Source organism: Camelus bactrianus, chromosome 11 (genome assembly GCF_048773025.1).
Source record: "Camelus bactrianus isolate YW-2024 breed Bactrian camel chromosome 11, ASM4877302v1, whole genome shotgun sequence".
NCBI lineage: Eukaryota > Metazoa > Chordata > Mammalia > Artiodactyla > Camelidae > Camelus > Camelus bactrianus.
Genome location: NC_133549.1, coordinates 83,038,633 through 83,272,434, shown reverse-complemented (window position 1 = coordinate 83,272,434; position 233,802 = coordinate 83,038,633). Strand labels below are relative to the sequence as shown.

At 46.2% G+C, this 233,802-nt stretch overlaps 2 protein-coding genes and 1 pseudogene across 9 annotated transcripts; 2 read left to right on the top strand and 1 right to left on the bottom strand.

The window, feature by feature from the left end:
* The first annotated feature begins 5,913 nt into the window (after positions 1 to 5,913).
* Positions 5,914 to 54,829, top strand: CSGALNACT2 (chondroitin sulfate N-acetylgalactosaminyltransferase 2). 4 transcript variants are annotated; one of them, XM_074374431.1, is made up of 8 exons: positions 5,914 to 6,069; positions 19,798 to 20,732; positions 23,115 to 23,331; positions 24,728 to 24,829; positions 28,103 to 28,281; positions 29,948 to 30,042; positions 40,508 to 40,589; positions 54,035 to 54,829. In XM_074374431.1, the coding sequence occupies exons 2-8, from the start codon at positions 20,072 to 20,074 to the stop codon at positions 54,112 to 54,114; spliced, it is 1,416 nt and encodes a 471-aa protein (XP_074230532.1). In that variant the 5' UTR covers positions 5,914 to 6,069; positions 19,798 to 20,071; the 3' UTR covers positions 54,115 to 54,829. The 4 variants fall into 4 exon arrangements, with proteins under 4 accessions (XP_074230532.1, XP_074230530.1, XP_074230533.1 ...); XM_074374429.1 differs by lacking the exon at positions 54,035 to 54,829 and adding an exon at positions 45,143 to 47,220; XM_074374430.1 differs by lacking the exon at positions 54,035 to 54,829 and adding an exon at positions 45,143 to 47,220 and having other exon boundaries at positions 5,935 to 6,090.
* A 5-nt stretch (positions 54,830 to 54,834) lies between these two features.
* Positions 54,835 to 141,312, bottom strand: RASGEF1A (RasGEF domain family member 1A). Of its 5 annotated transcripts, XM_074374434.1 has the most exons (15): positions 85,929 to 86,160; positions 85,199 to 85,819; positions 79,015 to 79,115; positions 65,810 to 66,010; positions 63,189 to 63,311; positions 61,161 to 61,298; positions 60,077 to 60,298; positions 59,407 to 59,481; positions 58,892 to 58,984; positions 58,369 to 58,471; positions 58,214 to 58,293; positions 57,321 to 57,512; positions 56,298 to 56,421; positions 55,748 to 55,820; positions 54,835 to 55,441 (listed from the first exon to the last, which is right to left on the bottom strand). In XM_074374434.1, the coding sequence occupies exons 4-15, from the start codon at positions 66,002 to 66,004 to the stop codon at positions 55,417 to 55,419; spliced, it is 1,443 nt and encodes a 480-aa protein (XP_074230535.1). In that variant the 5' UTR covers positions 66,005 to 66,010; positions 79,015 to 79,115; positions 85,199 to 85,819; positions 85,929 to 86,160; the 3' UTR covers positions 54,835 to 55,416. The 5 variants fall into 5 exon arrangements, with proteins under 5 accessions (XP_074230535.1, XP_010958038.2, XP_074230536.1 ...); XM_010959736.3 differs by lacking the exons at positions 85,199 to 85,819; positions 85,929 to 86,160 and adding an exon at positions 82,435 to 85,155; XM_074374433.1 differs by lacking the exon at positions 79,015 to 79,115 and having other exon boundaries at positions 54,836 to 55,441; positions 85,929 to 86,159.
* On the top strand, positions 141,267 to 167,048 carry LOC105072746 (serine/threonine/tyrosine-interacting protein-like; annotated as a pseudogene).
* Positions 167,049 to 233,802: the final 66,754 nt, after the last annotated feature.

The following is a 233,802-nucleotide window of genomic DNA, read 5'->3' as shown; positions in this document are numbered from 1 at the left end:
ACAAACGTATTTACCATGCAGACTATCAATTTTGTGAATAAAAATGCAAACACTTTTTGTGTCCGTGTTTTTATTTATCGATGTCAGCTTTATAAACAGTAGAGAGTTAACTGTATCCTTTTTGATGAGACGTGTTTCGTGTTTCTCATCTGCACTCCAGTCCTTTTCTGCACTTGTCATTTCCCTCATGGAGGGAGGTCATTCCTGTGGGTTGGGAAGGTTCTAGCCCAGGAGGAGGAAGAACATAAGGCTGCCTCTTGCTACCTGAGGCAAGGGACTTTGTCCGGGGGTCTCCAGGGAGTTCACATGTGCCTGTGTCTCAGCCTCTGTCCTTGGAGTCTCCTCTCAACAAGAGCATGTGACTTGCTCCATATTTTTTTACCTTTTATTCTGGGAGTTTTAAAGGGCTTGAATTTTTTCCTTGAGCCTCTGTGGCCATAGAGTTTGAGAGGCCAAAGCTCTGGGATTGCTCAGAACTCTGGGGTAAAGGGGTTGGGAGACCTCATGAATGTATAGGAAAGAAAGGTCAGATTACAGGAAGCAGTTTTCAAGGATAGGAATGACACAGAAGAGAGAAGGGTTCTGGTCTCTCACAAGATAGTCACTGAAAGAAGTTAAAAGAAGTTTTGTGGCAGAAAATTATATTTTTTAAGAGAGGTCAAATTACCTATCATCATTAGCTCTGTAGTGATAAATGAAGACCACCAAAATGAGAATGAGCAGGGGGTACCAGAAATTGACACAATGTAACACAATGTAAATGACACAATGTAAATAAATTTTAGAAAAAGAATGAGCAGGGATTATTTACTCTGAACTTGCTATAGCAAGAGAAGAGACTGCCATCACTTGCTTTTGGCAGAGACTCAAAGGCAGGCAGAGGAGTGGGAAAGCTTTACAGGGAAAAAAAAGTGGGGGAAGCTTCAGATATGCTGTGATTGGAAGTTGTTGGCATGGGGAAGCTGGAGGCAGGCTAACTAGAAGCTTCTTATGTGATTCACTTGGAGAATGTATTTGGCTTTTTCTAATTGGTTCCAAGTTGAAAACTGGGGCAAAAAAAATTGGGACTCTGACAGTCATTGATCAAATCCTGACCATTCTGGGCTGGTTACTGCAGAGGCTGTGGGTCAGAGTTCTTCAGTTATATGTGGTCTGGCCATTGTCTGTTTGCATATTCGGTCTCTCAGTCCCCTCTTTTGGTCATTTTCTTGCTTGAAGATTGATGAATTCAGGGAAGCTTGGAAATCCAGAGCTTCACTGCTTAGAGACTGATTGTTCAGTCATCTCCATTGTTAACTGTATTGTGAGGTATTCTTGGCCATTCTGTTGTTGCATCATCATGGTGGTCATCTGACAGGCAAGTGGCTACACAGAAGCATTTCAGACCCCAGGTAGAATGCAGTGGACCAGCATCGTGAGCACTGTGACAAACACAAGTACAGTTAATAATCCCTGTAAAATGCTTTGAACCAAGAACGCAACCCAAGTCAAGAACAAACCCCATATAGGCCACGAGGATCAAATTTAGAGAGCCAAGTAGCTTTGCCTTAAGGCATTGTATAGTCGGTCCCAGCTTCCCTGTTTCAGTGATCCAAGTATGGTATTAGGAGTGGCACCAATCATGACTAACAAGAAATCTAAAACGATGCAACAAGATGAGACTGATCTGTGTTCCATGTAGGGAAGAGGTGGTACTGCTAACGACTTCTGCCAGAGTTGGTGATAAGTTTCTCACTGTCCTTTATGTACGATCCCTACTGATGGGAACACTGCTCTAATTGTTCACATGAACAGTGAGTCAGTAATTCCCCCAGGTGCATTGCTGAATAATCAAGGGTGGCTTTGTTTTGGAGCTCGGAATTTTCATCTTTGGTAATTTATAGACTTAGGGTCTCTGTGTACAGACAAGTCTTGGAATATCATTCCTAACAGGCATGAGAAGTTAGTCTGAAGCAAACAGGACGAGGCATCCTGACTGCAAAAGGTGTAGTATCTAGTAGGGACACCTGGAGATCTAGGAAAGAAGTTGTTCATGACGGAAGGCTGGAACCAGGACTTACGTGAGCTGGGTTACAGATTTAGATCTCTGTTGGTCTCTTACACGTGGCAAATATTTGACTCATCACCCTGTGAAAGGGTTGTTGTTGAATTCAAACTTAGAATTACCTAAGATCTGGTCAATAGGTTGTAGTAACTGGTTCTTTTTCTGGGAAAGCAGGACACTAGGAAAAGTCACAGGTTAACTTGTTTAAGATCATTTCCACATTGCAAATGGAGCTGCCATCAGCTGTGATTCCCTATTGTCTCCTTTGATGAGACTAAAACTTCCTTGTGGTTTTCATCATGGGGGTCTGGGGATGGATGGTAGGTTCAGCAGCCAGTTTAAGATCTAGGGCAGTGGCTACTGTTTGGGATAATCTAACAATAGCATTAGAATTAGTATGTTCTGACCTAACCATTGTAATAAAGAGGACAGACAAGAGGAAAGGGGCCATTATTGGTGAATGACAACCAGGGATCTGCAGCAAATAAGAGTAAGCAAGCAAATTAAAAATATATATTAAAAAAGAATTAGGGTCTTGATCCAACCCTCTTCTTTTCTAAACCACCTCGCAAATAAACTTGTTCAGATTGAATGTTCCTTGGAGTGGCCACTGAAGGCCCAAAGTATCCTTGGTGATGTTACGCCCTTTAGAGAGATAGGTGCAAGATTTGGGATTGCAGATAGGGTACATATAAGAAGCAGGAGTTTTCCTGGAGGGGGAGAGGATTTAGACATAGGCAACACCACGAGAGTGGGAAGGAATGTAATGCTTGTGCACCTCATGTCTCTCCAGACACAAAATCGAGGTGGAAGAACCACAGCCAGTTTCCTTGGCAACTGCAATAAAATGTGTCCTAGTGGATGCCCGTCTGGTGAGAACCCCAGACTCACAGGTCAGTGAGGCTGTCTGCAGCAACAGGGTCCTAGGGCCTATGTTCTAGGCTTTGCTTCTCCTTCTTATGACAAACAACACTTTGTGTTATTTTGACTATGACTTGTGAAAAATTGTTTATTGAAGTACTGTTGATTTACAACGTTATATTAGTTTCAGGTGTATAACATAGTGAGTCAATATTTTCATTGACTGTACTCCATTTAAAGCTATTACAAAATAATGGCTATATTTCCCTGTGCTGTACAATATATCCTTGTTGCTTATTTATTTTATATGTAGTAGTTTGTATTTCTTAATCCCATACCCCTATCTTGCTGCTCCCCTCTTTCCTCTCCCCACAAGTAATCACTAGTTTATTCTCTGTAACTGTAAGTCTGTTTCTGTTGTGTTATATACATTCATTTGTTTTACTTTTTAGATTCCACATACAAGTGATAACATACAGTTCTACTCTTTGATCCTCCTTCTTATGCCAAGCATTACCTAACACAATACAGTAACACGGAAGACGGCAAAAAAGGATGCAAAAGAACGACCCAATTCTATCAAAGATGCCAAACAAATGGGAATCAACAACAAAACCTGAGTACCAAACTGCGAATAAATAGCCAGGGAACTCAACGCAAAGAGAGCAGAGGTAAGACCCAGTGCCTTGTGGACTGGATAAACCAAGAACCTCAAGGCACAAGGGGATCTCCGAGGGTCCTGCACCCGATTGAAGGCTGCAGTCTAAGGCAAAAAGCAGACTCTGGTGCAGCCATATCTTGGTGGGGCCACCAGGAAAAATGGAAACAAATGAAGACTACCCAAATGAAATAGGCAAAGGCTATTTATTCAAAGCTTGCAGTAACAAGGGAGTCAGACCCACTACTTTTGGCAGAGACTCAAAGACAGGCTGGAGGACGGGAAAGCTTTATAGTTTCAAAAAAAGCCTCAGATTAGAGATTGGTGGGAAATTTTAGTTTTTTTAAAAACTACATTCTTCTGATATTAATCATACCAAAACTGTACTTTAGTATTTTTCCCAAGGGAACTACTTATTTTATAAGCCCCAGTATATCACTCATTATCTGCTGTAAAATTTGAATTATGCATTATCTTCTCTCCAAATTCAAATTATATACATTTAGTATTTGATTTGGCAGTTAAAATAATAATAATAAGCTTACAATTTAAATCCATTGATGGCAGAACCGCAATTATTTTAAAAACAATTCTAATGGAGGATTCAAAGAACAGTTTTAAAGAAATGACACTAATCCTAACCCTATGCTATGATTTCATGCTAGGCCCGTCCTGGGAGAGCCTCTGCAGTTTCCTCTGAGTTTCCGTTTTCTCCATTGCAAACTGAGGACCATAACTTACTCCACAGGGATGTCAGGAGACTCACACTAGAGCATAACCAGCCAACCAGACCAAAAGCTTAATTATGACAGGCAGTACACACAGTCAGGCATGCTATCTCGAGGAGTTGGTCAAGTGGCCGAGATTCTGGACAAGGGAGGGACTGTTACATGTTCTTATTTTAATCAATTCAATTCATATTTATTGAACACTTACTATGTGCAAAGTGCTGGAAGATGAGAAAGACATGGTCCTTATTTTTGGGAGCTTATAGACCCATGGAATCTATGACTAGATGAATTTTTACTCTTGGGCCATGTTGGAGGAAAGTGGATGGTAGGACTATAAATGTTTTCATTTGCTCAGAAATGACATGAGAAAGGAGCAAGACCTTGAAGTTGGATAGAGACTGGACATTCAGAAAACCTGGCTTAGAAGTAGACTGTCCAGACTCTCCTATCCATGGGATCTCCCACAGGGCATTTCCAAGGAAAACATCTGGATGAAAGACATCCCAACAACCATCACCCAACAAAGACAGCTGTGATTAGGAACAAATCCCCCTGGAACACTGCCACTCCTACAGAATGCACCCCACAGTCACCCCAGACATCTGCTGTTAACTAAAGCACTTAATGATGACAATGAGTTCTGACTGCCTGCCTCCTGCCAGGCACAGTACCAAACACTTCAAATACAAAACTGTGTTTAATCTTCACAACAATCTTAAGAAGCATTTGCTATTATTATTGTCCCCATAACACAGCTCAGGAAACTGAGGCTTAGAGAGGCCACGCCCACATAACCTGCCAAGGTAACCCGCTAAGGAAAGCAGAGCCCAGATGGGAGGCAGAGCCCCTCTTAGCACCTCCGTGTCCTGCCCAGACACAAGCAGGGGCTGGTGCTGCCTGGTATCCCCTCAACCTGCTCAGCTCAGAGCTGGACAAAGTGCCTTGGGGATGAACCTGGAATAAGCAGCTGAGTGGAGGGGATGTCAGGGAGGGCTTTTCTTTTTTTTCCAGTTACTAAAGTTGTAAAATGTCAGCCCTCAAAGCCATTTTCCAGAAAATCTACCTCAAGCCCCTCCTTCCACATATAAGGAAATTCAGGTTCAAAGAAATGTGACTGGCAGGCAGTCCACGGCTTCCTTTGCTGGGGCCTCACGCGCAGCCCAGCACTCTTGAGGATGCTCTGACACCTCTGGCGGCCTGTCAGTTCTTAGCTCAGTGCCCACGCAGACACTCATCGCCCCCTCGAGCTCCCAGGACAGGGCTCCCGGGCAGGAAAGTCCAGCCATCCCCCGCGGAGTCCCTCCCTCCTGCAAAGCCAAACGTCCGGCGGGAGTTAGTACTCCCGTCCTTGCAAACGCTTGCTCCGGCAAGAGTGCTTTCCCGCTTCCAGCTCTCTCTTAGCCTCCACAAATGGTTTTTTGAGCTACACGCGCGCGCGCGCGCGCGCACACACACAGACATACTTGTTACAGATAATGGATTAATCAGTACTGGACGCCAATTATTGAGCTTCTATGCCAAACACCAGGCGTGGAAAGGGAGTGGGCGGGGCTGGGGGCGTGGGCGGGGCTGTCGAGGCCGGGGCGAGCGTGGGCGGGGCTTGGCGGGCGCGCGCCGTGAAGGCCGCCTCATTTCCTCACGCGCGCCGGAAGTGGAGGTTGTCGGCGCGGCGGCGCGCCCGGAGAGTGGGCGGTGAAGGGGTGGCGGCCCCAGTGTGCCGGGCGCCGCCCAGGTGTGCCCGCGGCTGGGGAGCTGGCGGCGGGGCGGCAGCCGCGGTGAGTGGACGGGTGAACGCTGTGAGTACTCGGCCCACTTGGCCTCGCCCTCCCGCGGCTCCCACGGCTTGGGCCCGGCCCGTGAGGGCGCTGGGACGCGGGCCCCGGACTATGGGTCCCTGTCCGGGTCGGGTCACCTCACGGACGGGCTCTCCGGGGGTCCTGTCCCTGTGGGGTCGCCTCACGGGCAAACCCTCCAGAGTCTGCTCGGGTGTCAGGAAAAGCCGTGGTTTTTCGGAGTGGTTTGAGTTAGTTGGCTTTTAAGAACAGTGCTGGCAGAAGCCGTTGGTTTGCTAGTGTTTTATTTTTAATCACTTTTTTTTTTTAACTAACTCAGCACCATCTATGCTCCGCTCAGTGGATAAACTTTGTAGTCAGCTGTTTCCTCTTTATTGCATTAAAATAGTCTCCGACGGCAGCCTCTCTATTTCTGCCAGACGCTAGGCGCCTTTAAAAGATGCACATTTGTGTAGGAATTAGTGGGGCCCGAAGAGACTACAGGACGGGAAATCTTTTGCATTTTCAGACTTCATCTTGAAAATTACGCTCTTTCTGAGCAACTTGCTGAGGCATAATAGTAAACGCAATGGTGAAGCTTTTATTTATGATGATGTTATTGGCAGAATGAAAATTTGATTATAAATCTTAAGCTTTTATCCTTCAGCCTACTCCTGAGATTTATATGCGATGTCTGGACATTTAACTGTCATTGGAGGTTCTCAGGAGCTGGGCCTTCATTTCTGGTGGAATTAATGTTGTATTAAAATAGTACTTTCGAACGTGGAAGTAGGAAGCTAAGTATTTTATGACTGAGAATGTTAACGTTCGTTTTGTATTGTTCTTCTGATACCGTATTTTAAAATTGTCATTATGACTTAAAGAATGTAAAAAGGATGTTGGATTTCCAATATTTATGGCTCAGGCAATTTTGACATACAGTTTTAGTTCCATCGGTCCGGAAATTATGGGGTTTTTTTCTTTAACTCTTTGATTGAGGTATAAAATATATATGAAGTCCTTAAGTGCGTCAATCTTAATTGTACAGCTCAGTGAATTTTTATGTTTATTAACTTGTGCATTGTGCTCACTTCGGCAGCACATATACTAAAACTTGTGCGTCCACCAGCTAGATCAAATTATACCTATACAACATTTCCACCAACCCAGGAGTTTCTGCCTGCCTCTTTCAAGTCAGTTGTATGCCTGCCCCCCCCCCGCCCTCCCCCCATCAGTATTCTGATTTCTGTCATCATCTGTTAGTTTTGTCAGTTTGGGGCTTGATCATACAATATATTCAGCATATTACTTATGGGATTCACCCATAATGTTTCATGTATTAGTAGTTCATTCTTTTTTATTGCTGGGTAGTAATCCATTGCATGATTATATGACTACTCTCCTGTTGGTGGGTATTTATGTTTTCAGTTTTATGTATTTTGAAGAATGCTGTGAACAGTCTTATAAATTTCTTGGTAAGCATCTGTGCATTTCTGTCAGCTGTGAAATGGCTAAATCATAAGGCAGGTGGAAAATTACGTTTTAACCAGCATGGAGTTTTTTTTTTTTTTTAATACAGTTTGTTATTTAAATTCTATAGTATTAAAGACTGGTAAAAAGCATAACTATTATGATTTCAAGATTTAAGTGATTCATTACCATATTATTATTTTTACACCTTGGATTGTGATCTGTGACAGTCTTCTACCAAACTGTCATTATTTGTTTAACTGTTAGACAAGTCTGTTAGATACAGCTGGTTGTATAACACTTTGGTAAGAACTGTGTTACTCAAGTTAGTGGTTGTTAGGGGAAATGAAACACTGGAAGGATGTGACTAAAAATGGATAGAAGAATCATGGGATTGCAAGTCAAAGAACTTAACATTGTTATTGTACTGCACAAGTCCTAGATATAAATGTAAAACTGAATTATAAAGTTAGTTATAAATGTAAATTTGCTAGAGGTGTGCAGTGATTTCCACCTGTGCTGAGATACTGATATGTTTGTAATGGGAACAGACAACAAAAGTCACTAAACATTTGTGTGAAATCAGTAGCATATAAGAGATGCCCTAGACTGAACAAATACAACGACTAGACCTGAAGAATGGAGTTCATGTAAGAGAAGAGAACTCTGAGGTAAATACTAGTATGCTCAGATTTGGGAGGTTATCATGCTTACTGAACATACACAGGCTGCTCTGCAAATAAGCTTCAATATTAAAATATAGAAAGAAGGACAGGATAGCTATGCCATGGAAAATAGATCCAGGGGAGCCAATGTACATCTAATAGGAGTTCCAGGAGGGAAGAGAAATTAGAAGAGGAGAAATAACCGCCGAGATAACAGATCGAGAGGATTGGAATATCCAGGCAGAGTCTTGGGCAGCCAGATTAGACTTCTCATCTGGGACATGGAATGTTAGATGACAGTGAAGCAGTGTTTTAAAAGTACTCATTGGACATACTTTGAACTCAGAATCTTATCCCTAAGCGAACTGTTATTCAAAGTGGGAGCAAAATAAAATCATTTTTACCCAGACTCACTCGGAATACCGCAGGATGTACTATATCAAATGAAAAATTAATCCAAGAAAATAGATGTGGAATTCAAGAAATAGTGATTTTAAAAAACAGTAAAACTTATTTCTTTACTTGCACATATAAGGCTTTTATGCTGAGATGTTTAATAGTGGCAATACATTTGGAAGGATACACAAAAACTGGAGAGGTGAACTGGGCCTCTGGGATAGAAGAAGGAGGTTTCACTGTATGCCCTTATAGCATGTTTAGCCTTTTGATCACATGTATTTATTTTGTGGAATTTTATAAATATAAAAAAATTTTAGGAGTGTAAAAACTGTAAGGGTTTAGAGCATGGGTTGCCAAGTCTGGCTGACCACATATTTTAGTATGATCTGTGACCTAAGAGTGGCTTTTATATTTTTAAGTGCTTGGGAAAAAAAACAAAAGAATAATTCTTTGTGACATGAAAATTATATGAAGTTCAAATTTCAGCATCCATTGGAACACATCTATGCCATTCATTTATGCATTTTCTAGGCTACTTTTTTGCTACAAGACAGAGTTGACTGGTTGTGATATTTATTATTTGACTCTTTACCAAAAATGTTTGCTAACCTCTGATTTAGAGGTCAGATATAGACTTCCATATATATAAGAATTTTGCTAATAATAAAGGTAGCATTTCAAATTAGTGACTGGCCCATGGATTGCTTAAAAAGTGGTAAGAATTGACTATCTATTTGAGAAGATAAATTTTATATTAGGATTTTTTCAGGTGGGGATACCAAAATCAAGATGTCATGCAGGAAAAGACTGATAGGTTTAACCAGTAACAACAACAATGAAACAAAACTTTGGATAATGGGGAATAATACCTAAAACTTATTGTACACTTAATGCTTGTCATGTTTTACTTGGTTAATTGTTACAATAACACTGCAAGGTAGGATCTGTAATTATCCCCACTTAACAGGTGAGAAAACTGAAGTTTATGGAGAGATTAAGAAACCTTGTCTGTATTGAGTTAAAAAGTAGTAGAGCAGATACATGAATTTAGGCCATCTGGCTCCCAAGCCTGTTGTACAGACGAAAACTGAGATATTTGTAATTTGTTAACATTGTATAGGCATTATCTCTGTCAGCACATCTAGATCTACCTCATTCCTTTTAGATATTTTGTTGCGTGAATGTTTGCAGTTTACTTAACCTTTCTCCTATTGATGGACTTTAAGTTGTTTTTATTTTTATTTTGCTGTTATATATAACACTAGTAAACATCTTATGCATGTGACTTTATAAACTAGTATGAATATTTCTGTAGTATAGAATCTTAAAAGTGGAATTGCAAATTGTTGGGTTAAACGGCATGTGCATTTAAATCAGTTTTATCCTCCAAAAAATAAGAATGTGTGTGTATGTATATGTGTATTTTTAGTTTGTCTTTAATCAAAGGTGTTGTAACATCTTGGAAAGAACCTTGGCCATCCAGACAAACTATGGATGAAGGCCAGAAAGGTTAAATATTATGCCCAAGATTACATAGCTTTTTATGGATGAAGGCCAGAAAGGTTAAATATTATGCCCAAGATTACATAGCTATCAAGTAGCTATTATACTTGACTCTTTGAATTATTTTCACTGTATGACTGGCTGCCTTTGGCACATTTTTCTGTTTTACCTATAATAATATGAGTATTAGTGCCATCTATCTGGCTGAAATCTGTAAGTTTAGTTTTCCCCAGAAACACTTGTCAGAATGATCCATCTGATGTTACTTGTCCTTGGCACCCAACACAGTGCCTATCTTAGTCAGTTTGGATAATTATAACAAAGTGCCATAGACTGAGTGGCTTACAGACAACAAATATATTTCTTAAGTCTGAGATCAGGGTGCCAGCATGCATGGTTGGGTTCTGTGAGGACCCTTTTCCGGCTTGTAGGCTGCCAACTTCTCATTATATCTTCACATGGCAGAAAGAGGGCTACTTAGTTCTCTGGGGTCTCTTTCATAAGGGCACTAATCCCATTCATGAGGGCTCCACACTTATGCACTGATTACCTTCCAAGGGCCCTATCTCTGTCATTTTGGGGGATAGAATTTCAGCATATGAATTTGGCAGGGGGAGGGGAGAAACATTCCATTCATTGCAATGACTGACACACAGTAGGTACTCAAATATTTGTTGAATCATGCTGCCTTTTGGTGATCAGTATTTCTGAATATTTACAAAGCATTTATTCAATGATGTGTTATGGAATACATATATCATTATAATACTCATTAATTGCTCAAGAAATAAAAAGTTTTAATTCCCTCCCTCACATATGTTTGTACTTCATAATGTTTTGATTTACTAGCAGAGCTTTTGTTTTCCAAATAATTTTTGTGACTTTGTTTTTGTTTAAAAAAAAGAATTCAAAATTATATGTTTAGTTTTTTAAAACTTTAATAAGAAATTATTCTGTACAGAAAATGTAGGAAGATTATACAGACTAGAACTTTGAAAATAAATAGATACAGATTCAAATGGATTGTTTGTATTTTGCAGGAAGCAGTAGGCTACTCTTATTGCAGAAGTTAGTTTGGTACACTGCAGGGTAAGCATCCTGGAAATGATGTATGAAATGTGTATTAGTTCCGTAAAATTATAGAATCAAAAGATTGAGTAGAAACTGCTTTAAGGTTGTATTATGTAGGAATCAGTGCTGTAGAATGAACTATGTTAACACTCTTTTGTTGTCTCAAAATCACAAGCCAAATAGAGAAGATGTAACAAGACCTTCAGAGTAATCTGTGTTCTACATTTTTGAGGGGTGGGGAGGGCAGGGGATGTGCTTAGTTTTTTAAATCCAAACTTGTAGTCAACAAATCTTCGTGCTTGTCTTAATGAACAAAATGGAGGTTACTTACAAATGCCTCTTTGGCACTACTACTAGAACTAAATCTGATTTGGTTTTGTTTTTTAAACAGCTTCATTGAGGTATAATTGACATGTAATAAACTACACATATTTAAAGTACACAATTTGATAATGTGAACATATGTATATACCTGAAATCATCACCACAATCAAAATGATGGACATATCCATCACTCCCAAAAGTTTCTTTGTGCCTTTTTATAATTCCTTCCTCGTACCACCTTCCCTACCCCCACCCCATCCCGAGCAACCACTCATTCCTCTGCTTTCTGTCACTACAAGTTACCTTACATTTTCTAGAATTTTATATAAATGGAATCATACTCTCATCGTAGTCTTTTGTTGGGCTTCTGTTATTGAGATTCAGCCACACTGAAGCATGTATCAGTGTATTCCTTTTTCTTGCTGAGCGGTGTTCCATTGTATGGCTGTAACAGTTTGTTTAACACATCCACTTGTTGATGGACATTTGAGTTGTTTCTAGTGGTGGGATGGTGCATATAAAGCTGCTATGTACATTTGTGTACAAGTCTTTGTGTGGGCATATGCTTTGATTTCTCTTGGTTAAATATCTAGTAATGGAATGGCTCAATCAGACAGGCTTATATTTAACTTGACTGTGAAACCATCTTACATTCCCTCCAGCAGTGTATTAAAGTTCTAGTTCCTCCACATTGTCACCAGCACATCAGTCTTTTTAATTTTAGCCTGTCTAATATTAGCCATTCTGTGGTATCTCATTGTGGTTTGAATTTGCATTTCCCTAATGGCTAACAATGTTGAGCATTTTTTTTCATGTGCTTATTTGAAGTGTTTCTTCATATCTTTTGCCAGTTTTTGATTGAGTTGTGTTTGTTTTGTTATTGCATTTTGATACTTTTAAAATATATTCTGAATACAAGTCCTTTATCATATATATGCTTTGCCCATATTTTCTCCTGGTCTGAGACTTGTTTTTCCATTCTCTTAATAGTGTGTTTCAAAAAGCACAAATTTTGATAAAGTCCCATTTATCAATTATGCTGTTAGTGTCCTATCAAAGAAATCCCTGCCTAACTCAAGGTCACAAAGATTTTCTCCTATGCTTTCTTCTAGTTTTATAGCTTTAGGTTTTTCATTTAGATCTGTGATTCATTTTGCGATTTTCTTTTAATTGAAATATAGTTGACTTACAATATTATATTAGTTTCAGGTGTACGATGTAGTGATTTATACCTAGAAGTTTGTACCTCGTAATCCCCTCCCCCCATCATGCCCCTCCCTCCGTGATTTATTTTTGAAGAATCTCCTAGTGCATATGAAGTGGTATCTCATTGTGGTTTTGATTTGCATTTCCCTGTTGGCTTATGATACTGAACATCTTTTCATGTATTTGTAGGCTTAATCTTTAGAGAAATGTCTATTCATATCTTTTGCTATTGGATTATTTATCTTTTTAATGTTGAATTGTAAGAGTTATTTATGCATTTTTGATGTAGACATCTAACAGATATATGATTTACAAGTATTTTTTTCCATCCTTTTCACTTCCTTGATATCCTTTATAGCACAAAAGTTTTTAATTTTTTTAAACTTTTTAATTTTAATGAAGTCCAGTTTATTTATTTGAAGATTATTTATTTATTTCAAGATTTACACTTATGTTTTGTTCTAAGAATTTTATAGTTTTAACTCTTACATTTAGATCTTTGACCCATTTTGAGTAAATTTTTGACTAGGTTGAGGTAAGGATTCAGTTTCATTCTTTTGCTTGTGAGTATCCAGGTGTCCTAGCACCATTTATTGAAAAGGCTGTTCTTTTCCCATTGATTTACCTTGCCACCAATGTTGAAAATCAGTTGACTTAATGTAAAGGCTTATTTCTGGACTCTAAATTCTATCCCATTAATCTGTATGTCTAGTCTTAATGCTAGTTCCATCGTGTCTTGATTACTGTAGCTTTGAAGTAAGTTTTGAAATGGGAAAGTTGAGTCCTCCAATTTTGCTCTTCTTTCTCAATACTGTTTTGGCTATTCTGGTTTCCTTGAATTTCTGTGTGAATTTTAGGATAAGCTTATTGATTTATATAAAGCTGGGAATCTGAAGAGGATTGTATTGAATCTGTAAATCAATTTGGAAAGTACTGCCATCTTAATAATATCAAGTCTTATAATCTGTGAACGTGGTATCTTTCTATTTATTCAAATCTTTAATTTCTTATAACAGTGTTTTGTAGTGTTCAGAGTACAAGTCTTGTACTTCTTTTGTTAAAATTATTCCTAAGCATTTAATTCTTTTTTGTATAAATCAAATTGTTTTCTTAATTTTATTTTCAGATTGTTCATTGCTGGTATATAGAAATGCAATTAATTTTTGTGTATTAATTTTATATCCTGCAACCTGACTGTGCTCATATATTACTTATAATAGATTTTTAGTGAATTCCTTGGTGTTTTCTGTATACAAGATCACATCATCTGCAAATAGTTTTACTTATTTTTTTTTAACTTGGAGGTCTTTTATTTTCTTACCTTGCCTAATTGCCCTAACTAGAGCATCCTCCAGTATAGTGTTTAATAGAAGTGATAAGAGCAGACATCCTTGTCTTATTCCTGGTCTTAGGGGGAGTACATGAAGTCTTTTACCATTAAATATGAAGTTAGTTACGGGTTTTTTGTATATGCCCTTTATCGGGTTGAGGAAGTTCCCTTCTACTAGTTTGTTGAGTGTTTTTTTCAGGAAGTGGTGCTGGATTTCATAAAATGCTTTTTCTGTGTCTATTGATACAGTCATATGGGTTTTGTCCTTTACTAATGTGGTGTATTGCATTGATTTTTGGATGGTAAATTCACCTTGCATTTTGGGGATAAATCTCACGAGTCATGGTGTTATGTGTTGATAGATTCAGTGTGCTAATATTTTGTTAAGGATTTTTCTGTCTGTATTCATAAAGAATATTGGTCTGAAGTTTTCTTTTGATACCTTTATCTGGTTTTAATATCAGAATAATACCAGCCTTATAGAATGAGTTGAGAAGTATTCTTTATGCTTTTTGGAGGAGTTTGTGAAAAATTGGTATTAATTCTTTTTTTTAATAAGCAACAAGAATTTATCACTATGTAACACGGGGAACTATGTTCAATATCCTGTATTAATCTATAATGGAAAGTAATCTATATATATATATATAAAACTGAATCACTTTGAATCACCTGAAACTAACACAATATTGTAAATCAACTGTACTTCAATTTAAAAAAAAAAGAATAAAAGATGGATATCCAGGCAAATACAGTAAACAATCAAATTAGGCTATGCATTCTTTAAAACCAAGTTTGGACTCTAAACATTTTAACTCTGGTGTCATGAAGCTCACTTGACAAAGCATGTCATTAAGGCGAAGGTAGGGGTCAGCTCAAGTCTAGAGAATTCCACCAAATCCTTCCTGTACCCAGAATCTAAGCCACGGGTCCAGGGAGACTGTCCACCTGTGAGGTTACTCCACATTTCATTATTGAAATCCTTTTATGGAATTCAGGGTAGGCATGTCAGGTATAAACTTTTTTTGCATGTGTGTAACAGGTAGCAGAATTTTTGTAACACATTGGCTGGGGCCCGGTGGTTCATGAACCACTGGAATCGATTCTGGAACCGCGTTGATCCTCAGTTCCTCCTTGGAGGTCGGAAGTTCCGTCTCGTCTGCGCTGGCGGCCAGGCACGCGTCCCTCTTGTGCTTGGGCTGCTCCCAAGGCGGCCGCGTGCGGGGCTGGGAGTGGGCCAGGCTGGGTTCGGGACAGGGTCGGAGCCAAACCGGTCTGTTATTAATTCTCGCTAACAGTTGGTTGAATTCACTAGTAAAACCATCTGGTTCTAGACTTTTCTTTGTGGGTAGTGTTTTGATAACTAATTCAGTCTCATTATAGATCTATTCATATTTACTATTTCTCCTTGAGTCAGTAGCAGTAGTTTGTGTCTTTATAGGGCCTAGTCCATTTACAGTTTAAAGCAATTTAAATAATAACAGAAATTTTGTAATTTTCCATGTAGTTAACGTTTCTGTTTTCTTCATTGCTTTGTGTAGTTCCATATTTCCATCTGGTATCATTTTCCTTCTGCCTAAAGAACTTGTAGTGCCAGGTCAGATGGTGATGAATTCTTCTGACTTTTTAATATCTAAAAAAAGTAATTGTTCTTGAAAGATACCTAGAATTTCTGAGTATAGAATTTTAGGTAGACGTATTTTTCCTTTCAGTCCTATAAAGCCATTGCTCCACTCTGTTTCTTGTGTGTGGTGGTTTTCCTTAAGCCACTGTTAAGATTTTCTAATTATCTTAAGATTTGAGCAATTTGATCATCATGAGCCTTGCTTTAGTTTGCTTTGTGGCTCTTGTGTTTCGTATTCGTTGAGCTTCTTGGATTGATATATTGGTAGTTTTCATCAAATTTGGAAAATTTTTAGCCTTATTTCTTTAAATATTTCCACCAGCCTCTTCCCTCCTTGGAGATTCTACTTACTATATATGTTAGGCAGCTTGAAGTTGTCATACAGTTTACCAGGTGCTCTATTTATGTGTTTCATTCTTTTTTGCTTCTATATTTTGAATAATTCTTTTGCTGTGTCTTCAATTTATGAATATTTTTTCTGAAATATCTAATCTGCTGTCAATCCCTTTCAGTATAGTTTTCATCTCAGACATTGAAGATTTCATCTCCTGTAGTTTAATTTGGAACTTTTTTTTATGTCAGCCATGTCTCTCCTTAGTTTTTTGAACATGAACATCTTTTTAAATACAGTTATAACTGTTTTAATGTCCTTTTCTGTGAACTTGAGCATCTGTATCATTTCTAGGTCAGTTTCAATCTTTGAGTTTTTTCATTATGGGCTGTATTTTTCTTTTTCTTTGTGTGCATGATTGTTTTTGTTTGGATGTCAGGCATTTTGAATTTTATTTTACTGGGTGCTGGATATTTTTATATTCCTATAAATATTTGTGAGGCTTGTTGTGCAGTTACATGGAAACAGTTTGATCCTTTCAGGTCTTGCTTTTAAGATTTGTTGGCAGGACCAGACCCATGTTTAGTCTAGAGCTAATTATTTCCCACTACTGAGGCAAGACCTTTTTGAGTACTTTACCCAATGCCCCATGAATTTTGAGGTTTTCCAGTCTGTCTGGTGGGAACATTCACTGTTCTTGGCTCTGTTTGAATGCTGGGTTCTGTGTCTTCTAATTTTTTGTGTGCTTCTTTCCTTAGCTTCAGTTAGTTTCTTCCTATACCTGCAGTGATCAGTGCCCTACTGCGCACCCAAAGGGTGTCATCTTCAGATCTCTGGAGTTCTCCCCTGCTGCAGCTCTCTCCTCAGGTACTATATCCTTTGAATCTAGCTGCCTTGGTCTCCTCAGACTGTCAGTTCCATCTTAGCAACTCAGGGTGCTGGCTGGGCTCTGCTTAGGAGTGGACTCCCTGTGCTGTGTCCTGGAAACTAAGGCAGTAAGCTTTGCAATCAGTTGTTTTCTTGTTTTGGGTCACTGTACGTTATTACCTAATGTTCAGTATCTTGAAAATCATTGCTTCATATATATTGGGGTTTTTTTTAATTAATTTTGTTTGTTTTTAGTTGTTTCAAGTGTCAGAGTAAATCTGGTCCATGTTATTCTATCTTGATTGTAAGAGGCTTTAGTCTGTTTTAAAGAGTAAGAATTGATGGCTCCTAAGGTTTATTTCAACTCTGAGATCTTTGATTTTGTTTTATATATCTTTGACAGCTCAATTTCCCATCTCGACAGTGTCCCATTCTCTCCTCAGAACACTTTACTGTCTGCTGTTGGTGCTTGAAAGGTTGCTTGGGATTAACTCTGGGTTATGAGTGAACCTTGTTTATCATACAGACACACTACAGAGAATGATGGCAATCAAGGTGTAACAGCAGAAAATGGGTGTTTTCTCTAATACTGTTCTTAGCATAATCAGAGCTGTCATAATCTAGTCTTCCAGGATGTGGCTAAAGAGTTCCCTTCAGGAACTAGGCAAATAAAACTTTAATTGGAATCGTATTTTTAACAACCAACCACAGAGCTGTGTTGGTAACATTTGTATTCTAAAGTAATTACAGCAACTTTTCTTTCAGTGGATAATATTCAACTGTAAGATAAGCATGTAAGATATCTGAAACCTATATTTTGCTTAAAGGAGGGAGAAAGAAACCTTGGCTTTAATGCTACCACTTAGTAGTTATGTAACGTAATTAACCTTACTTAAATCGTTTCATTTCTGAGCCTGTTTTTCCTATCCAGAATGAAGATAATAGCAACACTATTCTGAAAAGATGGCAAGGGAAATGTATAAAAATACTTCCTAAAGCAGTATCAAGATTTTTGTATCACAACCCACTTATAAATACACTTTATGTGGATATCTCATGCCTATGCATGTATGTATGTGTGTGTGTATATGTGTGTGTGCATGTGTGTGTGTGTATGTATATATGTATATATATATATATTTGCAACCAAAAACTACTATATGTGATATACACCAGTATTTCCTGTTCTAGTTCACTGAAAAATAAACCTTTGGTAGTGACCCATTAATGGGTGATTTCTCACAGTTTAAAATATATTATCTATATAAAGAAAGAGAAACTGTGAGGTATCATATTAATAAAAGGTTGAAATACTTAAATTATATACTGTTAGTTCTATTATTAAGTTTGAATATAGTATAGTTAAATATGTATAACTTTATTATCAACAATTATATAAGATTATATCTCCACATTTTTAGCTCTAGTCTTTTCCCTGATAAACAGGCTTAGTAGTAACTTATAAATAGTTAAAAGAGATACCTCTGAGTTTTAACTTTTAAACAATGAAATTTAAGTGGTTTCTTATGCTAAGAATTACAGTTTTGAGGCATGTTAAAGTCCTGGAACTAATACTAGCTTTACATCCTTGTTTTTTGCTTAGTTTTCTTAATACTGAGTTTTTTCCTTTTTTTCTGTGTCACTTAAATAACATTTACAATCAGTAAAACAGATGCCACCATAGTAAAACTTACTTGTGGTGAGTTAAATTTTTAAGAATACTTAGTTATCTTTTGGTTAACTAAAGAAATAAATGAAAAAGGGTAGTTAAGTCCATAGTTTGTGGCCCACTAGCCATAAGAAGTTTGAATCTGTCCTGCATTTTGCACAGATATGTGCCACAGAAAACACACATTGCAGCATTTTTCACAGAAGGCATCCAGGCTTTCCTAATGACCAAGAAGCTGGCTAGGACTGATGTTCCCACGTGACCTTCCTCCATAGGTTCTGCTGCACTGGTAGAAGCCAGCTCTGTTAAAAGCCTACTGTAATATCGCATATTCTTCTTGACAAACACTTCATTAGAACAGAAGTCCTCTCTGCAGGGGAGGCCTTCCCTGTGCCTGTCTTCTAGATCTAACTTTCTCTATTTCTAGAAGGGGATTTTTAGTTTAGAAAGAAACAAGGAAGACCTCACACAACTTGGTTGTGGTATGAAGGATAGCATCTAATTTTATAAATTTATAAACAGTTCTTAAATTTTTTCCCTGCAGATAAACATTTTCATGTTTTTTTTTCTTTATATAGACTCCAGACCTTTCCAGACTTATAGGAAATCTGTTGCTGTGCAATACGGTGGAAAGAATTATGTGATCTAATGCTCAAATAATCTACTGGAGGACTTTGGATATAAAAATGTTTCTTAATGTGTTTTCCAGATGTCTGTGACCTTTTGAAATTGCTTTTCCCCCCACTTAATTTTAGGGCTGTTAGAGTGACTGAGTTGAGCTATAGAAATTAATGAAGTAGAATGCTTGAATTGGATAAACTGGAAGACAGTATCTCTCTAGAAAGCCATTATGAATATAACAAAAACAGTTTATAGTTCTTCCCAAATGGTGATATGCTATAGATGGGAAATGGCAAGTTAATCAAAATATTTTGTTAATAAAGAGTTATATGTGATGTAATTTTCAAATAGTTAGAGACCAATAGAATCTACATAATACAAACTATGCTAAACATAATTTTAATGGTTCATTGATTCATTCAGGTTATGGATGTATAGACATTCTGGTTGAAAGTATTACGTGCGAAATTTTAGTGTTTTGTAAGGTATTTTTCTTAATACTTTCTCCCAGGTTTTATTGACTATTCTAAATTAGTGCCTCTCATGGTGCTCTACCTGCAGTAGTCATATAGCCAAGTTTATCGAAGCTATCAACAATTTGATATGCTTAAGGAAACAAAATTCTGATTGATTCTGATCTGTTTCTTTCAGAAAAATCACCACCCATGTAATGGAATTTTACCTGATGTGTAGGTCAGATTTCTTTATTCTGGATATCGTGCTAAAAGTACAGGAAAAATGCATTATTTCTCATTTCTGCAAGTAGTCTTCACTGCTGAAGGAAGAAATTTTTTAAGCTACAGCCGAATTCATTTTGGTACTTTTTATGGAAATCCTGATTTTGTTTTTACTTTTTTATAACCTTTTGCTAAAGGAATGAACAAGCAAAGAGCTTATCTCATTAGACAAGTCCATAATAATAAGAATGCCTAGAAGAGGATTGATTCTTCAGACCCGGACCCACTGGCTACTGTTTGGTCTTGCTTTACTCTGCAGTTTGGTGTTATTTTTATATCTTCTGGAATGTGCCCCCCAGACTGATGGAAATGCATCTCTTCCTGGTGTCATTGGGGAAAATTATGGTAAAGAATATTATCAAGCCCTCCTACAGGAACAAGAAGAACATTATCAAACCAGAGCAACCAGTCTGAAACGCCAAATTGCCCAATTAAAACAAGAATTACAAGAAATGAGCGAGAAGATGAGATCATTGCAGGAGAGAAGGAATGTAGGGGCTAATGGCATAGGCTATCAAGGAAACAAAGAGCAAGCACCTAGTGATCTTTTAGAGTTCCTTCATTCCCAAATTGACAAAGCAGAAGTCAGCATAGGAGCCAGACTACCTAGTGAGTATGGAGTCATTCCCTTTGAAAGTTTTACCTTAATGAAAGTATTCCAGTTGGAAATGGGTCTCACTCGCCATCCTGAGGAAAAGCCAGTTAGAAAAGATAAGCGAGATGAATTGGTAGAAGTTATTGAAGCCGGCTTGGAGGTCATTAATAATCCTGATGAAGATGATGAACAGGAAGATGAGGATGGTCCCCTTGGAGAGAAACTGATATTTAATGAAAATGACTTCATAGAAGGTAATGTGAAAAATATGTTGATCCATAGTTATGTTAGTATGATAGAATCCTATTATTGTATGCTGGCGATATGTCAGTCATTACCCACAGTATTAAAGCATTTAAATTTTTAACCACTAAATTCCAACAAGAATCTGAAGTGACTTTTTAGAAAAAATTATAATGTGACCGTAATAAAATAGAAAATAAGGAGCAGGGAAATAGAAAAAAATCTAAGCTCATGTAGCAAAATACCCCCCAAGCTGAAGGGCTCTTCAGGTTGTGTGTGTATTTGCATATATATGTATTTGCATTCATTTCTTAACTGGTCTTGATGTTCCTTTTTTATATATTTTTAAATATATGAACTGAGACTCAAGATTTGAAAACCATTTGCTGAAGGAAAGAAAAAATTCTAATTTAGCTGATTAGTGGTTATTCTATATTTTGGGGGGAGGAGAAACACATGTCAGAACATCAGGCATACATAGTTCTGAAAAGCATATTTGGCATTTGTAAAAGTAAAGAAATAAACCTGATTTTCTATTACAGACTGCAGAAAGGGCATGGATTTTTATATCAGTATGGGACATGACTCAAAAGTTGAGGAACACTTGTAATTTAAGATATTTGTTCATTGATATAAACAGGAATAATTATAGATCTCAACCCATCTCCCTCTTAATACTCCCTGCTAGATATTTAATTGCAGACTTAAAGCCATTTTGTATACAAATACTTCTTAAAAGTTGTCTTTGCTTCATTCTATAAACAGTATACCACATGTAGGCTTTTTTGATCCCAAATCATCATGGGTATCACTTGCTTGAGGCTTTTAGAGGCCATCAGGAGGACATTGAGCTTTTCTGTGGCATTTCAGCTATCTTCTGCCTATAGCCATCTCTTTCTGCTGCTGTCACTTCCTGCAATTTTTGATGGGTTGTTTCTTTCAGAACTCTTCTAATTTTTCTGCATGCTCAGCTTTTTGTCTTCTGACTCTGTATGTTTGTAACTTATGGCAGAATTGAAAGCTACAGAGGAAATAAGATAACTAACTAAGATGTATAAAATGTCTTCATGTCCGCCTAAAAAGAAAGGAACCTATGGCAGTTTTATTTCTACAGCTTCTGCTTTTCTTATAACTCTCCTTGGATTCTGTCACTTACAGGATTTTTCTCTGCATGAAACATATTTTGTCCCTCACTTTTTCTCCATTGTACCTCTTCCTTCACCAAAAAAAAAAATAATTACTGACAATGACTGAGTAACTCCTGTTCCTCTTCCAGACTTTAGCTTAGATGTCACTTCTTCTGGGAAGGCATCTCCAACCTGCAAGTCTAAGATAGCAGTGCCTCCTATGTGCTCTTGTGACCTCTACCCTGTGTCCTCTCTCAAAGCACTTTTGTGCTCTTGTGACCTCTACCCTGTGTCCTCTCTCAAAGCACTTTTGTGCTCTTGTGACCTCTACCCTGTATTCTCTCTCAAAGCACTTTTCATAGTATATGGCATTGCCCATCTCCTGTTAGACTGTCAGTCTCAGGAGGAGTGGGACTTGTTCACTGATTTATTCCCAGATGTTGACTGACTCACACTTCTGTAAGTCTAACCTCTCTCCTCAGTGTTGCCCAGGAGACTTCCATACTTTTTTCCTAAAGGCATCTCAAATCACCATGTTTAAATTTATGCTAACTTTTCGTCTGACTTTGCTCTGTTCAGAATGTGTATGTTTGCATGTGTATATCACTGTAATATTATTTCTTTATTTCTCTATCACCCTCACTCAGCTGACCCTTCCTCAGAACTGGGACATGTATCGCTCTTTATACCATCAGTGCCTGGCACAAATGCACTCAATTCGTTTTTGTTAAGCTGAACCGACTAATAGACATTGTGACTCTCAGGTCTAGAATTTAGTATTGCTATAAGTAATTTCTTTATTTTCGTCATTTGGTTTTGTATTGATAGGCTCTGCTATTTAAAAAGTCATATGTAAAAAGGAATCATTGTCATTTTTTTTTAATTGGGAGGAGAGGTAATTATGTTTACTTATTTATTTTATTTTTAGAGGAGGTACTGGGGATTGAACCCAGGACTTTGTGTATGCCAAGGTACATAGTGTGACTGCACTCTGCCACTTGAGCTATACCCTCCCCAAGGAATCACTGTCATTTGGAGCATATTTTATGGATTGAATACTCTAGCGGAGTGGTGAATGCTTTTTTAACCTCTCCTTTTAAAGAAATAGTTGTTACCGACTGTACAGTGGGGATAAATATTTTTACAAATAAATAAAACTCCTATAAGTTTGGTTTTGCATTCTTGATATTTGGGTGAAATCAGTAGCCACATTGAATTTGTAAACTTTGACATGGAGACATCTTTGTTCCTAACTCTTTCCTTTAGGTTATTATCGTACTGAGAGAGATAAGGGCACACAGTATGAGCTCTTTTTTAAGAAAGCAGACCTTATGGAATATAGACACGTGACCCTCTTCCGCCCTTTTGGACCTCTCATGAAAGTGAAAAGCGAGATGATTGACATTACTAGGTCAATTATTAATATCATCGTGCCACTTGCTGAAAGGACTGAAGCGTTCTCGCAGTTTATGCAGAACTTCAGGTAACTCTCAAGGCTTAGTGATTTGGCTAAGTGCTCCTTTAAAAAAAAGCATATTTCTTGCCGTTTTATTTAACTTACCTTCACTGAGTATGATGACTTAGAATTACAGAGTAATTCTGCAGGCTCAGGGGAACTTTATGTTTTGATGTTCCCTTTTTTCTTATAGTATGTGTACTATATTGTATTTTTGACAATTTGAACTATGAAGTAAACTGAGGGTGACAATTATTAGAAACTAAATTTGATGACCTTTATAATTGTGTTTTAATTCATTTTAGGACAAGTTGAATTTTTAAAAGTAACTTTATTGAGGAATAACTTACAAACAATTAAATCCACATATTCTAAATATAGAGGTTTCATGACTTGACGAATGTGTACATTCATGTAACTGTCTCCTCAATCAAGATATAGAACATTGTTATCTCTCCAGAAAATTCCACTGAGAACAATTTGAATTTTAAAATTGAAAGAAATTTTGGAAATACAAATATTCAAGTGAAAGATGGGAGAACATTATTCCATCTTGGGAAGCAGAGATTATAACATTTTTTAAATATTTTTTTCTTTTTTTGATCATTAAATTTGGGTTTTTTAAATGCTGAAGTGTTAAAAAAAATTAACAGCTTCATATTAGGTAACTACTTGAAAGTTTTACTTTTTATTTTACTCTAACAGTTGTCATGTTTTTAATACTTTAATATGCTTTTTTTTAATAACTTCGTAATTCCAGTCTTTGTTCTCATTGAAGTTGTTGAATGTAAAAGTTAGTTACACAATTCTGTTGCAGAATTTCTCAGAATATCTAAAAGTCATGCTTCCAAATGAGTTTCATCTTTTTGAAATTGCTCACTTGAAATCTGACTTCCTAAAACATTTTTTAATTGCCTGTCTTGGAATTATCTTCAGATGCTACATTATTCTTTATAGTTAATAATCTCAGTCATGGCAAATATTTATTCCTTGACAATAGGTATAATTTCTGGAATTAGGCAGTCTGAAGACAAAATACCTTTTGACTCAAAACTTGAATTATTTATTTATTTGCTTTTGAACTGATTGAACTTATTTCCTTGAGCAGCTTGTAACTTGCTTCTGAAGGCAATGCCAAAGCAAAAGCTCCAAAGATGTTTTGAAATATGGCGACTTCTTGTGCTGCTTACATGCCCCTTCAAGTGTTGCATTCATTTAGACATATATGTTGTCATGTGCTTGCTGTGACGCCTTTAATAATTCAGCAATATTGCCAGTTTTATTTTCACTTAAAGCTCCATGTGATTTCATCCTACGTAAGAAATGCTTCGTTCATTTTCTTGTTAAAGCTTCATGTGATTGCTTTCTGAATGACTAGTGCCTTATGTATTTTCCTGAATGAACTCTTTTTCAATTCTGTTAGGGATGTATGTATTCATCAGGACAAGAGAATTCATCTCACAGTGGTGTATTTTGGTAAAGAAGGACTATCTGAAGTCAAGTCTATCCTCGAATCTGTCGCAAGGTTGGTGAGGCATGTTTGCATTGAAGTCCTTGATATATAACTTTAGAAGAATGAGAATTTCAGATATTTAATGAGTATTTCAGATATTTAATGAGTCAATAATTTTGAATAGCTGCTGTCAGCTGAGCATGTGAGTGGTGGTGGTAGCAAGTTCCTCATTTCACCCCTGAGTTCACTCGTGCAACTCTAGATGACTCATCTTCCCTTAGCCTCTTAGCAGACAGCCTAGCTGATCTGGGTGCTCTCACTCTGTGGCCCGCTCACCTTCTGTATATTTGCCTCCATTTATTCTTCATTTCCTTCCGTTGGACTCTTTCCCTTTTTCTAAATCTAACCTCTTCACTTTGATTTCATCTCCTGAGCTTGTCTCTTACTTGCCACCCTTCTTTCCTTTCATTTTCCTAAGTTCCTTCTCACCCTGCAAGTGATGCTTATTTAGGACTCCCCTATCCTTCAGAGACCCCTGCCTGACTCTACGGTTCCCAGTAGCTACTCTTAGGTTTCTGTCCTTTCACAGCTAAACCTCACAGAACGGTAGTTCTCTAACCCAGCAACTCATAGTACCTGGCACATAGTAGGTGCTCAGAGGTTTGAATGAATGAATTAGTAATTCCTTAATACTCCATTATTAATCCTGTAGCTTCTCAACCTTTTTATCTCTAAGTTATGGGCCCAAAGTTATGACCTAACTGCCACAATCAGGCTTTTCTCTGTCATCCTCCTTGATTGTTTGTTTACATTTGATACCTAACCAGTACTCCCTTCTTGAAACTTTCCTCTGATGTTTGTAAAATGTAAATATTTTGTAAATGTAGATATGTTATAATGTAAGATATTAGGTTGATTGTCTTTTCTGACCACATCAACTCTGTATCCTTTACTTGCTTCTCTACCTTTCTGCTAGTTGTGGCCATTCCCTAAGAGTCCAGATTTGGCCGGCCATTCTTCTCGAATCGTTCAACTAACATTCATTGAGTCCCACCGACTATGTTCCAGGTACACTGCTCGGGAGTCTGACTGGGGTGGCTGGGATAGGACTGGGCCCAGAGGAAGGAGTTGCAGTTCCTACCCCAAAGGGACTCTCACAGCATTGGAGTATAAAAAACAGACACTGTCTTCTCCTCCCCTTTCATCAGCTCCTCCTCCTGATGGCCCCCTTTCAGTTCAGACTAAGACCATTCTCACGATCCCCTGGGCTTGATGTCTGAGAGCCAGAGTCTTCACTCATTCTTTACCTCTTATTTGTCAGCTCCTGCTCACTGCACAGGACCTCTGCTCTGTCCTTTCCTTGCTGCAGCCACCACTCTAACCCAGGTTCCCCCTCCCTCCATTTCTTCCCTTATCTCTTCCCTCCTTACCATTTTCAGATCACCTACTAAGTGCTAATGGCTCACGTTGTTATTACAAAGTTGTCCCTGCATTAATCCAGATTCCTCTGTGGCAAATGATGGAAACTTACCTTAAACTTGCTTGAGGAAAATGGGAGCATTATTGAAGAATCTTGACTAACTCCTGAAATTAAAGGGATTATTATAACCAGATTTAATGAAGAAAACCAAAACAGCTTTGGTATCTTAGGAGCTGGGACCAGAGACTCAAATACCATCAGAATCTCTTATTGTCTTCTTACCTGTTTTTCTCTGCATGTTGACTTCATTCTCCTGTTGCAGAGTGGCTTCTTCCACATGTGAGGTATATGGCTGTTGGCAGCTCTGAGCTCACATCTTCTCAGCTTTACCATCAGAGAGAAAAGAGCTTTCTCCCAGGTCCAGTTGAGCAAATCCCAGAGAAGGACTTTTGCCCACTCTTGAGCCAGTCACTATGGCCAGGTGGGGTGGGGGTATTGTGATTGGCCCAGCTTGAGTCTAGTCCGGTCCCTAGGAAATTACTGTGGTTGGGCTATTCTATGATTAGTTCCTCCACTTGGTGCTGGGGAGTGTGAGGTGGTGATCAGAAGTTTCCCCCAAAGAAGGGAGAGATTTATAACCTGTAAAAGGGGAGCCCCTGGAGTCCACTCCATGCACTATTTGAGTCTTTGTTTCCATCTCTCCATTCCCCATTCTATACTATTGTAAGAGTAATCTTTTTTAAATGTTGCTTTTTTGATCCAGCTATCCCCTAGTACAGCGGTTCTCCAACTTTAACATCAGAGTCACCTGGAGTGACTTGTCCCAAGAGAGAGACAGATGCTCAGCTCCTCCCCTAGTATCTGATGCAGGGGACTGGGGTGGGGCCTGAGAATTTGTATTTCTAACACGTTCCCAGGGGAATCTGATGCTGTGGATGCAAGGACTTGTCTGTGAGAACCACTGCCCTAGTGGAAAAACCCTGACTCCTCCTTGCCTTTAGAACACTGGCTTTAACTTCTCACAGAAGGTACCCCTCAGTCTGACCCTTTTCTGATCTTCTCTCACTGTTCCCATTTTAGGACCCCTCTGTTCCAATCTGATTTGTCTCATCCCTGTTCTTTAAATTGCTTTCTACTTTCTTGCCTCCTTGCCTTTGAGAAGAATTAATTGGAATGACCTTTATACTCACCACTGAATTCAGGATTCTAACCAAGGCATAACTTAAATTCTGCTTCTAGCATCTTCTCTAACTACTCCAGACAAAAGCAATCTTTTCTTTCTCAGAACTGCTGTTCATTCATTCATTCAACAAATATTTATTGAACTCCTACTCTCTGAGGGACACTGTGTCCATAGTAGTGAACAGAACAAAACCTCTGCTCTCATGGAGCTTACATTCTAGTGGAAGACACTCGAACAGACATGTCTGGTGGTACTGAGGAAAACAAAGCTGGGCAAGGGGATAGACGTTAAAGAGAAGGGAGCTTAGGGCTACGTCACATACAGCATGAGGAGATCCCTCTGATAAGGGGACATTTGAGCAAAGATATGACAGACTTGAGAGAAGAGCACCCTTTGTATGTATCATTCATGAGGTTTGCATTATTTATTACCAAACATGATGGCTATTTTTCCCTGTGTATATTTCTTATCTTCCCAGTAGGTTTTTAAGATCCTGAAGGGTAGTGGTCTCTCAACGCTTATTAACCTCACACCACTAGCATGTTGCCTCAAATGTGGGCATTTAGTGAGTATCTGTCCTTGATGATGGTCATACACATGAAGCTCCTGATTGCCTTTCCCTGTATGAATGTAGAACCAACATAGTAAATAACCTGAAGTGTAAAATATGTTTTGTAAGTTGTGTTGAAGGAAGTCAACTTTAAATGGAACTTACCATTTGTTATATGTGCTTTCCTTATAGTGAGTCTGATTTTCACAATTACACCTTGGTCTCATTGAATGAAGAATTTAACCGTGGACGAGGACTAAATGTGGGTGCTCGAGCCTGGGACAAGGGAGAGGTATTGATGTTCTTCTGTGATGTTGACATCTATTTCTCAGCCGAATTCCTTAACAGCTGCCGGTTGAATGCTGAGCCAGGTGTGTAAAATGGTGGTGGGTGAGTTGAGTGTAGAATTTAAAACAGTGTCAGCATGTCTCATATTTTGAATCAAGTTAATTATGTTTTTTTTTTTTGAGTTATATTAGGCATAATTTAACTGGAATTTTAAGTAGAAAAGTGAAAATTTGCCCCTCAAGTTCATACCCCTTGTTCTCTTATGGCCAAATGCCAGTGTCTGTATTTGAATCTAAATAAACACATGCAAAGAAATAAAAAGTCATGAAATTGACAAGGAGGAAGCAGCACCCATTAGAAAAAGAGCCAAGCCAACAGTGTGATGTGTGAGAGTCAGCAGCACTGTACCTCAGGCAGATGGTGCCGGCACACTTACGGGCGTGCACGCTTACGGGGGTTGAGGATCAGTTGGTGCTTGGTCTCCAGACTGTGCATTTGGGGATGATTACTTATACTTTGTTTTATGTTGTATATAGTTTTCAAAAACATAAGAGCAAATGACATTTTTATGTATCAAATATTACTTTAAATATGAAAAGGAAGTTTTCTGTATTAAAAAAAATCTCACAGTAAATGTTTTTGATATAGAACTACTCATATCATTCAAATTACTACCTTCTTACAAGTCAATTTATTTAGGGATAGTTGTCAGGAACCCTGTGAGACCTAGTGAGTAAATGTGGGTTAGATTTACTTTTTTTTTTTTTTTTTTACACCAGACAGGATGAAGCCCAGAATGTAGAAGCTGAAGGAGATGTGTTTGCTTAATATAAGAGAAATATTTTATATAAAATATTTTATATAATGTTACATTATTTCTTTAATGTAAAACAAATAGAATTGCCTCTGGGAAATCAAGCTCCCCTTTCCTAAGTGGATTCTAACGAAGAGTTAAACATTTGCTAGGGATCTTGTAATAAAAGGCTGCCCATTACTTGCAGGGTCGTTGACAGCTTCTGAGCACTTCATATTATCATTTCTGATTGAGGCCAGTCTCAGCAAGGGGGTCTCTATTGAGGGGAGGTGGGCTAGTTGATTAGCTTTAAAGGTCCCTTCATTGATAACAGTTTGAATGCTCATGACAAAGGCTTTTGAAGGGGGCTATCACATCGGATATTTTTAACTCTTAATTTTCCCAGGGTTTCAAAATCTTGTTCAGATCAATCTGCAGTTCTATATTTTAATTATTCTCTGTATATCCATGATACAGTATCCTTTGGATTCACTGTTCCTATGATTTATTTTGGAGAGTGGATTTAACAGAAGTTTCTAAGTCTCTTGGTGATTGTCAGAGGTTAACCTTTATCTATTACTGTTAATTCAATGAAATAATGATTAATTAATGGCTCACCTAATGAACAGCTGAGAAAATGCTTTTGTGTATCTCCCCAAAGTCAAAGGGTATAAATGTATCACAAGGGAATAGAGCACTCTTTATAGTCTTTTTTTCTCTGTTCTTTTGCAGGGTTATAGTTTCATAGTCTAACTTATTGATATATTATGAAGTCATCATCGTGTTCATCAACATGAGTTTTCAGTAGCCTGAATATTGATAAAATACAACATTAATAAAATAAAATTACAATATGTAACAAACACTTTAACAAAGTCTTAGTAGATATTGCAATAAACATCAGTGGTTTATTTTATGACTTCTTTTTGTATGTAAACATATATTTTAATTTGTAGGTAAGAAGGTGTTTTACCCTGTGGTGTTCAGTCTTTACAACCCTGCCATCGTTTATGCCAATCAGGATGTGCCACCGCCTGTGGAGCAGCAGCTGGTAAGACTTGGTTATGAAAGGCCTCAAAGATCCTTGCTAGGTTCCTTTATGTTTGTTTCACAACAAAGTAGAAAACAAAGCTTCAATTAAAAACTGTAATTACTGTAAACGCATATCCATAGTCTACCCACCTCCATAAAATGCTTTTGTATTGTTTCAGAATTAAATGTCATTGGGTGAGGGCAGAGTTTAGGCCACAGAGAAATACTCATGTTCTAGAATGTGAAAATTATCTATTTCTACCAACTTAATTCTAGTAATACTAAAAATAAATTTTAATTTTAAAAAACTTACTAACTAGAAATTAAAACTACTAAATAAATAAGAAGGAATAATATACTACAGGAAATTACTTAGAAAGTCTTGGAATAGGAATGCCATATATCAGAACTTACAGTTATTGACAAAGTTATATAAGTTTTGGGAAAAAATTTAAATAAACTTCTGTGAAGTAATTGAGATTTACAGAAAAGTCGGAAAGATAGTATAGAGAGTCACTGTACTTCACCTATTCCCCTATTGCTTCCCCTATTGCTAACATCTTATATGACTGTGGTTCATTTGTCAAAATTAAGAAATTAACTTCGGAAAGTTACTGCTTATTACACTATAGTTTTTATTGAGATTTCACCAGTTTTTCTACTAACGTCCTCTCTCTTCCAGGATCCAGTCTAGGCTACTATATTGTATTTAGCCTAATCTTTTATTGTTAATATTAGGAAAAAATGGAAATAAATGAACTAAGAAGATAATTTAACATGTTTTTAAAAAAAAAAAAAGAAAACTAACTGAGAAAGAAATAAAGACAAAGGCAGAAATTAATGAACCAAACTAATAGGTTGACAAACATAGGAGCTTATTCTTTATTTGCAGAAAAAGTGTAATCATAAAGTGGGCAGATTTAGGGTAAAAAGGAAAACACAACATAGGAAATTAGAATAAGAAAACATTGGTAGAATAAGAAAACATTGAGAGAAATCAGTTTCATATAGTAAGTTTAAAAAATTCTAAATAAAAGGAAGGATTTGAGAATTGATAAAATATTAGTATGAATTAAGTTCGTATTAGTATTTTATAAAAGCATTTTATGAATAAAAGAGATGGAAGCTCTGAAGAGACTAAGAGCAATTTAAAATATTAGAAGAGTTATCAAACAGTTACCCGAAGATACATAGCTGTTTCACTGGTGAGTTTTTCCAAACGTTCAAAGAACAGGTAATATTGGTGCCATATGATCTACTTAATATATTTTATGAGGCCAACATTATCTTCATACCAACCCCTGGCAAAGCATGTATACACACACACACACGCACACGTACACACACGTACACGTACACTTCTACCTTATCTGTAGTCTAGTATTACTTAGGAGCACAGATACAATTGGGGGCAAAATGGCAAACTGAGCATCCACATCTGCCTTATCTAACACCCTCAATGCTTTGTGAGAATGAATTGCTAAAAATAAAAAGGCATGTTAGTATTGGGGAATGAGAGAAATTCCATTAGTGGATCTAAATTTTGGGAAATTTCTGTAAGATGACAATAGTTGTCATAAGAGAACAGTCTAGAATGTTTCAGGAGAACACTGAAGATGGGGCTACCTTGCATCCTCCGGGCTCATTTCAGAAGACAGGGAGTGGTGAAGTATGTATACTTCTCCAGGAGAGGTGCTTAACAACAGGCATCGCAGATACACAGGCTGGACCCTGGAGCTAGAGAGGCAGAGTAGGGTCCTCGGAATACGAGTTATAAGGTGGATAGGGAGCCCCAGACTCCAAACGTGAGCTGCTTTTGGCACATTCTGCCCGAGACCACATTTAGCCCCTCCTCCACTGTTACTGGAGATAGACCCTTGCAATCATAACTAGCAGCCATGGGTTTTTGAACAATGATTTTTGAAACAAAAATGAGTAGCAGCTAACCAAGACTTAGCAAAACATTTGACAGAAACCAACATTATGAAAGAGGTACGAAATCTTAATAAATAGGAAAATTAACACATGAGAATAGGAATACAGATAGAAACAACTTTAAATTAAGTATGTCTTAAAGGAAATTAGAGAAAACATTAATTTCACAAAACAGTATTTGTTGCTAAAAAAGAGTCAGGACTTGAAAATTGTGAAAATATAAAACTCAGTAAATGGGCTGAAAGCAGAATGGTCACTGTTGAAACAAATCTGTAAACTAGAAGATGGGCCAACTGGGCACATAAAGACCAAGAGATAATGTAAGAAAAAGATTGAGACCTGGGAAATCAATCCAGAAGTTCCCAGATTGTTTAGTAGGTGTTCCAGAAGGGGGAGAAGAGACAGGACAGAGCAGGGAGGAAATAGAAGAAAACATCAAAGAACCAAGGAAAGATAAGTCTTCTGGCACTCGAGAGCAGAAGTTAAGGGACAATCCTAATACCTTCCAGAGACGCCAAAAATAGCAAAACCTAGCTTGTCTACAAAGGAATGGTGATCAGGTTGGCATTTGCCTTCTTTGTGATGATACTGGTGCTAGAAAACAATAAAGAGATACCTTGAACATTGTGAAGAAAAATAACTTCAGTTCTAGAATCCATATTTGACCTATTTGAGGGCAAAATAGACATTTTGAACATTGAAAGACTCAGAGTTTACTTCTCACAGGCCTTTTCTAATTCAGTTGAATCAGAAATGAACACATTGAAGGAGAAAGACCTGAGAATAAAATAGTGATCAACAACAGCAACAAAAACCCAGTAAAACTTTTGTTTACATAGTTGTTAATGAAACACATAATAAAAGAGAAATTAATAGCAGCTTAAACTAAAAAGTCAAGGGGTACATACATGGTATACATATGTGTATTACCTAGCTCTGTCCCAAGAGGGTCTAGAAGCAGTGACTTCTTTACAGTAATAAGCACACCCAGCTCCCAGATCTTAATGCTGAGACAGGAAATAGAGGAGCCTGGAGCATCTTGTAGCTCCAGAAAGTGAGGAAATATTCAAGCAACAAAAGGATGAGGGTACGTCAAAGGGGCACAAGAGCCTGAAAGAGCTCCCGGCGGCAAATCTGGAACAATTTGAGCAACAAAATAAATCACATAGTACTGGGTTATAACGCCAAGCATAAAATAAATATCCATGAATCCTTACTGACGTAAATAAATTTGTGAGCAAATAAATAGATAAATAATAATAAATGAATGAATAAATTGGTTGATTTATTTATGTATTTGTTTTTTAATGGAGGTATGGAGGATTGAACCAGAATTCTAAATAACTTTTGTAGATACTCCCTTTTCCAGAAGGTGGAGATAGATGACTCACTTCCCAATAAACAAGTATGAAAATAGAAAAACTAAATTTAGCAGAGAAACCTGGCAGACACCACCTTAAACCAAGTAATGAAGGTTAGCATCACCAGTGTTGTCATGTCCTCCCTCATACGATGTAACAAGAAGAGCACTTTAGCCCTGTGGTCTTACTTCCAAAAACCTGCAACCCTACCCTAATGAGAAAAACTTCAGACAATCCCAAACTGAGGGTCATCCTACAAAATACTTCACTTCTCAAAACTGTTAAGATCATCAAAAACAAAACTGAGAAACTGTCACAGTTTCTCAGGAGTCTAAGGAGACATAACAAATGAAATGTGGTCCCCTGGACTGGATCCTAGAACAGAAAAAAAGACATTAAAGGAAAAAATGGTGGAAGTCAAACAGAGTCTGGAGTTTAGTTAATAGTAATGTACCAGTGTTGGTTTCTTAACTTTGACAAATATCCCACAACAATGTTAGCTAATAACATTTAGGGGAAGCCGAAAGCTACATGAGAAGCATCTGGGAACTTTTTACTATTTTACAACTTTTCTGTAAACCTGAAAAAATATTTCAACATAAAAAGTTCATCTGTAAAAAATTTTACTTGAAAAACAAACCCAAAAAAGTGCAAAATGAACTCAACCTGTTAGGGTGAAGAGCTAATAATCTTGTCTGGTTTGGGAGGGTGTGGGCAAAGAATGATTTGAATGCAGATTCATTGTAGATGTTGTATAGAAAAATAAGTTTAAGAACTTCCACTTCAAGTTCTAGTTTCACTTTGTAACCATTGCAAGTTATTTAAGCTTTCTAAGCTTATCTCCTTACAAACACAAGAAGAAAGCTTGCTCTCCATAATGTTTAGCTATATTACAAATAAATATGAAATATGGGGAAAAAAACAGGTAAAAGACAGCTGATGATAATTCACAATAAATATATTTAAGTCATTCTTATAAGAATAAATTAAAACAGCAGTGCAATTACTTTTTTTTTTGCTATAAAATCACTGTTTTTAAAAGCAGCCATGTGAGTGAGGCTGGCAGGATGGGGGCTCTTCCATCCCACCAGTGGTGTGGGAAGCATGAGCTTTCTGAATCAGGAGTTTTCAAACAGGTTCATCCCTTTAACCCAGTAATTTCCATTCCAGAGAGTCTCTGCCTGAGGTAGTAGCAGAACTGCAGAGTAGCAATGTGCATAATATTAACAACATTAAAAACAAGCAAAACTAATAATAAAATGATAAATTGAATTATAGTATATACCATGGTAAATATTATGTGTCAAGAGGAAAATGTTCATTAAATGGAACAGGAGTGTGAATGTAGAATTAAATGTAAAGTTTAAAATGGGAAATAGTATATATATGTATTTATATTTGTTTTGATATTTTAATTCTATAATAGCAGATGTTTTGGTACCTTTTTCTGTGTGCAAGGTACTGTTGTTTTTCATACATATTAACTCATTTAATCCTGTAACAACCTCTGAGGCAGGTGCTATTATTCCCCCTATTTTACATATGAGGACCCAGTTGAGTGCCGTCCCCCCACCCCCCCACCCCCCTACAAATGCACAGGGGCCGAGATGGGGCCAGGAGCCCTGGCTCTGTAGCTCCAGTCTCCCTCTTACCTGCTGTGCAGACTGCCTCTGTTACATTTATTCATCAGATAGTCAGTGTCCAGTCTATGCCAGCCATTATTCACCACTGGAACACAGCACCTAGAACCATACAGACATGGTTATTGTTCATAAGAATTTTTAGTGTGGTAGGAAGACACAGAAAATAAAATTAATAAGTATCATGCAGATCATTAAAACAGGCTGAGCTGTGAAGAGTGATTAGGTGGTTTCTGGGTTGTTTGGTCAGAGAGGCCTTCCTGAGATGGGGCTGTGGAGGGGCCATCTGAATGACAAGAAGGAACTTGATACACAGTGACTGGGAAGGCGGTTCCAGGCAGGAGAAACAGCTAGTGGATTTCCTGAGGTGGCTGGAGCACAGTGGGCGAGGGGGCACCCAGCTGGGCCAGGTCACATAGAGCTTGTTCTGCTGCTGTAAGGAGTTTGAATTTATGCTAAATGCAGTAGAAAGGAAAGCCTGGGGAGTTCTGGTTCTGCGGGGAGTGGACTGTGTATGGCTCTAGCTGCTGGTAGCCAGTTAGGCTTTTGCAGTAGATCAGGGGAGGTGCTGTGGCTTACGTGAGGGTGGTGATTGTGGAGAAAGGTTTAGGTATGATTTGGAGACAGAGCTGACAGAGCTTGCTGGTGGATTGGATGTGGGGAGTAAGGGAAAGACAGGAGTGGAAGAGGAGAGATGAAAACTTCAATTTGAGCATGACAGGTTTGTGTTGTGTATTGAAGGTGCCAAAGGGGGATTCATGAACCTGGCATCTGTGAGGGGCTGAGGGCTGGAGATGTAGGTTATGTGTGGATAGCTGTATCCCCCACCTGCTTAGGAGACAGATTAAAATGCAATAAAATATTAACAACCAGGGGTTATGAACAATAATGAGTTTCCTTCTACTTTCGTCAGTGAAAATGTGCTGCTTTTTAAAAAATCAAACAAAACCAATGACTTTTCCACAAGCCTGATAATATTTGAAGAATTTTTAAAGAAACTAAAGTTATAAATGAAGTCATAATATTTATAAAATCATAATTGGCACGGGGTAGAAATGTCAGGGTGAGTGTTTTAATACTTTGCACCAGGATTATATTTTAACTAAGGAGATAAGAGCCTAATCTTGGTTTTGCTACAAAAGTTACGCCTCTATAAGTTTATTTATTTTTTCATTTATTGAAAGCCTACCATGTGTGCGTTGTTCTAGGTGCTAGGGATATAGCAGTGATCGCAATTAAGAAAAAACGCTGTCTTCAGGAAGTTTTACTTTCTGTTAGCAGGGAAGAAGGCTTCCTCTCCCCACCCCACCCCCAAATGGAAAAGGAAATTTTGTATTTCATTTATTAGCTCCTACATGAGCCAAGTCCTCAGTACTGCCTGGTTAATTCTGTTTTCAAGTTGGTTTTCCATTCTACACAGCAGCTCTTTCAGGCTGTCTTTACCCATCTCAGAAGTGGCCTGAATATTACTGTATTTCTGCTTTTTGCAAGAATTTCCACAGTGTTGCCCTACGGATCACTCAGACTCATTATGTCCAGAACCTAGCTCCACATCATTCCTCTCTGGGCTGGCCCTTTCCCCCGGCTCCCACTCTCGGGGGGAGGACTGTCACATACCCGTTGTCAGGACATCAGACTGCTGCCATCTTGACTGATCCTTCCCCCTCATCCCCTGCTCCTGCCCATTTAGTCACTTGCTGACTTCTGTCAGTTCTGCATCCTAAATCTTTTTTACATCCACTGAATTTTTTCTTTCTCTACATACCATGATAGTCTATACCACCAGCTTCCCATTCCCAGGTTATAGCTGTTGCCTCTTAACCAGCCTCCCTGCCTCTAGTCTTGCCTTCGTACATCTTCTCTCTTCTTATCTATTCTCTCTTATCCGCCGAGTGATCTCCCCAGAACGTCTGATCACATTACTCCTTCTGCTCCTCCTCTTCAGATAATTCCCATTGCCGTTAGGATAAAGCCCAAACCAGGTGACCAGGCACACGGGGTTCTCTCTGACGTGGCCCTGCTGATCCCTCTAGGCCAGGGGTCAGCAGTCTGTGGCCCACAGGCCAAATCCAGCCTGCTGCCTAGTTTTGTATGGCCCATAAGTTAAGAGTGGTTGAAAAGTATTTTTTAAAGGGTAATACTTCATGATACATGAAAATTATGTGAAATTCAAATTTAAGTGGCCATAAATAGTTTTTTGGAATGCAGCATGTTTATTTGATCATTTATCTTTAATGACTTCTTTCACACTACAGTGGCAGAGTTGAGTAGTTGTGACAAAGAGTCTATGCACTGCAGAGCCTAAAATACTTACCATCTAGTTTTTTATGAAAGTTTTCTAATCCCTGCTCCACATTTGTGGGCACCTCTACTTCTGACTCCAGTGTTCAGTCCCACTGTCTTTCACCCACAGTGCTCTTTCTGATCTCAGGCCTTTGCACAAACTGTTCTTTTGCCTAAAACTTTCTCCCAGCACTTCTTTCACTCGGCTAACTCCTACTTAACCTCTCAGATCCCAGCTCTAACTTCATTTCTTGGAGGAAGTGGCTTAGAACGCTGCAGTTTGGATGAGGTGCCTGTCTCTCTGCTTTCTGTCACCCTCCTCACACCCATATCCCCACTTCCCTCCATACACAACTCAGACTCCATGGTCAGTCATTATCCACAGCCTCTTTTCTACTCTATACTCATCTCCTTCATCTCTCTGTTCTTCCAGTGTTTTCTCTTAAAACCCCAACCTAGTTAAGGGCAGCTCTGTCAACCAGGCCCCAGAGCAGCAGAATGTGGGTAGAGAGTGAGAGACAGTCCCACTGCAGGGCATAGCTTTAAATGTATGACTGCCCTGTGGTCCCGTGCCACACCCTAGTCCACCCACTCTGTGTCCTTCGCTGTGCGGGCCAGTGACACTGTCCTCCCACCTGCCAGCAGCCCTCACCACTCTCACTCTCCACGTATCCTGCTTCGTATCTCACTTAGAAAAGAGAAGCAGTGAGACGTTCACTTCCTTATTTTCCTGTCATGAGATCCATCCTCCTCACTGGCTCCGTATCACATCCCCAGCCTCTCTCCATTCCCGGTGGAGGAACTGCCCACGTCCCTTCATAAGGCCAGCTCGTCCTTTTTTGGTGAACTAGATAGAGCTCATCCCTCACGCCTAAACAGGGACGCCCCTCCAGCCATTTTTTATTCTCCCCTATCCTAACATTTTGCCTCTTTTGGATCATTACTATACACATATAGAAATAGTGTAATACCGCTTATGTTTGAAAAATATAGTCATTTCTTGCCCTGGGGCCTCATTCTTCTCACGCTTGCTTTCTGGGGTCTTCCCACATTGTTTCCTTAGTGTTTGTCGAACACATCAAGTGCACTTCTACCTCAGAGCCATTGTACGTGCTTTGTCTGGAATGATCTCAGATATTTACATAGCTTGCTTCCTGATTTCACTAGGGTCCCTGCTCCAGCGTCCCTCCTCAGAAAGGCCTTCTGTGGGCATTATATCTAAAATTTCTCTCTATAGCATGCTGTTTGTCCTGGCATCTTTCTTCCTAGCATGTATCACCACGTAAGACTTACATTTATTTATTTGCTATTTTTCCATCAAAACAGAGGCTCTGTGGTAGCAGGGACTTTGTCACGTCTGCTGGCTCCCAGCTCCCAGAACCAAGTGCAATAGATTAAACCTTGTTGAATGAATGAATTTAAAAAGGACGTTTATCAGGATTCAGCTTTCATGTAATTCTGCAAGCTCAATACCATCAAAGCCCTGATTTTCTTTTTCTTTCTCTGCTTGAACTTCAGTGGTGACTGCTCCATTTTAAAGCTGGTGTCCTTCATTGTGGAAAAGGACCGCAGCAGTTCCAAATGTCACATCTATACCATACACCAGGGGTTGGCAAACTTCTTCTGTAAAAAGCCACATAGAAAATGTTTTAGGTATTTCAGGCCATACAGTGCCTGTCACAACTATTCACCTCTGTCATTGTGCCACGAAAACACTCAGACAGTCTGTAAACAAGTGAGTGTGGCTGTGTTCCAATAAAAGTATTTACAAAACCAGATGGCAGGCGAGATGTAGCCTGGAGGCAGTAGTTTGCTTGCTTCTGCCCTACAGCATCCAAAGAGAGCAGGTGTCTTTCTAGTAGCTCTCTCAGCAGAATGCGGGGGCTTTGTTTTGCAAAGTTCTCAACAACCTTCCTTTTTAGCATGTTGGCCCGAATTTTGTCTAATGCCTGTTAGTAAATCAGTTCCTACAGTAAGTGGGGTGAGACTTTCTCACTGGTATAGAGTGTTCATGGCCCAGTCTGACATTGCAGGTGAATGGAGCGTCCCTGAAGCTCATGGGGCCAGGTAAATTACCTGAGCAAAACTATATAGTCAGGAAGAGGGTGGGGGAAAGATTCAGACTAGGCACCAAATGAGGTCTACTGTGTAGAATTGATTGGTGTGTTACGGTATGTGCTTGTATAGCTGGTATCCTCCTAAAATAGAATGTCAGCCCCCCGAACCCTCTTATACTTTTGGTGGGAATGTAAATTGGTGCAGCCACTATAGAGAACAGTATGGAAAGTCCTTAAAAAACTAAAAACAGAGTTACCATATGATCCAGCAATCCCACTCCTGGGCGTATATCCAGAAAAGACAAAAACTCTAATTTGAAAAGACACATGCACCCCATTGTTCATAGCAGCACTATTTACAATAGCCAAGACATGGTAGCAACCTAAATGTTCATTGACAGGTGACTGGATAAAGATGTAGTGTATCTATATATAATGTGTGTGTGTGTGATGGAATATATACATATATGTGAGATGGAATATTACTCAGCCACTAAAAAGAATGAAATAATGCCATTTGTAGCAACATGGATGGACCTATTGATTATCATACTAAGTGAAGTCAGATAAAGACAAATATATGATATCACATATAAGTGGAATCTTAAAAGAATGATACAAATGAACTTATTTACAAAACAGAAATAGACTCACAAACATAGAAAACTTACGGTCACCAAAGGGGAAAGGTGGAATGAGGGGTTGATTAGGAGTTTGGGATTAACAGATACACACTACTACATATAAAATAGATAAACAACAAGGGCCTACTATATATATATATATATATTCAATCTCTTGTAATAACCTATAATGGAAAAGAATATGTGTGTGTGTGTGTGTGTAACCGAATCACTTTGCTGTACACCTGAAACTAGCACAACATTATAAATCAACTATACTTCAATTAAAAAAAAAGTAAGCCCTTTGAGGTCAGGCATCACACCATTTGATTAATAGTAACCTCAACTTGCATCTTGTACAAGGCTTGAATTCAGTTAAATTGAAAGTGGCAAGAATCCTGTGCTCATGGGGATTACTATATTTTTGTTAATTTTGTAAGGATTTTATAACACAAATTGTGATCCATTAATAATCACATAAATGATAGGAAAAAGTATTGTTTGGAAAATATTTTGTTTCATTGTTGATTAAAACAGTGTATAGTTTTTGAGGGGTTAAACTGAGTTTTGTTTTTTAAACTTAAGGTTCACAAAAAGGATTCTGGCTTCTGGCGAGATTTTGGCTTTGGAATGACTTGTCAGTATCGATCAGATTTCCTGACCATTGGTGAGTGTACCTTACGTTTAAGGATAAGGTAATATCTCAGATTTGAGTGTTTTCCTATTAAATTTTGAATGTCTCAGATTAACTGAAAAGAAGAATGTGGAAATATGAAAGTCAAAGTGAGTTTATAATTAGTGTCTTTGAACAGAAGAATGAAGTCTTAAAGATAAAATAAAATACCCGTATTTGCATTTGAGTACTCTTATAAAAAATCTTTACCTAACTTTGGTGTTGTGCTCACAGATTGTTACAGCTAGAAGTAATGTTGGATTATCTAGTCCACGGCTTTCATATTTTTTATTTAGAGATGAAACCACCTTTATTTGTCTTTTGGACTTAGTGCAAAATCCCAGTATTCAAAACAAATGGAAAAAAAGCCTGCTCTTTCTAGCTCTGGTTGAAGTTGGAGTGGGGGACTTGGAAACACTGATTTAGTCATCCACTCCCCTTAACCAGAGATGACCATGAAGAATTTGATCTAAGCTACCTGCCCCAACCCAGCTTCATTCTCTTACCCAGCAAAAAATAAAGCATCAAAGCGTAGTTTAAGGAAGCAGGCTGAAACCTGATTCCATGTCTCCTGATTCATTTAGGGGCTACCTTGCTGTAGTGTATTAGAATACATTATGTGTATCTTTAATAGAATATATTTTATTTACTTTTTAGGTCCATTTTACTTTCATTTTTATAATCAAGCCTTTTATTTTGGAAGTTCCTCCACCTTGTCTTTTTATATTTGTGACAAGTGATGGAAAAATCAGCAAATAGTAACAAAAAGACTATTAAATGAAACTGGTACCCTTTTCCCTGTTTTCTTGCTTAGTAAACATTAAGGATGCATCACCACCTTCTGACCTGTGTTACTTCTTATTGCTCCTTTCTCATTGTTTTCTCCTCATATTTCTATTAGATACGTGTTAGGACAGTTAATCGTGTCCCACATTTCTCCAGACTGTTCGTTTTCCTTCATTCTTTTTCTCCTTTTTCATGCTGTATAATCTCAGTTGATCTATCTTCAAGCTCATTGATTCTTCTTTTGGTAGTTCAGATCTACTGTTGAGCTGCTCTAAAGAATTTTTCATTTGCATTATGGTACTTTTTAACTCCAGAATTCTCTCTTTTTAATATATAATTTCTATCTTTATCAATATTCTCTACTTGATGAGACATTGTCATCTTTCTGTTACTTCTTTATGCATGATTTCTTTTAATTTTTTGAACATATTTATAATGATTATTTTGAAATCTTTGTTAAAACTGCCATCTGGACCCTCTCACAGGCAGATTCTGTTGCCTGCTGTTCTTCCTGTATACAGGTCACACTTTTCTATTTCTTTACCTACCTCATAATTTCTTCTTTGGAAAGTGGACATTTTAGATAATGTGTTGATTCTAGATATTGATTCCTACTGTGTCCAGAGCTTGTATTTTGTTTTGTTTTTGCTGATTTATTTATTGATTTGGCTTTTACTATTTCAGTGAATTCTGTCTCCCCACTCTCTCCCTCCCAGCAACACGAAGCTTCTCGTGTCACTCATCAGTGCATGTGCACAGTCATCCTGGGATGGTGCTGGATTTAGCAGGGCTTTCTTTGACTCTCTCTTTTCTCTGCCACTGTTGGTGACACTCCTGACTATTAGGCTGCACTCATTTGCTCACTGATTGTTCTCTTGTTTTTGACAGTGCTCTGGGACATAGATTGCTCCACAGTCTGAACAATTAAATTGAACCCAGGATAGTTTTTGAGGCAAGTCTTTGAGGTTTGTTTGGCCTCTAGGAGGGCTCTGCTTGGCTGTCTCTTTCCCTGCTTCTCTCTGGTAAACTAGCTGGCCTACATTTTAGCTTGCTCTCATAGGGCTACAAGCTTCCTCTTAATTGTTTACACCAAAATCTCCAGTATTGTCAAGAACCCCCTTTGGCCTGAACTTCTGCACTCTGTTTCAAATAAAGTCAATTCCTTTGGGAAAAGCTCTGGAGCATTTGTTCTTAGGGACTGCCCCTTCCCCTGACAAAAGTCTCTGAGTCTCTGCTCCAGAGCTGGGGAGGGGGGGGAGACAGTGTCACATTGCTCTCAGCGTGACATCCCCGCTTTATTATCAGGACATTAGGTGGGAGCAGAAGGGCCACACTCCCTCCTGGAGTAGAACCTCTGCCCTGTGAAGGCGGGCTGGGTGAGAAAGGGGGCCCCTGCCCTCAGCAGCACTTGTTTGCAGTTTGGCCTCTTTCATTTGGAGCTTCTGTTCCTTTACTGTTCCTTCTCCTTCTGGTATTCCCATTATACATATGTTACACCTTCTGTAGTTGTCCCATAGTTTTTGGATATCCTATTCTGTTTTTTCTATTCTTCTTTCCCCTCTTCCCCCAGTCTTCTTTCTTTTTGCTTTTCAGTTTTAGAAGTCTCTATGCGTGTGTCCTCAAGTTCAGAGATTCTTTCCTCAGCTAAGTCCAGTCTACTTGTGAGCCCCTCAAAGATATTCATTTCTGTTACATTGTTTTCTGTCTTCAGCATTTCTTTATGATTCTTTTAGAATACCTCTCTCTCTGCTTACATTACCCACCTGTTCCTGCGTGTTGTCTCTTTTTTTCATTAGCATCCTTAGCATTAATCACAGTTTTAAATTCCCAGTCCTAGAGTTTCAACATTCCTGCCATATCTGGGTCTGGTTCTGATGTTTGCTCTTTCTCTTTAAACTGTTTTTGACTTGTAGTTTGCCTAACTTTTTTCTTCATAGCTGAACATGATGTGCTGGGTGAAGGAAATAGCCGTAAACAGGCCTTCAGTGATGTGATGGTAAAAAATGTGAAAGAAGAGGAAGTGTTTCATAGTCCAGTGATAAGGTCTCAGTCCTTTAGCGAGCCTGTGAATCTGGACTGTGAACTTCACAATTGTTTCTCAGACACTGCCCCAGCCTTAGGTGGGACAGGATGGCTGGAGTGGGCTGGAGTTGAGTATATCCTTTCCCCCAGATAGGTTAGACTCTGGTAAAATATTTTTTCCTGAGGGCAGGCCTTGTTAAGAAGAACAAAATGCTCTGGCATATTTCAGAATGGTTACTTTCCTCCTCCTCCTGGAAGCACTATGGGATTTTTCTCCAGTCCTCACTGTGAGAACCTGGTAGACCTAGAGGTGAACTTACAGAAGTGCAGGGGCCCCTCCCTGCCTGGGCCCCCTGGAGTTTCCAGCTCAGACTTTTCCACTGAGCCTCTAGCAATTCATCAATTACGGTTCAGATTTTCCTGCCCCAGTACTGGTTCCCTTGGAGATTTCTGCTCGTGGGTTTCTTCTCTAATATTCGTGGTTGTCTTACTCATCTGCCTCTCCGCTTTGGGGGAGAGCAGCAATTTGCTCTGTGACTTTGTTTCTCTGAGGGATCTGAGAAGAGTGGTTGATTTTGCAGTTTGCCCAGCTTTTTACTTGTCAGGATGGAGTGGTGACTTCTAAGCTCTGTACATGCTGAATCAGAAACCAGAAGTCCTCTGTTTGTTCTCACTATCTATACCATCTCTGATATTTGAAGAGCTGGTTCATATTTACAGGGAAGAAAAGCCAAGATCATACATGTCAGACACAGCACTGAATACAGCTGTGACTATTTAAAGTATCCTTTTCAGCGATCTCAGGATAGTCATCCTGTGAGTGTGAAATTAAGTGACCTAGAATTATTTGACGAAAGATATAATTTGGAAACCTAGCTCTTAATTAAAGAATTAATTTTTTTCTCTGTTTTTTAAAAATTTTTCTAGCTCTTCAAAAAAACTCAAAATAGCTTGTATCTACCATGCTTCTTTAAGAAGTTAGTTCAGCTTAAACCAGTTTGAAAATAGTCTGAACCCTGTCTCCCTCATTTGAGGTAAGGCTGGAAATTACATTTATGTTGCCAGGTCTGCTTGATTCTTTTTAAGTTCTTAATTGAGCAGCACATGCTTGACCATTTCTTCCTCAAGGTGCTCTCCTTACTTGACTACTGTGATAGCACATTCTCCAGAACTGTCTCCCTCCTCTGGGGCCATCTCTCAGTCTTTTTTGCTGACTTGTCTTTCAATGCCTGTTTACCCTCTAGATATCAGCATTTCTTAGCGTTTAGACCTGGGTCCTGTTTTCCTTCTAAACTCCAGGAATTTCATCCACTTCTGTAGCTTTAAATCATCTGTGTGCCCAGTCTCAATTTTGTGTCTCCAGCTTGGCCATTTCTTCAGTTTTCCTCTCTGGAAAGTTTTTGTGACCCAGAAAAACTTGGATCTCAAAGGATTGAAAGAAAACATAATAAAATATTAATGGTGGTGTTATGGGTGATTTATATTTCCTTCTCCTTTGTTTGACTTTCTAGAGATTTCATGTAGAACCTTGAAGTTTACAAAGTATTCTCAAATATTTAATCTTACTTTGATACTTTCAACAACAGACTTTGAGCTTCTAGATACAGCTGGTAACCAGATTTCCAAACAAGAATTTCCTTGTTAGGTGTCTTTGGACTATACCATGTCCTCTCATTTGAAGCAGAATGTTTACATCTTTATCAGGCAGTTATTTAATAGTGTCAGTTTTGATCCCGCAGGTGGATTTGACATGGAAGTCAAAGGTTGGGGTGGAGAAGATGTTCATCTTTATCGAAAATACTTACATGGTGACCTGATTGTGATTCGGACTCCAGTCCCTGGTCTTTTCCACCTCTGGCATGAGAAACGCTGTGCTGATGAGTTGACTCCCGAGCAGTACCGCATGTGCATCCAGTCCAAAGCCATGAACGAGGCCTCTCACTCGCACCTGGGAATGCTGGTCTTCAGGGAGGAGATAGAGACGCATCTTCACAAACAGGCATACAGGACAAACAGCGAAGCTGGTGGTTAATGTAATCATTGGCGCATTAGTCTGAACCACAAACCAGCACTATTTATTTAGCCTTAATTCCAATTCCAGATGCAGTGCCTCTTTCAGAGAAGACATGCTTATCTTTTGTGTTCTTGCTGACATGACTTGACTTTAGCAGTTTAACTTGGTATGAGGAGTATTGTAACACAAGCCTCTGTTTTGTGAGAATACTGTACTATGGAATCATTGACAAAGCAAAATCTGGTATTTGTTCTGAGTAGTTTTGAGTTAATTTCTACCCGGCTTCATATTCTGCTGTGTGTTCTGGGTGCATCTGGGCTGAGGGATGGAATGTGTTGTGCTGATGGTGGGTCGGGAGCATCGTGTTCCTGCAGGAGGATGGAGTGTTGTGGGTGGAGTGTGTCGACAAGGGCTCTTCACCTGCCAACCACTGGGTCAACCTGCTTGGTTTTTAAATGAGGATCTTTGGTCAGTTGCTTGCAGAATCCTTTTTCACTGAAGCAGAGGATAGGATAGTTAAATGACGCATCTGAAATCCCCAACTAGTCAAGAGAAGGCAGAGCTTAAAAACCCCTCAACTTTATGTTGGTTAGCCCCCTGAATATCTGTTTTTAAACAAATGCGTGATAGGAGAAAATACTTAGGTTAGACTTGATTAAAAGTATAACGTGTTGCTAATTTATCATCATATTCAGGTTTAGGAGTCAAAGTTGCTATAGACTGTTTTGAACAAACAGAGATAAACAGGGAAATGTCTTGAACAGAACAGATAATTATGTTGGAGTACAGGACACCGGGGGTGTCTGGGAGCAGCAGTTTACATGAGCCAGGGCTCCTTCTTGTGGTTCAGAATAGATGAGCATAGCATGGTACTGTGTGTTTTTTGCTTTGTATTGTCTCATTTAGCATGGATCCATATGTACTTATTATCCTTTTTTTCTAATATATTAATTATGCTTCATCTGTATTTGCATTATAATACCTTGAGTTAAGGGGGAGTTTCACTGAAGGGAGAAAGACCAAACAATTTAATGAGGTATACCATTAGATCACACTGATTCAAGGAAAGGGGAGGAGAGGAAGGTTGTCTAAATGGAAATGTGAATTGCAGGATATTTTAGGGAGATATATAACTTGCAGATAGAGTGGTGTTTTAATTGAGGTGTAAATTACATGAATGAGACAAGATGAATAAGAAATCATATTCAGATAGGACTGTACTATGTTACTTACCACGCATGGGTCTTTTACCATAGGGTCAATTGCTAGCTCAACAAATTGGAGACATGGTGAGAGGCATGCACAGATTTTTTTAACCTTTGCCTTTTAAAAGAGACTTATATTGAATTCTTGCTATTTGTATATAAACCCCTGAAAATTCATGGAGGATAAATCATTACTCTTATTATCTCAGATATTATAAATCCTGTGTTTCTTGGTGCTACATGAATTCAATTTTACAATAACTCTTACTAATTACTCTTACAAGTTTTAAGTTGGGGTAGCATTTAGGCTTGTTTTTTAAAGATGTGTAAAATATTCTCTGCAAAATTGTTCAGGCCATCGTCTCCTTTTATAGTTATTTATTGTAAAGACCAGTGAATTTTAGGGTATTTAAAATGAGAGAACCTAATTATTTGCAAAGGTGAGTTGTGGCTTGTTTTTTGACAGAATCAAATGATTTTTTTTCTTTTCTCCTGTTTTTTAAAACAAGCTTTTAATTTAAATATGGAAGTTGAGCAGTGTAAACATTACTATGTTTTTGACATTAAACGGTACCAATAAAGTATTTTATTACCAAAAGTTAAATGAAAATGTGACGTTAATTTCTTTCTGTTGTAAAAATCGTAAATACAGGAAAGTGTATGACTTGTAATTGTGTATTTTAAAGAATAGTAACACCAACACCAATGCGCCAGATTAGGATATAGAACATCACCAGTAAAAGACCTCTGTGTACCCTTTCTCGATCACATAGCCTTACCCGTAATAGTCACTATCCTGATTTTTGTGATTTTTTACTTGTTCTTCTCCACAGTTTTCCCAACTGTGTGTGTATCTCTACCCAATAGACTATTTTGCCTGTTTTTGAATTTTTATGCATATCATTTCATTATACATTCTCTCAGTATTAATGTTTTTGAGGTTCACTCATGTCAATCTCAAAATTATTCATTTAATGACTAGTAAATGAATATACTACGTTTATGCTACTGTTTATAGATATTTGGATCATTCGTAGTTTTTCTGTTGTTTGCTTTGGCTATCACAAGCAATGTTGTCTTGAATACTGCTGTGCGTGTCTCTTACGAGCATGTGAGAATCTCTCTAGGAGTAACGATGCCAAGTCATTGGTTGTGTACACATTCAACTTACTTTCCAAAGTGGACCATCTCCAGCACTATAAGAGATTCACTTTGCATCCTTGGTAATACTTAATTTTGTCAGGCTTATTCATTCTTGCTAATCTTAGTGGTCTTTAAGAATGAATTGTTGTTATAATTTGCATTTCCAGTCTTTTTGCCCATTATTATCAGTTCACAGAAATTCCTTACATCTTCTGGGTACCAATTCTTGTTGGTTAAATGTTTGCAAATATCTTCTCACAGGATGTGACTTGTCTTTTCCCATTCTCGATGGTACTTTTTGATGAATAAAAATTAACTTTAATGTGTTTACTTAATCTCTTTCCTTTATGTAGTCTACTTATTATTGATTTATGACCTTGTAATACAGAAGGATATCTTAAAGCTATTGTTCTGTATTATCTTCCGAATACCTCATACATGGCTTTGCTTTTCCCAGTTAGGTCTTTAATCTAAGTGGAAGAGGTGTTTGTGTATGATGTGTGAGGTAAGGATTTCATTTCACTTTTTTCCAGTGCTGCCTTACTGTGAAGTCCGTATTTTACCCACTGATCTGCAAAAACACTTTCATCCATCAGATGTCAGACGTGCACAGGCCTAACCCTGGCTCTCATCTGTTCAGCACATTGGGCTTTCTATGACCGCATCATTACATCACAGTCTAAGTTACTGTAACTTTATAGAAGCTGACATTGCTGAGAGCTAGTCCATCACCTTGTTCTTAAAGATTGTCATGGCTATTTGTAGCCTTTGCACTTTCATATAAATTTTAGAATAAGCTTAAGTTTCTTGAAAACATTTGTGAATTTGAGTAGAATCTCACTGAATCTGTAAGATCACTTTGGGGAAAGTGTGTTTCTTATCATATGGAGCCTTCCAGTCCTTGAACATGGCATTTCTATTTCAGTCTTTATTGTTTTTCGATTAAATCTTATACTTTTTCACACAGTGGATTTACATGTATTATTTGTTAGGTTTTTTTAGGTAGTTTGCATTTTTGATGCCATTGTAACTTTTATTTATTTTTATTGTCTGTTTCTGCTATTTAGAAATCAAACTCATTTTTTGTGTGTTAATTTTTGTGTTCAGCAACCTTGCCAAACACAATTCTGATAATGTATTTTTAGTATCTTTTACATTTTTTTGTTATACAATCATGTATCTATGAGTAGTAGAAGATTTGTTTCTTTTCAGTATCTTTTTGGGGTTTTTTTTATTTTTGTTTTTGAAAATCAAATATTCTTTATTTTGTGATTTTTCTATATTTTCAAAAATTTCCACGATGAGTTTCCATTGACTTTTGTTTTCCATTTTAGGGGGAAAATCTTGTCATTTTATAAATTGTAAAAACTGTGAAGCTTCCAATGTCACCTTATTAAATACGAGTTTTCCCTTGGTTACTGATAGATACTCTCTATCAAGTTAAAGATTTCTTCCTTCTATTGCTTGCTGATTGCCCTTTTCAATATTTATATCTTTATTTTTCTTGTCTTACTGTGCTTGTTAGGATTTATTGTGCAGTGTTGACTGAAAGTGATAATTGTGGACATCCTGCCTCTGTTTCTGATTTCAAGGGGGACACTCCCAGTGTTTCATTAGTAAGTATGGTATTTCCTGTAGGTGTTTTTATAAATACTCTTTACTAAGTTAATAAAATTACCTTCTGTTACTACTTGGCAAGTTTTTATCATGCTTGAGAGCGTTTAACAAATACTGTATGTGTTGAGATGATCATATATATTTTTTCCATCTTTAATATGTTAAATTGATGAATTAGGTTAATCAAATTCCTGAAGTACCGTTGCATTCCTCGGGTAAATTCCAGTTTGTCATGATGTATTACATTAGCCTTATACTTTGCTGGATTTGGTTTGCGTGCATACACAAACACATTTATTTACGTGTCTGTATATATTTGTGTATGGATGTGTATATATATTTTTTCAGGCATTTTTTAATCGATGTTCATGAGTAAGATTACCTGTATCTTCTTACTAGGGGGTTCCTTCTTACTGTGTTTCTAGAAAAGTTTTGTAAGACTGGAATTATTTCTTCCTCGAATATTTGGCAAAACTGCCTGAAAGCCCCCTAGGCCTGAACTTTTTCTATATGGGAAGATCTCTGATCACTGGTTTAATTTATTTAATGCTTGTAGAACTATTCAGATTTTCTATTTCTTCTAGAATCGGTTTTGATTGAGTTAATTTAGGTAGGGTCCTGTTTTCTAGGAATTTATACTGATAAATTTGAAATTTTAGATGAAATGTACAAAGTTATTTGCCGTATCTTCTTGTTATCTGTGTCATATGTAAGGGTCTATAGTGATAGCCTCTCTTTCGTTCCTGATACTGTTGACTTGTGCCTTTTCTTTTTCTTTTTTCTTGAATAGCCTTGCCAGATGTTGGCAGATTTGTCTCAGTCCTTTCAAATCACTGACCCCCTTCCAGCCGCATGTGAGAGATACAGTTGCTTCACATCTTCCCCAACACAGTATTTTCAGTGTTTTTAATTTGGACTCTAATTTCTGTTGGGTGTGTACAGTTACTTCATTTTGATTTTAGTTTATCATCAGGGAAATGATGTTGAGTATCTTTTTATGTGCTTATTGGCCATTTGGATATCCTGTTTGTGAAATGCCTATTCTAGGATTTTGTCCTTTTTCTTTAACTGGCTTTTAAAAAAAATGATTTATAGGAGTTACTTCTATATTCTGTGTATGAGTCTTTTGTCAGATTTATATATTGCAAATATCTTCTCATAGGCAGAGGACTGTTCTTTATTCTCTTAATGTTATCTGTTAATAAGCAAAAGTTCTTAGTTTTAATAAAAGTCCAGTTTATCAGTTTTCTTTTATGGCTAGTAATTTTGGTGTCTAATTTTAACCACCTTTGTCTACTCCAAAGTGAAAAAGAAATCAACCATCGTTTTCTCTGGCTGTCTTTAAAATCTCTTCTTTACCTCTGTTCTGTATCACTATGATATGTCTGAGTGCACAGATTTATTTTTTTCTGATCCTGCTTAAGAATCGGCTTTTGGGATTGTCTCTTGTCAGTTCTGAAAGATTCTAGCTATTACATTTTCATTGTCTCTTCCTCATTCTCTCTCTCTTTCCTTCTATAACATGATAACACATGTTAAACCAGTAGTATCCTTCACGTCTGTTAACCTATTTTGTGTTTTCCAGTCTTTGTCTCTCTGTGTTACACTTCGGTAATTTCTCAAGCAGGCCCTGGACTTTCTTCTCTGTCCCCCTTGTGGATTGAAAAATGGAAGCTCTGGGTTCCCACTTTGACTTGGATGTTAAAATTTTGTATAAGTTTATCAGTTGATTTCAATAGGCAAGCCACTTTCTCTTCATGCTACCAGAAATGGACAAGTGCTCAACTTCTTACATTCCTGACAGTATTGTTCCCTTGACATTGTTGCTGAAGTTCCATACCTGAGAGTCCTGGATATGTTGAGATAGATTTTTGTGGGGAATTTTGGCAGCCCCTCGCCTTCCTCACAGTGTCACGACTTCCTTTTTGAGAATAAAGATAGAAATTATGTTGGCATGATCTAATGTTACCAGCCTATAGATGGGTAGTCAGTTTTTCATTTAGAAAGTAGTTTTGAATCACAACTTTGTGTGAATTTTTTCTCATATATGTTTATATGTTGGTTAAACTTGACACTTGAGTGTTTTTTGGTAGTGTTAGAATACATTTGTAATGACCAGGACTTCAGTTGTACCTTAGAAGGGCACTTACAATCCTTTGTTTCGCTCTTCCCAGATTCCTCTCTCTGTGGGCGAAGTGGCATTTAGTTTCATCAGGGCACCACTGCTGGTACACAGCTAACACTGACTGCTTCTAAACAATGAGGCGTTGCACTTCCTGCCATATAACATTACAACCACCCCATGAGATCGAGAGTAGTGTAATTCCATTTTAATCATGGGGAAATGGAGGCTTAACAAGGTAGACAGTAGTCCCAGGGTACCCAGCTGGGAACTGAAGACTAGGACTCAAATCCACAGTGTAGCTCTTGATTCCTTGCTCTTACACTGATCCTATCTTGCCTCCCTGAGGGACATGACTCACATTTTACAAATGTATAGGTGTGGTGGTAGGTGTATATTTCACAAAAATTCTTAGTATGTCACAGAAGTCTCTGAGCCTTAGTAGAGATCCCTAGCTTATCTTCCTGTCACATCTGACGCTGTAACATAGATTTGTTCCTGAAACGTGGGGAAAAGCTAGCACTCAGTCATCCATGGTGTTGTTAAGAACCACACACTGTGCTGGTCACTGGCCACACGGATACTCGACAAGAGGCTCCTACACAGAGAGATTGAGACTCCAGTGCATGAGACGGATGCCAACGGTGTGATGTGGCAGGTGGGGCAGGGCCCGAAGGAGCACAAGCGCCACCCACCAAGAGGACGGAAGGAGACTCAGAGAATGTGTGAGAATGGACGGCGAGTGCATGGAGGAGGTGCGGGCAGGACGGTGAGGCTAGTGGCGGGGCAGCAGAGTGCCCTGCCAACTCCTGCAGAAACTTAACCTGCTGGGAGAGCATCTCAGACTCGCCCGGGCCCCCCCACTCCCACGTTTCCCATTCAGCAGGTCTGCAGTGGGGCCCTGAGAGCATTGTGAACCAAGTGTCTGGTATTGCTAATGCTGCTGCTGGTCTGGGACCCACACCTGGAGAGGCACTGCCTGGAGGGACCACCCCGCGGGTGAAGGACAGTGCTGTGGCTAGCCAAGCCAGCTCGCCTCCTGCTCCCAGCTCAAGCTCCGAGTCTAAGACCCAGACTAAATGACGTGCCCCTTCTTCAGCTGAGGTAGTTAGAAACTTCCAGAAATAGCCTTACCAAGAAATTAAAGATACCATTGAATGGAAGGACCTAAAAAGTGGTGTCACTTACCCAAAACTCACTTACGCATCCTCATAGGGGTCCTCATTTGCTCCACCTGAGCACCTACTGTGTGCAGTCCACTCCACGAGGCACTTGGAGGGGTAGCAGGTGACAAGGCCCCAGAAGCTGAGCCTCCTGCCAGTAGCCACTAGCTTTGTAAACATAAGTAAGATTAGAAATTCTGTTCCTCAGTCGCGCTGACCACATTTCCGTGGTCAGTACCTCTGTGTAGCTACCAGACTGGATGATGCAGCTATGGAGTACTCCATCACCCTAGAAAGTTCTCCGGTGGGCAGCGCTGCTCTGGTGGGCTGAGTCAGCTCTAAGGAGCAGAGTCAGGTTTGGTGAGCTATAACGAGCAGACAGCATCCAGCCTGGCCTGTGTGACAGGCCACAGAGAAGCATGCGGGAGTTCAGCTTCCATCCTAGTGTTCCCTTCAACTCCACAAGCTCTCGTGTGCCCCTCAACAAATCCCTTCTCTATAGAGCCCCTGAGTGTGACTCACTGAAACAGAACTGCACTCTGCAGGCTGCTCTGCAGAAAGATGTCAGTGGGTACTCCCCAGCTGACACACAGCGCCCGTGGACACCAAAGGTTCTGATTAGTCCTGCAGTAAAGGACCCTTTACAGCCAACTCAGGTAGGTTTCCTGAACTGACATGACTATGTAATTCAACAGCTTTCTGGATCTTTCTTTGAGGAAAGCAGGACCAGAACATGCCTCTTGTACAACTTTGTCTTGTTTTGCCTTGTTTATTTGAAAAGCCCTTTGTCAGAACGTGGAGGTGAGGGTTCTTTGTTCCATCTTTGGAAGGCCATCTCATCTTTGGGCCCGGGCAGTCTCATCCTCCTCCCCAGCTGGGCATCCCCGTGCCTCCTGCCAGCATCAGAGCCATCCACCCTCAGCAGCCACGCACAGAGGACAGGCACACGAGGGGAGCAACATGTTCTTTTATTGATGCAAGTATGTCCAGTCACACCGACAACTGCCACCCTGCATTATGTATGGTACAGCTTTATACTCAGAGTTCACCTCGAAATACCAAAACATCATAGTTAGGGTCTGTATCAAATTGGGAAAATAAAGTAGCAAATGTAGACACTGTCAGATAGGTACTGGAACTGACAACCCAGGGACGCGCACATTGATGTGAAAGCTCCTTGACACGTGTACAGAAAATGTTCTCACATTGTATTCCAAATATATACTCTCAAGTTTTAAACCTTTCTTTATCTCAAATACATAAACAAAGCAATATGTACTATCAATATACAATATGTACTATCTAGAACATCTGAAAAGTGCAAAAACACTGTGACAATACAGTGTAAATATCCTTGCTCCACCCAGGGCTGAGGGTGATGTCACCAGCGGATCATGGAGCCACCTCCCTCCTGAAGCCTCGCCTTCACATCTCCAGGCTCTCCTAGGAGTTTTGGGAATTAGCAACTAGCTGACCCGTCCTCACCCAGGCCTCCCAGCTGGAGGCTCCGGTGGAAGCCAGGCGTGCGGAGAGAAACGAGGGTGAGTGGTTCCCAGTCTGCTTGTACAGAATGAAAGCCACGCTGTGAGGGAGATGGAGTCAGCGTGTATTGCCCACTTCTGGCCTTCGAGGGAGCAGGGCCATCACTGTCCCATGGCCAGGACATCAGACAGAAAACGGAGTGTACTCCTCAAGTTTGGGTGTAGAAAATACCTCTACGTGTTGGGCAGTTTCATGTGAGTGGGCTCCAGCATTACTGGCCTGGCTAACTTTCTGTGTTTCAGATTCTATTAGGGGAGGCCCCCCACCCAGAGGGAGGGAGGATACTGACTTGTGAGTTGCTTCTTTTCACTCTGTTCTTGGGCTTCAAGACAGCTTTGAATGTCCCCATCCTTAACTGTATTTTGTGTTCGCTTTATTGCACCTAAGTGTGTCTTTCAGTTACAGCCTGGAAAACTGACAATTCCACGACTCTCCCCCTTAGGTCATTTCAGATCTCTTTTCTTAAAATGTAGCTGAAGAACAATTTGCCAGACATATTCCAACAGAAAATATGCTGCCAGGTGTCCCCCTGCCCTCCCCCCAGACCCCCGTAAATCCCTGATAAAGGAAAATGAAAATGTAAACTTCGGAAAGCCCATATTCAAGGTTCACTTCCAGAACTACGCAAACGAGACCTCCCGGCCGCCCAAGCCCCGCCTGCCGGAACCTTGCTGGCCCAGGCTTTGAGGGCAGGCGCCCTTGTGGTCCAGGGCAAAGCTTTCCCTGCGCCTCCCAGTGGCACTGGCTGTGGGCAAGAGAACGGAGCGGGAGACCGGCCCTCCAGTACCCTCTAAGGCACTAACCCCGACTTCAGAGACACTGGCTGGAAAGTAGGCAGGGCTCACGTTGGTTTTGGTTGGGTTTTTTAAAATATTTTTTTGTAAGATGTTAATAATCAAAAGTAGAAAATAAAAATCTACATTTCATTAGAATAAGATGTTATCATGGATGCCATCTCCCATGATACACTTTCCCCACCCCTCCCCAAAGCAGGGCCCTGCCCTGTTATTGAAAATAAACAAAAAAACTTTGTTAAGTGCCAAAGGTTGATGCATGAAATACTTTTTTCTTTTTTTCTTTTTCATAAAAGTTATATACAAAATGGACCCCAACCAGTGAGGCCTCCTCATCTCAACCCATATCAATCAAGATTAAAACTCAGTACACATGTGTGCTTCGTCCAGGTCTGCAGGCTGCATCCGTGCCTTCAGGCTCTGTTAAGCAGAGTGGTCCTAAAGGTGGGCAAGGCACAAGGAAATGGTCAGGTGGCTGGCCAGCCCCTCCCCTGAGCAAGCAGCGGGCCGGCCCATGCTATTAGAGGAGGGCCCGGCTTCCAAGAACTGGTCTTTGAGGGGAGGAGTCAGGGCCGTTCAAACCCCAGGTCCTCAACCTGCACCGGGGATGCCTTCCTCTACCTGGTCCATGGAGAGGTGCGCAGCTCCATCAGGCTGCCCCCCACCCTGTCCTTTCCCTTCCTTGTAGACGTGGCCATGGGGCTGGTCTTGGGGGCTCACCGGACTGTTTCTGAGTTCTCCTACCTGAGGGTCTTCCAGCTGTCTTTTTCCATGTGGTTCTCAGGACCTTCACTTTCAAAGGAGGCGATGAAGAGAGCTGAGAGACAAGAAGTGCCTCAGAACCCATGTCCACACGTGGTCAGTCCACCTCCTGTACCAGTTAGCCCTTCTCAAACTCCCGTCCAGGGCTGGAGCTAGGCCCAGGACCAAGCAGGCAAGGACTTACGGCCTGGGCGCATCCACAGGTCTCCACTGCGTGGGGTTCCAGGCCCCATGGGGCCTAGAACTCCTGGATACCTGCCTGAGAACTCTGAGAAGTTTTCTGGTTCTGCAGCGCTGGCCCAACCCTGCCCTGGCTCTCAAATGGCCTCGGGAGCCTGACCTCTTCTTGCCCTTATTCTTAATCTGTCATCTGTCACAGCCCAGCCTCATGCACTCACCTCTGCGAGCCAAGCTTCCCCAGTATAGCGTGGGACTAACAACCAGGCCTGCCTCCCAGGGCAACCCCAAGATGGCACCATGGTTGGGGGAAGGAGTCAGGGTGACCTGCACAGTGTGGGGAGGTGGCCCTCACCTTCCTCGCTGTAGATGGGAGCCGTCAGCAGGTAACTCTGAATCTTCTTGTCCTTCTCGAAGGGACACTCTACCTGTGTCCATGTCATGAACTCATGGATCTGTCTGGAGATCTCCCAAAATTTCTGAAGGGGCAGAAGACCAACTGGATGTTCATTTGTCACCATAAGCTTGAAAATCTTGGTTAGGGCAGGGGATACAGGCTCTGATTTCAGTCTGCTGCTTACTTCCCTGGTCCCAGCGAGATGGGACAGTGGCCCTACAGAGCTGACTTGGTAGCCGCGGAAGCACTCTGTGCAACATCAGAGCCAGCACGTGTCCTCAGGGCAGCTCTGTCCCTGCCCTCTACCTGAGCCATCAGGCTGCTGCAGCGTCTGCTTCCCCAGCGAAGGGACCCCAAAAGGGCCTGCATTTGTGACTCCAGCTTGAGGCAGGCATCCCAGCCACACCCAGCATAGTACCACCAACCAGAACACGCCTGATCTCACTCTTTGGGGCCCAGGTAAGAATCCAGGACTCCCTCCCCTTCCCTGTGTGAGGTGAACACAGGACAGCCCAGCTCCCCCTGCACTCCCCAGTCACCTTTGTCCTACCCTCCTGACTTTGGCCAGGTACCTGTAAGCATTCATCTGGAATTCTGCTGCCTTCTCCCTGCCCGAGTCCCTTCTTGCCAAAAGTCTTCCTGACCCACAAACCCCCAGGAGTGGCCCCTTCTCTGTCTCCCTGGTGGGGTCAGTGCTGGGACCAAGATACAGGTTCCCTGTGGCTCCTAGCCCTGTAAATAGCCCTGTAATCATCCTCCCAGAAGAGCTGGGGCCATCCTCACACCTTGAGGTCAAATGGCACCCACGACCATACTAGAGCTGTCAGTCCTAAACGGCCCTTCTGCCACAGGGCCACTGCCTTACAGCTCTCATGGCAAAGATGGATTCTGCTTCTCCTGGAGCAAGGCCAGGAGGTCTGCCCTACCCTGTGCTGGGAGAGCCGGCCCCCTCCCCTTAGACCATGAAGGCGCTGAGCCGACCTTGAAGTTAATGTGCCCATTGGGCAGGTGGTTGGTGTGGATTTTGTGCAGGAAGTAGATGTCCTTAACGAAAAGGTTGAACACGGGGATGACGATCTTCTCCCGGCTGCTGTTGGCCAACTGGGACCTCTGTGTGGCCCCCTGCAGGGCTGTACGGTAATTGCAGAAGTTGCTGGATGGGTCCATGTGGTGCTGTGGGAAGACGGGAGGATGTGGTGGGCGGTGCTTCCCTGCGCCCCTCAGACCTGCTCAGGACACTCTGCAAGAAACAGCTCCGGGTAGCCCCGGACTGTCCCCAGGAGTGAGCATCCTTTCCAGGAGTGAGCATCGAGGAGGGAAGCCCAGAAGCACCTGGCTGAGGGCTGAGGGCTGAGCACTGGGCCAGGGCCTTCTGGGTTTGGGTGCAAGCATCATCCAGAACGCTGTAGAGAAATCTCACAGTTCACACACACCTCATCCCTGCCCTGCTGAGTCTGGGTCTCACCTCCTTCCTTTCAAAACCCTCATTTGCCCTTCTGCTTAGGCTGATACCTCCCAAACCTGACCAGATCCTCAAGACACACATTTGCCAAAAAACAGATTCTGTGATCAAATACATCTGGGCAAGGCTGTAAGTGGGCTCTCCTGTCAGCCCCTGGGCCACCCAGAGGATCCAGGACCATAAGACGCTGAGCCAGGAAAGGGCGGTCACCGCTTAGTTGGCATTGTCCAGCCTGGAGCTGTGGGCCTGCTTTTGCCAAACTCTTTACTAACCACTCCCCAGAACTTGCTTTTGGTGATGCCAGTTCTGATTGAAGTTCCCAAGGGCCAAGGAGAGCACAGACTGCCTGCCTCCTCGCGGTGGCGCAGCCAGGCTGGCTGACACGACGGCAGGACAAAGCTAGGCAGCCTACCTCTAAGACGTCGAACTTGGCCGTCTTGACTTTGGACCATGTTTTCTTCAGCCTCGCCACGGGACTGAGGTTCATGCCAGCTGCAGGGGATGATAGGCGGGGTGAGGGCGGGCCAGACAGAGCTGGGTGGGGACCCCCTGGGCCCGCACACTCACAGATGATGGCCATCATGGAGTTGAAGTTCCCGATGTTGAAGCACTCTCGGGCCACATCGATGAAGAACTCAAGCATGCGGGTCCGGTGCTTCTTCTTCACCACCTGGAGGGCAGCCAGGCTGCTCAGCGTGTGCCTGACTAGGGGTTGTCCCCTCTGGCACCAGCCCCTGAAAGGTGGCCCAGATGGGAGCCGCCCTGGGCCCACAGAGCTGTCAGATCTGGGGTGAGGGGATGCTCGCAGGCTGCAGAGGCAGGAAATGCAGCTGGGGCATTTTTGATGCTAGGCAGAGGGGCAGGAGGGCAGAGGACCAAGGGAGCCCCAAATTGACTTGCAGACTGCGCCGGGCACAGGGTGCACTCCGTGGGAGGCCTCTGTTGCAATTTAAGGCATTGCTGTTGGAAGTGGGGGTGGTGGGAGTTGGGGCAGCCCTGGCAATAAAAGCTTCCTGTCTCCACTTTCAAAGTTCCATCATCAGAGGGCGCAGGAGATGGCGCGCCCCCGTGTCCACCACACGGCACTTACCCGACACACCTCGGTGGCCACAAGCATGCTGAGGCAGTTGAACCAGTTGTCATAGGCCTCTAGGCTGTAGGTCTTGGTCAGGTCCCCTCGGCACTGGGGGGACGCGGCAAGTCACAGGGAGCCAGAGGACCCTGCCAGTGGGTGCTGCCCCAGCCCCATCCCCACACCAAGGAGCAGGAGTCATGGCCAGAAGGGGAGACTGTGAAAGCTGGGGGCAGAGGGGGGCTGCCACTGGCCAGGCGGGATCTCCCAGGATGCCCCCAGGGCTAGGCTTGGAGGCCAGGCTGGCTCCCTAGGCCTCTGGGAATGCTGGGCTCCCTCCCAGCACGCATCACCCTGCATGGCCACCCACCCACTCCCTGGAGCAGGCGCTAGGAGGCAGGACCCATGCCCGTCAGGCTGTGAGGCCCATCACTGTGGAGGTGCTCAGACATGCTTGGGGAGTCCCCCACCCACCCAGGTGTAGGTGTCAGGCCCACCCTCAGGCCACCCCAGAGCACACAGCGGCCCCTCACCCTGTGCTTGTCCCGAGAGTCCATGTGGCTGACAATCTGCATCAGGTCCTCGGGGTGAATGCTGCTGACCCTCTCCTAGGGTGGAGTGAGGAGACAGTACAGGAAGGGTGACATGCCTGCCGTCCTCAGGCAGGCCCACCCTCGGGGTGTAAGGCACGTTCAGAGCAGCAGTCAAGACGTTCCTGCAGGCGTGCACCACAGCCACAGCCCCTCCTTGATCAGAACATCCAACCCATGGGCAAGCCCCCGCCACAAGGTGTACCCCAGGAGTTTAGAAGGCCCGCCCCTGGGAGGGCCCAAGGCACAGGCAGGATGAGGTGACTGGGGCGGGGGATGCGGTGGGAAGAGGCTGCCTTTCCCTTTGAAACCTTTCATCTCTTCCCGGGTCAGTCCTCCATCCTGCAGCCACTGCAGTCCCCATGTCCTCAGCCCCTCCCATTAATACGGGGCTGCCGTGATCCTGGGGATGCGTGGTGCGCAGGTGGACACACACACACACCAGAGGCAGTGGTCAGAGCTAGCAGGCAGGCTTCACCTGACACCCCAGTCTGACTGGTGGGGGAGGCCCTGCAGCACCATGGTGAGAAGGTGCCGGGGGCCAGTGGCCTTGGGTAAGTGCCAGTGAATATGCCCCAAACCCGTCCTGGGAAGGGCACACTGCATCACTGACCAGCTCGATGTGAGTCAGCTGCTGGGCCAGCACCAGGGGGTCACAGCACACGCCCAGGATGTCCTTCTGAGCAGCTGGTGGCTTGGCCTTGAGGACGGGCCCTTTGTCCACGGCCGGTGAGCGAAGCTTCTCACGCAGCTCCTGAAGCTGGCTCCGGGCAGCCAGGGACAGCAGCAGGCTCTGCGTCATTTGGGCGATGGCCTTCTTCACCGTGCCGTTCTCCTGAGAGGGGCAGGGGGTGAAGAAGATGCTGGCGTGGGCTGGCGGCAAGACCAGCACCGCCCTGGAGGGGCCCATCTCATCTCCAGGGACTTGCCTACCTTCGAGCCCACATCACCCACCCAGACCTGCCATGAAGACTTGGGCTGCTGATGCCAGAGCGGGGTATAGTGTGGGCTCCCTCGAGGACTGCTGGGGAGGGTGGCTCAGCTGGCTGTCCTATGGGGAAGGGAGCTGAAGGCCAGGGCTAGGCTTCCGGGTCTGATGAGCATGGCTTTCCCGGTGGTGGCAGCTGAGCTACTTCTTGTGACCTCCTCCCAGCAGGAGGGGCCCACAGTAGGGATGAGGGAATCCAGAAGGGCTTCCTCCAGGACCAGGCCTTCCTTCCCTGGGTGAGGGGAGCCCTGGCCCCTCCCCAAACTCTCCCTGGACTTTGAGCCCTCCAGGCAGGCAGAGGCTGCTGAGCACAGGAGCACTTCCATCGTGGACACCCAGGCTCCCGCTCAGTGTGGGCTGGAGGCGAGCCCACCACCTCCCTGGAGGGGCCCTTCTCAACACTGAAGACCAGGAGTGAGCTGGGAGCCAGCAGAGGCGGGCAGGCTCTTACAGCCTCTCACCAGGCCCCCACTCCACCCACCCCCGGGGCAGCAGAAGGTGGGGCCCGGGATCATGCACCCAGGCCACATGCTGAGGACGCTGAGGGTGAGTCTGGCCTGCTGCCGGCCAGCAGAGCTGTCATCATGGGGCTGGGGGCAAACGGAGCCACCTGCAGTCCTCTTGGGAGAGTACAGCAAAGGGGGCCACACACAGAGCTGCCCCGAAGACTCACCCTCCCCCAGACAAGGAACTCTGCCAGGGTCCTCACCTCGTCACACTGAGCGACCCGGTGAGTGATGGCCTTCAGTTCTGCCATGGCTTTCTCATCCTGGAAGTCATAGGGGAAGGCCTCTGTCCACTCCTTCAGCAGCTGCACGATCTTAGCTGAGAAGGACTTCAGCTTGACCTGGTGGGATGGCAGGGCACAGAGTGAGGGCTGACCCTCTAGAGTGGGTGAGAGATGACAAGTGGGAACATGCCCCTCACCACCCCCAGTTCTGTGACACCCTCCCACCCATCCCCCACAGGACCTGTCCCCCATCCCGACGCTGGGGTCAGAGCTGCAGGTAGGGCGTCCCTGGTCCTGCGCACCTGCAGCTTTGTTACACCTGCTTTGCTCCATTTTCCCCTTAAGCTGGCTCTTTTTCACTTAAATTCATTTTCAAAAAACCTGTCCTAACGCTACCATGACATAGAAAATAGTTTTACTTGTTGTAATTAGAAGTTACGCATAAAAAAGAACTCACTGAGAACCAAGCAAAATCACTAATGTTAAGCAAGAGACTCTAGCCTGCCTCTTCGCAGTTAAAAGCAGGTTGGCAAGTGCTGGGAAGAGGCACAGACATGCCAGGCACCCTCTTCCTGACTTCTGCTGGCCCAGGTCCACACGCACATACAGCCCAAGGCAGGGGTGTCGGATGCTCGGCTGCAGTCTCTTGGCCAGTCCTCCGTGCCCAGCCCAGCACTGGTTCACACATGCCAAACCCCTCCTGTGCCCGCCTTGGCTCCTCCCTGGCCCTGACCAGCTCCCTGTGTCCGCCTACCCAACCTGGACCCTTCTGACCTTGACAGCCCACAGGGCCCGGCTCCCACATGACCCAACTCTCCATCCCTATATCTACCTGCCCCTCCCACATCCATGCCCCCTGGCACTGCCTCAGCCAACCGGATTCCACCCACACCCCTAGCCAGTCCCCTAGTGATGGCTTCCCATGCCTTGTGGAGGCTCTCCCAGCTGGCCCCTGCAGCCACTCCTGACCACAGTCCAGTGCTTGCGGACACTCCCCTAAGATGTCCCCAGTACCCCACACTTAGCAGGAACCTGAGCCCTGCATTCCCTCCCCAGAGGTCCCGCCCTGCATGTCACCACGCACAAAGGCCTGCAGGCTCACCCCAGGCTCCTCTCAGGCTTCTACTGTCCCCACACTGACCCTCAGCCTAGAATTTCATCCCCCACTCACCCTGATCTGGCTTCTTTCCACCCATGCCTTCAGGAACCTCTCCTGAACCCCAGGCTGCAGTTGATGCCTGTCTCCATCCCTGCCCAGCACATTCTGGGACAGGAGCCCCTCTGGAGAGGAGACTCTAAAGAGGGTATGGACGTTCAAGGCCTTTGCTGCAAACTTCCATGGGCAAGAGGCCCGGCCTCAGGGAGGAAGAGGTCACCAGTGAGCCAGAACAGGCCATGCTCTGCCAAAACCCAGAATAGGCCCTGCCAGCCCTTTGACAGTACGTCCACCACCCCTCCTTCTGCACCAGACCCTGGGCTTCTAAAAGCCTGGCCCCTGGCCCCTGGCCCCTGGCCCCTGCCCCTAGGCCCTCAGGGATGAGCCATGGTTTCTTGATCATCCTGACTGCCCAAAGACTGACTCAACCAGAAGAAACGACAGTGGCAAACAGCCCTATTTGAGTCACTGGAAACTCCAGCCCCACTGGCTGCTTCTCCACCAGCTGTAGTGGACCCTCCCTTTTGGGGGTCCTGGCACTGACCAGGAGAGCTGGCAGAGCTGTCTGCTGTGGCCCTTTCCAGGGAGGGGGTGCGCACCCGCCAACAGCAGTTACACCCAGCACCCTGGGAGGTGTGCTCAGCTCTGTGTGCGCCCCTGCAGACCCTGGGGAGCCTGGCCCCACATATGCCAGGAGGCCTGCAGAGACCAGCACACCTGCCCCCATCAGGGAGGGCCCCAGGCCGGGCTCAGCCAGCCCCTGTCCTGCCAGCTTCCTCTGAGCAGGCTTCTCTCCAGAGAGTGAGCGAGAGGGGAAGCCAGGGCCACAGAAACAGACAGCACGCCTTTACCTTCTCAGACCCAGCCTGCAGCTGCTGCCTTTGCTCCAGGCAGATCTGCCCCACACGGGCCAGCAGGTCATGAGGGGGGATGAAGACCCGGGAGCTCAAGAGAAACGTGAAAATGTACGTCCTCTGAAGAAAAGAGACAGAGAGAGGGCAAAGATCAGGTCAGGCCTGGCACAGCCCCCTGGTATGGTCACGGCCTGCTCCCCCACCTGGTCCAGCTGCCTCCCAGGCCCAACATCACCTTCTGCGTGGTTTACCTCACCTCCAATGCCCTTCCTCCTCTCTCTCTGCTACCCAAATCCTGCCCGCCCGCCGTGCAAGGCACAGATCAAACCTCTTCACAGTCGCTGGCAGAAGCCTCCCCTGATAAGCTCGACCCCTGGCAGACTTCCTCTGCTGGGGTTCTCCCCTACCCGCCCCACCCTACACGGGGGTAAACCCGGCCTTGGGTGTCTGTGGGACTCTGTGGGCCTGAGTGGGTCGGCTGCCCAGTCCACGGTGCTCCCTGGGCCAGGCACCAAGCTTGCTCTGTTCCAGATCCTCACTGGCCAGGGAGGCAGGGCCTGGTTGATGGTGGTGGGGTGGGGGTCTTGTCTGTGGGGTGCGGGTCTTGTCTTAGTCCCAGGATCCTGCATCAGGAAATGCTGCAAGCCCCTGTGCCTTCACTAACCAGCTGTGGGCCTCGTCACTGCCTGCCATGCCAGGGCCCCCCAGTCCCACTTCCACTTGCCCCCGCCACCTGGCTGTGTGGTGCAGCCTCTAAGGGGTGTCACGATGTGGACTGAAAGAGAGCAGGGAGCAGAGCCCAGGGCCAAGGGTTCTCAGAAGTGTTTGGTCTGACATGGATCAATGCCCTCTGGATCTGCACCCTGGCCCTGCCTGCAGACAGGGAGGCCTTAGGGGTGGGGGAGGCTGTCTGGGGCTCTCCTGGGAACTCTACTCAGACAGTCCTCTACCCACACTTGGCTGCTGTAGGCTGAGGGCCCAGGACCCTCTGCCCCCCATTCCAGGCCCAAAGGAGCAGGGCTTCCTTGCTGCAATCTGAAGAAAGCCAGGCCGTGTTTGCTGGGAGCGCAGCTTCCTGGAACAGAACTGGGGCCCTCAGTTCTGGGCTCCCCCGCCCCCCTCACTGCCCCTACGCAGCCCTGTGGCCACTAGGGGAGGATTTCCCTGCTGCTCCAAGGAAAGGATTTTCCCTGGAGCAGCAGGGAAATCCTCTAAGCACCGTGAAACTTCCCACATCCTGTCCCCAGGCTGTGCAGTGGTGCTCACAGGTCCCAGCTGGTCAGCAGTGTGACCCTCAGGGTCCCCCTTCTAAGCAGATGGCCCAGAGTGTGAAGAAAGGCACCCAGGTGTCACACCTCGGAGCTCTCAGGCGAGGGTAAGAGGAGCGCTCAAGGCAGCAGCCCTGCGTCTCCGAGGGGAGCACCGGCCGTACTGGAGAGGTGTGTCCCCAGCTGCCCAGCGTGCGGGGTGGGGGAGCGCGGGCACTCAGCAGAGGAGCCGGTGCCAGCTGGACCCCCGTTCCGCCCCCACCACCCCTTTGCCCTCTGCTGGGGAGCAGGGTGGGATCCTAGGCACAGAGTTCTGGGGACAGGAGGCTCCTCCGGGACAAGCCCAGAAGAGGGGCGGGTCCTCCCCCTGCCACGCAGGCAGCTGCCCCTCAGATGAGCACTAGGGTTGGGGGTTCCAGCCCCTGGGGGCTTCTTCAGGGCCTAGAGCCCCCTCTTTCCAGCTCAGCCACCTGGGCCCTCAGCTTTCATGTCTGCACCACCAACACCAGCCCCAACCAGGCCCTGAGAGGATTTATGGGGTAGATGGAAAGATAGAGGAGTGGACAGAGCCCCAGGAGGGAAGGAGGAGGCCTGACGTGTCAAGGTGGGCCAGGAACCCCCAGAAAGAAGCCTGGCTGACTCCAGTGCCATCAGATGGAAGCTTGAGGGCGGAGGGGGCAATTCCTCCCCACCGTCCCTTGCAGCCCTGTCTGTCAGGAGCTGGGCTCTGCCCTCAGGGGGAGGGGGCCCCCCAAGGGGCAACTTAGCTCTCAAAAGGGAGCAGGCATCAACCCCACGGCTAAGAGATGCCATCTACTGGACATAGAAGGGAAGCCTCACGTGACAAGGGAACTCTCTCTCACTGTTCCAAGAATGTGCCAGAGTCATCTTGAGGTGAAGAGAGGATCTGGGTTGTTGGTGAAGGCCAGTCCTGCCCGCACAGGCACGTGCCCTGGGGTCTGCATGCCGGTGGGTGAGGGGCTGGGCCCCCTTCATTCAGAACTATGGCGGTTCACGCACAAACTTCCCAGCTCAGAGGCGGACATGTGGCTGCGTAGACGCTCACCAGGACCTGGAGGCACTGGCCTCGCCCGTTAGACCCCTCTTCCTCCCCCAGGACCATCTCCCACCCGCCTGGGACAGCAGTGAAGTCACTGGAGGTTCCCCTCTCCTAGGCTGGGGGTCGGGGAGGGAGCAGGAGGCGAGGGAAGCACAGGAGGTGAGGCTGGGGGTCCCTGCTGCCCTGCCCCTCCCTGCTGCTCCATCCAGCTCTGGCCAGGCCTCCCTCCCCATCCCAGAAGCAGCCTCGCCTGGAGCCCAGGTCATCCCCACCAGTCACCAGGTACTCACATCAGGGTAATAGTCCACTGTCGGGACTAGGTGCTCCATCAAGGCCTCCAGGGACCCGGAGATGAGGCGCCCGTCTTGGAAGATGAGGTCCCCGGAGCCGCCAGCCCCAGCACCTCGCTCCCCCATGCCGGGCTGCACCTGTCCACTACAGCTGGGCCCAAGTATGCTGGAGAAGACCACGGACGTCTGGGGCATAGTTTCCTGGGAGGAAAGAATGAGGCTGTGAGGCATCAAAGGCACTTCTGCCAGGCCCTCCTCCCAGGCCGCCTGCAGCCTGCATGCGGGTGCATAGTGGGAGCCCAGCAGGGCCGGGAGCGGGGTCACCAGACGTCAGCTCAGGTGAGCGGCCAGGCTCCTTGGTGGCCCTGAAGCTGCTGATAAATATGTCTGATAAATGTTTCTTCAGCACCTGCTCTGTGCATAGCAGGCCTCATTCCAGGGACCTGGACACAGAGAGCCCTGCCTCCTGGGGTTCCGTCCCAGTGGAACTATGGAGAAAACCACCACCAGGAGAACAACTGGGGGGTGGGGCGGGGGGGTCAAGGCAGCCTTGGGGAGGCTGCACCAAGGCAGACTGATGGTGTCAGCTGTGCAGCTTCCTGGGATAAAAGAGGGATGTTCTAGGCATAAGGGACAGCAGGTACCAAGGTCCTGAGGCCAGTGTACGGGAAGAGGGTAGCAAGAGAGTGGTCTGAGGAGCGACAGGCCAGACTGTGCACATCTGGGGGCCCCAGGTGCAGCACATGAGACGAGGCGTGGGGGCCCTGAGCCCAGGAGTGACCTGACTCAGGGTGAAGGTCTCTCTGGCCACCGTGTGCAGACTCTGAAAGGGAGAAGCCTGAAAACCAATCGGTGGGTTTTGCCATAGCAGCATCCTGTGAGAGACTGCTTGGGTCAGGTGACAGGAAAGTAGGAGGGAAGTAGGGTCAACTCTGGATGCTGTGAGGAAGGGTTTTCAGCCTGAGCAACTGACCAGCATGGGGAAGGGCTTTGGGGCTGGGGTTTGGGGAAAGACCTGGAACTTGCTTTGGACGCACGGGATTTGAAGTGCCTGTTACATGCAGGCGTTGGGAAGCAGTCTGGGGCCTTAGTGTGATGGGGCTGAGGGCTCAGCTGAGAGCTCTTATAAGGCCTGAGCCTCAGTTTCCTCACCACCCAAGGCAGCTAGTTGTGTCTAGAGGGGCTCTGTGGGGTCAGGGTGACGCACACTTGCCAGCTGGGGCCTCCCACAAGAGTGCCCATGGGTGCACTCTCCCTCTTGCTGGCCAGGGTGGCCTGGTCTGCTCACTTGGCTACTCCCACCTTGAAGGGCAGGCAGGCTGAAGTCAGAGGGGAGGAGCTGGCCCTTCCTGCCTGGGCAGGGCCCCTGGCCAGGTTCACCCTCTCTGGTCACCGGCAAGCAGATGCCACCACCCCATAGCTACCTCCCCGCTGCAGCCACGCCGCCTCCCCGTCTAGGGGAGTGGAAAGAACACACGCCCTCCCCGGGCTCCGCGGCCCTCAGTGCTGACCTTACCCATGACAATGATTCCACCCGGCCCTGGCCTGCTCTCTTACCCGGACCAGGGCCAACCTCTGAGCCATTCCAGCCTCAGTTTCCCCACTGTGCAGACTGAGCAAAGAGTAGCTGTGATTATTGAGGGGCCCCGGGCTGCTGCCCCCTGGGGCTCACAAGCAGAGCCAACTCCCACCCCACAGCACATCAACTGAGCCTCACACCGGGGAAAAAGGGCACCAGGACCAAACGATGCTGGCTTCTCTGCCAAACGCCTGAAGGTCACCTTAGAATTCTCAGAAAATTCTTTGCAAGGAGGGTAAGAGCTCAAGGGAAGGACAAAGCCCTGGGGACAATGTCTGTGGCCCCCAGGCTCCACACTGCCTTCACTCCAGGATGGAGGTTCAGACTCAGGACAATCCCCTCAACACATGTGAGAATGCACATTCTCAGGCCTCAGAAACTTGGGGTGGGCCCTCTGATGCTGCTCAAGTCAAAGAACCACTGACTTCAGCAAAACCTTGATTTTTCAGATGGTAAAACAGAGGCTCAGCAAGCAGGAACTCAACTGAGGAAACCCTAGGGTTTCCAAGCCCAGCCCAGGTGTCACTGCCTCGAGGAAGCCTCCTTGGGTTAATGCCTAGGCTGCTGACCCACAAGGCCAGAAGTGGCTGATCACCTGCCTTCATGTCTTCTTGTTGAGCTGGAGCCTGGCCCACAGCGGTGCTCAGTGACCATTTGTGGGATGAAATAACAAAGGTGGGCTCCCAGGCACCGCGGCACTGGCCGCTGCTCTGCTGGGCCGTCACTGGTTCCTGAGAGGTCCCGAACCCCAGTGCTCAGCTGAGGTCATGTGATGTGGGGCGACTTCTGCAAGATCACACAGTTCTGAGTTCCAAAGGTGACCTGAGGGTAGTAAACTTGGTCAGCTGGACCTCCTGACCCCAAGTCTCTTGGTCATCAGAGTTGGCATTTTTGGAGCCACTGGCCTCTCCCACTGCTCTGGTCGGGAGGTGCTGCAGTGGGGAGCACACTAACACCCCACTAGCTCACAGCCCCTGCTGGGTCCCCCACAGGGCAAGGCCACCTGCAGGAACACTTGCTCCGGGGCTAGGGAGACCGGAAGCCAGCCTAGGGATGCAGCTCCCCAGCTCTGCAGCCCATGAAGGGAACAGCAAGCCTAGCAGGAGGCCAGGGGGGCCAAGTTCTATGCTGGGTCCCAGTCTACAGCTCCCTGGGGATCCTCAGCACGCACTGTCTCCAACGACAGGTGAAGGGCAGACACTTAGGGTGGAGTCACCTGCCCAGAGGGTGGGGTCCCAGTCCATCCATCTTGGGCAGCCACTGGGACTCATTACACCTGACCCTGGTCAGCTCAGGACACATCACACTGCTCCTCCCTCAAGGTCCCCGACTCTTGTGTGGCACCAGCACCCTGCCCATGCACAGCCCAGGAGGCCATGGGAGGGAGCAGCCAGGTGAGGACCCTCCCTTCAGCTTGGGGCAGTGACCCCTCTAACAGCAGCTGGGCGAAGGGCCCCACAACTGGAGTCCCCAGCTGGACAAGATCTCATACTGGTCACTTTCAAATGACATCAACAGACGTGTACACGACTTGTACATAAATGCACAGAAGACACCTGGCCACCCGTGGCCACACTAATTACGGAGTTCGCTGTAAGGGGGTGGAGGAGGGGAGGAGACTTCCACTTTTGGTTCTACACATTTGTCAACTATTTCGGTAACTTTTCTAAATGGCACATCTATTTTGTCATCTTTAAAATAAGTTTTGTCTTTTAGTGCAAAGAAGCTGAGTTTTGAATAAAAGTATGCTATGGAGACTGAAGCCTCAGGGCTGGGCCTGTGGACAAAAGCATGGCCACCAGTGAGCGGGTCACCTGTGAGGGTGGGCTTCGAGGCAGAGGCCCGAAACCCCCACAAGGGCTGTGCAGGGCCACCCCTGCCTCTCCCCAACTCTGGGACCCTGCCTCAGACCGGGCCTCCCTGACCGGTCTCTCCCCGCTCCTCTGTATGCTAAGCCACTGAGGAAGTCCCGGGGAACTCCTAGAGCCCCTTCCTTACCCACTCAGTCCCTCGCAGAACCCACCACCCCTCCCCACAATGAGCACCTGGGAGGGTCTCCAGGCTCAGTGCCAAACGGGAGGAGGCACGTTCCCCCAGTGGGTCCTCTTGGGCAGGAATTTAGAGCACCCTTGGATTCGAATCCCAGCTCTGCAATGAGCCAGCTCCTTGTTCCTAGACAAGTCTAACCAGCCTTGATTTCCCCAGCTGTCAAATGGGGATGATGGCAGGACTCCCCCGGCTGTACCACTACTTGGCATCTCTGTCTACCGCCCCACCAAGCCCTGTGGTTTCTTTTGCACACCCCCTCCTTTTTTTTTTGTATATATATTTTTTTTATTGAAGTATAGTCAGTTTGCAATGTTGTCTCAATCTTCTGCTCTTGACATAGTGTCTTCCTCTCCCGTCCCAGCAAGAGCAGAAACTGAGGCTTCTGGCCACACACCTGTGTGTCCATCGCCCCCAGCTGGTCCCGTTCTCCGGGAAGAGCCACTCTGAGCACAGCATACAGGAAACCTGGGCTCCCACCTTGGGAGGGAACACACAGCAGGAGCAATCGCAATCAGAAATGCACTAGCTAGGACTCCGAGTGCTGCGTAGTGCCATCAACACTAACGCTAGAGCTGAATCATCTCACTAATCCTCACAATGACCCCATGAGAGAAACCCTTATTCTATGCACGCTGCAGGTGAGGCCAAGGCACAGAGAGGCCAAGTAACTGCCCCAGGTCACACAGCGGATAATCAGAGCAAGGGGATGCAATGAGAGCTTTGGAGCCTCCACTGACAAGTCTTATGTTAAACTTTGAGGTGGATGACGATAATGAAGGCATGGAGATGTTGGAAGAAGACAAAGAAGAAAGTGCAAGATTGGGGAGATAACAGCAGGGCCAGGCAGTCAGGGAGGCCCGAGTCTGAGCCTGGCTTGGCCACTTGTTGTGGCTTTATCAGGATCCTGAACCCCTTGGAGTCTTAATTTCCTCATCTGTAAAATGGGCACGGGGAGCGCTACTTCCGAGATTTGCTGCGAGGGTTGAATGAGCCCACCTGGGAAAGCACCTCCTGCCTGAGGAGCTGACTCACAGACGTGCCTGCTCAGCGCCCACACGGGCCATTGCAGACACAGACCCCCAGGGGCCCCAGGGGGCCGACCCCACATGGATGCTCTGAAGCAAGTTCAGCACCAGCGCCGCAACATTAGCACCCCCGGGGGCCTGTCGGCAGTCGCAGCACACCTTGCCCTGAGTCAGAACTCACCATTCTCTGGAGTTTTAGGTCCTCTCCTTTATAAAGCTTCGCAGCTCCAAGTGTGGCCTGACCAGCAGCGCCATCACCTGGTCAACCGCTAAAATGCAGGGCCTCGAGTTCCAGCCACCTCCAGAGGGGACTTGCCTGCACTTTCCCTGAACGTGCTTGTCCTTTGAGCTTCCAGGTGAGGAGAGCAGCTTCTAGGTACCTAGGTCAGTGTCTCTCAGGTGCAGTTGCACAACAGTCACCTGGGGAGTTTAAACAAATCACTTCACCCGGCTCCCACTCCAACAATTCTGATCTAACTGGCTGGGGGCACAGCCCAGGCACCGGAGGTTTTTCCAGGCTTTCGAGGTGAAAATGGGAGCAGAAAGCACAAGGAGCCTCTCTCCGGCCCCACTGCTTCTGGCTACATTCAGACCTGTTTCAAGGCTGCAGACTCAGACAAACACTCGGTGGAGAGCTCTGGAAGCCTCCAGAAGCCAGCCTGAGGGTAGGGGGACGAGGGGGGTGGGGTGGGCCCGTGGATGGAGGCCCTGGGGACCTGCACCTCTGCCCCAGGTCAGCTGGTACTGGTCTGGACAAGCCAGCGGCCCTTTTGCGGGGAGCAAGGGATGCACTTGCCCCCAGCCTGCCTCCTCTGACTCCTTACAGCTCCTCCCCTGTTCAGGCAGGAAGGCAAGCAACTTAGATGCAACGGGCTCACAGCCAGGTGCAAGCGGCTCATCGGCTCCTAGAAGCTGGGCCCCATGAACTTTCCACTTCCGCGCCGCCCAGGTGGGCGTGAAGACCGGCCCAGGTGCCTAGGTGCCCAGGTGCAGGGGTGAGAGAGAGAGAGAGCTGGCTCTGAGTTCAGAGGCAGCTGCCATGTGTCAGCACTTGTCCGTCTCTACCTGGGTTTCCTTGGCTTTCTGGGGGCACCATGGAGGAAGAGGGGCCTCCCTGCACCTGGCCCAGAGTCCTCCTGGCCAAGCCTCAAAGGTGCCAGGATGCCAAGTGAGAAGGCCACACCTGTTGCCCCTGCACAGACAGAACTGCACTGTGGGGACCAGAGTGGGCTGGGAGCGGGCAGGGGAGACTGTCTGGGCAAAGGCTGAGCCTGTGGGACCCTTTGCTACCTGCTTGGCTAAGCTGCCACCAGCAGTGTCCAGCAGGCTGGCCGTAGATCAGGTAGGCCAGGTGGGCCAAGCAAGGGGGTGTAAGTTGCCCCCTCCCTCTTTCCGCCCCCTCCTAGGGCACCCCCACCACTCTGTCCGACCAGAGGCTGTCCGGGTCCCCCAGGCTCCGTGGAGGTTCTCCATCTCCTGCTGTTCCCCAGAGCGAGACGTGGCCACCGCGCAGTCCTGCAGCTACCCTTACGCCATGGTCTAGCCCAGCTCCCAGCCTCCAAAACTCCATTCCTTTAACGCTTCCTGTCTGTAGCCCCGCCCGTGAACTTCGCATGCACAGCTGCCCAAGTCCTTTCCTGTAGTTTCAGGCCTGCGTCTGGGACCTGGTGAGAGTCCAGAATGGAGTCAGGAGACACTGTCTGATGATGATGGTGCAGAAGCCTCTGAGTGCTCTGAGCCTCAGGGTCCTCAGCTGTAAGTTGAGTGTAGTTTCTTGCCTCCCTCCCTCCAGGTCACGGTGAAGCTTAGATGAGAAAATGTGTCGCTGGGAGCCCTACCAGTGCCGTTATGGGCCACCCGCACCTGTGCCTTGACGGCACACCAGCGGCCCAACAACACAGCCTCACAGCCATCAGCAGGCCACCGGCCCCCTGCCCTGGCTGTGGGTTCTCGCTCAGGTGTGAGACCCTGTGGATCCATCCAGCCCGGGTGTAGGGCCAGGAAACACCCTAGGGCAAACTTGGACCAATGATGACACAGGAGCCACCAGGCAAATTCTCCTTCCTCACCCCAGATGGCCACAAGCTTCACAGGGTCTCTCCAAAGAAGTCTGCTAAGACTGACCCATGTCAGAACTCATCCCCTGTATTTATTCACTTTCCTTCCCTGCTTCCTCAGGACCAGCTCCCCCATGAAGTATTCACACGTCAGCTTACCTCAGCCTCTGATCTCTAGGGAAGCTGGTCTCAGAGAAGAGCAGCCCATCCTTGTCTGCCCAGGCCTTCCCCATCTAACTAGGCACAGCTGAGGTTCCCAGTGCCCCCAAGGGCCCGGGGTCAGGAGCCTGACACACCCAGACCTGGGCCCAGGTCTCCCTCCAGCTGCTGGTTTGGGACAAGTTACTCCATCTGTGTGAGCCCCCCTGCCCCGAGTTTGTCAAACAGGACACTGGTCCCCAAACTTTGCAGCGTGGGTTGGGGGTGCAGGAAGGGAGAATGCACGGGGCATGGTTTCAGCCCAGAACAAGTGCTCACACACCAAGTGTGTCATCGTTCAGAAAGTAAACGCCATTCTCTGGGCTCTGCTCAGCCAGGCTGAGGGCTGCTGGAACGTGGTCCCCCGTGCCGGGACCCTTCCAGGGGTAAAACCTGGTGCTCTCCATCAACACAACTCAGCTCGGAGGCCTCTTTTAGGGGCTCAGCCAAAAACTTTAGCTTCAGAGTATGTGCAGCTGACCCCTCCCCCCACTCAACACACACGTGTGCACACTTTCTAAGGAACACACCCACCAAAGCACTGAGGACACGGAAGCCTGGACTGAGGGCGTGGGAGACAGAAGGGGGCAGCCAGGGTCTAAGAGAGTAAGAGAAGATCTTAGGCAGCCCCAGTGCTGTGAGAGATGCTGGGACAGGTGGGAAAAGAGCGTTTTTAGGAACTTTCTGAATGAAATTCCCTTTTTGCAGCCTCTTCAAGAGACTTTAAGCTAGAAATTTGGGTGCCACTCACTGCTACAGGGCTTTCTAATGTGGCCCTAGCAAAGGGGAGTCCACGGCCCCCCATCAGGCAGCAAAATCAGGAGGAGGGTATCGGCTCCTGGCCACGTGCGGACAGAAGCCGGACTTGCGCTGGGAGGGGCAGCCGGGCACACGCACACGTGTACAGCTTTTGTGACCTGGGGGCACAGTCCTCCCACTCACAAACTCCAGCTGTGCCCAAGATGGCCCCACTCCCATCACACAGGAGCCCCTGGCCCCTGGCCCCTGGCCCCTGGCCCCTGGAGCTGCCGGCCTCACTGCGACGGCCAGAGCTGCTGTGTGCATCCAGATACCCACACCAATCCACCTTCACGTACCTTCCATCCTATGCTTGCACACTTGTCCGGGCCTGGGTAAAGGCCCTTCCCAAGTGGTTTTTCTGCTTCCTGTACAGAGAGGCCCAACAAGGCCCGGGGGAGGCCTGACACTGCCCAATGGTCTCGTAAAAGACTCCCACAGCTGAAGCTGTCACAAATAATTTACTTAAACATACTTGAGTAAGGAATGTAGGAGACACTGACTCTAGAGAAACAGCCAATTACTGCAGCATCCGTGTGCAGGGCTGTCCGTGCTCATGGGCAGCCCTGACACCTTCCTGGGGGTGTTCCCGTGCCCAGGGGCCACTCCTGCCTCATCTCTTGCCTCCCAGCCCTTGAGGGTGAGTGTCCCTGCCCGGGAGCAGGGCTGTGGGCCTCCAGTTGGATGCCTCATCCCATAATGCTTTACAGTCCCCAGCTCTGGGCAGGAAGATGGGGTGGGAGGGGAGGGCAGGAAGGGACCTCATCCTTTGGGAGCCATGTGGGAGGGTCCCCACCTCTGGGCTCTTTGGGGTCCTCAGGCCTCCTGGCCACTGATGCCCAGGAACCTGCTCCCAACACCAGCTCTGCCCTCAGATAACTGGCCTCAGGCACAGCCAGCTCTACCCCAGCTGAGAGTGGGGACAACCTTCTGTACTTTAAATGTTCGTCATTAGGAGTTGGGAGCCCAGCCCATCTCACTTAATGCAATCCCCCCAACCCATGGGACACTGCGTGCAGATAAGGACGCCACGTTCACAGGACTTGCACAAGGTTGCCCAGGCAGGCAGCGGTGAGTAGGTCCCCCCACTGCCCTGCTCCTTCTAAGGACTGTCATTTCTCCTCATCATTGCGCCTGGCCAGGGCATGACCCTCTGAGCATCAGCTGAAGGCTGAGGCCCTTGCCCTGGACACACAGATAAGTGCATCTTCCCACGGCGCTCTGCATATGATTCCAGGGATCGACAGGCTCCCAGAAGCTCATCCATGGGTGCCAAGTTAAGCATCCCAGCTTCCTGAAAAACTGGGACAAAAATGACCCTGAGGGTCCATCTTGCATGAGTCCCCAGGGACCTGCTGGGAGTTGGAGGAGGGGCTCCACTCAGCCCCCTGCCTCTGCCAGGCTTTGCAAGGGGTGCTACTTTCGGAGGCAGCACATGGGCTTCTATTTTTTAACCTACTCAACAAAACGGGGACTATTTTTAGCTCAGCAAGCTGCAGGGCATCACAATTAGCAACTGAAAATTACACATCTTGCCAGTCTCCTCTCAGTTGGCTGGAGGAGAGAGAGGGAAAGTGCTCCCGGTGGGGAGCTGGGTGCCAGCTCTGGCCCCCACCGCGGTGGGCCGCTTACCCAAGAGGGCAGCCTTTGGCAGTGGTTTCAGAACGAGTGCATTCATGGGGCTGTCTCTGGTTTCATTCCAGTTCCAGGAAAATCCAGCCTAGCTGGGAGCAGGGCAGGAGCCCCATGAGCACTCAGAGGCCACAATAGGGAGAGACCCAAGCTGGCTACCTGGACCAGGGCCAGCAACACTCGAGCCCAGCTCTACTGGGGACCTTGGGGGACAGAGGCTGAGCCTCCTGCACCCAAACACCCTTCTAGGGCTAACTGTCCGGTTCTCTGATATCATGTCCGCTGGGGCTGGGTAGGAGGTGGGGTGTTCCATGGAGCCCGAACTCCTCGACCAACCCACTGACCATTCATTCATTCACAAATGTTACCAAGGACCCGCCTAGATACTGGAGATCTACCAGTGAAGGGAACAGGGCTCTCTGTCCCCATGGAGCCCCCTGGAGCAGGCTGTGGCTGGCTTGCATGATGACCACACAGTTAAGGAGGAGATAATATGAGTTAGAAGGAGATCAGTGCTCTAGAAGAGGAAGAAGAGGAGATAAGGGTCAGGAGAGCAGCCTGAGCTCAGACACTCCTATGGCAGAAAGCTCCCTCCTGGGGGCAGCTCTTTCCTTCCCCCAGCCCCAGCTTTCAGATCTTCCTAACTTGGAGCTGAAATATGTCTCTCTGAAGCTCCAGCAAGCCCTTGTCCTATCTGCTGGGGCCACACGCTGAAGATACTCAGGGTCTGGCTGCAAACATGGGCTGGGGATCCAGTAGGGGGAGTGAGGCCACATGCCCTCCTATGTCAACCGGCATCTCCAGCACCGGCCTCACATGTGGTAGTGGGTGTGGCATGAGGCTTACAAGCTCAGGACCTACCTAGCACCTGCTGGTTTCGATGAAATCAGGACTGCAGGACACTGATAGGCGCTTGGGACACTTGTCCTCTGGGTTACCCACTGCCTTCCTGGACACAGATTACCAAGACTGGTGCTGATCCCACCTCTGGGCTCTCTCCCCTCCTCTTGCCCTGCACGGGGCCGATGGGCCCCTGCTGCAGATAGGGAGAAAGTGGAGAGAAGCTGCCTCCTCCTTCCAGCAGGCAGATAGCTGTCCTGGCATGTGGCGCTCAGAGCTGGCTCTGCCTTAGGGGTGGCTGCTTGGCCCCCAGCCAGAGTGGGGAGTGGCAGAGGTGACATACCTCTCTGGAGAGGCCTCTCCCCTATACCCCTGTGGCCTTTCTTCAGGGAAGTCCTTGGGAGGGCATGGCTGGCTGGCCCCATCCTGGCAGGTGGGACCACAGGAGCACCCTGCAGCTCACATCCTCTCAGCTTGGTGGGCATTGGGAGCGGGAGAGTGAGGGGTGATTTTCACGCAAACCAAGCTTCAAGAAATCATATTTACAAATGCCCACAGGAAGAGCACATTTACCTTCGTGTACCCTCGGGCCGGCCAGGGCAGTCCTGGGGCCGGGGGAGGACAGGCCGGACTCCAGCCAGGAGGCGGCTGCCATGGGAACCAGAGCCACGCAGTGCCTCGGGCGCCTTCTCCACAAAGGCCCGGCCTCCAAGAGATGCTGACAATTAAAGCTTTGTTACAGATGCATGATTCATTTTTTTTGTCTTCTGAATCCCTTCCTATTACCGAATCCTATTTGAATTGACTAAAGGAATCTTGCCTTCTCTTCTTCACACTCCTAAACACAGATTCTGCCGAGTCCGGGTTTTCTCCTCCTTCTTGTCTCCCTTTCTGTCCAGTCAGCTTCTTCTGGTGGGTGGCTGCTCAAGGGACAAAATGTCATTGTCCACCAATAACCATCCCATTATTGAGCCTTGAGAAGCCCCAGGAGGAGCAGGTAGGATTTCAGAGAATCCCTGCCCTTTCCCCGAAGGGCGGCGGGCTGCTGGCACACTGGCCTCCCACTCAGGCCCTCAAGACAGGGAGGGGCTGCGGGGGGGGCCCTCCAGCTGTGCCTCCCTGTCCCCCCCCCTTCCCCTCTGGCCCCGGATTCCACAGGGGTCACCATGTGCTCCTGCACACAGGCCAGTGACTCTCAGACTCCTGGAGGCTGAGCTGGGCATAGCCTTAGACAGGAGGGTGTGGAAACTGAGATAAACTTGGGGCCAATCCTGTCACTTCTGGGAATCCCCTCAAGGTGCCACTTAGAGGGGGCAAGCTGGGGGGCAGGGTACAGGCCTCCAACCCACTGGAATTGCGCCTCTGCGATCCCCTTCCTATATGGGGCACCCACTTAAGACTGCCACTAATGAGTCTGCTAATCAGAATCTGGGGCAGCCGCCAGAGCTCCCACCCGGCAGGACCCCAGGTTCCAAGAGCCAGGCAGGACCCCAAGGAGCGACAGGGTGTGTCTGTGAGCAAGCAAGACAACAGAGCTGAGGGCTGGGCCCCTCGGGATGGAAGGGGGGGTGCAGGGGTATAAGCCACGCTCAGGCCTTTCCAGGAGTGAGTGGCAGCCTCTACTCTGCCCCAATGCTGCCTGGCGGGTGGCCAGGGTACAGGGAAAAAGAACGTACAGTTCTTTTATTTTAAAATGGCATCTAATTAGGCTGAGCAACGATTTTCCTTTGTGTTTAAAAACAAATAAAAATCAATTTCCTTCGCCTGAATTGTCATCCTCCTGGCAAACACCCAGAGCTGCACCCCTGGGATCCCTCTGTGCAGCAGGAGCTGGAGGTTTCTGAGCGCCTGCCTCTGCAGGAGGGCAGGGGGCGCCCAGCTCCCTGCTGGGTCCGGACAGCCACAGCCTTGCCAGCAGCCACAGCCTCTCAGAAACAGAACCAGGACACGTGTCTTGACATCTCCACTCCCTGTGCACACTCCCTGTACACAAGCAGCTTTCCTGCCACGTGCCCTGTGCCCCCTGGCCCTGGGGGCTAGTAACCAGGTGGTGGGCCAGCCCCCGGGAGTACCAGCAGCACAGCTGCGTCCATCCTTCCCTCCCCAAGGATGTGCACTTCTTCACACACCGCACTGCACACGCTGCTGGCGTGGTAGCCATCACCCCATTTTCCAGGCAAGGAAGAAGGGCCAAAGGGCTTAAGACATCAGTCCTGGGCCTTACAGTTCCAAAGTAGGAGAGTTGGGATTTGAACCCTAGTGAGTGTAGCCACCATGATCTCATATGAAACTCAGGACCATCAGCTCAGGCTCAGGAGAAGGGAGGGCAGGTGCAAGGTGAAGGCAGGTGGGAGCCTGCCAGGGCCCCTGGGAGATGGACAAAGCCTGGCCCAGAAGGAGCTACTGGCTTGCAGTGTGCAGGCTGGGGCCAGTGAGCGCAGCACTGTGAGGGGTCAGGGCAGGGTCCGAGGGCCAGCTGTGCATGTGGCCCCAAGGGCCCTCCCTGAAACAGCCCAGCAGTCTCAGTGCCAATGAGTGACATTCACAGGTTTCCACCTACCCAGGCCATCCTACACATCCCCACAGCGCCCTGCAAGGTCTTACTATCCACTGTCCAGGGGTAGCCCAGGAGGCTGAGGACAGCCTGAGGCCACATGGTCTGGCAGGGCAGAGCCAGGAACAGCCCCGGGCTCCTGCCTACAGGCTGTTCTTTCTGCCAAGGGCTGAAAGTGAAAAGCAAACTGCCAAGAACACGCCTGCCCCGCCGTCCATGCCCAGGAAATGGGCCCTGTGCCCAACTACAGTGCAGGGAGCTCCTCTTCATGGGCCAGAGACAGGCAGAATGAAAACGAGAACTTTCTGCAATTCCTGACAAGTGGTTGAAACCCAAATAGATGAAAATATTGCAGTGCATTCTCTCCAGATATGGGAATGGAAACATACAGAGAAAAATACATGAAATACCATGCCTTAAAAACAGCAAGGCATATTGCTCCACCCTTGAGTACTCATCCACATTGTTCATACCTCATATCACCAATGAAACCCTGATGGAGTCCCCATGCAGAAATGTACAGGTGGTTTCTACTGCATAGCACAGGGAATTATATTCAATATCTTACAGTAACCTATAATGAAAAAGAAAATGAAAACGAATGTATGTATGTATATGTATGACTGAAACAGTACGCTGTGCCCCAAATTGACACAACATTGTAAACTGACTATACTTCAATTAATAAAAAAGAAATGTACAGGTGACAGAATGATGTGTCTGGATATTAATAAACCCAGCTGGATATTAACAAATAAGCAATGAACTGAAATTCACCCACTTGGTAAAAAACTTCCCTAAACATATTTCTATTTGAGTAGCAATCAAAACTCCAATTACAGAGACATTGGGAAAATAACCATTATAAGAAAACTCCTTATGAAATTCAATATGGCCAAAACTGTACTCAGAGTAAATTCATAGATGTCAATATATTTTAAAGAAACAGGGAAAAATGAAAACCAACTAAGCACTTGAATCAAAAGCTAAAAAGTGCTTCTCAACAAAACGACATACAGCAAAGCAAACTGAAGAAAGGAATTACTAAAAGATAAATTAGTTGATTTAAGGAAAGAGAGTAGAACTTGCTGGTTATATTTGAGAGCTGATTTTCTTTTGAAAACACAAATTAAAAAGCTAAACCTCTTAGTCTTAAAAACATGAAAACTCAGAGTAGACATTTTTGGCAAAACTACAGTTTCAGTTATATACATATATATGTGTGTGTTTGTTGGATTGTGATGTAAAATGTATTTTTTAGGTCAAAATAGTTCGCAAGTCACTGTTGTTAGGTTACACTGGCAAAAAGCAAAAATTAATCTCAAAAAAAAAAGATAAACCTCTGGCAACTCCGATTAAAAAAAAAAAGGATAGAGGAAGGGAAGGAAGCTGGCAGAGAGGGAAAGAGGGAGGGTGGGAGACTGAGAGGGAAGGAAGGAATAAAGAAAGAGCGAGGGAGAAATGCAAAAATATAGCTATTAGGAATGAGAAAGGGAACCTAACCACAGGTGTGGATAAGAGACTTTAAAAGAGCAGGTAGAGGGGAGAAGGATATAGGTCGAGTGGCAGAGCGCATGCTTAGCATACACAAGGTCCTGGGTTCAATCCCCAGTTTACCCCTTCCAAAAATAAATAAATAAGTAAACTTAATTACCTCCCCCCCCAAGAAAAATTCTTAAAAAAAGAATAGGTGATGGAGATCTGTGCTAAAGGATCTGAAAGCATTTTAAACTAGGGTATTATTCAGAAAATATAAATAACCAAAACAGACTAAAAATGTTTAGAACCCCAAAAGGCCAATAACCATAGTACAAATTAAGTAAGTTGACAGCCAACTAAACCTCAGGGAGAAATAAAAGCAAGCCCTGGCTGGGCCAGTTTCTAAAATGAATCATTTCAAGCCTTGGAGAGTAAGATAATTTTATATGATATTTAAACTATTTCAACTACCCAATTCATATTGAAAAACCTCTCCTATTCATTTTGTGAAGTTCACATAACCATGATTTATAAATGTGAAAAATATCTCCCCTAACAGAAAAGTCCGTATAAATTCTTACCTATGAATATAGATGAAAAATACCCCAAGCAACATATTCGCAAAACCGAACCCAGCAGCGTTTCAAAGCACAATCAAGCCTGACCCAGTGGGATTTAGTACAGGAACAAGATAATTTAGCTCAGAAAAGCTAGTAAGTCAACACATTAATAGGTCCAAGGAGAAAAGGAATTTGATGATTTTGCTAGATACACGAAAGCCTGGGATAAAACTGAATCTCCATACTTGGTGTACACTGTCGGCAATTAATGTAGGAATAGAGTGTACTTCATGACGAAGAGTATCTATTTGAAATTTAGGACTTGTTTCAGACTTAACAGTAAAACATTAGAGGCCTCCTCATTAAAATAAAGATCAAGCCAAGGACAACTGCTATTATTCAATGTTGTTTTGTACCTTTTAGAAAACATAAGAAAACTTTTAAAAGACACATTAGAAATAAAGAGCTAGAATGTTCCTTATATGCAGGTAATATGATTAATTTCTTGGGTTTTCCAGGGAGCCCAACTGGAAATCTGCTCAAACTAATAAGAGTTTAATTACCAATTACCTAACATACAATTTTTGAAAGGTCAGTATCTTAACTAGCTACCTCCCCTGGGTCCAGGTGTCCCCATCCCCAAAGACATCCACGTGGAGTACGTGCTTTGATGCTGACTCCAGTGGCGGGTGTGTGCGAGCGGGTGCCTGAATGCGTGTGTGTCCTGGGGCCTCCCAGCTCTGCAGGTCTCCCAGCCATGGGCCAGGGAACTGTTGTCCCCAGCTGGCCTGCTCACAGGTCAGCCGCCTGGCCCACAGACCCCTCTCCTGGCCACACACCCATGACACTGCAGCATTCTGCCCTCTGGGCTGGGCCCCTCTGGGAACTTGCTGCCTCTCTTCTGAGGATGCTTGCAGAGGGCCCTGCTGCTCACAGAGGGGCGGGCTCTGTGGTCTACCAGCCCCAGAACGGATGTTAGCTCCTTCTGCTCATGTCGCCTCAGACCTCAGAGCCTCAGCTTCCCCTTGCGTCACTGGAACAGCGACTTGTGAGGGTTAAAGGAGACCCGAGGGCTGGCTCCCAAGTCCTCTGACTCACACTCGCCATGGGCAGGGGGCGGCTCGTGTGGCAGCCACACTGACCTTTGGGAAATGCCGTGGGCTTGGCCCCAGCCAGGCAGGCAGTGTGAGTGGGAAAGTGAGGGCTGGGTTATTCCACTGGGGGCTGAGACACAGGGTGGTGGGTTTGCCAGAGAAACCCCACTGCCCGGCCAGCGAGCGTGAGGCCACAGGGCCGGAGCCTTGGGGGCTGCAGGGCTCCAGGGGGGAGAAAAGCGAAGAACCACAGTGGAGGCCCCTGGCTGCCTTCCTCCAGGGACCCGCGGGCCATCGTCCACACGCTCTCACCTGACAGATCACCCAGGGCCCTTCCATCTGTCTGCCTCTGGGCTCCCCTTGTCCTGGAACCCACAGGGTTCCAGCCAGCCCAGAACCCAGCATAGTGGAGGCATCTGGTCTGGGAGCCAGCTCTGACCCCTGACATCCTGGCTGAACTCTGGCAAGCCACAATGCCCTATGGGCCTCAGTTTCCCCGTGTGTAAAACAAGGAAGCAGAACTAGGCAGCCTCCATGGGCCATTCCAGCCCTTGCATCTGTTTCTTCCTTCCCTCACTTATTCAGTCAACAAACATCCCTGAGGTCCTTCTGATCTGTGCTGCACACTTGGAAATGGAAAACACCATGGACCTCGGGGTCTACCAGTAGAGACAGAAGTAACACCACAGTGCGGTGTGAGCAACTCAGGATTAGGGGTCTGTGCTGGGTGCTGAGGAGGCACAAGGGTAAGGGAACTCACCCTGTAGGGAGAAGTCAGAGAGGGCATCCTGGAGGAGGTGATTTTGAGATGGGCTTCCAAGGATGACGAGGGGTTTTCCAGGGTGTTAGGAGAAAGAAGAGCAGGGAGATAACACATCTCCGGGCTGACATCACAGTCCTGACAGATCCAGCCCTCTTCTGGTCACTCACCAGCAGCTCTCCAGAGGATGAGGCCCAAGGAGCCCAGAGGTATGGAGGGTGCAGGCAGCTTCCACAGGTACCCCAGCTCCATCCCTCAAGTCAAACCCTACCTATCCCAAAGCCAATGTGTGACTCTCTCCCCCCACTGGCTCTCCCAGACAACCCAGCTCTCGAAGACCCTGCACCACTGTGCCCTGTGCTTGCTGGGTCTGTGATCTGCACATGGTAGTGCTGTCAGCACTCCTGCGCCTCGGCCAGCCCCCAAGGCACACAATGGCCAGGTTGACACAAGATGCTGTGGCTCCCTCAACTCACCTTGCCTCCCCTGGTAGAGCTCACATGAAGCTCCCCCCAACTCCAGCAGCAAGCATGCCCAGCAAGATGGGGGCATGGTCTCTGGGGCCAGCTGGGCCCAGGGCCAGGAGGCAGCAAGGGCCCACAGGAAAGAGCAAGCTGAGACTCCAAATTAGCACCCCAGGCCAGACCCTCCCCGAACTCCATACTGCCCACCCACTGCAGGTGACGTTGCCCTGAAGGTGTCACACTGTCCTACCTCCTGCCCCCACCTGCTCCACCTGCAACCTTTCCCACCTCTCCTTCCTGGAGTGGCCCACCTCCTCTCCGTCTCTAGTAGCACATCTCCACCAACAGCAGGACCTCTTGCTTTATCTTCAGAGTGTGTCCAAATCAGCCCTTCCCTCCTCCTCCACTGAGCCCCTGGGCTGCGGCGCTGGCCAGACTGTCCACTTACCCTCACCAGCTCTGCTCCTGACACTGGTCTCTGGTCTGGTCCCTGAAGACACAGGCGGCTTCCTCTTCAAATCCCTGCCCAGCCTTTGCCTGATGTGCCCTCCACCCCCACCGCCACTTATCTGCCTCCCTCTCCTCCATCAGGTCCTCATGCTCAGGCCTCCCTGGAATGCCCTCCCCAAGGTACAAACAGCACCCCTGACACTGGTGGTCAATACTCTGGGCACCAAACAAACATGTTGGACCCTGCTTGCTAGGCTGAGCAGAACTGTCATTACTGGTCATGGTGCAATTGAGTGGGGTCATGTGATTCATCAGGCTCAAGGGCACTGAGTAGAAGTGACGCGTGGCACTCTGAACTGGGGCACTAAAATGTTAGTGCAAGAGCCTCTCTTCCCCTCTGCTGTGGGACTTGTCAGCCCACGTCCTAGATTGAGGAAGGCTTGGAGCAGGGCCCTGCCAGCCCACGATGGACATGCAGATAAGTGAAAACTACACCCTGTTGTTATAAGCCCCTGGCTTTGGGGGTTGTTTGGTTACTGCAGATAACCTAAACCATCCTGCCTGATGCACCCTTGATATGTTCTAGTCCTCTTTCCCGCTTTACTTTTTTCTTTAGCACTTATCACCGTGTAACAGTCCATATTTTATCTGTTGATTGTGCTTTTTTCCCCCTGTCTCTCTTGCTAGGTGAGCTCCATGAGGACTGGGACTGTGGTATATTGGTTTCCCTGCTGAATCCATGGTGCCTGCACCCAGCAAGTGCTCAATAAATGTGCACTGAATAAGTGAACAAAATAAGGGACAAGCGAGTCCTGCTTCTTGGGCACAGCCAGGGCTGGTCAGCCCAGCTGTGGCCCTCTTCTGCGCCCCCATCCACATTGAGCCTGAGGCCTCTGGTCTATGCCGGTCAGCTCCCTGCTGAGACGGCTTGGAACAGCCGCACCTGAATTGCACAGCCGGATCCGTGTCAAAGAGGGGGGGTTTTATCAACAGCCATAGAAATCTGACACTGCCTCATGCTCAGGATTAATTCCGGGACAATTCTCACCCTCCCTTTATGTAGAAAGGAAGCTGCCCCTCACCTGGCAGCCCACGCTCCTCCAAGCCCCAGCCTGGAGTGCACTCTCCTTAAACACACAGGCATCTGTGGGCCCACACAGGCACAATCCTGCCCTCTCCCCACCCCTCTCACACACACACCATATATAAACATGCCCACACTTTCACACTCTCACTGTAGCCCACACATCACACATACACACCTCCCACGTGCCCACCTCATCACAAACCTCCTTTCCATGCATCTCCTCCAGGGCAAACAGGTGGTTCTGCGCCCCTCAAGTCCGCAAAGGAATCCACCGTTGTCTTGGCTCTTACAAGCCTGACTGTGACAGTCCCAGGGCAGCCACCATCCTGCGGGGGCCCTGCTGCTGGGGCTGCTGTCTCCTGCCTACCTGGACCTGTTCACTCCACAGAGGTCCCTACCAGGTTTGCAGGTGCTGCTCAGCCACAGACGATCACTGGCGCCCGCAAGCCACGCCAGGAAAGGCGGTGGCAACCTCGGCTGCCTTTCTGTCCTGAGCCCTGGGCACAGCCCACCTGGCAGCAAGTGCCCCAGTGGGGACACGCAGAGGGAGTGATTCCCAAAGCAGGCTCCCTACCGGTCTGGCCAAAGATGCATATGATGGCCGCACACCTTACTCGGAGGGCAGCACCCCTTCCCGAACTCGGCGGCACAGGAACCACTCGCCCCGCGCTCCTTACTGCAACCAAAGGGTTGCCTGGCGAGCGCGTCCAGTCACCGCCTCCGAGACCCGCCGCCCCGCACCTGCCACGCGCCGCAGCCCTACCTGGGGCTCCAAAAACATCCTGGCTGCCTGCTCCTCGCGCTGTCCCCCGGCGCCTAGGGCGTCCCGTGTGTGACCGCTTCTCTTCCCCGCGTGCCAAGGCAGTACCACCCCCACCTCAGTCCCGCCCGCGGACTTCTCCACGCCCGCCTCCTCCTGCTCAGAGCCTCCCGCGGGGCGGGGCCGGGCCGAGGGGCAGCGGGCGCCCGGGGCGGGGCCAGGGCCGGGGAAACGCTAGGGGTCTGGGCGGGGCCCAAGTACCAACCGAGGAGCAGCTAGGGGCAGCGAGGGATCGGGTCGGGCCGGGGGACAGTGAGACTGAGCCAGGGGCCAGGCCGACGGCGGGGCGCCAGGGGGCGGGGTATCTGGGTGGGGCGTGGCACAGGGGGCTGGGAAAGGACGGGGGCGGGGAAAGGGCCGGAGGGGCGGGGTGCTGCTTGGAGGGGAGGTGGGGAAGGTGTAGGGGTTGGGGCGCGAGAGAGACGCAGTGTAAGCGCTGGGTTTGGAGGCGCCGGGAGTGCAGGGGGCGCAAGCGGTGGCATCAGTGGGGAGGCCGTGGCAGGATGTCGGTGCTCGGTGCGCCGGGTGGGTTGTGCCCGGGGAGAAGGGGCGCCGCGTGGGTCGCTGCTTAGCGTAGGATGGGGGCGGTTGTGTTGGTGAGATCCAGCTCACAGAGAGCCCCCTGCACCCCCATATCCTCCCTCGAGCCTCTCTTCCCCTTCTCCAACCTCACCTCATCGTAGATGTCCACTACAGAGCTGCAGCAGGTGCTTGGCCAGCGTCTGGCTTGAATGCCTCCCCTCACGGGGCGCTCACTCCACACAGCTCTGGCCTCGAGCGTCCCACGGAATTCTCTGTCCTGTTTCCTTGAGTGAACACAGGGGACACAGCTGCTGCTTTTGTAGGAGGACTAATCTAAGACACGGCGTGGGGCGGGCCTGGCACATGGCACAGTGAGGCGTCATTCCGCCCCCAGGAGTCCCAGCGCTCAGAAAGAATCCTGTCAGGTGACCCGCCTTCCCCTCCACCGCGTTCTGCGTAGCCCTCAGTCCGGGCTCTGAGAATTTGAATGGAAAAGGTGGACTGAGGGAAGAGCGCCCTCTCTGGGAACCAGAGAGCCGAAAGACTAAGCTGGGAGAGGGAGCAGGGCCGGATTCCTGGAGAGCTCAGGAGCAAGCCTTGGGGCTGGGATGGGGAGAGGTGTTCCTGTCAGTGTCCAGGCAGGTCCCAGGATGCCTGCCTCTGACAGCCCCCCGCCACTCCTGGCCACCTCTCCTCCCAGCTACCCCTTCTCCTTTGCCTGTTCTCTTACAAGAAGCAAGACTGCCCTCAGGCTGAGTTTTGGTGGACAGTTATTTCTGTCTTGAGGAATTAGGGGCTGTGCTGGGTCCATCCACCAGCCTCCCCCAAGAGGATGCAGAAGTTTGGAGACAGGTGTCCTTCTTTTGGAGGTCTGCCCCCACCCCACTTTCTCTATTGAGACTGGAACCCAGATCTCACTGCTCCAGCTCCTGCACTGTTGACTAGAGCCTTGTACTGCTCCTGTGGGTAGGCAGTGGAGTGGGGGCGGAGGGTGTTTGTTACCAGAAATGGCCAGCGCTGCAGACCTCTGGCACATCAGCTAAGCTTTCACACTGTCCTTCTCTCCCTGTTGCTTCTGCATCTCATTTCAGGCCAGTCAGAGGATGTAAAGCTCACAGTGGCCCCTGTGAGTGATTTATGGCACCGGGACCAGCCTGGGCCCTGGGGTCCAGAGCCTGCCTGGCCACCCTACACCTTCAGGCAGCTCCAGAGCACCAAGAGGGGTGTGGCCTGCGGTTTTGCCCTGGGGAAGCCTGCCAGGCACCTATCCCTGCAGTCCTCAGCTCTACCCCATAGTCCTGCAGGACATCTGGGTCCTAAAGTGGCCACAGTATGGTCTCAGGAAGTCCGTGTGGGCAGTTAAAACCCTTGCCATCACCTGTACCCAAAGCAAGCCCTCCCCTCTGCCTCTGTATATCTTCCAGCCCAGAGGAGATGGCTGAGCTGACTTTCAGCCCCACAGTGCCTTCCTATAGATGCTCACCCACAGATTTCACCAGCATCCCTAAGGACCCTGATAAGGTATGTGCTTCCACAGGAGGAAGGAGGTCCCTCTGCAATGGGAACCTCCTGGCAGACACGGATGGTGCTCGCTCTCCTTTGTGCACAGGTGTGACCTCAGCATTCATGTCTGTACCTCGACTACAGCTACATCCTTCCTGGTGCCCAAGGAGGTGGGGAGGTGGAGTGCCAGGGCTGACTCCTGCCAGGCTATTCCCCTGCTTGAAGCTGTGGGAGGGGCTGGGCACAGGGAGCGAGGTGCTGCCGGGAGGGCTTGTGAGGACCAACACAGGAACCCTGTTACTCTGTCAGAGTTGGTTTTCAAAAGTGGAGAAGGAACCAGGTGTGGTGTGGCCAGTGACATGTGCTGGGGGCTTCTGGAAAGATGAGATGTCCCAGATGATGTGGGCTGGACATGCAGCCAGGAGCAGTGCACCCATCCCAGGACCGTGAGAGGACGCTCTGAGCACAGAGCAAGGAAGCCTGATTCTGGGATGACAGTGACCCTGGACATCCTCCCAAGGGACAGATGGGAAACTGGGACAGGAGGCTGGACCTACTGCTACAGGCTCCTAATTACTGTCCCTGCTTGCACCCGGGCTGCCTCAACACAGCAGCTGGATTGGCCCTGTTAAAATCTGAGTTAGGCCCCGTCCCTCCTCTGCCCAGAACCCTCAGGGAAATGAAAGCCAGAATCCTAGTTGCCTGCCCCCATTTGAAACCTCCCTCCTTCCCCTCACCCCTCGCTCACTCTGGGCCAGCCCTACCCGCCACCACCACCCCTCTAGGCCCTGCCCCCCCTTCCTCCATGGGCAACGCTCTTCCCTGGGTGTCTGCGTGGCTCTCCCCCTTGGTCTTTACTGACCTGTCACCTTCTTGGTGACATATATACAGTGTTAACCTCCATTCCCACACTTCCTCTCCCACTGAACTCTTCTCCTCATGGCTACTTCAGTCCAACACATTCTTTCTCCTTCCTTATTTGTCCGTCTCCTCTAGGGAGAATTTGAGCTGTGGGAGCACAGGGCCTTTGTTTTGTTCCCTGTTCCCCTGTTGTGCCCCAATGACTGTGACATGTTTGCCTGCGGGGACACCTATCTGTTGAATAAATATGTATGCATGTGTATGTCTGTGTATACCTGTGCAGGTACAGATGTAAGTGTACATATATCCAGCACAGGCCTCAGATCCAGAATATACAAAGAACCATTACAAAAAAAAAAAAAAAGGTGGGCAGGAGGGTATAGCTCAGTGGTAGAGTGCGTGCTTAGCATGAACGAGGTCCTGGATTCAATCCCCAGTACCTCCACTGAAAAATAAATAGATAAATAAAACTAATTACCTACCCTCTCCAAAAAAAATTTTTTTTTAAAGAGCCCATGCAAATAAATAGCATCCAAAGACCCAACTTTTTAAAAATAAGCCCAAGACTTGAAGAGGTACTTTCCAAAAAGGTTATCCAAAAGGGTGGTAAACGTAAGAAAAAGCATTCAACGCCATTAGTCACTGGGGGAAGGAAAGGTAACACTCCCGTGTGATACTGCTGTACACCCACCAGAATGGCTAAAATGAAAAGGCAGAGAATTCCAAGTGATGACAAGGATGTGGCACAACAGAAACTCCCAGCCGCTGGTGGTGGGAGCTAAACCAGAAACGCCACGTGAGCATAAGCAGGCCCAGAAATTCCTCCCTGGGTGTAGACCCACCAGAAATGCTTAGATACACCACGAGACCCATCCATAAGTGTTTATAGCCTCACTATTCACAGTGGCTCCAAACTGGGAACCACCTGGCTGCCTTCCATAGTGAGGAGGTGTAATCACTCAGTAGAGCACCCCCAGCAATGAGAATGGACGAAGACAACCACATGCAAGGGCAAGTCTCACCTCCATCACGTGGAGCAAATCAGGATCCGAGGGGGCCGCTGGGGTTGGGGCTGGGTGCTGGTCACCCACATTTTCACACCATGAGAAATCAGAGCCGCAACATTTATGACTCATGCACTTTTCTGTATGTACATTACACTTCAAAACAATTTATGGTTAAAAAAAGTTGAGAGAGGAGGAAGAATATAGCTCAGTGGTAGAGCGTGCGCTTAGCATGCAACAAGGTCCTACATTCAGTCCCCAGTACCTCCATTAAAAAAATTAAAATAAATACATAAATAAACCTAATTACCTCCCCCCACCAAAATAAAAAAAGTTGAGAGAGACAAAAAAAAAAAGAAATAACACCCCAGGCAAGGCAGACAAAGCCGTGTGAGCCCCAAGGTCCTTCCAAGTCTGCTGTGGGCCACACCTCAGAGAAGCCGAACTGGGGGAAGCAGTATTTTAGGGACACTAGGGGTCTCAGCCTCCCTCTCCCCATTCCCCACAAGGCCAAAGGCCCTTCTGGTAAAAACACCTGCTCCCTCCTTTAAAAACGTACAGCCTGCAGGGCTTTACTTTCAGAAGATGGAAGGTGGCCTAAGGCGGGGTGACTGACCTTGCAGAACCAAGGAACACGGAACCCAAGTGCCCACACAGGGGGTGTTGACCAGCATGACAGCAAAGACCCTGCGGAGGCTAAGACTATGGAAGCCAGGGTTCGGGGCGGGGGTGCTGCAGGCTGCCAGCAGGCCCAGGGGAAAGTCTGATGGCATCCGTGGGACCATGCAGGAGTGAGCACCCAGGGCAAAGGAGTGGGTGACACTCAGGCTCTGCTTCCTCCACTGACTGCCCTCCCCACACTGCCTAGCTGGAGCCGCACCCCCACCTCTGCCAGCCACCTGTCACCCAGGGAGTTCTGCAGGCGGAGCTTCGGCTCCAGCCCTGAGCACGATGGACGAGGTGGGCGCCTCTCTGAGTTAGCATTTGCTAAGTATAGAGCAGGGTTCATGACACCCGACTCAAAGTGGCTGGCAAAACACGAAGCAAAACAAATCAAGCACCTTGTGAGCCCTAGGAACTTCTCAGTTGCTAGTTCCAAGGGCTGGCGCTGTCCAGAGGCTCTATGCCTGCCCTGGGACACCGCCCGGGGCTGCCTGTACTCAGGACGGTCTGATGAGAGGCCCCCTGTAGTTTCCTTCACACCCTCACGGAGAGTGCAAACGGGAACCTCCAGGACATGGTGTGGCCTGAGGGCCAGTCAGCACTCTGAGTGGTCACTGGTCGCCCTAAATCGCTCACACCCAAGCACACCTGTGAGCATCATGGCATGTGTACCCATCACCCTGCGGAGGGGCTGAGTACCAGTTCTCCTTGGCTGCTGGCCCTGTCCCCAGGGGACCTGGACCAGTTGGGCATGACTTGCTGTCCACTGGGAAACCCACAGGGGTCTCTGCATTTCCCTAACACTATCCCATTAATACTCCCTTTTGGAGAATAATGTTCAAAGCACACAAATCACTATGGTTTTAGGTACCAACAGAGCCAAAGGCGTGGGGCAGGGCAAATGGGGGACCATTCTGATGTCCCCCTCATATCACAGTGGTTACTGCTCTGCCTAAGCAAACAGCCTCCAGCAGGGCAGGATCCCCCACAAGACTCTCCCCAGAGCCTCTGCTTGCCCTTGACCATGGCCCTCGTCTTTGTCCTGATCTGATAACAGGTTAAGGGACAGCTGCCCACCTGCCCCAGATGTGTAACTAGCCACGTGTGTAACTGGGCGTTTACCTAACTGTGACTAACAGCACAGACTGCTTGGGACAGTGGCCGCTCACTGCACCCAGGCCCTGTCATCACTCTCCTGGCAACAGGCTGCGGAGGAAAGATACCTGCAGCAGGGCTCCTCAGGCACAGGGACCAGTGGGTGGCAGGAGTGTCCCGAGGGGCCAGGTGGGATAGGTGGGGACAGTTCCCAGGGGGCTTGGCCAGATGCAAAGGGTCCTTGGTGGGGAGGGTGAGGAAAGGCCTGGATGGCCCTGGTGGCAGGGCTGAGAGGACGCAGAGACCCTGGTGTGCGGGAGAGGGACCCTGCTCCCACAAAGGGCACCAGGAGGTGCTGGATGTTAGCGAAGCAGCCCTTTGGAAAGGGAGCTGAGTGTGGAAGGACAGCGGCCCCTCCTGCACCAGGTGAGGTCCCTGGCGGGAATGCAGGCTGGGGAGGGAGGGGGCGGGGAGGGAGGCCCAGGCATGAGCACATCTGGGTCCTGTCCTCCCAGTGAAGGAGGGCAGTTCCAAAGCAGTGCCCCTCCTTGGCCGTGCTCCCCTGAATCCTGCCGCCCCTTCACACTGAGTGCCTCCCCCGATCCTGGCTGGCAGTGGTGGGGAGAGCACGGGCCAGAGCCCTCTGCACGGAGATCACCAGGCAGGGGGGCAGCAGCCTGCCCGGGGGGGCCTGCAGGAGCACTGGGTCCACGCCCTGGTGCCCTCTGAGGGGTGGGCCAGGACGGGGGAGGCCATGCTCTGGCTCTTTCTACAGCTCCACCCAAAGGCCTCAGAGAGGACACACTCAGGTTCCTGCTCTCAAAGAGGTCAATTGATTTCTCATAAGAAAGGCTTCCCTCAGGCAGCACTCCCTAGCTGGTCCAGCTTCTGGAGCGAGGTTGTTTTCTTGTCTGTGTGTGGCCCCAGCAGCCAGCATTTGTCTTCTGAGAGCAGAGGAGGAGAGAGAATGCCCTCCCCCGCAGTAAGGTGGGCGGAGGAAACCCCTCTCCCCAAAAGGAAGCCCAGATGTGTCTCCCTGGCCAGTGCTGGTGGCAGAGGCTGCGGGGGAGGCTGGCTGCTCACCTGGTCAGACTCCTGCTGGACTGGAGGGCCAAGGCCCCACCTGCCAGCTGCTCCCCACAGAGTTCCCATTCCTCTGACGTGGACATTTGGCCTGGCCAAAAGGCAGCCCTGACACTGAAGGACCTGGTCCACTCCAGGGCTGTCATCTTCAGAGAACATTCCTCTTTCTAAGAGAACATGGCCTCCCCATTTGGAGGCCCTGCCACAGGGAGGCTGACCCTAGAGTGATCACTCAGATCAGGGCCAGAGGTGAGACTTCTGGGCCTAGCAGGGTCCCAAAGCTGGCAGGACAAGGATCCCAGGGCTGGGTCCTCCGGGAGGCCTGTGTCCTCAGGCTGGGCAGCTTTGTGGCCTTGGGGCACAGCAGGCCGCTCTGTCCAGGAGATATGATTTGAGTGGATGCTGGTTCTTTGCCATCTTTAGGCAGAAGAGGCCGTAATGATGCCCCGAGGAGGACAGTGAGAGCTGAGGAAAGTACATGGGAAGTGTAGGCAACATGAACGGCCCTGGCAGGTGACTGGTAAACACCAGCTCAGGAACCACATAAGGCAGGCTCGAGGGTGGAGTGAGGGACCACTGGTCCAGCACTTCCCCTTCGTCCATTGTACAGGGAGGGAGCCTGAGGCCCAGAGACTTGCTTCAGGCACACAGCCATCCAGGAGCCAGGAATCTGGCCATCAACGTCCAAAGGCCAGAAGAAGGGTGAGTGCAGGACGGCCCAGACCACTGTCCTTCTGCTTCCATCACAGGGTGTCACTTGGCCCACCTCATCGGTGACCTCAGCCCAGCTCACTCTCAGCTCTGTACCTGCCCCTTCCCTGTCAGTTACCATGACAACAAGCACCAAGCTGGGTGCCCCACAGTAGAGCTGCTTTCTGGGTTTGCACCAACCCATAAACCAATGCAGTTTGTCCACAGTCTCTACTTGTCTCACAGGCAAGGAGACAGAGGCTCAGAGCAGAGCTTGGACCCACTCAAGGCCACAAAGCAAGGAAGTACAAAAATGGGCTGGCCTGTCTCCTGGGATATTGTGGCCTCAGGCCAGCGCTCCCCAAGGATGCCCTGGTCCGCAGAGCTGCAGGACAGCAGAGTTCTGGGATCCATGATGGGTGAGCCCTGGGCTCTCCACCCTGGGCTTCTCAGAGTCTCACCAAGTGTTCCAGGAGACCCTGCAGCAGCTGAGAAGGGCCTTCTAATGTCCCCCTCATGCTAGCCAGCCACTCTGGTCCATCTGCTGGCTTGTTCCTGACCAGCTGTGGGTCTGCAGCAATCACCCTGCCTGTGTGTTTGCCCCACCTAAGCCTAGCCTCCTGGGTCTGCGATGCCCTGGGGCGGGGTGGGGACCCCTGCCAGGCTGGAAGCTGGAGCAGAGGCAGCCTTGTTTCCAGGCACTCCTGAGGCACAAACGCACCATCAGATAGTAAACGTGCCTCTCTCCTCAATCATCTGGGAATCAGAATCTCCATCTGCACAAAGGTTCCCCTTTGGGAGACACATTAAGTTGGCACAGAGGATTTATAATGTGTTTTCACATGAGGCTTCCAGGAATCCATCTGTCCACTTCCACCTCCTGGAGGCCAAAAGGACATGAGTATCTCCTGAAGTTCTTCCTGGAATCATGATCTGGGCCCCTGAAGGCCAGGAGTCCATGGCCCACCCTCCCCATCCAGACTCAGCGGCACCATGGAGCTGACAGATGCAGGGGTGGGAGAAAGGGCAGGAAAGCTGAGCTGGGAGGCTTTCTCCAGTCAGGGGCTCTCAAATCTGGCCTGATCCCCACCCTGGAACTTGCTAAAAAGGCAACAGCCAGGCCCCATCCTCAGAGAGACTCCCTCCACCCGTGCATGGGGACCCACTGCTCCAAGAGGTGGCATCAGAACTCGGACTGGAGAGTGGGGCCACGGGACCTAGGGGCAGCCCATGCAAAGGCACAGAGAGGACAGTGAGAGGACAGGGAGAGAAGGGCAGGGACACAGGGCTTGGCGGTGGGGTCAGGCCCAGGGCAGTGGGACCCAGTGAGGCTCTGGGCAGCTGCAGGGGCTGGAGGATGGAGCTGGAGATGGGAAGGCCAGGGAGGAGGCTGCCAGACCACCAGCAGGCAGGGGCCATGGCAGGTGACTTCTCTGAGACGAAGCAGATCACGATGGAAACCAGGCACCTATCAAGAGCCTAATGGACGTATCCGCCGGGCAAAGACAGGTGGTATAAAGGGAAAGACAGAGGGAGACCTTTCCCCACACAGAGCTCCACCTGAGTGGAGGACCGCCTGGGAAACAGGCCGGCAAGTGGGACAAGGACAAGGCGTGAATGTCCTCGCGGCACCCTGCGGAGCCTGGAGAGAGGCGGAGGGGCGTGGAAATGAAGTAGCAGGAAAGGCCCATCAACAAGGAGCAAATTGCCTCATGGCAACAAAAAGCCTGACTCACCAATTTTCACCTGTGAAATCTGCAAAAATAACTTTCACGGTAATACAGGGTGTTAGCGGAAGTGTCAGGGTCACCGGTGGGAAAAGGAGACAAGCGGATGACAGAGATGGGTTTCCACACGGCACCACTTGGGAGAAGTGCCACTCCTTGGCAGCAGGCCTGGATGAAAGCAAGTCCGTGCACACGCACGTGACCTTGTGCTTGTGCACATGCATGTATGTCCCGAGAGCACGTGCGTGCTTTGTGCATGAGGGCGCATGTGTACCGTGCGAGTACCCACATGACTGTGTGTGCCTCCGTGTGCACGTGTGTGTATATGCCTATAAAACAGACTGGTACATACACCCAGAAAGGGTAACTGGGGTGCCTGCCCCCCACTGGCCTCTTCTCTCATGTCCTCTTTTGTTCTCTTCTCCGTGTTTACCCTTGTCGAAGGCTTCCCGAGTGTTCTCTAGTGAACATGATGGACTCTGTCATAGGCCTAACACAATGCATGTTCTTTTGCTAAAACCAGGACATGAGGCTGCAGTGCTCCTCCCGAGGATGCTCGGTGGGAGGCAGGGCTGGTTCAGCAGTAGACCACCAGGAGATGCCTGCCCCCAAGCATCCTCAGCAGCTCCTAGAGAAGGGAGACTTGTTCCCATCAGCCGAGGTGTGTAACCAAGGGAGGAAGGGTGCCCAGGGAATATGGGCAGCATAGAGGGTCAGAGAAGCCTGAGGACTCTGCCGGTTGGGTATCAGGAAAGGCTGCATCAGGTAGCATGGCTGCATGGGAGCAGCACCCTCCACACAGCTGGGTCCTCGAAGGGACTGTCCTCCACTCTTGGTCATAAAGAGCCTGGACAGGACCCCATGCTGGCTCACCCACCGGGAGCATGTTCTGGTGTGTGTTCTCAGCAGTGCTCAGCAATTCTCTCCTTACAACCCGCTAGCTTCTCTCCAGCTGGTAGACCAGAAGGCTCTGCCTGGTACCAACCTATGGGAGCCAGCCTGACAGGTGCCCTCCTCTCCACACAGGCTGGTTTTTATTGTCTTGGGGACGTATCCACTTGATTCTCACTTTCAAGGCTTACGTTATTATCCACACTCCAAACTGTCCTTTTCCCTCCCTCTCTGTCCCCATGCCTTTCTGGCCCACCCAGTCACCTCCTCCAGGAAGCCTTCCTGACTCTTAGAGCATGCTCAAGGGCCTCGCCCTTGGACTGCCAGCCCACTCACAATGTTCATCTTATACCCTAGTCTTCTTCCCACCACCTCTTAAGGAGCGCTAGTGGCTCCCTGAGGGCCTCCCTAGAGGGCTCCCTGAGGGTCAGAGCTCTGTCTGGGCTCCAAAAGCCAAACGTGCTGTGTTACATTAGCAATGTCTGCTTCAGGTGAGGGAGTGGAGGAAGAAGGCACAGGCCCTGGATCTGCACCCCTGCACCCCTCCTCCAGCTCCTCGTTGATAGGTTCTTCAACAATTGGGTGGCATTTTGCATCCCTAACTAGACTATTCACTTATTCCTTTTTTTTTTTTAAGTTAATGAATATTTACTATGTGCCAAGTTCTCAGACACACACTCCCTGCTCTCTGGGGTTACTCTCAGGGCTGTGGGAGGGGGGTCAACAAGTAAACAAAGAAACAAAATACAGCTGGTGATGAGAAGGGCAATGGCCTAGAGCCTGGGGGTCAGAGGAGGACTTCCTGGGGAGGTGAGCCTGGCGCAGAGACTGCAATGCTGGGTGGGAGTATCCCGTGAACGTACTAGGAAGGGTGTGCCTGGCACAGGGCCCAGTGAGGGTAAAGGCCCCAGCCAGGAGGAGCTTGGTGCATTCAAGGCATAGAAAGACCAATGTGGGAACCTGTAGTGAGAGACACCCAGAAATTTTCCAGAAGCTCAGCTGAGTTGCCAAGTTGGGGGAGGGAGGGGCACAGGGAGGAAGCAAGACACAGGCTACCTGGGAGGTTTCACCCAACAGAAGATGTGAAACAGAAGGTGCACGGTTCGACATCCCCTCTCAAGGCCCTGAGCAGCCCCAATGCAGCTGGGTGCCAGCTTTAACCCACTTGGGGCTGACCCAACAGTAGCTGTTTTGCAACTGGATGGAAACCATTCACTGTTTAGACCAGGTCTAAGCAATATGAGCAGCATAAGGGATGCACATAATCAGGCTGGCTGCTCCCTCTGCTGCCCCCTCCAGCTGGCAGAGGCTGGGTCCAGCATCTGCCTTCCTCCAAGGGGCCACGGGGACCCACTGCAGTGGAGGGCTGACTTTGTAGACCAAGGTTTTGTTTCTATTCTTAAAGGGGGAAAAGGGGCTCAGGCCACTCATGTAAGGTGTGAATTAGGGTTGGGAACCCTTGCTTCTCCCCTACATCTCAAAGTCCACAGCCACCCAGGGGAAGCTTGAGAATATGTATGCCCTCTTTCTCTTGGAATCAAGGGAACCTCTACCTTCTCACGTCTGTGTCATCCCTCACTCCTAGGAAGATGTCCCAAGACTACCCAGAGTGCCTGCCTCTTTCCTCTGGACCCCAAGCCAGGTCCTGACTGTCCCCAGTATCCTTCTCTGGATCCATAGATGCAGCCTCTGGGCTGCTGGCATTTTCCTCTTGGGTACAGTCCAAATGCCTACAGTATGATTTTGGAAATTCAAGCATGGCTTGTATGAACTTGGTTATCTTGATACTTCAAAAACGCTTTTTCAAGAAGAATAAACAGATACCAGAAGCCATAAATAGTTCTTCCTGGAACAGGATGAAGGGATACAGGGCCAGCCCAGCCTCAGCAAGAGGCCAAGTTGCTGTGGGACCATGAGCTCCCCCTCTTCCTAGCATGGACCACTTCATGGCTCAGGGATCTACATGCAGGTGGTGGACCAGCCCCCAGCAGGGCTAGAGCATAAGATTTGTTGTGCGGCCCTGGGCAAGCTGTGCCCCTCTGTGTGCTTCAGTGTTTCCTCCTTTGGACGAGTAATCTCTAAAGGCCCTACCCCTGGCCACCTCCGATTCTGCAGAGTGAAGTCCTGAGGCTGCTGGGCAGAGAAGTGGAGCTGGCAGCATGGGAGCTGGGATGGCTGGGGTGGCTGAGATGCTAGGGGGCTGGCCCTGTTCCGCTGTCCCCCTGCCCTCGGGGCCAGAGTTCAGCAGGTCCCCTGCATGCTTGTGGTTCCCAGGTAGAAAGGACTCAGCTATGCTGTTGCTGCCGCCCCATCTACCACCTGTCCTTTGGTCATTAGGGCTATGTGACCTGAGTGTGGGCAGAACATGCCCAATGCCCAGGGCCCGCGTCGGGTGGTGGGGCCTGGCCTCCTGCATCTCTGTATCCCCTGCTTCTGGCTCCAAAGGGGCAGCATTCATGGAGGGATCCCAGGTGGAACCCCTCTTTTGTGCCTGCCGGGTGTCCACAGTGCCCTTGTCCTGGTGTCCACTGCTGCCCGTTAGGGCAGCTGGTCTGGGGTGTCCAAGGGGAGGTGACAGTGCTGCCTTCACCTTCTGTACCCTCTCTGTCCTAGGTTTCCCTGCCTCAGGCAGGGCCCAGGCCAGGTGGAGCCTGAGGTCACCAGTCCTCTGAGCACCTGCAGGCCACCCAGGTAGGAAGCAGGGGCTGTCGTGGGCTTCAGTCCTGGAGAGGCCAAGTTGCTATGTGACCATGGGCTCCACACCCCCTCTGCTCTGTGGGGAGGGCCCAGGAAGCTGGAAAGCAGCTGGACAGCTGTGAAGGGCTGTGCTCCATCACAAACCTGTCCAGGTGAGGCTTCTCATTCGGTTGTTCCAGGAACAGGGAAGACTCAGGGCAGGGGGGCAGGGGACCGATGGCCTCCTAGGGATGCTCAGAGGTGTGGTGAGGCGGGGTCAGCGACCACCACCCACAAGGTCATCTGGCTCCAGTTTTCAGAGGAGACTCTGCCAGAGAACTCACATCTGAGGTCCCCTAATGAGTGTGTGTGTTGGGGGCATGGGGCAGGATGCTTAGGGCTAGCTGGTGGGGGGTAGGGAACAGGGGCAGAGACTTGGGACTAGCCTGGCTTGGTGGGGCGGGGAGGTGGGGGCTGGGATTTGAAGTTGCCAGCAAGTGAGAGAAGGGACTTCTGTCTCACTGGGTTCCCCTTATACTTGGACAGCTCCCAAACTCCTTCTCAGCCCGCCTCATGCCTCTGGGCTCCGCCTGGTCCCTAGCCCTGCAGGCTCCTAGTCTGCTCTCCCACTACATCCTCCCCTTTGGATGGAGCCCCAGCATCAGGCGGGCGGGGCCTCGGAGCCCTTGGGCCCCACCCAGGCAATCATGTTCTCTCCTCCGCTCCACCCCCTTCTCCCCTTCAGCCTCCGTCTCCACTTCCTCTCAGTTCCACCCTTTCCAGACCCACAAACAGTCTCCCTGACACCACACCTCTGTTAGCTGCCTTCCAACTTCTTTTTTAATCACCTTTCTAGAACAAGCAGACTGCATCCGCCACTTTTATTTCTTCTGTTTCCGCACACACTCCCTGGCCTGGATCCCTTCCCCTTCCTCAGCCTCTGGAACAGTCTTCCCGCATCTTCCCTCACTGTCTCTGCCTGACCCATCCTGGGGCACCTGGCTAACTCAGGCCCTGAATTCCCACAAGACGTAACTGCTCACAGCAGAGCCTCAGCCTGGAGCCAACCCCAGGTGCTCGATACCAGGGGCGTCCACAGGGGCTCCGTGCAAGGATGCCCGGCTGGCCTCGGCTCTCCTCCTCCTGAGCTGCTCCTCCACAGGGCCCAGCCCCACCCAGCCCCGCAGGAGTCCCCAGGGACCTGCTCACACACACATAGCCCAGCCGGCAGCCACCAAGGCACATGTCCCAGGACTGCCACAAGCCTCCCTCTTGGTAGAGGAGAGCAGAGGCTTGTCCTGCAATCTTTTGGGCAAAGGCACCAGGAGACCCGCCCCTCACACACCTTGGGCAGGGACCTGGGCCAGGTGAGGCCCTGACGGGGGCGGGGGGCGGGGAGGAGGGGAGCAAGGGCCGAGCAGGCAGAGGTGTGCCTGACCCAGGTATGTTCGAATTCCACCTTCGGGAAAAGGTTTTAACTGGAGCAGAACATACAGTCTCCTACGCTTGAGCATCTCTATTTACTTGGCTGACTTCAGTATTTTGCAGAGTTACAGTATGCTTTTTGATAGTTTACTTATATTTTTATTTTAGGTTTGAAGGAGAGCTTGGGTTCCTCCTCCGATTTCCTTGATCATTGTCCCAACCTCATAGGCACATATAGTCCTACAAACCTGACAAGGCACGAGGGCCACTGCGAGGGTCCCTGGGCACTCCCCCAGCCTCCTTTGGAAGGAAGAGGCCGTCAGTGATGGACGGGAGGCATCTGAGCAGGGAGGGGCACTGAGGACCCTGAAGGAGCCTCCAGAGGGGAGGCTGGTCCGGCTGACAGGGTATGAGCAGGCAGTGGGCCTCTGGGACTTCTGCCCTCCTCCCTGGGGAGTTACTGTGGCTCTCTGCCCACGAGCGTCCACACACAGTCAGGGCCTGTCTTGAGCCAGAGAAAAGGATGCTTCAGGCTGGTGGGAAGGGACTCAATGCCAAACAGACACGAGGTGACCTGTGCTTCTGAGACTGTTCCTAGACCAGACACAAACGCTCCAAGGAGGGGTCTCCCACAGTTGCTCCCAGAATCACAGGCTCTTGAAGGATGCCACCACAGTGGCACCCCAGACAGCTGCGGCCACCTGGCCAGCACCCGCAGTTCCTGCCTTCACTATCTGAGGGTTGTCCTGAGGATACCCCGTGAAGTCACAGAGCTGAGAGCAGAGCATGTGCCCTTCCCCTCCAGGGTCCCACCCCTGTCCTGGGGACCCTGTAGGAGGGAGAGCTGTGGGCATGGCCTGAGGAGTAATGTTCCTCATTCTCCCAGCCAGAACCAGGACCCCAGGGGAGGGGAGGAGACCAGAGCCTACCTGTGCAAGGCCTTTGCCTGCATTCACACATTTGTTTGCCTAGTTTGCTTGTTTATTCTACCTGTTTTAAACTGAAAATGCAGGGGGAGGGTATAGCTCAATTGGTAGAGTGCACGCTTAGCATGCACGAAGTCCTGGGTTAAATCCCCAGTACCTCCTCTAAAAATAAATAAATAAAACCTAATTACTCCCTGCCCCAACACACACACACAAACCTAAAAAAAGTGAATACATAAAATAAAAATTTTTTAAAAGGTTGCATAAATTAAATAAATAAAATTGAATATGCTCACAAGAAAATATTCAACAATACAAAAGATTATACAAGGAAAAGTAAGTGCCCTTCCACCCGAGGCCCCAACCCTTTCCCAAAGACAAGACACCCACAATTAAGTTTCTTGTGTGCAACCAGCCAGAATTTTCTGTGTTCATGAGATGATTTACATGTGCATGCAGGGGTTTTTTTCCTGAACTAAAGGGCTCACACTTCACACACTGTTTTCAATTTGCTTTTTCTCTGGGCACCACCTCATGATCTGTAACAGCTGCAGAACATTCTGCTGGGTAGCTGGGCTGTCCCCTAGCAAAGGCACTCAGGTGCGGCATAATATGGTAATCACAAACAGTCTTCAATCACCATCTTGACCAAGGGTCTGATCTAAAATATGTGACCATATTTGAAAAATAAACTTCTAAAATTGGATGTGTCGGATCAAAGATTATGTGCATTATAAGCTACAAGAGACATCACAGACATGCTCTCAAAAGAGGATGAACAGATGTCAGCAAAATGGCAGAGTATGGAACTCCCAAAACCCTTTCCCAACAAAAGCAACAAGAAAACTGGCAAAAATGATCAGAATAAATTTTTTTAGAACTCTGGAAATTAATCAGAGATGTGGAGCAAACGAGGTAGCATTTATTCACAAAAAAACAGCTGAATATTGCTAATAATTGTAAGTTGTGTGGTGATTTAACTTGGTCTAGTCCCCCCATTACTTCCCAAAGCCTTGAAAAACAAGACCCCAAGCTTGTCATGAAAACACAAAACCTGGAAGTCACTGCCGGGAAGCAGAACAGGGCTGAACTCTTTCAAACCTCATTTCCAGAAAACTGTCATTATTTCACCTGCCTGGTGGTTCCCTGGAAGACTCATTTGCAAGGATGTCCGTATTTGACTTGACTCAGAGCTCACCCTGTACAAAAAGCCTATTCCTGACGGTTGATTTCCCGAAACAATTACAGGCATTTAACTTCACAGCTGCTTCAGGCAGTGGATAACAGTTGGAGCAAATGATTAACTAACCAAAAAGCTTAAAAGACAAAGTTCAGTAAAGAGATGAGATGCCTGCAGGGACTTTTAAAAGTTGCAATGTATTCCTGGGAATCTGGAAGGCCACATGCATGCTCAGGCGCATGCACATGCTTAGGTAAGACTTCGTGCCTCTGTGCAAACAGGAAGTGAGGGCTACGGCAGAGTTGTCAACTGCCTGGCTGAGAGTTAAAGATGAGCCCAAACACGCACGCAGAGCCCCTGGGCAGAGACTGGAGACTGGTTCCAGGCATTTGAGCAAATCTCTATTCAGTCATCAAATGACGACTAAAATAATCAAACAGAAATTATAGTGGCCATACACAAAAAAAGAATACAGACATTACAGAATTACTTCAGAAAAGTCAGTAAACAGACAAACAATGACTTCAACAAACAGCAAGAGCAACCCTAAAAAGGAGTGAGAATCTGACTTCCAGAGTTGCTACATTGAGTTATCTTAAATGTTCGGTTTTCAACAAAAAATTACAAGATATACAGGAAAAAAAATATGGCCCACAAGCAAAAATCAATCACTAACAACTGTCCTTGAGGAAGTCCAGACATTTGACTTTGTTTTAAACAAAAAGTTTAAATCAGTTATTTTAAATATAATCAAAGATACTAAGTAAGGCAACTTACAGAATGGGTGAAAATATCTGCAAAGCACACAACTGATCAGAGGTTAATATCCAAAATATATAAGGAACTCAAACAGTTCAATAGCAAAAAGCCAAACAATCCAATTTTTTTCAATGAGCAAAGGACCTGAATAGGTTTTTTTCCAAAGAAGATATTCAAATGGCCAACAGGTAGGCACAGAAAAGGTGCTCAACATCACCAATCATTAGGGAAATGAAAATCAAATCTACAATGAGATATTGCCTCACACTTGTTAAGATGTGATCAAAAAGACAACAGATAACAATTGCTGCTGAGGATGCAGAAAAAAGATGGAAATGTAAACTGGTACAGCTACTATGGAAAACAGTATGGAGGTTCCTCAAAAAATTAAAAACAGAGCTACCATATGATCCATCAATTTCACTTCTGGGTATATATCCAAAAAAAAAAAAATCACTATCCTGAAAAGGTATCTGCATCCCAATGTTCACTGCAGCTTTGTTTACAACAGCCAAGACAAGGAAACAATTTAAATGTCCATTATCAGATGAGTGAATAAAGAAAATGTCAGACACACGCACTAGAATACTATTCAGCCATGAACAAGAAGGAAATCCTGCCATTTGTGACAACATGGATGGATCTTGAGGGTGTTACGCTAAGTGAAATAAGTCAGACAAAGAAAGATAAATACTGTATGATCTCACTGATGAGTGGAATGTAATGTACAACATGGCGACTATAGTAAACAATACTGTATAGTGTATTTAAAAGTGGCTAAAAGAATAAATCTTAAAAGGTACCATCATAAGGAAAATAAACTTGTAATTACATGGGGTGATGGATGGTAAACTTATTATGGTAATCATTTTGCAAAATATACATGTATCAAATCATTATATTGTAAACTTTAAACTAATACACTGTTATAAGTTTCTAGTTTCAATAGAACTAGAAAAAAGAATTTAAGAAAAATAAATTAAGGAAATTACACCAGAATAATTTAAAAATGTTAACAATATCTGGCCAAATAAAGAATATCAATAAAAGCATAAAATTATTTTTAAAATAGAAATTCCAGTGTTGAAAATTGTAACTGAAATGAAAATTTAATTAGATAGACTTAACTGCAGATTTGTACAAATCAGTGAACTTGAAGAGAGGTCAATTAATGTCATCCAGGCTGAGGAACAAAAACTAAAAAGAATGAAGGAAAATTAACATAGCCTCAGACACCATCACGTGTACCATGTGCATAATGGAAGTATCAGAAAGAAAAGCAAGAAAGGAAAAACAAGAATATTTGAAGCATTAATGGCTGAAACATCCCAAATTTGATGAAAAACATTAGTCTGTACAATCAAAAAGCTCAACAAACTCCAAGTAGATTCTCCATCAGAAACCAGAGAAAGGCAGGGCAAAAAGCAGTGGGATAACACACACAAAGTACTGAAAGAAAAAAGATATCAATCAACAATTCTTCGTGCAGCAAAACCGTCCTTCAGAAATAAAGAAGAAATTGCCCAGCAAATAAAAACAAAATTCATCATTAGGGGACTTACCCTGCACTAACTACTAAAACTAAAGAGAGTTCTTCAGGCTGAAATTAAAGGACACTAGCCAGGAACTCAAATCCAGATGAAAAAATAAAAAGCACCAGTAAAGTTAACTATATAGGTAAATACAAAACACAGTATAAATGTGTTTTATGCTTGTAACTGTTTTTTACTTCCTATTTGAATTAAAAGACAACTACATAAAGCAATAATTATAAGCATGTGCTGATGAGTACACTATGTATAAAAATGTAAATTTTATGACAATAAGAGCACAAAGGAGAGGGGAGGCTAACAGAATTACAGAACAGCCAAGGTTTTGTATGCTACTGAAATGTTAGTATTCATCTGAACTATATGCTTATAAGTTAAGATGTTAATGTTAATCTTCCAAGCAATAACTAAGGAAATAACTAAAAAATATATAGTAAGAGAAATAACAAGGAAATTAAAATGGTACTACAAAGTTTCTGTTCAGCACAAAAGAAGGCAATAACGGAGGAACAGAAGAACAAAGATGACAATAACATGAAAAAGAAATAGCAAACCCTATCTTAGTGGTAACTGCATTAAATGTAAATGGATTAAATGCTCCAATTAAAAATTAGAGAGTAGCAAAATGAATTTAAAAACATGATCCAAATACTTGCTTTCTACAAAAGACACACTTTAGATTCAAAGACAAATAGATTGAAAGTGAAAGGATGGAAAATATATCCCATCTTTGGTAAACAGTAACCAAAAAAGGGTTGGAATGGCCAAATCAGTCAAAATAGACTTTAATATCAGACAACATAGACTTTATCAGACAAAACAGACTTTAAGAAAAAAATTGTTACTAGAGATAAAGAAGGACATTTTTAAAAAATTGAAGTACAGGCGATTTACAATGTTGTGTTAGTTCTGATGTACAAACTGATTCATATTTATGTATATACATATATTCTTTTTCATATTCTTTTCCATTATGGTTTATTACAGGATATTGACTGTAGTTCCCTGTGCTATACAATAGGATCTTGTTTATTTTATATACAGAAGTTTGTATCGACTAATCTCAAGCTTCTAATTTATCCCTCCCCCTCCTTTCCCCTTTGGTAACCATAAGTTTATTTTCTATGTCTGTGAGTCTATTTCTGTTTTGTAAATAAGTTCATTTGTATCATATTTTAGATTCCACATATAGTAATATCATATGATATTTATCTTTCTCTTTCTGACTTACTTTATTTAATATGATAATCTCTAGGTCTATCCTGGCTGCTGCAAATGGCATTATTTCATCATTTTTTATGGTTGAGTAGTATTCCAGTTTAAATATATATAAATAAAAAGATATAATAATTATAAATATATGCACCTAACAACAGAGTCCCAAATTTTAAGAGCAAAAACTTATAGAATTGAGGGGGAGATCAACTATAAGAAAAAAACTGCAAAAACTGCAAACATGAGGAGGCTAAACAATATGTTACTACACAACCAGTGGATCACAGAAGAAATCAAAGAGGAAATCAAAAAATACTCTGAGACAGATGAAAATGAAAACACAACAATCCAAAACCTCTGGGACACAGAAAAAGCAATTCTCAGAGGGAAGTTAATAGTGATACAAGCCTACCTCAGGAAACAAGAAAAATCTCAACAACCTAATCTTACACCTAAAGCAGCTGGAGAAGAAGAACAAACAAACCCCAAAGTTAGTAGAAGAAAAGAAATCATAAAGATTAGAGCAGAAATAAATGAAATAGAGACTAAAAAACAATAGAAGAGATCAATAAAACTAAAAGCTGATTCTTTGAAAAGGTAAACAAAATTGATAAACCTTTAGTCAGATTCATCAAGAAAAAAGGGGACAGGGTTTAAATTAACAAAATCAGAAATGAAAAAAGGGAAGTTACAACTGACACCACAGAAAAACAAGGGATCATAAGAGGATACTATGAGCAAATATACGCCAACAAAAATGACAAAGCAGAAGAAACAGACAATTTCTTAGAAAGGTACAATTTGCCAAGACTAAACCAGGAAGAAATGGACAATATGAATAGACCAATTACCAGTACTGAAATTGAATCAGTAATTAAACCCCCCCCACCAAAAAAAACAAAAGTCCGGGACCAGATGGCTTCACAGGAGAATTCTACCAAACATTTAGAGAAGAGTTAACACCTATTCTTCTGAAACTATTCCAAAATTTGCAGAGGAAGGAACATTTCCAAACTGATTCTATCATCACCCTGATACCAAAACCAGACAAGGATATCACCAAAAAAGAAAATTATAGGCCAGTATCACTTATGAATATAGATGCAAAAATCCTCAACAAAATACTAGTAAATCTACTCCAACAATGCATTAAAAGGATCATACATCATGATCAAGTGGGATTTATCCCAGGGATGCAGGGATTTTTCAATATACGCAAATCAATCAACATGATGCACCACATTAACAAATTGAAGAATAAAAACCATATGATACTCTCAATAGATGCAGAAAAAGCTTTTGATAGAATTCAACATCCATTTATGATCAAAATTCTCCAGAAAGTGGGCGCAGATGGAACATACCTCAACACAATAAAGGCCATATATGACAAACCTACAGCTTACATCATACTTAATGGGGAAAAGCTGAAAGCATTTCCTCTAAGATCAGGAACAAGACAAGGATGCCCACTCTCGCCACTTTTATTCAACATAGTTTTGGAAGTCTTAGCCATAGCAATCAGAGAAGAAAAAGAAATAAAAGGAATCCAAATTGGAAACAAAGAAGTAAAACTGTCACTGTTTGCAGATGACATGATACTATACATAGAAGACCCTAAAGAAGTGACCAGAAAACTACTAGAACTCATCAGTGAATATGGTAAAGTTGCAGGATACAAAATTAATATACAGAAATCAGTTGCATTTCTATACACTAACAATGAAATAGCAGAAAGGGAAACTAAGGAAATGATACCATTCACCATCGTGCCAAAAAGAATAAAATACCTAGGAATAAACCTACCCCAGGAGGCAAAAGACTTGTATGCTGAAAACTATATAACACTGATGAAGGTAACTGAAGATGACATAAACAAATGGAAAGATACACCGTGTCTTGGATTGGAAGAATAAATAATCAGAGCTGGAACAAAAAATGGTAAAATTTGTATGGAAACACAAAAGACCCCAAATATCCAAACAATCTTGAAAAAAAAGAATGGAGCTGGAGGAATCATGTGCCCTGACTTCAGACTATACCACAAAGCTACAGTAATCAAAACAATATGGTACTGGCACAAAAACAGACACACAGATTAATGGAACAGAAATAGAAAGTCCAGAAATAAACCCATGCACATATGGTCAATTAATCTATTTCAAAGGGGGAAAGAATATACAATGGAGAAAAGACAGTCTCTTCAATAAGTGGTGCTGGGAAAACTGGGCAGCTACCTGTAAAAGATTGAAATTAGAACATTCTCTAACACCATGTACAAAAATAAACTCAAAGTGGATTAAAGACCTAAATGTAAGACCAGATATTATAAAACTCCTGGAGGAAAATATAGGCAAAACACTCGCAGACATACATTACAGCAATATATTTTTTGAACCAGCTCCTGCAGTTTTGGAAATAAAAGCAAAAATAAACAAATGGGATCTAGTTAAACTTCAAAGCTTTTGCATAGCTAAGGATACCATCAACAAAACAAAAAGACAACCTACAGAATGGGAGAAAATATTTGCAAACAATGTGACTGACAAGGGACTAATTTCCAAAATATACAAACAGCTCATACACCTTAATATCAAAGAAACAAGCAACCCAATCCAAAAATGGGCAGAAGACCTGAACAAGCAGTTCTCCAATGAAGACATACAAATGGCCAATGGGTATATGAAAAAATATTCAGCATCACTAATTGTCAGAGAAATGCAGATCAAAACTACAATGAGATAACACCTCACACCAGCCAGAATGGCCATCATTGAAAAGTCTACAAATGATAGATGCTGGAGAGGGTGTGGCAAAAAGGGAACCCTCTACACTATCGGTGGGAGTGTAGATTGGTGCAGCCAGTATTGGAGGTTCCTTAAAAAACTGAAAACAGACTTACCATGTGATCTAGCAATCCCAATCCTGGGCATATATCTGGAGAAAAATAAAATTCAAAAAGGCACATGCACCCCAATGTTCATAGCAGCACTATTTACGATAGCCAAGACATGGAAGCAACCCAAATGTCCATCAACGGATGACTGGATAAAGATGTGGTACATATTATACAACGGAACACTACTCAGCCATAAAAAAGAATAAAATAGTGCCATTTGCAGCAATATGGATGGACCTGAAGATTGTCATTCTAAGCAAAGTTGGTCAGAAAGATAAAGAAAAATGCCACATGACATCATTTATATGAGGAATCTAAAAAACAATAACAATAATAATAAGGACATAAATGAACTAATTATTATTTATAAATAAGATGATTGATTTCTTGAATATGTGTAAGCACATTTAACTGTCCTTTATGATTGGGCTACTACATTCTGTTGACTCTTATTTTGTAGTAAGCTTTATTCCTTTGACAACTATGTAAGTTTACAAAGCTAAAGATCTAATCTGTTCTTAGAAACAATAATTAGTATATATATATGCAAACTAAAAAAAAATGTGCAGTATAGTGTAGTTACATGCAATGTGTATGTGCAGTTGAACTGTAATAATTCTACCTAATAAAAGTGAAAAAGGAAAAAAGAAAAGACACCAAAAAAGAAAAAAGAATTAAGGAGGGAGAAGAGACAGTTCTACAAAAATAGTTTGAGACTTCAACATCCAACTTTCAATAATGGATAAAACAACTAGACAGTAAATCAGTAAGGAAATAGAAGACTTGAACAATACAACTAGACCAAACAGACGTGTATCGAACACGTAACAGTAGAACACATCTTCTCCTCTAGTGCACATAGAACATTCTCCAAAACGGATCACATGTTCACCCATAAAACACAACTTAATAAATTTAAAAGAACTGAAATCAAACAAAGTATGTTCTGTTACCACAAAAGAATAGCAGAAGTCAATAACAGAAAGAAATCTGGGAAATTCGTAAATATGTGGGAATTACACAACACACTCCCAAATAACCACAGGGAAAAGAAGAAATCACAAGGGAAACTTTAAAACGACTTCAGATAAATGGAAATGAAAACGTGATACACCAAAACTTACGGAATGCAGCTAGAACAGTGCTTAGGATGGAATTTATAGCTGTAAACATCTGTATTTAAAAAGAAGAAAGATCTCAACTTCTATACAATATTGTACTGGAGGTTCTAACAGAGCAATTAGGAAAGATTCAAGGTACAAAAGACATCCATACTGGAAGGAAGAAGTGAAAAGATCTCTATTTGCAAATGACATGATCTTGTATATAGAAAATCCTAAAAAATACACATAAACACACACACACAATTAGAACTAGTAAATAAGTTCATTAAGGTTGCAAGATACAAGATCAATATACAAAAATCAGTTGTAATTCTATACACCTAAAATGAACAATCTGAAAATAAAATTAAGAAAACAATTCCATTCACAGCAGCATCAAAAAGAAAAAAAAATGCTTAGGAATAAATTTAATAAAGGAAGTGGACAACTTGTACACTGAAGTTGGAAGAAATTAACTTAGTCTTATACAAATGGTAGGACAGCCACATTCATGGATTAGAAGACAATATTGTTAAGATGGCAATACTCCTCAAATTGATTTTCAGATTCAACGTGATTCCTATCAAAATTCCAGCTGGTTTTATTTTACAGAAATCGACAAATTGTTGTTTTATTTTGCAGAAATTGACAGTCGTTTGTAAAATTCACATGAAAATGCAAGGGACCTAGAACAGCTAAAGCAGTCTTTTAAAAGAACAAAGTTGGAAGGTTCATATTCCCCCATTTCAAAACTTACTATAAAGCTACAGTAGTCAAGTCTGCATAATTCTGGCACACGGACCAACATATAGACCAAGGGAATAGGACTGAGAGTCCAGAAAGAAACTCGGACACCTATGAGCAATTGATTTTCAACCAAGGTGGCAAAGCAGTTCACTGGGGGAAAGGATAGTCTTTTCAACAAATGGTACTAAGGCAACGAAACAGTCATATGCAAAAGAATGAAGTTGAACCCCTGTCTCACATCATGTGCAAAAATTAACTCCAAAGGGATCTAAGACCTAAATGTAAGAGCTAAAACCATACAACTCTTAGAAGAAAACACAGTTGTAAATCTTTGTGACCTTGGGTTAAGCAATGGCTTGTTTAGATATGACACCAAAAGCACAAGCAACCAAATGAAAAAGAGATGAATTGGAGTTCATCACAATTTAAAACTTTTGTGCTTCAAAGGACACCATACAGGTATTGAAAAATACAATTTCCAGAATGGGAGAGAATATTTGTATACCATACACCGTAGTCCCCACTTACCCATGGTTTCACTTTCCATGGCTTCTGTTACCTGCAGTCAAATGTGGTCCAAAAATACTAAATTGGAAATTCCAGAAATAAACAATTCATAAGTTTTAAATTGCACACCATTCTGAGTAACATGATGAAATCGTGCACCGTCTCACTCATTCACCCGGGATGTGAATCGTTCCTTGGTCCAGCATATCCACGCTGTATACACTGTCTGCCCATGTGTCACTTGGCGGCAAGAGCACTGATGCTGGCAATTTGAATACTCTCTTCTTGTGCCTAATTTCTAAATTAAACTGTATCATAGGAACGTATGTATAGGAAAAAGTGTAGTATAAATAGGGTCCAGTACTATCCCTGGCATCCACTGGAAGCCTTGGAATGCACTCCCCTTGGATAAGGGGGCACTACTACTGTATATAAGGGTCTGATATGCAGAATATATAAAGAACTCTTACAATTCCATAATAAAAGACAAATAACCCAATTGAAATGGGCAAAGAATCTGAATAGATACTTCTCTAAAGAAGACATACAAATTATAAGTAAGCACATGAAAGTTGATCAGCATCATTAATTATTAGGGAAATGAAAATCAAAACCACAGTGAGATACCATTTTACACCTACCAGGATGGCTGTAATAAAAAAGATGGATAATAACAAGTGTTAAAGAAGCTGCTGAGGAACTGGGACTCTAATACAATACAGGTGACAGTGTAAAATTGTGCACTCGCTTTGGAAAACAGTCTGTCAGTTCCTTAAGGTTTTAAATATAGCATTACCAGCATGTACAGTCCTGGGTACACAGCCAAGGTATTCGGAAGCTTATGCGCGCTTAAAAATTGTATATGGTGTGGGAAGGGTATAGCTCAGTGGCTGAGTATGTGCTTAGCATGCATGAGGTCCTGGGTTCAGTACTTCCACTAAAAATAAATAAATAAATAAACCTAATTACCCCCCCAAAATTAAATAAATAAAATTTTTAAAAACTGTACATGGTGGAAAGGTAATAGCTCAGTGGTAGAGCATGTGCTTAACATGCATGAGGTCCTCAATTCAATCCCCAGTACCTCCATTAAAAATTTTTAAATTTAAAAATTAAAGAAAAAAATGTACATGGAGGTTCATAACAGCATTATTCATCTTAGCCACAAAGTGGAAACACCCCAATAGTCATCAACTGACAAATGGATAAACAAAATGTGGGACAGCCATACAATGGAATACGACATGGCTATGAAAAGGAATGGAGTACATGCTACATGAACGAGCCTTGAGAACATCATGCTAAGTGAAAGGCACCAGACACAAAAGGCTGCATATTGTATGTTTCCTTTACATGAAATTTCCAGAATAGACAAATCCTTAGGATCGTGAAATAGATAGTGGTTGCCAAGGGTTGGCAAGTGGGGGAAGGGGGAGCAGCTATTAATGAGTATGGGAGTTTCTTTTGGGGGTAATGAAAATGTGCCGGTTTTGGATAGCGATGATGGTTCTACAACCCCATGAATATATGAAAAAACACAGAATTAATTCACTTTAAAAGGATGAACTGCATGTTACATGAACTATATATTTCAATTTTTTTTAAAGAAAAAGAAAGGGATGGCCCAAGTTGTACTCTCAGGACAGCACCCAATTCACCTCACATTCACTACAATCTAATAAGCGAGGATGCTCTCGTTGCAGACTTAATTTGTATTTCTTCAATTATGAGTGAGACTGAAATAAAAGGACATTTCTTTTCTTGAATCGCCTGCTTTGGCATTTTCCCCTTTGTTCAACTGGCTTGTGGATTTTTCTTACTCATTCATTCATTCAGTGATGATATACTGGACATGTGACCTGTACTGTTCCAGGCACTAGCAATACAATCATAAATGCAATGGACAAAGTCCAGGCCCTTATGCGGTTTACGTGGTAGAGGGAAGGCACAAAGACTAAACAAGTGAATATATACCAGCTGGCAGTAAGTGCCAAACAGAGAACTACAACAGGCAGGGTAGACCAGGAATGGACAGGGGAGGCAATGGCTTTGTTGTTGAAATCAGGCAGTCAGATAAGACTTTCCTGATGAGGTGACTTAGCAAGACCTGAATAAAGTAATCCATGTGGATCTGAGGGAGCAGCAAGTGCAAAGGCCCTGGGGCAGGACCATATGTAGTCTGTTCAAAGAACAGACCTGCTCAAGGCCAGTGTCTCTGAGGCAGAGTGAGGGTGGAAAGAGGTCGGAACAGACCCTGCTGGGCCTGGTGGGCTGGGATAAGGCTTGTATTTGTTTCCTGGGTTGGTTGTACAAATTACCACAAACTGGGTGGCTTGAAACAATAGAAATGTATTCTTTCACAGCTTGGGGAGCTGTAAGTCTGGAAACAAGGTGTCAGCAGGGCCACGTTTCCTCTAAAGTCCTGGGAAGAGCCCTCCCTCGCCTCTTCCAGCTTCTGGCGATTGCCGGCAATGCTTGGGGTTCCTTGGCTTGCAGACATGTTGCTTCGGTGTCCACCTTCATTCCCACATGGCCTTCCTCCCTCTTGTCCCTATACTCCCTCTCCTTATAAGGACATCGGTCACTGGATTTAAGGACCACCCTAATCCAGTCTGGCCTCACTTAAACTTGATTATATCCACAAAGACCCTATTTCCAAATAAGGTCACATCACAGGTCCCGGGGGGCCATAGATTTGGGAGGACACCATTCACCCCAGTACAGGGCACCTCTTCAGACCCGTGGAGTCTATGTATGTCTGTGGTGTTCCCTGCCTTTTTCCTCTATTCACACACTCTCTTCACTTCCTGCTGGAGGGTTTGAGGTAGAGGATGACGCAATCGAATTTAAACCATTGTGATTGATTGATGGAGCCAAGCCCACAGGGATCAAGGTCAAAGCAGATCAGTTAGAAGCTCCCGCAAAAATTTACATGCTGGGGAGAGTGTGCAGGGGTTGAGAAGTGGCAGATTCTGGGCTTTACTGTGGTGACATAGGATTTGCTCAGTGATGGCTGCGACAGTTTCAGGCCTGAGAAAAGGAAATAAAAGCTATGGATTTGTAAGCACTTTACATAGGAAGAAATCCTTCTGACTCCCCCACAGTGAATCGAGCACAGTCATTTGCTCTTCACCCTTCCCAACCTCCACGACATAAAAGAGAACAGAGGAAAAGTTGTGGAATAGGGTGGGTCGCTGGTGGACACGAGTGACTCACAGTTCTGGAAAACGGAAGGCAGATGGGGCGGGTGGATGGAAGAAGCCACAGAGAAGCGGGAGCAGGAAACCCCACCTTTCAGGGGAGAGGTGGGCATACAAAGACCAGTCAGAGGTCTGCCCCGGAGGTGGGGGAGTGTCGCCCCCACCCTCCAGGTGCAGGATGTAAGAAAGGTCATTACCGGAGTGGGAGGCAGGGGCAGACCCCACATGGAGAGCTATCTTCTTTTACTTTTTTTTTTTTTTAACTCTATTCCATTTCATTATTTCTTTATTTCTTTATTAGGGGGTTGTTTTGTTTTTTAGGGGGAAGTAATTAGGTTTGTTTTTTAAATTTATTTAATAAATTATATTTATAGTTTAAATTATATGTAGACATTATATTTTTTAATTAATAGCGGCAATGGGGATTGAAACCAGGACCTTGTGCATGCTAAGCGTGTGCTCTACCACTGAGCTATAGCCACCCCCTGGAGAGCTGTCTTCTAAGCAGCTTCCAGTGTGGAGCCAGGTGCCCGGTGGGAAGCCCTCCGAGTGCTGGCACCAAGGGGACGGGCAGTGCACCTGCCAGCCAGCCCCCTGCACCCAAATTTGCCTCACGGCAAATGCTGACACATCCCACCTCCCCGCGCTGTGTCTGCCTGGGAATTCCACACAGCTACAAGACGCTGCAGCCAGACCCCAGTACAGTAGGGGGAGTGTTCAGCTGGACCCAGACCTCCTCCCTCAAATGGACAGACAGCCCTGCATAAACAGACTGAGAGAAGAATGGACAGCATGAAAGCAGAAAGCCAAATGGCCAAGTGAAGAACCGACCCCAGAGAAAACATATTTTAAGCAAGAAAAGAAATCATAAAAGAAGCAACTGTAAACGAGAGAGACACTGAGAAGCTGTATCCTTGTAGTGAGTAGGACGCTACAGTTCAGGACCAAGAAGCTCTGCCAAGACCCCTCCTTCACCGCCTGCCTCCTATCCAATCCATCACCCGATTCGGGTAGTTTGCCTGCTCTGTATTCCCCATGTCTGACCACATCTGTCTGTCCAACCTCACTGGCACGCCCTAGTCCAAGCAGCCGTCCGCTCTCCCCCTGGGAGCGGCCCTGACCCCCCAGTGCCATTTCACTACTGCCCCCCCAATCCTAGCCCTTCCTCATCTGCTCATCACTCTACAGATGGGATCATGAGTGTGGCTTCTGCCCACCCCAACTTAAAACACTTCAATGGCTTCAAAGAGGACAAAACCTGATGACCTGGCTGGCAGGGCAGACTCACCTTGACCCTCTCCCCATTGCTGTTGGGTGGCTCTGTTCCCATGCTGCCACAGGGCCCTGCACACGGTGTTCCCTCTGCTCAGAACGCTCTTCCTGCTCGGCCTCCCCGGGCCCCCACCTCCCTGCCAGGGATCAGGAGCCTTTTCTCCGCAACTCTTCCCAGATCACAGATCACAGCTACGCTATTCCTGGGATCATCCTATGACTGTCTGCGTCCCCTACCAGACTCTCAGCCGCCTTCCCCACCTCCTTTCAAACAGCTGATTTCTTTTTTCTTTTGATCTATTTTGCATTATCTTGGGCTTCTTTCACTTCACTGCTACAGAAAATTTGAAAACGCCTGCCACACACCACGTGGCCTCCAATTTGAAGGAGGCACTCAGAGTAACGGGCTGAGCCCGCAGGGAGGCCCTGGCCTTTGCAGTCTGGCCTGAGTCCCACCACGGTGTCTTGTTGTCTTGCTGCGCAGGGGTGCCACTGGGTGGGAAGGGAGGCACAGAACCCGAGAACAGGTTACGGAGGTGCATGGAGCTCTGCCAACTCCGCGATCAGGCTGTCCGCACGGGCTCACCTTCCTTCAGACATTGACAGAATTCTGCAAAGGAACCTTCTTTAGAATGAAATAGAAGAAACATAAACAATTCACTCTCAATGCCCAGGAATCGGGGCTCTGTGTGCACCACTGCCCCAAGGGACCGAGGCCCAGGGTCTTGGGCAGGGGTTCTTGTTGGGGGAGGGTGTCTGGCAGGAGACCACGTCCTGGGACGGAGGGGGCCTTGTCTGAGTCAGGTCGTGCTAATTGAGGCATTTGGCTCCAGCCTCTGGTAGTTCCTTTATCAGAGAAAATGCTCCTGCAGATGCTTCAGTTCATGTGTTTAAAGTTTCTTTCTAAAGCAGGATTATTCACTTGTCTTCTTCCAGTAAAGCCCCCGAGGGAGGCAGCACACAGCATGACCCGGTTTTCTGGCGAGGTCTCCAGCTCTGTGGCCCCCACTAAGGGAGCTGGCACAAGGCTTTCACCTCTCTGCGCCTCACTCTCCTCCTCTGGGAAATGCAGCGTGGGATGTACACCCAGGAGGGTGGGCGCAGCTCCCAGCCCAGTGCCTCCCCCAGCACTGCACACCCACGGATCAGGCTGCAGTCTCAGGCCTATGGTGGGCAACCCTGGAGGGAGGGTGGAAAGGGGTCCCCACCGCAGGACACCCCGAGCAGCTTTGACAATCCCCAGCTGAGGTGATGCAAAGACAGGCTCCCAGTTTAGCAAGCACCTGTCACTAACTACAAGGAGACAACTGTTTCAGCGGACGGAGGACAGTCCGGTTTCTGCCTGTTGTCTGGCATAATTTACTCTCAAAAAGTGCTCCCCTCTCCACCCAACAAGACTGCTACAAATAGATTCCTGGGCTCCACACCGCGTTCCCCCCAGACGACTGAACCAGAGTCCCTGGCGATGTCGCCTGGGAACTTACACTTCCCACCAGCTTGAGGGGAATTCTTACGTGCAGTCAGGTCTGAGAACCCCTAGGTATGGCGCATGCATGTAGCAGGTACCCACGCAGGTCCCCTCACCTCTGTCAAAGGCACATGGAAGGGCATCATGGCTCAGCTATTTCCCCACCTGCCACCTGCGGGCAGCTTCCCGTAGGGCAAGGGAAAGAGAAGGCAAGAGGCTGAAGCTGGGCAGCCCTCAAGGAACAAGGCTTGACCAACCAGGGGGGGCTGAGAAGCCTGGGTCCCGGGGGGGGACTTGCCAGCAGGACCTGTCCTGGGACAGGCAGAGGCTCCTATAGCCTGCTATGCATCTAAAAGGACCAGTGTTGAGGAGGGGTCTCCGCCCCAAGGAGCAGAGTAAGATTCATTGGGGCCTGGGCATCACTCAAGGCAGTGCAAACTGTATTGTAATTCTGGGGGCACCTCCAGGGCTGCAGGGCATGGAAGGCATGGGTCGCCCCTTTGATGGGATGCTGGCCCACGAGGGAAGGGCTGGGGAGGCACCCGAAACCCAGAAATCCAACAGGAAGGGCTGTGGAAAGAGGCTGCTCTAGGGTTGGGGACTGGCTCCATTGTTCTGTGACCCCATTTCTGAGACTCGGTTTCCCTTCCTGCCCCAGTCCCCACCTGCAGTGCAGATCAGCCAGCTGCAGCCACCTGGAGCCCTCAAAAGAAGTGTCCTCGTGGGCTGGGCAGCTGGTCCCCTGTCTGCCCAAGGGAGGGCTGCAGCCACATGCTGCCTCCCTGGCCGCCCCCTCGCCATCCTGTGATTTGGGGCTTTATCAGACACTCCCCGGGAGGCACAAGCGCTGGAGCAGGAACACACCCACACATGGACTGAAAAGAAAGGAAAAAGCCACAGAGACTGATTTGCTGTTCCTCATTTGCAGCTGAGCAGGGGGCGCCGGTGTGCATGATGGACGCGGGCAGCTGTGAAAATTGAGATGTCAGCTCAGAGCCCCAGGCTGTGCCATCTCACCTCCAGACTTGGCTGGGGACACGCAGCACAGTCCTGTTAATTGTGCGAACCCTGAGCAGACTGTAAAACACACTTGAACGGTGGCTCAGTCCCATCAGGACTGTCAGAAATCTGGGTCGTTGCCTCGGCATGCCCGGCTCAGCCACCCTGCTCAGCCCACGGGCACCTGCTCCTCCAGGCCTGGACTGTGAGGGTGGATGCGGTGCAACCAGACCAGGACAGGAGCCGTGCTCTGGCCCAGCTCTGCCTCTGGTGGGGTGGCCTGTGCCAGGACTGCCTGAGTGGAGCAGATGGCTCCATGGAGCAGTGTGCCTGCAGGCTCTGTCCAGCTGCAACCAGAGAATGGCCTGCAGGAAGGGCTGGCCGTGAAGGCTAAGTCAGGAATTCTGCCCAGAGGAAGGGCTGGCTTTGCCCCTCCTGCCCTGTGGCAGGCATGACCGGGTTGGGGCTCTCTGGCAGCCAGCACCCTGAGAATAGCCCTGAGGACCTCCTCATTCCCATCCCAGTTTCCCTGCTCTGAGCAGATACTTTTCTTGTGCCCTGATGGCTCATCTTCTGAACCAGAACTTCCACAACGTGCCAGCAAACTCCCCCCTCCCCCAAACTCTCCTCACTGAGCACACTTGCCCGCTTCCCTCAGGTCCACCCAAGTTCACAAGGAGCCTGATCATGAGGAGACCACCACATCCCTTCTAGTGTCCACAGTGGGGCTGCACACCCAGCCCTGGAAAAGCTCATCGTGGGGAGTGGTTGCTCCCCCGTGCTCTCACAGTGTATGGTGTGCCATTAGGGGTGCTAGGGCTGATACCCCCTAATACCAGGGAGGCTGGGCTGCAGGGGAGCCCCAACCTGCGCTGGGCTGTGATTGCCCGAGGCCCTCTGACAGAGAGGCCTTCCTGATGTTCCAAAGACGAGACTAGGCTCTCAACAGTGGGTATGGTACCCAGAGATACCCAAATCCTGATCCCTGTGACTCTGAAGGGGACAGAAGGGATTTGGGGGCAAAAGGACTAGACTACAAAAGGGACTTTGCTAATGTGATTAAATTAAGGCCCTTGAGATGAGGAGATTATTCTGGATCATCAGGTGGCCCTAATCTAATTGCATGACTCTGTAAAACTGAAGGACCTTCCCAGCTGTGGTCAGAGAAAGAGATGCGACAACAGGGTAGGGTCAGAGAGATGGACCCGACACCTCGCTGCGGGCTCTGAGATGCAGGGAGCAGTGTGCGAGGCCTGGGGGTGCGGGGGTGCCAGCCAACGGGGAATAGGGACCTCAATCCCACAGCATGTGGAATGAGCACCCGGATGAGCAGGAAAAGACCCTCCCCCAGAGTCTGCAGAGAGGAAAGCCGGCCAGCACCTTGGCCTGAGTCCCCTGAGGCCACGCTGGCTTCTGACCCACAGAACCATACGAGGATAAGTGTGTGTTATTGGTTAGTTTTCGGCAGTTCAGGCAGCCACCCTGTGCACATCCCTGGGGCCACGGCAACCAGCTCTGCGTCAGAGCACCAGGGAGTGGCAGTGGTGGCACCAGGAACACCTCCTGGGCTTCTTGGCACAAGCCCATCTGGACGTGGGCTCTGGAGGCCTCCCATGCCACCCTGCGGCCACACACACAGAGCTGACAGTCCGCCTGTCTGTCCCTGCTGTGCTCAGGAGAGCGTCCTGGGTCTGGTACCACCTTCCCCACCCTGCAAGGCTGCTGGGAGGACTGAAGGGGACCTACATGCCAGGCCGTAGCAGGTGTCGGCACAAGTCAGTACCCAGAGAAGATGCCTCCCTCCAGGATGCCTCCCATGATCCCAGCTGTCCAAGGAGGAAGTGAGCTGGACAGCAATACCCAAGGTGGGGAGCCCAGGTGTTGGAGGGGATGCAGAGAGGGCAGGGGGGACAAAGAGGGGTTGCCCTCAGGGCCCTCTTAGGCAACTGCACTGCATCAGTGGTGCCGAGATGCCCGTGAGGGGCCATGGACCCCCCAACATACTGACGGTGCCCAGTGCAGCCTCTGCATCTGCCATGGTGCCCGCTGAGGCCACACTTCCCTCTCCCCACCCCCAAACCACTCCTGCTCAGGGCAGGCTTCCCCTAACACGCACCTTTCCCGCGGGCCCCATCGCCCTGACCCAGACCAGGCTGCAGTCTGTGGTCTGCAGTCTGCAGCTCTTCCTGCCTGGTCCTTCCAAGCCTAATCTCTCCATTCGGGGCTCACAGAGGCACTGCTGGCCTGCCCCTCTCCAGCTCCCTCCCACTCTTGTACCTCTAGTCCAGTCCCAACTTTGTCTGCTTCTCAGAGGACCTGGAACTGACACCTTCACTCCAAGGTCACATCACCGCAACACCAGGTCTCTCGGGCCCTGTGCGGCAGGAGGGGGCGGGGGGGGGCTGGCGGGTCCAGCAGGTGTCCTGCCCAGAGGTCGCCCTGGTAGTGCCCCTCCTAAAGGCTGTGTTCCCTGAGCACAGTGTCTATGGCTAAAGCAAATCTGGAACACTGGCTGTAGCTCAAGGTCACTGTGGGGTAAACTTCAAGCAGGGGTTGTCCCTGGAGCCCCCGAAACTGTGGCTAAAGGAAGGGACCAAAGGAGGCAGGCAGCCTCTTCAGAGCACACTAGCAATGACATGAGTGACACTTGGTATGTCCCAGTCAGGGTCTGACCACATGGCCCCCTTGCATGGCTGGTAGCCACACCCACCGGAGGCCCCTGGACCCCAGCAGCCCTGGCCACAGAGCCCAGCAGGGAAAGTTGGGGACTTTCCTCCTGGGCAGAGGCCACAGCATTCCCAGGCATTTGGAGAGGAAATTGGGCAGCACTGGGGTTTCCAGCACCCTCCTGGGAAGTCCCCTCAGCCACCGCCTGGTCACTGCCGGGCAGATTCGAGCCCAGTCCAGCCCAGCCCAGGCCAGGCCCTCTGGTTGGCCTGGGTGGAAATGCCACATGGGGAGGGGATGCAGGAAAACCCTCCCAAGGTCACTGTCCTGCCTCAGCCCCTCCCGGGAGCCACCACCAGGCACCCTCCCCACCCCTGGCCTTGGCTGACTACACTATCCACACACCCTCGCTGGCCACCTGCTCAATGTCACTTCTTCCTGCCCCACCCACTGCCACCACCCTTGCCTCGCTTGCCACTCTGGGCTTGGCCCCTGACAGGGAGGGTCCTGCAGACTGGGCTGTGGCGACCTGGCCCCAGTCCCCATCCAGCCTCAGGGCTGCGCCTTCATCCAGTTTATCCAAAGGCCCTGGATAGTCTGTCACCCTCACCCCCTCTTAGACTGTCAACTTCTGGGGACAGGGGCTACTCCTTGTGGAGCCTCCTGCATCCCACAGCCCAACTCATAGGTGCTCACCGTGCCCTTGAGGACTGAATGGCCCCAGGATCAAAACTTCGCAGCTTTGTCATTTACTCCTCACAGTAACTGCTATGAGGAGTGTTACTGGACCGTTTGACAGGAGTGCAAAACTGAGGTCAGAGATGTGAAGCAGCCTGTCCAAGGACACAGGACACTGGTCAGGGTCAAAGTCAAAATCAAAGCCCTGACTCCACATCAGGGCACCCTGGAGGCCGGGGCTGGAGGGGAGAGGGAAGCCCAGCCTCAGGGCCACCAGGTGGCAGGCGTGTGGCGGTTCCTGGAACCCTTATCACTTTTGGCTCCTCTGGGAAGACAGCCCTGGAGGGAGAGCCTAGGGCCACTAGGTGCCAGGTTCCCAGCTCTGCCTGCCCGCTGACACCCTACTCCCCGAGGAAGGTTAGCCCAGCGCGGGGCTGGGGCATCAGTGCTATCCGGGCTCCTCTGGTTGCCAGGCAACACTAAAATTATGGCATGCATGTGAATTAGGGAGGCCCTTCCAGCCTTCCCTCCCTCTCCCCTTCCTCACCCCACTGCTACCTCTGTCAGACTGTTTACAGTAGAGGCTGTGCACCATGTCCCCTGCTTGGGTGAAGCATGGCAGGAGGCCCCCAGGTGACCCAGAGCAGACCTGACTGCAGGCAGCGCAAGCCCACTGACCATCCTGGTCATGCCGAGCTCGGCCTGCTGTGCAGCCTCCCCTACACTCGGCCTGGTGGGCCGGGGCTGGACCTGGACCCATGTGAGCCTGGGGCTGGGAGTGCTCAAGGACCCTTGCCAGGGAGGGGAGCTGGGGAGGGGCAGACCAGAGAGGACCCAGGCCCCCAGCCATGCACAGCCACCTTGCCCTGGAGCACAGGTTACAGATCATCTCCTTTTACAGAGGAGACCAGAGGGGCAACCACTTGTGCCAGGCAGGAGGCGTCAGGGCTGCACCCCGGCCACCGTGTGCCCCATAGGCTCTCTGCTGGAGGGGATCATTTGGGACAGTCCCCCTCCACCAGCTCTGGACATGAGGGAGAGGGAGGAGGCCCAGGCCTGAGTAGGCACTCAGTGCTGGGGAGTCAGGGTCTAGGGGGTACAGGCATCTGGGGGAGACATGAAGCAGGGGCCAAGCTCCAGCCCTGCAGCCCCCAGGCTGGACACTGCGGGCATCTCTGACCAGCGCCTCCGTCTGGCATCCCTGGCACCTCTCACCATTCCTGCCCTAAGGAGGCCCCGAAAACCACTGAAGGCCCGCAGGGCCCTTTGTCAGCAAGACGTGACAGGGTTGAGCAGGCCAAGGAACTCAGGCCTTACAAGGGGTGATGGATGCCACCTGGCCTCACATGAGAAGCTCAGCAAGGAGAGTTGGCCCATCAGCCCACCTGGGGGGCTCAGGGCGACAGAATCTGGGAAACTTGTGGACGGCGGCAGTAAGCACTGACCCCGGGGAGCCCAGCTGTCCACCTCACAGATGGGGAAACTGAGGCTGGGGTGTCAAACTGCTTGCCCTCGGCCCAGCCAGGCGGTAGGCCTTGGCTCTGGGCTGACCCTGGTGGCCCAGAGCATGACTCCCACTGCATTGTGGGAAAAAGAAGAGGGAAGGCGTGTCTGGTCACTGTACCAAGCCCAGCAGAGGCAGCCACAGAAATCGCCTGGGGTGCTGCTTCACGGGCCAGCTCTATGGGGCGCTGTGGGCAAACTGAGAAGCCAGACCTGCCAGGGGCGTGGCTGTAGGGCCTCTGAGCCACAGCAGGTACCCACAGAGCCCAGGCCTTTGCCAGAGCATCCCTGCAGCATCCCCTTCTCCCCTGCAGTCAACAGCACAGCCTGGGGCCTGCCCACACCCCTGGCCAGCCCTTAACCTCTCAGTCTCCTCACCTGTAAGATGGGGGTGGGAAGGGCCCTGCCTCTCAGGATTAGCTGAGCTACCGCACGTGAGACGCTCACGAAGTCCCATATGTCCTATGTCAGAACAGGCATCATCGGTCCTCTGCCCACACCCCGAGGCGAGCACCCCACAGAGCAGATCTGGGCCTGCCCCACTGAGCCCGGAATGCCCACAGCCCATGTCTGCACCTCCCAGGCCAGAGGGCAGGTGGGCCTCTGAGGGCCGCAGCCACAGGCGAGGCTGAGGGAGGCCCTGTGGACAGACACTTCCTTTCTACGGAAAAGACTCCAGACATCCCTGGTCTGGGCTCCGGCTTCCTCAGACTTCGACTCTGTGGCATTTTGTTCCCCCACGGGAGGAAGGTGGAAGTCAGGAGGGGTGCAGTCCCAGGTGTGGTAACCGGCAGGAGGTGGGGGCTTGGTGGGCACAGCCGCCAGACGTGGGACAGAGGATGCGCCCCAACCAGAGTCAGGGCAGCCTCGGGGCAGGACCCAGCCTGAGCCAGGGCTCATGAAGACCCAGGCAGGCCTCGGCCCCAGGCCACCAGCCTGGCCAGGACTTTGGCTCCGGACCTGGGATGTGAAGTGGCCGAGAGCACAGGTCTCAGGGACCAGGCCTGGGGAGTGGAACAGAAGGTAAGGCGAGGCCGAGGACCCAAGCACAGAGCAAGGGCAATGGCTTCACTGGGGGAGGGGTGGGAGGCATTCGCCTGCCATCAGTCAGTGGGTAAGCAAAGGTCGGGCTGGGGATGCACGGAGCAGGGAGGGGACATGGCATCCATGATGAAGTGGACACCACTGGAGGGGGCACTGTGGGGAACTGGAGGGAGGGGTAAAGAGAAAAATCTTGGTGGGCAGGAGGCTGAGGGCTCCCTGGACAGTGAACATGCCTTAGGGGTGAGTGAATGGAGTGTGGTCTCACCACATCGGATGTACCCTCCCCAACCTGGGACTCCCCTTGGGCTGTGAAGGGCCAGGGGCTCCTGTCCCTGACCCTCCCTGGGCTATAACTCCACCTACATCTGCCCAGGACCCTAGAGACGATGAGGGCTTGGAGGTCAGCCAGGCGGGTGAGGTCCACCCTTGAATGCCTGTCTTGGGGACAATTCTGCTCACTTGCCTTGACACTTAATGAAGGGCCCCCTGCTGTGCAGGGCCTAGAGCCAGAAGGGCAGGAGCTGCAGTCTGGGCCCCATGCGTGGACAGAATCTCCGAATGAGCCGTCTCCCCAGTGACCGTTCTGGATCTTGTGGGGGGCTGTCTACTCCTGACAAAGACCCCCCACTCGCCAGGTCTGACTCAGCCTTGGCCCGCCACTCAGAGGAAGGCGGGCAGCCAGGCTGTGGTCCCCAAGGCCACACCATGGAACCTGCCTTTCCCACCATGGCACCTCCAGCACCACGAGGCCAGCGGTCAGACTAGGAGGACCATGCTGGGGTGAGGTCCCAGTCTCTCAGACACCGCCTGGAGCTCTGGAGACAGCCAGGCCGGGTCTGAGTCCCGGGTCTGACCCTCACTGCTGAGTGACTTCCACTGGGTTCCCCAGCCTCTCTGAGCCTGCTCTGTGCTTCCATAGGACTGGAGAAGGCCACTGTCCTAGGGCATCTTTGAGAATAAAAAGGTCTCATATGAAAGCTCTCATCCCACCCTCTCCTTTACCCAGAGTCAGAGATCCTTTGTCAAATGATCCATTTAGGGAAGGTCTCCACCAGGTACGACCTCCCACTAATGCAGCGGCTTCTTGGCTCCAAATGTTGTTTTGCCCCAGGCAAGGAGATAGATGCCAACAAGAGACATCTAGCCCCCAAGTATCCAGGAAACCCTTCTAAGCTCCCAAGTTCCTGATGCCAATTACAGGAAATCTGATTCATCTGTGCTCAGTAAGTAACTGGGTTCAGTGACACCCGAGTGATTGTCTGAGCTGAGTGTGGGGGGATGACAGGCAGGGATGACCTGGGAAGTGAGCTCCCCCACGTCCTGGCCCTGGGCCAGCCACTAACCTCCCAAAAGGGTTTTAGGTAAAGGCACGAACCACAGCCCCTGAGGGCCATTCCAAGGGTGCAGTCGACCCTGTCTGCCCCCATGATTCTGCCCCGTGATTCTGTGACTGAGGCGGAGGGTTGGCCGAATGCCACTGGGCAGCTCTCCAGAGACCAAGGCAAATGCAATGAAAAGTTCCTGTTTGCCGTTGAACTCAAAGGTCCCTGCACTGCGGCCTTTGGGCCCCATTACAGTGAGTGTCCAGGTCCCAACTTGACTGGACATTCTGGGCTGGCCCTCCCTGGCAGGTCAGCATCTGGGAGCAGGCTTAGAGTTCAGTAGGGCTTGGTGGGCTCAGATCTGCAAGCTGTGGTCTGGGAGGATTCCAGAACCAAGAGGAAGAGTCTTATTCCTGTCCAGGCCTGAACCCTGAGGCTGGTCTGTTTCCTCTTGCAAAGTGTTCCCAGACTTTAAAAGAGATCAGAATCCCCTGGGGGGTTTATGAAAACACTTACTGCAACCCCCTCCCCTAGAGCATCTGATTCAGGAGGTCTGGGGCGGAGCCTGAGAACCCCCGTTTCTAACGTAATCCTAGGGGATGCTGATGCTGCTGTCCTGGGACCCCTCTTTAAGAACTGATCTAAAATCACAGCTGGGAGATGGCTTGAGAACAGAAAGAAGGAGGCACTGTGCTCAAAGCCCAGCGCCCCTTCCGGCCAGAGGCAGCCTCCGGGTCAGCAGGAGCCCAGGCCAGGCTGGGCAGGGCTAGGAAGTAGGTGGCTGGGATGAAGGCCACACTGCGGGGGAAGAACACCCCAGCCTGCAAAGCAGGAAGCCCTGGGCCTGCTGTGCCCTTGCCCCCACTGCCCCCCACACCAGACAGGAGCTTCAAGAAACTCGCTTCCCCCACACTGTGCTCGCTCCCGCCTCTGGTCCCTGGTCCACTCCCACCAATCTCCTCAATGCTTCACCTCAGGGGAGACTCTCAACCCCCAGCAGAGCAAGCCCCTGTGATCGGTCACACACCTCTGGATGCCCCATCACAGTGCTGACTCAGATGTGCAGCAGTCCAGATGGCCCGCCAGTGTGCCCACCCTGGTGGCCTCAGCACTGCAATGTCGGGGGAGGCAGCTTCCACCTGTTCACTCAGTCAACAGACATCTGGGTCCGAGTGCCTGGGGTGGGAGGGGAGTGAAGACAAGGCCACCTGGACACTAGGAACCCTTCGTTCAGGTACCACCACACCCTCGCTGTCGGTGCCTCAGCTCCGAGCCTGGGACGAGGCCAGGCTGTGAAAGGCCTCCCAGTCAGAGAGAGGCAAGAAAGCTCCTAGGTGTGGATTCTGCTCCCAGTGGCTTCTTCTGGCCAATGAAGTCAGAGACCCCTGCTCACTGCCCATCATCCACACCAGCATCAACCCATCCATAGGGGGCCTCATCAGACCCCAAAGGCAGGACAGGGGCAAGGCTCAGACCCCCAAACGTCAGCATGGATGGAGCTGGGCGATGATCTGGAGTCTGGAGTCCAGGGACCCTCTGTGCTGGCCTTTCCCACAGGCCCTGCCCCAACAGACCCTTCCTTCCCATAAGACCCAGGTCTGTGCCTCCAGGGGCTGCACCGGACCAGCTCCCAAGGCCCTTCTTCATCATGCATCCATGCCACCTCAGGCCCTTCACTGGGAATACTGTAGGGACTGCATGTGTGCCCCGCCTCCCTCAGTGCTCCAGGTTCTTCTCCAGCTGGGAGCCCTGCCACATCCTGAGGTGCTCCTTGTCTCAACCTTGCAAAGGAGCCTCTTTGGTTTCGATAGGTGGTGGCACCCGCACGGGCCTTCAGCTTCCCCTCCCACCCCCTCTCCTAATGCACAGATGGCTCACATCCATGGACAGAGAGAAGACAAGACAGCTGGGAGGCACTTCTTCCCATGTCCCAGGCGGGCCTTACTCCATGCAGCCTCTTCACCAGCCTCCCAAACATTTGTAGGCATTTCTGCTCCAACAAGATCTAGCATTCGGGGGAAAAACAAACCTCACCTGCTGTAAGACTGCCCCTCAGTATATCAGGACTGATGGGAAACCTCATGGGTGTGACATCACAATGAGGAAACCGTCTGACTGAGACTCAGTGATAACCACAGTAAATACCAGCACAGTTAACAAGGCTAAGACCTACCAGATAAAGGAATTCTACAGTAAATACAGGGCTATCCCTGAAAAAAATGGTAATGAAAACTTGAAAAGGAGTGTGGTCAGGTGAGGCTGCTGAGTTAGGAAAACAAGCACAAATCGCGAAGATCAGAGGAAACTCGTGTCGGCAAAGGAAAGAATTGAGCACTTATCCTCCATTTTTAATGAGAAGATTAAACCCAAATAGCCCTGGTTGATGAGGGAACATTTTTTCATATTAGAATTCCACAAATGCATTTGGAAGGAACAGTTAGAAAGGTTCCATGTTACAACCCTGGATGTCATACTCAGACAGTGGCTGTCAATGGCTGAAACAGTCAGAAGGATGGACAAAGGAATGCCAGGGCAGGAGGGTCTATCTCCCCCACGTTCATGCCCACGGCAACAAGACCCACCATGATATAGACTCCGGCTATGATGCAATGCAAAGAATATAGCAGCACCATGAAGCGCTCTTGCTAAGAAAACATGAACCCCCACAAAATGGAGTTGTTTGAGCTGAATTCCAGTCCGGAGAAAATACCAGGAGTGGAGGAACCAGTTCAACGACACTGAGAGGAAGCAAACACAAGTCTTGAAAATAGGACCTTCCACAGACGGCTCACCAAGTTTCTGCAACAAGCCAATGGCTTTATAAAAAAGGTGATCAGGGAAGAAGGGGCTGCTTTAGATTCAAGAGGCTTAAGAACAATGCAAACCAATGAAAACGAATCTATGTATATGTATGCATGACTGGGACATTACGCTGTGCACCAGAAATTGACAACTTGTAACTGACTATACTTCAATTAAAAAAAAAAAAAAGAAAGAAAAAGAAAAAGAACAATGCAAACCAAATGCCACATGTGGATTTAATTTGGTTCCCAATTTTAAAACTGACTGCCAAAGGCATTTTCAAGACAATTAAGGAAAACTGCGTGTGTACTGGGTGTTGGATGATAGCAAGGAATTGCTGTTAATTTTGTGAAGTGTGCTACTGACCGTGTGGTTGTGTTTGAAAATGGCCTTGCTTGTTTGTTTTAGAGATCTATACCAGAGTATCTAGGGGCAAATTATGGAGCTCAGGAAAAAGAATAATAGAAAAGGAAAAGACAAGAAAGAGGGAGGGAGGGAGGAAGAAAATGTGCAAGTGAAGCAAGCTGGTAAAATCTTAACTGCTGAATCCGGGGAATGAGAATACGCAGGTTCATTATTCTATTCTCTTTAACTTTCATTGCAATTTAATTTTCATAATAATGGTTAAATGTAAAACATGGTACCAGCACATGAATATACAGTCAGAGCAATGAAGCCAACAAGAAAGTCTAGAAATAACCCCAAACACATATGGCAGCTCAGTATATGATAAAGGTGAGATTTCAAATCAGTGAAGAAAAGGTAATTAGAAGTGGTGTCAGACAAATGGGTGGCCATCTGGAAAAAAATTAAGTTGGAGTCCAGCAGATGGATCAAATATTCACATTCCAAAAAAATGAAACAGTAAACCTACGTGAAGAACACACGAAAACTGCTTTATAGTTTCACAGAAGAGAAGGCTTTTCTGTTAGTTTGAATCCCATGAAAGTATTGGCAGACAAGCATTATTGCCTACAGAAATAGTAATTTCACATGATTTCATGTATGTTACAAAGCCCCAAAACCATTTTTAAAAATGATGGTTCTGGCTACATACATTTTTTAAAACTTTGCCTGGCAAAAATCGTAACAAACAAAATGAAAACACAATAAATCGGGGGAAAGATCTACAATTCACACTCCAAAGTACGTTTCCTAATATTTAGAGAACTTCTATGAATCAGTAAGAAAAATGCCATTAACCCCACAGGTTAATAATTCAAACACCAGTTCACCAAAAAGAGAATACCAGTGGATCTTATACATATAAAAATACGGTCAATCTCATTCACTAAGAGAAATGCTAACTAAAATTGCAACGAGATGCAATTTCTCCCTATCAGATTGGCAAAGATAAGGGGATAGGGAGCTCCAGGTACTCAAATAGGTAGAGGTATAAATTAGAGTCGCTGTGGACAACAGTTTGGCAAAAATTATCAAAATCATCATTGCACCTCCATTTCACCCTGCTACTCTATGCCTAGGGATTTATCCTACACCTGTGCTCACACTCAAGCAAAATGATACCTGTGCATGGATCCTCACTGCAGCCCTGCTTATAAAAGGAGGGCGGACACAGCCTGAATGGCCACCTTTCAGCACCTGGATGAATGGTTTATCGCACATGCATCATGAGGAGACCGCACAGGTGCTCAAAACAGCAAGGCTACTCTAGGCACGCTGAGATAGGGGCTCCGAGGTGAAGCCAAGCCAGTGCTTGGCCGTCGCCACCACGTGCATGACAAGAACTGATGTGCTGCCGGTGTGCAGGGACCAGACAGGTGGACGAGTGCTCAGGAAACAGATAACTGCAGCTGGGAGGAGGCGAGAGCTGGCCAGGGATGGGAGGAGACGTGCTCCACATCGATCCGTCTTACTTTTTGAATGCTATTAAAATAAATTCAATACCAGGATTTGTAAATGGAAAGGGAATTCTAGGGAAAGGAAGAGCTGGGGAGAATTTCCACCCACACGATCACACACAAGCCATGCCTCTCAGTCAATCCAAGAGCACCCCAAACTCAATACGACTCCCTTGATCTTAGCCCCGCCCCCAAGCAGGCCTCCCCAAGTGGGACCCCTAAGCAGGCTCTCTCTTGGAGGAGGCACAGGACTGTCCACGTTGGGGCTGGGACATAGCTAGTGTGGCGGGTCAGCTGCCCCTCTGCTGGAGCCATACACGCGTGGATATGGGTGAGCCGTGGAGGTGGCGTGAGACCTCAGTCAAGCCACAAGTCCCCTGGCTCACATCAGGGTGACATGTCATCGGTGGACTGTCTCCCCCCCACTTTCCTGGCATTTCAAGACACACTAGTATGCGTCCATTTTGGAGCCTGGGAATAGCTGGTCCTTCTGCAGGGAAGTCCCTGCCTCCCGATGTCCACACGGCATCCTTCCTCCTCCCTGCAAAGCCTTCCCCGTGATGCTGCGCTGCTCACTCTACCCTACATGGAAGCCCCCAGCACCTCCTGCCCCCAACAATAGCCCCCTAATGACCTGTTGTACTGTTCTCTATCTATTATTGGATTTTGTCTGCACTCCCAGAGCCTGGGCCCGGCCTGGCACACAGCTTCCCGCACGCATCCCCATGACAGGATGATGACCGGACACCTGCCTAGGCTCTCTGGGTTCTTCAGGGGCTTTGCCCGAGTCCAACTCAGGGAGGGGAGAGGTGCGCCGCACCTTGGCATGTGGGTCTTACGTGACTCTAGTGGTCACAGTAATGTGGTAAGGAGGGCAGGCCTGGGTCCATGCCACCCCTCCACATCCGTCTCACTCTGTGGACACCTGAGCCCACACTCCTCTGTGTCCCAGTCCCCAACTCTGTCCTATTTGGCCTGAAGACCGATTCAGCACCAGTGTCCTGTAAAGCAATGCTTCTGCCCAGGCCTCCCCTTCCTCCCTAGCCCGGCCGTGCATGCACAGATAACTGGGCAATGACAGCTTCCAGAGTCCATGCACCCTCTCCTTTTCAAGCAGGCCTGGGACAGACACATTATCATCCTCAAACACCAGCCTGGGTAATGGTCTCACTAGGCTGTTTATCACTTTTATTCCTGCAATAAAATAGCTCACTGAAGCTGGGTTCCTCTTCTCTGGGTTCCCACAGGGGACATGTAGGCCCTGTTCCAGCCATCCCTGCTGGCCTGGGATGGGTGTGCTCCCGTGGGACTGGCAGACTCATGGGGCCACAGCTGCCCTCCTCCCACCGCCCAGGGCCAGGTAGACCAGGCAGTCATGTTTCCAGCCAAGGTACCCGGCTGCAGCCTAGTAAGGGTGGTAGGCTGGGGCCAGGACACTAGCGCCTCCGACGTCAGAGCTGCAGAGGCTCGGAAGTTTCCAACATTTACAACCCCTGGCGCAAGTCACACACCCCAGGTGAGCTCAGGGCAGCTGGGGGGGTGGGGCAGGGGGGTGGGTGTGTGTGGGAGCACAGACAGAGGCCTGTCCGCCCCTGAGCCACTCAGGGACCCGGGGCTCTGAAAACCCTGTTTTAGTCAACCCGTTACCAAAAGATGGGGAAACACAGGAGCAGTTTAATTCAGTTCAACTCAGGATCATCTGAGTAGGCGTGTGTGGGAGATGGGGGACTCACGGGCGGAAATGTCCAAAACCAGCACTGCCAAACGAGCCAGCCTGTCCAGAGGCCTGAGGTGAAGGGCAGGGCCAGGTCTTTACACCCTCCTGCTGGGGCAGCGTGAGCGCTGAGGTCCGGCCCAGTCAGGGCCCTTCCCCCTTTGCCCTGCCCTCACACTCATGGCTCACCTGGTACTCACAGCCCTCAGTTCACAAGGGGACAGCCCTCAGGGGGACAACGCAGGAAGCCACCTGCCACACTGCATCTGAAGCCATAGGTTGCAGTGCATTTCCTGTGGCCACACCAGGTGCCAGGGGCAGGTTGCAGAGGGGGTCTGGGCTGAGCTCAGGCTGGAGAAGGCGGCCAGAGGGAGTCAGGATGGGCAGGTTTGGGCACAGAGGCTACCACTTCCCTGAAGCCCCACTCTGCCTCCACTTTATGGGACCAGAGGGGCTTCGGTGGGAGGGGGCTGGGACCCCCAGCTCAATCTCATTACTTGCTGGGTTTGGGGGGCAGAGCCGTTGGACCTGGGCATCAGGCAGGCCTGAGCTCCAGAGCTTACTCTGCAACCTCTTAGCCATGTGACCCTTATTGAAAAAGAAGTGACCCTTTCTGTAACCCCCAGTGGATCCATCTCTGTCCTCCTGGCCCTAGCTCCTGTCTCAGAGGGGACCCTGAGTCCTCCAGCATCTGGAACCTCGAAGACTGAAGTAGCATCATGAGCACTGGAACCTTCTACGAAAAACGCCGCTGAGGCTACCAATCTATGAAAACTGGAGATCCCCAGCATCATAGGGAAGCACTCTGGAGCCTAGTCGGACCACCGGTGTCCACTCACCGCCAGGCTGTGCTCATGCCAGGCCCCTCCAGCCACAGTGACAGGCACCCTGCCCTCCCAGGCCAGGCGGCCAGGTGCTGCCAGGAGGGCCTCCCGCCCAAGGCTGCCCCAGGGGCCCAGAGCTGAGGCACTGTTAGATACAGGTTTGAATGTGGCCAAGCAAACCGAGAGGCTTTAAGGCCCTCCCTGGACCATTCTTGAGAGGAAGGAGTGCCATTTGGAGCATAGAGGAAGAAAAGTTCAAAGTGTGCAATAGGAACTTATGGTTACTGGGGGGAAAGTGTGTGGGAAGGAATAAATTGGGAGTTTGAGATTCACAAATATTAACTACTATATATAAAATAGATAAAAACTTATCTATCTATATCCAACATCCTGTAGTAACCTATTGAAAAAGAATACAGAAACAAATATACGAATATATGTATGTACATGTATGACTGAAACATTATGCTGTACACCAGAAACTAACAGATTGCAACTGACTACAATTTTAAAAAATATATGGCTAATGTAACTAAGGGGTGAAAAGTGTGCAACAGGGAAGACAAAACAGGATAAGGAGGGGATGGGGTTGGGAAGAGGGGAACAGCGTGGCTTGGGCAGGCCAGTGGCGTGGATGACAGGGCACTGTGGGGGGCCTGGCAGGTATAGGGTGGGCTGCCAGAGGATGCTGCCCCAGGGCACTCTCAGGGGCCAGGCTCACAGCCCATCTTTCACTCACCGTTGCCCCTAATCATCTGCCTCCTCCAGGTCAGTGCCCTGTGCTGCCACCCCTGAGCTGGGCTGCAAGAAGCCAGGAAGAGCTTGTGGGCCCTCCTGCTGCCGGCCATACCAGAATGGGGACCCCAGGCAGCCAATCAGCCCTGGGCAGGACAGCGGTGGGTGGGCGATGAGACGGGGCGGGGGCTGGAATGTGGGCCCCAGACAGCCAGGCCAGGGCCCCTCACCCCACACTACCCTCACTGGCCTGGTGCCAGGACCTTCTCTCGGGTCTGATGGGCTCTGGACAGCCCTCAGTCTCAGGCTCTCCCACCTCTGGCTGCCCAGCGTCCCGCCATGGAGCCCAGGCTGACAACCGTGATTGTTGGTCAGGTCTTCTCTGGACAAACTGACAGAGCCCCTCCATGCACCAGCACAGCCCTCAGTCCAGGGGCCCCACAGTGAGCAGCACAAAGCAGAGGACTCAGGCGCATGCAGATGCGCCCAGGAAGATGAGGCATCATGGCAAAGTGGCCAGGGCCGTGGGAGCCAGACCACAGGATGCCACAGGCAGAAGCAGGCTGGACCTGAGGTTGCATACCAAGCCCCTCAAGGACTACGGAGAAAGCAGGCAGCCTCTTGCCTGGGTGGGGGTGACAGTGGCACCTGCGGCAGGGTGTTACTGGGGCTCACCTAGATTGCTAAGACCCCCTACCAGCCTGGGGCACCTGTCCCCTAGGGCAGCCAGCACACCGTGCCATTCACACCTGCAACCTTCTCCAGAGGACTGGAGGGGCCAGCAGCCAAGAGCTGAGCAGTAGAGGGGACAGAGCCTGTCCCCTGCCTCACAGGACAAGCTGGCAGTGCAGTCTGCACTCCGGAGTCCCCCATGCAGTTAGGGTCAGAAGAGGCTTAGCCTGAAATGGCCTCCTCCCCTTTCCTACCTGCTTGCTGGCCCCCTGAGAGCACACCTTCTGCACCCCATGCATCAGAACCCCCATCAGTCTCTGCATCTGGGGAATCTGACCTAAGCCATGCCTTTCAAAGGTATGTGTGAGCTAAATGGACACAGGCAAAGCACTTAGAAGAGCGCCCAGGGAGCTAGTTACCACCATCACAAGACCCTGGGGCCCTACAGCCCCAGAGAAAGGGCATTTCACCCGCCCCAGGAGGTTAAGAAGCTCTTGCTAGGAGCCCTGGCCAAGCTGAGACCCGAGGTGTGAGTGTGAGTTCAGGGAAGCACAGGGATGGAGGTAGGTCACGGTCAATATCAGGAAAGAGGTGAGAGCCACCTCAGGGCCTGGAAGGGCACAGGAAGAGGAAGAGAGGCACCAAAGAAGCACATCACCTACTCCACGTCACCAAATGCTCCTTGGCACAGAGGAAAGACCTGGGTTCAAATTCTGTCTTCGCCTCTCTCCCCAGGACCAAGAGGCTCATCAGCAAAACTGGTGTAATGATGCCAGCACCAAAAATAAGAAACGTTTACGGCATTAAATTAAGTCAGGTATTAGTGAGATGCTCAGCAGAGGCCTTGGGACAGAGGGCTGGTCAGAATACCCTCCCCTCCACACATGCACATGCGCGCACGCGCACACACACACACATACACACATACACACACACACACACACACACACACACAACGCGCCCAGCATACCAAGCTCCTCAGCACAGACAGGGTGGTCCGAGGGCTCGGACCTCCACCATACCACCAGCTGTTCTGTCCTCTCTCCACTCTGCAGCCTTGGGCCTTTCCCTGCACTGGTCCTTCCTTTCCTTCCCCTAACAGTGTCCCCAGCCACCTCACATAACAGCTCTTCAAAGTCTCAGCCCGACCTCGACACCCCTGGCATCCTCCCCTCCAGGGCTGTGAATGGCTAGGACCTGGGGCCGCACCCTGGTGGCCAGGGCCGCCAGAAAGTGTGCTTTAAAATTCCTGGTCTCTGCAAGCTGGGGGCAGGGCAGCTCCCCCAGACCCAGCCTGGCCTGACAGCAAGGAGAAGCCAGGGGCTTCCACACCAAACTCAGGCACCCTGGCAGTCACAGGACTGCCCACTGCTCCCTGCCTCTAACCCCTTCCCAAGGCACCCGGAGCGTCCCTTTCCCATTGGCCAAGGCCAAGGAGGAGGCACCTCGACATGGATGTCTCAAAGAACATGGGCTCTTCAGACAAGGTCAGCTGGTGACACATTTGCAGTGCCACTATGGCTGTGTCCCACAAGTATCCTTCATTATATTTTTATCATTTAAGTCCATTATCATCTAATTGCCAGTATGATTTTTTTTCTTTGAGTCACGAATTTACACGTTTCAAAATTTCCAAATATTAGACTGTTTAGAGTTACGTGTTGTTATTAATTTCTATCATAACTGCATTGTAGGCAGAAAACAGGGTCTGAATCATAGCATTTCAGTGATATTCCTTGAGGTGTTGTGACCGCCAGTTTGCAGGCAATATTCACGAATGTTCCGATCATTAACTGTTCGGTTCTACAAGTACACGTGAGCTCCTTAGCCCTCCGTGTCTGGGGGCGGTAGGGAGGTGACTGGCACGTTGTGGGAGGCTCCCCTCCAGGCCCCGCCCCAAGTGACACGCCCACTCGTGGAAGTGATTCTGGCTGCCCTGGACTTTCCCAGAGGAACGGCTTGGGCCCGGGCCAACCCTGCTCACTCTGAAGTCCTCAAGAACCCTCACGTTGCTGACCCAGCAGTGAGGGCCCAGGGCCCAGTTGCTCACCCATCATCCCAGCAGCGAGGGCTCACAGAGCGGGGGTGGGCTGGGCTCCCAGGCCCAAGGAGGATGGGGCGCAGGGCATGGAGGCCCCTTCCCACAGTGGGGCCAAGGAGGAAGGGCCCTGGCTGGCCATGGGCAGTGTGGACAGGACATGTGCTCCTCCAAGGGCAGCCTCGATGCTCTCCTGCTACTGGCTTCATATGTCCAGCAGGGGCCACCCACTGAAATAACCACAATAAAATGAATAATTGACTCAGCCTCCTGCCTGCTCCGAGTGATTAACTCATGAAAGCTGTGGAGGGTCCCCTAGGAACTCCATGAGCCCCTTCTACGTGAGCCTCCAACCCCATCCAACCCTAATCCATCCAACCTAATCCCTGAGCTGGTCCCCGTGGCCAGCCTCTCACCCTCCTTCTCCCTCCCCCAGCTCTGAGGCCAGAGACCTGGATCCCAGGCCTAACCATCTGCAGTCAGCATGGCCAGGGCTTCCAGGCTCCAGGGTTTCACCCAGCACTGCGTGTCACTACCTCATTCAATCAAACCGTAACCTCAGAGGAGGAGCGGAACCTGGGCAGGCCTTGTTCAGAATTCCCAACCTAAGGGGCTTGGGCACAGATCCAGTCTTCAGGGAAGTCCTAGGCAAGAGAAGTCCCTGCCTCTGCGTCTGGGTTTCTCCAGTGACAAAGTCGGGGTCCTCATCCTGGAAAGTGACGGTGCCAAGGCTGGTCACATCCTCCCCACCACCAAAATCGGAGGCCTCCCTGGGCCTGCCTGGTGATCCAGTTGTGGCTGGGATCCAGGCCACACCCAGATGGAATTGAGGCTTCATGACAATCATACTGGGAGGGTCTGGGTACCAGAGGCCCAGAGAGCCCCATGGGCTGAAGGGTCCATGTGATTTGGGCCTTGCTAAGGGTACGAACACAGGCCCCCACTAATAAACCCATCAGACACACACCCTCTCCCAGCCCCCTCAGTTTCTGGGTGAGCCAGCCTCCTCCACGGAAGCTACTCTTTGTTAACAGTGTTGCCATGACAACCAGATCCAGGGAGAACTCTCTCTTCAAGGTACAGTCTGAGGGTGACACTTGGAGAAACGGAAGTGGTGGTGACAACAGACAAGGGCCTGGCTTTCCAGCCCCACCCCCATTACTCTTTCCTGAACAGGTCCAGGTCTCCAGAGACCACCACCTGGCCTGTCCCAGAGCTTGTGGGTCAGTCAGCTCCCCTCTCCTCTCCCTGAAAGGGGGATAGCAATGTGGCCCAGGCCAGGCACTCCCCCAGACAGATCTGCGCTTCTCTGCGCCACCACGCACAGCAGTTCACAGATTTTCACACGCATCCCACGACTGTTTGCTGAGTCCTCCAGCACAGCCACCATCTTGGAGCTGGTGGTCCAACTGGGACCAACAGGCCAGGTATAGACTTAACTCCAAGGGATCCCAGACAGACAACTGCACAGAGGCAGTGTGCTGCAGAGGCCCAGGGCACCCCTCCCAGCACACCTGTGCCGGAAGGCACCCTAAGGAAGGCTGGGAGCCAACTAGGTGGGGACAGGCAGTCCTGCATGGCAGCAGAAGACTCCAGGCATTTTTACAAAGAGAAGGTGAAAAAGGGCACCTGGCTGTGGTGTGGGGAAGGCTCTGCAGGAGAAGGCCACTGCAGTTGTCCAAGCCAGGAGAGGGCAGCCCAACCCTCAGCGGTCGTGATGGGCAAGGGGACGAGGAGAGGGTGAAAGAGAGGGAGGAGGGCAGACTGACTGAAGACTCAGTCAATGTGAGGGCTGACCTGGCAGAGGCTCGAGGGAGACCCTGGCTGTCCCGCCTACTCAGATGCAGGGGCTGGAGCAAGTGAGGCTCAGGGCAGCGATGACAGTGGACAGGCTGCCTGTGGTCACCTGGGAGGTAGTCAGCAGCTGGGATGGGATCAGCATCAAGGAAGGAACAGAAGCCACAGTGGGGAGGAGATAGGGGTGTGCCCAGATCCTGAGGAACAGGAACCCTGAGTGCCCCCAGAGAGGAGGGGAGGTCTGCAGGGAGGCCGGAAGACATGGAGGCGCTGGTCTGGGCCTACAGAGCCAGGGGGATGACAGCCTGGAAGCAGGGGCTGTGAATGTGTGCAGGGCTGGAGATGTCCATGGGCCTCGGAAGACCTGTTCCCTGGAGTCAGGGGCGTACCAGATGGGAGTGGGCTGGGGAGAGTGGGAAGTGAGGACGCACAGTGAGCAAGCAGAGAACACCCTTCAGAGTCAGCCCGTGCAGAGGAGGAGAGTAGGGTGCAAAATAGCTGGAGGGGGAGACAGCCAAGAAAGGTTTGTTGTGTTTAAACTGGAAGAAGCTTTGCACAAGTAACTTCACCTCTGAAGTTGTCAACAGTCCACTAGGACAGCTACACTGACCGCACCTGCAAGGAGCTGGACAAATGGAACGCGGCACCCCAGGGGCCAGCTCCCTGTACATGCGTCCCGCAACAGAAATGGGATGCTCTCCTCTGAAAAGCTGGATACTCATCAAGGGCCAGGCCTCCCCTCCTGGAGGTGGGGCTCTCCCACTCCCCACCCCACCCGATTTCACCCTGCACCAAGGAGGGAGGGTGAGGGCCCGGGAGAACCTCACAGCCCGCTCAGAAGGGACACGGCAGGCCCGGAGCTCGTGGGCAGCACAGTCCCCAGCCTGTCCTCTGCCCAGTGTAGGCGATCATGGTGGTCAGGGGGTGAGAGGTTCCCTTCCTCCTGTGCTGTGTGCACATCTCGGCACCAGTTCACTGACCCTGAGGGGCTTCCCTGTCAAACACGTGAGATGAGGAGAAGCTTCTAGGGCAGAACTGCTGGGTGTTGCCCTGAATCATACTCAGAGACACCTGTGTGGCTCTCAGGAAATGCTTCTACAGACGCCTGAGGCCATCTGACTGTCCACCCTGAGGCAGGGGCAGCGACAGGCAGCCACCCTGCCTCTCCCTGGCCCTGGCTGGCATCAGTGTGGACCCTGACACTTTCACACTGTCGACCAGACGCCTCTCACGAGCCTCTTTATAGGGCCTGAGGCTCATCCCAGGAGGCAAATCCTCGAACCCTCCCCGCCCCAGGGTGAGCCCCTCTCCTCCGCACCTGGTCCCTGGCCCTCACACACTCCAGGCAGGCCAGGATGTGGCGGGGCTTTCGGCTTTCCCTTCCATGTTCCTGTCATGCCCTTGCCAGGCTGCTGTCAGCTGACTGTCCCAACCCAGCTCCAAGCTTGTTAGACTTGGGCTTCCTGGTGTCCCCAGTGCAAGGACATTCTGGATGACTCCATAGTGACCAGGCCATTCTTGTACCAGCCTAGGGCAGCCTTGTGTTCACTCTCCAACACACATACACACACACACACACACACACACACACACGGTCTCTGTGCCCAGAAAGACGTGAGAAGGGCACACCCTCTTAAAAAAGGACAGACTGTCCTCCCGAGGCCCCAGCAGATCAGGGGGCCCTGACATGTGGCCAATGGGTGTCAGAGGCCCACCTCACCTCCCATAACCATGGGCCGGGCAGTTTCACCACTGATGCCACTTAGGTACCCTGTGATGACGGACCTCCCTCCCTGCCTCCCTCCTCAGATTCTGCCTGGAAGACATGTTGCTAAGTAAACACTCATCTGCAGGAGGGAGGTGGGCAAGTGAGGGCAAAGGAACTCGAGGCAGCATGGAGTGGGTGGGAGTTACAGGAGGCAGATTTCTGCTCAGCATTTGGAAGCTCTGAGAGAGAAAACAGCCAGAGCGGCCCAGGGCTGCAGCAGATGGCCTCCGGAGGGAAGAGGGGGAGCGGAGGAGTCCCAGCAGGGGCAGCAGGAGGGCCGGGCTGGGACTGGGAGCCACACTGAGTCAGGACAACCTGGACAGGCCCTGACCTGCATCTCCTACTGTGGGCTTCTGGGGTAGGTCCTGCAGAGATGTGCATCCTACACGGGCCCATTGCAGCCCCAGCCCCCTCTCCTGAGGGCAGTGGTTGAACCTCATAGCTCCTGCTCCTCGCCCTGCACCTTCACTTGGCCTATTTGACAAATTTGGCTTCTGTGAAACATGTTGCTCAAGAACAGGGGTCTGTGGTTAAAAACCAAAGATCAACCAACGCTATTCCAATCCTGCCCATTCAGTCCCTTATCCACAGATGGGGAGACAGGTGTGCTCGGGGGCTCTCTGGCTACATCTGAGCATCCTAGCCTCCAACCGCTCTCCTCCAGAAGACCCAGGAGATGGACTAGCAAGTTTGTCCCTCACCTGGCTAGCTGGAGGGAGGCAACTTGTGCTGGAGATGCCTTCCCCCTTCAGCCTGGGCCCAGCAGCCACTGGTCTCATTCAGCCGACCCAGCACAAATGCTGGTGGTGCCAGTATTCCTCCTCCCCTTCCCTCCTCCTCTTCCTCCTCCTCCTCTTCCTCCTCCTCCTCAGCCTGCAGTTGCTAAGTTACACTAAAAAACCCCTCTGCTCTGTGTGAACTGTTCCATTTCCACAATTTGCCAGGTGGAAGGGAGCCATCAGGCTGGCAGTTTGAGGTTGCCTCCCAGAGAAAAACAAACTTGTTGGCTGGCTCTTGGGCCCCCATGGCATACCTGGGGACACCTGCTTGTGCTCCCAAACGTGGGAGCCATGTGCTAAAGCAAACAGCTGCCCTTGGGAGGGTGTCAGCAAATGGGTGCATCCTGTTCACTCTTCTCAGGACCAGGGCTTGCAGATTCTGCACCCAGGCCTGCAACCCCAGAGGGCTGCTGGTCACTATGACATGTGTCCCTAAGAACAAAGAAAAGCTGGAGGGGCAGAAAACCTACTCCTGTGTCCCAAGCCGAGGCCGTCCACTTCCTTCCATTCTGGATCCCCTCCTCCTATTCTGAGCGGGGGTCCTGAAGTTTCAATGTAAAGTGTCCCTGAATGTCAGGGGGATGATGGCCTCAGAAGTCACTGAAACCATTGCATCATTCTATAGATGGGGAAAGCAAGTCTCGAAGGAGCCAGCAGTCAGCCTATAGCTCAAAAGTCAAGACCTGTGGCCTCCTGCTCACAACAGGGTGCTACACATCCTACCCAGGCAGGGAAGGGCCTGGACACACGCTAGGCTGGGTTGGGCAAGACTGAGTCCAGAGGGAGGTGGGAGATCCCTGAGGAGCAGAACAGACCTCCTCTGTGAGGTGGCCCTGCACGCCAACCTGAATCTGCATGTCCAGGCTCCCTGGGGTAGATGGCCATGCGGGCCCTTCCCTTGCTCCAGAGGGTAAGAGAACCAGGGCAGCAGTGGGAAGGGTGAACCAGACGGGGCTCCCAACTCTAAGCAGGGAAGGAGGGTGCCACCGGCTCCCAAGAGGCAGGTGGCCTCGCTGTAAATATCCACCAGCCCCATGGCGCAGAAGCAGCTAGAGATACAGGGGACAAGGGGCCGGCTGTGTGTCCCTCCCTGAACAGCAAGGGCCCCCTATCCCCTCACATAAGCAGACCAGAACCAGCTGCACCTGCCCCAGGCTCTATTTCCAGCAGGGAGGGCCTGGGCAAAAAGAGCGCGGTCCTTGAAATGACTCTTGTTCACGGTGCAGAGGTGGGCATCTCGCCCTGGCCGGCTCCCCTCAAATGCTGAGCTCACGCCCCAATTCCTCGCCAAACAGCAAGGGCGTGAGATGCCACCGCGGGCCCCAGAATGCAGACAAGCCAATGGAAACTTCCAATTGCGCAGCCCCAGCGCCTCGTATTTCCCAGCCCCCTCCTCCACGCCAGGCCCGGGACAAGGGACCAGCCAGCGGGTGCCCATTCCAACCTGCCGAGTGCGCTCCAGTCACGCCCAGGCTGAGGCCGCCCGGTGCCCCGCAGGCGAGGGGTACTGGGGGTCCCGGCGCTGCCCAGCCCGGGGCGGAGTTCTCGGCAACTCCGCACTGGGCTCCCGCACGCCCTCCTCCACGCGCGTCCCCCGGCCAGCGCCGGGAGCCTGCGCCCCGACCCCACGACGGCCGCGCGGGGCGGGACCCCGGGCCCGCGCACGCCCCGCCCTGTCCGCGCCGGGACCGGAGGGGACGACCCGCAGGAGGGAGGGAAGGACTGAGGGACTGAGGGTCGCCGGCCGCTGCCTACCTCTGTCCGGGCCAGTGTAGCTCCAGCGCAGCCCTCGCGCCGCAGTCGGGCCCCGAGCAGCGCGCGGCCGGCGCCGGCGGCGGCTCATGCTCGGCACCCGGGCCCGCGGCACCCGCCCACCCGCGGCCGCCCCCGCGCTGCGCCAGCTGCGGGCAGAGCGGCTCCCTCCGCAGCCGGCGCCGGGGAGCGCGAGCGAGGGAGCGAGCGTGGGCGGGCACGGAGCGGGCACGGAGCGGCGGGCGCGAGAGCGCGGGGAGCGGGCGGGCGCGGGACAAGGGTGCGGGGCGGGCGCCGGGAGAAGGAGGGCGCAGCGAGAGAGTGTGTGTGGGGCGAGAGCGCCGGGTGAGGAGGGGCGCGTGGCAGGCTCGTGGAGAGGGAAAGTGCCGAACGGAAGGTGCATGGCGAGGTAGAGCGCGTGTCCAGGGCACAGGGCGCTGGGCAAGGGCACGGGTTGAGGGTAAAGAGGGAGGGAGCAGGGAGCGACAGGGCCAGCTTTTCATTTTATAAAGGATAAAGTAACAAACAACCTAAAAGGTGATGTGTCCACCTCCTATAAAAGACCCTTTGGGGGCTCTCTGAGAGCCGCCAAAATTTTTATCATCAGCATCTGACAGTTAAAGAGCTTCCGCGGGCAAATCTGGTCCCTCTGGTTATGCCCATTAACCATCACAACCACTCTATATGGTTGGTGTTGGTGTTGTTGCCCTGGGACAGATGAGTAAACAGATGGTTAGGAAGTGAAGTGACCCTGCAGGATTTCAGAGCTGGTAAGTGGCAGAGCAAGGGTCCAAAACCATCTTGAGAAATTCCATAGTCCCCATTTTTCCAAAACCACTAAGAAGTCTTCTGGCTCCCAGCGGAGCCTCCTGTCTCTCTGAAGGGGTATCCCTGTTCTCTGGCAACAGCCTGGGTTTGGGGAGGTGGGGCCGAGGTCAGAAATGACCCTTGCAGGCTGCCCAGACTCAGGTGAATATGGAACAAATCTGGGACCAGGAAGCCTGCAGGTTGGAGAGGCCTGGATGGAGGAATGGGAAGGTAACACACCTTGGAGAGGCAGAGGACCTTTTTTATTCATTCAGTCAGTATGGGTTCATTAAGCACCTACTATATGCGAAGTGCCATTCTGGGCACTGGGATACAGGTGTGAATATCCCAGTCTGGTTGAAATTTGCATTTTTGAGGGAGAATTTTTGCATTTTTGCATCTTTGAGGTAAATAAAACCGCAAGTAAATATTTCATATGTCAGATGAAGCAGATGCTCTGGAGAAAAGCATGACAGGGAGAAGGGACAGGGTATCAATGTATGGAGTCAGTTATTTTATTTTGGGTAGTCAGGGAAGTCTTCACTGAAAGGGTGACATTTGAGCAAAGACCTGACTGAGGTAAGCCGTGCTGAGTCTGAAGAATGAACATTTGAAGCAAAGGGAACAGCAAGTGCAAAGGCACCTTGGGATGGAAATATGCCTTGGGCATGTGCAAGCCATAACAAGGCCAGAGTGGTATGAAAATGAGTGAGAATGTGGTGCAGACTGAGATTCCAGGGAGTAACCAGATCAAAAAGATCCTGGTTGGCCATTGGCCCATTGTGGCTTTGAGTCAGAGGGAGCTGCAAAGCTGGTGGAGGGTTTTCCACAGTAATGTTATGGTCTGACTTTTTTTTTTTTTTTTTTTACAAAAACATTTTATTATGGAAAACTGCAAGCATTTACAAAGGACCTAAGAAGGTATAATAAGCCTAATGATGCAACTTCAACAATTTTCATGGCCAACCAACTTCGTTTCATTTATACCCCCACCCAACACTCCCAATATTATTTGTTTACTTTAAGTGAACATTTACAGCTTTTTATAAGTGCAATATACATATATGATAGTACACAAATCATAAATTTGTGCTTGACAGATTTTCAGTGAGAACACAAACAACCATCTCCACCTTGACTTTTTTTTAAATTGAAGTATGGTCAGTTACAATGTGTCCATTTCTGGTGTACAGCATAATTGCACCTTGACTTCTATTGTAGGAAGTTTTTAAATTACAAATTCGTTTTCTTTAATAGATATAGGGCCATGCAGATTATCCACTTTTTCCTATGTCACTTTGGTAAATTGTGTTTTTGAAATATTTTTCCATTTTGTCTAAATCTGCAGATTTACTGACAAGTTGTCCTAACACCCTCATATTATTCCTCAGATGTCTGTAGAATCTGTAGTAATGTCCCACTGTTCATTCTGATGCTGGGGAATCTTTGCATTTTTCTTTCTTTGATCAGACTAGCTGAAGTTTTGTCAATTTTATAATTTTTTTCCACGAGAAGCGATTTTCAACTTTGTTGAGTTCTCTCAACTGTGCCTTATATTTCATTGATCTCTATCTTTAGTTTTATTATTTTGATATTTCTAACTTTGGAGGGATATTTATTCTCCTTTTTGTTTGTTTATTTCTTAAGTTGGAAGCCAGGCTCATTGGTTTTCAATCTCCTTTTCTACTATATACATTTAAAACTATAAATTTCCTTTTAACACTACTTTACTGTCTCTTACAGGTTTTAAATGTGTTTTTATTATCATTTAGCTAAAGATTTTTTTAAATTTCCATTTTAATTTCTCTTTTGGCCTGTGAGTTATGTAGAAGGGTGTTGCTTAGTTTCCAAATATTAGGGGATTTTCTAGTCATCTTCCTGTTGCTGAGTCCCAATTTAATTATACAAAAGGCAGAGATGTACTCTGAAATTGTTTCAATTATATGAAATCTGCTTATACATTCTTTATGACCCAGAATGTGTGCTATTTTGGTAAATGTCCCATATGCACTTGAGAAGAATGATTATTCTGTATGTGTTAGTTAGGTCAGGTTGGTTAATAAAGTCCAAACCTCCACTGCTACTGAAATATATCTTGTATTATGTCAGTTCCTGAGACAAATTGGAAGCAACCCAAAAGTCCTTCCAGTGAGCAAATGGGTCAGCAAACTGATACATCCATATAGTGGACTACTCCTCAGCCACAGCGTGAGTGATTCTCGAAAGCATTATAAGTGAAAGAAACCAGACTCAAAAGGACCCCAACTGTATGATTCCATGTGTCGACTGAAATAAATGCACAACCTAAAAGTTGAGAGTTATGTTTTATTCAGTGGACGATTTTGAGGACTTGAGCCCAGGATGACAGCCTCTCAGATTGTTGTGAGGGACTGCTCTGAAGAGTTGGAGGTGGGGGGGGGAGCCAGGATATATAGGAGCTTTACAACAAAGACCAGGTAGTAGGAACATTAAGATTACTTGTTAACTAAAGAAAATCAGGCATCTCAAGTTAAAGAATTTAGTATGTATGGAGGAATTTTCTATGTATGGGAGGGAGCAAACACTTGGGCTCATTGAATTCATTCCTTTGACAAGCATCTAGCTATCTAGGGCCAGTATCCTGTCTTTTCTTATTCTGAGTCCCCTCAGAGTGCACCATTGTGAGTGGCTGCAGAGGCTAGGCTGCAGGCTTGTCTTCACTGTGGAGTGGTGGCAGCTGCTGATGACTTGATGGCTTCAGCATTCTTTGTTTACTGATATGGCTTGCAGTATTTTCATTCACACATGTACATGACATTTATATGACATTGTAGAAAAGGCAGAACTGTAGAGATGAGGAACAGATCAGTGGTCCTCAGGAGTTGCTGGGGTGAGGGATAAGGGAGGGTTGACAAAAGCATGGGGAAATTTTTAGGGGCCAGGAAGTGTATCTGTATCTTGATTTGTGATGGTGGTCACATGACTCTATGTATCTGTTAAGACTTAAAAGAGCCAAAAATGAGTGAATTTTACTATATGTAAATTTAGAAATACTTTTTAATCACCAATATAATTACAGGCTTCTGTGACTACCTTGTCATCTCTTTTTATTGAGATGTCCACAAGTTTCTGATTTTCCCCTCCTTTTTGCTCTATCAGTGATTATGGGGAGAATAAGTATGATCCATTACTGCCAATGAATACAGCATTGCCACTGTGGCCTCGAAGAAGAACTCTGTAGTATGCGCATGGGAAGCGGAGGCAGTAGTTGAAAGGCTGGTGCAACAGTTAGATAATGGATAATGGTGACAGACCAGGAGACTCTAATGGCGCTAATAGTGCTAATGGTGATAAGTGTTTGCTACTGGATAGACAGAGCCAAAAGTGCCTAGGTCAAAGAAAGGGGAGGAGCCAAAAATCCTTTTGTTCCAAGCACTCCTGCTGTCTGCTATCCCCCTTACCCATGCTGGGGAGGGAGTCCGAGGTGTATCTGCATAGCGACAGAATACCAGATGCACACACTGGTAGTGTTAGCAGATGGAGGGACCCATAAATTAGGAGGCCCACCAAAGTGTGAGTTCTTGCCTCAGACTGTGAAAGAAATCGCATAGCAGAGGCAGAGGGACCAAGTAAACAGCTGCTTTATTGCTCAGAAGGGGAAATGGAAGGAAAGCAGGGAGAAGGGAAGAGAAGCACTCCAATTAGAAAGAGGTGCTCAAGGCGGAGCCATTGGCCAAGATGGGCCGTAGGGACAGTTCCAGGCAGAGTCAGGCCACATGGGCTTTTATGAGAAGCTTCTGCCATCATGCCCTTCTTCCAGGTGTGATGAAGCCAATCAGTCCTTGATTGAGATTTTCAGTCCTTGTATGGGCTTTTCTGGTTGTTGTCATGGCAATCGTCAACTGTCATGGCGCTGGTGGGTGTGTCACTTAGCAGCTAATGCATTACAATGAGCATATAATGAGGCTCGGGGTCCCCTGGAAGTCAGATCCTCCACCATCTTGGACTCGGTAGCTTCTAATTAGTTCTTATTTCTTCTCTGCTGCTGCCTTCTGAGACTTAGATAAGAGTAATTGGTTTCTGTTTGAGGAAGGGGCAGGGTTATGATCCTGGGGGCAAGAACCTTAGTAACAAAAAGGAAAGCTGCTTTTAATCAGAATGGCTGCAACCTGGTGTACCCAGCATCCCCCCTCAAAAAAACCATCTCCAAAGATTCTGTTCAGCCATGAAAGTTTTAAAGGGAAATTAAGGAATAATCTCAGCTAATCATTGAGACAAGCGGTCAGAGTCATTGCCATCCCCCAATGCCTGCAGGCTTGTCCTAATGAACAACTTGAGCCTGCTCGTCTGTGATTCAGGGAGGCCTGGGAGACTTCAGCTTTTCTATAAACAAGAGTCAGGGGTTGAGGGGAGGGGACGGCACAGGGTCCTGCTCCCTTTCAGTAGTACTTAGAAACGTTGCTTTATTTGGGCTGGCTTTGAGGTGGAGGGATTTCTGCAGGTTGTGGGAACCAAAATACATAGGCCCGTAGCAATTCAGCCACTATTGCACCCAGACATTGTCTTGTCTCAGATGTGCCCCCGCTTTAAGACGTCCCATCACAATGATTATACTGGTTTAGCTTTTTACACCCATGGAGTTCTGGTCATTGACTGCACTGGGTTCTCTAGATCTCTGATTCCCGGCCCAAACTAGGTCTTCCCAGGATTTCAGCTTTCTCCCTCCTAATTTTACTTTCCTCCCCTTTTAGCCTTGTTTCCACAGAACAGGTTTTCAATTGCTCCCTTGCCAATACGCTAGATTTCCCTTCTTGTCTTACCTTCCTGTCTCCCACCCGGCAAAACTCCAGTGACAGATGAATCCAACTCTGCCTTCTCCAGATGTACCCTCACGTATCTAAGTGCTGCTAGAGGCAATGACACAGCCCTGCTAGCACTCTAAAGTCACACTAAATTCCTCAATGGAACTGAGACCTCAACACTACTCAGTCACCCAGTTCTTTCTCTCCTTTTCTTAAACTGTGAAATATGTTAGATGTTCAGAAGAGTGTATGAAATGTATATGTACAGTTTTAAGAAGAATCACGTGAGAACACCCATGGAATCAGAACTTAGGTTAAGAAACAGCGCATTGCCAGTACATGAGAAGCCCCCTTTCTGTCCTCCCCAGTTGCTCCCCCCTTATCCCTTCTCCCTACTGTTGCGAGAGAATAGGTTCTTGCTTCACGCAGGAAAGAATTCAAGAGAAAGGTATAGTCAAGCGAAAGTAAGTATATTTAGAGAGATACACACTCCATAGACAGAGCGCAGCCTCTCTCAGAAGGCAAGAGACAAGAGACAGAGCGACCACGAGGTGCAGAGTTGTTAGTTTTTTAATGGGCCCAGTAATTTCATATGCTAACAGGTCAGTGAATTATTCCGACTACTTTGGGAAAGGGTCAGGGATTTCCAGGAATCAGGCCCCTGCCCACTTTTTGACTTTTATGAAACTGTTGGGGCGCCTGTCGGTGCACCATGAGGCTCCAGGTCTACTGGAAGATGGATCTTCCGCCATCTTGGTTCTAACCAGTTTGTCTTGTCCTCAATGGCTGTGTCAATCCTTCAGTGGTCATACCCTGCCCCCTTCCCTCCTGTCTCACTACCACCTCCCTCCCAGAGGTAACCATTATCCCATGCCTCTGTTTAAACTTTTACCCCTAGATATGTATGCCATTTTTGAACTTGTGTGAATGGAATCATACTCTATATTTCCTACTGTCACTTGCTTGTATCATCAATATTATGTTTGTGAGATTCATCCACCACGTTGATGAATTTATTTAGTTTATTCATGTTTACTGTTGTTTGGTATTCTATTATAATACATTTATTTGGTTTACTATTAGCAGACATTTGGGAAGCTGACATTTTTGCTATTATTCATTCATTCATTGGACAAATATTTCTTGAGCACCTACTATGTGCCAGGCACTCCTTTAGGCATTGGGATAGAAGAATGATCAAAGCAGATCAAATCCCTTCCCACATGAGCATTCTAGGGGTGGAAGACTACAAAAAATAGGAAAAAATATAGATAAATAATAGTGTATGTCAAAAGATGAGAAGTCCTAATTAGGAACAAAAGCAGGGAAAGAGATGGAAATTACCAGGGTGGGAAGTTGCATTGGGAGGGTCTATGGTATTTCCCACTGAGTTGACATCTAAGCCAAGGCATGCAGCCATCTGAGGCGAGGTGTTCCAGCAGAAGGAGGAGCCAGTGCAGCAGTCTCCAGGCAGGACCAATACCAAAGGGTCTGTGCGATGTACTTCTGTCACTAACTGCCCAGAGTTAGGCCAGAGTTCACAAGTTAAGGGTCCAGTCCTCACAAGACATCAGACACCCATAAGTCCTCACTTCAGACACCAGCCCCAAGTTCAGGGGTCCCCAGGCTACCCACACTTCTGACCAACTGGCTACTCCCTCAAGTTCAAGAATTCACTAAAAGAACTCACAGAACTCAGGTAAGCACTGTACTTATGATTACAGTCTTACCATAACAAAAAGGATTTAAATCAGGAAGGAGAGTCTCATAGGGCAAGATCCGGGAGGGTCCCCAAAGCAAAGCTTCTTCCCCCACAGACTCACAGTGCATCACCCTCCTGGAACATAGTATTATTAATCAGGGAAGTTCACCTAAGCTTCTGTGTCCAGAGTTTTTTTTCTGTGTCCTGGATTCCATTGCATATGCATGATTAAATCATGCATTGCCCATATGGTTCAATCTCCAGCCCCTTCCCTTTACCCTGGAAGACGGGTTTATGTCACATGACTCAAAGCCCCAATCCTCTTATCACTTGGTTGGTCTTTCTGGATGGTCAGTCCCCACCCTGAGTTACCGCATTAGCATGAGCTCAGGTGTGCTCTCAAGGCCCACCAGGAATAGTGAAGACACCTGTATCACTCAGAAAACTCCACGGGTTTCAGGCACTCCCCCCACCAGGAACAAGGGGACAAAGGCCAGCCAAATTCTTCATCACACAACATCTTGTGTGTCTGGAGAAGAGTAAGCAAGACCAAAAATAAAAGGAGATGAGATCAGAGAGGTGGATACTAGGACTCGACCCCTTTGATTATTCCAGTGTCTGTTTCCTGGTGCCGAGGTGCAAGGGTTCCCTCAGGTGTAGGCTGGAAATGCAACTTCTGGGTCATAGGAAATGCACACTTTCAATTCTGTTGGGAAATATCCAATTGTTTTCTAAAGCAGTTGTACTAATAAACACTCATCTGTTACCGAGTTAAGTCATATGGACCCTGCTCAGGCCCTAGCTTGGCGAGGCTCTCTGGCTCAGCGGGGGAGGGTTCTTTTTCCATTCGTGTTAAAGGCAGCCCAATAACAAAACCAAAGCTGATAACACTGCACAAGCTTTATTCAGTGACCAAAAATGGAGAAGCGGTCACGAATTTCACAAATCAACATCTCGCCCACGTGGTGAAAGGGAATTAATTTTAAAGAGTGAAGACAAAGGGAGGAGGAGTGAGGCTAATGATGGGGAGTCATATGCATTAGTTACTGGGGGAGGGGCAGGCTCTTCCGAGGGAGTAGGGTGCCACCCCCTTGTTATCCTTTTTTTGGTCCTAAATATCTGGTCATGGCCACCAGTGGGTGTGTCATTTAATATGCTAATGTAGCCAAGTCACTGTGTAGTGAGACTCAGGGTCTGTTGGAGATCAGATCAGTTGCCATCTTGGTCTCAGGTGGTTCCATCTGGGTTCTTTTGGTTTGTTTGCAGCTTCCTTTCTTACCTTTGAACTCTTTAACATAAAGAATAATGTTAACTCCTGCTAGAGGTGGGGATTGGTGGGTTTTGAGCAAGGAACCTGGAGCAGCTTTAAGCACATTACCAGCAGTGTATGGAGTGCCCATTATTCCAACCTGTGGTAGGCAGAATAAACTAGCCCCCTGAAAGTCCATGTCCTAATCCCCAGAACTGTTAATATGTGTCCTTTCCTTACATTATTTAAAACAAACTTTGCAGATATGATTAGTTAAGGATCTTGACTTGGGGAGATTAGGGGGCATGGGAGTGGCCAGCATAATCACAAGGACGCATATAAGAGGGAGGTATGAGGTTCAGAGTCACACAAGGAGGTGTGATGACAGAAGCAGAAGTCAGAAGGGGAGAGAGAGAGAGATTTGAAGATGGTACATTGCTGGCTTTGAAGATGGAGGATGGGATGACAAGCCAAAGAAAGTAGATAGCCTATAAAAGCTGTAGAAGTCTGGGAAACAGATTCTCTCCTACAGCCTCCAGCAATCTTGAATTTATCCCAATGAGACTGACCTCCAGAACTGTAAGACGGTAGCCTTGTATTGTTTTAAGCCACTAGGATTTTGGTAATTTATTACAGCAGCAATAGGAAACTAATACATAATCCTTACCAATACTTTATGTGTTGATTTCTCAATTTTTGTATATCTGGTTGTTGTATAGTATTGTCTTGTGGATTTAATTTTTGTTTTACTGATGATGAATGACATCAGACATCTTTGCACATGTTTATCAGTCATTTGAATTTACTCTTTAGTAAAACACCTGCTCAAGGTTTTTGCTCAGTTTTCTATTGATTATTCTTTTTCTTATTGATTTGGAATCTTTCTAGACATCCTAGGTGTTTGTGCAGTGAGAGTTAAATGTGTTACAAATTGGTAAATGTCCAATTGTTTGGACAATCTTCTCCCCACTCATGGCTCATATCATCACTCCTTTTATGTTATCTTTTGATGGAGACAATGTGAGACAAGAAGGAAGGGGGAAGGATACAACTATTAAAAGAATGACACAGCTGATGACAAAAACTGGTTAGAACTGACTAGGCCCAAGATAGCAGAAGATTCAACTTCCCGTAGACCTTGAGTTTCATTACGTGCTCATTGTAATACATTAGCATGCTAAATGACACACCCATAGGTGCCAGGACATTTCCAAGGCTGACCATAAAAGGCCAAAAAGTGGGCAGTGGCCCAATTCCTGGAAATCTCTGCCCCTCCCCAAAATAGACTATTCCTCTCACTCACTGGCATGTGGAATTACCCAGGCCATAAAAACTAACCACCCTCACATTCCGAGCTGCTCTCACCTTTTGAGAAGGTCCATGGAATGTGAATCTCTCTAAATAAACTTGCTTTCACTTTACTATGGCTCGCTCTTGGATTCTTTCCTGCATGGTGCCAAGGACCCCTACTTGGTGGCCAGTCCCAGGAACTCACCCGAAACCTGGGACATGATCATTCTCTCGATTCCCCTCCCCCTTCTCCTGCAACAAATGTCTTAATTTGTATAATAGAGTTACATTTATGGCTTTATTTTTTTCATGGTTTGAGTTTTTCACTCTACTCTCTTGTAGATTCTTCAAACATTCCCAACAATTTCAAATCCTCCAGGCCTTTACCAAACCCCAGGCTTCTCTCTGTTTCCCTCCCTGTCAGATGGTGACTCTCCTTCTTTTACCTCATAGGGAAATTTAAAACCATCATAAGGAACTGCCTCAAATCTTACCCCCAAATTTATACATTTGCCTGCATCCTTCCCTTCTTCCCTCCTGTCATGGTGGAGGACCCAGTTCCTTTTCTTTCATAGGTCATTCTCTCATCCTCTCCTCTGGATGCCATATCTCCTTTTTAATATAGTGCATTTAATTATACCCTCTCTCATCTCTCATTTAAACATCTAACCTTTCTCATTTTCAAAAAATACCAAGAATGTCCAGGCCTCATAGTTCCCATTCTGCTTTCTTTTCCCATCAGAGCCAACCTTCTTAAGTTCATATTTGGTCTTTGCCACCAGTCCTTGACATGGCGCTCTTAAATGCCTTGGAAGTTCCTGAGTGAAAGCAGTGTCTTTTCTTCTAATAAGGGTACTCTTTGCAGATGCCTAGGTATCTCCAGGATGAGGGCTGGTCACCAGAAACACCAAACCTTGATCAGAATCCTAGAACTTTCATCCCCGTCCTCAGCTTCTAAGAGGTTGATGAGCTGAAGAACAGGTTAATAATCGATCATATCTACATGATTAAACCTCCATAAAAACCCCTAAACAATAAAAAAAACAAAAACAAAAACCCCGAAGCAATGTAATTCAGAGAGTTGCCAGGTTGGTGAACACATTGCGGTACCAGGAAGATGGTAAGTCTGGAGAAGCCATGACATCCTTTCATATCTTGCCCTACGTATCTCTTCCATTTGAGTGTTCCTGAGCTGTATCCTCTATAATAAACCAGTAATTGTAAGTAAACTGTTTTCCTGAGTTCTGTGAACTATTCTAGCAAATTATCGAAACTCAGGTTGGGGGTGTGTTGTATGGTGTCACAGGAATCCAATTTGATGGTAGTGTGGGTAACCTGGGGGCCTGAAATTTGCGACTAGTGAGGGCACTCTTATGGGACTGAGTCTTTAAATCTGTGGAGTCTCATGCTAACTCAGGTTGTCAGAATTGAATTGAACTGTAGGATGCCCAGTTGCTGTCTGGAAAGTCAGAGAAGTGGTTGGTGTGAAGGGGGAAAAATCTACACATTTGGTATCGGAAGTGTGAGTAAAAAGAGCTCAGCCCCAAACACTAGATTAAAACCATTCTTGCTGAGGTTGCCTGAGACCTATTCTGCGTGATGCAGCCAAAGTGATCTTTCAAATGATCAAATCTGACCATGTCTCTCCTTTCCTTGAGAGGTACTGCTCATTTTCCATCACATTAAAGATCAAGGAAAAATTCCATTAATGTCAACAATTTAGAACACTTGTCCTTTTATCAAAGACAAAGGTGTAACCTCATGAATTTCAATGATCCTCTTAGTAATTTGCATGTGGTAACCAGCAAACCTCTCTGTGGTACAGAGGACTTCCACGGTCATTCTACGTCTCCTCACAGAGCACGTTAAGATTCAACGATTTGGTATTCTAGTGTAACATGTAAGGAGTTTAGAAGTTGCCACTCTGTCCTAACAAGTAAAAAGCTGAACAAACTGAAAAATTAACAACTCCTCTTAGATTCTTCAGAGAAGTGAAGTCACAGGACAAACTGCTATCCCCCATATTGGAGAGATAGACAGGCAGATGCAAGTTAATGGAGCAAAAACCTTCAGGGGAGCCAATGTGAGAGCAACTGATGAATTTCTGGAGGTTCAAAATGGACACGTTTGAGAGTTAAAAACTCTAGGGGCATCCAGTCATCAGGGAACCCCACACTTCTGTGAGTTTTACCTCCAAGAGCTATGCCAAATCCTCAGAATGAATATCACAGAAAAATCTCCTCATGCTTCTGGTAGAGAGAGGGGGAAATGAATCATTTTAAAATACAGCAGAGCATTCTGTACTTCTTGATAATGCTTGTCCTCACAAAAACTATTTTGCCAAAGCCTAATCTACAGGGATTTTGTCAGAACCTAACCTACCCAGGAAAAGGGAAATGCCCCAGCTCCAGCCCCCTCGAGCCATCCTGTCCCACCTTAGGGGGGAAAATAATGGAGAAGTACTGGTGAAGTTCAAGACCAAGATGAGGTCCATCAGAAGGCTGAGACCCACTCCTAGGACTAGAGAATGCTTTCCCTCCCCCCATACCTTACCACCACTTTACTAAAGGCCTGTTTACCAGAGTTCCTTTCACTCAGTACATCATCTCCAAATTTCAACAAAAAAATTACAAGACCTGCTAAAAGGCAAAAAAAAAACACAGTTTGAAGAGACTGAACAAGCATCAGAATAAGAATAAGATATGGCAGGAATGTTGGAATAATCAGACTGGAAATTTAAAACAATTATGATTAATATGCTAAGAGCACTAATGGAAAAAGTAGGCAATATGCAAGAACAGATAGGTAATGTAAGCAGAGAAACAGAAATTCTAAGAAGGAATAAAAACGATGCTAGAGATCACAAACACTATAACAGAAATGATAAATACCAAAACAACAATAATAGCAACCTATACCTAGGCATATCATGTTCAAACTTCAGGAAATTCAAGATAAAGAAAAAATTTTGAGAGAAGCCAAAAGGAAAAAGAAAAACTTACCTATAAAGGAGCAAAGGTAAGATTTACATTTGACTTCTTCTCAGAAACCAAGAAAGGAAGATGAGAATGGAACAAAATATTTGAAGTGTTGAGAGAAAAGAAACAACTAACCTAGATGTCTGCACCATGTGAAAATCTCCTTCAAAGGAAAAGGAGAAAAAAAGACTTTCTCAGACAAACAAAACTTGAGATAATTTGTTTCCAGTAGATCTGCCTTGCAATAAATGTTAAAAGAAATTCTTCAGAGAGAAGGAAAATGATAGGTCAGAGTCTAATCTATAAAGAAAGGAAGGGCATTGGAAATTGAATAAGTGAAGGTAACATAAAAACTTTTAGTTTCTCATTCTTAATCTAACAGATGACAGTTTGTTCAAAATAATTGCATATATAAGCATATATGCATATATATATGATTTGTACATAAGCATATATAGTTGTATACATTTTTGATAATTATATACATACATTGTATATAAGCATATGTATATAATTATATGCATTACTTATGTATAAGTGACATTATGACAGTAATGATCCAAGGGATAGGGGGAAGAATTAGAAATATCCTGTACTTATAAGGTACTTTCACTACTCATGAATCCATAGTGTTATTTTAAAGTGGTCTTGAATTAGTTGTAAATGTATAGTGCAAACTCTAGCACAACTGCTAAAAAAGTTTTTAAAATGTGTGTATATATATAACAAATATGCTAAGCAAGGAGATAAAATGGAATTATATAAAATGCTCAATTAAAGTTACAAAAGGCAGAAAAAATGTAAAAGGACAAAAACAGAAACAAAAAAAAAGACAACAAATAGAAAATAGTAACAAATATGGTATATATTAATCCAATTATGTCAATAATCACTTTAAATGTCAATCATCTAAATACACCAATTTAAAGATAGAGATTGTCAGTATGGGTCAAAAAACAAGACCTCAACCATATGTTGTCTGCATAAACCCACTTTAAATAGAAATCCAAATAGATTAAAAGGAATAGGTTGTAGAAAGATATACCATACTAACACTTGTCAAAAGAAAGCAGGGGTACCTGTATTAATTTCAGACAGAACAGACTTCATAGCAAAGAAAGTCATTAGTGATAAAGAGGGGGATTACATAATGATAAAGGAGTCAGTTCTCCAGGAAGACATAATAATCCTTAATGTGTATGGACCTAACAACAGAGCATCAAAGTACTTGAGGCAAAAATTGATAAAACCGGAAGGAGAAATAGATAAATCCACTATTATATTTGGAGACATAAACTCTCCTCAGTCAGAAATGGACAAACCCAGCAGACAGAAACTCATTAATGGTACAGTGAATTCAACAGCACCATCAATCAACTGGGTATGGTTGACATCTATCAGCTACTTCATTCAACAACAGCAAAATGCACATTCTTCTCAAACTTACATGGAACATTTACCAAGATAGACCACATTCTGGGCCATAAAACACATATTAAATTTAAAAGAATATAAAATACAATGTCTGCTTTCAGATCACAATGGAATTAAACCAGAAATAAATAATAGAAAGATAGTTAGGAAATCCCGAAATACTTGGAAATTAAACAACACAATTTTAAGTGAAACATGGTTCAAAGAAGAAATCTCAAAATAAAAAGTATTTTGAACTAAATGAAATGAAAATACAACTTATTAAAATTGGTGGAATCCAACAAAAGCAGTGCTTAAAGGAAATTTTTATAGCATTGAATACATATATTTGAAAAGAATTAAGACCTAAAATTAATCACCTAAGCTTCCCCCTTGGGAAACCAGAAAAAGAAGAGCAAATTAAATTCAATGTAAGCAGAAGAAAAGTAATAAAAAAAATTAGAACAGAAATCAATGGAACTGAAAACAGGAAATCAATAGAGAAAATCAATGAAACCAAAAGCTAGTTCTTTGAAAATATCAGTAAAATTGATGTCTCTAGCAAGGCTAAGAAAGGACAAAATTACTAATATAAGTAATAAAAGAAGGACATCACTACAGGTCTCATGGACATTAAAAGGACAATAAATGAATATTATGAACAACTGTATATTCAAAAATTGGAAACCTAGATGAACCAATTCCTTGAAAGACGCAATCTGCAAAAAGTCACACAAGAAGAAATATACAATCTGAAAAGGCCCATATCTATTAAAGAAATTGAATCAATAATTTATAACCTTACAAAACAGAAAACGCCAGGCCCAGATGGGTTCACCGGTGAATTCTACCAAACATTTAAGAAAGAAAGTATACCAATTTTCTAGAAAGAAGTAGAGGGAAGACTTCCTAAATCATTCTATGAAGCCAGCATTACCCTAAGACCAGAACCAGACAAAGGTAGTATGAGCAAAGATTCAACTATTTAAGAAAAGATAATCTACATGTATCTGTAGCTGAGTCCATGAAAACTACAATAGGTGCAAAATTCTGAAAGCAGGAATTGGTGGTGAGGGGGACCACTGTCCACCTTCTGCAGTGGGAGTTCCTGCTCTGCCCTAATACATGGTCTTTGCCAGACATGACTAAAATCCACCTGACGTTTGGTTTGCCAGACTCAACCTCCATATTAGTTATTAGTGAAGCTGGACTTCTCTTTTTTAAATAGATATAAACATGGATCATGTTACCTATCTAACACTGGAACCAATTCGGGAAGTAATATTTACCTACTAAGTTCCATCCCCGCGCTGAGTCCATAATGTGGATTACTGTATTTAATTCTCACAGCTCTATGAAATTAATTTCAAGATCATCCTCACTGATGGAAGAAATTGAAGTTCAGAGATCATCAAGTAACTTTCCTGAGGTCACTCAGTTATTGAGGGTTAGATGAAAATCCATATATTTCTGACCCTGTTCAGAGACATTTCTTTAACTGTATTTGTAATGGTAATCATAGGGCAATATCCCTATTCTTCACATACTTTAAGTCATCCTTTTTATTGGACACAAATCTAGTGCAGCACTAATGCTACACCTTTGCTATGACCCAGGGGAGGATGAAATCCATATGTGTCCCCAGCTGCCCTTGTCTCTCATTCTTGGATATTCACAGGTGATGCTTACGGTGCTCTACCAGGGATTGGATTGGTCCTTCTTTCTAGTTGGTCTTGTCCTATTTTTTTCTGAAGGAGTATCTCAAATATCTGAATTTATGATTTGGCAATGCTGCACTTCTCCACCTTCTAGCATTTATGAATGCTTTTCCTATTTCCATATTCTGTTGTTGGTCATTTCAGTGGAAATTTGGAAAGAAGTTAGAGTTCCACACAGATGTGTCCATTTTAGCTGGAGGTCTACTGCATAAAATAACAAGAGCTAAATATTTTTCTTGTGTCTAGAGCATGATTATGGGTAAGTTCTCTAAACTGAGACATTCTCTCTCATCTGGGCTAAGCACTTATACTTTAAGGTATTCCACAGTATGTATGTTTACCAAATTAGCAGGGCTAGGAGAAGCTGAAGGTAGAGGAAGTGAGGGTCCTTTGAAATGCCCCCAGGCTAAACTTTTCTGTTCACCCTCACCTGAACCCATTCAATGTTCACTGTTTACCAAGGCTCTGTTTAGCACCACAGCTTTTAGTGCAAATCCTGTGGGAGTGGGAACCCTGGAGAGTAGGAATAAGGCTGAGTGTGAGACTCCAGAGCCCCCCATTCCCATTTCACTCAAACATCTCTGCGTGTATTTATGCTAGAAATATGAGCTGAGTCCTGGTCAGACATTTATGAATGATATAAGTATAATTGAGCCAGAGGTATCCTTGTGAGAAGGGAAAGGGGATTTCTGAGGTTCAGTCCTCATCCTAAGCTAGGAAGTCTTATAGCAGAACCAGAAGGACCCTGCCCCAGGCAGTGGTTGTGAGTCAAGTCCCATCTGTACCCAAGGCTTGAGTTCAATTTATCTCCTTAAAGATGTCCATTTCTCTTATTTCACAGATGAATAAGAAATGTCTTTTAACTACATGGAAAGGGGAAAGAGTACATCAAATAAACACATCTTTAGGACTATGAGCAAGACTGGTATCCTGCTGCCCTGGAGAGCTTATGCCTCTGATGGGGGAGTTCGTCCTCTGCAGCTTCTTCTGCTCTAGGCACTGTGACCTGTTGGTCCCTTCTCTACAAGCAGCGGGCTGTGCATGTTGTGCTATTCCCAAGGCCAAACAGGGCCTCACGACCTTCTGAGGCTGAGGACAGCCAGGTGGTATCAAGCTTCAGGTACCATGAAGGCTCAGGAACTTTCAACTCTGCAGCCAAGTGCAGCTTTATACGAAGAGTTAAAAGCCCACCCTCTGTCATAGGGGTCCTTCGCCCCTGGCCATAAAGAGGAGCGATGTTGGTCAGCACCAAGGACAGCTCCTGGGCCGGTGCTGAATAGAATTACCGGATGTCAAGTCTCCGGAAAGAAGGTACCCTTTACCTACACTAGGAAGGGTCGGACTGAGGTTAGGGGTGTGCCGAGGTGCCCTGCAAATGCCACAAGCAGCTGACATACCCCTTTGTGTCATCACAAGCAGTTATCTATGTGTACCTTCTAAACTATGGGGCACTGTCTCACTTAGGGGCTGGGAGGCCAAACATTTGGTGCAAATGAACGCCAAAATGAATGCCACGAGAAGATTGGGGGCTGGACAACCTCCCTGGAGAAAGATATGTGATGTGTTCTCCAAAATGGCAAACTCTGCCTGACCAACAGAAACTGACCTCATGGCTCTGCCTCTTGGCCCAGAACACGGCTTCTCTCTAGCTTGTGAGCTCATGCTGTTGACCTGGGATGCTGAACTTTCCAAGGGCCCTTGATGTGGGAAAGGAAGTGCCTTTACAGGTCCACCTTTATATGGAGAAATCCTGAGAGCAGTAGGAGCCACTGCAAGAGGGAGAAGTTCTCTGGGATGAGGCTGCCCCACGTTCCCACCACAGGTTCCAACACGGCTGCTGGGTTGGGACAGAGCTCCATTCGAATAGAAGCTTTCTGTTCCCAGATCCTTGAGTGGTGTAGCACTGCTCCTTCCTTGCCTTCTGAAGGGCTACCCTTTACTGACCACTTCCTATGTCCCACACTGATCTATTATCTCTGTCCTCTCTTCTAATCATCACAGAAACCCTGTGGGTGGATACAGCAGGCAAGAAACTGAGACTCAGAAAGGTTAAATTACAGCCAGCAACTGTAGCCAGGACTGTCACTCATATCTGCCTCCCACCAATGTCCCTGTTCTGTACTATATGACAACAAGGGCAGACGATTCCTGGGGCAAGGATTCTGGGGTAAAGGACATGCCACAGCAAGCCCCATAACCTTCCTTTTCTAGGTAGTCAGAGGCCATTTAGATTTGGAGGTCAGACAACAAATGGTGTTGCTCAGTGCTGGGCTTACCAGATCTCTGCTCCTGAAGCCAAGAGTCCAATGGGAAAGCCAGTATTAATGCACAAATAATTCTATAGTGTTAATCCCCTAGCCTCCACTCTTTTCCTGTTCAATGGAGACATGACAATAACATCTCTCTCCCAGCACTTCTCAGGGAGAAATTGCACTAAAAGGTTTCTGGCCCATGGTACATGTTCAATAGACACGAATTCCTTCTCAGCTGCATGTTGGGGACCTGTGAACTGAGCCTGTTCCTTCTGGACACTGAGTCACCAACAGCTGTCAAGAGACCTTGAACAGCCTCTGCACGGTGGCATCATGGTGGATGTGCTATCCTGGGGGTAGGGGGTGGAATATTCCCCATGGAATATTTCTGGTCAGTTCCCTTTACTTCACTCCTATGCTGCTAAAGGTCAGTATGGGGGCCTCCCTGGCCACATGATGATCTTCTTCAGAAGCCCAAGGTGCCTCTCAGTAAGAACACTGCTCGGAACCCACAGAGCATGAGAATTTGGAGGGAGGAGTTTTTGTCACAAAGCGAGAGGTGAGAGAAGTCACTTGGTGCACCTGTATTAGAAGTAGAGAGAGCTGTGGCCCCAGAGGGCTTGGGAGTGATCACAGCTGATTTACATCTGAGTTCTGCCACTTACTGGCTGTTTGGACTTGGGCAAGTCCCTTGTACCCCACAAGAAGCAGTTGCCACATCGCTAAAGTGGAGTAAACTGAAGCCTCCTCTTCAGATAAAGGAAGAGGTAACACATGGAAGACACCAAGAAAGTTCCTCCCCAGTGGCAGTGATCAACAGAGGTTGACAGCACACACACACACACACACACTCTTCCCAACACATGTTTAACTGGTCCATAATGGCAAGCTCTTCAAGACTGGGTTTTGATCATGGAAACATTCATTTGAGAGTGATAACTGCCTGGAGGCTGACAGCATTTCTCAAGAAGTGTAGTTCCCTCCCTGCCTCCCACATGGTACATGGAGAGAGGCGATGGTTGGTTCTTGAAGAGGAAGGACATGAAGACCCGTGGGCCACACCACCTGCTTCCCTCAGCTCTCAGGCTCCTGAACCGGCACCAGCCAGGACACTGATGGTCTGAGAATGCCCCCTTCCTATTTCCCCTTCTCCCTTCCCCACTCCTTTCTCCACTCGAAAAAGGAGAGCCGCACATAGAAGGAGGCGTGTTCTGCTAATGGAGGGAAAAAAAGAGTTGAGTGCTCTTGTCTTTCTGGAGGTTGATGTGTTTGTCAAACTCCAACTTCTGCCCCTCCTCACAGATTAAATGACTAATTTCTCATTTGGATAAAAAGCTCTAATGTAGATAAAAAGCTCCTATGTGGGTGCTTCTGTTACAATATTTGTCTTTAATCTTAACAGATCACAACTGGTTAGAAAGTTTTCTCCATCCTTCTGATTTATCTCCTCTTAAATGTCAGTTTCAAGGAAGCAGACAATGGGCTCTGGGCTGAAGGGCCCATAAGCTAAAGGCTCCCAGAGAAGCGAGGATGCGGGGCTGCATGGAGGAGGAAACAGCTTTCAAAAGGCAGGGCTGGATCATTTTGCTGCAACCCCAATGCACATGGCAGGCTGAACAAATGAATGAATGAATGAATGGAGAAAATTAGCTCAGAAGTAGGAAATGCAGGGAAGAACTTGTGCTTGCTTAGTTGGCCACTCAGGTCCCGTAACACTCACATCCCACAGGTCACATCCCACATGGAAAATAGGCAGCTATTTCACAGAGGAGGAGGTGGCAGGGATCAGGCAGAGCCCAGGCCCCCCAGCAACAGGCCCATCCCTGTCCATCATGAGGCTGCTTACCTGGGCTTAAGGGGTTCACAGCCAGACCCCGAGTCATTCTTCCAGGTTGGACCAGCAGGGCTTCCTCTGGTGACCCCAGGACTGGAACCACAGCTGTCCCTCCAGGGGTGGCCCATGAACCCCTGCCCAGGAGATGAGGGATGGAAGATGAGGTGTTCTGGGGGGCACCCTGGGCCTCATCCCAGGGCAGCAGTGTCTGTGTGCTGTGAGCTCACTGCGGTGGGCCATTGGTCCTGATTTTCACACCCCATGACCAGTCATCCTCAGTCAGGGCAGGTGGGCAGCTTCAGCCTCGGCTCCTGTGCTCTGGGGCCATTGTGACCGGTGTTGAATTGATCTCCACTGCTCTGCCTGCAGCACAGTTGATGACTGATAAGGAAGGAAGGAAGGAAGGAAGGAAGGAAGGAAGGAAGGAAGGAAGGAAGAAAGAAAGAAAGAAAGAAAGAAAGAAAGAAAGAAAGAAAGAAAGAAAGAAAGAAAGAAAGAAAGAAAGAAAGAAAGGAAGAAAGGAAGAAAGGAAGAAAGGAAGAAAGGAAGAAAGGAAGAAAGGAAGAAAGAAAGAAAGAAAGAAAGAAAGAAAGAAAGAAAGAAAGAAAGAAAGAAAAGAAAAGAAAACTGAGGCTGAGATAACAGAAAAGGAGACAGACAGATAGAGGAAGAGAAGATTCCTTGAGAAAGAGTGGGAAAGGGACAGGAAAAGATCAAGAAACAGAGATCAATATGGGCAGAGGACAGCGTGTGCTTCTGTGTGTGTGCCCATGGGCGTGCATGTGTGGTGTGTGTGTGTGTGTGCCAGGGCACCCACGTGAACCAGGTGTAGGGGCATATGTGCCAACAGTGCACATTCACAGTCACAGCCCTGAGCCTTGCCAGCTGAGAGTGAGCATCCATCATCTGGCCACCACCATGGGCTTGGGCATCCGTCATATGGGCACTGCCAGCAAAGGTAGCACATTTTGTTGAATCTCTGGAAATCTCAAGGGGGCAGAGCCAGAGTGGGACAGTGCTTGGCCTTTCCTGCTCCCATGATTTCCCATAGACTCTGGCCCCCGCCCCTTTCTAAACTTGCTTGCGGTGAGGCAATGGGGGTAGCCTTGGATATCTGACTGCACCTTAAGGCTCAGGTGCTGTCTGAAATTTGCCCTGTGTTCATTCCCATTCTGATGTTTTGAGAGAGGAATCGTATACCCATTTTACAGATGAGAGGATGAAACCGACAAGGTCAATCTTCTAATCCCTTGTGGCCACAAATTTATGGAATAAAAAATATCTTAATCAAAAAGAAATCAGATTTGTAGATGCTAACTACTATATGTAGGATAGATAAACAAGTTTCTTCTGTATAGCACAGGGAACTATATTCAATATCTTGCAGTAACCTATAGTGAAAAAGAATAGGAAAAAGGATATATGTCTGTATATGACTGAAACACTATGCTGTACACCGGAGATTGACACAACATTGTAAACTGATGATATTTCAATTTAAAAATGGAAAAAAATAAATTAAACTTTTAAAAAATGTATCAGGAGAGAACCACTGTGAGAAGTGGATTGTGTTGGAGGCTCTGAGAAGATGGAGACAGAGCAGAGGGGCCTGGGGCTACTGAGAGGTGAAGATTCGGGACTGTGGGGGCAGTAAGTGGAGGGTTAGGCCCTTTGTCCTCTTTCACTTGCTCCAAGACAGGGGCAGTAGGTGTGAACATTTGGACAGAGCCTGGGGCAACTCCCAGGAGGCCAAGCAGCCCCAATCGAGAATCCTCCATCCCTCGGGCTCGTGACTAACCGTAAGTCTTGCCCCAGCCCCTCATGTTCCTTGGACAGGAGGCTGCAGGAAGAAATAGAACATCTATACAGGGGTAAACAGGAAATGGCAAAGGCAGGGATGAGCACACAGTCACGTGTTCCTGTGATTTAAGACACACCAAAGGAAAACAAATATCACAAAAGAGGAAATCAATGCATCCAGTGGAAATCGACATTCAGGGACCTGGAGTTAATTGAGCAAACTGAAAAGATTTTAGAATAAGTATAATTAATATCCACAGAGAGAGGCAACTGAGTAGGAAGCCAGAAAAATATTCAATTTGCAAATCTTGAAGGCATCCAGATTGGAAAGGAGGAAGTAAAACTCTATTTGCAGAAAACACACTCCAGTATATAGAAAATTTTAAGGAATACACACACACACACACACACACACACACACACACACAATTGCAGCTAATAAACAAGTACAGCAGGGTTTCAGGGTACAAGATCAGTATGTAAGCAGCTGTATTTCTATACATCAGCAAGGAAGAATCTGAAAATAAAATTAAGAAAACAATTCTGTGTTAGTTTGCTAGAGCCGCCATAACAACATGCCACAAATTAGGTGGCTTAAACAGAAAACATTTTGTCTCACAGTTCTGGAGGCTGGAAGTCTGAGGTAGAAGTGTTGGCACGTTTGGTCTCTTCTGAGGGCTGTTGAGGGAAGGACGTGTTCCCAGCCCCTCTCCCAGCTTCCAGTAGTTCCGTGGCTTGTCACAGTACAGTTCCCGTCCTCACATGGTGCGCTCACTGTGTGCATGTCTATGTCCAAATTTCCCTTTCTTATAAGGGCACAATCATATTGGATTAAAGGCCCACCAATATGATCTCATTTTAACTTGATTACCTCTGTAAAATGCCGTATCTCCAAATAAGGTCACATTCTGAAGTACTGGGCAGGACAAGGTTGGTTAGGACTCTAACATGTATTTGGGGAGATGTAATTCAACCTGTAGCAAACTCCATTTATAATCTCATCTAAAGTGATAAAAATATTTATGAATAAAGTTAACAAAAGAGGTGTAAGCCCTGTACACTGAAAATTATAAACATAATTGGAGGACAGTAAAGAAGACTTAAATGAATGGAGAGGTATCCCACATTTGTGATGGGGAGGCTGGATATTGTTAAGATGGCAATACTCCCCAAATTGATCTATAGATTCAAAGCAATCTTTATCAAAACCCCAGGTATAATCTTTGAAGAAATTGACAAGCAGATCTGAAAATTCATATGAAAATTCAAGAAAACCAGAATAACTAAAACAACCTTGAAAAAGAACAAAGTTGGAGGACTTACACTTTCTGGCTTCAAAACTTACTACAAATCTACAATAATCAAGAGTGTGATACCAGCACAAGGGCATAGAGAGAACGAGATCAATGCAATAGAATTGAGAGTCCAAAAATAAACCACCACATTTATGAGCGATTGATTTTGAAAAGGTTGCCAAGACAATTCGATGGAGGAAAGAATAGTCTTTTCAACAAATGGTGCTGAGACAACTCAATAGTCACATGTAAGAGAATGGAGTTAGACCCTACCTCACACCATACATCAAAATTAACTGAAAATAGATCTGAAACTTCAATGTAAGAGCAAAATTTATATAGAAGCAAACAGGTGTAATCATCATGACTTTGGATTAAACAATGGTTTCTTAGATATGACACTAAAGCACAAGCAACCAAAGATAAACAAATAAATTAGGCTTCAAAATTTTAATCTTTTACACTTCAAAAGACATGATTAAGAAAATTAAAATCAAGCCAGAAACAGGGAGAAAATATTTATAAATTATATATCTGCTAAAAGACTTGTATTCAGAATATATAAATATCTCTTACAAATTAGCAAATGAGTTTTTAATTTTAAATTTTAAATAGGCAAAGTATTTGAAGAGGTACTTCACCAAAGAATATGCAGGAAGTGTTAATAAGCAAATGAAAAGATGTTCGACATTATTAGTCATTTAGGGATATGCAAATCAAAACCACTGTGAGATATGTTTGCCAACTACTAGCGTGGCTATGATTAAAAAAAATAAAAAGGCCATCCATACAAGATTTTGGTGAGAATGTGGGGAAACTGGAACACTCACACATTGCTGATGAAATATGACTGATGCAACTACTTTGGAAAAACACTTTGGTTCTTTTTTAAAAAGGTAAATGTAAATTCACCATATGATCCAAGCAATTCCATTCCTAGGTATCTACCCAAGATAAGTGAAAACCTATCTCCACACAAAGATGTGAATGCAAATGCCTATGGCAGCATTATTCATAATAGCCAACAAGTCCATCAACTAGTAAACTGACAAATAAAATAGTGTATCCATACAAAGAAATATTATTCGGCAACAAAAAGTAATGAAGTAGAGATACATGCTACAACAAAGATGAACCTTGAAAACATTATGCTAAGTGAAAGAAACCAGAAACAAAAGACCACATGTTTTATGACAATTTGTATTAAATGCCCAGAAAAGGCAAATCTATAGACAGAAAGTAGAGTAGTGACTGCCTAGGGCTGGGAGTAGGATTAGTAATTTACTGCAGATTGACATAAAGTATCTTTTGAGGGGGTGGTGATGAAAATTTCAGAATTGGGGGTGGCCTGATGAGTGTGGAGACTGGGGTAGGGGATGGGGAGACCAGCAGCATGGTGGCTGGGAATGAACCTCCCAACCTTCCTCTTCCCGGCTGTTGCTGGAGTTGCTGGGACCCTTTAATCTGCATGTTTTAACTGTAAGCCCGCTGCCTACCCTTCAGTCCTCTGGTCTACCTGTCCTGCTTCCTCTCACTGCCACTGCCAGTCTGAGGGTCAGGCTGCCAGATAACTCCCACTCCCAGCCCAACCCATCCACAAGTCTGCAGACCAGGACCTTGGAGGACCTGAAGCTGGAGTTCCCCTCGCTCCCACAGTGCAAAGAAGACACCAAGATTCCAAATATGAGTGATGTTATATGGTATTTTTCTTTCTCTTTCTGGCTTGCTTCACTTAGAATAACAATCTCCAGGTCCATGCATGTTGCTGCAAATGGCATTATTTTATTCTTTTTTATGGCTAAATAGTATTCCATTGTATAACTGTACCACAACTTCTTCAGCCAGTCCTCTGTTAATGAACATTTAGGTTGTTTCCATGTCTTGGCCATTGTATATAGTGCTGCTGTGAACATTGGGGTGCATGTATCTTTTCAAATAGTAGTTTTCACTGGCTATATGCCCAGGAGTGGGATTGTTGGATCATATGGAGTGGACCTACCCTATGAGAGGAGAGGTGTAGGAAATTTTACCTGGACTGTTTTTAGGTCTTCAGCTATGAAAAGCAAGCTACCTATATTACAGAAACATGGCATAACTCATATAATACATATAAGACAAAATATTGAAGCAAAATTTTTAAACCCAACTTTCAACAATTATTTAGATATTTAGTCTTGGATATTGCAGAAAATCCAATTGAAAATAAAATATGTTTTTCCCCCGAATGATGAATTTATTTTTTTTTTAATTTTGGGGGGAGTAATTTTATTTATTTATTTATTTATTTATTTATTTATTTATTTATTTATTTATTTATTTTTAGTGGAGGTACCAGGGATTGAACCCAGGACCTCTGCCACTTGAGCTATACTCTCCCCACTGAGTGAAGAATTTATTGATGGGCTTTCCCAAAGTGGAGGAAAAGTTCTCATCCACGGGAATGCAGGGCTCTCCAGGAATGCTGCCTTTGTTTCCACATGCATTGTGGAAACATTTGGAATGAAGTACAGAGGTGCATTTGCCTACATTCAAGAAAGAAGATTTTGTATTAATCCTAATGCAGGATTTGTCCATCATCTTCAGGAATATGAATCCATTTACCTAGCAAAATTAACAATACAGGTGATGTTGCCATTTCAGACAGAAAGGTTGTTATCTACTCCTTCTGGCATCACAGGCAGTTTGAAGAGAACACATGAAGAAGAAAGGTGATTTTCGAAGCATGCGAGTGGTGACTGCGCAGAGTGGCTGAATCAAGAGCACCCTTATAGAGGATGCGAACTTCTATTTGAGGAGGAGGAAATACTAGAGACAGTAATAATGTAAAATGGTAAAAAACAAAACAAAACAAAACAAAAACAAAAAAAGCACGAGTAGTTTCTCTTCAGTTACATGTTGCTGCCAGGCGTGTTTCTCTGCAACTTGTTGAGCAACATTTTAAGATGTTGGACTTCAATAAATGGCACTGATGGTTTTACTCCCTTTTTTAAAAAATTCTTTACAGTTTTATTACAAACCAAGAATTTTGGACTTGCAAAGAGGTATTACTGCAATAATGCACTTTTCATACTTGACATTTATTTGTATGATCTAAATATACTACTTTAAACAAAATCCAAGTTAGGGGGGATTTGTTTATAAAATCTGGGTAATTTATAACAAAAGAATTTCCTAACGTTTGCTAAAAATTCATTTTGTGTCATATGTATTACATATAGAAAATAATTTTACAGTTCAGTTTTATGATGCAGGCACTTAAAGAAACATTAACAAATGCCAGAATCTGCCACATTTCTTTTTTAGTATAATTCAATAGCTTAATTACCCTTTTATTTTTTTAAACTTCTTGATCCCTGTTAATAGTTTTTAAATCATGACATTAGTCAACTATCCTTACTTTAATATGACCCAAGTATTGCTTCCTTTCCTATTACCTTCCTAATTTTATTCTATAGAAAAAAAAGTTTCATGAACAAAGGAATGTATTTTGCTTTATAATACCAGATGCTCAAAAACAAGGAGAGCTTTAAATTTTCAAGTGACTTTCCTTTAGCATTCTTAAAAGCCAAACGTGTTTGTTCTTTTCAGAGTTGTGTAGACTGCTTTTTCTTTGTCCAGAATGGTTCTAAACAGGATATAATAAACCAATGTGGCACTATTTTCTTCTAAACAAAGCCCAAAAAATAAAAGTGTCTTGCCTCGTTAGAAAAAAATCAAATTTTTTAAACTTTAAAAAAAGAAATTTCAGAATTGGATTGTGGTAATGGTTACACAACTCTGTAAATTTACCTTTAAAAATCATTGAATTGTACACACAAAATGATTGAATTTGATGGTACATAAACTATAACTCAATAAAACTCTAAACCACACACACACACACACACACACATACATATACATCCATCCAGTATCTCAGTGAAATCTCAGACTTCCAAGAATAAAGGAAGATACCTAAAACTTCCAGAGATTTAAAATTTTAAAAAGTTCATCCAAATGAACAAGAAAGAAATATTCATAAAGCATCTCCTTTTCCACATTTATGCAATCTACATGGAATAGGACCTGCAAAATCCTGAATAAGAATAATTTAAAATACAGATTTCTGTTCATAGAGAAATCTTTATGTAAAGAATAGTTTTTAAAGTTTTCAGATATACAGGTACCTATAACTTTTATCACCCATAAACTGTGAGAAACAATTATGAAAAGATATATTCTAGCAGAATGCAAAATAGATATAGGAGGAAGGAAAATAATACTAGAAGCTATGGAGAGAATAATTTTAACATGAAATAGGTACAGATTGTAAAATACATGTGTGACTAAATACATAATATGTATACTAAATATACATATTAAGTATAATAATCTGGAAAAATACTAGGTAATAATTTTATGGGAAATGATAGAGGGGGCTGAGGTAGAGAATACTCTGCTGAGAATTTTGTTTTGTTTGGGAAGAAAATAGAAGTAGAGATCAATGTTAGGCATCAATAGAAAAAAAAGTTTAGCAATATGTTAAAATTTTAAGAATTACACCAGGAGATTAAAATTTAAGGATTATATTATTCTCCCATGACTTAAAAAATTTGTCAGAGAACAAAATAAATAGAGTAAATTTAATCAGTATATAAATTGGTATAATGGTAAATAAACCAGTAGGCAAGGAAAAGAAAATGTAAAACCACCAAAATAGTGTGGGAATTGGAAGAACAAAATGAACTGGCAGGAATCAAGCCAGGCACATCTTCAATCACAGTACATGCCTGGGGTACATTCTCCCATTAAAACAATAAACATCTCAGACTGGATAAAGTAAAAAAGATCCAGTGATATTCTATTGACATGAGATGCAATTAAAAGAAAATAACATGTTTACATGCATACATTTGACAAAATTCAACTCCCTTTCATGAAAAAAGAGCCCAGCAAAATAGGAATAAAAGGAAACAACTTCAACCTAATAAAGGTCATATATGGAAAACCCATAGCTGACATCATTCTCAATGGTGAAAGACTGAAAGCTTTTCCTGTAAGATTAGAAACAAAGCAAGGATATCCATTCTTACCACTTTTATTCAACATAGGACTAGAAGTTGTAGCCAGAGCAATCAAGCATGAAAAAGAAATAAGATGCATCCAAACTGGGAAGGAAAATTATCTCCATTCACAGATCTTATATGTAGAGAACCCAAAGGAAGGGACACACACACACACAGTGTTAGAGTGAATAAATGATTCAGCAAAGTCATAGGAGATATATAGATATATATATAGATATATATAAAATCAGTAAACAAAAATCAGTTGTATTTCTATCTACTCACAGTAAACAAAAGAAAACATTTAATTGATTTATAGTAGCATCAAAAAGAGTAAAATTCTTAGGAATAATTTTGACCAAGGAGCTTAAAGATTTATATACTGAAAACTGCAAAATGTTACTGAAAGAAATTAAAGAAGACATAAGTAAATGAAAAGATATCCCATGTTCATTGATTGGAAGACCTAATATTGTTCAATGACAATCATATCCAAAATGATCTACAGAATCGGTGCAATCTCAGTCAAAATCCCAATGGTATTTTTTACAGAATTTTTTTTAAAGTCCTAAAATTTATATGGAATATCAAAGGACCCAAATAACTAAAACAATCTTGAAAAAGGACAAAGCTGGAGGTCTCACAGTTTCTGATTTCAAGCCAATTACAAAGCCACAGTAATCAAAACAGTACAGTTCTGGCCTAAAGACAGACATTTAGACCAATGGAATAGAATAGAGAGCCCAGAAATAAACTCCCTCATATATGATCAAATGATTTTTGACAAGGGTGCCAAGATCATTCACTGGAGATAGGATAGTCTTTTCAACAAAAGAAGCTGGATGTTCACATGTTAAAGAATGAAGCTGAATCTTTACCTAATGCCATGTAAAAAAATTAAAATGGATCAAAGACCCAAAGATAAGAGCTGAAACTATAAAACTCTTAGAAGAAAACATATGTGAAATCTTCATTACATTGGATTTGGCAATTATTTTTTGGATTAGATACCAAGAGCACAGATATTGGAACTCTCGTAGATTGCTGCTGGGAATGTTAAAATGGTGCAGCTGCTGTGGAGAACAGTTTGGCAGTTCCTCAGAACTAAACATGGAATTACTATGACTCAACACTTCTGCTCCTAGTTACTCACCCCAAAGGAACTGAAAGCGGGGACTGGAACAGATATTTGTATCCCAGTGTTCATAGCATTATTCTCAGAAGCCAAAAGATGAAAACAACACAAGCTTGCAACAAATGAATGGATAAACAAAGTGTATTATATACAGACATGAAATATTATTCATACAAAGGAATGTAGTTCTGATACGTATTGCAATGTGGGTAAACCTTGAAAGTAAGCTGAAATCAGCTAGACACAAAAGCGCAAATACTGTATGATTCTACTATATGAGGTGTCCAGAATAAGCAAATTCATAGAGACTGAAGGTAGATTACCAGGGTCTGGGAAAAAGATGGGGATTTTTTGTTTAATGGATACAGAGTTTCTGTTTGGGAATAGATAGTGGTGAAGGTTGCACAGCACTGTGAATGTAATTAATGCAACTGAACTGTATACTTTAAAACAGTTTAAATGACTAATTTTATGTTAAGTATTTTACCCCAGTTTTTAAAGATTAATAATAACAACATATCAAAAAACATTGAATTGTACACTTTACATGTGTGAATTCTATGGTATGTAAATTATATCTCAATAAAGCTATTTTTTAAACTGATGGAAACATCAGAAGACATTAAAATAGCTCCCTTATAATAGGATATATATAGAAATCAACAAATAAGATGGAAAATGATAGATAGACCTGAATAATGCCATTAAAATCTTCTACCAACAATAGAATTAATCTTTAAAATGACACAAAAATTTCCTGAGATGTAAACTCCTAAGTATTTCTAAACTAAGTCCAAAAAAGGATAGTTTATATAGCCATGTTCATGGCCTCAAAGTAATAAAGTCAGTAATTAGCGATCCCCAAATTACATAACACACTTAAGAATACTCTTGAATTTAAAAGAACATCACAACTGAAATTACCAACATTACAATAGAAATTGCTGACACCTGAGAAATGGATGACCGCGTACTCCACTTTTTAAGCTTGTGAAAAGTTTTCAAAGCAGTATCCAGAGAAAATGTAGAGCCTTAAATGCATTTATTAGAGAAAAGGAAGATTAGAAATAAATGAACTACTATCTTAGTCCAAAAGCAGGAATGCCAACATGGAAATAAACCCCAAAAAGTTGAAAAAAGTGATTGATAAAGAAGTAAGTAATAAAATAAAAATCAAACATACAAGAGGAAAAGACCTCTACCGTTCATCCATAAAACCCAAAGCAGGCTTCCGGAATGTGGTGATGCTAAGTTTGCACAGATGCTGGACAGCTCACTGTTGCCACGTGCATGTTTATAACGTGGTTACTGCAACCTGGTCAGACTGATGAAGGAAAAATAAGAGACTACACAGAAAAGATGAGGAAAGATGAAAGAAAATCAAGGAAATTAAATAAGTTATAGTAGGACAATACATATGATAAAAAGTTTGAAATCATAGACATGATGGAGATGGGTAAATTTCGTACTTTCTTGTCCATTTCCTCCCTTGTAGTTATTAGTTTATTAGGGTTTTCTCACTCATTTAGATAATTCATATTTTTCTGTAAATTTCTCCATGGTGATGTCATCCTCTGTGCCATCAGGAGCATGGATAATGTGGCATTTCTGAACACAACACTTCGTTATCTTTTTCCAGGTACTCTTCCATGTCACTGATCCCCATTTTTGCTGGCACTTTCTTCATCTCACCAGAAATTGTCAGCAGGACGTTTCAGACACCATCCAGGACTCTGGTTCCTTCCCCAATGGTCCTTCAATGGTGATGAGATCAGAAACATTGAGGGGGTGAGATCATCCAGTCAAGCTGCCAGGAGTGACATGTGCAGGAAGTGATATTAACTTCAGGGCTTCCACTTAGCCAACAGAAAGTTAAGACTGTTGATGGAGAGATATGACCTGATTTCTGAAATGTTGAGGTGTAAAAGTGTACATTTTAGAACTGATTCAATGCATTATTTCTCTCCCATCAACTCCAAACGCCCAGTGAATTCATTAGTCTGTAGGGAATCCAGGGCAGGCGGGAAAGGGCCATGCGGTCCTCTAGTCAGCTGTCACTCATCACCCATCAAATAAGGTCAGTACAGTGGAGGCAGCTCCAGTCCAACTTTACAGATGCTCAGAGAGGTTCGGTCAATTCTCCAGGGTCATGTAGTCAATAAATGGCAGCCAGGAATTGAACTCATGACCTTTGGCTCTGAATCCACTGCCTGGGGCTGGGCCTTGACCACAGACCATATCCTGGATGCTCTGAACACTCAGAAAGAAAACTGTGAGACTGTGAAGCCTCTTTGCAGATGGGCTCAAGGAGCCTGGTCAGTAGTGCAGGACCATGGACTCAGAGCCCTGTCCTGCCCAAGGACGCAGACTTGGTGGGTGGTGAAAGACTGTGTTGCTGAAGTTCACTGAACTGGACTCTGCCTATCAGGCTCCACAGTCCTTTGTGTACAGGGATTACCTGTGAGCAAAGGCCATGGATCCCTGAGCCCAACTTCTGAGAGCCCAGCATCATGGAGAGAAAAGCTAGGAATGTGGAAAGTAGGGTCCTTGTCAGCCAGGACAGGCAAGTCCTCCCTTGATCCTGGAAGAAGACTCAGAAGAGAAATGTGGGTGAGATTCTGCAGAGCTGAGGGGGCTGTTCCCAGTGGGGTGAGATTAATCCACCTGTGGCTCACATCATTCCCCTCCCGTCAGCCACTCCATTCCCACCTGTAGACCGTCCTGCCCACCTCCTAAGAGCAACCCTGCCCCACTCCCAACCAGTCCCGCTAGGCTCTAGGAGAACTCCACCTGCCTCTGTGTGTCTCCCTATATACCGGGTGTCAGCAGGGATTCCCTACAGAATTCCTCAGGTCACCCTGGCTCCAAACTGGTGCTGGAATGCAGCACTCCAGGGCTCACCACAGAGAATTCCAGACATCCCCTGAGTCACTGCTCACCTGGTCCCAGAGACCCCATTTACATCTGTAAAACGAGTCGCTTCTGCCTTCTTTATAGGGTTCTGTGGAGGAGCCCGAGGTGTTGGCGTAAGAAACGCACCAGCCCCGTGAGTGGCTCTGTTGTGACTCATATGATTTGTGCTAAGTGTCTGATGTCCCTCCTACAGTCCTTTCCTGATAGGATCATGCTTCTATCAGGCTTGGCAGTTGACTTGTTTGGGCCAAAGAAATCTGAGTGGAAGTAACATGTGCTTTTCCAAGCGGAACATAAGGAGCCATCGTGTTGTTCTCACATTGCTCTTTTCCCTCGTCTGAGAGACTGACTGCTTCTGAGTCCTGAGGTCCTTACTGAGCAGAGCCGAGGCCCGCTTGCGATGGACTTCAGATGTGGGCAAGAAATAACCCTTTGCTGTCATACAGCATCGAGATTTGGGATCCTTTGTTTCAGCAACACTTCTTAGCCCACGCTGACTGATATGGTAAGTGGTATACGTTGGCTCCTTACCATCTCCCCTTTAAAGATGAGGCATCCATTACGCTTAGTTTAATGAATTAGAAGAAACATGCTCCAAGTTTCAGAGGCTTAGCAGGGGGCGGAGGGCAGTGGCTGGGAGTGGCACTGCTGGGAGGGATGGAGTAGGGAAGGGGGTCGGCAGGTGGAGGCCCTCGGATGTCAGGCTGGGAGTTGTGATTTTATCCAACAGGCTCAGGCCCTGACAGGAGGATCGATACATGTGGGGGAGCTTGGGTTATAGGTTGAAAACCTAAAGGGACCAGGTAATGTTGCCTTCTTGGCTGTGTTTCAATGTAAAGACGGTATCATTACCTACCTTCCAAGTCCTTCAGCAATAATGAAGTCGTGTGAGTGTCTTATCTGGGAAGGGGTGTCACATATCCCATTTCTGATGTTCGGGTGGAGGCCAAGCCAGGTATCTCAGGGCGTTAGCACAGGCTAAGGGTTTAGGGCAGGTCCCCAGACCACGTGGTGGAGGTGGGATGGCATGAGCCCAGGAAGCAGAGGCTGGAGGCAGAGCACAGGTGCACTGGTTGGGGTGCGGGGATGGGCTGGATATAGGGCAGAGCCGTATGTCCACAACCTCTGTCTGTGTGCCCAGCCCAGGCGTCTCCACAGGAGGAGACTGTCACGTGGTCAGAGATTGTCAGGGCTGAGCTGGCTGCCAAAGCCTGTGCTCTGTTTGTCTGGCACTAATGAGAATATTATCTCCAAGAAAGGATGCTCTCCTTGGAGGCACAGGATGATCGTGGGGGACGTTTATCTCAGTAAACGTGAAGCCCAGCCACAGAGATCTGAGTAGAAGGAACATAGATTTCTGCTCCTTGTTAATTTCATGGGTGACTTAACTGTTCTTAAGTGATTATAGCGCTGGTGATGATGTGTTTGAAATGCTTTTACTTTTTTTTCTTCCAGCCAGTTCTTCTCTTTCTTTGTCCCAAAAGATTCAGACTCTCAATTTGAATACAAGTTCATTGTCTTAAGGTTTCCTGGGCATTGTCATCTGTGGGGACGTGTTTATTTTGCCTGTCAAGGAGGAAGAGCATTGAAGAGAGGATGGTGGTGGTGATGGTGATGATGGGGATGAAGACGATGAGTACCTGCATTCCCAAACAGTCCTGATGGCCAGGCTGGGCTGAGCACCTGCGTTCCACGCATTGTTTCTTTGAATTCTCTCAACAGCTCCCAAGGTGGCACCGGCCCTGGAGTGTGAGCTCCAGGAGGGCGGGGCTTATTTACCACCACATCCAATCACCTAGAGCAGACCTGCCATGTACTAGGAGCCCAATAAATATTTGTTTTTTCAAAAAGGACATCATCATCATCATCATCATCATCATCATCCATATTTTTTTAAATAACAAAACTGGGAAGATGAGGAGACTCAAAGCCACATGGCTTGTAAGTGGCAAAACCGGAGCTCAGAGCTCCAGACCCAGAAGGTTGTAATCTGCGTTTGGTGGGTGGGGATGATTCAGCCTCTTCTCAGTGGTCAAGACAGACACAGCGTGGTGTTAGAGAAAGAGGCATTTTGTAAAGATACAGGAAGAGCTCATCACCAGGATGGGCTACATATATTTAAATGGACTGTGATTTTGGTTGCACATTAATGTAGGAACTCCTGCAGCAGTATTTCCCAAAGGTGGCCACGCATGCTCTTTTCAGTGTGGCATGGACTTGCCTCCATTAAGAGGTGAGGCTCCCGTCCCCTCCCCTTGCATCTGGGCAGACTTCAACAACTGCTTCAACCAACAGCATGTGACTTCTGAGATGGGTCCTGCAAGTCAACACAGCTCTGTCCTGGACCGCTCTTGGGACTCGAGCCTTGAGTATCTGAGCTGACAGGTAAGAAGTCTGGCTCCTCATGCTGGGGAGGCCACATGGAGAGGCCACCATGAGACAGAGATGCCTGAGGATGCCCAGTGTCCCAACCCCCTGCTGTCTGCTTCTCCCCACCATCAACTGCCAGACATAGAAGTGAGGGAGGGACAGAACCAGCAGGTGTGTCCAGCTCTGGCCTTCAGGCTACAAGAGCTGATGCAGAGTGGAGAGAGATGGGAAGTCTACACCAAGCCTGCCCAAATTAGGGCTTTGTGAGCCATATAACTATTGCTGTGTTTTCCTGGGCTCTTGGTGGAAGTGGTGTGGCCTGGGAGGCAGGCAGAGGGGATGCGGATGGTGCAGCTGCCCTTCATCCTGCTACGCTCTGCCACTAGTGCTGCTGTCTGAATAGTCCCAGCCTCAGTGGGACCCCTGGGCCACTGGAGTTAGCACTGCACCTCCCCACCTGTCCGCAGTGACACCATGGTGCTCTGTCCCGCCAATGTAACAGGTAAGCCCACTGCCTCGGGGACAGTGCTTCAGCAAGGATCCCTTCTCACCCTTACGGCATCAATTCCCCTCTCAGCTGGATCATCAATATCAATCTCAAACAACTTTTTGTTAATCCTGCCCTTAAAAAATACTCTCTTGACTCTATTATTTCTCTTGTACCACTTTTTTTTGTTGTTGTTCCCGTTGTCAGCAAAATATTCTTGAAAGTTCATCTACATTCATAGTCTATATTCACCCCCATCCTACCACTCTATTTTTTTAATGGAGGTACTGGGGATTGAACCCAGGACCTCATGCATGCTAAGCATGCGCTCTACCACTGAGCTGTACCCTCCCCACCTCCTGTCACTCTTGAGCCCATTCCAATTAGTTTCATCCAACAAAACTGGTCTTGCAAGGTCTCGTGACTGCCCGCACTTCCAGTGGCCAGATCTGAGGACTGACCCTTAGTTACTAAGGACTGTTCCTGGTCTTCTCTCGTCCCTCCAGCCTCTGTGTTGGCGAGCCCATGGCTCAGTGCCTGGGCTCCATCTTTCACCTCATTCCCAGCATTACAAACACCACATGGGTGCTGACAGGTCTTGAACTCTGGAATCAGAACTCCAGCCTCCTGTGGCCAACAGCCTGCTTGATCAATTTACTTGAAGTCTAAGACACATCTCAAACTTCACATTCTCAGCCCCCAAGTTTCTGATCTTCTCCCCCAAAACCGCTCCTCCTATAGTTGCTCATTCTTCTGGTTCCTCTGGCCAAAACTTGTGGAGTTAACCTGGACTGTTCTATTTCTCTCAAACCTAACTCCCAATGCATCAGCAAATCCTTTTGGCTTTACTGTGCAAATATACTTCACAGCCCCTCCCTGGCTACCACCCTGGTACAAGCTCCTATTATCTCTCAAAGGATTATTAGAGCAGCCTCTTAAAGGGTATCCCTGTTCTGCCTTCTGCAGGTCTATGCTTCGCACAGCACTACAGTGACCCTATTAAAAGGTCGACTGGACCCTGGCTCACTAGGAGCACGTGCCACACCCATACAATGGTCCTCTGACCCCATCCCTCTCGTACTTGACCTGCCTCCGCCCTGCCCATAGCTCACGCTGCACCATCCCCAGGGCCTCCAGCTGCACCTCCAATGCTGCAGCTGAACTTCCACCTTGAGATGCTTGTCTCCTCTCCGTCTAGACATCATTCCCCCAGGTGCCACCATCTCTTGTCCCCACACTTGCTTTAGGACCTTGCTCAGGTGTCCTCTCTCAGGGAGGCCTTCTCTGAGCACCCTCTTTAACACTGACCCAGCCCCCGTCTCCCACATCTCCATTTATTTTTTTTAATAATCCCTTTTAGAAATGTATATGTACATTTACCATTTTACTTCCTTTATTGCGCACACGCACACACACACACACACCAGAATGTAAGTGTCACTAGGGCAGGGATTTCTTTGTACTGTTCACTGCTGTCTTCCCAGCACCTAGAATGGTGCCTGGATGGTGGTCAGTAAGTACTGTTGAAAGAACTTGCTCTGATTCCCTAGTGTGATTATTGCTTTTTGCAGGTCATTGTAAGGGATTACATTCGTTCTGCATGGGGATTCACATTCTCACAGATAGTCAGCATACCCATGTTAAACACGTTTAGCCCTATATGTGACAGATTCTTTACCTACAAACAGCATCTCCTTCTTCTTACTTGCAAGAGAAGAACTCTTACAACCCAACAACAGACAGAAACCCAATTTAAAATGGACAAAAAATCTTGAAAAGACATTTCTCCAAAGAAAATCACGAATGGCCAGTAAGCACACAAAGATGCTCAGCACCATTAATCACTAGAGAAATGCAATTCAAACCACAGTGCGATACCGTGTCACACCTACTACGATGGCCATACTTTTCTACAATGGGAAATAACACGTGTTGGTGAGAATGTGGAGAAAAAGCCAAACACAAAGTGACAAATATTACATGATCCCGCTTATGTGAAATATCTTGAACAGGCAAATTTATAGAGGCAGAAAGTAGATTAGAGGTTATCAGGGCCTGGAGGTAGAGAGGAATGGGGAGTTGTTGCTGAATGCATGCAGAGTTTCTGTCTGAGATATGGAATTCTTTTGGGAAACAGACAGTGTGGAAGGAGGCAGACAGAGCCGATCTGCAAAGACTGGTAGAGGTATTTCTCTGTCCCTCTTTTGTTTGTTGTTTTTAGCTCTTGTCTTTCAAGGTAATCTCTGTTAAGTACTAAGTGAAGTAAGTCAGACAGAGGAATCTCACATGATATCACTTACATGTGGAATCTAAAAAAAATGATGCAAATGAACTTATTTATAAAACAGAAATAGACTCACAGACACAGAAAACAAACTGATCGTTACAAAAAGAGAAAGGGGGAGGGAGGGATAAATTAGGGGTTTAGGATTAACAGATACACACTACTGTATATAAAACAGATAAACAACAAGGAATTGGTGTACAGCTCAGGGAACTATATTCAATATCTTGTAATAAACTATAATAGAAATAATCTTGAAAAAGAATTTATATATAAATGAATTACTTTGCTCTACACCTGAAACTAACACAACATTATAAAACAGCTATTCTCCAATTTCAATTTAAAACAAAAACTAGCTGAACACAAGCTCAGAAACACAGACTTCAGTGACAACACACTACAGTGAATACAGTCTTGCAATAATATTTTGGGGAAGTCATTAATCAAGCAGATTACTAAAAACATGAAGCCCTGGGGGAGAAGGAGAATTTGATTTCCATAGTTATATATGCAAATATCCAATCTTCGAGCAAAAATCACAAGGCATACAAAAAAAAAATCCCATTCAAAGAGACAAAATTAATTGACAGAAACCATCCCTTAGGAAGCCCAGACATTGGACTTATTAGCCAAAAACTTAAAAAAAAAATCTTAAATATGCTCAAAGAACCAAAGGAAATCAGGAAAACTATGTATGAAAAAATGATAAGAGATTGAAAATATTAACAGGAACCAAATTCTGGAGCTGAAAAGCACCATAGCTGAAATGAAAAATTCATTAGGGAGGTTCAACAGCAGATCTGAGAAGACAGAAGATGGGATCGACGAACTTGAATATAAGACAGCTGAAATGATCAAGTCTGAGGAGGAGAACGAAAAAAGATTGAAGAGAAGTGAGCAGAGCCTATGTGACCCCTGGTGCATAATCAAGTGGACCAACATATACGTCACGGGAGTCCCAGAAGAAGACTTGGAAACAATGGCCCAGGCTAGCCAGGAATCCAGAGAGCTCCAAGGACAAGGCCTGTGTGCAGCAGGAATCCTGGGCCTCAGCCCTTAAGGGACACTCAGGAACTGTCACACCTGCTGAGAGGGGTGTGAGGGTGTGTGTGCGAGTGTGTGCTGTGTGTGATTGTGTTTGTGCGGGCATGTACATATGGTGTGTGAGTCTGGGGCTGGGGCAGGGTGGTTCCAGCTCTCAGCCCCAGCTGATGCTGGACACTGGCCCGGCTGGAGTGGTCACAGTCCCCTCTCTGAACCTCAGTCTTCTTCCAACCTCCTTTCATCACACCTTATGTCAACCAAGACTCTTAGTAAGAGAAGCAACACTTCTGAGGGCACTGCTGGGGGAGGGCCCCCTGGCTGTGCTTCTGCCCGGGACTCCTGAGTGTGGGCCCAGGCTCAGGCGCACCCTCGCGGTGTGACCGCCCAGGTCCCGGCCTTGGCTTGCTCTCTAGGCAGAGGAAGCTGCCCCTCAGCTGGGTGAGAGTGAATCTGCACCAGTCTGCCTGCGCACAGTGAGGACACGGCCCCGTGTCCTGGCAGGACTGGAGGGCCTTCCACACATGTATGGCCTTCCTGCCCAATGGCTCTTGGGGATGCAGGCAGGCCGCTTTGTTGGCCCTTTGACTCAGTGCATGACTCACTTTGGATGTGGCCCCCGTTTCTCATCTGTGAGGTGTGATAACACCACCCACTCCACACACAGGGGTGGGAGAGGTGACCAGAACGAATCCAGGTCCAACTTTTAGAGCCAGGGCCTGGTTCCTGGCATGCAGGCGGCATGTGCCTGTCATTACACAGCAGTGACAATTCATGCCAAACCAAGAACTTTGGAGTGTGAAAGGCAGAGCTAGCAACAATTAGCAGGCATGAGAACCTGCAACAGGCATGGCTTTGTCACCTGGGCCCCACTGCTGTTCCTAACACTGTGGCACATGGCCTCCAACGCCCTCCTCCATCCCCTGCACTGGCCCAGGGCAGGTTGGTTGTCACTCTCTCAGCTCCACCCTGATGAAGAAACCAGGAGCCCAATGCCCAGGAAAGGTTGGAGAGGGGTCACCATCTTGGGCCACCTCTGTGAAGGCAGCTTCTCAGGCCTCAAGAGGAGAATTGCACAGATCCTGGGCATCCAGCAGCCCTGAGTCAGACTTGCCATGAGCCTCCTTTGGTGCCCCCACAGGGGGACAGGAAGGGACAGGATGCAGCAGTGGGGATGGCTGGCACTGCCAGGCTTGAGGAACCCTGCCCTGGATCGTCAGATGTCACAGGTCTGCACCAACTGCTACAGCAGCCAGGAGCCACAGGTGGCTGATGGACATTTCAAATGTGGCTGGTCCAAACTGACAGGTGCTCTAAGCGTCAAATAAACATTGTATTTGGAAGTCTTTGTAAGAGAAAGAGGATGTCAAATGTCTTGTGGATAACTATTAAACTGATTACGTGTCAGAGTGATAATAGGTAGGGTATATTAGGTTAAATGAAATATGCTATTTAAATGACTTGCACCTGCTTTTTACTTTTTAAATGCAGCCACTAGGAAAGTGTACGTGGGGGCAGCACGCTACTCGTGCACGATGGTGCTGCCCAGACTCTCCTGGACCCTGAGGCCAGAGTGGGAGGCCCCCCCCAGTCAGGGATTGCTGTCCCCCACCTTGATAGCTGAGTGCAACCCCCGCAAGGAGGGCACTGCACGTCCTATGCCAAGGGCCATATGTGGTGTCTACCTCGCCCTCCCTTGAAGAATTCACCCATATCAGCTGTAGATTCAAAGATTTTTAGTTAATTTGCAGAGCTGAGCAACTATCACCACAATCCAGTTTTAGCACATTTCTATCACTACATTCCTATCCCATCCCCGGGCAACCATTAATTCCTTTGTTCTAGCACCATTTGTTCAAACGACCATCCTTTCCCTCCACTGAATTGCCTTGACATTTTTGTTGAAAATCAATTAGCCATAAACGTAAGGGTTTATTTCTAGACTCTCAAGTCTGTTCCACTGATATATATGTCTATCCATATGCCGGTACTATACTGTTTTTTTGTTTGTTTTTTACTGAAGCCTTATAGTAAGTTTTGAAGTCGGGAAATATAAGTCCTCCAACTTTGTTCTTTTTCAAAATTCTTTTGGCTGTTTTTACCCTCAGGGATAAGCTTGCCAATTTCTGCAAAAAAAGCTTCTGGGATTTTGAAAAAGATCGCGCTAAATCTATAGACACTTTGGAGAGAATAGCTGTCTTACATTGCATCATCCAGTCCATGGACGCCGACTCTCCCTACTTTTCAGGTCTTTGCTGCTTTCCCTTGGCAGCGTTGTGGTTGTCAGTGTGCAGGTCTTGTACTTACAGTATCAAAAGTGCCAGAGAGGCTCAGGGTCAGGAGGCTTAGGGATCGGGGCGGGGTGGGGGGGTCGGACAGGGAGAGGGCACAAGCCCTCCCCACAGATACACTCTGCAAAGTCACGTCAGGATGAAATACCCTCTTCCTATGTCCCTGAAGAGCGGAGGGAATTTTTTTTTTTAAAAAAACCTAACTCTAGTAAATGGGAATTCACCCACACCGCAATCGTACGAGAGCTCAGCCAGATTGGTGTTACGAAACAGAGGCCAGATTATGTTTGTTCTGTTGTCAAGAGAACAGTGCCAAACAATGCTGAATCCCGCGCGCCCTCTCGTGGCGACTTTTGGCACCACCGTGGCACACAGGACCTGTCCCGGAGGCCCCGTGGTGGGGGGTTTGGGGCCCTGCTGGGGTGGCGGAGTCCCGGCAGCCCCCACAGGCTTCCATTCGTGCGCGAGAGGGAGGGGCGGTGGTGGTGACCTCTGGCTGCTGCCTGGGCAGGGGGATCAGGTCTCCCCACCCCAACCCCACGCTTCTCCATTCCTCCTGGTTGAATTCAGCCTCCATTCACCTTTCTTCCCACGTGCTCGGAGAACATTTCTAAATGCAGTTCTGCTACAAGACACCACAAGTTTAGTCAACAGCACATTGGCTAAAACAGTGTTTATTGTGCCCAAAACATTAGTGACCAAGGGAAGACGTCACATAACCATGAGATTGTCAATGATATTTCAATAAATCTGGGAATAAATAAGTAAATAAACAACCATGAGGCAATCTGCTTAACCATTTGCACCCTTCAAAGACTAATATTTCCATGTCAAGTATCTTTTATTGTCTTCTTTTTTTGTTAATTTTTTTACTGAAGTATAGTCAGTTTACAATGTTGTGTCAGTTTCTGATGTACAGCACAATGCTTCAGTCATACATGAACATACATATATTCATTTTCATATTCTTTTTCACCATAAGCTACTACAAGATATTGAATATATTTCCCTGTGCAGTACACTATAAACTTGTTTATCTATTTTATATATACCAGTCAGTATCTGCAAATCTTGAACTCCCAGTTTATCCCTTCCCACTCGCCTCCCCTCTGGCAACCACAAGTCTGTATTCTATGTCTGTGAGTCTGTTTCTGTTTTATATATAAGTTCATTTGTCTTTTTTTTTTTTTTTTTTTTTTTAGATTCCATATATGAGTGATACCATATGGTATTTTTCTTTCTCTTTCTGGCTTACTTCACTTAGAATGACAATCTCCATGTCCATCCATGTTGCTGCAAATGGCATTATTTTATCATTTTTTAAGGCTAAGTAGTATTCCATTGTATAAATATACCACAACTTCTTTATCCAGTCATCTGTCGATGGATATTTAGGTTGTTTCCATGTCTTGGCTATTGTAAAATTTTCTTGTCTTCTAATTATAAAATTATTTCATGTTAAAATTTGGAAAACTATCAAAACTCATAAAGGAAAAAAGTCATAATCCTCTACCAAGTAAAAAGTACTGTAAAATGTACATGTTCATTTATGTGTGTATTTATATCCTCTTGAAACTAAATTATACGTAAATATATTCACTATAATGGGGAATGTGTGTATTCATATATACATACTATTGAAACTTACTTTTTAAACTTGACATTACACCATAAACATCATTTAATATCAATAAATGGATATCTGCAACATCATATTTTCTTTCTTATATCCTATCCCATTGCACAGCAGTGCTTTAATAATCGGTTCTCTAATTTTGGTTGTTTCTTTGATTTCCAACTTTTAAGTACAAATGTGCAGTTCTCCAATGAATACTGGATTAGTTAGAATGTTTTTGGCTTCAAGTAACAGGAAATCCAAATAAAAGTAGTTTAAACAATAAGGGTAGTGCAGACCTTCATGTTACATGAAACCCAGAGGTGGGAAGTTCCCAAGTGGGTTGACAGAAACTCACTTTCTCTTGCATATTTTAAGTGCAAGAGAAAGCCACTGGAGGATTTTAAAAAACATTTTCGAAAATGTTTGCAATTTTGCAAGCTCTTTCTGGTTGCTGTGCAGATATCATATGTAGTGTGGGGCAAAAGAAGGAGCAACAGTGAGGTTATTGGCATAACTCAGGGGCAAGGATGGGGACTTAAAGTCAGGTACTAGCAGTAGAGAGAGAAGACATGGGTGTGGATGCATTTGGCAGGTAAATTCAGCAGCATTGATGGTGGGGCAAAGACTCCCAGGTTTTCATCTTGAACAAATGGGTGGAGGGGGTGCATTTCTTGGAATAGAAAAGCTGAAAGAACAGATTGTGGGGAAATTAAACGTTCTATTTTGGATGTATTAAGTTTGAGATGCTTACTGAAAACCCACATGGATATGTAAAGTAAGCAATTGGATATGCATGTTCAGAGTCAGTGGAGAGGACAGGGCTGGAGACACAACATTGGTTCTCATCAGCACATAGATGGTATCTAATAGTAACCAGATGAGATCATGTGGAAGAAGTAGACAAAGCGTAGAGGGCATAAGATGAATATTTGGGGCATTCAGACACTTAGAGTTCAAGCAGAGAAAAAGGCCAACCAAGGAGATGGAGTAGGGAAGTGGTACAGAAGGATAAAAATGGGAGAGTCATTGGAGCTAGACAGAGAATGCTTCAGAATGAAGGTCTGATCAATTGGGTCAAACACAATTGAGGAGATAAAAAAGGACAGAACCATGATCATCAGACTTGACAATACACAATCATTGGTGGCCTTGAGGAAAGAAGTCCTGGTAGAAAAGTGGGAAGAGGAGACAAGTGGGGTGGGTTGAGAATAGGTAGGGTGTGAAATGTTACTATAGACCTGTTTCCGATACAGTAGCGCTGGACTTTCACTTCCTTAAATGTCAATGGAAAATGTTGGTCTTCCTTTTTGTGGGTCTTGCAGCAATGTTTTTCTGAGTGTTCTTGGTCAATTGTGTTTCATCTTCCTTCCCTTTCCTCCTGCAATATCTTTGTGTAGATCTTTTTCTGTTTCATTTTTGATAACTCAACTCCTTTGAGGTGGTTTCTGAACCAGCATTTTGCAGAAGGTTCACGTGGAGGAGGGCCGAGGGCTAGTCAGGGTTGTAAAGTGTGATTATTTTTTTCTGTATCGGAAAAATGAAATACCTGGCACCTGAGAGAATATATGAAACATGAAATGTATACCTAAGATATTGAAGAAAATGGAACCAAGACCAGTGTATCTGGCACTCAGGTTACAAAGTCAGGTGTTATCACCATCTTTGGAGCCCTCGTGGTGCCCCCACCCCAAAGCAACCATGACCCTAAATGTGTGCTTACTAATCACCTGTTATTCATAAATGTTCAATATCTTTTTTAATACCTACACATTATATTAAGTAATTTCATATCTACTGGACTTTCAGAGAAGTGGTTTTATGCTCTCTACCTTCTATGACTTGATTTTCTTTTTTGTTTTCTGTGGTTTTCTTTTCTTTTCTTTTTTTAAATTTTTTATTTAGGGGGGAGGTAATTAGGCTAACTTATTTATTTGCTTTTAGGGGAGGTACTGGGGATTGAACCCAGGATCTTATGTACGCTAAGCATGCGCTCTAACACTTGAGCTATACCCTCTCCCCTTTTGATTTACTTTTCTTAGCCAACATCTTATTTGAGAGATTGCTCCAAGTTGGAGGAATTGGTGACATCTGTTCATTTTCCTCCCTGCTGAATGGCATTCCACTTTAGTAACTGTACACAATTTACTTTCTCTATTCTTCTGTTGAAGGACACCCCAGGCTCTATGATGTTATCCATCTAGACCATCTAGACAAAGCCGTCTAGTCCCCTCCAAGTCCAATTATGTTGCTCCAAATGGCATTATTTTATTCTCTTTTATCACTGAGTAGTATTCCATTTTATAAACATACCACAACTTTTTATCCAGTCATCTGTCAATGGACATTTAGGTTGCTTCCATGTCTTGGCTATTGTATATAGTGCTGCTATGAACACTGGGGTGCAGGTGTGTTTTTACCTAAGCCTTATTCTTTTTATTATTACCTTTCATGAGACCTAATCTTTTTTTTTTAATTGAAGTATAGTCAGTTACAATGTGTCAGTCTCTGGTGTACAGCATAATGATGAGACTTAATCTTTTATGACAGTCCCAAGTTCTACTCCAATTTCTTTTTTCCTTTTATATAAGACTTGCCACTTATTTAATAATTTTTTAATAACTGTGCGTCTCAATCTGCCTTTGGCCTGACAGATTAACATTTAATTTTATTTACTCAAATGATTGGGTTTACATTGTAAATTAGCTTGTTAATGACTTGGCTTCTTTGTTACATATGTTTCCTGGCAACAGGGGTGTCTGTCTACTTGCTCACCAAGCAGATGGCATGAAATACTGAAGTCCCCACCACTCCACCCGTGCAGCCCAGCTGCTGCCTGACACCGTCTTGGTTTCCCTTGAGTACTGGAGAGGCTGGCCGTGTGACACGTAGCCACTTGTGTGATCTGCACCTGTGAGAACTGAAATCTCAGCCTCTATCAGGCACAGAGCTAAGTGCTTAACTCGCGGTGTGCCATCAATTTACCTCTAATCCATCCTAGAAAGGCAGGAAGTGCCCACCAAAGGAAATCATTACAAAGATGCAAACATCTCACCAGGGTTTTCTTTAACTATAAATGCCTTCACTTTCACTGGGCTCAATTCCTGGAAACAATCACCGGGATCATGCATTGGTCTTTGAATTTCCAAACACAGCAAAACAAATCCTGGAACTGACCCCAGAGGAGGTAAATTGGAGTTTCCTTTGGCTGTTGTTGGTGTTTGGCTTTGCTTCTTGTGAAACACATTCATCCTCTGGTGTCTGCAGGGGATTGATCCCAGGACCCGCACAGATACCCAAATCTGCAGAGGCTCAACTCCCCTCTATAGAATGGCGTTGTAGTCAGCGCTCCTGATTGCTAGTTCGACATCCACTGATTCAAGCAATTGATTGGAATTGGCTGAATACACCGAGGCGGGACCCTTGGATACGGAAGGCCAACTGTACATACACTTGATTTTTTCACCTCTAGGATGGGCACAAAGTTATACAATTACCAATCTTTCTGATGTAAAACCTAAGAGGCAGTTAATGGCCCACAATATGAAATATCAGTAAATACTTTTCCGGTTCCAGTTTATTTGACTTCTTTGGTCAAGGTAGGGGTGTGTGTGTGTGTGTGTGTAAAGCGAATGACACACACATATAATATTTTTGTACTGCTAGGAAGGGTATTAAACACAGTAAAAATAGAAAGGCTGACTTTTGGAGCTGGGGTAGTCCCAAGTCTTTCCGCCTCTCATGCTGCCCCTAGGATGCCAGAGGTGGAAACCAACACTTTGCTACAGTGGGAACCACCATTGTCTGGGCATTTCCTACCTCCTTCTCTAAAGTCAGCCCCAAGCATGTCCACAGGAAGAGGACACCCGGATTAAGGAGGGTGTCTCACAAAACTTAGACAAAATATAGAAATAGTTGTTTTATTTGGTGGGTGTTCTTAATAGATGATCATATTGCCTGTAAGTAACATCGATGTTACTCCCTTTCTTTTTTAAAAAAATATTTCATTTGTTATTGCATTATTTGACTGGGGAGAGGTAAGTGGGTTTATTTATTTTGGGGAGGGTACTGGGGATTGAACCCAGCACCTCATGCATGCTAAGCATGCACTCTACCATTTGAGCTATAACCTCCCCTCCCCTCTTTTTATTCTTTGCTCTCATTCCTATCTCTCTGTCAGATCATCCATCCTCTCCCCCTCTCATGCTTTCTCCCTCTTTCCTATCGTAGAGTTTTTCCAGGCTCTGGAACTACGCTTAACTATGGAGCTATGGTGTGGACATCTGATCTTGTGCTTGGTTTTAAAAGAGACCATTTCTAAAGTTTTAAACTAAGTAGATGTTAAGGGGAGGGTATAGCTCAAAGTTGTAGAGTGCATGATCAGCACGCACGAGGTTAATAACTTCCCTCCCCACCCAAAAAAAAACCTAAAAAATAAGAGTAAGTAAACATTATAGATTCTGGTTTGTAACCTTTAACAAGAAAAGGAAGTTCCCTTACAGATCTAGCTTGCTAAGAGGTTTTTGTCTGTTCATTTTTCTTTCATACTTCTCTTAGACAGATCAAGTTTTGGAGTTTTTTTCTCCTGGTGCTTTAAGGCAATGTACTGTTTTTTTATGGTGGTTTTCCTGAAGATCCAACTTATATTTACTTCTTAAACTTAACAGTATCCATTTCTTTCCCGCCACAAGAGCTCTAGCAAACTCTCTCGCCCCCGCCTGCTCCTCCCACCCCCGCTCACTCTGTGCCTCAGTGGGAAGGTGTTATATATATTTGTGACAGATGGACTCACAGTGCCTTCTATTATCCTGGGTACTATTTTGTAAATATAGTCTGTTTCCATGAGAACTGAGACGGAGAATCTCAGGATTTGGGTTTTCATTTAATAACCCAAGAAGCTGAACATCTTTTCATGGAGGCTAAATGTACATTTCTGGTCTGTGAATTGTCTGACCTTCCCCATTTTCTCTTTTCCTTCTTAGACTTTGTTATGTAATTCTTGTTGATCGTAGGAAATCAGTATGAACTAAAATGTCAAGCAGTAGAAAAAAGTGGCAATTGCCTAAAATCGCCCAATGCTTAGTTTAGTCATGGTACACATAGTACAGACTTGGTGGCCTTTAAGACTTTCTCTCAGATGTGCGCCACACGGGCCAATGTGGAGATTTCCCCCTGGACGTCCACATGGCAACTCCAACAAGGAGGCTTTAGCAGTAAGAATTAAATGCACCCCCCAAACAAACCCCAAGGATCTGTAATGTGTACATAGATAGGACTTAATTTATCCTCAGAAATATAGCCCACAGTTCTTCTCTGCACTGTCATCCTAGGGCTACATGGCCCAGAGTTGCTGCTACAGCTCCAGCCATCACATACATATTCTGGGCAGCAAAGAGAAGGAAGAGGAGAAGGGTGCATACCCTCCCTATTAAGGAGACTGCTCAGAAACCACAGTCTTTTCTGTACAGATCATGGGCTGAAATGTAGTCATGGGGACTATACAGGAAATCCAGCTGCTGGGGATGCTGGGAAAGATAGCCTTTGGGGTGGGAACATGGCGGTCCCATGCCTAATCAATGTGCTTTAAGTCAGGAAGAAATGCTGCAGAGATAGCATCTCAGTTCTTCAGGGGATAAAGATGAGTTCAAAAACGATGTCACTTGCTGGAAGTCTATTGGATTGTAAATGGTGATGTTTCTATATGGGGTATATACTAATCTTTTGAAGACATATACTAATATTTTTGTCTCTAGATTTCTGCTTCTTCAACTGTAAATTGTGATGGCTATTTCTACTTAAGTCTTATTCTTGAGATCTTGAGCATACCACTCAAATTTCTTTTGAGTATTAATGTCAGGAAATGCTCTGAATGTTGTGAAGAAGACATTGAGATTAGAGGGACAGCTTTCACTGAAATCTCGGTTTTGTTCTCAAATTAAGCTCAGGGATGACACACTCCCTCCCAAGCCAGCGCAGACATTGCTATACTCCGTCTGCCTCTGCTGGATGTGGCTTCAGCATTTTTCCACTTCTATATCATTTAAAAGGTGAAGGACAATGAAATTGTTCTGTATGATATTACAGTGGTGGCTACATGTCATTATGCATTTGTCAAAACCTGTAGAAAGTACAACATCAAGAGTGAACCCTAATGTGAACTAAGAAATTTGATTGATAATAATGTGTCCATGTTGGTTCATCAATTGTACCAAATATGCCACACTGATGAGGGATGTTGAGGGTAGGAGAGTATATATGTGGGGCTGGGGAGGGCTATGTGCAAACTCTGTATTTTTTGCTCAATTCTGCTGTGAACCTGAAACTGCTCTAAAAAATAAAGTCTATTAATAATAAATAAATAAAAATTTAAAAAATAAGAATAATTTAAAAATTAAAATTGGGGTAATATAAAAATGTGCTTATGGTCTTTTCAGATTATTTTAAATTATTAGTGGTTTTAACAGACACCAGAAAGAAGAAGAAAAAGAAAATTTAATTCCCCCAAATGATTTCATCCTGGGTGATTATTTTTCTTCTAACTTCTCTTTACTCTGCATAATAAAAGATCAAGACCAGAAAGGAACTCATCTGACATACCTATTCCTTTTTGTCCTCATTTCTTTTATTCTTCTTTTTCCCCCTTGCCCCCTCATCCCCTTCCCTCCTTTCTTTCTTTTGATGAGACTGAGAAAGGTTGTTGGGGCATGTTGGTGGGAAAAGTCAAGGCCGAGATGTTTTGAGACTTAGAAATCCGGTCTAGGATGGTTCTTTCAGTTCAAGGGCTTAGAACTATATACGTCATGATATCCTAGTTTAGGGTTGGAGTACACACCAGCCAGGGTTCAGAGTCTGGTGTCTAAACTATGTCCTGCTTTCCATTGAAGAGTTCTTGGGTCTTTCCGGAAGTTGATGGAATGAACAATAAAGCTGTTTACAAGAGTTCCCCTATGGTTTGAAGGACAGTCTCTCATACCTGGGGCTAAACCTGTCCATCTTCAGGCGATCTGAGTGTCACCAGGGGTGGCCATTTCAGTTTCTCTGCAGTCTCTCTGCTTCCTTTGCTGGATGGTTGTTTATTGGGTCATTTTGGGAACAGCAACTTTCCTCCTCCTCCTCCTTCTTTTTCTTTTTTCCTGGATGTTTTTAGTAATATTGAAAATCCCAGACAGCTGTGCAGGAATGTAAGTACTGCCTTTTCCTCCAAAACACCCTATGGTCCTCTTGAGAAACCACTGGTAGAACTAAGGCCACTCTGTTTTGAACCATCACCTGCCCAATTTTTATGCAGGGCTAGGGTGAGGAGAATGTGGCAAACCAATGCAAAATCATCATCATCATCATCATCATCATCATCATCATCATCATCATCATCATCATCATCCATGATGAGCAAAACATCCTAAAAATAGGAGCAGCATTCCTGACTTTTCCTTTAGCAAATTCCAATATGGCTCAGCGAGGCACTGTTACTGGTCCTCCTTTATTTAAAATGTTGATATTTGGTGGGGAGGAAATAGTTTAGTGGTAGAGTATATACTTAGCATGCACAAGGTCCTGGGTTCAATCCCCAGTGTTTCCATTAAAATTTAAATATATTAAATGTTGCCATTTTATTCATCATAGATTTGGGGGGCATTTTTACTTTTAAATGAATTAAGTTATCTAATCTCTTTTCTCCTAGAGGAGAAACTGGTGGGCTAGGACGGGCAGGGAGCAATGTCAGGGACAATCCTGGAAGCAGGCAACGCGTTCCCATCCAGTTTGTGAGTAGGAACAAGAAGGTTTTGTGCCCCAAATCCAATTGATGGTCTGTGTTTTCACCAAAATGTCCCTATGGGGTAGTCCAATAGGGCTGTAACATTCTGGCACCACTTGTCAAGAAAAATTAGGTCTCAGGCAATGGCATTCATAGCATATAGCTCATTAGCTAGGTCTAAAGCCAAAGAAAAATGTCTTATAAGATTTGTGAAAGTGAGACAGCCTCCAAATAGGCCCCACCTACTCCCTGACCCACCGCCTTCCAAGTTCCTGCTCATGCAAGGCCAGGCACAACGATGCTACCTCCCGCCAAAGTCCCCAGGATCATTAAGGTACAACATGATAGGGAGAATTTGATATCAGATGCTTGGTTTGCTGTGATGTTTGCATCTAAAAAGTCACCTAATGTTTGAGTCCACTTCCTCTGGAAACCAGCTGATTCATGACAAGGAATTGAGATCAAGGGATCCAGGGAGAGTCCCAAAGTAAGATGGGTACAAACTCAACATTCAGCATGAGTATATGCGTAGCCACGTCAAGGCAAATTACAGCAGGTGTCAGCCTCAGGCTGCTCTGTCTTGGGCTAGCCCAGGCCCACAGTGAAGACTTAGACCCTCTCTGGGAACCCCTACCCACCCATAGCAGTGCTGTACGTGGACCCTTGAAGCTATGATGGGGTCATTAAGTCATTTGTGCAGGATCCTGGATGGACCCAGAAGGCCACAGGGTCCTGACCCACCTCCCACACCCTCATCCCCCCAGCCCAGGCCTCAAGATTCCCTGTAAGTCCCTTCCTTGTCCCTCTGGCTTCTGGGAACAGAAATGAAAAGGGATCCAGAGAGAGTCAATGTCGGGCCTTCCAGAGCAGGCTGGGTCTCCTTAGATAAGTGGTTCTTAACCTCTCATGGGTCACGGACCCTTTGAGAACTGAACAGTGCTGTGTCATGTCCTCAGAAAATGCACATTGTCTCCTACACACAATTCTGAATACCTCACCTCCACACACAGGACAATGTGATGTCAGGCATCCTTGGGTACCATGGGCCACAAGCTAAGGCTGTTTCTCCAGTAAGACTGTTAGGGACCCCTGAGACTTCAACAGAGGCAGAGCATAAGGAAGGGGCTGCCAGTGTTCTCCAGGCCTCCTGGCTCAGACAGCATAGCCATCAGATGGGCAGCTGGTAACAGGAGGTTAGTTAACCAGAGAGCTGCTGGTCAGGTGGTTCATTGGGAAGACAGTTGAGGGCTTGCAGAAGAAATCAGTTCACTGCCAAGAGTCAGCCAAATAGCCCAGGTCCCAGGCAATGAGGACAACTGCTCACCCAGGGGTCAGCCAGCTTGGTCTTGGAAATTCTGGGCCTTTCAGACACCAGCTAAACCGGACTGTCAGGAGCCTTGTGGTTCATTGGGGTTAGCCTGATGGTGCACAGGGCAGGCTCGTTCTGAGGTAAGGATGTCCCTACCACTGTGTCAACACAAAAGTGCTCAGGAAGAAGGACAGAAACATCTTCCCTGGCCAGGGGCCCCCCCAAGAGCATCAGGAGGATGTGAAGGCAGGAGTGCTGCCTCCAGGAGGTGGCTGGAGGGGCACCGGGGACGGCAGGTGGCCTTGGGCCCAGGGAGTCAGGGGTGGCCTCAGGGTGCAAGGCATTGGGTTCCCCCACTGGCCCTGAGGTCACTCTCTTCACCTCTCTGCCCTGTCCACCTTCAGCCAGGTGCTTTGAAAAGAACATGATGAGGAGGGAGAGACAGATTAGGAGTTTGGGATTAACAGATTTGCATTACTATATATAAAATAGATAAACAACAAGGACCTACTGTGTAGCACAGGGAACTATATTCAATTTCTTGTAATGAGCTGTAATGGAAGAGAATCTGAAAATATATATGAAAAAATATATGTATATGTATAACTGAATCGCTTTGCTGTACACCTGAAACTAACAATATAAATTAACTACACTTCAACAAAAAGTAAGAATTAAAAAATTAAAAGCAAAAACTTGGTTCTAAGTTTTGTCTGCATTAAAGTAACAAGTGCACAGAACTGGCCCAATCGCTGAGAGCTGCCAGGTGTTGGCTCTCCTGATAACATCCTTGCTGTGGAGATGGTGGTGTGATAACCTCACTAACCCTTGTGGATGCCGCCTGCCTCACAGCACCTGAGGGCCAAATGGGACGATGAGTAAAGTGCTTTGGTCAAGGGCCACCCAGCAGGAACGTGGTCACTAACTCCAGATTCTTCAAATCCCAGTTCCTTCTGATGGGAATGAATGGTGCCCATCCCTCAGTGAGCAGCTGCCTCTCCTCTTTAAAATAACATAAAACAAGAAATAGATGCAACACTGTAAACTGACTACACTTAAGTTAAAAAAAAAAAAAGGTTTAAAAATAAAATAAAATAACATAAAAGCATTCTTACTTTTTTCATTAACTTTCATTTTGAAAAATTTGTTTTCACACAAAGCCACAAATAGGAAGAACCTTAAACATAAGATACATTTGGTAAAGATTTGTAAATAAATTGTAAACTTCACAATAAATTCCAGAAATCATTTTTAAAAATATATGCTTGAAAAGAATTACACTTACGTTAAAGTTCTCAGTCCCCAAGTGGAGCTGAGGCCTGGGGCAGGCCCCTCTTCCAGCCCAAATCCTATTCTGTGAAGAGGAGAGGAAGCACTACCTTGAGACCCCACCGCCCAGGTCTTCCTGGAAATGATTTCCAGCTGCTTGGTCTCTGAAACATTTCAATTTAAGATATGCTTCTGTGAAAACTCACCAGGAGTTGTCACTTCTGTCTCCTCTTTCGCCAGAGTTGTCATGCAGCCACTAGGGGGCGGGAGCGAGGCGGTCAGCGGCTCTTGGTCCCCAGGACACCTGCCGGCGTTCCAGACACGTCCAGTTTTCTATCATTTTTCCTGCAGTTCTTGACTCCTTTCTTTGTGTGTTTCTACTTCCTCGGGTGGTTTTTGCTTGTTCTTTTCTATTTCTGCACTTTCTTGTGCCTTTCATTCCTCTCTTCCTTTCTGCATATCTCAGGCCTGGGCCGCTGCCCATCCCAGCACTGTGTTTCCGGCTGCCCCACCAGCTGCGACCCTGCAGGCTAGCATGTCCTTCGGGAGCCCCAGTGAGTGCAGCCTCGCACTTGACATTTTTTGAGGCCCCCTAGGTGATTCCCTAGGTGAAGCAGAGACCCATTCTCAGGCACATTCAGAAACCAGAGAACTGGTTTTGGACATCACAGATGAATTATGAAGGACTTTCCCCAATTCCAGGAGGTGGGCCAAAAGAGCCTTCTTGACTCAGATGTGATTTTCCTGGAAAAGTTTTATGAACGTATTTTCTGGGAGCTGGCTTTTGGATGCCAGCCTTGAAGGTTTTTCCAAAGGTAACTGTTGCTCTGGCTTTCTATTCACAGTGTAGCCATTTGCTAAGCACTTGTTGCGTTTCTGTGCAGATATTTTCAAACTTTGGCTCAGTTCATTGTTGGTTCACTCAAAGTCTTGAGGAGGGTGGAGCTCCAAGAATAAAATGGTAGTAAGCCCTGGCTTCCACAGGACATCAAGAAACTGGCCCAGCAATAAATGCTGGAGAGGGTGTAGAGAAAAGGGAACCCTCATACCCTGCTGGTGGGAATGTTGTTTGGTGCAGCCATTATGGAATGTAGTATGGAGATTCCTTAAAAAACTAAAAATAAACTTACCATATGATCCAGTCCTGGGCATATATCTGGAGGGAACGCTAATTCGAAAATATACATGCACCCCAATGTTCATAGCAGCACTATTTACAATAGATAAGACATGAAAACAACTTAAATGTCCATCGACAGATGACTGGATTAAGAAGCTGTGGTATATTTATACAATGGAATACTCCTCAGACATAAAAAATAATAAAATAATGCCATATGCAGCAACGTAGGTGGACCTGGAGATCATCATTCTAAGTGAAGTAAGCCATAAGAAGAAAGAAAAATACCGTATGATATCAGTCATATGTGGAATATAACAAAAAGATGCAAATGAACTTATTTACAAAACAGAAACAGACTCACAGACATAGAAAACAAACTTATGGTTACTGGGGGGAAATGGAGTGGGAAGGGATAAATTGGGAGTTTGAGATTTGCTGATACTAACTACTATATATAAAATAAACAATATGTTCCTACTGTATAGCACAGGAAACTATATTCAATATCTTATAGTAACCTATAATGAAAAAGAATTTGAAAGTGAATATATGTATGTATATGTATGACTGAAACAGTATGCTGTACACCAGAAATTGACACAATATTGTAAACTGACTAGACTTTAATAGAAAAAAAGAAAGAAACTGGCCCAGGCCGTGGCTCCTTGGACACTGTAAACTGTAAGTCACCCAGTCCTTCTTAACAGGTGTTATTTCATTAAATGCTCTGCCCTCATCACAACTTGAAGACTTGGGCCTCTTCTAAGCCAGAATTAGAAGTGCTGAGTTCTTGGGCCATGTGGGTCTTCCGACATGTCCAGCCTTCTTTCGCATTTCTATTCCAAGACACTTCTCCACTGTCTGGTTTTCTCTGATGAGCAGTGAATGCCCTCACTTCACTCACTCCTGTCTTTGACTCTGCGGGGCCTCTGATGATCTCCTTCAGCTGGGGTTTATTCTGCCAGTTGTGGGTGTGCTGTGACAGGCTCCTTATCTGATACTTCTTCTGTCTCCCTCACCCACTGAACCAGCAGTGGGGCAGCCCCTCGATCCTGGAGCTCCGCAGTTCCTCACTGAGCCCCCAGGAACCTGATGCTTCCCAGGGACCCAATGCTCTGGGAAGATTAGGGGAAACGAGGGCTTTCAGGAGAGCAGCCTCTGAGAAACACTGTGTTAGTGGAGACAAGGCACCCCTCCTGGTCTATCTCTGGTCCCGCCTCCCTGAAGCTGTGCCCAGAGCACAGGACTGGGTGTTTCCATGGTAATGACACACAACCCTCAGCTGTGTGTCTCTGCATCACTTCCAGGTCCCTACACCCCCCTCCCTAATTCAGTGCTCAGATGTTCAGATGCAATGGCACTGAACACAAAGAAACAGAACTTCAAATGGGAGGGCCAGGGTCCTGGGGAAGGGGTGGTTGGGGTACTTTGGGCAGGAGGAAGAGGGCCTCTGAGATCAGGGACTATGAGCCTATGGGCCAAGAACCTATGAGCCAAGGACCAAGAGATTTGGAGTTTAAGGAGCTTAGACTCAGGAACACAGGTAGGAGGCCCATGAGAGGGAGCCAAGGGGTTCATGGAGCAGCCCTAATAGGCAGGGACCTAGGATGGGCTAGTGGGGAGTCACAGTGGGAAGAGAACAGCTTGTCCTTCTTCATTGTAGAGCAGTCCTATAAGGAGCCTCCCAGCCCTACTGGACACGTGTGAGCAAACACCTTAGCGCTCCCGCAAGAAATCTGCCCAGAGGGTTCAGATACAGAGTGGCATGAGAAAAGAGGCTCTTTATAAATGTCTCAAATCATAGTCGTATATCATGTAGCCTGAAGAATCGAATATTTCTCTAAGACTGTATCCCAAAAAACAGCAACTCCCTTTTCCTGTTCCCACTGCCCACTCCCAGGGGAAGTCATTTCCAAGCTGGGCCTTTCCATCCCTGAGCTCTGCCAGGGCACATCTCATCTCTGAGTTCCTGCCATCTTCCCCCCAGCTCTGCGTCCACACACATGTCTCCTGTTTGCAGAGGGGACTTCACTTAAAATGACAATCTCCAGGTCCATCCATATTGCTGCAAATGGCATTATTTTATTCTTTTTTATGGCTGAGTAGTATTCCATTGTATAAATATACCACAGCTTCTTTATCCAATCATCTGTCAATGGACATTTAGGTTATTTCCATGTCTTGGCTATTGTAAATAGTGCTGCTATGAACATTGGGGTGCATGTATTTTTTCAAATTAGAGTTTCCTCCAGATATATACCCAGGAGTGGGATTGCTGGATCATATGGTAAGTCTATTTTTAGTTTTTTGAGGAATCTCCAAACTGTTTTCGATAATGGCTTCACCAAACTACATTCCCACCAACAGTGTAGGAGGGTTCCCATTTCTCCAGCATTTGTGGACTTGAATAATGGCCATTCTGACTGGTGTGAGGTGATACCTCATTGTAGTTTTGATTTGCATTTCTCTGATAATTAGCAATATTGAGCATTTTTTCTTTTTTTTAAACTTTTTTTATTGAGTTATAGTCGTTTTACAATGTTGTGTCAAATTCCAGTGTAGAGCACAATTTTTCAGTTATACATGAACATATATATATTCATTGTCACATTTTTTTTTCTGTGAGCTACCACAAGATGATGTATGTATTTCCCTGTGTTGTACAGTATAGTCTTGCTTATTTATTCTACATTTTGAAATCCCAGTCTGTCCCTTCCCACCTCCCGCCCCCTTGGCAACCACAAGTTTGTATTCTATGTCTATGAGACTATTTCTGTTTTGTATTTTTTTTTCAGATTCCACATATGAGTGATCTCATATGGTATTTTTCTTTCTCTTTTTGGCTTACTTAGAATGACATTCTCCAGGGACATCCATGTTGCTGCAAATGGCATTATGTTGTCATTTTATGGCTGAATAGTATTCCATTGTATAAATATACCACTTCTTCTTTATCCAGTCATCTGTCGATGGACTTTTAGGCTGTTCCCATGTCTTGGCTATTGTAAATAGTGCTGCTGTGAACATTGGGGGGTAGGGGTCTTTTCGAAGTAGGATTCCTTCTGGATATATGCCCAGGAGTGGGATTCCTGGGTCATATGGTAAGTCTATTCCTAGTCTTTTGAGGAATCTCCATACTATTTTCCACAGTGGCTGCACCAAACTGCATTCCCACCAGCAGTGTAGGAGGGTTCCCTTTTCTCCACAGCCTCTCCAGCATTTGTCATTTGTGGATTTTTGAATGATGGCCATTCTGACTGGTGTTACGTGATACCTTATCGTAGTTTTGACTTGCATTTCAGTATTGAGCATTTTTTCATGTGCCTATTGCCTGCCTCGGTTTTTGCTTCCAGTTCTTCAAGGGAGAATTTCTGTTCCCCAAGGTGAGCAAATGGCCATGGGTGAGCTTCACTCCATATTTTTAGGCCTGAGGGTGAAATCTGGGCAATGGGACAGAAGTGGGTCTCAGTCTCACTCAGAGACCTATTTGCCAGGCACTTTGCTAAGCATTCCCAATAACTGACGCATCTATCAGAAGTGCTCTAACGTCTGTCATTTGGGAATCATAAAGCAAAAATGCCCTCTACTAAAATTTACATTGTACTACCCTTTGAAATAAAATTTTCATGAGTATCATTGTCCATAATTCTCTGTGTCTGCCCATTAAGGGCATTAGAATAAGTTTTTAGTAATAGAAGTATTAGATTAGTGTAATAATTTTAACACATATAGCCAAATAAGATTTCCAAACAGGCTGCTACCAATTTACACTCTTACCAACAGCAGATTAGCATTCATTCCTGTTTCTTGAGCCTTTATCAAATGCATATTTCATAGTCTCTATCTCTGTATCTCTATTTAGCAGTGCCAGTTTCATAGATGAAAAAATTATTTGTCAGGTAGGGGGTATAGCTCAGTGATAGAGCACATACTTGGCATGCATGTAGTCCTGGGTTCAATCCCCAGTGTGTCTGTTAAGAAAAAATTGTGAAATATAAAAGTTCCTGTAAAAGTATATCAGTCAGTTATTGCCAGAATGCTGTGTAACAAACACCCACAAAGTCTTCATGGCATATAAGATTTTGTTTTACATTCATGCACCTCTGGGATGGCTGGATCTCAGCCAAAAGGCTTAGCTTGGCCTCAACCTCAGGGTCTGCTCAGGTCTGCTCCCTGGGTCTCTAATTCACCCAGGACCAAAAAGCAACCTAGGTATGTTCTCTTGCTGGTGATGGCAGAAACACCTAAGAACAAGCCTTTGCTCATATCACAGCCACAAGAATTTCAAAAAGGAAGTCACCTGCCAAGCCCAGTGTCAAAGGTCAGGATATCCATGTTATTCACCATGATGCCAAGGTGGCTGCATGCCACAGATGCAGGAAACTGAAGCATCCAGACCACAGCTTTGAATCTGAACACTACATGCTTATTAGCAGTATTTCTTCCTTTGGAGTATTCCTTATTTGGGAGTACCTTGGACCAGGGGGCAGTTTGAGATATCATGATCAGAGAAGGTAAGTCATGAAGCAAGAATGAGCTTGTAATGCCAGGAGACCTGCAAGGGGCCAGTGTGAGCAGAGCAAGGGAGGTGGATGTGGAGGTGCAGGGGCCCAGGTCACAGCGACACACTCCAATTTAGAATAACAGGGAGAGTTGATTAGGGTCCGGAGCAGCAGGTGGTGGCAGCGGTGTCTCTTAGACTCTTGAAGTAGTTCGAGCAGGAGTAGTGGAGGCAGAGGGTAGTGATGGGGTTTCAGTGTAGATTAGGTAGGAATAAATGGGGGTCAAGGCCTGGGACTCCAGGTAAGGGTATCTCCTTAACTGAAATGGGGAATACTGATGGATGATTATGCTTTTTGAGGCATGCTGATCAGTAATTCTATTTTAAACATCTCAGTTTGAGATGGTTACTAGACATTCAAGTGTGGATATACATGAGGGAGTTGACTACTTGAACCTTGTATCCAAAAACAGACTGGAGACAGTGGTTTGGAGAGTCAGCACACAGAATTTAAAGCCAGGGCCTCCATAACTTCACTTACGTGGGTAAAGAGGAAAAGTCCAAAGGCTGAACCAATGGCATGGCTACCACCCCAGGAAGAGGTGAGATTCAGAGGGACCCACGGAGAAAGGACCCAGGAATGTCATCTCAACCCAAGTGGGAAAAGGGCTTCAAGGAAGAGGGAAGGCGAGCTTAACTGGAAAGCTTGGAGACTGGGTGGGAGTGGGATTGCTGAAATTGGTATTACCGGTGCTGGGGTTGGTGAGGTCAGACTAACTATTATGAGCAGGGCTCCCAGTTTACCTCTCCAAGAAGCTCCTCCTTCCCTCATGGTCATGGATGGCTTCACCGCTCCACACCTCATTTACAGAGGGCAACACTCCCCTAGACCACACACCCCACCCCTCTGGACCTAAGTCTCCAGTCCTATGGTCAGAACTGGTCCCGACTGCCCCATCCCTGACAAAGGGAAAGGCCCTCGGGGGCTCCGCCCTCTGTGCACTTTGCTCAGGGCGCCCAACGGACTTTACTGCAGCTTTGCCTTCGGGAACACGGAGTCAAGGACCTGAGAGGTCAGGATACCTATGAGAAGCTGGAGGAACCAGGAAAGGTGACACAAGCTAGCGGTAAAGAAATGCGAGGCGGGGCCAAGATTTTCACCAACCAACAAAGAGGGCTGCGGGGAAGTTGAGGGGGCGGGGGGGATGTCTGAAGAACCTCTTTCCCCGCAGTCGTGGCCCTTCAGCCCCTCCCTGGATGCGTATGAGGTCCATGAGGTCAGTTCCTCTCAGGAAAGACTGCCTCGCTCCACCGTCACCATGGGAACACCATGGGCGGGGCTTTGGGGGGAGCTGTCTGAGGGCTATTGTGATGCTCCAGGATTGGAGCCTCAGATTGGCCATTAGGGAAGGGGCGGGGCCGGCTGAGAGGGTGGGGCTGAGAGGCCAGGAGAGGCTAGGAGGTGCCGGGCCATGGCCAGGAAGGGAGCTGTGGGTCTACGGCTCAGATAAAAACCTCATTGCTGGGGCCCAGCAAAGATGGAGACATACACCCCTTCTCACCACTTCATGGGGGGGCACCACAGGGATTGCATAAAGGTAGCCTCCCGCTGGCCGCTCCTGATCCCCCATACTCCCCAAAGAAACTTGCTCTGTAAAACCCATGAAAGAGAGAAGCCGAATTATAAAGACAACCACAGATATTGTTAATATTTCTCTCAACCTTCCCCAAAAGGACCAACAGCTATTTGCCAGGGTCACTACTGTATTGGGGAAAGAGAAACAATCATACTTTTCAGAGATTACTGGACAATGCCTCTGAGGAATTCCTGAAGACGCACCATTCAGAGAGTAGGGGCTTATGGAGCAGGGTGATCGATGGAGTTTTAGCTCTGGTCCATCTCCCAGTGGGTCCCTGATGCTACCCTGTGATTATTTGCCCAGTTCCGGAATTGGAATAGACATATCCAGCAACTGGCAGAATCTTCACATTGGTTCCCTGATCTATGGAGTGAGGACTGTTATGGTAGGAGAGGCCAAGTGAAAGCCCCTAGAACTGCCTAGGGAAACAGTAAACCAACAGCAATCCTGCATTCCTGGAGGGATTGCATAGGTCAGTACTACCAACAAGGACCTGAAGGATACAGGAATGGTGATTCCCACCACCAACCCATTCAACTCACCCATTTAGCCTATGCAAAGACAGTAGACATGTGGATCTTGGAGAATGCCAGTGAACTTAGGTGTTCATTTTTCCTGAAGGGAGACATGGCCAGAGGTACGAGTCTCTGCTGATTCATGGGCCATGGCCAATGCTTGGGTGATGCTCAGGGACTCAGAAGGAGCACAACTGGAAAATCAGTGACTGAAATTTAGGGATATTTAGGGTATGTGGATAGATTTCTCTAAATGGGCAAAAAGGCATTTGTGTCCTGTGTGAATGCTCACCAAAGGGTGACCCCAGCAGAGGAGAATTTTAATAATCAAGTGGACAGGATAAACCATTCTGTGGTTACCATTCATTCTCTTTCCCCAGCCACCCCTGTCATCACCCAACAGGCTCATGAGCAAAGTGACCGTGATAGCAGGGATGGAGGTATGTCTGGGCTCAACAACGTGGACCACTCATCAAGGTCAACCCGGCTACAGCCACTAATGAGTTCCCAACCTGCCAGCAGCAGAGACCAATACCGATTCCCCGGTATGGAGCCATTCCCCAAGTGGATTATGTTGGATAGCTTCCATCATGGAAGGAACAGGACTTTGTTCTCACTGGAATAGATATTCTGGAGATAGACTCTTTTGCAGATGGGATTCTGGCTGTTCCAATATGGCAGTTAAAAAAAATGGCCATGAATTCTTTGAAACTTCTCCCATTCTGAAGTGTAGTCTAGGTCCCCTGCCCTTAAATCTGGGCAGCTCTTTAACTGCTTTGACCAAGAGAATACAGAGGAAGTGGTGCTAGGCCAATTTGGGGCTCAGGATTTTAGAGACTAGATGCTTCTTCCACTTTATGTCTCTCAGAACACTCAGCCTTGGTGTTCTCAGCTGCCAGGTAAGAATTCCTACTACACCCTTCTGGAGAGGCCCTGTGGAGAGGCCCTGAAACTGCATAGAGAGAAAACCCACTAAGCCCACCTTCTGGTCATCTCTGCCAAAGCACCAGGCATGTGAATGAAGCCATCAGGGACCCTCCAGACCATCCTGGCCACCAGGTGAACACTAAGTAACCCCACTGCACACTCATGGAGCAAGAGAAGTGGTGCCTGAGCCCTGCCTGCAGACCTGGCCCATGAGATCATGGCTATTGTTTTAAGCTACAGAGTTTTGGGGTGGTCCATCATACCACCATGGATAACCAAAACAACTTATTCTGTGTTCATCACTGGCAGCAGAGTTAGAGCTGGGGCTGCATTTTCCATGGTGCTGGGCTGGCAGAGAGACCTGAGAACTCAGCTCATGGGCAGAGGGGCTGCAAGCAGGATGAAGCCATGGCTAGGAGAGAGATAGAGATAGGAGTGGAGTCTTCCTTCGTCCTCATTCATGGTTGGAGACACATTTGAGAAAGAATGTTTGTCCCCTCAAAGAGCTCCCCATAAAAATAGCTAACATTGACTACCACCTACCCTCCATCATAAGCTCCTTAAGCCTTCCTCCAAACCCTGTGATGTGGGTAGCATTGTAAGCAGATGGAGAAAGCAAGGCCCAGAAACATTAATTACCCGAGGACACAGATATTGATTGAACTAGAATTCAAACCCAACAGACAGCCTGGCTCCAGAGGGCCCGCCCTTGCCCTCCAGGCTTCACAGCTTCCAGGCTGGAGGCCTGGAAAGGGAGGGAATGGGTGGGATGGGAAGGATTCAGGTGGGTTAACATAGAATATACAGAAGGGATGCTCATAGACAGATGGACAGACTGGCTGTAGAAGATGGAAGAATCTAGCAAGGGAAGGGTCAGCCTGGAATAGGAGGAGACAGGGAAAGGGCAACTTTGAGTTCAGACTGAACAGGGTGTGGAGGTCCAGAAGGAAGGAAGGGCTAAGTGGCAGAGAGATGGGGAAGGGAGAAAGGCCCCAACTCAGGGGTACTAGGCATAGGGAGCTGGCATCCCACAGGCTTAGGTTGGCCCCATCCCCTCTGAGCACTCAGGCTCCACAGATGGTGACTCCTCCCCTTGCCTGCTGGCCTCTTGGCACAAAGAATCCAAAAGTAATAGGGAACTAGAGGGTGGGTATAGCTCAGTGTAGAGTGCATGCTTAGCATGCACAAGGTCCTGGGTTCAATCCCCAGCACCTCCAACAAAAACAAAGCAAAGTTAACAGGGAACAGTCATGGCTGCACATTTGCTGATGCAGTCATTCTCCTCTGGAGCCAGGACCTCTAGGCTTCCAGAGCTGTAGAAATAGAAAATCTAAATTCCCCAAGCGGGTTACTGAGAGCGAGGGCCCCCACCCCCACCCTTTGGAACTCTACCCGTTAGGAGGTGACACAGCCTCACACAACAGAGGGTGGCACCCCCTCCTTGCAGGATTAGTCTCTTAGCTGGTGCCTCAACTGCTCCATCAAAAGTCCGTTCCAGCCCCCTGGTGGGTGGCAGTTGCTGGGTGTGGTACATGAGGGAACCAGAACGTGGTCACCTGCTCACTGCCACACCATCGTTTGCTGTAAAGTAGGTCCCTTAGTCCAACTCCTCAGTTACGCAGAATCCCATGTTGATGGTTGAAGCACCGGCTATGCCCCTGGATGGTGGAGCAAGACAAACACACACAGAGTATGTGTCCGCTCCTGTCAGGATGATCCCTGTCCTCCAGAGTGGAAGGGTCCAGGGTGATCAACTTGCCACCGAGTAGCTGGCTCATCTCCTCGAGAAATAATGCAGTATTGCAGGCTCCGTGTTGTTCTCTGTTGCTGGCAGGCTGGACAGTAGGCCGGGGCGGCATACAGGTCATCCTTGGGAAATGGGAGCCCTTGCTGTTGGGCCCGTGCACACCCCACTCCCACCACCATGGCCACCTTGTTCACTTGCCCATGGTGCCCATGCTGGCTGATGCCCATGGGTGAGGCATGCTGTCTACGTGGCGAGTAAACGCGCCCTTCTTGGGAATCTGATGCGCGCTCCCGCAGGCCCTCACTTTGCCTCACCTGTTCTGTCAGTTTTCTAGCACTATCAGAACAAATTACCACAAACTTTGTGACTTAAAAGAACAGAAATGCACTCTTCCACAATTCTGGAGGCCAGAAGTCTTAAACCAAGGTGTCGGTCAGCAGGGCCACATTCCCTCCAGAGGTTCTAGGGGAGAATTGGCTCCTTGCCTCTTCCAGCCTGTGGTACCTGCCGGTGTTCCTTGGCTGATGGTTCCATCATTCCTGTGTCTGCTTCTGTGGTCACATGGCCTTCTCTTCTTCTGTGTGTACCTAATCACCCTCTGCTTCTGTTTCATAAGGACACTTATGACGGCATTTAGGGCCCATTCAGATAATTCAGAATGATCTCCTCATCTCAAGATCCTTAAGCTCATTCCATTTGTAAAGATCCTTTTTCCAACTTAGGTCACATTTGCAGGTTCCAGGATTAGCCCATGGACATATATTGGGGTGGGGGGGGTGCAATTTTCAGACTCCCGCCCCTCCTAATCCTTCTCCTTGTAAGTCCCCGATTAACCGGCCAAGCCGTTAGTCATGGCCCATGAGCTCATGTATGATCGAACCTCAGTCCACTTCTTCCCACATGAAGTGAATGACCAGATGTGCTGCCTGAAGTTCTGCCCATTGGGAGGATTTCCCCTCACCACTGTTCTTCAGGGCCCCCTCATGTAGGGCTGAGGTACAGAGCATCTTTGGCCTATATCAACCTACCAACCCAAGCTTGGCCCCTTTCCTCCCTCCTCCGTCAGCTGTTTATAAGGGACCCTGCCTGCAGCCCCAGTCAAGAGCTGGGAGAGAGGCCCTGATGCAACAGTAGCGGATGACATGGGGCTAAGGCCACCTGCCCACTGGTGCTGACTGGCCCTGCCTGTGCCCAGTCTGGGATGAGCCACAGCCATCTTACTAGAGATGTTCTGGCTGCAGAGTAGTTTGATGTCTCTTAGTGGGTACTCTGTTTCCATCAGGGTCCATAGCACGCTGGGAGCTGTTTTGTTTTTCAGATGCTGTATATATAATTCTCAAGTACAGGTGTCATGGCCTTGATCCAGAACCTAAGTGTCTACCTTGTGGTTCTCCCATGGGGGCTTGCCGTAAATTCTAAACAGCGTCTTTTCCTACTACGGGTACCTCAGATACTGTAAGGTCTGCCAGACTCTATGGCACAAGAGCCAGGGCTGCCAGCACCACAGCCTGAACTTGCTACCAGCCCTTTCTGGCTCAGGGCCCCCGTCAACACCATCAGCCTTCCTTGTTCCTCGGTAAGTGGGTCACAGAGACATTCCCACTCATGGAATTTGCCAACCTCAGGCCCACAGGAGCCCCACCCAACATTGTGCTTCATTCTTATCAGCAGGATGTATGAGACACAATCATTTGTCCTTTACTTTGGAGGGACTGCCTAAGCATGCCCCAGACCACTGGACCCCGAAAATCTTCACTGAGCAGTTTAGCAGGTTGGGAGAGACAAGGTCAATATATATGTAAATAATAAGCAAAAAATAACTCAAAATGGATCATAAACCTAAATGTAAAATCTAAAATTATAAACTTGTATAGCATGGGTTAATTTCAGCTGATCTGGCTTAACTGACACATTTACCTCTAGATTTGGCCCTTGGCCGATGCTGTGGACTCTATTAGCTAAAGGTAAATGATGTTCTATACCACGGGTCGTGAGTTGTTTCAAAGCAGGACTGCCAGCCTGTCAACGCTGTTCAGTAATCACTCAGCGTACTATTTGTACCTAGTCTTAAGGGGTCTGAGAGGTGTTAAAGGTTAAGGCTGGTCACGTAGCTGGAATGTACCTATGTGACCAGCTCACTGCAGGACCCCACCATGAGCAGACTTTGGGTTTCCTACTGAGGGATTTCTCACACACAGCGTGTAAGTGGTTTGAGACCTGAAGTCACAGTGTATCCTGTGCTACCCAGCAGTACAGAGACTCCCATGCCTGAGAGCCCCAGACCCCTCCAGTGTAGATTCCCCTGCCGCGGCTGTGCCTCCTGTAATAAAGCATGAGTACAAACTCAGTGAGTCTTGTAGGGCCTTTCAGCAATGGAATACGGAAGGTGACTAATGTGTAATTAGCACAAACTTCTAGAAGAAAACATAAGAGAAAATCTTAGTGACATTTGGTTTGGCAAAGATTGCTTAAAACACAAACAGAATAATCCATAAAAGTAAAAAAATCAATAAATTGGACTTCATCAAAATTAAAACCTTTATTCTTCCAAACACACTGCTACAAAGATGAAAAGGGAAGCTATAAACTTGGAGAAAATATTTGCAAAATATATATCCAACAGAGGACTTGAATCTGGAATACATAAAGAACTCTTATAACTCAGTGAGAAGACAAACAATCCAATTCTAAAATCCAGTTAATAAAAGAGCAAAAGACATGAACACACATTTTGCCAAAGAAGATATACACTGACAAATAAGTTCACAAAAAAAATGTTCAACATCATTAGCCATTAGGGAAATGCAAATTAAAACCACAATCAGATATCACCATATATCTATCAAAATGACTGAAATAAAAAAATAGTGATACAATAGCCAAGACATGGAAACAACCTAATGTCCATCGACAGAGGACTGGATAAAGAAGATGTGGATATATATACAATGGAATACTATTCAGCTATATAAAAAAATATAATAATGCCATTTGCAGCAACATGGATGGATCTGGAGATCGTCATTCAAAGTGAAGTAAGCCAGGAAGAGAAAGAAAAATGCCATATGATATCACTTATATGTGGAATCTTAAAAAAAAAAAAAAAGACAGAAATGAACTTATTTACAAAATAATAGATTCACAGACATAGAAAACAATCATATTGTTACCAGAGAGAAAGGGAGTGGAAAGGGATAAATTGAGAGTTCAAGATTGCAGATTCTAACTACTATATATAAAATAGATAAACAATAAGTTTCTGCTGTATAGTACAGTGAACTATATTCAATATCTTTTAGTAACCTATAATGAAAAAGAATATGAAAAGGAATTTTTGTACATATATGTATGACTGAAACATTATGCTGTACACCAGAAATTGACACAGCATTGTAAACGGACTGTACTTCAGTAAAAAATAAATAGTGATAACACTGAATGATGGCTAGGATGCAGAGAAACTAGATGACACATACATTGCTGGTGGGAATGTAAAATGATACAGCCACTCTGGCAGATAATTTGGTGGTTTCTTCTAAAACTGAATGTACACATGTCACACAACCCAGCAGTCACTCACTTAGACACATAATTGATAAAGGACTGAAAGTTCACATCAAAACTCGATCACAGGTGTTCATTGCAGCATTATTTGTAATTGTCAAAAACTGGGGGGAAAATGTCCTTCAATGGGTGAGTACATTCTTACCAAGAAATAGCAGTAAAGTGGAACAAAGTATTAACATATTCAGCTTGGATGAATCTTGAGTGAATTTTGCTGAGGAAAGTCTATCTCAAAAGGCCACATACTATATGATTCCATTTATATAACATTTAAAAATAACAAAATTGTAGAGGTGGAAATCAGAAGAGTGGTTGCCGGGCTTAGGGGCAAAGGAGAGGGAAAGAGGGGGATGGAGCTAAGTAAAGGGCAACCCAAGGGAGTCAAGGTGACAGAATTGTTCTGTATCTTGATTGTGATGCTAATTACACAAATCTACCCCTGTGATAAAATTGTTTAGAACTATTCACACACATACGCACAAATGAGTACATGTAAAACTGGTAAAATCTGCATAGGCACTGCAAGTTCCTGGTCTTACATTGTACTGTATTAGGGAAGATGTTACCACTAGGGGGAACTGGGCGAAGGGTATTTGAAATGTCCCTGTACATTTTTTTACAGCTTCTATACAGATCTATAATTATTGCAAAATAGAATTTAAAATTTCATATATATTGTTCTTAAAAATGTTTCCCCATCCTCCTGTCCATCAATGTACTTCTTTTTTCTCTCTCTTTTTTTCAAAATATATTTTTATTGAAGTATAGTCAGTTTACAATGTTGTGGCAATTTCTGGTATACAGCACAACACTTCAGTCATATAGGAATTAGTCATTAGGGAAATGCTAATTAAAGCCACAAAATATACCTACACATCTGGCTATAATCCAAAAAAACGGACCATACCAGTGTTGCCAAGGACATGGAGAAACCAGAATGCTTTATGCTACTGGTGGAATGTAAAATGGTACAACCACTTTGGATAACAGTTTAGCAGATTTTTATAAAGTTGAACATACACATATTCTATGCCTCAGCCATTTCACTCCTCAGTGTTTGCCCAAGTTTAATGAAGACACACACCCACACAAGATTTATATACTAATATTGATAGGAACTTCATTTGTTGTAGCCAAAACCTAGAAACCATGCAAATGTCCATCAGTGGGAGAATGGATAAAGTACGGCATATCCATGCAGTGGAATACCACTCAGCAAAAAAGAGTGAACTATTGACCCATTAACATGGATAAATCTCAAAGTAAGCATGCTGATGGAAAGAAGCCAAACAAATATGACTCCATATTATATAAAATTCTAGAAAATGCAAACTAATCTACAGTGGGAGAGGGCAGACCATATGTTGGTTGGGGGCTCCCATTGGGAGGTGGGTGGAAAAGGGAGGGATAGATTATAAAAGGGCACAAGGAAATTTTTGAGGTGATGGGTATGCTCATTATCTTGATTGTGGTGATGATTTCATGGATACAGACATATGTCAACACTCTTCAAATTTTACAATTTACATATGGGCAGTTTATTGTCTGTCAGTTATATGTGAGTGAAGTTACAACAATAAAAGCCTTCAGTGATGTGAGGTCCCCTGAATCTTTGTAGGACTTATCTCCACCCTCTGGAATACAGAGCTTCCAACATATTTCCACACTTCTTGCTCACCTCGTCCAATCAGCTGGTGACACTGATGCTATCAATGCATTGGAAGAATGTGGTGAGCTCCAGACTGCCCAGATATTCTAAGCCCTTTGGCTCTATATTTTGACAAAAGGAGAATCAACAAAGCTCTGGGGCAACACTTTACATGTATCGTGCTGTCCACTCCTAGTGAGTGTCGACTGTTCCTGGTCTTCCTCCCTGATAGGGATGGGAAGGAATGAGTTTTGCCAGAATTGCTGTGAACCATGCACCTGAGGACATGGTAATCTGCTTTAGCAAAGATACTACATCTGGCACAGTAGCTACAAATGGGCCACTACCTGGTTGGTAGAGATAGTCCACTATCATCCTCTAAGATCTAGCTGGTTTTTGTAGGGGTCAAACAGGTGAATTAAATGGGAATAAGAAGGGAGACACCAGACTGCATCTTAAAGGCCTTTTGGTCAGGTTTGGGGGTTGGGAGAGCAGAGTTCAGAAGTTTCCACTTGGACTTCCCCAACTATGATAACGCTTAACACAAGGAACCAATGTAGTTGTTCTCCAAACATCAGATATGTCTTCCAATCATGCATTCCGAACCTGGGAAAATGATGTCTGAGAGGGTCCTTGGACACAGTGGACCTACTGTGAGCTGGACTTGGGCCAGGGCTTTATTTATTACCTAGCTCTCAAATGCCCCCAATACTAGAAAAGGATTACAGTGATGCTTTGGGTCCCTGTGTATCACTGTTAACTCAGACTCTGCATCCTATTGTCATTGAAATATTTGGATTCCCCTTTACTGAGTGGATGGTAATTCAAGTAAGTGACCATCGTGTTTTGGGGAAGAACAGAGCAATCATCACTACCCACCCTGCTGTGGTGATACCAGGTCCCTCCTCCTGGGGGCTCAGCCTCTCCTTTGGGCACTGGGGTCCAGGAGGGAAACTTACTGAGTTGACTGCCTTCAGCCTCATACTTATTCATCTCTGATTTCTGTTGATGGTGTAGATTAAGCAGTAACTCTGTTGGCTGCTTGTCTTTGTTGGGAATAACTTGCTCCATCAGGACAGTATGGAGGTTCCTTAAAAAACTAAAACTAGACTTATCATGTGATCCAGCAATCCCACTCTTGGGCATATACCCAGAGAAAAATAAAATTCAAAAAGACATATGCACCCTAATGTTCATAGCACTATTTAAAATAGCCAAGACATGGAAACAACCCAAATATCCATCAACGAAGGACTGGACAAAGAAGATGTGCTACCTATATACATTGGAATACTACTCAGCCATAAAAAAGACTACAATAATGCCATTTGCAGCAACATGAATGGGCCTGGAGATGGTTATTCTAAGTGAAGTAAGCCAGAAAGAGAAAGAAAAATACCATATGATGTCACTTATATGTGGAATCTAAAAAATAATAATAAAATTAAAAATAAGGACATAAATGAACTACTTAGTATTTATAACTTAGATGATTGATTTCTTGAATATGTATAAGCACATTTGACTGTCCTTTATGACTGGACTACTGTGCTCTGTTGATTCTTATTTTGTGGCTGACTTTATTCCTTTGATAACTATGTAAGTTTAAAAAGCTATAGTTCTAATCTGTTCTTAGAAACAATGATCTGTACACATATGTAAACTAAAAACAAGTGCAGTATATTGTATATATGTATTTACATGCCATATAATGTATATGTGCAGTCAAACTGTAATAATTCTACCTAATAAAACTGAAAAAGGAAAAAAAGTTTCTATTCTCTAGCACAGGGAATTATATTCAATATCTTGTAGTAAACTATAATAAAAAATAATATGAAAATGAATATACATATGTATATGTATGACTGAAACATTATACTGTACACCAGAAACTGACATAATGTTGTAAACTGACTAGACTTCAATTAAATAAACAAACGAACAAACAAACAAACAAACAAACGTGCTCCATCAAAGGTCTCCATCACTCTCCACAGCTGGGGTCTCCCTGGCTGCCACGCTGATCCTCATTACCGTTGAGCCCACCTTTCCTCTGAAGGTTGAGCTCCCACCTGGTTTCTGCTATTTCGAGCCCTCCTGCTGGTGAGTTCTCCACTCTAGCACAGCCGCTTCTCTGAGCCTGGTGATCCCTTCTTCCACTGTCTGCCACAGCCCTCTGGCCTCTCTCCTTAGGGAGGGCCATTGCTTCCTCCAAGCTTCCAGGAGCTACAGGCAGCGCGTGGGCACCACCTCCTGGGTCTTCCCAGGATATCACATCCTCTATCATGGAAGAGAGCTCTCCCATTAACAAACTCTGCCTTATCCAACTTTATGTCTCCCCACCTCAGGACCCCACACATACTCTCTCAGCAATCTTGGCCAAGTCCCACAACATCTCCAGAGCTTGGTCCTTTTCCTTTCTTATCAAGCCCAACTCCTCAGCCAAGTTTAGTTGAGTCTCAGTTCAAGTTCCTGTTGTTGTTACTGGGGGGGAGGGGAGGGGGAAGCCTGAGGGGAGGGAAGGCACTTCTGCAGGTGCAGAGAGTTCCTGGAAATCTGAGCACAATTGTCTGATCAGATGTCCTCATGCTAAGCCGCAGGGGACTTCTGAACCAACACAGGGAGGGAACTTGCTGAGGGTGAGAGTTCACCGCTGCTCCAGCTCTAATTAAGCTCTGGGTCTGATTCTCAGTGTTTTCAGCCCTCAAGCAGCAGGAAATAGGGTCTCTTTCAACACAGCCTGGAAGGCCCTCTGACTTTGACAGCTTCCTGATCAGTTAGTGATGAGTCATGCTTGGCTTTTCATTGTCTTTCTCCAGCCCATGGTACCAGCAGCAGCTATCCAATTCCAGACCTTATAATTAGTCCTTCCCAGCACCTCTCAGAAGCCTGAGATATTGGGTCCCCAGGGCATTTTTTACCCTCCAATTCACCACCTGTGAAAGTGTTAACAACTTCACCTATTACCAGCATGTCAGGGGAATCAATACACCCCCACCTCCAGTGATGGCGGGTTTTGTCACCAGGCGGCCAGCAGCAATGACCTCCAGAACCTCAACCCACCATGGGTCAGCTTCCTCAACCCACCATGGAACCCACAGCCTTGGGTCAGGATCCCCAGGAAAAAGACTAAACTGGCCATGTGCGTGCAGGACATTTACTGTAGTGTTCTTGGGAACAATACCCGTGGGAGAGGGAAGGAGACGGGGTGGGCAGAGGACGACTGAACCAGGATGCCCTTCCAACAAAGGCCTCGTTCAGATTCACGGAGCAGCTCGGGAGCTGGGCTGGCTGCTCAGGGATGCCCTGCCTTGGGGCCAGGGAGCCTTTACACCCCACACTGCCAAGTCACTGGAGGTGGCTGCCCCAGGGGAGGGGACATGACCCTGGGCTAAGGAAAGTTCCTGGAGGAGCAGCCACTACTCCCAGCAGCTGGAGCAATGGGTGCCTCTGTCCTGAGGGGATCTAACCGGGCATCCCAGCCCCCACAGCCAGTCCTTCCCTGCGGTCCCCAGTGTACAGCGCACCAGATGCCTCTGAAACTCCCTTCCAGCACACTGCTCCACCCTGGACTACACAATGCTGTGGACACACCTCCAATTCCAAATCCCACAAGGGCCAGGCCGCCTGGCCACACTGGTGATGTGGAGAAGAGAACAGAATAGGCCGTCAGACTGAGCACATTGAGTTTGAATCTATATGGGCATCTGGCTGCCTGGAGCAGGCACAGGGTGTTGGGGAAAAGCTGGAGATGGGGCCGAATAGGCAGGGAGAAGTCAAGGGGGCAGGAAGATGCTGGAGTTGGAGCTAAGGAACCAGACATGACTAGAGAGGAAGCCGTGGGACCAGGCATGGTGAGAGCAATGCTTGAGAAAACTGACGTGGAGGGGGGAAGTGGCCAAGGAACTTTTTGTAACTGTGGGCGTGTAAAGGGATAAGGTGTGGGATAAGGGTCAGTCCCGGGAAATGAGGGGAGGAGGCGAAAGAGGATCTGGGAGACATCTGGAGGCGGCCTGCAGAAAAACTGGCCCGGGGGGTGGGGCAAGGCAGGCACCCAGTTCAGCCAGAAAGACCAGAAGAGCAACAGCAGGAGGAAGGTCAGAGGTGCGCACAGGCACGCATTTCCTGGGGCTGTGCCAGGGGCCCAGAGGACAGCTTTCATGACCTCCAGGAGCGTCAGGACCGGGAAGGAGGAACACAAGAGGTAGAAAGGAACGTGAGAGGTCGGTGAGGCCGAGGCAGGGCCCCTGGAGGGGACCCAGACCCCAGGGCTGGGGTGGAGCTAGGGCTACATCTACACTGAGGCCCTACAAGATGCTGAGGGAGGGCTGAAGAGAGGACTGTGCATCTGGGGTGAGTCTTGAGCAGAGCAGGGAAGAGGTGCCCTCGAACCAAGGGGCCAGTTTTCAACATTGGCTCTAGTGCTGTCATCCATGTGGGATGCTGGTACCGCTGTCGGCTGTGTGGGATGCTGGTACCGCTGTCGGCTGTGTGGGATGTTGGTATCGCTGTCAGCCGTGTGGGATGCTGGTACCGCTGTCAGCTGTGTGGTCCTGGGCAAGGCCACAGTCTCTCAGTACCTCCATCTCCTAATCAGTACAAAGGTACAAAAATAGTTCCTGAGGGAAGGGGCGGTCAGAGAGGCTGGGACTAACCCCAACTCAGGCCCAGCATCTGAGGCAGGAGACAAAGTCCAGTAAAACACCTATGTGTTGCATGTGGGGCCCCTGGTCTCCTCCACCTCAGCTCATCCTCAGGGCTGTCCTGCGGGGAAGGGCTGCTCTCATCTTCCCCTGTCCGGAGAGGAATCGGCTTCTCCCAGGGGAAGGGACAGGCCCAAAACAAGGCAGCCAAGAAGTGGCTGGGTCAGAACCCGAAGCCAAATGGGCAGCAGAATCCCTGTCCCCAAACATCAGGCCAAGATGCCCATCATGAAGTTTCAGGAGGTCAAGAACAGAGAGTACCAAGGAGAGCCTGACAAGGTGGCCCTGGGATGCAGGACTTGGGGCAGACAGGAGGGGAATGGTGTGGTGGGATGGACACTCTGAGAAGGAGTCTTCAGGAAGGGAAGAAGAATCCCAGTGGCGGCTTGGGGGCCTGGCAGTGCCTGGGAGAGCCTGTTACAGGAGAAGGGGCGGGGCCACAGTGAAGAGGCGGGGTGGGAATGAGCTCCGTGCTCTGCGCGGGTCACCAAGAAATGCAAGGGGAGGACCCTTGCAGAGAAGGAAGACCAGAGACTCCGGGGGGACTAGGGTTGAGGAAGGCCTCTTATATGTTTTAATTTGGAAATGATGTGAGTGTTAAAACCTGCCGCAGCCACGAAGGAGGACAGTATGGAGATTCCTTAAAGAACTAGACTTACATATGATCCAGCAATCCCACTCCTGGGCATATATCCTGAGGAAACTCTGATTTAAAAAGACACATGCACCCCAATGTTCACAGCAGCACTATATAGAATAGCCAAGACATGGAAACAACCTAAATGTCCACCGACAAATAAATGGATAAAGAAGATGTGGTATATTTATATAATGGAATACTATTCAGCCATAAAAAAGAATGAAGTAATGCCATTTGCAGCAACATGGATGGACCTAGAGATTATTATATTAAGTGAAGTAAGTCAGACAGAGAAAGACAAATGTATGATGTCGCTTATATGTGAAATCTAAAAAAAAAAGAAATACAAATTTTATTTACAAACCATAAATAGACTCACAGACAGAAAATAAACTGGTTACCAAAGGGAAAGGTATGGGAGGGATAAATTAGGAGTTTGGGAGTAACAGATACACATTACTGTATATAAAATAGATAAACAACAAAGCCCCACTGTATAGCACAGGGAACTATATTCAGTTTCTTGTAATGAGTTGTAATGTAATGGGAAAGAATCTGAAAGTATATGTGTATATATATATATATATATATATATATATATATATATATATATAATTGAATCACTTTTCTGTACACCTGAAACTAACACTGTAAATCGACTACACTTCAATAAAAAAAAGAATTATAAAATTAAAAAAAAAAAAAAACCCAGGAAGGAAAAAAAACAAACGTGCTGCGGGAGCCAGAAGGGTGGAGTGCTGACCCTCAGGAGATTGAGGGCCACCTTTGTATCAAGGGAGGAGGAAGAAGCAGGCAGTGGAGAGGCTGGCCTCGAGGCATACGCTGTAGTCACACACATCATGATAAAATGCACGCTGTCTGGGATGATGAGAATGCCACCTTGGGTGCCATGGATGGGTAAGATTAAACAATAAAGAAGATGAGGAATATGGGGGACTTATATTTAGAAAGTGGTATTTGAGGGGAAAAAAACTGAAAGACATGAGCTCCCAAGGGAGTGAACAAGTGGAAACTTCCTTAAGGTGGAAAATGCCTGATGCACTTGGTGCCTGGTGCTGTGGCTGGAACAGCAAGTGCAGCTGGAATAGAGGGAGCAAGAGTGAGGGGAAGAGTTGGTGGGTGCAGAAGGAATGAGGCAACATCATGTAGGATCTTGTGAGACCCTGCAAGTACTGTGGATTGTAATCAGAGGGAAATTGGAGCCATTTGAAGGTTTGCAGCCAAGGAGTGACATGATTAAAAAAAATATTATGTGGTTGTGATGCTGAAAAACTGAATGAAGGAGAACAAATGTAAGCTTGGGGAGTCCAGTTGGGAGGCTTCTGCAGTAACCCAGAAAATGCTGGCTGGCTGTAACCAGTTTTGTAGCAGGAGATGTGGGGAGAAATGGTCTAATTTTGGATATATTTTTAGCCTTGATGCAACAGGATTTGTTTATGGGTTGTGAGTTGGGTGTGAGAGAAGACAAGGCTGAGGGTAATGGTTGATTCTATGTGTCTATTTGGCTGGGTCACAGAGCCCAGACATTTGGTCAAATATTATTCTGGGTGTGTCTGTGAGGGTATTTCTATGTGACATTAACATTTGAATCTAGCTAAAACAATCTTGAGAAAGAAGAACAAAGCTGGAGGAGTCAAGTTCTCTGACTTCAAACAATACCACAAAGCTACAGTAATCAAAACAACATGGTACTGACACAAAAACAGACCCATAGATCGATGGAACAGAATAGAGAGCCCAGAAATAAACCCACATACTGATGGCCAATTAACCTATGACAGAGGAGTCAACAATATACAATGGTGAAAACATAGTCTCTTCAATAAGTGCTGTTGGGAAACTGGACAGCTGCATGTAGAATGAAATTAGAACATTCTCTAACACCATACACAGAAATAAAATGGATGAAAGACCTCAAGGTAAGACTGGATACTATAAAATTCCTGGAGAAAAACATAGGCAGAACACTCTTTGACATAAATCACAGCAATTGGGAGGAGAGGAGTGGAATCTGTCTCCTAAAGCAAAGGACATAAAAGCAAAAATAAATAAATGGGACTTAATTGAACTTAAAAACTTTTGCACAGCAAAGGAAACCATTGACAAAGTGAAAAGACAGCCTACTGAATGAGAGAAAATATTTGCAAATAACATGACTGATAAGGTAGTAATAGCCAACATATATAAACAGCTCATAAAATTCAACATCAAAAAAACAAACAAACCGATTTAAAAAATGGGCTGAAGATCTGAATAGACAATTTTTCAAAGAGGAAATGCAGATGGCCAACAGGCACATGAAAAGATGCTCAATATCACTATTCATCAGGGAAATGCAAATCAAAACCACAATGAGATATCATCTTACACCTATCAGAATGGCCGTCATAATAAAGAATACAAATGACAAATATTGGCGAGGCTGTGGAGAAGAGGGAATCCCTGTACATTGTTGGTAGGAATATAAATTAGTGCAGCCCCTGTGGAAAACAGTATGGAGGTTTCTCAAAAAATTGAAAATAGAACTACCATATGACCCAGCAATTCCACTCCTGAGTTTGTACCTCAAAAAAACAAAGACACTAATTTGAAAAGATGCGTGCACCCCACCCTGTCCTCCCAGTGCCTGCTGCCCTGGGCCCCAGACCTCATTATTCCCTGTCCTTCCCTTGGGTCCCTCTCCCGGGTCTGCTTCTCACCTCCAGTTCCATTTCTCTGGGTTACAGTTGAAAGGATGGAGAGGGTAGCCAGATGAAGGCTGAGGTTTACCACCACCATGGAGACAGGTAGCAGTTGGTCTGTCGAGTGTGGGGGGGCCGGGGGAGAGAGGCAGGCTCTGGGGCTCCACTGGTCCTTCCCCCACCATCCCCAAGGGCTTCTCTCCCCCGACTGCAAGTCCTACAGCCCCAAGGAACTGGATTCTGCCAACAACCTGGCTGGGCTTGGAAGCAGAATCTTGCTCAGAGTCTCAGATAAGACCCCCCTGGCCCACACCTTGACTTGGCCCTGACACTCTGCCGGAGAACCCTGCCCAGCACACCTGGACTTCTGACCCCCAGAACTATGAGGCAATAAACAGGAGCTGTCTGTGGTAATTAATCAAACTGCAACAGAAAATGAATACACCTTTTTACAGTTTATTTCTGAGTAAATGGTAAATGATTTAGAATGCTGGGCCTCAGGTTTTAAAGGCTCTAGTGATTCTGACACACAGACTAGGTTTAGGAAGCCTCGCCTGTGTCAGATGGACCTGAGTTTTGGCAAGCCCGGCCCCATTAACACTTTTCAATTGGCACCACTTATATACGACCTCATTTCACCCTCAGGGCAGTGCTGTGAATGGGTCACTAAGATTCCAAGTCAGAGTAGCTGGTAGTGGAAATAATACCACAATAGGAACCAACACAGGTCTGGAAGTTTGTCAGGTCCCTCGCTCGGTGGCATCTTCATCTAAATCTCACAGTGACCCAGACGTAGATACTGCCATTAACATCAACCAGGGGAAACTGAGGTTCGGAGCCTTGCCCAGTTCCCTCAGTGATGGAGGGCAGACCTGGGAACTGGCTAGGAGGCCTGCTGGTCCACCAAGCTCTGGGCGCCCCTGAAGCTGGCCTTCCTGACCCTTCCTTCTGCCCAGACCTCCCTCCAGCTCACAGACACATTCTGTCTCCTTACTTGCTCTGGGAGACGCCAAGGTGAGAGCAGGGGGAGGGGCTTTGAAACGGGGTGCTGCCCCTCAGGGCCAAGTAGTCATCAGCAGAGGTGTCTCCGGAACCGGGCTGAGCAGAAGGCGGCTCTGTTGGGCCCCGTGGAGGAAGGAACTTCTGGGTTCCTCACCAGAAGTTCCTTGCAGGCTGGGCGTCCACAGCTCTGTGGAGTTACATTTCTTCCTATCAGTGCAGACACGTGAACCTCCCAAGTGCTGTCAGTGACTTACTCACAGTATTCACAGAGGCTGGTTAGGGCTCAGGCAGCCCTGAGCACTGGAGGGCCAGGCCTGGGAAGCGCTGGCTCCCTTCACGCTCTCCTGGCCCTCAGATCTCACATCCCTAGCAGTGAAGTTCCTCCACTGGCAGTGGTGAAATGAGATGTTGTACCAGCCCAGATTTGATGGTTATTTACCTGTTCCCCATTAACTCTCTTCTCAGTTCTGTTAGTCGACCTTAGCTTGAATTATTGTTTATATAGGGACAGGCTGGATGTGGACTGGGGAGGTGTTGGGGTGGGGGTGGGGGGCAAAGTCTCTTCCAGCATCTTCTGGGTCTTGATTGTTTTCAGCTGGAAATAATCCACATGCCAAAGAGACATTTTATTTAGAGTGGCAAATGCTGTTCCCCTACAGCCCGGAGATGATTTGTGGCCTGCCTAACCTGCCCTGGGACCCCCTCCTCCTTCTCAGAGAAAGGGAAAGGACGGTGAAAAGTGAGAAGTACAGGTGAGCTCTGGAAGGAGGGTGTCAGTGGAGCACAGGTGGAATCCTCGGCACAGCAGTGAGCCACATGTGTGACATGCTGGCCTGCAAGCTGCTGCCACCATGAGCCACGTCATCTCAGGCTCTGTCCTGCATAAGAGGAGCAGGAAGGACAGGGACCTTTGGTAAGAAGTGTAGAACCAAGCGGGGACACACACACACACACACATGTGCTAAATTGAGACGTGCTTCACGATGACAACCAACCCCCACCAGTGTTGGGGGGTCGGGGAGGTCTGAGGGCTGAACCATCCCTGGGGGCCTCTGTGTGTAGACCAGCGTGAGATAAAAAAAGACCACTGAAAGTGCCACCTCCAGGATGGCGACCTGAGCGAAACAAGCAATGTGGGGAAAAACTATTTTTCAAAACTACACCATTTGGGGTAGGGTATATAGCTCAGTGGTAGAGTGCATGCTTAGCATGCACAGGGTCCTGGTTTCAATCCCCAGTACCTCTGTTAAGAAAATAAATAAACCTAAATACTCCCCGCCCCCCAAAAAACTACACCACTTAAAGTCTCTGGAAAAGAGTAAAATAAAGTCTCTGGAAATCATCCTAAGGGCAGTCAACAAATGAAGAAATGTTTATTCAGGAAAATCTACTAACACTCGGTAAGAACAGTGCGAGCCTGTGGGACCTGAAACACATCCTGCTCCTTCCCTTCTCCCTTCTCCCCAGCTCAGCCTGAGGGAGGCCCTACAATGGGCAGATGAGCCAAACAACAAGGGTCCCTCTCCCCTCAGCCCCAGTTAAGGGTGCAAAATAATAAAATATTCATGTTGGTCTCTGCCCCTGGTTCCTGGCACAGGAATCCTAAAACCCTGGTAACCTCCTGCGTGGTCAGAGCACTAGGGGCATCTTTTATTCTAACATTTGGTCTTTGACCCAAATTCCTGACTCAGCGCTCCTAAGCCCCTTGGAATTTCTGGGATGATAGGAGTCTCTTTTGTTCTAAGGATGCAACTCTTGGTGGGCTCCTGGGTAGGTTCAGGATCGGGGCTGGTCACCAGAAAGACTAAGTCATGATTAGAAGTTTGGAACTTTTCCCCCCACCTCCCACCCTCTGGTAAAGGAAAGGAACTGGAGACTCAGTGACTGACCAATCATACCTATGTGATGAAACTTCCATAAAAATTTCCGAAGTACAGAGCTTTTGGTTGGGAGGTGCTGGACGAGTGACTTGGCTGGAAAGTGTGTGGGAGCCCTGTGCCCCTTCCCACATGCCTTTCCCTGTGTATCTCTTCATCTGACTGCTCATCTGTGTCCTTTACTATATCCTTTTTTAAATCAGTAAATATAAATAAGTGTTACCCTCAGTTCTATGAGATAGTCCAGCAAATCATCAAACCCCAGAGGGGTCATGGGAACACCAATAGCCTGTCAACTAGAAGTACAAGTGACAACCTGGGACTTGAGATTGGCATCTGGGGCAGTGGGACCGAATTCTTAGCCTGTGGGATCCGATGCTAACTGCAGGTAAAGAGTGTCAGAACTGAATTGGATTGTAGGACACCCATTTGGTGTCACAGGATTGTTTGATATGTGGAAAATCCACACATCTGGTGTCAGAAGTGTTGTGAGCATGATAGTAGCATGAGAATAAAAGAGAAACACAAGAGCAGTTTTCTTATCCAAAAGGTTAGTGTATTTCACCAGGAGAGGAAGGCCACCAGCATCTCCCATCTACAACTCCAAGCTGAAGAGGCTAAGTTCCTGGGAAGTGTAGCCAAGAGGCCAGGGGCTCCCTTCTTGGACCTACAGGGTAGAGGCTCGAGCCCAGGTGCAGCAGGCCAAGAATACTGGGGTCCTGATCACTCTTTCCCCAGCTCTTTGGTAGGACAGAGGTTCCATACCAGGAAAAGCAAGCCGAGAAGACCAGAGGCTACCACACCCACCCAGCCCCCTGCTCAGTGGACAGGGCAGCGAGGAGGAGCAGTCAATTAGAAAGAGAGCTCTGAAGCTCTCCCCAAAGGAACTGACTTTTTTGAAGCAGAGTGTGAAATTCAAGTTTAAGGGTATTCTTAAAAACTATAGCTCCTCTTAATTAAGAGCAACAAACTAAACCATAGGCCAGCTAATTCACCAGAGAGAACCAGGAAAACAGATAGTTCCTAGGAGCTCACCTGCTCAATAACTGGCATCAAAAATTACCCTTGCCTGAATTTAATTGGATCAGACTGATGAACAATTTATGCCCCAAGGCGCTGTAGAAAACAATACAGCGATTAGCCAGTGATCAGCGGAGCCTAGGCTATGGGTGTGATACCAATGAGACCGACAGCTTAACAGAGATCAAAGGAAGCAATAGTCAAAAGAGCCCCCCTGAAAACATGGTCGCCCCAGGGTGAACGTGCATGAGCAGAAGACTGTGCCCTCTGAAAAGTATCACCAGAGGTTCCACCGTCCAGGGGAAATAGACTTCACTAAAATAGACAAATGAAGTCACAAAACAAATAAGCAAACAAACAGCAACAAAAACAAACCAGGAAAGGTGGAGGGGAATCAGCATTCAGAGCTGCTTTTCCCCTAAGATCAGGACGTAAGACAAGAATGTCTGCTCTTGCCACTTCTATTCAAAATTGTACTGGAGAAATAAATACATATATTTTTTACTGGGACATATACACCAGAAATTGACACACTGTAACTGACTATACTTCAATTAAAATTTTTTTTAATTTAAAAGAGTAAAAATTTAAAAAAAACAAAATTGTACTGGAGGTTCTAGCCAGATTAATTAAGCAAGAAAAAGAAAGAAAAGACATACTCAGATTGTAAGGAAGAAGTGAAAGTGTCTCTACTCACAGGTGACATAATCTTGTTTATAGAACTATAAAAACTATTAAAACTAATAAGTGAGTTCAGCAAGGTTACAGGATAAAATACCAATACAAGAAAGACAGTTGTATCTGTATACACTTGCAATGAACAAACATGAACTTAAGAAAATAGTATTAAAAAGAATAAAATTCTTAAGAATAAATTTACTGGCGGGGAGGCTATGGCTCAGTGGTAGAGTGCCTGCTTAGCACACATTGATGTTCTGGGTTCAATCCCCAGTACCTCCATTAAGAAATAAATAAATAAACCTAATGACTTCCCCTAAAAAAATTTTTTTAAAAAATTTACCAAACACTTGGAAAACTTGTACTCTGAAAAATATAAAACATTATTGAAGGAGATCTAAATAAATGGGGAAATACCAAATGTTCATGAATCAGAAGATTTAACATTAGGATGGCAATTCTCCCCAAACTGATCTACAAATCCACTACAATTCCTATCAGAATCTCAGCTGATTTCTTTGAAAAAACTGGCATGCTGATAGAAAAATTCATATGGAATTGCAAGGAACATAGAATGGACAAAACAATCCTGAAAAAGCATAAAGTGGGGGGAGAGTGTAGCTCAAGTGGTAGAGTGCATGCTTAGCACTCACGAGGCCCTAGGTTCCATCCCCAGAACCTCCATTAAAAAAATAATTAAATAAAGCTAGCTACAGCCTCCCCTAACAACAACAAAAAAAGAATAAAGGAGGAGGAATCACATTTCCTGGTATTTTATTAGTAATTACTTTAATTTATGAACTTTAGTAATTTAATTACTGAATTAATTAAATTGATTACTAGTAAGTAATTAAAACTTATTACAAGGCAATGATAATCAATACAGTGTGGTACTGGCACAAAGATAGAGAATGGGATGGAACTGAGAGTCCAGAAATAAACCCATGTATCTATGATCAGTTGATTTTCAACAAGAATGCCAAGAGCAGTCAATGGGGAAAAAACAGTCTTTTCAACACATAGTGCTGTGTCAAGTACATACCCACATGCAAAAAAGTTAAGTAGGACACTTACTTCACACCATCTAAAAATGTTAACTCAAAAAGACTTAAATGTAAGAGCTAAAACTATAAAACTCTCAGGATAAAACATGTGGTAAACATTTTGTGACCTTGGATTTGGCAAAGGATTCTTAGCTATGACACCCAAAGCACAAGCAGCAAAAGAAAAAATAGATTAAACTGGACTTCATCAAAATTAAAGGCTTTTGTGCTTCAAAGGACGACATCAAGAAAATGAAAAAGACAACACACAGAATGGGAGGAAATACTTGAAAATCATATATCTACTAAGGGACTTGTATCTAAAATGTCAAAAGAACTCTTATAATTCAATAATAAAAAGACAGATAACCCAATTTTAAAATGAGCAGAGAATCTGAATAGACATTTTGCCAGGGAAGATATATGAATAGCCAATAAGCACATGAAAACATGCTTGACATTAGTCATCAGATCAATGCAAATCAACACCACCATGAAGCCACTTCACCCCCACTAGGATGGTCAGAATCAAAAAGTCAGGTAACAACCAGTATTGGTGAGGATGTGAAGATCCTGGAACCCCATACACTGTAAGAATGTAAAATGGTGTTTGGAAAATGGTTCCCCAAATGAACATGGTTACCGTGTGACCCAGCAATTACACTTACAGGTATACACCCAAAAGAAATGGAAACATATTTCCACACCAAAACTTGTACACAAATGTTACAGCACCTTCGTTCATGATAGCCAAAAGGTGTAAACAACCCAAATGTCCATCAGTGGACGAATGGAAAACAAAATATGATATACCCATACAATAGAATATTATTTGGCCATGCAAAGAAATGAAGTGTTGATTTATGCTCAGGTCATTCGTAACTTGAATGTATATAAAGCAAACTGGTAGAACTCAAAAGAGAAATAAATGGTCAAAGTCACTATGGAAGAGCAAAATTTACACCCCAAATTGTGTCTCTTTGGCATGAGGATTAATTTAGGCTGATTATTTTTAACCTTTTTGATCTTCCCTGTAACTGCCTAACGGGTGCAGATAGGGGACCCATCCCAGGAGGGGAGCTATCTGCAGTAAGAACTAGGTGTGTACGCAGCGAGGAATATAGCCAGGTCTGTTGGTTAAAATTCCCGTGTCTCCTTGTCTCTGCAGGACCCAGCAAATAATTGTTTACGGAACATTTGCTTCTTCACCTCCATGTCAGTTGCCTTCCTCCTCTTTGAAGTCCCAGCCACTACCCCCAATATCCTCTTTGTCTTTTGCCAAAGACTACGTTTAAGATGAGGGCTTCAACCATTTTGGAGGGTCACTCAGTTTTCCTGGGTCTCTCCCATGTACACATGTTATTAAACTTTGGTTTGACTCTCTTCTGTTAATCTGGCTCACATCAATTTAATTCTTTAAACAGCCAGAAGACCCTGGAGGGGTAGAAGAAAACGTCTTCTTCCCCAACATCACCATCACGGTAAGAGACTTTAGCAATCCTCTCTCCGTGGCCGCCAGAACCAGCAGGTGAAAAATTAGTAAAAATATAGAAAAAACAAACAACATGATCAACAAACTTGACCTAATTGACACTGTACTCCCTCAACAACAGAACTCCCATTCTTCCCATATTACACTTGAAACATTTGTTAAAATTGACCATATGCTGTGCCTCAAAGAAATACACAAGAAATTTAGAAGGATTAAAAAAGGCAGTAAAATTTATGGGGAGGGTATAGCTCACTGGTAGAATGCATGCTTAGCATGCATGACGTCCTAGGCTCAGTCCCCAGTACCTCCATTTAAAAAATAATTACCTCCCCTCTAAACAAATAAAAAAATAAATATTTTTTTTTAAAGTAGGTAAAATTTGATCAGGCAAGAATGATCAATGGTGCTAAGTCCAGAGGGAAATTTTGATTATCAACAGGATATTTGCACAGTCTTAAAGTGTCTCTCTGCAGATTGCTTATTAGGTGAAAGGAAGGGGAAAATTAATGATTACACAGCGGAGAAATCAGGCAAGATCTAAATTAACATCAGCAATGGGAACAGGTGAACACACATGTCTCCAGTCTGACACCCTGAGGACATGTCACCTACCGCCCCAGTGTTCTGACCAAGAATAAATAACCTTAATTTAATCATGAGAAAACATCAGACAAACACAAAACAAGAAATGTTTTATTAAAAAAGAAAAAAAAAACAGTCTGAGCAGCTCAAGCAGCTCCTATGATGGCAGCGACAGGGAGGATCCACGCAGAGACTTCCATTCCCTGATTGTGCTTGGCCCACCCCCAAACGCTGAGGACAGAGAAAGCTCCTCTGTAAAGCGGATGAGGATGGACGCATGGGTGACCTAAGGCTTCCAGGCTGGTACCTTGTGTTACTGCAGTGAACTGCCCTACAGATCTAAACTGGTAAATAAGGACATGAGTTAGGTATATTTATATGTGCATACATACATATATATCCTTTTACATATATATGTATGTGGGTGTGAGTGTGTGTATGTGCGGGTATGTGTTACATACACACAATCAGGCACTTACCTGTAAATTCCGTGTAGATTTGCAGATGTGCGCCCCATGGCAAACAGACTAGCCGGTAGGCAGAGTCTAGTCTGGCACTTCCTTGGACTACTTGTTTCATTAGATAACCAGTTTTTGCAGAGAAATGTGTACCCAGATATGTAATCCTCCCACGCTAGCTTGCAGGAACCTAAAGGGCCCCTTACTTGTTTTATTTAACTGTGCAGTGACTGTAGTTACTTAAGAAAAATGCTTTGTAGAACAGAGCAGTGGAAAAGCAGGAACCAAGAAAACAGTACTACTCAACCATAAAAGTAATAAAATAATGCTATTTGCAGCAGCATGGATGGACCTGGAGAATGTCATTCTAAGTGAAGTAAGCCAGAAAGAGACAGAAAAATACCATATGATATCACTCATATGTGGAATCTAAAAAAAAAAAAAATGAACTTATATATAAAACAGAAACAGACTTACAGACATAGCATACAGACTTGTGGTTGCCAGAGGAGAGGGGTGGGAAGGGATAAACTGGGAGTTCGAGATTTGCAGATATTGACTGGTATATATAAAATAGATAAAGAAGCTTGTACTGTATAGCATGGGGAAATACATTCAATAACTTGTAGTAGCTCAAGGTAAAAAAGAATATGAAAATGAATATATGTATATTCATGTATGGCTGAGGAATTATGCTGCACACCAGAAATTGACACAACATTGTAAACTGACAATACCTCAATAAAATTTTAAAAGAGAAAAAAATTACAAAAATAAAATAAAGGGGAGTTTGAGAGGGAAAAAAAAGGCAATACTGTACATAAAATGTCATTTATATTAATTACCCAACCTGGCATGGGTCTCTGTTGAAAAAAGTGGGAAGCGTTGTCTTTGAAAATGTGAATGTCGGTGGGAAGGGTATAGTTCAAGTGGTAGAGCACATGATTAGCACCCAAGAGGTCAGGGGTTCAATCCCCAGTACCTCCATCTAAAATAAATAAGTAAATAAACCTAATTACCTAACACCCCCCTAAAAAAAATTTTATAAAACAGAGAAGGAATCTGACATGCCATCTATGCAAGAAATGTATTACACATCTATCTCCCTACATATAGAAATGCAGACTGGTTTAATAAAAATTATGTGGTTAAGGAGTGAGGGTATATAGTTCAATGCTAGAGTGTGTGCTTAGCATGCATGAGGTCCTGGATTCAATCCCCATTACCTCCATTAAAAATAAACAAATAAACTTAATTACCTACCCCATAAAAAACTTTTAAAATAATAATAAAATAAATAAAACAAAAAAATTATGTGGTTAGACAAATATAGTGGTTACATAAATATTGAAAAAAAATGAAGAAAAAGTGCTTAAGTTATTTCTAAGTGGAGAAATGTTATAGATATGCAAATATGCACATTTATCTCTGTAGATTGGCCAAGATAGCCATTTGCATATATAGTAGTTAGATGAATATTATGTTTAAATGGATACTATATATATATAGGGAAAAAATTTTTATATTTTTAATAGATAAAGTGTATGCAGTGATTCAATAAATATATATTAAGACACTTAATGGTTAGTTAAGTATAGTTGTTAAGGCATCTGGATGCTATTAAGACAAGTTTTTCCCACCCAAATCTCCAGCCAGGTCAAGCCAAGGATGGTCCTGTCCAGTCCAGTGCGAAGGGCACCAGTGGGAATACTGACCCAAGGGGGTAGCACCAGCCAGTGGTAAGAATAGATGAGAAATATGAGAATTGATGAGAATAGCATTTCACAGGCACTGAGCACTAAGTATGTGCCAGGCGATCTCCTCAAATTACCTCCCCAAGGTAGATTATTCCATTAACCCCAAGTTAGAGTAGAGGAAACTAGGGCCTAACAAGGAACATCTGGCACAATAGTAACTTAATAAACCTTTTAAATGTCAGGAGAATTAACGAGCTACTTCTAACTTTTAAAGAAAACTTCAGGTTAGAACAAATTTGCTGCACCCCAAATCTACTCCACGCTCACCTGTGCAGTGAGCGCGGCAGAGGAAGGGAACGATGCTGAAACAGTCCTTGACTGCCGCCTAGTGGCCATTGCGGGTAGACTCGGCCCAGTCTCCCACGGATGGGATCCCACATCTCTTATTTGCCTGACTCAGAAGCCAGGCCACAGAAAGGGCCCTCCCTGGGTGAGTAAAATGGTGAGCTAACCACTTGCTTTGTGCCTCGTGGGACTGTGGCCTGAGGGAGGAGGTGCTAGGCTTGGCCTGGAGGGAGATACCAAAGGGGACATCTGGACCACAGTAATGTTACAGAGAGGCAAATGCAGGGAGGTATTGAGACACCTGGACACAGCAAAGATACAGAAATAAAGATGCCTACAACTCAGAGACCAGAGAAATCGGGGCGGGGGGCCGCGGGAAACAAGGTCCCAGACAGACACAGAAAGCAACACCAAGGGTTTGGGAGACAGACACATAAAAAGGCTGAGGGCCAGGTAGGAGGACCCGCCAACCAGAAGAGCCCTTACCTTTGCTGTTCCCATGGGCTTCCAGGCAGTCCTCCAGCCCCACCCGAACTCCCACTTTCAGAAGGTCCTAGGCACCTTAATTCCCTTTCTGGGACTCATTGATAACAAATTAGCTTATTTCGGGGCTTTCCCCAGGACAGGTTGGGGTGCTGCCTCTGCTGTGGTAGGTTCAGGCTCATAGCTTCTGAAACCTGGCTGCCATGGTCTGTTTCCCCTCCTCCTTCCCCTGGTGAATGCGTTTCCCTGTTCTCCTTCATACACATGATGTATATTTTCCTATACATAAAAACTTTTATAGCGTTTGCCTGGAGAAAACAAAACTGACTGTGGGTTTCCTCCCAGCTACCTTTGTCCTGCTGAGACTAATAAAGAACTGTCAATTTGAAGGACCCAGTGACCTTTCTGGGCTTCGATGAAGACCCTTGCCTGGTTGATGAAAGCGGGGCCTGTTCTAATCCACTGAGGACGGCTAATGGCCTCATCCACCCCATGCAGTCTGCTCAGTGCATCAGCAGAACCAAGACCAGCTCCCTGCTGGCACTTAGCAGGCTCCTGGAGAATGTGGGGTGAGTTAACAGTGGAGGGACTTGGGAAGACAGGAAGCAAGCGTCAACTCTCAAACTCAATCCACCGTTTTCCAACATTCTCCTCTTCCCCTCCCCCACTCAGTCTCACCCACCAGGCCACATTTGGGTTTCTTCTACAAACACTGCCCCTGTCTATGGCCTGGAGGCCTAGATTATGGAACCTGACCTTCCGGATTCTAATTCTGGTCTCACCACTTGCCATCTGGCTTCTCCTTGCCTCTGCTTCCCCAAATATAAAAAAGAGTATTGAGAGGGTCAAACTTCATAGTGCTGTTGTGATGCAATGAGTTAATATTGCAGAGTAAGGGCGGGGCAGGGGGTGGCGTGAAGGGAGGGTATAGCTCAGTGGTAGAGTGCATGCTTAGAATGCACAAGGTCCTGGGTTCAATCCCTAGTACTCCCATTAAAAATAAATAAATCATAGATAAACCTCCCCCCACCCACCCCCCAAAAATGGCATAGTATTACAAAGTGTGGTGCTGAACAGATACCGGGGACTCTGGAGTCAGACTGGTCTTGGGGAATTCACTTAATCCCTCCAGGCTTCCGTTTCTCACCTGTCAAATGGGCACGATGACCTAATTTAGAAGCTTGTGAGCATCTAATTAACTGCTGAGAAAGACCCTGAAGGACCTGAGATGGGAGACTTGGCCCTTGTGGCTTTGAATTGTCCTGTCCCTTCAAATGTGCTCCCTCACCCCTCCATTTTGTCATTCTAGATCAAAATAAACTTTCACATAAACTTGTTATGTTCATAGTTTTGTGTTCTTTTCTTAGATAGCACTTCCGGCATTGGGCCCGTTTTTATCCTACTTCCGGGACCTGCCATTGGGGATCTGCTGGGGCAGGTGTGTCTGCCCTGAGGGACACACCTAGAGCATCTATGCTGGGCACCATGTTTGCTCTATTTCAGTTTTCAGACGCAATGCCTCTTGTTTTCCAAGGCAGGTGTGCCAACTTGCAAATGGAACTGAAATGCGGTGCACCCTTCTCTGCCCAAGCCTAGGAACTCAGAAAGTCTGCGTCACCACGGATGAAAAAGTGAAATATAGTCAACTCCATCCACCCCTAGCCGCAAAACTGGTTCTCCAAATGCTCTGTGGTGGAGGGGGTGGCTTCAGACCCTCACTGTGGAAAATTCCAACGTTGATCATTAGAAGTTAATATATTAATATTTTACTAGTTTATTAAGAACTTTAAGGCAAGTACTAGCTCTCAAGACTTCATACGTCAAACTACACGACGTTCTACATGACAGGAAAAAGGTTAAAACTCTGCTACTCAGTTTTTTTACTATGACTTATTTCCCATTGTTTACTAACCTTCAATAGTTCTTTTTAATCTTGTAAACGTTGCTTGGAAGTACTTGTTATTCTCTCTTGTAGTCTGATGGGAGTAGAATGCAACAATAGCTCCCTTTGTTTTTTGGTAAAACTACATAACAAATGACCGCAAAATGTTGCCCGGGTTTTAGATGAGCTGCTGCAGTGAAGACAACAAACACTTTGTCAAGCTCGGATTGCATTTGAATCCAGATTTCAGGTGGCCACAGATTCAATGCATTCTTTATTTAACGGACAGAGTTCTAGAAACTACTGACACCCTGAGTCACATTCTGTGCTAACAAACACAGAACTAAGACCCTTTCCAATCACAGTACCTATGATCTGTTGAGCCACTATTTTCAGTTTTCAACTTTATTTTAATTTTTTTTTTATTGAGGTATAGTCAGTTTACAATGTTGTGTCAATTTCTGGTGTACAACACAATTCTTCAGTCGTACATGAATATACACATATCCGTATTTGTATTCTTTTTCACCATGAGCTACTGCAAGATATTGAACATGTTTCCCTGTGCTATACAGTATAAACTTGTTTATCTATTTCAGTTTTCAACTTTAATATTCAGTGCCAGTAAAAACATTCCTTTACTCTGTTACTGCCAAATAAGTAAGTAATTCTCCTTATCAGACACTTAATCTTATTATAACTAACTTATACAAAGATGTAGATAAACAAGTTAGGAGGAGTGACATTTCTTGGAAGAAGAGCAACTGGTTCTAGATAAGAAATCCTTCTCATAAATTATGCTCTAATCTAAAACCTGGGTATATATTTGACTTTGTTGGCTTGGTTTACAAGGGGAAAAAAAAAAAAGGGAGCAAAGGGAAATTTATGACCATGTCAGACAAATGTTCTAAACCTAAGTTTCTAACACTGACCAGCTCTAACCTCCCAATCTCACAAAGCAGTCTCTCTATTGCATCACTCGCTGCATCTCAGCCACTTTCTGTCTTCACTACATTCATCAATTAATACTTGAAATACTATACCATCTATTTCTTTTTCCTACTAGACCCCATCATGTCAGCCACTCGGTGCAGTTCTGCATTACCTGATGGGAACCCGCAGTTACCGGAAAAATGCAGGAACAGTAGTGAGATTCAAAATATATGTTGAATAAAAAAAGGGGGCGAGGAGTAATAGCTCAAGTGGTAGAGTGCATGCTTAGCATACACAAGGTCTCCTGGGTTCAATCGCCAGTACTTCCTCCAAAAATAAACAAACAAGTAAACCTACCTCCCCCCACCAAAAAAAAATATGTGTATATAGAGAGAGAGAGACAGAGAGAGTCAGTAAAGAAATATCACATAATCATATTAGAATGAAAATACCTTGAAAGTTGTAAAATCAAGTTATAAATTATTTCAAAAGCATGGTACACATAGTACATGGATAGTAAGACCAACTTTTCAACAATTGGCACCCTAATGAAAAGAAAATGTACATTTATTGACACAAAATATCAAAATAGTCATCAGCCTAAAAATCACATACACATGCAGGACTAAAGAAAAAAATATTTATATATAAAATGTGTACAAACTCTGTAAACATCCTTAAAAACACTGAAATTGTACAGTCTAAAGGGGAGAATTGTTTAGTAGGTGAATCATAACAAAGCTATCTTTAAATCACAGAAATAATTGATCATATGCACAATTTAACATGGAGAGTGGTGGTTAAGAGATGCTTCTGGGGCCAGGCAGCCACTTCCAGCAGTGAGGATGGGTACTTCTCCTAACTTCTCTTCACCTCATTTCCTCATCCATAAATCAGATGAGAGAGTCCTCCCTGGAAAGACTGTTGTGAGGATGACATGAGTTAATGCACAGAAAGTCCTGGAGAACAGACTGCCAGGTAGCAAGCACTCACCAAGACTGCCATTGTGGATGCAGTGGCTGCACAGAGCGACGGGTGCTAGTTCCCTTAAGGGGGTCATAATCTGAGGGGGTGACACGTATCAAACAGATAACCTACAGATGATGTGCTTAGTGGTGGCCTGTGTGACCAGGTGGATAGGGAAGTGACCTGAAATAGACAGGTTAGGACTGGGGGAGGTTTTTTTCATAAGTTGTTGACTGGGAGGTGTGTCCACACGGTACTTCGATCATAATGCCAAGGGCTGAGTAGTCTGGTGGATGAGAGACAGACATGCGCAGTAGTTGGGCAAGGAAGCTAAGCGCCCTGTGGGGTAGGAGGAAAGCATTACTGAGCTAACGGAAGCGAAATGAAGAAGGGTCATGAGAAGTCGCCTGGCAGCTCAGTTTTGTGAACCCTTGCCACTCCTCTCCTCTTGCACACGTCTTCATCCTCACCCTTCGATGGGCCCTCTCAAATGTAAATCTAACAACGTCTCTCCCCTGCTTGAAGCCCTCCCCGGTCCCAGGTCCACCTGCTGGCTTCCCGACCTCACTCCACACGGCCGCCTCCTAGGCTCTCCCGCATCCTCCCTGGCCTGCTCTGAGCTCACCCTATGCGCTGTCCTTTCACCTCAGCTATCCCTCACAGCCTCTAGGCTCCCTGTAAGACCACGACCTCCAAAAGACTGTGGCACTGCGGCGGCATGAATGGATGAATGGGGGGCACAAAGGAGCCAGCAATCACTTAACCAGAGCCGGCGCCTTTACAGGAGGACGCTGAGGATCAAGCAGCGCTGCGCCAGCGCAATAGTGCGGCTGCTTGACGGACACCCGGGTGAATCGCAGCAGCCAATCCGGGCGGGGGGGGGGGGGGCGGGGCGGGACCGTCTCGCGACCGGAAAGCCCTGCCCACACTGCCTGGGCCCTCTCCTCACAGGCGGCTTCACCCACGGCCCCGCCTCAACGGCCGTCCCTTGGAACTGATGGGATGGAATCCACCATGGCCCTGCTCCGATTGGCTGTTTCTCGGCCCCTTTGACGGAGAGTGGGCATGAACAGCTTTTTGCAAGGGGCCTGTTAGAAGCAGATGGAGTTCCTTCTGGAGCTCCGAAGCACCTAAATGGCGCCTAACCCTCACTCCAGACTCCGAGGGAGTGGCTGTTGCAGAGACCCCCATAACCCCATTCTTGAGATACTCCCTGCATCGTTTCCGTATCGCTTCACCTGGAAGGTTCTTGGATTCCGCAGCGTTTAAGGGATCCCCTCCCGCCGCCTCCCTAACGCGCAGGAATCAGCAAGCCTAGATCTGGGAAGAGGCCCTTCGTCCCTCCGTCGTTCAGACAGCTGCTACCCTTACACCCTGTCTTAGACCTGCTCGCCTCCTGCACTCATACAGGCAGGCAGGTTAGCAGTATCAGGCTGCCTCCCTCCCCCATGGTCCTCAAAGGAAGTGAGACCCAGATCTGTGGGCTCCAGACCAGTTGGAGGCCAGCACCCTGAGCACTAGGAGGGGGACCTGAGAATTGCAGGGCGGCTCCTGAGGGGGGCCAGCACAGGAAGTGGGTCCAGGTGGAAGTTCAGTATTTCTCAGACAACTGGGAGAAGCCTCAGAGGGCAAGATTCCCTCTGCCCTTCCTCTGGTTCTCTCATGAATAGGATCTTTCCCCTCCTCTACCAGACCCTTCAAAATACACAATCTCAGCTTTCTCCTGATGCCTGTGACATCCAGGCCATCTTGGAAGGTAGGGAAAAACACGTTATGCTCCCACTGTGTGCCAGACATGATACTAGCTACTTCCCTTT

Coding starts and splice junctions, on each gene's coding strand:
- CSGALNACT2 (XM_074374429.1), top strand. CDS start 20,072: ATGCCTAGAAGAGGATTGATTCTTCAGACCCGGACCCACTGGCTACTG. Junction 28,282..29,947: donor CCGGTTGAATGCTGAGCCAG/GTGTGTAAAATG, acceptor TTTAATTTGTAG/GTAAGAAGGTGTTTTACCCT. Junction 40,590..45,142: donor ATCAGATTTCCTGACCATTG/GTGAGTGTACCT, acceptor TTGATCCCGCAG/GTGGATTTGACATGGAAGTC.
- RASGEF1A (XM_074374433.1), bottom strand. Junction 63,312..65,809: donor CAGTGGACTATTACCCTGAT/GTGAGTACCTGG, acceptor TCTTTTCTTCAG/AGGACGTACATTTTCACGTT. Junction 55,442..55,747: donor GACAGCTGGAAGACCCTCAG/GTAGGAGAACTC, acceptor GCCCACCTTTAG/GACCACTCTGCTTAACAGAG.